Source organism: Dromiciops gliroides, chromosome 2 (assembly GCF_019393635.1).
Source record: "Dromiciops gliroides isolate mDroGli1 chromosome 2, mDroGli1.pri, whole genome shotgun sequence".
Classification (NCBI taxonomy): Eukaryota; Metazoa; Chordata; class Mammalia; order Microbiotheria; family Microbiotheriidae; genus Dromiciops; species Dromiciops gliroides.
The window spans coordinates 275,262,160-275,550,517 of record NC_057862.1 but is presented as its reverse complement, the minus strand read 5'-3'; the positions used below and the strand labels follow the sequence as shown (position 1 = coordinate 275,550,517).

General features: G+C 37.3%; 2 protein-coding genes and 1 pseudogene across 5 annotated transcripts; 2 read left to right on the top strand and 1 right to left on the bottom strand.

The window, feature by feature from the left end:
- Positions 1-75,315: 75,315 nt before the first annotated feature.
- BRF1 (BRF1 RNA polymerase III transcription initiation factor subunit) lies at positions 75,316-252,971 on the bottom strand. 3 transcript variants are annotated; one of them, XM_043981929.1, is made up of 18 exons: positions 252,605-252,971; positions 221,805-221,885; positions 216,478-216,651; positions 198,746-198,777; positions 178,813-178,885; positions 162,974-163,123; positions 157,475-157,568; positions 154,198-154,324; positions 144,711-144,750; positions 144,527-144,619; positions 141,576-141,854; positions 98,931-98,992; positions 97,142-97,223; positions 96,996-97,051; positions 92,535-92,794; positions 81,454-81,505; positions 79,539-79,707; positions 75,316-77,421 (listed from the first exon to the last, which is right to left on the bottom strand). In XM_043981929.1, exons 1-18 carry the CDS (start codon positions 252,786-252,788, stop codon positions 77,384-77,386), a joined length of 2,046 nt encoding a protein of 681 aa, XP_043837864.1. In that variant the 5' UTR covers positions 252,789-252,971; the 3' UTR covers positions 75,316-77,383. The 3 variants fall into 3 exon arrangements, with proteins under 3 accessions (XP_043837864.1, XP_043837865.1, XP_043837866.1); XM_043981930.1 differs by lacking the exon at positions 162,974-163,123; XM_043981931.1 differs by lacking the exons at positions 178,813-178,885; positions 221,805-221,885; positions 252,605-252,971 and having other exon boundaries at positions 216,478-216,575.
- Positions 170,843-176,329, top strand: BTBD6 (BTB domain containing 6). Of its 2 annotated transcripts, none has more exons than XM_043981933.1 (6): positions 170,843-170,999; positions 171,684-172,206; positions 172,342-172,642; positions 172,981-173,071; positions 173,301-173,419; positions 173,779-176,329. In XM_043981933.1, exons 3-6 carry the CDS (start codon positions 172,428-172,430, stop codon positions 174,809-174,811), a joined length of 1,458 nt encoding a protein of 485 aa, XP_043837868.1. In that variant the 5' UTR covers positions 170,843-170,999; positions 171,684-172,206; positions 172,342-172,427; the 3' UTR covers positions 174,812-176,329. The 2 variants fall into 2 exon arrangements, with proteins under 2 accessions (XP_043837868.1, XP_043837869.1); XM_043981934.1 differs by having other exon boundaries at positions 170,868-170,999; positions 171,672-172,206.
- Positions 252,972-282,471: 29,500 nt separating the features above from the next.
- Positions 282,472-286,827, top strand: LOC122738718 (annotated as a pseudogene).
- Positions 286,828-288,358: the final 1,531 nt, after the last annotated feature.

Here is a 288,358-nt window from a genome sequence, read left to right as displayed (position 1 = left end):
GGGCTTATTATTCTTGTTTTATGGAGGAGGAGGAAGCTTGGCTCAAAGAGAGGAAGCAAGGATTTGAATTCACAATCCTTGCTCCAAATTTAGTGCTCCCTCCACTATAGTGTTATGCAGAATGGTATGTGTGTGGGGGGGGGATTGTTTTTGAGGGTAGGAGCTGTGAGGAACTAATTCAGAGAACTGGAGAGGCTAGGTGTATGACCTGGGGCTGAACGCTCAGCATTTGTCCCTTTATCTGTCCCAGATCATGAGTCTTTCTCCCTCTCCCTCAGTCCTACTCCACCACCAATAAGTACTCCTTGACATTTCTTAGAGACCAAACCCCAAAGCTGGTTATTTCCTTCTTAGCTTTGTGAGCTGAGCCAGGCTATAGGATGAGCTCATTATTAATAATGACCCCTAAGCCTTGAATTGTGGATAGCATAGTGTAGACTACCCACTGGAAGGTGTGTGAAAGGGAAGGAAAGAACAATGGCTCCTTGGCTCTCTTCTTTTTTGTTTCTTTAGGTTATGCTGGGTCTGGGAGATGAGGAGAGAAAAAATTTCCAGGCCACCTGGGGTCTTCTTTAATTCCTAAAGATTTCCCTTCCAAGTAAATAATTTATATAAATGAGAAGAACCAACAGAGAGGAGGTGGATTTAGAGGTTGATTGAGAACTCAAGTGAAAATAGAGTGGGAGAACATTTATATAAAAAACAGAGAACAGAGGCAAAATTTTTTTAAAAAATTTAAAATAAAGGGACCCAAATGATCTAGAGTATATAAAGTTTGTGGAGTTGAATAGGAGATAATGCTGGAAAATTAATTCTATTACCTCCTCCACAATTCAGCCCTATAAGGCCCCCTTCCCGATTCCCTCGTCTGCCATTCCTTCATCTTTGCCTCCCCATCAATCCATTTCCCTCTCCTCCCTCAGAATTAGACTCAATTTTAGCCTCAGAGGAGGCCACGGTGTGGTGCAAAGAGTGTTGGTTTTGGAGGCAGAGAACCCAGGTTCAAATCCTGCCTCTGATAAGTTCCACCTTTATGGCCTAGAACAAGTCCAAACCTCCTAGGACACCAATTTCATCTGTAAAATGAAGGAGTTGGACTAGACAGCCCCTGAGAGTACTCCTCTATGTAGATTTTGATCCTCTGGGCTGAGCTTGACTATCATCTCTGCTACTCTCTGTGTGACCTTGAGCAAATCCCTTAACCTCTCTGAACCTTAAGTTTCCTCATCTGAAAAACAAGTGGGGTAAGACTACATGACCATTAAGGTTTCTTACATCTCTAAATCTTTGATTCTAAGTTCTCCATGATTAACACCTTAACATATCAATTAACACATTTCCTGAGTAACGAAAATGATTGCCCAGCTCCACTGAGGGGAAGACTAGAGATCCAGGATTGTTAAAGTCTGCTGTGAGCACTTCCACCTCAGAAATCAGAAAAAGCTAATCAGGGCTTGATTTGTTGTTTTTCAAATTATCTAGGCTTAAGAAAGTCATGGAGAAGATATTAATAATACCCATTAAATTTAATAGTGTGTCACGTGTACCTTTTTTTGAAAGGGGAAGGCACTTGTAAAATATTTGCACCCTGATATATGGTCCAGACTGTAAAAAAATTAATTATTAAGCTAACTAATCTAGTCTGAAAAAGTATATAATTGGACTTATGAAAAATTATAATATATATATGGAAAATTATAAGTTTAGAAAAATTATAATTGGGCTGTAAGTCCCATCTGGGTTGCCATTCAAATATAAAAATATTTTGGCTAACTTACCTAATTTGGGGGCTAATTTGGCTGGAGGACTAATCTGGGAACTTTTGACTGACTGGCTATCTGACTGCTATTAATTTAATATGGGCCATTTATAAAGTTCCACCACACTGCTCCCAAATTGATAAGCAAAAGATTAAGAAACCTCTTGACTAAATAACCAAAGCAGAGTTTATTTATGAGATACAATTTTAGATTAAGAATACAGGGAAATAAAATATACAACCTGACTGAGTTCCAGCCTTTCTACCTGAAAGTGCTGGCACTTTTTTTAATACAATAAGGGCTGTTGCCACCTCTTGCCTTAAGGTATGTTCCACTTTCACTGCTCATCTACTTTCTTCTAACTTTCCTCTTAATCTTCTGGCTTCCTTCCAGCGTCTCTAGTCTCCGTTCCCTACTTGTAGCCCCTTTCTGTCCTTTCCTCTCCAATCTTGTCAGTTCTCCTCTCTGTCTTGTCCTCCAGCCTTTCTGCTCTCTTAATGTCATCAGCCCCCTCTTAATCCTGTCTGCCAGCCCCTCTATCTTCCTGTTCTAACTCCCAGGGGGGAGTTATATATATGTTTCTTCTCTCCACTCAAATCTCGGGGCTTTTTGCACCCCCACAGACCAAGCTAATCTGCCAGCCAGGACTGCGACTGGGAGTGGGGAGATGCTCAAGCATCCCGTGCCTCAGCACAGGCTACACCACAGCCCAGCCAGGACAAGTCTGGAATCTCTCAGATAGATCCGCTCAGGGCAGAGGGAGCTGGGGGCTCTATCCCCACAGCTTTCTGACCTGGCATCTCATATAGCCCATGGGGCTTTTTGGCTCAGCTGAAGTGGAGGGGGAGGGGCACCAGCACCTCCCACACAGAAGAGACCTTGAGAGCCTAAGGCTTTCTAATCTCAGCCCAAAGGTAGGGTCCCCAATCAAAATAAATTTCCACAAGACCCAACCACAGGAGACTTAATTGTCTATCAAGGGGACTGAAACAGGTAGACAATATGAAGCCGACTATAATATAACCCCTTGCTATTTCAGGTTCAGGTCTTAGATTTATAGCTAGAAGGGGCCTTAAAATATGTGGGACTTAGTAGCTGACATGAAGATCTGCTAAGTCTCAAGTGAGATTATATTTCAGTGCCTCCAGGGTTATCTGGATTCTGCCAGGACTCCTGGGTTTAAGGAATGCCATTGTAGACTCACCTCACTTCAGCCACAGACCTTCCCACAGACCTGCCTATGTCCTCTCAGCCTCTACCAATTCCCATGCCTCTCAATCTACCTCCTCACCTCACGGTGCTTCTATTTTCCATCCAGACATACAACCTCCTTGAAAATAGAGTATAGGGAATCCCCCCAATAATATACTTTGGGCCCTGAGCATCATGAGGCATTAAGACGTAGAGACTATTCTCTTTGGCCAGGTCCTCTACAGTAACAAGAACATGACAGGTTTTTGGTTTTTAAGTATTATTGTTGTTGTTTGTCCTTCATTCTTTAAGAGGACCATGACATGGGGAGGTGATGTTATGGGGAGGGCTGTGCAAGGTCACCAACCTAACTCTCTCCTCTAGAGCCATATGCGTCCAGTAGCAAAATATATGGGAAGACGACTGGAGATGGTCCCAGATGCTTGAGGCAGTTGGGTTGTGACATGCCCAGGGACACAAAGCTAGTAAGTGTCAAGTGTCTGAGGCTGGATTTGAACACTGGTCCTCCTGACTCCAGGACCACGCTCTTTCCACTGCACCACCTAGCTGCCCCTTTAAATACTATAGATACACCAAGGAGAGAGAAAAGTTGAAGAAAGCACTGGATTGTAAAGAAAAACAACTTTGAAAGGATACTTAAGGATACTAACCAATGCAATGACCAACCACAGTTCCAAAGTTCTGATGATGAAATCACCTTTTGACAAGATAGACTCAAGCTACTAAATGAGATATACATTTCTTGACTCAGCCAACATGGGAATTTGTTTTACTTGACTTTGTATATTTGTTACAAGGACTTTGTTTTTCTTAGGTTTTATCACCTTGCCCCAAGTCTCTCCTCACTCTAGTGTAACATCTTATTCAGCTGTCAAATTCATTTTCCTAAATTATAGATTTGGCCTTGTCACACCCCCTATTCAATAAACTCCAGCAGCTCCCTATTACCTTCAGGATCAAATATAAAATTCTTTGTTTGGCTTTTAAAGTCCTTCATAAGTTTGCCACCTCCCCCCTCCCCTTTCCTCCTCTCCAGTTTTCTTACACCTTATTCCCCTGTGTGTACTCTGTGATCAAATGACAAAGGCTTCCCTGTTGTTCCTTGCACAAGACACTCCATCTCCCAGCCCTATGCTTTTTCACTCATCCCCCTATGCCTGTTATTCTCTCCCTCATCCTCTCTGCCTCCTAGCTTCATTCAGGTCCCAGCTAAAATCTTACTTTCTGCAAGAAGATTTTTCCAGTATCCCTTAATGCCAGTGCCTTCCCTCTAAGATTAGTTCTAAGTTATCCTATATTTATCTTGTTTGTACATAGTTGTTTACATGTAGTCCGCCCCATTGGACTATGAGCTCCTTTAGAGCAGAAACTTTTACCTTTCTTTGTATTCCCAGCACTTAGCACAGTGCCTGAGACATATTGGAACTTAATAAGTTCTTCTGGACTTGATTCCAATGTGGGAGGGAGAGACAGAGAGAGAAAGAGAGATGGGGGGGCGGGCGGCAAAAGAAGTAAAGCAAAGAAAAGGTCATTGAGACTTTTTTAATGCACAGAAGAGAACAGAAAGCATCACAGAAAAGCAGGAAATTATTAATTATATAATTAAAAAGGAAAAAAGCTGTACATAATAGAAATCCATAATTTCATTTAAAATCCTCATTTTCTGTTCTATCAGGCATTTGGAAATGCCTACTTTATTTAGTGTGTGTTAAGCTCAGAATAAAAATTTTTTTAATTTAAAAATTATTTTTTTGAAGAGCACTAGTTTTGAAGCCAGGAGACCATAGCTTTATTTTGCTAACTACCTATGTGACCTTAAGAAAATCTCATTCCATCCCTGAGCCTCAGTACTCTTGTTTGTAAAATGAGGGTCTTAGAGAAGGATGACTTCCATGGTTCCTTCCAGCTCCATCACATGTGGCTTCTCCCTAGGTGCATCCTAGGAGCCTTCATGAAGGAAGTGGCACCTGAATCAGGTCTTAAAGGTTGGATTTTGAACATCAATTTTTTTTTTTGTTTTTTGTTTTTTGTTTTGCGGGGGGCAATGGGGGTTGAGTGACTTGCCCAGGGTCACACAGCTAGTAAGTGTCAAGTGTCTGAGGCCGGATTTGAACTCAGGTCCTCCTGAATCCAGGGCCGGTGCTCTATCCACTGCTCCACCTAGCTGCCCCTGAACATCAATTTGTAAGAGCAATCTCTAAGTCCTAACCTCCCTATACCCCCAAAGACAATAATTATACACCTCTTCCTTCTGTATGCCTCTAAAAAGCCTAGACCAGGAATGGGCACAGTATGCTGTTGACAGAAAAGCTGAGACCTTAGAGAAAATAAATGTTCCAACCTAGAAAGGTCCCCTCTGTATCCCAACCCCCAAAAGACTTTGTTCTGAGCCAGTTTGGCAAACAGGAACTGGCCAAGATTTTGAACAGCTTCCAACTTGTTTCCCTTTATCAAACTTCACAAGGCTTCCTTTTCCAGGCAGGGCTGTCCAGAGCTCCCCTAAAGAATACAACCCTCAGCGAGCTCCCAGGAACCTAAGACAATGACAATGACTCATCCCCAAGGGCTGGGGCATCTGGGAACTTTATTAGGCTGGAGAGTGCCAAGGTTGTCTTGGCTCCAGCTTTGGGGTTCAAGACTCCATACTCTTCGCTCTGGCCCCAGCAGCCAGAACCTTTCCCCAGGGATCAACTTGGTTTCCCTTTGCAGCCATTCACTCATTTCATTATAACATAGATGTCCTGCCATCCCCATAAAGTCCCAAATTGAATTCTTGACCTTCTGCTTGACTTCTTTTTTGTCAGTACCACAACCATCCTTGAAGTTTTGCATGATTTAAAACTGAATTGTTTTTCCTTCCCCTCCCCCACATTCAATCAGTGTCCAATCTTTGTAAACCTTAAAAAATATAAATGTGAGCTTTAATACTTCAGGGACCTGGAATCTTGTCATTATGGGTATTCATTCCCTCCACTGATGAAACTTAGACCCTTATATGTTTCAATATGAAGTATATGATAATTGCACTTATCAACTCCTCACCACTCTAGTGAGAGTAGGGGAAAATAGAATAAGATATGATCCATCCTCACATTCATCCAGAGACTCAAATTTGTCACTGAACCAGCTAAAGTATCCAATCCAATCCAATCCAAACCAATAAACATTTATTAAGTCCCTACTTTGAACTAGGCATTGTGGGGATACAATGAACAAAAAGACAGTCCCCACCTTCAAGGAGCACCTTAATCTAATGGAGGGGGAGAACACACAAAAAAAGGCAGAAAAGTGGGTGGAGTAGGGAAGCAGGGCAGGGGAGGGGGGAACACTAGGAAGTACCTGGCACAGGGGCATCTTGTTTGATGGAGTTGAAACCAGGCTGAACAGCAGATGCAGAGTGGAGTGAGCTACTTTCTTTCAGGTTAATTCATATTCACCACGATTATGAATTTCACCTCCCCTATGTCATTAGAAAGCAAGATACCTCCCAATAATTCCTCACCTTGCTCCACTAAGGTCTTTCTATAAAGGAATTATGTTAATATTTTCCAGGGGAAAGAGCCCTGACAATTAAGCCATTTCCCTGGGATGAGCCTTAGCTAAGTGTGGTTACTGTAACTAGACTTATAGTGATTGAGAACAAATAAATAAATATTTTTTTAAAAAAAGACTTGTCGTGATTATACCCTAGCTGACTGAAGCTGAGATGGTTTAGTTGGCCCAAAGAGAAAAGTGCAGAAAGTAAGAGAGAGAAATGTCTCACAGAGACTATATGTTCCTGGAAGCTTCCAGAGGATCATTCAACACAGAACAGTAATATGCCAGTGGGTAAGAACCTAGGAACCCAGCAGGGTGAAGTGCCCAGCACAGACACAGCATCCATTGAGAAGTAGAATCAATGAGAACAAGACAATGATGTCACCATAAAATATTAGATGTCCTGCAGTACTAAAGATGTGAGTTTACTCTCTCTATATATTTCTGGACCTATGAACTGTGGGAAAGTGTTCCCGAGGTATATGGGGAGGGGGGAGATTGTATTACAGATGTTCTTACTATACTTTCCTATATTTTAAAGTTTTGCTGATGCATTTTGTCTTGTGCTATTGCATTTACAGATAATTCCCACTTCTTGAGAGGGCTCTTATAACAACAAAACAACAACAAAAACAATAACAGTTAAGGAAAACCATCATATAATGACCTATCTGAAAGTCATGAAACATTTGACATATGTAGCATTCCCACCTCTCTATTAAAAAAAAATTAACAGAAATTTGCGTTCTTTCCCTCCTTACCCCCACCTCATTAAAAAGAAAGAAAAACAAATTTTTATAACAAATATGCATAGTTAAGCAAAACAAATGCCCTAATGGCTATATTAAAAAATATCTGCGGGGGCAGCTAGATGATGCAGTGGATAAAGCACTGGCCCTGGATTCAGGAGGACCTGAGTTCAAATCCAGCCTCAGACACTTGACACTTACTAGCTGTGTGACCCTGGGCAAGTCACTTAACCCTCATTGCTCCACCAAAAAAAAAAAAACTGCATCTCATTCTGCACCCTCTTTGTAAAAACACTCTGTAATGAATAGCATGTTTTGTCCTTTGGAATAACGAATATTCTGTTCATTTAATCTTCATCAGTTTAAAAAAGTCTTCAATTTTTTTCATTTTATAATATTGATATAGTATAAATTGTTCTGATGGTTCCTTTTTCTTCAGTTTGCATCAATTCACATGTTTTTTTCATGTCTTTTTAAAAATCATCTATATCCTCAACTGTTAACAGCACAATAATATTCTATCACATTCACACACCACATCTTATTCAACCATTCCTTAATTGATGGAAATCTCCTTAGTTTCCAGTTTTCACCCCCATGAAAAGAACCACTACAAATATTGTACATAAATAATTTTTCTTATTTCTTTGAGCTCTTTTGAGTATAGGCCTATTAGTGGTATAGCTGGGTCAAAGGGCACACACTGCTTTTGGTCTAGAATTCCAAATTTCTCTCCAGAATGTTTGTACCCATATACCACTCCACCTGTTTTCACATAGCACCTCCAACATTTATCATTTTCCTTTTTTATCTCTGCTACTCTGATGGACATGAAGTAAAATCTAAGAATTGCTTTAATTTATATTTCTCTAATTAGTAGTGATGTGGAACTTTTTTATATGACTCTATATATAGTCTGGGCTTCTTTAATTTAGTTACTATTGTTTTTATTATGTTGGCTCATCCTACCTAATAATTAACAATTAATGAGTAATTAATATTTCCCTTTTAAATCTGTCTTTATTTCTGTAAATATTTATTTGTAATTGTATTTATATAGATTTTGTGTGAATATTGGAAGATAGACTAAGTATTTTATACATATTGTAGTAATTTTTTTCAAATAATTTATATAGCATTGGGATTAATTGTTCTTTAAAAGTTTCGTAGAATTCACTTATGAATCCATCTGGTCCTTGGGATTTTTTCTTAGGAAGTTCATAGATGGATTGTTTAATTTCTTTTTCTAAAATTGGATTATTTAAATATTTTACTTCTTCTGTTAATCTGGGTAATTTATATTTTTGTAGATATTCATCCATTTCATTTAGATTATCAAATTTATTGGCACATAATTGGGCAACATAAAAAAACCTAGAAAATGAATAAATTAAAAATCCCCAACTAAACACAAATTGGAAATCCAAAAAAATCAAAGGAGAGATAATAAAATTGAAAGCAAGAAAACCATTGAATTAACAAAAAAAACCCTAGAAGCTGGTTTTATGGGAAAAAAATAATAAAATAGATAAATCATTGGTTAATTTGATCCAAAAAAGGAAAGAAGAAAACCAAATTACTAGTATCAAAAATGAAAGAGTGAACTCACTACCAATGAAGAGGAAATTAAGACAATTCCATTGTAGTACTTTTAAAGGAAATTTATTTTTCTATTTCTTGCTGCTGGGTTATATTGGTTTCATATAGAAATACTGATAATTTGAGTGAATGTATTATATATCCTATAATTATTTCAGTTTGTTTTCATTTGACTCTTTAAGATTCTTTAAGTATACCATCATAGACTTAACTATTCTCAGTAATACAATGATCCAAGACAACCCCAAAGGACTAATGATAAAGCATACACCTCCAAAGATAGAACTGATATTGACTGAACACAGACTGAAGCATGCTATTTTCCACTTTCTTTCATTTTTTCTTTTATTCAAGTTTTCTTATTCAAAATGACTGATATGCATTTTATATATATATATATATATATATATATATATATATATATATATATATATATATATAATTACACATGTATAACCTATATATGATTGCTTAGCACCTGGGGGGGGGGAGGAGAAGGGGAGAGTGAGAGGAGGAATAGAATTTGGAACTCAAAACTTTAAATAAAAATGTTCATTATTTTTTAAAAGCATAACATCATAGCATTTGCAAAATGTGAGATTTTCTCTTTTTTTCTTATTATTACAGCCAGCATTTCTAGTACCATGTCAAATAGAAATGGTAACAATGCACATTCTAATTTTATCCCTGCATTTATTAGAAAAGATCCTAGTTTATCTTCATTATAAATAATGGTAGCAGGGGCAGCTAGGTGGCACAGTGGATAGAGCACCAGCCCTGGAGTCAGGAGGACCTGAGTTCAAACCCGGCCTCAGACACTTACTAGCCGTATGACCCTGCGCAAGTCACTTAACTCCAATTGCCTCATCCAAAAAAATAAATAAATAAATAAATAATGGTAGCCCTTGGATTTAAATATGTGCTATTTATTATTTTAAGGAAAAGTTTATTGATTTCTGTGTTTTTAACAGAAATTGGCTTTGTATTTTATCAAAAGACTTTCCTAAATGTATAATAATATGATTTTTTTGATTTTGGTTAATTTATAGTTTTCCTAATACTAAACCAACCCTGTGTTACTAAATCCAAATTTTAGCCGCTTTGCTAATATTTCATTTAAGTTGCATCTATGTTCATTGAGGATATTGGTCTATAGTTTTCTTTTTCTGTTTTGATTCTCCCTGGTTCATGTATGGAAAATATATCTGTGTCATAGAAGGGATTTGGTAGAATCCCTTCTTTTGCTAATTTTTTCAGACTAATACCAGAATTAGCTTTTAATTTAAATGCTTATTAGTCCAAAAAAGTATAGTAGAATTCACTTATGAATCTATCTGGTTCAGATGTTATTTTTTAAAATTATTTATGCCTTGCTCAAATTTTTTCCTCTGAAATTGGGTTATTTATATTTTCTATTTCTTATTATGCTAATTTGGATATTTAATATTTTTGTAAATATTCATTTATTTCATTTGTTGTTGATTTTTGCATATAATTAGACAAAATAATTTCTAATATTATCTTTTCTTTCCTCTTCACTTGTTATAAATTCTTCTTTCTCATTTTTGATACTGATAATTTGACTTTCCCCCCTCTTCTTTTTAATCAAACTAACACATTTTTTTCTCCAAAAACCAGCTCCTAATTTATTTATTAATTAAATGGACTCTTAAACTTCAATTTTTATTATCTTCTTTAAATTTCAGGTTTTCCATTTTGCTGTTTAATTGGATTTTTAAATTTGTTGTTTCTCTACTATTTTAGTTGTATTCCCAGTTAATTCATATTCTCTCTCTCTCTCTCTCTCTCTCTCTCTCTCTCTCTCTCTCGCTCCCTCTCTCTCTCTCTCTCCCCCTCTCTCCCCTCCCCCCATAATAAAAGTGTTCAAAGATAGAAAATTTCTTCTTAGGATTGCTTTGATTGCATCTCTAAAATTTTGGAATGTTGTCTTATTAATCTCCCTATTGAAATTATCTAACATTCTTATGATTTATTCTTCGTATAGCTCTTAAGGATTGTTATTTATTTTCCATTTGATTTTTAACACTTTTTCCCAGTTGCCCTCTTTTAGTGTAATTTTTATTACATTGTGATCAGTAAAGGAGATATACAATATTTCTGCTTTTCTGCATTTGTTTGTGAAAATAATAATAGTTAACATTTATATAGTGCTTACTATGTTCCAGTCACTGTGCTAAGAACTTTATAATTATTATCTGATTTAATCCTCGCAACAACCCTGGAAGGTAGGTGATATTATTATCCCCACAAATAGAGGTCAAGTGACACAGCTAGTAAGTATCTGAGGGCAGATTTGAACTCAGGTCTTCCTGATTCGAGGCTCAGTATTCTATCCTAACCTAAGGGTTAGAGTTAAGGTTAAGTTTATGACCTCTGGCAACTATTGAATGGGAACATAAAGGAATGTGTGTGTACATATATATACATATATGTATGTATGTATTATATACATATATACATATATATAATATATGCATTGATATTTTTGCTATGCTTGCCATCTTTACAAAAACTGATTGTGTCTTAGAAAAGAGATCAGCAAACCATGGCCCACAAGTCAAATTCAGACTACCATCTGTTTTTGGTAGAACCTACAAGGTAAGAATATTTATTTTAACCATTCCTAACTCAAGGGCCATATAAAAACAAAGACAGAGACAGAGAAATGATAAATTGATGTACTCCTTTCTACTCCCACTTAAGAATTACCAGAGCTCTATCATATCTATTTTTTCTAAAATTCTAACCTGTTCCTTAATTTTTTATTGTTTATTTTTAAAATTCTATTTACCTAGAGCTGATGGGGTAAATGGAGGTTCCCCCACTTTTATAAGTGTATTGTCTGTCTTCTTGTTTCAGCTATGCCATTGGATACACATAGGTAAAGTCTCAAAATTATTTCAATGTCTATGTTCTTTCAACAAACTGGAGTTTCTCTCTTTAAATTAAATCCATTTTTATTTTGTGCCTTGTCTGAAATCATAAATGCTATCTCTCTGCTTTGTTGTTCTTGCTGTTGTTCAGATGAGGTATAGAAGATTTTGTTTTACCTACTTATTTTGATTCTGGGTGAGTCTTTCTGTTTCAAGTGTGCTAGTTGTAAACAAAATATTGTTGGATTATGCTTTCCAATTTATTCTGCTAACATCTTCCATTTTATGACTGAATTCATCCCATTCACATTTACAATTATTAATTATTTATTCCCCTCCATTCTATTTTCTCATACTTTCCTGTCATCTTGTTTATTTCAAGTCATTACTCTTTCTTATTTTCCTCTCATCCTTTTCTTTACTACTCCACAAAACTACCCTCCCTCTTAGATTTCCCTTTTCCCTCTTTCTGTTCATTTCAGTATTCCCATTGAGTTGAATGCATTTCTACACCAAACTCTTTGTACATGTGTGTGTTCTGCCCTCTTTTGGCCATTTTAAATGAAAGTGAAATTCAAGTGATATCTGCTCCTCCCTTCTTCCATGTTTGCATATAGTTCACAATCCAGTTTTTTATTTTAACAAGTTGTGGATCTTTTCTCCCATTTCCCTTAATGTATCCTCCCCTCTTTTCTTATAAAATCTTAAAAAATGATAAAATTGTTTATAGATCTTTTGTTTCAATTTACTACTTTCATGATGCTGTGTGACAATAGGATTCTAAAATAATTGTGTTAACATCCCCTCATCTTCATTTGAATCTAAACATTCTTATAAAATCCCTGCTGATTTTTCATTATATTTACCTTTTTATTTTTTCCTCAACTCCAGTAATTTATATTTCAAACTTCCTTTTCACCTCCAGTTTTTTTCATCAAGAATATTTGAAAATTGTCTTTTTCACTGAAAAATCCATTTTTTTTCCTTGCAGAATTTTATGCTGAGTTTTTCTGGGTGAATTATTCCTGATTGTAGATCTTTGTTTTTTGCCTTTTATCTCATTCCATCTTCTCTTCACCTTTAAAGTAATTGCTGTTAAATTTGTGCTTCCTCAACATTTGAATTCTTTCTATCTAAATATTTGTAGTATTTTTTTCTTTTTGTCTGGTGGTTATGGATTTTGGCAAGGACATCATTTAAGAGTATCCTTCAGAAGATAATTGGTGGATTCTTTTTATTTTCACATTGCCCTCTTGTTCTAACATATGTGGACAATTTTCTTTAATGGTTTCTTGAAATAAGATTTCTAGGATCTTTCTTTGGTCATGGTAATACTATGATTCTTAAATTAAAACAATTTTCCTCGATCTGTTTTTCAAGGCAATTGTTTCATCTGAGATATCTAATATTTTCTTTCTTTTCCTCATTCTTTTGACTTTAAGAATTCTTGTTGTCTCCTAGAATCATTAATTTTATTTGGTGCTTTCTGATTTTTAGGGAGCTTATTACTAGGGTAAGGTTTTGTTTCTCTTCTGTTAAGCTAGTGATCCCTTTTCCCCCATTCTCTCCTCTATAACTCTTATTTCTTTTATAATATTTTTAAAAACAAACTTTTGCATAATTTCTTTGAATGATTACATTTGTTCTTGTAAATAAACTATTTTTATTATTGAATTATTCTCCTCCTAGTTTGTGCCTAAATAAAAATAAAAAATTGAAAAATTGAAAAAAAATTCAAAATGAAAGTTCCTTTTTTTGTTGTTTGTTTATTCCTTTTTTGTTGCTGAAACCTCAGGAATTGAGTTCTAAATCTCACCTATTCTGGGAATCAAAAGAGGTTGAGGGGCAGCATAGTAGATAAAGCACTGGCCCTGGATTCAGGAGTACCTGAGTTCAAATCCGGCCTCATACACTTGACATACACTTAACTAGCTGTGTGACCCTGGGCAAAACACTTAACCCTCATTGCCCTGAAAAAAAAAAAAAGAGATTGAGTACCTTTCCTTTACCATAATGATCTTTCTTTAGGTCTTTTCCTTCACTACTGACACCAAAATTCTCCTCTCCTTGGACCAGTCTTGGTTGAAGGTCTTTCCTTTGGATGAAGAAAGGAGGGAAAGGTCTTTTCTTCAATATTCAATTAAATGCAAAGACCCTGAGAAACCTGCTTGGGCCTCTTTCCTTAGCCACTGAAATCTGTCAGTTTCACTTTAGTCCCTCAAGGGATTTCTTCCTGCTGAGGTCATAGATGATATTTTTAAAATCAACTATCAGTCTGAGGTGAGACTTCCTTTTCTTCATACAGAGGTGTTGCCTTTTCCCTAGTGCAGAAGTTTTGGGTTTTTTTTCCTAATCTTAGTGCTAAAGTCTGTCAGTTTCACTAGAGTCCACCAGAATCCAATTATTGGCTCAGCCTTTAGTTTTTCACTGTCATTTTCTATTTACACCTACAGGTGTGAAGCCTTTCACCTTCATCTCTAAGGGAACCTGGATCTTATTGTCTGCTTATTTAAGGGATTAGTTCCTTAGTAATTCAGTAGTTTAATGGTGGAATAGAGATAAATCGTATTGTTTCCTATTACTCTCCAATCTTGGTCCAGAATCCCCCCCCTTACTATAATTTTCCATTAAATGACTTTACTTTAGGGCAGCTAGGTGGCGCAGTGGATAAAGCACTTGCCCTGGATTCAGGAGGACCTGAATGTTCAAGTCTGGCCTCAGACACTTGACACTTACTAGCTGTGTGACCCTAGGCAAGTGACTTAACCCTCATTGCCCTACAAAAAAAAAAAAAAAGACGACTTTGAACTAATTGCATCCTCTTGGTCACAAGGAAAAACATTGTTTGGACTCAACTATCATTTTGAGTCACTATAGACTCACAGATTACCTTTAATCTGGGTAACTATTCTGGGGACATGGCATGTTAGAGGAGTGTTTATTCTAATGTAGTTTTAAAAAATCAAAATCCAGAAAATACAGTCCTCTATATTTATCTTTGGGATTTAAAAAGGACTGTCACTGGATATAATGGAAAAAAGCCCAGTTCATTTACTTTGCATAAATGCTTTAGTAGCAGATAACATGAAATCTGATGCATAGAAACAACATCTGAAAATGTACATGCATAATGCATTGGCAAGACAAGGGAATTTTTCCAGAACTAATTAGAAGCTAAGCAAAAATAAACTTTTTCAAAGCCTGTGTCTATGAAATGTCAATAGAGTTACTAGCATCATGTTAAGTTGCTCATAGCCATGCATCAAAATAACTCAGAAGTTTCATTTCACATCAAAAAAATTAGCTAGGATGACAAAAAATGGGAATCATTGATGTTGGAGAAGTTGTGAAGTCAGGAATGCTAATGTACCATCCATGGTATTGTGATTTGCTTAACTATTCTGGAAAACAATTTGAAATTATGCAGTGTGAAATGAACAGAAACTGAATGATTAATACAATGAAATAATTGTACAAATAAACAACTTTGAAAGCCATAAAAACTTCAGTCAACACAATGATCAATCACAATTCCTGAGGATAGACAATGAAGTATGTTACTTATCTCCTGATAGAGATTTAGTGATAGTCTTATTGTGATAATTTTGTTTTCATTAGAATAGAGAAAAGTAAATTACATAAATATGTATGCTGGGAAATTTATGGGAGTGATGATAAGAGAAAGAAAAATGTGCCCTTCTATAAGTATCTGATAATAGCTGATATTTCTATAGGACTTAAAATATGCATTGTGTTTTACATACATTATCCCAGTAAGATGCCAGAATAACAAGATAAGGTCAAAATGAAGTACAGAATTTAGACATATCATAATCAAACCAGGGAGCATGGAAAAATGATCTAACAAATCTATGGATAAGGAAAGAGTTTGTGGTTAAACAAGAGACAGAAAAGATCACATTATGTAAAGTGCATAATTCTGATTACATTAAATTTACAAAGCTTTTGCACAAACAAAAGCAATGCAGCCAAAATTATAAGGAAAGCAGAAATTGGGGTCAGGGGGGAAATTACAGCAAGCTTCTCTAATAAAGGTCTTATTTATCAAATATATAGAAAATGGAATGAAAATTTATAAAAATAAGAACTATTCCCTAATTGATAAATGGTCAAAGGATATGAACAGGTAGTTTTCAGAAGAAGAAATCAAAACTATCAATAATCATATGGAATCATGCTCTAAATCACTAATAATTAGAGAAATGCAAATTAAAACAATTCTGCCATACCACCACACACCCATCAGGTTGGCTAACATGACAGAAAATAAAAATGACAAATGCTGGAAGGGATGTGGAAAAATAGGTATATTAATGCACTGTGGGTACACTTATTAGAGTTGTGAACTAATCTAACCATTCTGGAGAACAATTTGGAACTATATCCAAAGGGCTATAAAGCCCCTATATCATATCATGGGGCATGTCTTTTGACCCAGGCATACCTCTAGTAGATCTATCTACCAAAGAGATCAAAAATAAAGGAAAAGGACCCATATGTGCAAAAAATATTTACGGCAGATTTTTTGTGGTGACAGCAAATTAGAAATTGAGGGAATGTCCATCAAATGGGGAATGGCTAAACAAGTTGCAGTATATGATTGTGATAGAATATTTTTCTGCTAAGAAGAAATGACAAAAGAGATTGATATGGGGTTGGGACATATCAAGGAATTTGGGACTATTGAAATTTATATGAACTCTGAGCAATATCAGTTTAATAACAGTGTCATGTATAACTCTTTTTTAGTCATAAAAGTATTTTATTATTTTCTAGTTACATGTAGAGATAGTTTTTGACATTTTTATAAGATTTCTAGTTCCAAATTTTTCTCCTTTCCCCCTCCCCAAAACAGCAAGTAATCCAATATAGGTTATATCTGTACAATCACATTAAACATATTTCTGCATTAGTCATTCTGTGAAAGAAGAATCAGAACAAAAGGAAAAAACCTCAAAAAAGAAGAACAAAAAGAAATAGAAATTGTTTGGTTCAATCTGCATCTAGATTCCACAGTTCTTGTTTCTGGATTTGGAGAGCATTTTCCATCATGAGTCCTTTGGGACTCTCTTGGACCATTGTATTGCTGAGAAAAGTCAAGTCTATCACAGTTGATCAAAACACAATGTCGTTGATACTGTGTACAATGTTCTCCTGGTTCTGCTCATCTCAGCATCAGTTCATGTAGGGGCTATTAAAATTTAAACTGGCCTACTAGCTAAAGGATGAGCATACCTTGAGAAGTAAGAGAGATATAAGCCCATTAGACTTGGCTGCTGCTTGATTGGTGCCAGGGGACAGAGATAATTCCAGAAGTCAGGACCACCACTTCATTCAAGCTTTCCCCCACCCCCAAAGGGGGTGTCAGGTGGTGAGCACCCCATCTGCAGTTTTGCCTTTCTTCTGTTTGAGGAGACAGGTATTTCAGAGAATCATGTCTCTGAACCATCTCGCCTTGAGTTGTTTTCTCTAGTGCCTGAATAAAAGACTATTTTATTCTTATCGGATTTGTGTGTGAGAGGGTATAATTTTTATTTATTTATTTATTTATTTATTTGGTGAGGCAATTGGGGTTAAGTGACTTGCCAAGGGTCACACAGCTAGTTAGTGTCAAGTGTCTGAGGCCAGATTTTGAACTCAGGTCCTCCTGAATCCAGGGCTGGTACTCTATTCACTGTGCCACCTAGCTGCCCCGAGGGTATAATTCTTTAAAGGGGAATACCTAAGGACTCCCACCACCGATTTCCCTGTGACAGAGATGGTTTCAGAAAATCCTGGAAATATGCAAGGTTAAATGAACAGAACCCAGAGAATATTGTATGCAGTAACAGCAATATTGTACTGATAATCAACTGTGAAAGACTCAGCTACTTTCATCAATATAATGATCCATAATAATTCCAAAGGAGTCATGATAAAAAATGCTATTCATCTCCAGAGAAAGAACTGATAAACTCTGAGTGCAGATTGAAGCCTATTTTTCCCTTTATTTTTCTTGCTTTTTTTTTCTTTTTTGCAACATAGCTAATTCAGAAATAGGGTTTGATTGGCTTTACATGTAAAATGTAATATTGCTTACCTTCTTGATGGGGGAGACTAGAGTGAAAGAGAGAATCTAGAACTGAAAAACTTTTGTTTGTTTGTTTGTTTTTTCCTTTTCCAGGGCAATGGGGGTTAAGTGACTTGCCCAAGGTCACACAGCTAGTAAGTGTCAATTGTCTAAGGCCGGATTTGAACTCAGGAACTCCTGACTCCAGGGCCGGTGCTTTATCCACTGCACCACCTAGCCGCCCCAGAACTGAAAAACTTTTAAATAAATGTTTAAAACAAAGATTAAAAAGCAAACCAACCATACCAACTTCATTCTTTTTGTGATGAATTTGTCTACAAGTGGGAGGGACTTGGGGTTGTAGGGAAAGTTTATGTTTTCCAGAATGGGGGATAATTTTTAAAATTCTATTTATTTTTTTTTGATGAGGCAATTGGGGTTAAGTGACTTGCCCAGGGTCACACAGCTAGTATATGTCAAGTGTCTGAGGCTGGATTTGAACTCAGGTCCTCCTGACTCCAGGAGCACTGCACCATCCACTGCACCACCTAGCTGCCCCAGGGGATAATTTTTAAACACAGACACACATGCAAGATTTTTTTTTTCCTTTCAAAAACATTTTTGGTAAATTTTTGGGTTTGGGGGGGAACAAGTTAACAGTAGAAGAAGCTTTGGTGCCCATAGGAGTCCCTTGGGTTATTCTTCAGACTGGTAAGAAAGAGTCACTGAGACTGTGTACACAGGTGATCCTATCTCCACAGATGCTCCTGTCTTCACAGGAGCAGGCCCCAATAGTTACTGGGTAGGTGTGACTATGAGGGAAGGGAAAGGGAGCCCCTCCCTGCCTTGCAGACAGCAAGAAGTATTTTCCACCCTCACAACATTCTGAAAAGCTGAGCAGAGGAAAATGGAAAGCATTTATGTTTCTGCCTGCAGAGATCTAGAAGTTCCATATTTATGTAATCAGTGAGGGTTAAACTGACCAGGAAAAAAACCTAGTTAATCCATATTTTCTTTCTTTGCTTTTATTAAGGAAGGTGGTGTTGGGGGCGGGGGGGTCAATGTAATAGACTCACAGTCTATAATTATTTCTGTCGGTTTTATTTGGTTTTTCAAATTGCATCATTTTTCAACATGATTTTTTTTTTTAAAAAAGAAAAGGCCTACCAAAAAAAATTTTTAAGGCTTTAAGAAGGGGTTAGCACATCTTTAAGGGCAACCAGATGGCTCAGTGAGGCAGCTAGATGGCACCATGGATGAATGCAAGGGCTGCAATCAGGAAGATTAATCTTCCAAATTTCAAATCTGCCTCAGACAGTAGCTGTGTGATCCTGAGCAAGTCACTTAGCTTCTTTTTGCCTCAGTTTCTTCATATGTAAAAAGAGATGATAATAGCACCTACCTGAGGATCAGATAAAGTCATTTGTAAAGCACTTAGCATAGTAATAAGCACTATATAAATGTCAGCTCTTATGAATGTAGGCAACAGGTGATTATTCTGGGAAGGGGCCCCTACTTTATCCGATTGCCAAAGGAATCTATAATGTACAAACTGTTAAGAATCCCTGATTGAGTCCAGTGGCCTCATTTTACATCTGAGGAAATTGGCCGATCTGCATATTTGTAGGGAACTTGACCTCAGTTCACTATAGGCATCATTATTTCTCCATAGACTAGGTCCTTTATGCCTAGAGGGAGTCAGAGGATGTGAGGCAGGGAAGGGTGAGAAAGTGAAAACAATTGTTGTTGTTAGTCCTAGTTCCTCCCCCACCCTCACCTCTAACCACATCTCCAGGACAGTCTTCCTGTCCCCTTCAAGGGAAACAAACACAAATGTTGCTCCTAAAGTAGCAGAGACTTCAGGTGAACTTTGAAGGAAGCTTTTTATTCCATCATCTCTCTTCAAACTAAATTGCTGTCTCTAAAGACCCTTTGTAAGACTGGGATCATTGTCCATCATAGAGAAAATGTGCTTTTCCTAGGTCCAGTTTCTGGAAGGAGACATCAAAATGTGCTACATTCTAGCCATTCCAGCTCCCGGCTATCATCCTGCCCTTTCTGCCCATCTGCCATCTCCCTGTCTCTTGCTCAGGTCCCAGGCCTAGGCCCCATAAACTGCTGGGATTGATGGGATAAGCTCCTACAAATTGTCCCAACTGAGCTTGATAAGGGATGGATAATTTTCCCAGGGCAGCAGCCAAACCAGAGAAACAAATCCCTTAACAATTGAAAGCTTTCTCCAAATGAGAGGAAATTCTTCGTCTTTGGTGGCAGCTGGTGAGGTCAAGGCCCTGCTCCTAGATGAAAGAGCATTTCCTTTACATTGTACTCTGCTCCAGTCCTAGTGTGGGGAGAGAGGGGTGGGAGCAGCCACACAACCTTGCCTTCCCCCATAGAGCCGACTAGTCCCTCCACCCACACAGGACCCCATTGTTCTCAAAGCCCTGGGGTTTCTGGCATCCTTAGTTCTAGGGACCTGGGAGCCTAGCTTTGTCCCTTTGACCCAACACAGAGGGGCAAAACCTTCCTGGAGCACCAGGCGCTTCCTTCCACCTACATATTCACAAACAATTTTCCCAATCACTCCTTTTTTTCTTATAAGATCCCATGAGTCTCTATGACTGACACCTTTTTAAAAGTATTGATTGGATTTCTCATGGTAAGTGCAACACTGCCCGGTTTATCTATGTCCCCTATTGAAATTCTTTCTGATCTCTTCTGTGTTTTTTTTTTTGTTTCACTATCACTACCTCCCCCACTCTCCCTCCTGACTGTCACCCCCTCCATCCGTGCACACACAATAATAGAAACTCTCTCTAGTAACAAAGAATATAGTCAAGCAAAGCAGATCATTGGCCATGGCTAAACATATGTCTCTGTTCCTCTAGCCCATCACTTTCATCCTCTCTGCTAAGATTAGGATAGTATCTAGTGCTTTCAAGTCATGATTGGTTATTGCACTGATCATAGTTATTAAGTGTTTTAGAGTTCTTTTCCTTTATTGTCTTGTAGTCACTGTATAAATTGTTTCTCTGATGTTATTCATCTCACAGCATCTGTCTCCCAGGTGCCTCTGAATCTGACCCTTTCATAATTTCACATAGTACAATAACACTACATTATATTAATGGGAATGCATTCTCTTTCCAGTTCTTGGCAACAAGAAAAAAAATTCTACTATAAATATTTCTGTGTATATGTGCGACATCTCTTTCTTATCTCTTTGGGGTATAAGCTTAGTAGCAATATTACTGAGTTAAAGTGTATGCAGAGTTTAGTGACTTTGCATATAGTTCCAAATTACTTTCCAAAATAGTTGAATAATTTTAACAAATAATGCATCAGTGTACTTGTCCCCTCACAGCTCTTTCAACAATTACCATTTTCCTTTTTTTTGTCCTCTTTTCATTTGAATGAATTTCATTTCTAAGTTATTTTCATTTGTATGTCTCTTATTAGTGATTTGGAGAATTTTCTCATATGTTTGGTGATAACTTACATTTCTTCTTTTGGAAATGACTTTTTATTTATACCAGCTCTTTTTGTGGAGGCAAAGAATTGGAAATTGAGGGGATACCCATCAACTAGGGAATGGCTAAATAAGTTGTAGTATATAAATATGATGGAATACTATTGTGCTATAAGAAATGATCAGGCAGATTTCAGAAAAACCTGGAAAGACTTACACAAATTGATGCTGAGTGAAGTGAGCAGAACCAGGTAAACATTGTACACAGTAACAGCAACATTGTGTGATGATCAACTGACAGACAGCTCTTCTCAGCAATACAATAATCCAAAGCAATTCCAAAAGATTTATGATAGAAAATGCTCTCTACATCCAGAAAAAGAACTATGGAGTCTGAATGCAGACCAAAATATATTATTTTTCCTTTATTTGTTGTTGTTATTTTTTCTTTCTTGTGATTTTTCCTTTTGTCCTGAGTCTTCTTTTACGACATGACTAATATGGAAATATGTATAACATGATTGTATATATCATATATAGCATATATGCTTGCTGTCTGGGACTAGGGGAGGGGAGGGAGAAAGGGAGAAAAATTTGGAATTCAAAAATCTCACAAAAATGAATGTTGAAAACAATCTTTACATGTAGTTGGAAAATAAAATACTACCAAGAAAAAGGGAAATTACTTTTTAATATGCTTTAGCCTGTGTTAGTGAAGGCTGCACTCCACATGTAACATAGGGATGTCATTATATGAAGTAGAAGATTTTATTGGAAAGCAGATTGAGGAGAAAATATTTAAAGAATTATTGGACTGCATGAACACTGAACAGAAAAAGAACCTAGATATCATATTTCAAGAAATCTTAAAAGAAAGCTTCTCTTACAACCAGAATGCAAAGTGGAAAACAAGAATTCACGGGTCATCACCTGAAAGAAACCCCAAATGAAAAATCCAGGACTTCTAGCTCAAAGAAAAACAACTTCAAGCAAACACTGAGAGGATGCAGTCAGAATCACACAAAATTTAGCAATCTCTTAGAAAGTAGAGAACTTAGTCCAGAAGACAAAGGATGTGCACTTACAACCACGAATAACTTACTCAACAAAACTGGATAGATAGATAGATAGATAGATAGATAGATAGATAGATAGATAGATAGATAGATAGATAGATAGATAGATGGATGGATGTAAATGTAGATATAGATATATGCTACAGGGTAAAAAGAAATAGTGAGTGAATGAATGAATGAATGAACAAATAAATAAATATGTGAATAAATACATAGATAGATGAATGAATGAATGAATAAGTAAATGAATAAATAAATAAATAAATGAGAAAAGACCTTTTGTGAAATAGATAGCTTCCAAACCTTTCTGATGAAAAGATCAGAGTTGTAACTTTGAAGTATATACTCAGGAGTAAAGAGAAACACAAACAGGTAAATATGAATGAATTAATGAATAAAGGACTAAACAAGGATTAACTGCTCACCTTCAAATATGAGGAGATATTCCTAGCTTACATCCCCATATGTTCCTAGCAACATCAGGGTTCATTGATGGAATTCAAAGGAATATTTGTCTAAACAATGCCTGGGAGTAAGAAAACAATGGAAAAGAGAAGGAAAGAGAAATACAATGGTGTGGTGTGGCGTGGTGTGGTGTGTGTGTGTGTGTGTGTGTGTGTGTGTGTGTGTGTGTGTGTATGTGTAACTTGGGAACTCTGATCATTGCAACAGCTAACCACAGTTCCTAAGGGCTCATGATAAAGCATGTTGTCTTTTTCCTGACTGAGAGGTGATATACTCACAGGGCAGATTGACTCATAATATTTTTAGACAAGGCCAATTCAAAATTTTATTTTGCTTGACTATACATGGTGCTGGGGCAGCTGAGGGTTGCAGTGGATAGAGTACTGAACCTGTAGTCAGGAAGACTCCTCTTCTTGATTTCAAATCTGGACTCAGACATTTACTATCTGTGTGACCCTGGCAAATCACTTCACCTTGTTTGCCTCAGTTTCCTCATCTGTAAAATGAACTGGAGAAGGAAATGACAAACTGCTTCAGTGTCTTTGGTAAGGAAATCCCAAATTGGGTCACAAAGAGTCATTCATGACTGAAATGACTGAACAACAAAGATACATGCTGGTAAGAGAGGGGTGGGTTCTTAAATTGTGTTTTGTTTTGTTTGTTTTGCTTTCTCAAGGTTGCGGAGGAGGGGAGTGGGAGGAACAGACAGTTAATCTTTAAAAAATAAAATAAAACTTTAAAAATAAAAAAAAATGTAGCGCAGCTGCTAGATAAGTCCTTGTCTCAGCTACGACTAGGCTAGATACTATAGGTTGTTCCTTGTGAAACTGATTCTGAATTGTCTGACTATATTCTCATCCTTGAATGGCTCACTTTCCCAGCCTTTCAAAGCTCAGAGGTAATAGCTATCTCCTGTTTCCTTCACACAGAATCAGGAAGAAATGGATACAACAGAGATAGAAGCAGCAATAGTCTATACACTTGCCACTTCATGTCTGCTTTCTATTGAGAGAATGCCCAAGATTGAACACACACACGCACATGCACACACATGGATACACACACATGCATGCACACATGCACACTTAGTAGTTTATTTTTCTTCAGTGGGAGCACATTTGGAAGGCGGAAAATGCAAACGTACTGCCTTTTGTACTTACTCCCTTTTTAGGTCCCTCTGACACTGTTAGCAGTGCAGAACCAGTTTTAGAATGTCAGTACATGCTCCAGATTTCACCAAGACACTTAAATTATGTAGCTCCCCAGCCTCCTCCATGTAGGAGATCGCAACATCCTCCCATTACACAAAGTAATTTAGCCACTAGGAAGATGGGGAAACACCTCATGGAGAAGATGCCACTTGGGCTGAGCTTTGGAGGAAATGAGACTTTCCACAAGGTGAAGGAGAGCTCTTATGCTGTGAAACTGAAGTTTGTCACCCCGGCTGCCTGTGTTACTGATACCAAGAATCAAGAAGTCAAGTGTTTGAGGCCAAGATCATGGTGGAGCTGGAGAGGCTTAAGTTCACTGCACCACATTTTCACAACACCAGCTGGAACCATTGTGAGTGGAGCAGGCCTGGTGTATTCTGAGTTAACTTTGCTCTCGGGTGGACTGATCGGGGACCTAGCACTGTTTCCTCTGAGAAAGGAGGATAGAAAACCAGTTTCAAGACTCTGTCAGGGAACTCTGGAAGCCCAGAGAATTTCCTTGATCAATTACTTTTCACTTTGTAATTTTTATTTTTATTTTCCCATGAATTGCCATTTAGCCACCTTGGGAACTGCTTTTGCCTGGGGGTATATGAATGTTTTTATTAAGTGGATAGTTCATTTGAACTCTCAGGCTTTGAGTGTTCCATGCATCAGATGTGGAACTGAAAATAGGATTGGGAGGATGATGTAAAACGGTTAAGAGCTTTAGCTCTTAAACAGAGGAATTTGTTTTTGACCCGAGAGGTCATATCTAGGGATATGACATGCTCAAAATTGTGTTTGAGAAAATCCCTTTGGGAAGTGTAATGAGGATGGGCTGGAGCTAGAAAACTATTATAATAATCCAGGTGAGAGCTGATGTGGGCCTGAATGATGGTGATGGTGCTGCTATTCATGTGAAAAGAAGACTGTAGGGGCAGCTAGGTGGTGCAGTGGATAGAGCACCAGCCTTGGAGTCAGGAGGACCTGAGTTCAAATCCGGTCTCAGACACTTACTAGCTGTGTGATCCTAGGCAAGTCACTTAACCCCAATTGCTTCACCAAAAAAAAAATAAATAAAGGACTGTATAGGAGAAAAATGCAGAGGTAGAAGCAGCAAGACTTGCAACTGATTGAGTAAATGGGGTGAGAAAGACTGAGGAGTCAAGAATGAGTGACTGCGGGGCAGCTAGGTGGCACAGTGGATAAAGCACTGGCCCTGGATTCAGGAGTACCTGAGTTCAAATCCGGCCTCAGACACTTGCCACTTACTAGCTGTGTGACTCTGGGCAAGTCACTTAACCTCCATTGCCCTGCAAAAAAAAAAAAAAGTGACTGGAAAGATGGTAATATCCTAAAAAACAAAAACAAAAAACCCAAACAGACCATTTGGGGGAAAATTATGGTTTTGATGGGAAAGATAATGAACTCTGGGGTATGTTGCATTTGAAATGTCTATGGGAAAACTAGGTGAAAATGTCTAATAGGCAGTTGGTGATATGGGACTAGAGTTCATGAGGGTTGGATAAAGTGATTTGAATGTAATCTGAATAGAAATAATAATTAGACCCATAGAAATAAATGAGGCCAACAAGAGAGAATAAAGAGAGAGAAAAGCACCCAGGACAGAGTTTTGGGGTATACCCACAGTTAAAAGGTAAGGATATTATTATTATTATTATTATTATTATTTTAGTGAGGCAATTGAGGTTAAGTGACTTGCCCAGGGTCACACAGCTAGTAAATGTTAAGTGTCTGAGGCCGGATTTGAAGTCAGGTACTCCTGACTCCAGGGCCGGTGCTCTATCCACTGCACCACCTAGCTGTCCAGGATATTATTATTAACTAATATTTATATAATGCTTACTATGTGACAGGCACTGTGCTAAGAACTTTACTTTATCTCATTTGAACCTCACAACCCTTCAAGGTAGGTGCTATTATTATCCCAATTTTACAAAGATGTTTAAGTGACTCAGAGTCACACAGTCAGTAAGTACCTGAGGACAAATTTGAACTCAGGTCATCTTCACTCCAATCCCAAGCTTCTATTCACTGTGCCATCTAGCTACCTGGAAACAGAAAAGGACCCAGCAAAGGAGATAAAGAAGGATCAATCAGACAATTAGGCGAACCAAGAGAGAGCAGGGTCACTAAAACCCAGAGAATTCAGAAGGATAGGGCAATCAGCAATGTCAAATGACTTCTCTAAGGTCATACAGTTGGTGTGAAGCAGACATAGTATTTTAAAATAGTTTTTCTTTTTTTTTCCTTTTTTTTTTGAAAAATTGTTTTTCTTAAAGTGACTCACCATGGAGACCAGGCTATATAGGGAGACACAAAAACCCAAACACTGGATGTGTCTATGATTCACCATATTCCCAAGGGAAACCTGAGAGAGGTTAAGCAACTTGGCCAAAGTCATACAAGTAGTAGGTAGCAGATCTGGACCTTGAACTTACTGAGTATTTGACTCCAAATCCAGCACACTTGATACTGCCCTTCATCTTCTTTCTTACTATACCATTCCCTCAAAATGTCTTTTCTTGATCTAATTGTGTCCTCTTACTGATTGTTAAAAGTGAATACATTGGTGAGGGGCAGCTAGGTGGCGCAGTGGATAAAGCACCAGCCCTGGATTCAGGAGGACCTGAGTTCAAATCCAGCCTCAGACACTTAACACTTACTAGCTGTGTGATCCTGGGCAAGTCACTTAACCCCCATAGCCCCACAAAAAACTCCAAAAAAAAAAAGTGAATACATTGATGGGAGTTTGTGAGTAACGGTTTTCAAGGCTATGGAGTCACAGAGTACCTTAAAACAAAGGTAGACTTTTCTAAGCTATAAATAAAAGAATACTCCCAAGCCAAGGCTAACCCTAACCCCTGCCCTCTGCCACAGGTTCTGGCACATTCTGTCACTCTGACTCCAGAAGACAATCTGCTCAGCTTTTTCAGAATCAAGCCACCAGAGGACAGGATAGGGATTCTTCAAGTCCCTAGAGACCAGGCTTGGGAAGCAAAGACAGAGAGAGGTTGGAGCAGACCAGAATTCAGGGTCTCCCTAGCCTTTTCTATCCTAAGATGTCTCTTTTGATAAGCCCAGAGATACTGGTCCATACTGATCCATTCCCCATTCCTTATCCAACCCCTCTCCCTTTCTCTGCCTCTGCCCCCTTGTCTGTCCCAGCCTCCACACCTGACCCCCTCAAAACTTCAGTTGTTCTACTGACCCTGTGCATTGAGTTCTTCCTCAAGTAGCTGAAGTAATAAATGGCTCCTGTAAAAAAATATATATTTTTAACTAACTGGTGGGCCTAATCTGTGAACTCCTGGCTGGCTATCTGACTGCTTTTAGCTGGTAAAAGCTATAGCTGGCTATTAACTGCCTAAGCCAGTCTGCAAGGGCCATTTAAAATTCCCCCACTGCTTCTCCCTTAATTGATAAGCAAATGCCTCTTTTTAAAAAAATAAACAAAGCAGGGTTTATTTATATGAAACAAATTTAGAATTAAATACAAAAAGAAATACAACCTGACTGCGTTTTAAACTTTCACTCTTGCTGGGCATGTCTCTCTTGCCTGAGGGTATGCTGGCTGCCACTATGGCCTGCAACCACACCTTGCTCAGACTGGTTTGCCTCCCTCTCTCTATCTCACTGCTTGCACTTTCTCCTTCCACTGTGTCTTTCATTACCTTTCCTCTTCTCCTTTCACTATCCTTTCACTGTCAGCCCCACCTGCAACTTTCTTAGCATCCCCCTGTGTCTCCTTTCTCTGTAGTGTCTCCCTCTTCTAACTGAAAAAAGCCCCCTTCCTTTCACTACCTCCACTCCTGAATATAAACCCTTCTTTCTCACTGGACCCTCAGGCCATATCATGCCCACGAAAATGCCAAGCTAATTCGCTGGCCACTCCCAGGGCAGGTGTCCAAGGCCAGCGGGGGCACCAAGCCTTTGTGCCGTACGCACCTGGAGCCAGGGCTGGGCGGCAGAAGCTGGCGTTTGCATGAGGCTCATGTGTGTATCCCTACAGAGCAGGACTTGGGCTCCCGAGGCCTCCATGTGGGGTGGTTTTGGGTAGAGCAGTTAGGCTGGGGGAGGGGCGGCCTGTTCAGGGCCCCAAGGCTAATTCTAGAGCTTACATTCTTTTCAAAGCATTACTGTGGAATAAAAAAACAAAGTCCCTTCCAGCTCTAATATGGATTCTTAACCTTTTTGGGGTCATGGACCCTTTGACAGTCTGGTAAAGTCTATAGATGCCTCAGAATAATGTTTTTAAAAGTATAAAATAAGATACACAGGATCACAAAAGTTAGTGAAAATAAAGGTGTAATTATTCCCCATTCAAGTTCACAGTCCTTCTCTTCTTCCCCTCAAAATTGGACAGTTCTTGGCCTTGGCCTATGAACCTTTGCTTTAGGGAAATAGCAAAATTTTTCACTGGCCAAAAATATAGTACTGATGCAAAGGGATTTTGTTTGTTGCATCTGAGAGATATACATAATGAAGCAAGAACACAGGCCCAGAGAGTAGAGGACAATGAATCTGACTCCTTCACTTTGCTTCTCTTCTATGTAAAATATATTTGCTTGCCATGCCATAGAAAATCTTGAGATTTAGATGGATCTTGTAACCTAGCCCTTGTGGAGTCTTGTGGATTTCATTTGAGAGAGAACCCATAAAATGGTTTTTGTTGATACTGTGACAAGGGGATCTATCCTCTAAGGAAAATGAAGGGAACAGAACTTATTGGGAACCTACTATGTGCCAGAAACTGTGTGATTCATATTACAAAATTTTATCTCATTTTATTCTCACAACCCTGAGAGGTAGGTACTACAGTAGCTTTTTAATGGTCAGGTTCTTTTTTTGTTGTTGTTTGCTCATTTTTTTCAACCTATTTCTTCACTTTGGACTTTCTGTTACAGTTGAGCTCTGTTTACTTTTGGGGGTGGGTGAACTGAAGGCTACTATCCTGAGCTTCAGGGTTTTTCACCCCACTTTTTCCACAGCTAGTTATTTCAGTGCTTCCAAAGTGGTGTGATCCAAGGAGAGGTGTGGTCACTGCTCTCTTAGTTCCTCCAAACTCTAATTGGGACTCAGATCTGGGTAATGGAAAATGGAGTTGAAAAATGGTGCCTGGTTCTTTGCCCATTGCTAGGACAGGGGTCACTTGGAATCTCTTTCTGACCAGGTTTTCAATCCCTTTACCATCTCTGGGCAGTCAGAGTTCCCAGAAGTACTATTAATATTTGCTGCTGCCCCTGCCACCACCCACTGACTCCAAGGCCCACAGATAGTGTCACTAGTCGTGTTGCCCCACCCCGAGTATCACAGAACTCTCCTTCTATCCTCCTAAGTGGTCCTGGGCTCTGATCTTTTGCTGATTATGGAAAATGTTGGGAGAATTTGGCTAGAATCTTCCTTTTACTCTGCCATCTTGGTTCTGCCCCTCAACACACTTTATCTAATTGTATTAAAAAATCCTCATGTCAAGGATTATGTCAATTACTCTATATCTTCCATACTTCACTCCTAGATAGAAGTCCCTTGGGGATAAGAAGAAAAAGTATAATTCCCCATCCTGAAGTTGCTTAAGTACAGTATATCCTGTCATCTAGTGGTTCACTGGTTAGAGCAGTGGACTGAAGTCAAGAAGATTTGAGTTCAAATATGGCCTCAGAGAGATAGTAGTTGTTCCAACCTGGGTAAGTCACACCCACTGTTTCAATTTTCATAATTCTAACATGGGGATAATAATAACATTCATCTCACAGGGTTGTTTTGAGGATGGAGTGGGATATTTGTAAACAGCACTTAGCACAGTATCTGGCATATAGTTGGCATTTTATAAATGCTTATCCCCTTACCCTGACCCTTACTCCTCCCCCCATATACAAACAATCCAAGCCTTTTCTCCAGGTTAAACATCCTAAGTTCTTTCAATTGATCCTCATATGTCACGGCCTTGAGGTTCCTCACCATTCTGGTCATCCTTTTCTGGATACTCTCTAGCTTGTTTCAAACAATATCCTTTGGAAAACGTGATGCCCAGAACCAGTAATTCACAGTAGTCCAGAGTAGAGGGTAAGGGGACTTATCTCATATGTTCTGCACATTATGCCTATCTCAGCGCAGCCTTAGATTGGATTTGATTTTTTGACTGCCATACCATGCTCATATTGAGCTTGCAATCCACTAAAACAAACAAACAAAAAACCCAAATCTTTGATACACAAAACCTTGTGTTTGATACACAAAGCCTCATCCTGTGAATCTGATTTTTAAATGTAAGTTTATTTTGTAAAAATAGTCACCAGGATTTGTGAATTTGTGTTTTGGGCATCTAAGGCCATGGGTTTTTATCTCAGGAATTATTGGCTATATTTACTACTTATCATTATTAATACATAGTAATTGCCATTCACTATGCTATCTATAGATGTATCTATATTTTACCTATAGCTTGGTAGTGAGAAAAACAAATATTGATTCTGAATTTTATATGTGATTCCACTTTATAATTGTTTCTATTCTGTAACCTTATTCCCAAGCCTTTTTTCGTCTCTGAGTAAAGAAACTTGTGAGTTCAAAAGTTCAGTCTTCCTTTCTCAGAGTTAGATGCTATAGTTTCCCTATCAGTCACATTCGATTAAAATAAAACTCTGATCTAGGTTTAGAAGTTCAATACCCTCATAAAACACTCTAATTCTAAGGGAATTGTTAGCTCAGCACCACCTGAAAATCACTTTATACCAAGGAAACTTGTTATCCTCCATAACTGCGTATCCTGAGAAACTCCATGACATTGTGTGTTATCCTGGAGAGCATAAAAACTGACCTGGTCCCATCTTCCTTTGTGGTTGTTGTTCTCTTGTTCAGTCATGTTTGACTCTTCATGACCCCATGAACCAGACTACCCGAGACCCTTCTATCCTCTACTCTCTCTCAAAGTCTGTTCAAATTCATGTTCATTGTTTCCATGATACTATCTATTTTATCCTCTGCCATCCCCTTTTCCTTTTCCCTTTAATCTTTCCAAATGGGGTCTTTTCCAACGAGTCCTATCTTATTATGTGGCCAAAGTATTTAAACTTCGGCTTCAGTATTTCACCTTCCAGTGAATAGACTGAATTTATTTACTTAAGTATTGACTTATTGGATCTCTTTGCTATCCAAGGGACTCTCAAAAGTCTTCTCCAGCACCACTATTCAAAAGCATCAATTCTGCAGCACTCAGCTTTCCTTATAATCCAACTCTCACAGACATACATCACTACTGGAAAAACCACGCCTTTGACCTTTGCCCTCAAGGTGATGGCTTTGTTTTTTCAGTATGCTGTCCAGATTTACCACAGCTTTCCTTCCAAGGATTCTTTTAATTTCACGGTTGCAGTTCCTGTCTTCAGTGATCTTTGGGCCCAAGAAATAAAATCTGACACTACTTCCTCTATTTTCCAGGAAATGATGGGAACAGTTTTCAAGATCTTAGGGTTTTTTTTTTTATGTTAAGCTTCAAACCAGCTTTTATACTTTTCTCTTTCACTCTCCTCAAGAAGCTTCTTAATTCCTCTTCACTTTCTATCATCACAGTAATATCACCTGCTTATCTGAGATTGTTCACGTTTCTCCCAGAAACCTTAATTCTGGCTTTTGATTCATGCAGCCTGGCATTTTGCATGATGTATTCTGTATATAGGTTAAATGAATAAGGTGACAATATACAGTCTCGTCATTGTCCTTTTCCAATCTTTGGTTTTTGTTTTGGTTTTTGGGGTTTTTTTGCAGGACAATGAGGGTTAAGTGACTTGCCCAGGGTTACACAGATAGTGAGTGTCAAGTGTCTGAGGTCAAATTTGAACTCAGCTCCTCCTGAATCCAGGGCCGGTGCTTTATCCACTGCACCACCTAGCTGGCCCATCCTTTTCCAATCTTAAACCAATTAGTTGTTCCATGTTCGGTTTTAACTCCTGCTTCTAAGACTGCATAGAGGTTCCTAAGGAGAAAAGTAAGATGATTGGGTACTTCTTTTTCTTTGAGGATTTGCCACAATTTGCTATGATGCACACAGTGTAAAGCTTCAGTATAGTCAATGAAGCAGAAATAGATGTTGGGGTTTTTTTTCTTGGAGCTCCCTTGCTTTCTCCATAACCCACCAAATATTGGCAATTTGGTCTCTAGTTTCTCTGTCTCTTCAAAAATGAGCCTACTCTTTTGGCAATTCTTGGTTCACATGTAGCTGAATCCTAACTTGAAAAATCTTAAACATAACTTTGCTGGAGTGTAAAATGAATACGGTTGTTCAGTAATATGAACATTCCTTGGCATTGCACTTCTTTAGGATTGGGATGTAAACTGATCTTTTTCCAATCCAGGGGCCACTGTTGAGTGTTCCAAAATTGCTGGCACATCAAATGCAGCACTTTAAAGAGCTTCATCTTTTAGGATATTGAATATATCAACTGAAATTCCATCACCTCTACTAGCCTTATTGTTATCGATGCTTCCTAAGGTCCACTTGACTTTATTCTCTAGGATATCTGCTCTAGATCAGTAACCATACCATCATGGTTATTGGCGATGTTAAAATCTCTTTCATAGAGTTCCTTTATGTATTCTTGCCACCTCTTTTTAACATTTTCTGCTTCTGCTTCTGTTAAATCCCTACATTTTTATCTTTCATCATGCCCATTTTTGAATGAAATTTTCCCTTAGTATCTCTAATTTTCTTGAAGAGATCGCTTATCTTTCCCATTTCATCGTTTTCTTCTATTTCTTTGCATTGCTCATTTAAGAAAACCTTATGTCTCCTTGTTATTCTCTTGAATTCTGCTTTCAGTTGTGTAAATCTTTCCTTTTCTCCTTTCCCTTTTGCTTTCCTTCTTTCCTCAGCTATTTGTAAAGCCTCTTCAGATAGCCATTTTACTTTCTTACTCTTCTTTTCCTTTATAATGTTTTTTTTAAATTTCTGCCTCTTGTACAAAATTGTGAAAATTGTTCACAGTTCTTTGGCACTGTATCAGGTGTAATCCCTTAAATCTATTTTTCATCTCCACTTAATATACACAAGAGATGCTATTTATGCCTTATTTCTATGGTCTGATAGTTTTACCTACTTTCTTCAATTTAAGTCTGAATTTTGCAAGAAGTTCATACCTGAACCACCTGAGTCAGCTCCAGGTCTTGTTTTAACTGACTATATAGAGCTTCTCTACATTTAGCTACAAAGTATATAATCACATTTCAATATTGACCATCTGGTGATGTCCATGTGCAGAGTTACCTTTTGGGTTATTGAAAAGGAGTGTTTTCTATGACTAGCAATTTATCTTGACAAAACTCTTAGTCTCTGTCTTGCTTCATTTTGTACTCCAGAACAAAATTTGCTTATTATTCCAATTATCTTTCGACTTCCTACTTTAGCATTCCAGTCCCCTGTGATGAATGTAACATCTTTTTGGGGGGTGTTGTTTCTAGAAGATATTGTAAGTCTTCATAAGACTGATCAGCTTTGGTCTCTTCAGCATCAGTGGTTAGAACATTTTTATTACTGTGATGTTCAATCGTTTCCTTTAATTTGAACAGATATCATTCAGTCATTTTTGAGATTATACCCCAGAATTGATTTTCTCAACTTTTTACTGACTGAGAGCTATTCCATTTCTTCTGAGGTATTCTTGCCCACAGTGGTATATTTAGTGATAATAAAATTAAACTTACTCAATCCTGTCTATTTAAATTCACTAACACCAAAGATGTAATTTAATCTTTCCATCTCCTATTTGACCACATCAATCTTACCTGGATTAGATCTTACATTTCAGGTTCCTATGCAATATTGAACTTTACAGCATCAGATTTTTCCTTTTGTCACCAGATGCATCTGCAGTTGGGCTTCCTTTTGGCTTTGGCTTAGCCACTTCACTAATAAAGGAGCTACTACAGTTGTTTTCCCCGGTAGCATGTTGGACACCTTCTGATTTAAGGGGATCATTTTCCAATGGCATCTGTTTTATCATTTTAGTACTGTCCATGGAGTTTCCTTGGCAAAGATACTACAATGTTTTGCCATTTCCTTTTCCTTTTGTCAGACCTCTCCACTATGACTTGTCCATCTTGGATAATCCTACATGGCATAGTTCATAATTTCATTGAGCTGTGCAAACCCTTTCATGATAACAAGGAAGTAATTGTTGCTTATCCTTGCTCAATTAAAGGTGGTCTTTCTCATTCCCAGAAGCCAGTGAGTCTGATCAATTGTAAATGGCCCCAGGACACAGATGAGTACCATAAATTGATAAAGCATTCTGTTAAGACAAAGGGGGATGGTCTTGGTGCCGGCCTTGGTATAACCAATTATAATTCCTCACCTCCATGATGCTGCCAATCTTACAATCAATTATATTACTTCCTCACCTACTCTATTTTGTTCTTTGTACTATTCTTATAAAAAGGAGTGGCATTTCCAATTCTAGGTCTTTGGTTAAATTGAGGCAAGCTATTGACTTGCTTTATTACCAGGTTCACACCCTGCTCACTATTATATTGCTCAGAAAAAACATGCCTCAATCTACCTTTGTGAGCATTTCACTTACAAAGGTAGACATAGAAGTTTTTCCCCCTTTACAAATCCTTTTCTATGATCCATGAACTAAATAAAATTTAAATTCCACTTCCAAACCCAGGAACAAACAAGGAAATGCAAAATATTTGAGGAGTAAAATTTCATTGTAGCCACTAGGTGTCATTTTTTTACTATGAATACAGAAATATAAAAATGTGTATATATGTAGATCTGTACATGTATATAGACATGTAGATACAATAAATAAAAGAAATTCATGTATACATATACATATCTAGTAGGTTTATGTCTTTTATGTTTAGAATTTCTTGTGTGTATGGGAATAAATTACATCTTAGATGAAGACAAAACTCTCTCACCCTTTCTTACTCACTTCCAGTTGGTACATGGTAGGTGCTATTTTTCTAAGCCCCATCTGCCCCCTTCCCAAAATCAACTCAGAGTCTTTCCAATGTGCTCAGGTCACAATAACCCTAAAAGACAGGCATTGTCATCTAAGGAGGTAAATGGCCGAGAATTCCCTTTTGAAGTTCTTCTTTGGGGAGCTTAAAATGTTATGAGCAGGGGCAGCTAAGTGGCGCAGTGGATAGAGTACTGGCTCTGGAGTCAAGAGGACCTGAGTTCAAATCCAGCCTCAGACACTTGACGCTTACTAGCTGTGTGACCCTGGGCAAGTCACTTAACCCCGATTGTCTCACACACACACAAAAAAAGTGTTATGAGTAAATCTAGCTGGAAAGGCCAGTAAATTATACCCCTGGTTAGAGAGATATTCTCTAACAATGAGTACCAGTCCTGCTCTAGAAACAACTTCTGAGTCAATTTCTTGATCCAACAGAATTATCTCATGGCACACCCCAAATATACAGTTTATTCCATAACACAAAAAACCAATTACAAACCAACTTGTTATTGTTAATAAACAAGAAAGTTAAGGGGTCAGGAGAGTGACATAGAGATAGCTCAATTCCATTCCTGACAATTCATCTACCCTGACTAGAGTTTCAGTCACACAAATAGCAATCTTCTTCAGTGCTATTTCTCCTTCCTTTTGTGGTCTGGGAAGGGAATCTGTTGTTTTTGGTGCTATGAACCACTTTGAGAGACTATTCTCAATCTGAACAGCCAACTTTTCTTCATCCCCTTTTCCCATATATTACAAGAACTCTTTCTGTCAAGAACTAAAATTACACTTCCCAAAAGCATATGCATTTAATCCATGGAGACTGATCCTTCCCAATACAGGATTACCAAGTGCTACTATAGGATCACCAAATCACAGAATTTCAGAGTTGGAAGGACCTTACTTGTCATCTATTCTAATCCATGCACAAAATAAATCTTTACAATAGCATAACTGACAAGTGATCATTTAGCCTCAGTGAATATCCTTTTCCCTTTGGTCTATTCTGATTTTTAAGAAGTTCCTTTCTCATAGACCAACATCTTACACCTTATACTAAAATAAGGTCAAAATGGATACATGATTTAGACATAAGAGGTGATACCATAGGTAAATTAGGAGAGAAAGGAATAGTGTACCTATCAGATCTTTGGAAAGGAAAACAGTTTTTGACCAAACAAGAGATAGAGTATATTATAAAATGCAAAATGGATGATTTTGATTATATTAAATTAAAAAATTTTTGTACAAACAGAAGCAATGCATCCAAAATTGGAAGGGAGGCAGAAAGCTGGGAAACAATTTTTGAGGCCAGTGCTTCTGATAAAGGCCTCATCTCTAAAATATATAGGGAATTAAATCAAATTTATAAGAATCCAAGCCATTCCCCAATTGAGAAATGGTCAAAGGATATGAACAGGCAGTTTTCTGATGAAGAAACCAAAGCTATCTATTCCCATATGAAAAAATGCTCTAAATCTCTAATGATTAGAGAGATGCAAATTAAAACAACTCTGAGGTACCACCTGACACCTATCAGATTGGCTAAAATGACAAAAAAGGAAGATAATAAATGTTGGAGAGGCTGTGGGAAAATTGGAACACTAATGCATTGTTCGTGGAGCTGTGAACTGATCCAACCATTCTGGAGAGCAATTTGGAATTATGCCCAAAGGGCGATAAAGCTGTGCATACCCTTTGACCCAGCAATCCCACTTTTAGGTCTTTTGCCCAAAGAAATCATGGAAGGGGGAAAGGGACCCACATGTACAAAAATATTTATAGCTGCTCTTTACGTGGTAGCAAGGAATTGGAAGTTGAGGGGGTGCCCATCAATTGGGGAATGGCTGGACAAGTTGTGGTATATGAATACAATGGAATACTATTGTGCTGTAAGAAATGATGAGCAGGAAGAGTTCAGAGAAACCTGGAGGGTCTTACGTGAGCTGATGATGAGTGAGATGAGCAGAACCAGAAGAACATTGTACACAGTAGCATCAACATTGAGTGTTGACCTACTGTGATGGACTATATTCTTCTCACCAATGCAATGGTACAGAAGAGTTCCAGGGAACTCATGATAGAAGAGGATCTCCAAATCCAAGAAAAAAAAAGAAAGAAAGAACTGTGGAGTATAGATGCTGATTGAACCATATTATTTCTTTTGTTTTGGGTGCTATTGGTTTTTTTTTTTCTTTCTATTTTGAGGTTTTGCATCACTGCTCTGATTCTTTCTCTTGTAACAGGATTAATGCAGAAATAGGATTAATGTTATTATGTGTATATATATGTGTGTGTGTGTATATATATATATATATATATGTATGTATATGTATAGAGATATATAGATATAACCTATATCAGATTACCTGCTGTCTGGGGGAGGGGGGAGGGAGGGGTGGGAGGGAGAAAAATCTGAAATTGTAAAGCATGTATAAACAAAAGTTGAGAACTATCTTTACATGTAATGGAAAAAATAAAATACCTCATACATTTAAAAAAAAAAAAGAAGTTCCTTTCTTCAGTGAATTCTTGTACCTCTTTTACCATTAGGTCAATTCTGTCTTTTAAAGTATTATTTATTCATTACATTTTTTGTGTCTCTTTTCTCTTTTAATAATTTTCTCACATCACTCTCATTTCTTTTCCCAATTCCTCTATCAATCTTATCCCTTTCTTTATGCTTCCAGGAATTCTTGTTGAGCTTATGTCCAATTAGCATTTTTCTCTGGGTCTTTGGTTATTGCTGATTTTGCATTATGGTCTTCTTCTGAATTTGTGTCTTTTTCTTCTCTGCCACCACAGTAGCTTTTTATGGTCAAGTTCTTTTTGGTTTTTGTTTGCTAAATTTCTCAGTAATTTATTTTTTGTGGGGCAATAAGGGTTAAGTGACTTGCCCTGGGTCACACAGCTAATAAATGTCAAGTGTCTGAGGCTGGTTTTGAACTCAGGTCCTCCTGAATCCAGGGCCAGTGTTTTATCCACTGTGCCACCTAGCTTCCTCCTCTCAGTCATTTAAAAAAAAAACAACTTTTAACTTTATATCAAAATTGGGTGGGAAGATATTGTTCAAGATTTAATCTTTTTTGTGCTGCTATTTTCAGAACTAGTTCTGGGTACTTACAAGTTTTCAGTCCTTCCAACATGGTGTGACCTTGGGAGAGGTATAGTCACTGCTCTCCTGGTCTTAATCCAAGAAGGTTCCCTGCAGTCATAAGCACTAGAATTCCTCTTTGCGTTATAGTTGTGACCAGGGCCCCTGCTCCTTTGTGACCAACTACAGGTGATCCTCTCTTCCCTGGAATTGTGTATGGGCAATAAAGTTGCCAATCAGTGCCAGCTGCACCTAATGCCAGCAACAGGTCTCCTGTAATCTCTGACTAGTTGTCCAACTAACCCCTTTTATGGTTTAAAAGCTCCTGTAGATGCTGCTATGACATCTGTTGCTGTTGTGAATGGACAGGCCTTTACGTCAGTGTCACAGGCCTCACATATGGACCTCCTAAGTTTTCTTAGTTGCAAATGTCTCACCCTCATCTTTTGTTGGCTCTGCCACTCCAGAATTTGATTTGAGGTGAATTGATTTAAGTTGTTATTTTAAAGTTGTTCAGAGGTGAATGTTAAAAAAAACAGTCCAGCTGAGTCATTACCTATACTCTGCCATCTTGGCCCCATCCATTTCATCTAGACTCCACTTCAAGCCCTCCAAGGAAGGGAAACTTGCCACCTTTCTAAGTAGCCCATTTCACTTTTTACCAGTTCCAGATGTTAGGAATTTTTTCCTAACATCAAGACCAAATTGATCTCTTTGAAAAAATAATATTTGGGTTCTTTCTTATTGGTCATTACACTTAGGTATTCTAATGATTTTTAAATTATCTCTGTTTGATCTATTATCCAGATTGGTTGTTTTTGTTATGAGATACCTTACATTTCCCCCTATATTTTCAATTTTTTTACTTTCTTTCAATATTTTTTTTGCTCTGTCATGTAGTCATTATGTTCTATTTGACCCTTCTAGTTTTCAGGAAGTTTATAGTTTGGTCAAGGTTTCGCATATCTTGTTTGTTTGTTTGTTTGTTTGTTTTTTCGGTAAGGCAATTGGGGTTAAGTGACTTGCCCAGGGTCACACAGCTAGTAAGTGTTAAGTGTCTGAGGCCGGATTTGAACTCAGGTACTCCTGAATCCAGGGCCGGTGCTTTATCCACTGCGCCACCTAGCTGCCCCCATATCTTGTGCTAAACTGTTCATTTCCTTTCTGAAAGAGTAAAATGTGTATCCTTGTGGGTATATCTGCTTAAATGGAAGAAAGAAGGGGTTGAAGTTAATGGGACCATCAGGAATGTAAAAATTCTAAGGTCTAGATCTCTTACTGCTAAACTTTGTTGGTAATATATAGAAACACTGATTATTTGGTTTATTTTATATCCTGCAACTTTTCTAAAGTTGTTAATTATTTCAACTAGTTGTTTAGTTTATTCTCTAGGATTCTCCAAGTACATCAACATATCACCTTCAAAGAATGATAATTTTGTTTTATCATTCCTTTAATTTCTCCCCCCCCTTATTTATAGATCTAGCACTTCTAGCACAATATGGAATAATAATAGTGATAATGGGCATCCTGGCTTCACTCAAATCTTTTTTTTTAATTAACTTATTTATTTTAGTTTTCAACATTTGTTTAGATAAGATTTCCAATTTCAAATTTTTCTCCTTTCCTCCCCTCCCTCCCTTCGACAGCAGGTAATCTGATATAGGTTTTATATATATATATATATATATATATACATAACATTAAACATATTTCTGCATTAGTCATGTTATATGAGAAGAATCAGAGCAAAAAGGAAAAACCTCAAAAAAGAAAACCAACCATTGTTTTGGGATAGGAATTCAGTATTTGACAAAAACTACTGGGAAAACTGGAAGATAGTATGGCAGAAACTAGGCATAGACCAGCATCTTACACCTTATACTAAAATAAGGTCAAAATGGATACACGATTTAGACATAAGAGGTGAAATTAGGCCTTTATCAGAAGTATTGGCCATAAAAATTGTTTCCCAGCTTTCTGCCTCCCTTCTAATTTTGGATTCATTGCTTCTGTTTGTACAAAAACTTTTTAATTTAATGTAATCAAAATCATCCATTTTGCATTTCATAATATTCTCTATCTCTTGTTTGGTCATAAACTCTTCTCCTTTTCAAAGATCTGAAAGGCAAACTATTCCTTCTTCTCCTAATTTACCTATGGTATCACCTCTTGTGTCTAAATCATGTATCCATTTTGACCTTATTTTAATATAAGTGTAAGATGTTGGTCTATGCCTAATTTTTGCCATACTATCTTCCAGTTTTCCCAGCAGTTTTTGTCAAATACTGAATTCCTATCCCAGAATCTGGGATCTTTGGGTTCATCAAACAGTACATTACTAATGTCATTTACTACTTTGTCTCCTGTGCCTAGCCTATTCCACTGATCCTCCACTCTATTTCTTAGCCAGTACCAGATAGTTTTGATGACTGCCACTTTATAGTAGAGCTTCAGATTTGGTACAGCTAACCCAGCTTCCTGTGCATTTTTTCATTATTTCCCTTGATATTCTTGACTTTTTGCTTTTGCAGATGAATTTTGGTATTATTTTTCTAGCTCTGTAAAATAATTTTCAGATAGTCTGATTGCTATGGCACTGAATAAGTAAATTAATTTAGGTAGGATCGTCATTTTTATTATATTAGCTTGGCCTATCCATGAGCAATTGATATCTTTCCAATTATTTAGATCCGATTTGATTTGTGTGAAAAGTGTTTTGGAATTGTGTTCATAGAGTTCCTGGGTTTGTCTTGGCAAGTAGACTCCCAAGCATTTTATATTATCTACTGTTACTTTATTTTTATTTATTTATTTATTTATTGCAGGGCAATGGGGGTTAAGTGACTTGTCCAGGGTCACACAGCTAGTAAGTGTCAAGTGTCTGAGGCCGGATTTGAACTCAGGTACTCCTGAATCTAGTGCCAGTACTTTATCCACTGCGCCACCTAGCTGCCCCACTACCGTCACTTTAAATGGAATTTCTCTTTCTATCTCTTGGTGCTTGACTTTGTTGGTCATGTATAGAAATGCTGATGATTTATGCGAATTTATTTTATATCCTGCTACTTTGCTAAAGTTTTTAATTGTTTCAAGTAATTTTTTAATTGATTCTCTAGGATTTTCTAAGTATACTATCATATCATCTGCAAAGAGCTTCACTCCAATCTTATTGGGAAGACTTCTAGCTTATTCCTATTCCAGATGAAACTTTCTGTTGGTTTTAGTTGAATAGTACTTATCAAGGAATGCTCCTTTCAATCCTATGTCTTCTACAATTTTTAAGAAGAATGAGTGTTGTATTTTGTCAAAATCTTTTTATTTTTCTAAAATAGGATTAGATATTCTATTTCCTCTTTTGTTAATCAGGGCAGTTTAAATTTTTGTAAACATTCATCCATTTGACTTAGATTGTCATATTTATTGGCATACAATAGGGCAAATTAGTTCCTAATTATTGTTTTAATTTCCTCCTCATTGGTGGTGAATTCACCCTTTTCCTTTTTGATACTGGTAATTTGGTTTTCTTCTTTCTTTTTTTAAATCAAATTAACCAATGGTTTAACTATTTTATTGCTTTTTTCATAAAAGCAGCTCTTAGTTTTGTTTATTAGTTTAATTATTTTCTTACTTTCAGTTTTATTATCTCCTTTGATTTTCAGGATGTCCAATTTGATGTTTAATTGGGAATTTTTAATTCATTCTTTTTTTCTAGATTTTTTAGTTGCATGTTGTGATGAGTAAAACTAAATGTGTGGTCACCTTATTCCTGTCCCCAGTGTAGGGAAAACTATCTAGGGTTTACTTATAAATTAGAAGCTTTAGCACCAGTTTGGGGGCATTAAGGATTTATTAAAGAGTAAAGAAAGAACACATGGAGTTCAGAAAGTTAAGAACCTATCTACCCTAGAGGAGAGATAAGTTCAGCCTGGCCTGGTTCTTCTCCCAAGTCCTCTACCATAAGCCTCTTCCAGCACCAAACTGCCAGTCCAAAATTCCTCTGCTTCCGGAGGAGAGGCCATCCTTCCACCCTGCTTCAAGTGAATTGGCTAGAATCACCCAAATCCATTGGTTCACTGGACTTGAGGATAGTCTTATGTTGATATCATGGTCCACAGCTTCTGAGAACACTCCCTCTTGGGAGCCAGACAGTTGTGGTTTTAATCAAGTCAACTTTAAGTGAGTTAAACAGCAGAGTTAGTCAGTCTCACTCAGTCCAATCAATCCAAATCAATGCCCAGTTCATTGAACTGTTCTTTCTGTATTTTAGTGAAGTAAACATTTAGAGATATGAATTTTCCCCTAAATCCTTCTTTGGCTGCAACCTGTAAATTTGGTATGTTGTCCTATTGTTGCCATTAAAGAATGAAATTACTGATTGTTTCTATGATTCGTTCTTTGACCTATTAATTCTTTAGGATTAGGTTACCTAGTTTCTAGTTAATTTTTACTCTACCTGTCCATGGTCATTCTTATTGCATAATGGTCTAAAATGGATGGATTTAATATTTCTACCTTTTGCATTTGATTATGAGATCTTATGCCCTAATACAAGTCACTTTGTGTGTAGGTGTCATGTACTGCTGAAAAAAGGTATATTCATTTCTATCCCATTCAATTTTCTCTGGAGGTTTATCATATATAACTTTTCTAAAATTCTATTCACCTCCTTAACTTCTTTCTTGTTTATTTTATGGTTAGATTTATCTAATTCTGAGATAGGAAAGTTGAGGTCCCCCACTAGTATAGTTTCACTATTTCTTCCCGTAACTCATTTAACTTCTCCTTTAGAAATTTGGATGCTATACATTTGATACATGTATGTTTAAGCATTGATTTCATTGTCTATGGCACCTTTTAGCAATATATCATTTCCTCCCTTGGCTCTTTTAATTAGATCTATTTTTGCTTTTGCTTTGTTTGAGATCATGGTTGCTATCCCTGCTTTTTTTTACTTCAGCTGAAGCATAATAGATTTTGCTCCAGACTTTTACATTTACTCTATGTATGTCTCTCTGTTTCAAATGTCTTGCTTGTAAACAGCATATTGTAGGATTCTCAATTTTAATCCACTGTGCTATACACTTCCATTTTATGGGAGAGTTCATTCCATAGGGAAGAGGGATTAGTAACTGCATATTTTCTTCCATCCCATCTTTTCCTCTTTATATTTTTCTCTCGTTCCTTTCACCCTGTCCCTCCTCCCCAGTGTTTTGCTTTTGACCACTGCCTCCCTCAATCTGCCTTCCCTTCTATTAGCTCTCACTTTTCTTGTCTCCCTCCCCTCCTACTTCCTGATAGGCAAAGATAGATTTCTATACCCACCTGTGTGTGTGTTTTTCCCTCTTTGGCTTGTTGAGCCAGGACAGCAGGGCCTTTGTTGCTGCTCTGTGCTGGAACTAGGAGCCTCCCACTGGCTTGCCCAGAAACTGCCTCTACTTGGGTGTGCTCCCCTTTTACCCAAGTAAGAGAGACCTTTCCTGCAATCCTTATAAGTTATCTTGAGCTTGAACATTATTTTATACTATCCTTTTGTGGGTTCTGTTGCTCCAGAATTTGTTTTGAGGCGTGACTTAAAGTTGTTCTGAGGGAAATTAGAGAGAGCTCAGGCAACTTCCTGCCTTTTCTCTGCCATCCTGGCTCTTCAAAAGCTTCTTCTGCCTCTATTGAGATAATCCTATTATTTCTGCTGGTTTTGTTATTGATATGGCCAATTATGCTGATGCTTTTCCTAATATCCAACCGGCCCTGCATTCCTGGTATAAATCCCACCTGCTCATCTTTGTGATATCATGTTTTATTTAAATTTTTGCATCAATATTCATTAGGGAAATTGGTCTATAATTTTCTTTCTCTGTTTTAGCTTTTACTGCTTTAGGTATCAGTACCATACTTGAGTCATAAAAACAATTTGGTAGGACCCTTTCTTTGCCTATTTTCCCAAATAGTTTATATAGTATTGGAATTTATTGATTTTAAATATTTAGTAGAATTCACTTGTGAATCCATTTCATCCTGGGAATTTTTTTTTATGGACTCATTGATGGCTTGTTTAATTTCTCTGTCTAAAATAGGGCTATTTGAGTATTTTGTTTCCTTTTTTGCTAATCTTAACAATTTATATTTTTGTAAATATTTATCCATTTCACTTAAATTGTCAGATTTCTTGGCATATAATTGGGCAAAATAACTCTTTAAAATTGTTTTCATTTCCTCTTCATTGGTGGTGAATTCACTTTTTTTCATTTTTGATACTGGTAATTTTTCTTGAATTTCCTAATGAAAATTTGGTCTGGTGTATTTCTAGCTCTTTATGGAGGAGGTTTGGTAGGGTACCTAGGCTGTATTTCTTCCTGCTAGCATTTTAGCATTGAGAAGTTTTAGGAAAAGATTAAATTGTTCTTGTTCTATTATATGGAATGGGATGATAATCCAAAACTTTGTCAAATTCAAAATTTTATTATATCATATTTGTTACCTTCTCCTTGTTTAACATTCATATAAATGCTACCACATATTGTGTTATAGACATGTATGAGAACATATTGAAGGGAGGTGGGCAGGAGGAGGAGCTATACAGTTTGGACATTTGTCTCTATAAACTAAAAATATTTTAATTTAGAATAATGATGATTATTCTAGACAGACTTGTACCTAAAATATAGAATATCATGTTACTATTTTTCTTTCATACTCAACCAATTATAAGTATGATTACAATTTACAAAGTGATATGAGGACTAGCTAAAGAAACTGGACATATTAATCCTGGGGGGAAAAATGACTTTGGAAGTCACAATAGGAGAGATTGGGTTTTTGTTTGTTTGTTTGTTTGTTTGGCTCAGGAGGGCAGAACCAAAGTCATTGGTGAAAATTGTAAAGAGGACAATTCAGGCTCTGAGGTCAGAAAAACTTACTAACAATTGGAGCTGTCTGAGTGGGGAATGGGCTGCTTGGAGAGATAATGGGTTTCCCATCCTTGGAGATCTTCAAGTAGAGGTGATCACTTATCAGGTATGTTATAGTGGGGATTCCTTTGAAGCATGAATTGGCCTAGATGGTTGCTGTCATTCTTTCCAACTCTCCAAATTCTAAAGGGGGAGGGGGAGGAAAGTGCCACCTGGGGAGGAGAGAGAGGGGAGGGGGAGAAGAAGGGACAGAATTTGGGACTCAAAACTTTAAATAAAAATGTTTATTTAAGTGAAAAAAAGAGGAAGATCTTTTATTTAGCTCATGGAGGTCAAGCAGCTACAGGAAGCCACCTGTTCCAGGCTGCCTTCAGAAAACTGCCCAGTTTTTGTAGTTCCAGAGTTGAAGGAGTGGGAAAATTTAGCCTTTCATTGGTTTCTCTAAGGATGGAGCCCAAACAAGGATTTCCCCTGTATGGTGCCCCGGCCGGAGGCGGGGGGGGGGGTGGGGGTGGGGGTGGGGGTTCTTACCAAGGGAAGAACAAAGGAAGTTACTCCTAAGCCAACCTAACCTGGCCCCTATTGTGTAGAGCTGGGACCCTCAGAGAAGTTCCCTCCTCTTTATTTCCCTGCATTTGTCCTCAATGGAACTAGCACTATTGACAATAATCCTTTCCCCTATTTGTAAGGTAATTTAAATTTTCAAAGTGTTTCCCAGTCAAAAAACACCTTCACAAGATCATAAGATTTGGAGCTGAAGATATTTAGAATTCAACTCAAACCCATTTTGCAGATAAGAAAACTGAATCTTAAAAAGGGGAACTTGCCCAAGAACATACTGTAGCAAGTACATAGGTGCCAAAATAGTCTTATGCTTGCACCTTTAAACATTGAACTTCCCTCCTCTAAATCCTTCAAAGACTTCCCCTGGACTGTAAGATTTCATGTTCTCAGCTTAACTGTTCAGATTCTCCACATTTTGGTTCCAATTTCTATCAAGCCATATTTCACATTATTCCCTTTCCCTGTCCTTCAGGTTCCAGCCAAACTGGACCCACTTGTTCTTTAGTTTCATCCTTCCTTTTCCCGGCTGTCACCCTGGATGGCTGACCCTGGTCAGTGTAGCATACTTGCTTCTTATTTTACTCATAGAAATATTTCTCTTCCTTCAAATAGTAACTTAAGTACCAGCTACTCCAGCCAGCTATCCATGATCCTCACTTCCAACTGTGGATGAAAATAAACTCATTCAATTTTTTACTATATTACTTTCTTTTTCCCTTTCCCTCTTTATATCCTAGTTCCCAGTTTATGTATTTTCCTCCACTCTCCCCACCCCCATCTTCTATGTGGTCTTTAGGAAGGACTATATTATTTTTTAGATGATTAAGTTCCCAGCTATCAGAACAGGATTCTAGGCAGTTGAAAATGTTACCTAAATTGTATTTTATTGAACCTGTCCTGTGTGAGGGAAGGGGTAGGGCTTATTCACAACTCACAAGAAATCAAGGCAAAAGCTATCTCACCCAGCCACCTTCAGTCTTGCTAGATGAGACTCCTGGGGTGACTTAAAAGAATTGATAGCTGGGGTAGTCGCCAAAAGAAGAGGCCATGGCAGGCTAGGTCCAATGAGAGAAGGCTTCTTGGAAAAGGTAGGACTTGAGTTGGGCATTGAGAAGCAAAAGATAGCTGGATTTAGTCAAAATTGAACACAGTCCAGCTGGTGGTGGATCCAAATCAACAATAGGTGAGATAGTCCCTGGAACTATAAACTTTAAAGCCTCCTTACCTTCCCTATGGAGAAAAGCCTCACCGTAGCTGCAATTTAGCATAGGATCAGCAGATGGCAACAACAGTCTGCAACAGTAGATGACATATTCTAAGATCTGATGGTATCAGCAGACTAGTAGAAAACATGGAAGCACTGTGGGAATAACAGAGGCAAAGGAGAGGGAAGTAGGAGATGGCTCCAGCCAGGATGCAGCCAGATGACTGTGACTTGTCCTGGCTCTAGGCTGTTCTCTGGCTACACATGTTCTCTATGTACACATGTCACACTGAACAGGGATATTCGCTACATAGTAAAGCATTTAGCACAAGTTCCTGGCACACAGTAAGTGCTATATAAATGTGAGTAGTTATCATTATTATTATTATTATCATCCTCTCCAAATGGGTTTCCCACAAACCATGAAATGTGACTTCTGCAAGTATATGCTGATCATCTGTGTTATCTGTGTCTTTCCCCTCCCTCAGTGGTGTGGGAATCTAGGGGAAGGGGTATAACTGTGGGTGTGCAAAGATGATTTTTTTTTCATTTATTTTTCCATGATATAAGTGTCTTTCAGTTAGGTTCTGGTAAAATAGATATTGCTGAGGTTGGTGAGCTATGATTTCAAATAGATGCATGCCTTGAAACTGATTAAAGCAAGCTGGTTTATATGTCCCTTTCCCAGGTGAAGAAACTAAGGTTTCTTAAGAAACTTGTCCAAAGTCACTCTGGGAATTCATTTCCATCTCAGACATGTGAGGAATGAAGGATGTTGTGCTTCTTCCCAGCATCTAATTTCTGAATCCTTCCTATGTTTCTGAGCTACCTTCCTGCTAAAGGCCAGACCTGCCACCACAGTCCAGTCTCTTCCGCAGGTTTTATTGCTTCTTATCCTTTGCTGTTAAGGCTAGTCTAGATCTTGCTTATCCTTTCTTTGCATGTGAACCACAGCCCTGCTGTATCCAGGGAGTCTGGATATACCCCCTTGACCTTAGCTGGAGCTACAGTGATTGTCCTCTGGAAGAAGGCTTCCCATGGAGCCCCTGAATGAATGTTCAGTTTAACAGTACTATAGAATTTAGAGCTGGAAAGGACCTTGGACATGATTGAATACAGCCCTACTCCTTTTACAAACCGGGGAACTGAAGCTCAGCCAGGAAAAATGCCTTCCCAAAATTATAAAAGCTGCTAAGTAACAGACCCAGAATTCAAACTCAGGCCTTCTCAAACTACATCTATCCAGTGTTCTTCCCATTCTCACACTGATGGTCTCAAGAAGAGGCCATGGCAGGCTAGGCCCAATGAGAGAAGGCTTCCTGGAAAAGGTAGGACTTGAGTTGGGCATTGAGGAGCAAAAGATAGCTGGATTTAGTTAGAATTGAACACCTGAATTTGAATCCCAGTTCTGCTGTGTGACTACAGAGTGATAAATCACTCAACTCTGAGCTTCTTTCTGGGTTATCTTTATAAATAACCTTCCTTATTTATAAGAAACGTGCCCAAGGTCACAAAGCCAGTGTTTGAAACTAGATTTTAATTCATATCTTCCTAATTGCAGGTCCAGTGTTCTATCCACTGTCACCTCACTGTCAAAACCAAACAAAAACCTGTCAGATTGACTAAAGCTATCTTACAGTATCTTTCAGCACTCAGAATCCCAGCTGAGAAATCAGTGTGTTTTGAAACCAAGGTGAACTGTGACTATCAGATTTTTAACTAATTAATATCTGCCATAGCCCTTAGGAATGTGCCTTTGAGGGCTCCCTCAGGAAGGGTCAGAGAATCATGTTTAAAGAAGCCATATAGTTCAACCTTCTTATTTTACAAATGAGGAAACTAAGACACAGAGAAGTTAAATTACTTGCCCAAGGTCAAACAAATAGGGCAAGGGTCGGAGACTAGATTTCAGCTCAAGCCCTTTGATTCAAGAATCAGGGCTGTTTCCACTGTACCAACTTGTTGCCATACTTAGCATGGGCTAAGCAGGTGCATGTCCCTGTGGCCTCCTCTTCTCAATGTATAGGAAGAGGTGGTTTCCTTCTAAATGGTCATACAGACCTATGTAGGACCAATGTTAGAGCCTTCCAAGTTTGTCTTGGCCTGATCAGCCAAAGTCAGACACGCTGTACATAGACTCATGATGTCATTTTGGTCCTTTTCGAGCATGAAAGACAAACAACAACAAGGAGGAGGTGGTATCATAAGGGAGTGTATTGTTGCTGTGTCATCTGAAGTCATATATTTGTTCCCACCCATCACTACCACCACTATGAGACCCTAGGCACCCTTCTCCTCTGGCTTTTTGGGGAGGACCATCTACAGGGAAAAAGAATTGGAACTCTTCAGAGTAGGGGGGTGGATTGGGGAGGATGGATCCAGAGTCTTTAATGTTCCTGTTGCTATCCAGATAGGCTGGCTGATCCTGACCCCACCATCACCACTTTGCCCAACTGAAGCCTTCCTTTTATCACAGGGAGAGGTCCTTGCCCAAGTGGTATATGGCCCATCCTTCTCAACTTCTCCAGAGATTGATAGAAAAGCAGTGATGTCTGAACAAGGCCACCACTGTGGTAGGATGTTATAAGAGTGATTTCTTCTAGGATCCCTAGTTTTGCCTAAGACTGACAAATAAGTTGGACTAGCTTTTCCTAAGACCCCACACAGAATGGTAGGCTAGTTTTTCTTTAAAGGTTATTGAAATCATTCTCAAGACTTAATTAGCTCAAGGAACTAAGGCTTGAAACATTTTTTTTTTTTTTAGTGAGCCAATTGGGGTTAAGTGACTTGCCCAGGGTCACATAGCTATTAAGTGTCTGAGGCCAGATTTGAACTCAGGTCCTCCTGAATCCAGGGCTGGTGCTCTATCCACTGTGCCACCTAGCTGCCCCTTGAAGCACTGAACTGAAGTTCAGTGGCAAGATAAAAGTCAGTCTGACTGGGAACAGCCTGGGATACAGTAGACAACCTTGGCATCTTTGATATCTGACCAAGCTCTAAGCATTCCACAGTGCCTGCTTCAGTCACTTTCATGGTTATTGGAACAAATTCTTCTCATCTGCCCATTACACCAGGTGAAGTCTTCACATGCTTGGGGTTTACATCCATATGAGATGTCAAGAAACAATGAAAAAATCAAGAGAATGAAAAAATAGAGGAAAATGTGGACTATCTTATTGGAAAAACAACATACCTGGAAAATTGATCTAGGAGAGATCATTTAGGAATTATTGGATTACCTGAAAATCATGATTTTTTTAAAAAGAGCCTGTACATCATATTTTAAGAAATTATGCAGGAAAACTACCCTGATATCCTAGAACCAGAGGGTAAAATAGAAAATGAAAGAATCCACTAATCACTTCCTGAAAGAGATCCCAAAATGAAAACTCCCAGGAATATAATAGCCAAATTCCAGAGTTCCCAGGTCAAGGAGAAAATAGTGCAAGCAGCCAGAAAGAAACAATTCAAATATTATGGAGCCACAATTAGGATAACACAAGATTTAAGTTTCTTTAAAGGATCAGAGGGCTTGGAATATATCCTGGAAGGCAAAGGAGCTAGGATTATGACCAAGAATCAACTACCCAGCAAAACTAAATGTAATACTTCAGAAGAAAAACTGGATGTTCAATGAAATAAGGGACTTTTAAGCATTCCTGATGAACAGACCAGAGCTGAATAGACAATTTGACTTTCAAATACAAGACTCAAGGGAAGCATAAAAAGGTAAACAGGAAAGAGAAATCATAAGGAATTCAGAAAAGTTAAATTGTTTGCAATCCTACATGGGAAAATGATACTTGTAACTCCTAAAAACCATTATTAGGTCAGTTAGAAGGAGTATACATATATAGAGGGTATGAGTATAGGTTGATTATGATGGGATGGTATCCAAAAAATAAAATCAAGGCATGACAGAGGGTTGCACTGTGTGAAGAGGGAAGGGAGAAGTAGAATAGGAAAAATTATTTCACATGAAGAGGTGCAAAAGAGGTATTACAGTGGAGGGAAAGATGGGGTGGGGGGGACTGGTGGTTAACATTTAAACATTACTTTCATTGGAATTGGCTCAAAGAGGGAATACAATGCTGAATTGGGTACAGAAATCTTGCCTGTCCCATAGAAAAATAGAAGGTGATAAGAATAAGGGCTTAAAGAAGGGAGGGCAGGTTGGGCAGGCAGTGGTCAGAAGCAAAACACTTGTGAGGAGGAACAGGGTGAAAAGAGAAAAAAAAGATAAACAGGGGGAAAATAGGGTGGAAGGAAATATACAGTTAGTAATCATAACTGGGAAGGTGAATGGGATAAACTCTTCCGTAAAAAGGAAGTAGATAGCAGAGTGGACTAATAACCAGAATCTTACAATGTATTATTTACAAGAAACACATTTGAAGCAGAGAGAAACACACATAGTAAAAGTAAGGGGCTGGAACAGAATTTATTATACTTCAGCTGAAGTAAAAAAAAAAAAAAAAAGCAGGGGTAGCAATCATGATCTCAGATAAAGCAAAGGCCAAAATAGAGCTAATTAAAAGAGATAAGAAAGGAAATTACATCTTGCTAAAAGGTACCATAGATGATGAAGTAATATTAATGCTAAACATATATGCACCAAATGGTATAACATCCAAATGTTTAAAGTTAAATGAGTTAGAGAATAAAATAGAAAAACTATGTAAGTGGGAGATATCAACTCTCCCCTCTCAGAAATAAATAAATTTACCACAAAATAAACAAGAAAGACATTAAATAGACTAATAGAATTTTAGAAAAGTTAGATATGAGAGACCTCTAAAGAAAATTGAGTGGGACTAGAAAGGAGTATACCTTTTTCTCAGTGGCACATGGCTTCTACAACAAAATCTGACCATATATTAGGGTAAAAAACCTCACAACCAAGTACAGAAAGGTAAAAATATTTAATGTATTCTTTTCAGATCATAATGCAATAAAAATTACATTCAATAAAATTACAAGTCAAAAAATTACATTCAATAAATGTCCATGGAAAGATAGATTGAAAATTAATTTGAAACTAAATAGTCCAGTCCTAAAGAATAAGTGGGTCAAAGAACAAATCATAGAAACAATCAATAATTTCATTAAAAAGAATGACAACAATGAGACAAAATACCAAAATTTGTAGGATGCATCCAAAGCATTACTTAGGAGAAAATTTATATCTCTAAATGCTTTCATCAATAAAATAGAGAAAGAACAGATCAATGAATTGGGCACCACCAACAACAATAACAAAATTGGAAAAAGAACAAATCAAATATCTCCAATTAAACACCAAATTAGAAATGCTAAAAATCAAAAGAGAGATTAATAAAATTGAAAGTAAGAAAACTATTGAACTAATAGATAAAACTAAGAGCTGGTTTATGAAAAAAAAACCCCTAGATAAACCATTAGTTAATTTGTTGTTTTTTTAAAGAAAAAACAAATTACCAGCATCAAAAATGAAAAGGGTGAATTCACCAACAGTAAGAGAAGAGAAAAGAAGAGAAGAGAAGAGAAGAGAAGAGAAGAGAAGAGAAGAGAAGAGAAGAGAAGAGAAGAGAAAATTAAGTCAATTATTAGGAGCTAATTTGACCAATTGTATACCAATACATATGACAATCTAAGTGAAATGGATGAATGTTTACAAAAATATAAGTTGCCATCCCCAGGACCAGATGGATTGACAATTTGATTTTACCAAACACTTAAGAACAATTAATTCTAATACTATATAAACTATTTGGAAAAATAGACAAAGAAGCAGTCTTACCAAATTCCTTTTATGATACACATATGGTTTTTTTGTTTTGTTTTGTTTTGGTTTTTTTGTGGGGCAATGGGGGTTAAGTGACTTGCCCAGGGTCACATAGCTAGTAAGTGTTAAGTGTCTGAGGCTGGATTTGAACTCAGGTACTCCTGAATCCAGGGCTGGTGCTTTATCCACTGCGCCACCTAGCTGCCCCCTACAAATATGTTTTCGATACCAAAGAAGAGTGAAACAGAGACAGAATACTATAGACAAATTTCCTTAATGAATATTGAAGCAAAAAATTTAAATAAAAACTAGCAAGGAGATTACAGTAATATATCACAAGGATAATACACTATGACCATGTGGGATTTATACCAGGAAGGCAGGGCTGGTTCAATATTAGGAAAACTATCAGCATAAATAGCCATATGAATAACAAAACTAATAAAAATCATGTGATTATCTCAATAGATTCAGAAAAAGCTTTTGACAAGATACTGTTGAAAGGAAAATTCTTCATTTGGGTTTTCTTCCTGATTAATGAGGCAAAACTCAGGACAAACAGAATTAAAAGGAGTTTACTGTAAGTACATCAAGGTAGCAACATGTTGATAGACTGTTCACTAAAGATCAGCAATGACTTCAAGGTAAGGCCAGCTTTTCTAGGTAACTTTAAGACAATTGATAGGTTCACCTTAGCAGAAGAAGTTGGTTCCTAGTATCTCAGTTTCTCCCCAAGGTAGCAAGAACATGACAATTTGCTGGTAAATCTCTACTTGTGACAAAGGGGGTAACTTGGCTATGTGACCAGTATCAGGTACTTGGGTGACACCTCCCCCAACATTGATTGACAAGCAGGACTAAGAACAATGTGATATTGAGTTAACATAACTTTCAATAATACAACACCCATTCCTATTAAACACTAGAGAGCATAGGAATAAATGGAGTTTTCCTTAAAATGATAAGCAGTATCTATCTAAAACCATCAGCAAGTATTATCTGAAATGGAGATGAGCTAAAATCCTTTTAAATAAGATTGGGGGGGCAGCTAGGTGGCACAGTGGATAGAGCACCGGCCCTGGATTCAGGAGGACCTGAGTTCAAATCCGGCCTCAGACACTTAACACTTACTAGCTGTGTGACCCTGGGCAAGTCACTTAACCCCAATTGCCTCACCAAAAATAAATACATACATACATACATACATAAGATTAGGGGCAAAACAAGGATGCCTATTATCACCACTATTATTCAGTATTATACTAGAAATGTTATCTATAGCAATAAGATAAGAAAACAAAATGGAAGGAATTAGAATAGGTAAAGAAGCAAAACTATAATTCTTTGCAGATGATATGATGGTATACTTAGAGAACATTAGAGAATCAACTAAGAAACTAATTGAAATAAGTAATAATTTGTTTCTATGATCCTATACCTAGCCTTGTCTATGAGAACAAACCCTAAAATCTGAAATAGTTTTAGAAAGAAATTTATTAGGCTGTTTGGTAGAAAAGGTAAGCTAGAAGGAGCTCCCTCCCTAGTCTCTATGAGGTTTATATTATATAGGGTTTCAGCAAAGAGTACCCATAGGAAATACATGTCGTAATTGTAGAGAGGGGAAGCTTCCTGGAAAAGTACATTGAGATATATATCAGTAAGCATAAACATTCAAATTATGGTCCATTGAGAGGTAAGCATAAATGTTCAAATTTGGGGAACCCAAAACAAAAGCATTGGGTAGACAGACCCCATGACCTGAGTGATATCCAAGTGTTCCCTGCAGCCATCCGGCTTCCCAGGGAGGTCTCTGAGGTCATCCAACTTCTATACAATTCAAGCTAGGTTGATAAAACAATAAGTAATGTTTTTCAAACAATATAATAAAATATCTCCCTATAAATCCTTCAATTCTCTTCACACATTGTGAGGGATCCTAAAATTCCCCACTTCTAAAAGACCTCAAGTACACCTCAAACAAGGTACTAATTTTGGAGTAATTGTTTAGTTACGGTGTCTGATGAGGGCTTCAAATCCATAGTCTCTGGCTCCCACCCCATGGGCAAAGAGAGGACTGTGGTCCCAGAGTTCTTCCCCTGTCCTTCCCTGTCCTCCCCTTTCAGTAACATTCTTCATGGAACGGCCATTCCTCTTATCAAAAACATTCCTAAGACCTAATTCCCTGTCTCCTCCCAGGGACTGGTGAAGCTGATCTTTCTGTAGGCCTTCCCTCACCAGTCCTAAGAAGTGAGGGTCAGGAAAACTGGGTTCAAGCTTGGGGGCCTGCCACCTAGAAAGTTGAGGGGTGGACATTGCAGGAGGCAGATTTCATCTCAACTCGAAGTAAAAACTTTCTAACAATCAGCAGTGGAAAGGACTGCCTTGGGTTAGTGACAATATCACTGAAGGCTGGATGTCCACTTGTCAGGTATACTGTAGAGATTACTATTTAATAATAATGAGCTAGATGCTTTCCAAGTTCCCAATGAATTTTGTTTTTCCCAAACTTCAAAGTTCTTATGGATAGGACCCAGCTCAGTTCCTCTTCTGTCTCCCTGAGGTCAGGGTCATTTTCTTCCACCTGAGTGCTGGGATAGAGAAAAGGGGAGCTCAGAAATAATTCAGACCTCCTACAACAAAAGAAAGGATTTTTGCAAGAATTATTTAAATAATGTCATTTGCACAGTCCTGATCAATAACACTTCTTTGCAAGTCTGGATGTTAGGTAGCCTAACTCTCTGCCATAACTGGATATTAAGCTCATAAATCTCTCTACAGAAACCTGGAGGAGTAGAATTTCTCCAGTCAGCAGCTAAGTAGAAAGCCAGTGTCTGGAATCTCTAATGTGCTTATCCTGTCTGGGAATGACATCATCATTAACCCTGAAACTGCTACAGCTGGTCTGAAGCTTTACCAGGATATCAACAGCCATAATAAACCAACAGAGGCCAAGACTATTGGTGACCTGAAAAATGCATCAGGAGAGGTTTAACTAATGACCTCAGCCATCCTTCCCTGTGTGAAAAATGGGAGAGAGAACTAGCCAATAAATTCTGGTGAGGGAGATCAATGGAGTTTAGAAATGGCATTTGTTCTGTTTTATTGGGTTTGCATCATCTATCAGGTCAAATTCTAGGTCTAAGAGGAAGGCTAGTTTTATTTCTTGGCTTTCATAGGAATCAAAGATGTTTGTCTTTTGTTTTTTTTTTTACCTTTAAAATTTTTTTCCCCCAATTACATGTAAAAATAATTTTTAAGGTTCATTTAAAAACATTTTGAGTTCCAAAATCTTCCTCCTTTCTTGCCCTCCACCCCTCATTGAGAAGGTAGACAATTTGATGCAGCTTATACATGTATAATCATGAAAAACACAATTCCATGTTACTCTTGTTGTGAAAGAAAACACTAACAAAAAAATCCAAGAAAAATAAAGAAAGTAAAGAAAAGGTATGCTTCAATTTGAATTCAGACTCCATCAGTTCTTTCTCTGGAGGTGGATAGCATTTTTTGCCATAAGTCCTTTGGAATTGTCTTGGATGATTATATTGCTGAGAATAGCTAAGTCATTCACAGTTGAGTACTATACAGTATTACTGTTACTGGATATACAATGTTCAATCATCCCAACATATTCAACTCACACCTTTGACTGTATCTACTCCTTCTAACTGCCCTAATAATGAGAAAGATTTTAAGAGTTATAAGGATCATTTTTTCCATTTGGAAATGTCAACAGTTTAATCTTATTGAATCCTTTACGATTTCTCTTTCCTGTTTACCTTTTTATGCTTTTTTTGTCTTGTATTTGAAAATCAAATTTTCTATTCAGCACTGATTTTTTCATCAGGAACATTTGAAGGTCCTCTATTTCACTGAATATCCATTTTTTCCTCTGAAGGATAATACGCAGTTTTTCTGACCAGGTGATTCTTGATTATGATCCTAGCTCTTTTGCCTTCCTGAATATCATATTCCAAGCTCTCTGATCCTTTACTATAGAAACTGCTAAATCTTGTGTTATCCTAATTGTGGCTCCATATTTGAATTATTTCTTGCTGGCTGCCTGCATTATTTTCTCCTTGACTTGGGAGTTCTGGAATTTGGCTATCATATTTCTGGGAGTTTTCATTTTGGGATCTCTTTCAGGAAGTGATCAGTGGATTCTTTCCATTTATATTTTACCCTCTGGTTCTAGAATATCAGGGTACTCTTCCTTGATAATTTCTTGAAAGATGATATCTAGGCTTTTTTTTTTGGTGGCTTTTAATTTCTTAATTTCTTAAATTATCTATCCTGGATCTATTTTCCAGGTCTGTTTTTTGTTGTTTGGTTGGTTTTTTTACAATGAGAAATTTCACATTTTCTTCTATTTTTTTTCTACCTCTCTCTTTCCTTACCTTTTAGGTTATTTCTCTTTCTCATCCATTAATTTTATTTTTTAGATAATCATCCCCACTTATTCAACTCACACCTTTGCTCTCTATGTATACTCCTTTGATTTTGATTATATCTTGATATTTCATAAAGTCATTAGCTTCAATTAGCCCAATTCTAATTTTTAAGGAATTATTTTCTTCAGTGAGAGTTTGTACCTCCTTTTCCATTTTGCCAATTAGGCTTTTTAAAGAGTTCTTTTCTTCATTGTATTTTTGTGCCTCATTTATCACTTGGTCTATTCTGGTTTTTTAAGGTGTTATTTTCTTCACCATCTTTTGTTGCTCTTTTACTAAGCTGTTGACTTGTTTTTCATGATTTTCTTGCATCACTCTCATTTCTCTTCCCAATTCTTCCTCTACCTCACTTACTTGGTTTTTCAAATCTTTTTTGAGCTCTTCCATGGCCTGAGACCAATTCATATTTTTCTTTGATGCTTTCAATATAACAGTTTTGACTTTCTTGTCTTCTTCTGAATTTGTGTTTTGATCTTCCCTATCACCATAGTAATTATGGTAAATATAGTAAATAGTAATTCTACTGTTTGCTCATTTTCCCAGCCAGTTTCTTGACTTTTAACTCTTTGTTAAAGCAGGGCTTTGCTTCCAGAGTGGAGAGGGCACTGTCTGAAGCTTCAGGTTTTTTTGTGCGGCTGTTTTCAGAAATAATTCTGAACCTGTAAGTTTTTGGTTCTTCCAAGGTAGTATGATCTATGAAGAGATGTTTACTATGCTGCTAGCCTGTGCTTTGGTCTGTGAGTGACCACAAGCACTGTTTTCCACCTTGGAACTGTGACCAGGGTCCAAATAGCTCTGTAGCTACAAGCTATGGTATGCCACTACTCCTCCTCACCCTGGGTCTGAGTTCCAGGACTTTGACCCAGATCCAAGTTTGGGCAATGCAAGAGTCCCACCTCTGGTGCTAGCAAAGGGACCCTTGTATTCTCCCTCTGACCAGCTGTTTGACCCCTTTACCATATATGTACTGAGAGGTCCAGAAACCTCCATGGCCGCCACTGATTCAGTCACCCCCCCTGCCCCAAGGCCCACTGCTGGTTTGCCGGGGTATAGCCTGTGCTAGACTGCACTCCATTTTCACCCCTGTGCAACAGATCTTTCCTGCCTGACCCTCTAAATTTTCTTGGGCTAGAAAATTGTTTCAACCCATCCTTATGTGGGCTCTGCTGCTCCAGAATTTGTTTTGAGACATTATTTAAAGTTATTTGGAAGTGTTTTAGGGAGAGCTCAGGCAAATCCCTGCCTATTCTCTGCCATCTTGGCTAACACACTCTTGGCTATTGCTCTTTCAGCTATATATGGGAAGAACTCTCCATAGAATAAGGCAGGAGGCCCCCACTCAACCTGTAAATTTAACCTGCCAAATGTTTAAAGATACTGACAGAGTAAAAATATTTCAAAATCTAGTATTCCCTGGTTCTTACTAATAGCATAAAGAAAATGAAAATAAATTGTCTTTCCAAACTTAGCTTTTGATTTTTAAGAATCATGCCCTAAAGGCAAAGAGATAGTTAGTTTATGGATTTAGTGGCAGCATAGGTGAAGAGAGGAAGATTGATGGAGATAAAGACTGAGGACTTGTAGGTGGGAATCATAACCACTGGCTCAGAGATCCTACTGGAGAATGTGTTGCTTTCAATTGCTAGATTTTAAAATATTAGGGCTTGGAGAGAACCAGATTAGAAAATTAAATGTTCTCTCTTTTAGTGTTTGGAGCAATGGATGAAATGTTCTGATGTCTCCTACCATATAAAGATGTTTGTGGAGCATGTTAATGCTCATCAGAAATATCATAAACATTCTATTGACCTGAATAATCAGCTTGATGATCTTTCAAAAATGGTTAAAGTTTGGAAGTAGGTCAATTGCTAATCTGGATCCAGGCGCCATGATGCTATGTTGTGGTGTGCACAAGATAATATCACACCTTTAACTAAGGATGAAACCAACTACTTCTGTTTAAAAATGCTTCTTATGCAAGTCAGTATCTACCTTTCAAAGACCAATGTAAAGTTGCTATCTAGCTATACTGTCTAAAATATCTAATGAGTGGTCGCTAATAAATTAGAACCTTTAGCAAGAATATTTAAGTGTTTAAGTATTTATTAAAGAGCATTAGGATCTAATGATCAGAGAGAAAGGTAAAAATCTAACTATTTCTAAGAGACCCCATCATCTGGCCTGCCGTGGCGAGGTCAGGAACAAAAAGGACCCAATGCTTCCTTCTTCCTCCCAGAAGCCTCCTGTGAAACTGGGAACATCCCATCCACATGCACACATAGCTCCAAGCTAATTGGCTAATAGCTTTGATAGACAGTACCCACGAACAAACATCACTTCTTGACTCCAAGGAACTGACCACATGGCTTGCCCTCAGACACCTTCTCCTCATGGCGGAGCTTTCCTACAGTAACTCTCCAGCAGGTGGCATCACTCCAATTGTTACACCAATATGGCATGATATCTTGGTTTCTTTTACTTGTCTTATTGCTATCACTAGCATTTCTGGCACTATATAAAATAATAGTAATGACAAGGAACATCCTTGCTTATTGCTAATCTTATCCTTTACTTATCTCCAACAGGCAATTTAATTACATGAGTATTCCCCCTCCCTGTATTCTCTGCCCACTGAGTAAGAAGCTTGCCCTTATTGCAGTTGATAATTGTTCATGATTTCATACCCTGAAGTCAAAGAGATAGCTAGTTTATGCCATCTCAGAAGACTGCAATGCCACATCTCTCCCCCAACCCCAATCCCCCATCATTACCTTTGGTTAGGGTACCTATTTTATAGAGATATAGATTCAAATTTGGGCCCTCTAACTACATATTTTATAGATTTTCCACCTCTCATGTAATTTTCAAGTAAGTAAATGTTGGAATGGAGTTAGGAAACAGAAGGGCTATCATCATACCCTTGATTATTGGGGTTGGGCTTTCCACCTCCCAGAAACTATATCTATGATGAATCAGAGCTATCCTACAAAGGAGGGGGTTCTTCACGCTATTGTTTACATTGCTGTTATACCCTAATTTTCTTCTCTAGCTCTGAGATAGTAATTGAATCTGTAATACTATTGCCTCAAGAAATGCCTTGCCAATGTCCTATTACTCTTCCATCAACCATTCCAATGATTTTCTAGACCCAAACACTTTTCTGGCAACCACTCCCATGTATTTTGTGTATTTTGTCTTTCCTATTAGACTATAATCTTGTGGACAAGGACTGTCTCAGTTTTGTATTTGTATCTCTAATAATTAGCATAATGCCTGACACATTAAATACTTAATAAATTCTTTTCATTAATTAGTTGAGTTTTGTCAGAATCAGTAGGTTTTTTTTTCTTGAAATTTCTCTTCCCCCAACCCATCTTCCTATCTACACATTCTAATAGGCAAGACAAGACACAAAGGTAGCTACTTCCACTGAAGGAGGCTGCTTGGGACCCATCAAGAGAGACTAAAGGGGAGCAGCTAGGTGGTGCAGTGGATAGAACACTGGCCCTGAATTCAGGAGGACCTGAGTTCAAATCTGGCCTCAGACACTTAACACTTACTAGCTGTGTGACCCTGGGCAAGTCACTTAACCCAGATTGCCTCACCAAAAAACAAACAAAAAAAAGAAAGACTAAAGGGCCCCCATGCCCTTTAACTCTTCCTTCTGATGGGCAAGAGCTCTGGAAGCATCAGTGTTCAGGAGAAAATCTTAGCCAAATCATGGTGTGGCAGGATGCTAGGGACTGGTGTAGTCTGCTAGACACAAATTCTTCTGTGTTTATCTATTTGAACATCTGGAGAGTGTTGAGGCAGTGACTTAAGGCTTAGACCTCATTTCTAAAGGTGAAATGAGGCAGAAGCATAAAGAAAAGTGATTATATAAGAAGATAAAGAAAGTAAGGATGGTATGGGGAGAAGTCAAAGAAGCAAGGCTTCTTTGCCAAAAATGAGAAAAAAGGAAAAGACAATGGTATGTCCACTGTCAGAGTGAGCTCAAGTGAGGAATTCCCTGGCATAAAACAGAAGCTCAAAGCAACAGGAAAGATTTTATCTATATGTATTTTTAAATTTCCCTAAAGCAGAGAAGAACAAATGAATCCAGACTCCTTTTGGCCCCAAAGGAACCCAGAAATTTGATGTGTTGAGGAGCTGATATTGTAGGAGGTGATGCCTCAGGCATCCCTTCCCCCCCCCCCCATCACTGGCAGACTTGAAGGAAAAACCAAATAGGGATGGATGGTGGTGGTGGTAGGGGTGGTGACAGGTGACTGACACTAATTGTGGGCCTATTTAATTCCTTGTAAAATGAAGGAGTTGGATAAATATGGTTTTTAAAGTTCCTTTCAGCTAGGAAAGCTTGGGAAGTTTTGAGATCTGATATCCATTTAATACCATCTCAGCTCAGCTTCAGTTTCAGTTAAGAGTTGAAAGAACCTTCTACCTTGGGTAAATTCTTTCTCTTGAGGTCTCAGATTCTTTCTCTGTAAAACTAAGGAGTTGGACTAGATAATCCCCTACTATCCCTTTCAGGTCTAACATTCTGTCAATGATACTCTGATGATTTTTTGGAGGTGGGGGAGTTGGCTTCAAGCCCTCTTTCAGTTTTTTCCTCCAGAGCTGTTTTCTTTTCTTTTCTTTTTTTTATTTTTGCAGGGCAATGAGGGTTAAGTGACTTGCCCAAGGTCACATAGCTAGTTAAGTGTCAAGTGTCTGAGGCTGGATTTGAACTCGGGTACTCCTGAATCCAAGGCCAGTGCTTTATCCACTGCACCACCTAGCTGCCCCCCAAGAACTGCTTTCTATAAGGGTTATTATTTCACCCACACTTCCAGTAATCCAGGATTCTTGGATGCCAAGAATGAATTTAAAAAATGACTTTGTTAAGAAAAATTAGGTAAAATAGGAAGTTATCAAATAGCGAACTTTCTCTTATTTGGGGGCAACCTCCCAAGGAGTAATTTACTGGGATTTCTGTCTCCTCTCTTTTGTAATAGCACTCGAGTCCATCCTAAATACTACCTGCTCAAGAGTGGTTTGAATTGTTCACTTGGCACAAAAATTGTCAGTTACAATTCTATGTGCAGATGTTTTATGGCTGTATATGCTGATTTAGGATCCTCGGTTATTCTGTATCTGGACTAGCATTTCTGGCATGAGGGATGCTAAGTCCTTTTCAGGGCTACTCATCCATCCTTGGTGTCTACCCATCACCCAACTCTCACCTGTGGTTCTGAGAAGCTGTAGTATCTGTGGTAGCCACAGCATGGCAAAATCATTTTGGCAGAAGGGCTAAAGCAGATTGAGGGTAATCAACAGGCTTTAAATCCATCACTGAGTTAGGGAAATGTGTACCCTAAGCACATGAAGACTTCCCCTGGTGAAAAAGGCAGATGAGAACAATTTGTCCTAATGGCTGTGGAGGCAGATAAAACAGGTTTTGTGACATATTATGGGCTTGGTCACATATCAAAGATACCAAGGTCGGGGCAGCTATGTGGCGCAGTGGATAGAGCACCAGCCCTGGATTCAGGAGGACCTGAGTTCAAATCTGGCCTCAGACACTTAACACTTACTAGCTGTGTGACCCTGGCAAGTCACTTAACCCCAATTGCCTCACTTAAAAAAAAAAAAAAGATACCAAGGTCATCCATTGCATCCTGGGCCATACCAAGTCATCTTGGCTTTTGTTTTGTCACTGGATTTTGATGACTCTGGAAGAGAGAATGAGGTTGATGACTTTGTGCAGCTTTGCCTCACTTAAATCCCATTCACATGCAAGACAAGGCAGTGCCCCTTGATGTAACTGGTCCTCTTTGAAAACAAAGGATGAGGCAGATCCAAGGTGGCAGAGAAAAGGCAGGGAGTTGTCTGAGCTCTTTCCCAAACACCTCCAAACAACTTTAAATAATACCTCAAAATAAATTCTGAAGCAGCAGAACCCACAAAAAGATGAGTTGAAACAATTCTCTAGCCCAAGACAACTTAGAAGGTCAGGCAAGAAAGGTCTGTTGCACATGGAATGAGAAGAGAGTGCAGTCCATCACAGGCTTCACCCTGGCAAACCAAAAGTAGGCCTTGGGGTGGGGTGGGGGAGGGGGTATGATTGAATCAGTGGCAGCAGTGGAAATTTCTGGACCTCTCAGTACATATGTGGTAACGGGGTCAAACAGCTGCTTAGAGGGAGAACATAAAGGCCTCTTTCCTAGCACCAGGGATGGGAATTTGTTGCATTACCCATACTTATATCTGGTTCAAAGTCCTGGGTCTCAGTTCCAGGGTGAGGAGGATCTTGCAGCCACAGGGGAGCTGGGACCCTGGTGACAGTTCCAAGGTGGAAAAAAAGGGCTTGTGGCCACTCACAGATCAGAGCATAGGCCAGCAGCATAGTAAGCATACCTCTCCCTAGATCATACCACTTTGGAAGAACCAAATACTTAGAGGTTCCCAGAATTATCTCTGAAAACAGCTACACACACACACACACACACACACACACACACACACACACACACACACAAACAAAAAAAAACCCCTGAAGCTTTAGACAGTGACCTCTTCACTCTGGAAGGAGAGTCCCACTTTAACATTTTAAAAGTCAAGCAAAAAAAAAAAAGTCAAGCAATAGGCTGGGAAAATGAGCAAACAGCAGAAAAAGATCCTGACCATAGAAGGTTACTGTGGTGACAGGGAAAACAAGAAAGTCAAAAGTGTTACATCAAAAGCCTCAAAGAAAAATATGAATTGGTCTCAGACCCTGAAAGAGCTCAAAAAGATTTGAAAAACCAAGTAAGAGAGGTAGAGGAAGAATTGAGAAGAGAAATGAGAGTGATGCAAGAAAATCATAAAAAAAGAGTCAATAGCTTGGTAAAGGAGGTGCGCGTGCGCGCGCACATACACACACACACACACACACACACACACACACAAACTGAAGAAAATAATACCTTAGAAAACAGTATAGACCAAATGGTAAATGAGGCACAAAAATCCAATGAAGAGAAGAATGCCTTGAAAAACAGAATTGAACAAATGGAAAAAAGAGGTACTAAAATTCACTGAAGAAAGGAACTCTTTAAAAAGCTTAATTGGCCAAATGCAAAATGAGGTACAGTAGCCCAGCTAGAGAGAGAAATTTTGGGGTGTTCCAGGAAAGTCCAGTGAGACACTCCTAGTAGCCCAAACCCAGCTGCAGAAAAAAGGCTCCAGGCAAAATCCAGCTCTCATGATCCCTGAAGCCTGTGGTAAGAGCCCAGAATGGGAATATCCCCTGAGTCCAGTAGCAGAGTGGAAAAATCCCAGGCAGAACCTGTTTTGATTTAAATACATAAAGAAAATACGACCTTACAAATATATGGAACTGGAAAAGAAGTGTTGTAATATCCTTCTCAGACAATTGTGGATATTCTTCTTTGATACTACACTAAAATAAATAATTCTTTTTTTTTTTTTTTTGGTGAGGCAAATTGGGGTTAAGTGACTTGCCCAGGGTCACACAGCTAGTAAGTGTCAAGGGTCTGAGGCCGGATTTGAACTCAGGTCCTCCTGAATCGGTGCTCTATCCACTGCGCCACCTAGCTGCCCCTAAATGATACTTTCTTAAAGGTTGAATCTGAAACCATGGGGAAGCTAGGTTGGTGCAGTGGATAGAGCACTGGCCCTAGAGTCAGGAGGACCTCAGTTCAAATCCGACCTCAGACACTTGACACTTACTAGCTGTGTGACCCTGGGCAAGTCACTTAACCCTAATTGTCTCACACACACACACAAAAAGAATCTGAAACCATATCAACGAATGAATGAGAGTGAAAAAAGCCCATTATTATTATGAGAATAGTTTTGACCCCAGGGATCCCAGTTCTCAGACCACCCTTTCAGAACTGCTAAGAGAGGTCTATGGGTGGTTTTGTTCTGTTTTAAATGGTCTTAACAGAAGACAAAAATAGGATTGTGCTGAGGAGAAAAGGAGTAAGAAGTGGAAGGAAATTACTATTGTATAATAGAAGTTATTCTTTACTGGACAAGATTCAGGCCAATTCCCTGGTAGTATAAATTGATACTAAAACAAATTGACACACTCATAAGTCATCCAGGTCATATAATAAGAATTTATTAAGTGCCTAGTGTGTTCTAGGCACTATGGTAAGCACTGGGTTTACAAAGAAAAACAGTTTCTTTTCTCAAAAAACTCACAGTTAAATAGACATAGGGGAAGGGAATAAGAATTTATATAGCACCTAATGTATGTCAGGCACTGTGCCTCATTTGGTCCTCAACAAATCTGTGAGGTAGGTGTAAATCCCCATTTTTACAGCTGTGGTAACAGATATACAGAGGTTAAGTGACTTGATCTGGGTCATTCAGCTAGTGAGTGTTTGAGGCTGAATTTGAATTCAGGTCTTTCTGACTCCAGACGCAGTGCTCTATCCACTGTGCCACCCAACTCGGGGAGACAAACCACAAAAAAACTATGTACAAAGAAGCTATATGTAGGATAAATTGGGGATAACTTAAAGAGAAGGCACTAATATTAAGGACAAGAAAAAGTTTCTTGTACAAAGTAAGATTTTAGCTGGGACCTGAAGAAAGCCAAAGGAGTCAAGAAGTTGAGATATGGAAAGAGAATTCCAGGCAAGAATGACAGTGGGTGAAGAGTTAGTTCAGTGTCAGTGCATCTCAAAGTATGTGGGAACAAGTCAGGTATAAAATCCAAAGGCTGAGGCTTGGTGGGACAAGATCTTTGAAAGAGAAAGGGGACAAAGAGATTCTAGAGGTCAGTATAGAGTCGAACTGATTTACCAACATACCATGTTTAGGAAGGGAAGAGGGTTGTTAATAAGAATGTAGGGACCACCTGGATTTGATGGAGCTGCCTTATTATCCAAAAGAATTTTTATGAAACCCTGGATTAATAGGAGCAAAATGCCCTTTGATTAAACTTCAAACTGAACCCAGATAGTCCCTATTTACTAACTTCTTTCCCCAAGAGAGTAAAGGAATCAAAATACTCCTTTGAAGTCCCCATTCACTATCTCCTTTCCCCAAGAGAGTAAATAGATCTTATTGTTCTCCTTATCAACTATCTAGGCAGTTTTGTCTTTGATAAAACCCTTCCTGTTTCCACATAATCTAGTCATAGCATCTGCTTTAAGTTGAACTGTTAAAACTGATTTGTATTGTTTAACTAATTTATATTTGCTTTAGGTTGATTTGTAGCATGCTAATGAAACTGAAGTTACCCTGTAACCAGTGAGCAAAGAAACCTTATATACCCTTAGAAAGAGGGAGTCTGAGAGTTCCTTCTTAGGAAGGGGTCTCGGCATGAATCATGCTAGCTTGTTCTTGGGACAAATAAACTGGTACTGCTTTTTTCCTGTCTCTGATCTGGTTTTTCTTATAGGAGACATTATGAAAATGATTTCTCTGATCTGTTATTTTTTTTCTATAGGAGACAGGCAATAAAAAACAATATTTGACAGGGTATTTAGGGATCATAGCCTAGGAAAGAATGGAGGGGTGGAGGAATTAACAAAAGATTTACTTATCCATAGTAAAAGAAGGATCTTCAACAAGGACAGGCATTGAAAGAAAGCATCTTGAGTTGGTTCAGTTAAGTGAAATTCCCATCAAAGCCACCAGACAAAAATCTGAAAACCCCATCTTGTTCTCTTTTTGCTGGATGGTCTATATATTCTCTTGGGGAGAGGGGTGGGAGGTGGTTGAGGAGGGCATGGTGGAAAATGGATGCCTCACAGTAAGCAATTACCATTTGTAGAGGAATCATAAAAAAAGCACCACCAGAAGCATGAAGGCCAATCCTTCACCTTCCTCTGCACTGTTCATCCCCTAGCTCATTTTGTTGAAATCTTGCATACTATATAGATAACTCTGTCATATCCAAAATGAAATATAAAATTTTCCATTAGTCATTCTTCCTCTGCCCTTCCCTGCCCCCCTCCCCTCCGGCAATATACACCCTGCCTTTCTTCTTTTCCAGTTCTCTTGCACCTCCTGTGATCCAATGACACTGACCTCATGATTGATCCTAGTGTTATGGAGTTAGGATTAAAGTTTAAACTGGCCAGCTGAACTGAAAGACAAGACACATCTTGAGAAGCAAGAGAGATAAAGCCCATTAGGTGAAGCTACTGCCAGAGTGGCATCTTGGGGACAGATAACTCCAGAAGTCAGGACCACCTCCCTTCATTCCCCCTCCCCCAAAGGGAACTTTCCACAGTCAGATGGTCACCCCATCTGTCCCTCCACCATATGTCCTCTACAAAAGCTTTTGTCTTTCTCCTGTTTGAGGACAGAGGATCTCAGAGATCCAGGTCTCTGAACCATCTCCCCATGAGAGAAGACCAAGTGATGGAGGAGGCTAAAAGGGGTTAACAGATAACATAAGACTTGATCAGTAGTACCTAAAAAGGTTAACAGAGAAACTAAGGTTTGTGTTCTTATCAATAGAACTGTAACTAGGGTTCAGTCCCTACCAACCAATACTATCAACAGAAGTTTAGACAGTAACCAGGGACTATTAACCATTAATAACCATTAATATTCCTAGATGACAGGATGCCTAGAAACCAGATCTTAAAGTAAAGAGATACCATAAACAGACAGACCTTCTGGCTCTGACAAATCTAAGCATGTCTTTATGAACATGTGCAGAAAAGGCCAAATGAGTCCTTAGGTTCACCTTATGAGATTTAGACCCCCAAAACACACCCCTAATGAAAAAGGTACCTGCCTCGGAGGTTGTCTTAGGAACCCAAGAATTCCAAATTAGGATAAGACCTCCCCATGTACTTCCTTAAGGAGGAGATTAAGATAATGAGGAGATAACCTACTTTTTCTCACTGTAAATATAACCATTTTCCATCTCCCAAACTGAGACACTTTTCTCCTTGGTGTCTCCCTGTGGTCATCACAGTCTGATAATAAAACTTGGGAAACTCAATTACTGAGTTTTGTAATTCTTTGGGATGCCTCACAATCAATTTGATCAATTAAATCCATCCCCACATCACAAGGACTTCTCTCTTGGTTTCCTTTCTCTAGCTCCTAAATAAGAGATAATTTTATTCTAATTGGATTTGCGTGTGAGAGGGTATAATTCTTTAAAGAGGAATACCTAAGGACCCCCACCAACCCATTCCCCCCATGACACTAGAATAAGACACTCCATCTCCCAACTCTGGATATTTCCATTGGTTATCTCCTTCCTCTTCTCTGCTTCTTGGATTCATTGGTTTACTTCAAGTCTCAGGTAAAGTCCTACCTTCAACAGGAAGCCTTTCCCAATCCCTCAATTGAATATCTCCAATCTATCATATACAGATACACGTGTTGTTTGTGCATAGCTTTCATGTTGTCTCTTCCATGAGACTGTTAACTCTTTGAGAGGAGGGACTATCTTTTACTTTTTCTTGTATCCAGAGCTTAGCATAGTTCCTAGAACATAATAGGTGCATAATATTTATTGACTAATTCAAAGTTAAAAGACTAAGAGCCATTTCTTCAATAGATAAATGTTCAAAGGATATGAACAGGCAGCACAAGCTCTTCTGACCAAGAGATATCCAGAAGGATGGGAGGCTATTGTGCTAGAGAGGAGATTTCATGGCAACTGGGGGCAAATATAGTGGGTAGGGCAGTGGGTAGTAAGGAACTGCACTAACAGGGACACAGAAAATTCTCTCATATGGAGCAGGCTCTATCCTCTCTATCTCCTCCAGGAATGGAGGCACTAAAACTGAGGCACAACTAAAAAGACGAGGGAGGGGACACAATTTACAGGGCAATAATATATAAACCATTTAAGCTTTAATGCTATGAAGAATACAGAGACTAAAGAAGGAATAAATAGGTATATGGAATGTGAGTCAAAGAAAAAACATCCAGAACAGACTGAAAAAATAACCTTTAATACAGAAAATGATGGGTAAAAGTCCCTTTTTGCAAAAACCACAGAAAATGAAAAATTAAAACAAAAGAAGTTGAAGTGAACAAGGGGAGGATTTTGCTTGACTACTTAACAGAGGAAAAAAGAGAAAAAAATTAGATAACTAAACAAAAGGAAGAGTACAGTAGACCAATATCATTAATGAATATGGATTTTAAAATTTGATATAAAATCCTATCAAATAAACTATAGCAATTCTTCCTTGAAGTCATTCTTGCTTCATATTGCTGAATCCTTATGGTACCTGAAAAGACAGGACTTTCTTTCCCTCCACAGACACTTAGTGCAACCAACCTAGGAAGTTTGCTACAATGGTTCAGTATAAGGTGAACTGTGGGTCTGCTCCCTAGATCCACATATCACCACCACTTCCTCCAGAAGGGAAAGGTGAGACTTAATGGCTTTGCTCCACACCCACTTTAAATAATAGCTAACTGAATATAGAATTACAAGAACCTTAGGGAATGTAATTTTATAAAGCTACAGGGAATCTCAAAGGTGAACAAGTCCATTCTTTTTTTTTTAACTTATCACTTTTAAATTTTTAAAAAATTAACAAATCTATTTTATTGCCCTCCCATTCCCTATACCATTGAAAAAAGAAATTTAAAAAATTCCATGTAACAAATATGTATATAGTCAAGCAAAAGAAATTCTTTCACTGACTAGGTTCAAAAAATGTCTCTTTCTGTAGCCTGAATCCATCATCCTTCTGTCAGGTGGATAGAATGCTTTTTACAAGATGAGGAAACTGAGGCCCAGGTGACATGTTCAAGGAAGAAGAAACTAATTTTCTACATAACCTGCTTATCATAGCCCGAGTTAGTTAAGAGATTGGAGGCAGGTAGGTGGATCTAGAGTGCTGGGCTTAAAGTAAGGAAGCCCTGAGTTCAAATCTAGCCTCAGATACTTACTAGCTGTGTGTGACAAACAGCAGGCTGTTTGCTTCAGTTTTCTTAGCTGTGAAATGGGGACAATAGCAACTACCCAACAGGATTGTTGTGAGGATCAAATGAGGTACAGTGTCTGGCACATAACAGGTGCTATATAAATATTTATTCCCATTCTCTTCCCTGGTCATTTTCTATGGTAGATGTTAAGGGCTAAAAATCTAGCTAGTCTGTCTAAAATATCTAATGAGTGGTCGCCGATAAATTATAAGCTTTAGCAAGAGTTAGACTTTTAAGCATTTATTAAGTAGAATAAGAATTTGGTAAAGAGAGAAGAAAAGGCCTATATTCATCTATCTATTAAAGGGAGAGCACATTTCTAGCTCCGCTCTCCACCAGAGTTCCCAGGAAAAGAGTGAGTCAGAGCTCCCGGCTCTTCCTTCTTCCTCCCACTAGCAAATGTCACTTCCTGACGCCAAAGAAAAGATGCATGTTCTTGCCCTCAAAGACCTTCTTTTCATGGCAGAACTTTCCTACAGTAAGTCTCCAGAAGGTGGTGTCATTCCAATCGTTACAGTTATCGCTTAGTAAAGAAAGTGTTAGAGTGGGGAGGAATTGGTCTAACATCATATTCAGAGCTGGGTTGACATGGTGAATTTTGTGTCAAGAATAGCAATAATTGGTCATGTCCTAGGAATAAATGTGGAGCTGACAATCACTGAACCCTTCTGCATAAAGAGAGCTAGATGGTTGCACACAGCAACCTAACTAATCTAGCCAGAGCATTTACAGAAAGAGGTTATAGAAGTGAATGGATTATAGTGTAAAGGAAATCCTTATTCGGGAATGGAGAGCAGGGGTCTGGCTTGGGGTCCTGAAAAATTTAAGATGATTCTTCTAAATAAGCAACATAGTCCATTATCACCTCTCCCTACTGGTCAACTGAGGCTGGTTTAAATATGTCTTCTTTGAGTCTTAAGGTAGTGGCTTCATTTAAAGTCTAGGATTCTAAGACAAAAATTAAAACAGAAAGGAGAATGATTATCTTGCCACTTGGGAACTCAACCAGGAAATCGGATATCCATATAACTGGGTAGAATCTAGGATGTGGAAATTGAGTTTGAGGGTAAGCTGCCCAGAATTGGCAAGACACTATGCACAATCAAGTTTGTCTGAAATAGGCTGGTTGAGGGCATTTATTTTAAAACACTTCTAGATGGATGATTCATTAGTGGAGAGAACTGGGAGAGGAGAGGGAGGGACAGAGTAGCACTGTACAGTGGAAAGAGCACTGACTGGAGTCAAATCAATAAACATTTATTAAGTGCCTAGCTACTAAGTGCTAGGCGCTGTGCTAAGCACTGCAGATACAAAGAAAGGCAAAAACCCTTGAACAAAACAAAACAAAAACAAACCCCAGTCCCTGCTCTCAAAGAGCTCACAATCTAATAAGGGACACAGACATGCAAAACAAAAACTATGTACAAACAAGATATATACAGGAAAAATTGGAAATAATTTCTTGATTAAAGGGTTTGGGAAAGGCTTTTTATAGAAGGTAGGACTTTAGCTGAAAATTAAAGGAAGTCAGGGAAGGCTGGAGGTGGAGATGAACAGGGAGAAAATCTTGTGAGATGGAGTGTCATATGCAAGGGATAGCAAGTAAGGCAGTCACTAGATCTTAACATATATGGGAATGAACAGGGTATAAGAAGACTGGAAAGGTAGGGGGACCAGGTTATCAAAGACTTTGAATGCCGAAAAAGGATCTATTTGAACATAGAGGTAATAGGGAGCCACTAGAGTCTATTGAACCAGAGGGGTAACATGGTCAGACTTGTACTTTAGGAAGAACAATTTGCCAGCTGAGTGGAGGTTGGAAAGTAGAGGCAAAAATCTGTTTCAAATCCCACTTCTCACACTTGTGTGACCCCAGGCAAGTCACTTAACCTTTCTGTGCCTCAGTTTCCTTATCTGCAAAATGAGGAGGTTGGACTAGATGGCTTTTTAGATCCATTCCAGCTCTATATTTATTATATATAGATAATCCAAAGGGGACAGGCCATGATGCACTAAACATCAATATGTGGTGTGGACACCAAGGCTACCTAAGCTGTTTTCTTAAATTATTCTCCTTAAACATCTGAAGCTAAATGCTAAGTGGAAAAAAAAAATGTAAAAAGCTAAGGATGTGAGTTACTTCTATGACACTGCCTTTCCCTGAACCTACCTGATCACCTTTCCTTTGCTAGTTTTTCATTCTTCCACACCAACTTCTCCACTTGTTAGGCAGACATTCTTAACCTGGGGTCTGAACTTTTTAAAAAAACATTGAGAACTGTATTTCTTTTTTATATCTAATTTTATAACAAAATATTTTATCTGAAATGCAACTTATAAAACTTAAGATTTGCTTTGATGCAATTTCATAGGGCTTCATTATGCTACAACATACTATCAAGAAATTCCAAAGAAATCATTAAACATGCAGAAGCATTCAACATCAGATGATCTATCTGAAGTGGTCCCTCAAAAGTTTCTACTTACATTAAAAAAAATATTGGTTCTCTCTGCAAAGAATCACATCACTGATGCCCAAGTCTGTGGTTGTTTTTATGTTGAAACCAATGAGTGGTCGAATTCACACTCTTAGCAAAAGAATGACTTCCACTATACATGTGTGCACACACATCTTTACAGCAAGTTTACTTTTCCTTATTTTTTTTTCTTTTCTTTTCTTCCTCATCTCTGTTCTTGTCCAGATTATTCTTGGAAGAATGTTTATGGTCAACTGCTTAGATCATAGTTCACTCACAGTTTCTTAAAAACATCTCCAAGAGATGGACTTGAATGTTCATTTTTGATCTTTGGGTGATGGTCAGTACAAAAGAATATAGATACTAAAAATAACCTTAGATGCATTGGAATTCTTTTTCCTTTCCTTTCTTACTTTTGGAAAGAAGAAAATCTTTCATATCAAACTTTGCCATCATTTTTGCAATCTTCACACTTCTTTTTTTTTTTTTTTTTGCAGACATGGTCTTCCATCATCTCTCAGAATGTTAAGAGAACTCAGCAAAATTGACAGGAGAGTCTGGGTGCTTATTGTTCTGCTCAGAAGTCTCTAATCCAGTCTCTCTTTGATGCAGAAATTTTGAGCAGTTCTACTCATCTCTTCAAACCTGTACCCTTTCCTTTTCATTATGCCATGACTTTACAAGAAAATCCATTCTGGAAAGTTAAATCCTCTTGGTCCAAGTCCAAGAGATGACAAGTACATTGTATGGGTATTTAATTATGTGATAGGATCTTCTGGTCATAGCCTATAGAGAATGCTGGTTGGCTACTGACCTAATTGGCATAACTGGTTATCAAGCATACAACCAGACAAGAGTTTGGCTTCTTTCTCTGTGTTATGACAAAGTAACATTAGTTGGATATATTAGTTCTAATTACATTGATGTCATTTGCAAGATAATTGATATTTTTTAGCGAAGTGTGGTAGAGTTAGGTTGGGAAGAATGTTTTTATGGAAGGAAAAAATATTGAGTGCCATGTTTAGGGGGTAAAAAACTGTTTATGTAGAAATGGGGAGAATTTCTGCCACTGCTGTGTGGTAAAGCTTTGTGTGTTGGCCTGGAAGGTTTCCCAAGTAAAATAGTCCATCCTGAACCACAGTTTGATCATATCAAAAAGGAAAAGTTGAGGGCAGTGTTTTATGGCACCAAACTTCCCTGCCTCTTGGCTGTGTTCCTGTGATCAGGAATGTTTCTGAGGTTCCAGTATGTTCTACTAAACTGGCATTTTCTCCTCCTTGGAAACTACTTACTACAGATGACTAATGTGTTATTTCTCCAATGAATCTACAAGAAAGCCACCCAAAGGTTTTTACTGTGCAGATAATCTTTGGCCTGCACTGCAGGGAAGACTGGCATGGGAAGTTTTCCTCATCCATAACAAAGCTTCTTTAACTATTGGTTGTGACCACAGATTGGGGGGAGGTCATGAAAAAGTGGGCAGCAAATATTTGATTTGTATACCTATTTTATATACCCAGCACTGAAGTTTAAGCCCTGATCTATGGAATAAAGGAATCTGATTTTTGTTGTTGGTTTTTTTTTTGTTTTGTTTTTTGGCCAGGCAATGAGGGTTAAGTGACTTGCCAGGGTCACACAGCTAATAAGTGTCAAGTGTCTGAGGCCGGCTTTGAACTCAGGTCTTCCTGAATCCAGGGCCAGTGCTTTATCCACTGTGCCCTCTAGGAATCTGATTTTTAAGATCTCTTTTGGCTATAAATTTGTGGTCGTTAGTAATATATAGTGACGACAATCAAAAAAGCCCTGGTAACTCTTGCCCTTACCCTCTATTACCTCTTCCTTTCCTTCCCCCCCCCCCCCCTGCTTTCCTGTCCTTTTACTCTTCCATCTTCTCCCTTTCTCATCTCTCCTGTAATGTTTTTTGTCCTCCCTGTCCCCTCCCCTCTCCTGCCTTTTCTCTTGGTTTCTCACTTTTCCACTGGGTTCTTGCTTGTCCTTTACATTTTCCTTATCTTGTGGAGAAACCTCTTTATATCCTTTCTATTTTCTTTCTTCTGGTCTCTTACCCTCATTTGGCTTCTTCCATCTACTCTTTTTTTTCTTGCTTTGACTTGATCCCTTTTTCTCCTTCTCTAATGAATCAATGTAAAGTGCAAAGTTGGCTTTGTACTCCAGAGTAGAGAACAATTTAGTTCCCCCCCCCCCACAGACTCTATGCACCAGACTATAAAGTTTGGGAGATAACATAGACAGACCATGCTCTGAAGGAGCTTATAAGAGAAAGGGGAAATATGGCATATACATAAATATTTAATGCATAGGAAAGTATGAGATTTGAAATGCAAAGGAAAGGCACAGGCAAAATTCTATCAGATATTTAAGGGAAAGATCATTTTCACCTTGGGGTGGGGTGGTCAAGAAGGCTTCCCGGAGGCATCTGAGTTGAACCTGACAAGAAAGGACTTCCATAGGCAGAGATGGGAGTGAGAGGAAGCAGTTCATAAGTAAAAACATAGAAATGGGAGGGCAAAACTCAAGCTGGAGGTGGAAAGTAGTCTGGTTGATGCTTTATTTGGCATACAGTCTTAACTGGAACAATCCTCCCCCTTCTTCCATAGGTGATTTCACTCAGGGGCCTTCATTCGGTGGAGGGGGCCCAGCCAGGCAACCTCCACTGGGTCAAGTTCTTCTCTTCCAAACCAAGCCTCTCACAGGTACTTCCATTAGCATCTAAGTACCTAGAGAAGAGGGGCTGTTGTTCTTTTTACTTGTACATCAATAAATGCTGATTTCCTTTCTTTAAATCCCTAGCCCTAAGCAAAGGGTCCAGCTTAATGTTTGTTTGGATTGACTTTAAGTAGCAGTAATAAAAACCATATCTTTGTTCCCCCAATCTGACATACTTGCCTCAAGGCTAAGATGACAATGACTAGTGAACACTTCCTTGAACTATCATAAGAATTTCCTGATTGGTCTCTCCACTCAGTTTTTCCTCTCTCCAATCTTCCACACAGCTGCCAAATTGTTCTTCCTAAGGCACAGGGCTGCCCATGTCACTGCCTGCTCCAGAAGTACCAGGGGCTCCCTCATACTTCTAGGATAAAATACAAACTCCTCTAGAGAACTAGTTTACTTTTCCAGGCCCGCCCAGAACACCCTACTTGCTATTCTCCACCTCTGCACAATCTGGGTCTCGTATCTGGAAATGCACTCCCTGGTCACTTCTGCTTTTAGAACCCCTGGTTTTGTTCAAGGTTCGGTTTAGTCCGAGTGCCATTTGCTAGAGTTAAAACTATCTTAATTCCCCTAGCTGGTGGTATCCTCTCTGGCAAAACATTTTATTTTTACTTAACTGTGCATGTGTTGTTCTCTACTCCACCCCTTTTCCCCCTCTCAGAATGTTTCTTAAGGGTGAGGACATTGTATCCCCAGAGCATAGGACAGTGCCTGGCACAGAGGTCTTTAATGTTTATTGAATGAATGAGTGAATGAAATTGTAGTCATGGCAAAGTACAAAGGTGATTACCTTCCTTGCTTCTTGTATCCACTCTTCATTCAAGATAAGCGACTCATGAGATCATGGTTCTAAGGCCTCCTTTTTGATCCTTATCATTTCAGTGAGGCTCTCAATTGAAAAAGCTCACCATTTACTGCCACGCTTCAGTTGCCTCCTCATACCCTGTGGTCCTCTCACCTCTTTTCCTGCGGTACTCTGCTCCCATTGGTAAGTTCCTCCAGGAACCTCCATTTTGACAATGGGCTCAGGCTTGCCATCCTTCACTCCTCTTCCAGTTCTGCTTCTGATGCTCTAGACTTTACCATCAAGTCTCCTTGTGGGGTACCATTCCACCTCTCTACCCTATAGCCTCCCCCAAGTTTTTAGTTCTTTTATGGGTTGTCTTCCCCCATCAAAATGTAAGTTCTTTGAGGGTAGGGACTATTTTTTTTTTTTGCTTGTATTTGTATTTTCAGTGCTTAGCATGGCACCTGGCACATTGTAAGTGCTTAATAAATATTTTATTTATGTATCTTTAAGCAATAGATCATGTGAGAAGTGACAAAGGCCTGAATAAGGATAGAGGCTATGAGAAAGAAGGTAGAGATGGCTTCAACATATGTTGTAAAGATGGAACTGATAAGATGTGGTGATTGATTGAGGTAGAAGAAACAAGGATGACTTCAAGCTTTTGAACTTAGGTATCTGGTAGTAGGGAGTTTCTGATGTATCAGTGGAAATGTCCCTTAAGAGCAGAAGAAGAAACATGGTCTAAGGATCAGAACACGAGGGTATGAATATCATCTCTACTACACACCTATTTGTATGACCATAGACAAATCCCTTTCCCTTCTTTGGGTCTCAGTTTCTTCATATTCAAAATAAGGGGGTTGGCCTGGATGATTTTCTAAGGTTCTTTTCAGGACTAAATCCCAAAATCCTATGTTAGGAATATCCTCAGAAAAGAAGCTTTCTTTGTTGTCTGGGTGTCATTGTTTCTCTGAGCGAATTTTCTATTTGGATAGAGAGGAGTGTTGATGGACACAGTTTTATTTTCAGCTACAAGAGATTGTATTCTTGTTAAGTCCAAACATCTGGATAAATGTTTTACATTTTGGACATTCTGGGTATAATCTCTTTTAGTGGATTTGACAGTGGCAGCAGCAGCACCTGGGATACCAAAAGTGGAGCCAGGAAGAAGGCAAGACCCAAGCTTTTACCCCCCATTGCGACAGACTATTTTTTGCTTGCTGAGTAGAAATATTCCTTACATTTCTCAAAACATGATCCAAAAATTAAAGTATGACAAGGCCCAAACTTTTTCTCTGAATGATGGGTCAATATAAACTGATTAAACACAAAATGCAACTAAAATTATTTTTTAAAAAGTCTAGACTGCTCATGAACATGGGGGTAATCCAGAAACTCCTTTCACCATTTGCACGATTGGAAGATATGTCCAATATCAAGATGTGGTTACAAGTCCTTTAGAAGCTTTAGTCTAGTAGCCATCATCATCATCCAAGTCACAGCCATAATCTGAAATGAATAGAGAAAACACATATTAACAGCAAATACACATTTGTGTTACAAAAGAAGGAAAACAAAAATGCATCACTATTCATTTACAATTATACTGCCTTCTTCTTCATGTTCCTACATGTTCTTCATGTCTCATCTTACAGTCCTATGTCCCTAGACCACTTGTACCCACCCTACTCTGAATTAATGGTATTAGCTCTGCGACTTCTTGTTGCATCCTGTTTTGTGACATCTATATTATTATTATTTTTTAATCAATCAACAAGTATTTATTAAATGATTACTATATGCCAAATACTTGGATACAAAGAAAGGAAAAAAAAATAGTCCCTACCCTCAAGGAGTATACTTTCTAATGGGGGAGACAATACATAAATAACTGAGCAATACAAGATAAACATAGAATATAATGACAGTAACTGAAAGTTAGTAGTAGCTGTAGTAGCTGAGGAGACTGGCAAGGGCTTCTTATTTTATGCCAGGATTGTTAGTGTGCTCATTTCATCTCTGTAGGACCAGAGAGCCACCACTGTGCCTTAATACATAATACTCATTGATGACTGTGAATATGTATGAATCATGAAATATACAGGCTAAGTTCTGATTGAGAAATAATATAATATATAATGGAATGAGCTCTGAACTTGGGAGTTGTAAGATTTTGGTTCAAGTCCCTTGTCACATACTTGAAAATTCCTAGAATGTGAGAAACAGAAAGGGTGCTAGATATAATTTAATTGGTTAGCCTCATTTTATCAAAAGAAAACTGAAACCCTGAGAATGTAAGTGTCTTGTCCTGATAAAGCCAGTATTCAAACATAGGCATTCAAATCGAAGCCTTCTGACACTATAAAACGGGGATGATGTTTTCACTAACTACAATGAAGAATCACCTTTGTCTGGAAAATGCCTTGTAAAAAATCCTTAATGTGAGTTATTTTTAGTCGTTATTTTCCTATTTCCATACAAAGTAAAATATATATTACTAAGAACTGTCAATGAATCATGTGAAGCATACTGCCAAATAGCTGTGAGCTGATCAAGTCGTCACAAAAATTAGACTGGGTGAAGGGAGCTTATGATAATAATAACAACAAAAACAATGATGCTGATTACTCCTCTTCCTCCTATCAGTGAGGCATCATAGTATAGGACTTATGAGTCAGGAAACCTAGGCTCCGACTCCAGTTTTATTACTATGTGATAACAAACATGGGCCTTGGTTTCCTCATGGAAGGATGGGTCTTAGAGTACATGAAATGATAATAGATGATTGAGAGGGGACAGAAAAGAACCTTTATTTTGCTTCTGTTTTTTCTTTTTTTTTTTTCATGTCCACTAATGTCTTATTCTTGAGATTGTAATTTTATAGATTAGGAAAGAGGCCCTGAAAAGGGAAGTGAATTGCACAGTACAGACAAGGCTTATATAGAAAAGCAAAAGACCTGGCAGGGCCTACCAAATTAGAAAGACTTTAAAAAGATAAAGAAATAGGGATAATAATACTTGCATTACATACTTCACAGGAGAGTGTTGTGAGAAAAATGTTTTCTAAAGCTCAGCACTACGAAAATGGAGTTTTAATCTACTTATCTCTATAAGCTCAAAAATTAGTTACATGGCAATAGCCTTTTCCATGTCATGTGACTTATACTCCCTTCAAAACCCTTTCGCATTTAAAATCTCTTTAGATTTGAAACTGAGAAATATTTCCTGGAAAATATAGCTTAGGCTGTCTTCTTCTTTTCCTCCTCCTCTTCTTTTTCTTTTCTTTTTTTTTTTTGAAAACCGATCAATGACTTGAAATATTCTCATCATTCAAGTTTTGTGACAAGACAGGTCTTAGTGATAATGGTTTACATTCCTATAATGCTAATGGTCTTGAAGCATAAATACTATGATACTAATTTTAGAAAGGAGATTCAAACTCATGTCTTTTGACTCTAAGTCCAGGACTTTTTAAACTATAATGAGCTGTGCTAAATCAGATAATATGCCACTTATGATAAGTAGTCCAACTAACTGATTTAAGTCCCAGAAATTGCATTTACCAGCATTCTTAATTTCACTTCCTCAGGACATGTGAAGACCTCACTATGAACAGCTTTACTTACCATTTCCTCCCATTAATTGAAGAGCACTCATGCAATGATCCTCCTCTTCTTCTATCTCTTCGTCTTCAACATCATCTTCATGATTATATAGTACTGGCCCACTTTCAACCACAATATTTGGAGGTTTTACCAGGTCTGTAGCCTGTGTCTGTGAATTAAGAAGGGATACCTAGCAAGAAAAGAGATAAAAGTGGACAGGTTCTTTTGCATTAATCCCACCTAAGCCAAAGGAGGACTTATACCTACTTCATAGGCTCTTGTGAGTTCCAGTATTTGAGAGGAATTTCACATAAATTAGGGACAAGAGGAAAGTCAAGCGCTTGGAGTGAATAGAATGCCAATATAAAAGGTGGCAGAACTCAGCTCATTTTGCTTCTTTCTCTTTGTCATCTCCAAAAATATTCTTCTCTCCTTTGTTTAATGAACATAGTTTTGGACTCTATTTTTATCGAAACAAAATCTCTGGTAGGTCATTTAAAGTCTGAAGAACTTCAAGCAGATGCTTGGAAAAGGGAGTTTTAGCAGACTGCAAGGACAAGATAAGCCAAAAGTGTAATAGGGAAGTTAATATCTTAGGCTGCACTAAAGAGAGCTGCATTTAGGCATCAAAATGGTAACAAGGATTTATGCATCTTTTCTCTACGAAGCAGGCCAGTATTCCCTCTTTCCATCAGGAACCCTCAACGCCAAACCTGCCCATTCTGGCAAACAGAAAGCCAAACTAAAATGTCTTACTGCTGCTAGGAGTGCTAGCCTTCCCATTTTCAAGCTTTGTTTTGACTTCTGAGCTATTGCAAAGTGCTGGAAGGCAAATCTATCATTTGCAGATGACAACATATTTACCTATTTATCTTTGCCTATCTAAAAATCCTAGGATTTATACTTAGGAAGGGACCTTGTAGATCATCTAGACCAAACCCCAGAGTTTCAGTGACTTCTCTACGGTCATGTAATATCCAGATCTGTTGCAAAGGTATCAGTTCATGCCCTTACTCATACAGCTTTACATTCAAGTATGACTGGCTAAGGAAGAAAGACATAGGAACCATTTTTTTCATTGTTCCTCAGGGATGCTATCCAAATACCCTGAGAAAAAGTCAGGCCTTTAAAACCTGTTTAAAACAAAGACCATCAAAATTCTGTTGAAAACAATCTTCTGAACAAAAGTCAAAACAACATGGCCAGTGTCTTGGTCTTTGATAGCATGGTTCACACCATTTTATCCCAAACCAGTAAAGATTACAGCAATAGCTCAACCAGAGTTTCAACATTAGACAGCTCAGATGGAAACTAGTATTCAAAGCCTGGAGTGTACTTAAAAGACCCAATTCAGGAAAATCTAGAAAGTTGTATATGTTCCCCATTCTGTTCCTCTCATGAACCCAGCTCTCTAAATTTGTGTTGGGGAGGAGTCATAGAACTGAGAAAGAGAGCAACATTGTAGAGCAGAACTTGCTCTTTGGTCAAAACTTGTTAAGATGTGTAGAGTTTATTAACGTGTAGGTTTATACCTTGTTTAGGAGAGGGAAGTAATCAGATTTCCTCCTTTGACAATTATTCAGTCTAAATAAACAAAGATATATCTTTGTCAATGAAGGACTTAGTAGTTTAGATAGTTTATATTACCAAGACTCTGGATACCAGATATTGGAGTTAATCAAACCCATATTCTGGATAAAGGTTTTTCCAGATTCTTTGATCTAGGCATTTTTACTTCTTTCTTCAGGGCAACTTCTTTCCTCCTGGGGAAAAGGGCCAAAATAAGTGCCCACTAAATTGAATACTTGTCTCTGGGCACTCTACCATGCCAGTCTCTCACAGACTAGTGCCGGTTACTGCTCTGAGAAGAAGGAATATTTCAGTAATGGCCAATCAGGAAAGAGTTAAATAGTCAAAGGAAAACCTTTTAACTAACCTCTCTTGTTGAAGCCTTTTTAGCTGGTTGTGTAGAAACTAATGGTCTCAATCTGTAAAAAAAAAAAAAGAAAGATACTCATAAATATAATAAATCATAAATAAATATCACATAAGAACAACCTTGTAGGCATAGACTCATTTTATATTTGGATCATCATGGACCTGAATTAGTATACTGAAGGCACTAAATAATACTTTTGATTTTAGATGCCCTTTTAACATTACAAAAGGGGAAGCTAGGTGGTGCAGTAGATAGAGCACCAGCCCTAGATTCAGGTGGACCTGAGTTCAAATCCGGCCTCAGACCCTTGACACTTACTAGTTGTGTGACTCTGGGCAAGTCACTTAAACCCAATGACCTCACCAAAAAAAAAAAAAAAAAAGGCCTATATTTTGTAGGATTTTTTAAAAAAGCAAAAACGAATGCTGTCAAAGGCTTTTTCTGTCATCTATTGCCACAATTATGTAGTTTTGGATGTGGTTTTTAATGATTAGCTAAATGAATTGTTTTCCTAATATTGAACCACCCCTTCAATACTAGTATATATATTATATGTGTGTGTGCATGCGCGTGTGTATATGTATGCATGTATCCATTGTGATTTGGTTTTCTTCTCTCCAAAGTTTTCTTTTTTTTTAAGCTATCAGCAGAATTTATTTTATTTTTTTATATTTAGAATTTTATTTTCTCAAATTTCATGTAAAATATAAGTTTTGACATTAATTTTTTAAAAACTTTGTGTTCCAAATTCTCTTCCTCCCTCCCTGCCCTCCACTCCCAATAACTCAAGCAATTCAATATAAGTTATACATGGGAAGTCATGCAAAACACTTCCACATTAGCCAGGTTGTGAAAGAAAACAGACAAAAACAAAACCTTAGAAAAAGGAACTAACAAAAAAATTATGCTTCAATCTATATTCAGATACCATCAGTTCTCTCTCTGTAGATGAATTGCATTTTTCATAAGACCTTCAGAGCTGTCTTGGAACATTGCACTGCTGAAAATAACCAAGTCATTCACAGCAGATCATCTCACAATATTGCTGTTACTATGTATACAGTACATTTCACTTTGCATCTGCTCATGAAGGTCTCCAAGTCTTTCTGATAGCATCCTGCTCATCATTTTTTTTTATAGTAAACTACATTTATATAGTACTTTAAAGAGATATTTCCTTACAATAAACCCATGAGGTTGATTATTGTAACAACAGTAATAGATAACATTTATATAGTACCTTATAACTGACAAAGTATTTTCTTCACAATAGCTCAGCAAAGTAAGTACCATACATTTTGTTGTCACTATCATCAGTCAATCATTATCATCCATCAATCCTCAATCTTCCTGATCATCAACTGATCCTCATCTTCATCATTCAATCCTTCTCTATCTTTGTTGCTTTTCCTGTTGATTTGTGCCTTACCACAGCCCAGGAGGGCATGGTCAACACAGGTCCCAGCAATCTTCTGCACGGGGGGTTTGAGGGAGGGAGGGGAACAGTCAGGCCTGTCATGGGAGAGTTCAGGCCCTAGTAAAAGTTGGACCTACTGCAGCACTTTCTCCCTGAACAGGGCAGAAGAGCTCATGCCCTAGTAGGAACAATTGTATTTGCTTGGCACAAGGGGTAGCAGTTGACCCTGGCAAAGCAGGTTGGCTTGGGGCAGCACATTGGCTCCATCAACAGTGGTCGTCCAGCTGCAGGGCAGGACTAGCCATGTGCCATGAGAAAAGACAGGCTCACTGTAGCCCACTGCCTACTGCAATATAAAATGGACTGGCCTCTTCACAGCTACCAGTGCAACACCCTTGATCATTGTATAACTCCTCTTAAGAAGTGGCATTGTTAGGGAGCATTGCTTTACCAAGTCAATATGTCATTATTAAGCACCAACTATGTGACAGGTACTTTGCTAAGCACTAGGGATAAAATGAAAACCAAAAGACCCTCCCTATTCTCAAGGAGCTTACAGTTTAATGGACTTTTTATAACAAAAAGGGTTAGGTGAAAGTATCTAGTAGGCCCTCACAAGTGAAGGGGGATAGTCCCTCAGAGGTTTTTCATAAGGCAAAGATTTTGTATTTTACCTTTCCCTTTGTCCCTAGGGCTCCAAGGGAGAGGGACATCCTAATTGGTGAGCCAAGGAACATTAAGGGGCTGGCAGTGAAAGGCAATTCTCTCTAACCTAAGAGTAGGATCAGTGATGATGCAGGAAGTATCTTTGCTATAGCCCTGAAATTCATGGTGCTGCTCTTGCTTTAGGTTATCAGGTCAATTGTATTTATTAAGTGCTAACTATGGGCCCAGAGATTGTGTTAAATGATGAGAATACAAATACAAACAAAAAGAACCAGTTTCTGCCCTCAAAGAGTTTATATTCTAATGGAGAAAGAAAACACAAAAAGGGAGCTGAAAAGCTGGAGGCAGTTGTGTGAGGGGTAGGGAGGTTAGATACCCTTGAAGGGTAAAGCAGAGCTGGGAGAGGAATGAATAATAGCAGGTCCTTCATCAAAATGGAGGTTCCAGGAGGAACTTACCAGTGGGAATGGGGGGATTCTGGGACAGAGGGCTATTCCAGGTCAGAGGTCCACAGAGGAAAAGGGAACTTCCAGGGTAAGAAATCAATTCATTTCAGGCTCAATTTTGTAAATTAAGAGCTTCAATATAAACCTCAAAGATATAGCATTACCTAACACATGGATCTGATCAGGAAGGTCCTGGGGCCCTCCTGAATTAAATTACTTCTTCAAAGAACTGTTACATTTTTTTGTTTTGTCTTTATGTTTCTGTTTCTGTCTTTCTTCCTTTAGTCCTGCCTATACCAGGCTTCTTGAATAACTAAGGTCAGGGTGGATGAGTAACAAACAGTACTGAAGTCATTTAAGTCCTCTAGAACAGCTGCATATTGAGTTCAAATAGAAATGGATGCCTGCAGGCCACATACTGACAGTTACATTTTGACCTGGTTCAGGCCATACTCAGTAGTTTTGCAGGCCACTTTCTGTTGATTAATCATTAGGCATATCCTAAAGCTTTGTCATTGGCCCTCTTCTCTCCACTCTCTTAACTCATCAACTCCCTTAGGTTTAAAGATCAATTCTATGTAGATGATTTCCCAGATCTATATATTCAGCTCTCCTCATATAGAGTAACTGCTTCCAGGACATTTCAAACTGGATTCCCATGGACATCACAAACTCAATAAGTCTAAAATAGTTCGTTGTTTTCCCCATGAAAACAACTTTTCTATTCCTATTCCATCCTTTCCTGTCACGTAGGATTGCAACTGAGTCATACCAGACTACTCTTCTCCATATATCCAGTAAGGTGCCAAGTCTCGTTCATTCTACTTTCACAACATTTCTTTTTTTTTCTTTCTTTCTTTCTTTTTTTTTAGTGAGGCAATTGGGGTTAAGTGACTTGCCCAGGGTCACACAGCTAGTAAGTGTGTGTTAAGTGTCTGAGGCTGGATTTGAACTCAGGTACTCCTGACTCCAGGGCCTGTGCTCGATCCACTGTGCCTCCTAGCTGCCCCTTCACAACATTTCTTGAATCTATTCCCTCTCTCTATTCATCAACTTCTTACTTAGACTGTTACAATAGCCTTCTAACTATTGGTTTCCCTGACTTATTTTTCCCTTTTCCATCTTCCAGCTGTTCAATGATATTCATTCAAAACAAGCCTGACATTCTTCTGTTCAATAAACTTCAGTGGTTCAATCTTGTCAAAAGGGTCAAACATAAATTCTTTGGTTAGTTTTAAAGACCTTTATAACCTGGCACAAATCTACCTTTCCATACATCACTCCTATTTCTTATCTCTGTGCCTTAGTACAGGCTGTCCCTGCAGGACTGGAATGTACTCCTTCCTCACCTCTGTCTTTGAGAATTCCTTCTTTCCTCTAAAGCTCAGCTCAAGCTCCACCTTCTTCACAAAGCCTTTCCTAATCCTGCTAGCCACTAGGGCCTCCAACCCCTCCCAAGAACTTTTTATTCATTTTGTATATACTCACTTATGTACACATTATCTCATCCTATAGAATAGAATGAGGGCAAAGACTGATGCAATTTGGTTTGTGTATGCCTCAGCTAAAGTTTTTAATATAGAGAGCTACAAACATTGAAGAAAGTCCATTTATTTAGGTCTTTTATTTTAGTCATAAAAATTTAACAGGTGTCCTTTACCACATATTTGATATTTTTTATCATTATGATAGATTTTCTTTCTTTGGATCTTTATTACGAGTATATAAAAAGACAAATAACATTTTTGGATTGATTTTTACATACTATAACTTTGCTAAAGTTTTTTACAGGTAATTAATTTTTTTTGCTTGAAAAATTAAAAAAATTTCTACTGTTACATTACCTGCAAATAGTATTTTGATCTTTTCATTTCTAATGTTAATCTTTCCAATAAATTATTTACAGTCTTATTGCAATTGCCAACACTTCTAATACTATGTCAAACTAGGGCCTCCCATAACTACTTTATGTTCAATATTATGTTCAACTATATGCCAAAGTAAAAAAAGAACTAATGAATGTGATTTCTAAATCACTGAGAGTTCTCAAAAAACAGTGGCGAATAGTGTATCATGGAATTATGAAAGGAAAAAATTCTCATTTTTTAGAAGTGAGAAGATTAAATTGATTCTGTATAATTTTATTATTGATCCTATTTACAATTTATTGATTTTGTCCTGTAATTGTTTAAGCCGTGGTTGGTTGTCTCTAAACAGTTCAGAGATTCAGCTCATCTACAATGGGTTAATCTGCCCTCAGACACTTGACACTTACTAGCTGTGTGACTTTGGGCAAGTCACTTAACCCTCACTGCCCCGTTCCCTCCCCCCCCCCAAAAAAAAAGTTGTACTGCTAATCACTATTCCATTCTTGCCTCAAGGAATTAGCTGTGGTAGATCCCTGTGAACACAAGGGAGTTTGGCCTAATATCTTTACACCACTAAGCTAAACTGGTTTGCTGTCCAAAAACTCTAGGTCACTATCTTGTAACTGGACTTAAACAATAAGCACGTCTTACTTTCATAAGAGACAGGCCTCTGGTCATTGCTAGCCCTTCATTACCAAACTTCCAAACAAGCATATTGTTCCTTGGATCTCAGCTCTGTAACCAATAGTGTTGCTCTCAACCCCATGTTACCTACTCTGTTCTGTTCTTTTTTTCTGTATTTCCAAAAGTCTAAAAATAAGAAGCTGTCTTTTTTTCTTTGGCCAAAGGGAGAGTCGATGACCCTTTTATTGACAAGTAGCATGACCATATTAATAAAATGTTATCTTGTTCAGAGAAACATGCCTCATTTTACCTTTTTGTTAAATTTATCTTGAGACAGAAGAAAGCCTAACAAGTCAACAAGTTTAACTTTGACTAAAGACAAAATTCTAGAATGTATTATTAATCAGGTGATTAGTGAGCTTCTGTAAAAGGAAACATTGATGACAAAGAGCCATCATAACTTCATAAAGAAAATGTAGGTCATAGCAGACTAACTTCATTTCCGTTTTTCCCCCCACTGGAAGATCATGGAAATGCCACAGATATTATTTACCTAATTTTTCAACTAAACATTTGACAAAATTTTACCATGATATCTTTGTGGATGAAATGTATAGATATAGACTAGAAGTTAGTACAGTTAGATCAGGAACTGAATAAATTATAATAATATTTAACATTCATATAGTGCTCTAAGGTTTAAGCTGGAAGGAATGATTAATACACTGGATGATAGAGTCAACTCTTACTTGTTCTCTCTAGCAAAGAGAATAATCTTTTGAAAGGAAATGGTAAAGCAAAAATGGCCAATGGAAAGGTGATACTTAAGAGAAGTAGGGAGGTACGAAGAAGGAATATAACAATACTTAATGAGTTCCAGTCCCAGAGGCTTATATGAATTATATAAAAGTTTACTGAAAGTAGTTAATGTGACTACTGTGTCAACAATCAGTGGTCTCTGAAAGAATGTGTTAAACATAAGCAGAGCTATAGCAGGGTTTCTTATCTTTTTGTGTGTGTGTCACAGACTCCTCTGGCAATGCAGAGAAACCTAGGGACACCCTTGTAAGAATGTTTTAAAATTCACAAAATAGAATACATATGGTTATGAGGGAAACCAATTATTCTGAAATATAATTATCAAAATAATAAGAAAAAACCCAAGTTCATAAACACCAAATTAGGAACCTTTACCATGGGATTGGAGAAGGTCCAAATGTCCCAGTTTTCAAAAAAGTGAGCAGAAATAACTTTACAGATCATAAAACAGTGAACTTAATAGATTGCTGGCAAAATTCTAAGTATTATTAAAAGCAAGGTAGGGGATTATCTTTAAAAGGAAGTAGTGATAAAGAAACAGGATGCCTTTGTGATGAATAGATCAAGATGACAAACTAACCTCAATTCCTTTTTGTTGTGATTATTAAATTACAGATTTTACAAGAAAACATTGTAAAAGCCTTTATGACATACTTATGGACATACGGACTAGGTAAAAGCAGTTAAGAAGGTTCAAAATTGCTTGAATATCCAGACTCAGAGTCTGGCTTGACTATTAATTTTATGTCAACTTGGAAGGAGAACTCAAGTCAATGTCCAAGGATTTATGATTGGGACTGAGCTATTTAACAATTATATCACTCATCTGGATAAAGGAAACACATATGGCATACCCATCAAATCTGTAGTCTTCACAAAGCTGAGAGAGAGCCGATAAAATTGAGGACAAATCAAGATAAGTTTAAGTTCAACTGAATAAGATTAAATGGAATGGATATAAATGTAAACAAAGACCTACATTTGGGTTAAAAAGAATATCAGCTTCACAAGTGTGAAATGGAAACATGGCTAGATGTTTCGAACTATCTGATGGGAATTTAACAGGAGGTTAAACAATAGGAATTTAAAAAATATTAATTGCTTGAAATATCTCTATAAGACCAGTAATAATCTTGTTATACTCTGCATTGGTCATAACCCATCAGAATTCTGGGTGTCACATTGTAAGTAGAATACTGATAAAGCTAGAAAGTAGCCAGAATAGTGAAAGGATCATGCCACATGGGAATTAGTTGAGTGAAATTAGGATGTTTAAATTGGGTAACAGAAGGCTTAGAAGAACCATATAAGTTTCAAAGTATTTGAATGGCAATCATAGGAAAAAGACTTGTTCTGTTTGGTTCCAGATGGTAGAAAGAGAAACAATAGATAGGAGAGGCCAAAGCTAAAAATACAAAATTGAATAGGGATACATGTAAAGTTATATGCTTGTGTTAAAAAATCAGCTTCACAAATAAAATGTAGGGGAGGTATAGTAATATGAAATATACATGAAGTTTCTGGTAGACTGCAAACTCAATATGAATCAGCAATGTGATATGGCAGACAAAAAATTAACAGGAGCTTTGGCTGCATTAAGACAGAGCTAGGGATTTAATTATTCTATCAGAAGACCACAGAGTACTGTGTTTTTTTTCTGGTTATCATATTTTATAAAGAACAGTGTAAAAGTGAAATTCATCCAGAGGAAGTCAACCAGAAGAAAAAAAGGCTCTGAGATTATTCAATTCAACAAACATTTATTAGCACTTACTACTTGGAAGACAATAGGAGTTAGGGATAAAAAAACAAAAGTGAGAGAATCCCTGTTCTTCAAATTTACATTTAATTGGATCTTACCTTTGATTTGAGTGTTCACTTAAAGAACTGGAGTTGTTTATGAATGAAAAAAATTGAATTATTTATAGAAAAAAAGACTTGGGATAGCATATGATATGTCATACCAATGATGAACCATAGCACTCACCTCCTGACAAAGAGGTGACAGACTCAGGGTTCAGAAGGAGTCATATTTCTTTGGACAAGGCTAATGTAGGACTTGATCATGCATACTAGTTATAAGGGTTTTGTCTATTTTTTTAATGGTGGGAAGGAGAGAAAATTGACTTTTGTTCATTGAAAAAATAATTTAAAAAATAAAATTGAAGACTTGTTATGAAGGGTTGTGCTGTTTACAGTGAAAGGGGGACATGTGAGATAAATTGGGAAGTTTAACTTAGCAAAACTTAGCAAATGATTAGACTTGGGTAATGAGGAAGATTGAAGAGAATGACTCCTAGATTGCAAACTCAAAAAGGGCAGTGTAATAATGTTGAACTTATTAACTATCAGTATCAATATTTTTTTCAATTTCTTTTTTCTAAAATTGGCTTATTTTAATTATTTAATTTCTTCTGTTAATCTGTGTAATTTATATTTGCATTTAGATTGTCAAATTTATTGGCATATAATTGGGCAAAATAGTTTCTAACACTAGTCTTAATTTCCTCTTCATTGGTGATGAGTTCACCCCTTTCATTTTTGATACTGGTAATTTGGTTTTCTTCTTTTCTTTTTTTGATCAATTAATCAATGGTTTATCTATTTTATTGGTTTTTTAAAAATATAAAACCAGCTTCTAGTTTTATTAATTCAATGGTTTTCTTACCTTTTATTTTATTAATCTCTCCTTTGATTTTCAAGATTTCCAATTTGGCGCTTAATTGCGGATTTTTAATTTGTTAATTTTCTAGTTTTTTTCAGTTGTATGATCTGTTTTTTTCTCTATTTTATTGATGTAAGTAGTTAGCGATATAAATTTTCCCCTAAGTAGCACTTTGGCTGCATACCATAAATTTTGATACACTATCTCATCATTGTAATTTTCTTTAATGAAACCATCGATTGTTTCTATGATTTGTTATTTGACCCATTTGTTTTTTAGGATCAGATTATTTCATTTCCAATGGATTTTTAATCTTTTAATTGTCCATTATTGAATGTAATTTTTATTGCATTATGATCTGAAAAGGATGTCTTTACTACTTCTGCTTTTCTGCATCTGGTTGTGAGGTTTTTATGCCCAAATACATGGTCAATTTTTGTGTAGGTTCCATGCACTATCAATATTTTGAAGGAAGATAAATTAGGACAAAGCAGGGACAATGGTGTAACTTTTTTTGGTTCTGTGAAATCCTAACAACAACAACAAAACTGTGTTGTGAACCTCCAGGGTAATTTAATATGCTATTCTTTTAGATTTATTAAGTACTTACAATGATAATTTTTTGCACATCAAAGCTCCAAATTAAAATTTATATTATATAATATAAAAATTATTCTACCTTTATAATTATGAGAACTCTAAATATACAATTATAAAATAATTATGAATATTTTATAGAGTATTCTATAAGAATTTAAAAAATAATCCAGCAAAACCTTATAAGCTTACCATTATATATAATGTCATATTAAATCTTCATACAAATATTGTAAAAGAAACTATGTTTCTAACATAATTGGGCTTAAGGCGCCAATAAAGAATGCTTAGCACACACCCCTTGGCCTCTCAACTCAAACCCACAAAAGGGGTTTGTAAACCATTAAATGGAAACCAATGATGTAAACGAAGGTTGTGGCAAGGAGAGACTAGGTTTGGGGGTGGTGGTGAGAGAGAGAGAAATGAAAGGATAGGAGGTAATGGTCAGATAGAGAAATATTTATTTATGTTCTGACTGAGGGGATTATAAAAAAAATTACAACTAATCAATTTGATCCATACAGGTAGGAAGATCTTGCCTTACTAGTCTTTTAAAAATTTACCAGAAATCTTGGATAGGTTATATCTGACCAGATTTGTCACATGAACTCTATGTTGGATCTCCAGACTTTTGTGAAAGACTGTATTAGGTACTAAAAATATGACAAAAAATTATATACTTCTTGCCCTCAATGAGCTAATCTAATAGGAAGGATATGACATGTATGTGAAAAAGCACAACATAATGAATATAATAAAGGCTGTCATCAAAGAGTTGTATGAAAGAAAGATGATTGGCTGGTTGTATAGCCAGAATGTTCCACTGGTACCCTCTTGATGCTGGAAGAAAGTAAGCAAGACTTCTAATCCAAAGACCCACTGTGACAAAATTTTGAGAGGACATGGATAAGAGTCATACTGGATAGGCAGGCATGGATTGGTAGTGATCTGTATCACTGGAAGAAACTTGTGACTCAAAGAGATCATAGATCCATTTAAATATTTGAGTGATAATGGCAAAGGAGAGAGCCTATAAAGTACTATGATAAAATTTGAGGATTGAGTTATCACTTTCACCTAGGAGGCTCAGAGAGGAAAGAAGTGGCCTCTGTGTCCAGAGGTGATGAAAGCTCATAAGCTCCCATATTTAACAGTGAATTATAACCTCCAAGGGCGCAGTGGTTAAAGCACCGGCCCTGGATTCAGGAGTACCTGAGTTCAAATCCGGCCTCAGACACTTGACACTTACTAGGTGTGTGACCGTGGGCAAGTCACTTAACCCCCATTGCCTAAAAAAAAAAAAAAAAGAAATATAACCTCCAGGATGTAAGAGAGTATTAGGAAGTTTTCCTAAAGTTAGCTTCTGAATATTTGTGATTTAGGTTTTAAAATAGTATATGACATGTGTAGAGAAGAGATTGTGACTTAGTTTGTGATTTGTTCTATAAGTTAGGGAGAGGGAGAGAAGTAAGAAGGAGAAAAGGCAGATATCAGCCCTTAGCTCACACATAGAGTTAGAGATGAAGCATAGAATTATGTGATTTTAGGGAACTCAGAAACTAACTAGTCCAACAACCCCTTTCATTCTACATATATAATAAGTCACTTGCCCAAAGACATAAAACAAATTAAACTGTGAAACCAGGAACTGGACTAAGGTCTCCTGGCTCCAATATTATTCCTTAAGCCATTGACGGGTAGATTTAATTTAAATCAAACTTCACATTATCAAAAATAAATTTCTTTTTGTGTACATATTTCATTGAAAATATCTAAATAATTAAACTGAGGCAAATTTGATGTCAGGAATGAAGCAGCTAGTCAGTTACAAAAGGCCAAGCATCTGTGAGCACTAAGAATGTACATATACTGCTCAAATAAGACTTTTATGCACTATACAGGTTAGTTTGGGCACACTCTCTCAAACTCATGATACCAACCAGTCAATAAAAATAAAAAGCAAATTCATACAATACCTTTTTCCCATGCTGCTGCTCAGAGGGTCTGCTAGACTTCTATTTGCAGGACATTTCCTGCGTGCCAACTTCTTGGTACTGCTGCTATCATTAGGCTGCTCATTTTCCCTCTTAGGGGTCATACTTCCTTTGCTGTTCAAGTCCCTTAGTACATTGTAATTAATTTTACTTGAGATTTTCTTTTGTTCCAACATCTTTTCAATGGCTTCTCCTGCAGTGCTGGCCTGAATTGGCTCCCGTTTTTTAGAAGACTTCTTTGGCTTAAATGAAACATAAAAACAGTGATTTGGACAAGATATAAATAACTGTAAATATAATATCAATCAAGAGTTGAGTTGACGACTTATAATTAGGCACCTTTTCAGCAGATCCCTAATGAATCAAGGTCATCCTACGCAGCAAGGGGCTTCCAACTGTAGGTCACAGGGCCAGAGATATAGATTCAGATTAATGAAAAATCTTAGATAACCTAATCATTGAAAATCCTCTTAGTACTTCTAATAATTATCCAGGGCAAATGCATATTAAACAATTATTCCACCTAAACTGCCTCCAGCTAAAAAGAAAGAGGCAGATAAAAAATGAGAAACTGAAAAGTTATTATGGAATCTAAATCCTAAAATTCATTTTTTCAAATGTAAATGGATGTAAATGTATTTGTAATTGGTTTTGTTGGCATTTAAAGTTAACTTCATTAAAAAAAAAACAAATTTTAAAATAGAGAACTAAACTGCCCTAGGATAAATTATTTTTAAATCAATTACCAAAACCACTAGTGTTGTTGGAACCAAAAAGTTGTTCCACTTATAACTGCTTCATTTTTGTTGAAAAGTAAGATTCAACCCTACCTAATCTACTGTACTAATGTATCTATCACAAGATAGATGTTATTGTTGTTCAATCGTTCAGTCATATTCAACTCTTTGTGACCCCATGGACCATCACGCACCAGGCCCTCCATTATCTCTCAGAGTGTCCAAGTTCATGTTCATTGTTTCCATGATGCTATCTAGCCATCTCGTCTTTTGCCATCCCCCTTTCCTTTTGCCTTCAATCTTCCCCAACATCAGGGTCCTTTCCAATGAGTCCTGTCTATTCATTATATGGTCAAAGTATTTAAGGTTCAATTTCAGTATTTGACTTTCCAGGGAATAGCTGAATTAATTTCTTTAAGTATTGACTGATCCTTGCTGTTCAAGGGACTCTCAAAAGTCTTTTCAAGTCCCACAATTTGAAAGAATCTATTCTGTGGCATTCAGCATTCCTTATAGTCCAACTCTCATAGCCATACATTGTTACTATCTCTAGATAGATAGGAATAAAAAAAATTCAGTATGGGAAGGAAAGGCTGCATGCCAAAATCAGTAGGCTTAGTGGAGGCCAGCATGGCTCCAGGTAATGGCACAGGCACCAATCCCAGCAACTCTCCCATGCATTCATTATATTAGTGGTGAAGTGCTTTTAGCAAATATCATTAGCCTACTACTATAGGAATGATTACATTTCTGGCTATGCTCAGTAGAAAAAGATTCCATTTTTTAAGGAATATATATTAGGTATCTATTGTCCTGATCAACAATTCTCCCAATGAAACTTCTTTGGCAATTTCACCTACACATGACATATCCATCCATAGCCTATTCATATATATGCAATTAGTCTTCCCGCTATTAGATATCATTTAGGAAGTTTTACAAAACATGTCCTTCAATAATAGATGGCATGCTAAGGACAATATAGTAGTTGGCTTCTCAATGACCCAGAAAAAGTAGCTATAAAGAAAATTTGCTCCAGTGACTTAAAGCTGCTAAGTAAACCCAGCAGCTATATCCAGGAAGCAGAACTTCAAACATTCTAATAAGATATGCCCCTTCACATCAGGGGAGATATGTAAGCCAGCCTAATGTAACAGTGCACATAGGCCAAGAATAAAATGCTTCATGTTTAATGAAATGCAATTTTCAAGATGAGTAGGAAAAGTAAGGAAATGAACCTAAAAAAAGAAAATCACAAACTAAGGTAATGGTAAAGAAAGTCTTAGAAAGGTTCGATCAGTCTACTATGTGCTTCTACACTTTCTTCTTAACCTGCTAGACCATTTGGGTATAGAGATCTACACAACCCTGAAAAAAGACTGGTCTTGGGCAGGGCAAATAGAGATCCTAGTAAATAGAGGAAGCCACAGGATTTGAAAGGGTTCTGAAAAGCTAAGAAGCACAAGCCCTTGTAACAGAGCCTTTAAAACACCTTGAGCTTGGAGCTACAAAGGAGTTCAACAGTACCAGAACATGATGGATCAGCTGGGTCTACAAAATGGAAAGCCACCTGCTACTATTATATCTCTCTCAGCTATCATGACAGCATTGAATCCTCTTCTATTTATTCCTCTCCCCTTCATGCTTATTTCCCTATTTTCTCCCTACTTCTAATTTCCTCTTTTTTCTTACTCTTCTCACTTAAGCTTATATAAATTATCAGAGAACAGTTTTAAATCTCTTAAAGATTTAGTAAAATTTAGCTCACCATATTAAATTTAAATTATGTTTAATTAAATTTCAGTTTAAATTCAAGTTTAATTCACCCTAATTCAAATTTCAATTTAGTTTAGATTCATTTAAATGTCAGTTAAATTTAGTATTTAAAATCCACATGCTATGCCCTAGAATTTGAAAAAAAGTCTTTTTTCTCTCTTATTATAGTATATACTGTATGCTAAAATCACCAAGGACAATCCAGGAAATTTTAGCCCCAGTCAAATGCTTTTCATTTTTATATTCAAATGTAGAGAATTGGGGGCAGCTAGGCACCAGCTCTGGATTTAGAAGAATCTGAGTTCAAATCCGGACTCAGACACTTGACACTAGCTGTGTGACCCTGGGCAAGTCACTTAACCCTCAATGCCCCGCAAAAACAAACAAACAAACAAAAAATGTAGAGAATTAACAATGACATCAGTGGCCAGAGTTTAAACTTTGGAAAGGGGGAACACAATTCAAAGCCAATGGATAGCCTATGAGTAATAACCAACACCTCAAACCTTTCTCAAGATGAATAGGAAAAGTAAGGAAATGAACCTAAAAAAAAAGAAAAATCACAAAGTAAGGTACTGGTAAAGCCAACGGTAAAGCCTACTCAAGAAACTGCAAAAAAGGAAGCCTTTGGTCACACACTGTTGACATAAATCTATACTTCTCTAGCCAAAAAACTCTGTCAAATGTCAGGACACTTGAAGCAGCAGTCTGTTGTGTATTTAACTTATGGGACAGCAAGGTGGCTCTATCCCCAAGTAGACAGAGAGCTGGACCTGGAATAAGGAAGACCTGAGTTCAACTAGCTATGTGACCCTGGGGACACTTAACCCTATTTGATTCATTTTCCTCTTCTGTAAAATGAGTTAGAGAAGGAAATGGCAAACTACTCCAGTATCTTTGCCAAGAAAACTCAAATGGGATCAGGGAGAGTCAGATACTACTGAACCAATTAAACAGCAACAGATTTAACTTTTAATTGTTAAGTGTCTGGAGGAGAAACAAACCCTCTAACCAGTATGGCACCATAAATTCATACACATCAGTGCTGTCTATTGTAGCATTTCTGTACTGCCTTTTCTCTTGCTTAATTATCCAAACTATAAATGGTTTAAAATACAATGGACTGGTCACTGTAATTGGTTTAAGCAAAAAGTTGAAGAGTTGAGCAAAGCCCCCTGGCAAAAAAGAAATAAGTTTAGTTTATGACAGGTAGAACATTATTGTTTCCCTAATGTTACTAAAGAAGGAAAATATCAGCTTTTCTCATTTCAAACCCTCTTAGAAATATAAAATCATAAAATGTCAGAGCAGGCAGAGAATTTAGAGGCCATCTGGTTCAATCTTTTTACTCTAAGATGGGGATCCTGAGCTTCAGAGGGAAAAAGGGATTTGCCCAAAGTCATGCAGTTAAAGATCTTGGGTTCAGCATAGGTCTCTGGACTCCCAATTCAGGACTTTTTCTACCACATCATAGTACTCCTTTTATGGAGCTTTTTCTTCAGAATCCAAACAAACAAACAAACAAATGAATGAATGGGCAAATAAACAAACAAACAAGCAAATGAATGAATGAATGAATGAATGAATGCGTGTTTGGATTTTATTCTTACATGTTGAAAAATTCATTTGAAATGTGCAAGCCAGCACACATAAATGCAGTTCACTGCCTAAGAGATATTTTCTTAGGGGAAATCTGGAATATAAAGCACATAACACAGCCACCAAAATGTGCATTGTTATTTACACTTTCTAATGTTAGTGAAATACTGCTCTGAGTCTGGAAACAAGGATCCTTTGGCCAAATAACAAAAGACCCTTAAAAGTTTAAGACCAATGGCAATGAAATTCAATAAAGAAATATTTTTCCAGTGAACTTGTAGATTTACTGGAAAACAGATGATCTTTTCAAACAAATTAGAACATTTTCTACCTTGTGTTCCTTATAAATGCCAAGTTCCTTCTCTTTTGCTATCCTTGCTTCTTTTTCTAAAAGATAAAAACAAAAAACAATCAGCATGAATTAGATAATATTTCATAGCATAGTTGGCGAGGCACTGACTGGGAATAACCGCTTACCCTTTTGTTCTTTTACATAGTCAGCATGTTCTTTCATCCACAGTTCAGCTTTGATTTGTGCTTCATTTTCATTGAGAATGTACTGAGGACAAAATAAAGTGAATTTCTTTTCAGCTATTGTTTTAAAAAGCAAATAGAATTTTAACATATCTCAAAACTATAAACAAAATGCAAATGTAAATATATAAAGTTATTAAAGGAATGAAATGGGACTTCAACACAAAAGAAAAGTATATTTGGAAATATCTGGAAATGCGAACCCAACTTTCATCTTCAAAACCAAAATTGATAATTTGACACTTTCACATGTATTCCCTCCCCTAATAAATACACATCCCATTACTGCAAATCAAGAACAACTTATCTAGGTACAAATCTGGGGCTAATGGGACATAATAAAAGCTATAACTAATATAATTCAAAGAAAATAGAGAATTTTAATAGACTAATGACCTCATGCTTATGAGAATGAAAAAAAAACATTAGATTTTTTTCATGAAACATATGAAGATCAATTTGGGAATAAAACCATGTGTTATAAGTACTTTGTTTCATTTTTTCTTTTTTTCTCAATATTTTATAAAAGAATTTCTATTGAAAACAAAATTAGAGGAAAACCAAAATATAGAGGAAAATTTCACCATGAATTGCTTAATTAACAATACAAGGAACAATTCAAGTAGCTCCTCATATTATCTTACGTTATTAAATTTAGTTATACTTTCAAACATTACTTGTACAATCAACTTGGAAATATCTTTTTAAAAAAAAATCAGATTTCTTTGAAGTCAAATTTCTAATGGGTTCTGACCCATTTGATACTAAAAAATTGTATTTTCTACTAGTGAACTGCATTTCTCAATATAACCTTTTTTCTTTTTTTTGCAGGCAATGGGGGTTAAGTGACTTGCCCAGAGTCACACAGCTAGTAAGTGTCAAGTGTCTGAGGCCGGATTTGAACTCAGGTACTCCTGAATCCAGGGCCGGTGCTTTAACCACTGCACCATCTAGCTGCCTTCAATATAACCTTAAAAAATTTTTATTCTTGCAATTTTATAATCTCTTACCCACGGTTCCTCACTAGTGAACTTAACTGTTCTGAGTCTACCCTCCTAGGTAGTATGATAGGTACTTAGGACAGGGCATTGAAACTTTTTGGTCTCCAAGTCAGTGTTATATAACATCGATTGGTATATCTGAGGCTCACAGAGTTAATGAGCAAGCATGTTTGGAAGAACACAGAGGGCACTAGAGTAGTGTTCCTGATGATATGAAAGTAGATGACGTAACAAAAGACCAAAACGATAGTAATCAGAGAAACTACAACAGCACCCTGGTGTTAACAAGATTCCTAACTTCTCAATGATGAAAAAGTACAACAAAACAAATTGAACAGATACTATTATGATATTTGGTTCATGTCAACAAAAATGGATTGAACATATATAATGGGCAACATATATGCAAAGGTCTATGTTATGAAAATATTTCAAGAATTCTAAACCAAATTAAGTATTTCAGGAGCAAAAAAAGTATAAAAATTGCAACATATTGAACCCCAACTATGACTAGAATGACATTACCCTACTGGTCTGTAGCCTTATTTAAAATTAAAAACCAAGTAAACCTATTGGGCAGATTTGCAAAAAGCATCATTTAGATATAGCACTGGCCTGAATGTAAAAGTAAAAATACCTGCGAAGTATGTCACACATAATGTACAGAAATGAATTAAAAAGCATTTTCTTCTTCAAGGGTAAAATATAAGAATAAAATAAAAATAGCTTACCCTATCGATTTCACTGTCATCAATTCCATTAAGATCTAATTCACCATCTCCTGAATTTTCATCTAAATAAAGGCAACAGCAACCAATCTCAATTAGGGCTCATGGATGTTTAAAAACAATGTCTCAAGTACTTTAACTTTGAGATTACCTGGAGAATTGTAGGAATGCTAAGTAATTAAGTAATTATCTTTTAAAATACAGTGTCTCCTCCTTCAAAAATATCAACCCATAGTATTTTCTTATACCTTAAATTGTATATTTTTATCTTCCAAGTTTATTCTAAATACAGTCACCCAAATAAGATCTTAGAAGTACATGCTCAAGGAAGAGGAAGATAATTGAAGTAGAATCCATTGTAAATATCTGCATTTAGTGTAGCAGCATATATTCACTGGTAACTGATTTGGCTCACTGTGCCACAGATTTGATTTTCACTTTAAAATAAGAGGAATAATATTTTGTGGAGTAATGTCCTATGAAGTCTCCAAGACTACTGCTAAAAAAAAATCTTACCGTAAAATGAACTTTCTTTAGGGTTTTATCAAATCCAAGGATTTTCACTTTACTTTAATCTAATCTGACAATTATTATATACTTATTATATACAGAGCAGTGTACTAGGCTAAGCCCCAAACTTTAAAGAAGTCTCAATTGTTGCCGTTATTGAGCTCATAATTTATTAGGAGGCTGTGATATGTAACATATATCAATAAGTACATTAGAGAAGTACAAAACCAATTGCTTTGTTAGGCTGAAGAGAGGAAAGGTCATTATCTCTTTGAGAAGGATAAGAGAAGGCAGGTAGCATTTGAATTGGGCATTAAAAGATGGGTTGTTATTGTTAGCACTGGCCCTGAACTCAGGAGGACCTAGGTTCAAATATTACCTCAGACACTAACTGTATGACCCTGGACAAGTCATTTAACACCAGCTGCCTTAAACATCTGGGGCCATCTTGAGTCGTCTTGATCTATATCTTGTCATTAGACCCAGAAAGCTCAAGAGGAGAGAGTGAGGTTGGTGACCTTGCACAGCCCTCTCTCACTTAAATTCAATTCATTGCAAGTCATCACCCTGATGTCATGGTCCTTTTTGAGAATGAAGGACAAAACAACAACAACAGATGGGTAAAAATCCAATAGCCACATTTTCAGCATAGCCTGTCACAGATTAAGGTCTTAAAAAAGGCTTGAATATATAGCCACGTGGATATCTCCACACCTCACACTTAACATGTGCAAAAGTGAACTAAATCTTTCTCCCTAAATCTGTCCCTCCTTCAATCTTTCCTATTTCTGTTGATCACGGTAGTTCCTCCCAATCACACAAGTTCAAAATTTCCAGGCCATCACTGACTCTTCCATCCTCCTGATTCCCATGTGCAATTAGTTCATAAATTCTGTCAAATAAATCTTCACAAAATCTTTCACATTCAACCTCCTCTATCCACTTACATTACCACCACCTTTGTTTTAGCTATCGCCTCTTCCTATTAATACTAACAATCTCCTTGTCTTAGGTTTCTCATCTTTACTACCTATCCTTCAAACAACTTTCAGAATAATCTTATTGTAGAGATAAAAAAAAAATCAGATTCTTATAGTTATAAGAGATCTCAGAGTCATTCTGTCCAAAAATTCCCTCTATATCAACATGGTCATCTGTGATCAAGACTATTGTCTTGAAGATCTCAAGTGAGAGGGAACCCATTTCAATTATGGAGAGATCTCTTAGGAAATTTTCCTCACATCAACTATAAATCTGTCTCTCTGCAACTTTCACTCCTTGCTACAAAGGTAAAACAACACATTTAACTCCTTTTACCCAGGAAATATATGAATACAGCTTTCAAATATTTGAAGACAGCTTCTGTGTCCCAATACTTGAGATTCTGCCTAACTTCTATAGGGCAGAGTACAGTACACTCTGCCTGAAGAACTCTAATGAGGGTGAATCCACAATTTTCTAAGATATAGCATTCCATTCTACTTTTGGACAACTAATTATTAGGAAGTTACTTTTGACACCAAGCTTGAAGTTACCTTTGTGTAATGCCATCCACTGCTCCTGGGGTACCTTCTAAAACCAAACAGAACCAGGCTAATCCCTCTTCTGTGTAAAATTTATTTTTCTTTTTTTTTTCTATGTGAAATTTTTCTTTTTTTTTCTATGTAAAATTTTTTGACATAATTGAATGTAATTTTGAATCTTCTCTTCTTCAGACTAAATATACTCAGATTCTTCAAATATTCCTTGTATAATACAAAGGTTCAAGGTCCTTCACCATCCCTGTTGAGCTCCTCTGGATGCTTTCCAATTTATTAATATCATTTAGAACTGTTGAATCCAGAACTAAACACAATCTTCCTTTTGACCAAGGCAGAATACAAAGAGATTAACTATTTTTACTCCTAGAAATTATTCCTTTCTTAATGTATCTTAAAATCAAATAAGCTTTTCCAGTTCCCACATGAAAATGCCAACACATCTCAGGAAGATCTGAGTCCAAAACTGGCCTCAAACACTCACTACCTGTGTAACCCTGGGTAAGTCATTTAACTTATGTTTGCCTTAATACACAGGGGAGGAAAATGGCAAACCATTTCATTATCTTAGTCAAGAAAATCTATATGGGTTCACGAAGAGTTGGACACAACTGAACAACAACATGAATATGCTGACTGTGATCAAGTTTATAGTCTATTAAAACAAGTCTTTTTCAGACAAACTGCTCAGTAACCATGCTTCCTTCCCAATCCTGTATTTATACAGTTGATTTTTTGAATCCAGCTGTAACACTTTACATTTCCCATATGGAATTTCATCTGAGGCTATTCAGTGCAGTATTCTAGGAGGCTGCCAAAATCTTTTTGAATCCTGTCACCACCATATTAGCTATTTCTCCCATCCTTGTGTTATTTGAAAATTTGATGAACCTAATATCCAAGTTGTTAATAAAAATGTTAAATAGCATTGATCTCAGGCACACACTTCCCAGTTGACAGTGTCCTTCAGACCAATGGGCCTGCTTCCAATCTGGTCCCAGGAATCATCCTTATAAAGAAGGGGCCCCACTTTCCTAGATATCACCAACAAATGAACACATGTCAAATGAGGAGTGGTGGGAGTGACAGGCACAGAAGACCAATTTTTTAGAATAATCTTTATCCTCAATATTCCAAAATTATTTTCATAAAGGTACTCATCTTCCTAATGGTTTTTGTCTTGGGAAATTGTCTCCAATATGAACTTAGAAGGCTCTCCTGGAGGTCAGGTATAAAATATCCATCTGAACATTTGGGACAGAGAAGTCTCTAGATTTATGCATCTCACATTTTCTTTGTGTCACTGTGATTCTGCTTTGCTCATAGAGTGCAGTGCCTTCTTTGATGTTGGTATGCTATGCTAAGTGGTCCTGTGCCAATGTCTCCTATGTCTCACAAATGAAAGTAAAGTTCTTCAGAGATATCTTGAGAATGTCCTTGTAATACTTCTGACCTGTCAGAGAGCTTGCCATGTGCAAGCTGGAGAGTTTGTGCATTTCTAAGAAGGCAGCATTTAAGTCCATCAAAAGTAAAGTGCAAGTGAAGCTTAGAGAGAGACACAGGATCCTTGGCTCAGTACGAAGGCAGATGAGATTCAGTTTTATGCTGATAGTAATAATCCAAAGTGCTTTTATAAAACCTTGAAGATGTTTATGGGTCTAAGACCTGTGATATAAATCAATTACTCAGTGCTGATGAAGCCACACTGCTCAGTGATAGACACGATCCTGGAGAGATGGACTGAACACTTCCATAGAGTTCTCAACATATTATCATTAACAAATGCTAAAACTATTGACTATATACCTCAGGTTGAAGTCAATCCCTCTCTAGCCAAACTTCCAACTGAAGAAGAGGTTTTGAATGCCATAAGGCTCCACTCTGTGGCAAAGTGCCTGATGTGATTCCATCCCAGCAGAGATCTACAAGGCAGGGGGCTCCACTGCTCATGCAAAAGCTGACTGAAATCTTCCAGGTTATATGGCAAGAGAAGGTTATCCCCCAGAAAAATCAAGGATGCCTCCACTGTCCATCTCTAAAAAGGAAAAGAAAACAAGTTGTCCTGTGACAATCACAGGGTGGGGTTTTTCCATTAGTCACTGCTGGCAAGAAGATTGTTGCCAGTCATCCTTAATAGGCTGATCCTTCACCTGGAATATGATCATCTACCTGAGAGCCAGTGGCTTTAGAAATGGCCAAGGAATGATCCACATGATGTTTGCTGCCTGACAACTTTAGGAGAAATGTCAGGAGCAGAACACAATGTTCCTTGACCTGACCAAAGCCTTTGATACTGTCAGTCATGAGGGCTTGTGGAAGATTATGGCAAAATGATGTTTCTTGGAGAATTTCATTAGTATTGTAGGTCAGCTTCATGGTGGCATACTTGCACAGGTTCTGGATAAAGGATGATGCTCTCACACTTTCCAGTCTATATGTTATACATTGTTCTGGTATGCCCTTTAGTGACAGAGGAGGTTCCAGCAGGCCCCTTAGTGACATAGCTATTGAGGCAGAAGTCACATGGAATTCAAGTTACATAAGGAAAGACTGTCTTTTGTGAACTTTAGGTCTGGTTTGTTTTGGGGTTTGAATTTTCATTTTTTGAGGGGATGGAAAATATACATATTTATATTTTTCTGCTTTCTTTAGTTGAGACTGGGGCAGGAGGTAAAATCAATTAGATAAGCAATCATGGAACAATATCAAATTGCAAAAAAAAAAAGTCATTCAATTCAAAAGTTTCCTAATTGAAAGGGAATTCCATCCTATACCATGTGATACCTCTTCACATTAACTTAAGTGGCTTCTGATTACTACTAGGATGGAATAGAAATATTTCTGTATAGTCTTTAAAAAATTATTTTTCCCCAGTTGTATTTTTTTCCATGTAAAGACAATTTTAAACATTAATTTAAATTTTTTTTGAGTTTCAAATTTTCTCTCCCTCACCTCTCTCCTCCCTGAGATGATAAGCAACAATTTGATATAGGTTATACATGTTCAATCATATAAAATGTATTGCCATATTAATTATGTTGTGAAAGAATACACAGACCCCAAAGGGATAAAAAAAACACCCCAGAAAGTGAAAAATAGTATGCTTCAATATGAAATCAAACTTGATCAGTTCTTTCTCTGGAAGTGGATAGTATTTTTCAAAATGAGTTCTTTGGAATTGTCTTGGATCAATGACTTGCTAAAAATATCATAGTTGATCATTGTATTGCTGTTACCTTGTATAATGTTTTCCTGGTTCTGCTCATTTCATGTTGCATCAGTTCATATAAGTCTGTTTTTCTGAAAAGTGCTCATAATTTCTTATAGCATAGTAATAATCCATTACAATCATATAACATAACTTGCCCAGCCATTCTCCAATTGATGGGCATTGTCTCAATTTCCATTTTTTTTTTTTTGCTAATACAAAAAGTCTGCTATAAATATAGTTATAGTTAGATCTTTCTTCTTTTTTTCCTTTCTTCTTTCCTTTCTTCCTTCCTTTCTTTCTCTTTCTTTCTTTCTTTCTTTCTTTCTTTCTTTCTTTCTTTCTTTCTTTCTTTCTTTCTTTCTTTCTTTCTTTCTTTCTTTCTTTCTTTCTTTCTTTCTTTCTTTCTTTCTTTCTTTCTTTCTTTCTTTCTTTCAAATAGGTTTTTCTCTTGCTGCCCTGGAATCCTTTTTTTCCTTCTATGTGAGGATACAGAATCTATGTGAGATACAGAACTAAAAGTAGTACTGCTATATCAAAGGATATCCACAGTTTTATAGTCCTTTGGGCATAATTCCAAATTGCTCTCCAGAATGGTTGGATCAATTTCACAACTCCACCAAAAATGCATTAGTGTCCCAATTTTCCCAAATCCCCTCAAACATTTGATAGGTGTGAGGTAATACCTCAGAGTTGTTTTAATTTGCATTTCTCTAATCAATAATGAGTTAGAGAATTTTTTTCATATTACTATAAATATCTTTAATTTCTTCATCTGAAAATTGCCTGTTTATACCCTTTGACCATTTATCTACTGGGGAATGACTTGCATTCTTATACATTTGATTAAGTTCTCTAATATATATAGAAGATCAAGCCTTTATCAGAGAAGCTTAAAAGATTCCTTCCTCTCCAGTTTTCTGCTTTCCTTTTAACCTTGGCTACGTTGGTTTTCTTTCTGCAACCCCTTTTAAATTTAATGTAATCAAAACTATCCATTTTACATACTATGTTCTCTACCTCCTCTTGTTTGGTTAAAAATTCTTCCCATATTCATACATCTGACAAGTAATCTATTCCATGCTGTCCTAATTTGTTTATGGTATCATCCTTTATGTCCAAATCATGTACCCATTTTTTTTTTTGTTTTGTTTTTTGTGGGGCAATAGGGGTTAAGTGACTTGCCCAGGGTCACACAGCTAGTCAGTGTCAAGTGTCTGAGGCCAGATTTGAACTCAGGTCCTCCTGAATCCAGGGCCAGTGCTTTATTCACCGCACCACCTAGCTACCCACTCATGTATCCATTTTAATCTTATCTTGGTATGTGGTGTGAAATGTTGGTCTATACTTAGCTTCTGCCAAACTGCATTATAGTTTTCCCAGCAGTTTTTGTCAAATAGTGAGTTCTTATTCCCAAAGGTGGTATTTTTGAGTTTATCAAACACTAGATAACTATAGTCATTAACTATTAAATCTTGTGTACTTAATCTATCCATTGGTCCACCATTCTATTTCTTAACCAGTACTAGATAGTTTTGATGATTACTGCTTTTTAATTCAGTTTGACATCTGTTACAGGTAAGCCACCTTCCTTCACATTTGTTTTCATTAATTCCCTTGATATTCTTGACCTTTTGTTCTTCCACATGAGTTTTGTTATGGTTTTATTCTAGCTGTATAAAATATTTTTTGGTAGTTTGATTAGTAATGCACAGCATAAATAAATGTATATAGAATTGTAATTTTTATTATATTGTCTTGGCTTACCCATAAGCAATTAATATTTTACCAACTGGTAAGATCTAACTTTGTGTGAAAAGTGTTTTGTAATTGTGTTCACTTGGTTCCTGGGTTTATCTTGGCAGGTAGACTACAAAACATTTTATATTGTCTATAGTTATTTTAAAAGGAATTTCTCTTTCTATCTCTTCATGCTAGATTTTGTTGATAGCATATGGAAATGCTGATGATTTATGTGGGTTTACTTTATATCCTGCAACTTTAATAAAGTTGTTAATTAGTTTTTTAGCTGATTCTCTATACCATCATATCATCTGCAAAGAGTGATAGTTTTTTTTCTTCATTACCTGTTCTAATTCCTTCAATTTCTTTTTCTTCTCTTACTACTATAGCTAAAATTTCTAGTACAATATTGAATAATGGGGATAATGAACATCCTTGCTTTAAACCTGATCTTACTTGGAAAGGATTCTAGCTTATCCCCATTACAGATTAATTCTTGCTGATGGTTTTAGGTAGATACTACTTATCATTTTAAGGAAAACTCCACTTATTCCCATGCTCTCTTTTTAAATAGTACTGTATTTTTTCAAAAGCTTTTTCTTCATCTATTGAGATAATCATGTGATTTTTGTTGTTTTGTTTTGTTTTTTGGTGAGGAAATTGGGGTTGTGACTTGCCCAGGGTCACACAGCTAGTAATTGTTAAGTGTCTGAGGCCGCATTTGAACTCAGATCCTCCTCAATCTAGGGCCAGTGCTCTATCCACTGCACCACCTAGCTGCCCCAATTTTTGTTGTTTTTATTATCAATATGGTCAATTATACGAATTTTCCTAATACTGAAACATCCCTATATCCCTGGTATAAACCCCACATGTTAATAGTGTATGATCCTTGTGATAAATTGCTATCCCCTTGCTTGTATTTTATTTTTAAAATTTTGCATTAATACATAATAAGGAACCTGGTCAATAGTTTTCTTTCCTGGCTCTTCCTGGTTTAGGAATCAGCACCATATTTGTCTCATAAAAAGAATTTGGTAGGACTCCTTCACCCATTTCCCAAAAAAGTTTATTTAGTATTGTAATTAATTGTTCTTTAAATGTTTAGTAGAATTTACTTGTGAATCCATCTTGGCCCTGGAGATTTTTTCTTAGGTAGTTCATGGAGAACTTGTTGAATTTCATTGTCTAAGATGGGGTTATTTAAGTATTCCAATCCCCCTTCTGTTAATTTGGGCAATTTATTTTTGTAAATATTCATCCATTTCATTTAGACTGTCAGATTTATTGGCATATAATTAAGCAAAATGGCTCCTATTTTTTGCTTTAATTTCCTCTTCATTGGTGGTGAATTTACCCTTTTGGGTTTTGAAACTTGCAATTTTGTTCTTTTCTTTCTTTTTTAAAAAAAAATCAAATTAACCAATAGTTTATTTTATTTTTTTTCCTTCTTCATAAAAACAGCTCCTAGTTTTATTTATTAGTTGAATGGTTTTCTTACTTTCAATTTTATTAATCTCTCCTTTGATATTCAGGATTTTCATTTTGATGTTTAATTGGAGATTTTTAATTTGTTCTTTTTCTAGTTGTTTTTACTTGCATGCCCAAATCATTGATCTGCTCTTTCTCTATGTTAGTGATATAAGCATTTAGATATAAAATTTCCCCTAAGTACCGTTTTGACTGCATCCCATGAATTCTGGTATGTTGTCTTATTGTTGCCATTCTCTTTAATAAAAGGATTGGTTGTTTCTATGATTTTTCTTGACCCACTCATCCCCCCCCCCCCAGGGCAATGAGTTAAGTGACTTGCTCAGGGTCATACATCTAGTAAGTGTCAAGTGTCTGAGGCTGGATTTGAACTCAGGTCTTCCTGAATCCAGGGCTGGTGCTCCATCCAATGCACCACCTAGCTGCCCCCTGACCCACTCATTCTTCAGAATTATGTAGTTTCCAGTTAATTTGTACTCTATCTTTACCTAGCTCTTCATTAAATAGTTTTTATTGCATCGTGATCTGAAAAGAATGCATTTACTATTTCTGCATTTGATTGTGAGGTTTTACGCCCTAAAATATGATCAATTTTTGGTGGATGCCATGTACTGCTGAGAAAAGGTATATTCCTCCTCATTGCCCCGCAAAAAAAAAAAAATAAGAAAGAAAATGTATATTCCTTTCTATCCCTATTCAATTTTCTCCAGAGATCTAATATATTTAACTTTCAAAAAATTCTACTGACCTCTTTAACTTACTTCTTGTTTATTTTGTGGCTATATTGTTGAGTTGAGGGAGAAAAGTTGAATTCTCCCTCTAGTACAGTGTTGCTGTCTATTTCTTCTTGTAACCCATTTAACTTAGAAATTTGGATACTATGCCATTGGGTGCACATATGTTTAGCAATGAATTATTGCTTACACTCACTGTCTTCATTGTCTATGGTACCTTTTAGAAAGATATAATTTCCTTCCTTGTCTCTTTTAATTAGATTTATTCTTACTTTTTCTTTGTCTGATATCAGGATTGATACCTCTGTTTTTTGTTGTGTTTTTTTTTTTAGCTTCAGCTGAAGCACATTATATATTCTGCTTCATTCTTTTACCTTTACCCTGTGTGTGATTCTGTTTCAAATGTGCTTCTTGTGAACAACATATGTAGGATTCTGGTTTTTAATCCACTCTGCTATCCATTTCCATTTTGGATTATTCCATTTGGATATTCCATTATGTATTATTCCAAGCCCTCAGATCCTTTAAATGTAGAAGCTGCTAATCCTTTGTAATCCTGACTCCACAAAATTAAAATTTTTCTTTTCTGGTTGCTTGCAGTATTTTCTCTTTAACCTGAGAATTTTGCAATTTGGCTATAATATTCCTGAAACTTTTCATTTTGGGATTTCTTTCAGGAGGTGATCAGTGGAATCTTTCAATTACTATTTTACTCTTTGGTCCTAAGGTATCAAGGAAATTTTCTTTGGTGGTTTCTTAAAAGATACTATACAGGCTCTTTTTTTGGTTCTGGCTTTCAGGTAGTCAACAATTCTTAAATTGTCTCTCCTCAATCTATTTTCTAGGTCAGTTGTTTTTCCAAGGAGATATTTCACATTTTCTTCTATTTTTTCCATTCTTTTGATTTTGTTTTATTGTTTTTTGATGTCTCAAGGAATCATAAGCTTCAACTTGCCCAATTCTACTTTTTAAGAAATTATTTTCTTCAGTTAGCTTTTATACATCCTTTGCCACCTGGCCAATTCTACTTTTTAAAGCATTTTCTTCAGTAAATTTTTGCACAGTTTTTTTCATTTTTTGTGCTTCCTTTACCAAGCTGTTAGCTCTTTTTTCATGATTCTTTTGTATAACTCTAATTTCTTTTCCCAATTTTTTTCTACTTCTCTCGCTTGATTTTTAAAATCAAGTTCTTTTTTGGGCCTGAGACAAATTTCTCATTAAGGCTTTGCATGTAAGTGTTTAGACATAATTGTCCTCTTCTGAGTTTGTGTTTTGATCTTTCCTGTTACCATAAAAACTTTCTATAATCAGGTTTTATTTTGCTCATTTTCCAGCCTATTTTGTTACTTTTAAAGTTGAGTTCTGCTCCAGGGATACAGGGAGCACTGCCCCAAGCTTCTTTCACCAGGCACCTGGCCACTGGTCTGCTATGCTAAGGTCTCTGGATATAGGCGTTGGCCTTCTGCACCAGGACTGTGAAGCCTCAATTGCAGACCTGTCCTGAAGCTATGGGCCTCTGGCTGGCTTGTCTTGACACTGTCTGCTAGACTAGGTTGTGTTCTCCTTTTACCTGAGACAGAACTTTCCTAAAGTCCTTCTAAGTTATATTGGGCTAGAAAATTATTTCACTCTGTCCTTTTGTGTGTTTTCCTGCTCTAGAATGTGTTGAGATGTGATTTAAAGCCATTTAGAAGGGAATTTGGGAAATCTCAGACAAATTTTCCTCCCTTTTTTCTGTCATCTTGGTTCTGCCCCCCCACCCCCACCCCGCCCACCATCCCTTTTAGCTTTTAAAGCCAATTGGCTCCTCTCTTTCTAGGTTCAATGGCTATTACTCCTGCAACTGAACTCTACAATCTAGGCAAACCTTTTCTCTATTCCTCATATAGGCATTTCTCATATCCATGCATTTTCACTGGTTATTTCTATATGCCTGAAATCCATTCCCTCCTTACTTCTACTTTAAAGAGTCCTCCTCTTCCTTCCTTTAAGCTAAAGCTCAAGCATCTTTTTCTGCTTAATGCCTTTCATGATTCCTTCCCAACTAAGCAGTCAGTCAATAAGAATTTATTGTCTCCATTACAATGTAAGATCCTGGGGAGTTCCAGAGTCACAGCCAAAATGCTAGACTACAGAAAGTACTACAGCTGAGCTCTCCCAACATTTCCCCTTAAACAACTTTAAATAAATGCCTCAAATTGAATTCTGGAGCTGCCAAGTCAATAAAAGGGTAGGGTAAGACATTTTTTGAACCAGGACTAGTTAGGAGATCAGAAGGAAAGATCTATGGCACTGGGGTTGGGACTAGTCTAGAGTGTGCAAGGTGGCAAAATCAGCTGTGGGAGATCTTGGCAGCAGCAATGATTTGGGGGAGTTCTTAGTTCAGAGACAGTAAGGGGACTGGACAACTGATCAGAGAGATTGGAGGGGTCTCCAGTACTAACATCAGGATACTATTTGTCAACTTCATTGACATACCAACCTCTGGGTTACAGTTCTAGGGCAGATAGGAGGGTTTTTGGTAACAAGGGAAGAGGGGCCCTGAGGAGCAGTAGTACTTGTAGTCACAAGGAAACCAGGGTCCTATGAAAAAATGTTTGTGGCCACAAGGTATCAAGGCTCTTTCCTGGAAAAGAACCAGTCAACAGACCACACCTCTCTGTAGATCACATCACCTTGGAAGCACCAAAAACTTCCAAACCCTGAGTAGTAGGTATAAAAACAGCAGCCCCCCAAAAGCCTGATTCTTGGGATCGTGCTGCTTAATACCCCAAGTTAGTAGAACCTTACTTTAACATAAATTTCAAAGTAATAAATAAGCTAAAAGAATGAACAAATAACAAGAACAACAACAACAAAAGAAACTGACCATAAAAAGCATGATGACAGGGAAGATCAAGACAAACTCAGAAGAAAATGTCAAACAGCTACATGCACAGGCTCAAAGGAAAAATTGCAAATTGGACATAAGCCCAACAAGAATTCCTGGGAGACCCAAAAAATAATTTAAAAAATCAAATAAAAGTGGGAGATGAAAAATTGGGAAAAGAAATGAAAGCAATGCAAGAAAAATATAAAAAGACAATGGCTTGGCAAAAGAGGCCCACCCGAAAATACTGAAGAAAAGAACACTTTAAAAAACAGAATTGGTCAAAGGGTAAAAGACATAAAAAAAAAAATTATAAAACTTCACCACTGAAAATAACCCCTGAAAAAGCAGAACTGGCCAAATGGGAAAAGAGGTACAAAAGTTCATTGAAGAAAACAATTCCCTGGGACAGCAAGATGGTTCAGTGGATAAAGCACTGGTGCTGGATTCAGAAGGACCTGAGTTCAACCAGCCTCAGACACTTGACACTAGCTGTGTGACCCTGGGCGAGTCACTTAACCCTCACTGCCCTGCAAAAACAAACAAACAGCCCTCCCCAAAACTAACCAATACATCATTCCTTTGTTAGAAAAGAAAAAGAAAGCAATTCCCTAAAAATTAGAATTGTGTAAGTACAAAAGAAGCTAATGATGTTATGCGACATCAAGGAACAATCAAACAGTCAAAAAGGATGAAAAGGAAGAAAATGTGAAATCTCTCTTCAGAAAAACAACTGACAAGAAAACACATTGAGGAAAGATAATTTAAGAATTAATGAACTACCTGAAAGACATGATCAAAAAAAGAGTCTAGACATCATAATCCAAGAAACTATCAAGGAAAACTACCCAGAGATCTTAGAACCAGAGGGCAAAATAGAAATTGAAAGAATCTGCCAATCACTTCCTAAAAGAGATACCAAAATGAAAACTCTAGGAATATCATAGCCAAATTTCAGAGCTTCTAGGCCAAAGAGAAAATACTTCCAGCAGTGAGAAAGAAATCATTCAAATACTATGAAGCCACACTCAGGATCATACAAAATTTAGCAGCTACCATGAAGAGAGGGTTTAGAATATGATATTCCAGAAGGCAAAAGACCTTTGATTATAACCAAGAATAACCTATCCAGCAAAACTGAGTATAATCCTAAAGGGGGAAAAAGATATTTACTGATATAAAAGGCTTGCAAACATTCCAGGAAAAAAGAGATGAATAGAAAATTAAATGTTCAAATATGACACTCAAAAGAAGCAAGCATATAAAGAAAGGTAAACATGAAACAGAAATCATAAAGTATTCAATAAGATTAAACTCTTTACATTTCTAAAAGAAATGGCAGAAGGAATCTAGACAGAAGGCACAGTTATGAGTTAATTATGTTGAGATCATCTCAGAAAAACGGAAGAGTGAAACGGAAGAGTGGGAAAGAGGGGTGCATAGGTAGAAGAGTGAAGGGAGAGAAGGGAAAATTATCTCACATAAAATAAGTGCACAAAAAAGGAATTTTTACAGTGGAGGGGAAAACTGAGGGTGGGGAAAGCAGGTGTGAGAAATAATTATAACCAATATATTGGGGGGGGGGAGACCCAGTGATTCTCCCCTTCTTTCTTAATCCTTTCTTCACTCCTACTCCAAGATCCAGTTCTCCTTGAAAGTGGGACTCATCTGAGTCAAGGAATCTTGGGTGGAGACAGATCCATTTATCTAGATGGCTGAAGGACTTTACTGTTGAGATTTAGCCTGTACCAAAACACACCTAGGTGGAAACCATTGTGCCCTCATCAGCTTGGTGGGGTAGGGAGGGTCAGGGAGGTGTCTGCATTTTTTTTTCTCTGATGTCTTTTTTTTTATTAAACCAAAATTCCAGTGACCTAAGACAGGGCTTCTTAAATGTTTTCCACTTGACCCCTTTTTGTCTAAGAAATTTTTACACAACCCTGGGTATATATGTATATAAAATAAGTATATACAACCTTTTACTATTGCCAAATTTTTCATGACCCCCACATTTAGCTTTCAGACCCACAATTTAAGACGCATTGACCTGTCATGTGTCCCCAGACTTCTTAATATAACATCTCCAATCATGTCAAACAATTAGATTTGATTGCTATTTCATAGAGTTAGAAGGGTATATAAACTGTGACTCCTACTACCATTAGGGGGTCTTTGGTCTGAGAGAGACATTCATAGACCATACTTGTATTAGTAACCTGCCAGCCTATTAATAAAATGATTAAATTACCCAGAAACTATGTCTCTCATATTTTTAATCGTCACACTGGCAACAATTAAACCTCATTCTCATCAGATCTACACTCAGTTGTGTATAGAAATCTGCCTTATTCAATTGTAAAGTAGGAGGGAAAAAAGATGAGAAAGGGGGAGGAAGTGATAAGAGGAAGGGGGGAATTAAGAGAGTCAGTGGTCAGAAGCAAAACAGATTTCTGAGGACAGATTGGGGCGGGGAGAGAGAAAGAGAGGGAAGAAGAAGGAGAGAGAGGATAAACAAGAAAATAGCATGAAGGGAAATACACAGTTAGCAATCATAACTGTGAATATGAATGGAACAAACTCATTTATAAAACAGAAGCGGGGCAGAGTGGATAGAGTACCAATCCTGGATTCAGAAGAACCTGAGATCAAATCTGGCCTCAGACACTTAATACTTACTAGCTGTGGTGACTCTGGGCAAGTCACACTAATTGCCTCACCAAACCAAACCAAACCAAAAAATAACCAGAAGCAGATAAGGGATTAGAAAGCAGAATCCAATAATATGGTATTGACAAGAAACACAATAAAGCACAATTTATTATGCTTTAGCTGAAGTAAAAAAGGCAGAGATGGCAATCATGATTTCAGATAAAGCAAAAGCAAAAATAGGCCCAATTAAGAGAGAAAATAAGGGAAATTACACTTTGCTAAAAAGCACCACAGAAAGGGGGCTGCTAGGTGGCGTAGTGGATAAAGCAGCGGCCTTGGATTCAGGAGGACCTGAGTTCAAAGGTGGCCTCAGACACTTGACACTTACTAGCTGTGTGACCCTGGACAAGTGACTTAACCCTCATTGCCCTGCAAAAAAAAAAAAAAGAAAAGAAAAGAAAAGAAAGCACCGCAGACAATGAAATATTACCAATACTAAACATATATGTACCAAATAACAAAGCATTCAAATTCTTTAAGGAAATGTTAAATGAATTACAGGAGAAAATAGACAGTAAGACTATAGTAATTGGGAAGTTTAACCTTCCCCTTTCAGAGCAAGATAAATCTAATGATAAAATAATTAAGAAAAAGATAAAGAGATAAATAGTATTTTAGAAAAGTTAGATATGTTAGATCTTTGGGAAAAAAAAGTGAATGAGAATAGGAGTATATTGTTTCCTCAGTTATATATCATACCTTCACAAAAATTGACTGTGTATTAGGCACAAAAATCTCACAAATGTAGAAAAAGTAAAATTTCAATTAAAAAAGAAAACCAAATATCTAGTATCAAAAATGAAATGGGTGAATGCACCACCAATTAAATTATGAAATTAAAGCAATTAGGAGCTATTTTGCCCAATTATACACCAATAAATTTGACAATCCAAGTGAAACAGGTGAATATTTACAAAATATAAACTTCCCAGAATGACAAAAGAAACAGGACACTTAAATAATTCTATCTTAGAAAAATAAACTGAACAAGCCCTAAATGAGCTCCCTAAGAAAAAATCCCCAGGACCAGATGTATTTACAAGTGAATTCTACCAAACATTTAAGAGACAATTAATTCCAACACTATAAACTACTGGGGAAAAAATAGGTAAAGAAGTTTTTAAAAATTCCTCCTATATCACAAATATGATTTTGATATCTAAAGCAGAGGAACAAAAACAGAGAAAGAAAACTATAAACCAATTTCCCTAGTAAATATCAACACAAAAAATTCAAATAAAATACTTGTAAGGACACTACAGCAATATATCACAAAGATCATAAACTATAACCAGGTGTGATTTATACCAGGAACATAGGGCCAGTTCAATATTAGGAAAACTGTAAGTAAAGATGATCATATTGATAACAAAACAAAAATTACATGAGTGTTTCAACAGATGCAGAAAAGGCTTTTGACAAAATACAACACCCATTTAATGAGATACTAAAAACACTAGAAAACAAAGGAATAAAAGGATCCTTTTTCAAAATGATATGTACTAAAGGCAGCTAGGTGACACAGTTGATAATGCACAAGCTTGGAGTCAGGAAGACTCATCTTTCTGAATTCAAATCCAGCTTCAGACACTTACTAACTATGCAAATCACTTAATCTTGTTTGCCTCAGTTCCTCATCTGTAAAATGAGTTGGAGAAGGAAATGGCAAACCATTCCAGTAACTGCCTAGAAAACCCCAAATGGAGTCATGAAGTCAGATATTACTAAAACAACTGAGTAACAACCATCTATCTAAAACCAAGAGTAAACCTTAGCTATAATAGAAATAAACTAGAAGACTTCTCAGCAAGATCACGGATAAAGCAAGGACGTCCATTATCATCAGTATTATTCAATATTGTCTTAGAAATGTTAACCATAGCAATAATACAAGAAAAAGAAATAAAAATAATAAAAACAGGCAATGAGGAAACAAAACTACCATGCATTACAGATGATATGGTATACTTAGAGAAGTCTAGAGAATCAAATAAAAAACTAATTGAAGCAACTAGTTTGCAGGATATAAAATAAACTCATATAAATCATCAGCATTTCTATATACAAATCCCAGTAGGAAGAGATAGAAAAAGAAATTCCATTTAAAATAACTACAGACAATATAAGATATTTGGGAATCTACTTACCAAGACAAACCCAGGGAATATATAAAACCAATTGCAAAATACTTTTCATACAAGACTTCTACACAACTGGAAAGATATTAATTATTCATAGGTAGGCCAAGCCAATGTAGTTAAACTGAACGTCTATCTAAATTAATTTACTTATTCACTGCAATACCAACCAAACTATGAAGAAATTGCTTTTATAAAGTTAGAAAAAATAATAACAAAATTCATCTGGAAGAACAAAAGGTAAAGAATATCAATGAAAAAAAGTGAAATACCAGATTTCAAATTATATTACGGAGTGATAATCATGAAAACAATTTGGCAATGGCTAAGAAATGGGGTGATAGATCAATGGAACAGAGTAGGCACACAATATACAGCAGTAAATGACTAGAGCATAAACCCCCAAATCCTAGCTTTGGGGGTAAGAGCTCACTATTTGACAAAAATGTCTGCGAAAACTGGAAAGCAGTTGACTAACACCTCACACTGTATACCAAGATAAGGTCAAAATGGGGGCATAATTTAGATATAAAATGGATAATTTTGATTACATGAAATTAAAAAGTCTTTACACAAACAAAATAAACGAAGCTAAGATTAGAAGGAAAGCAGGAAACTGAGGGAAAATTTTTATAGGAAGTTTCTCCTTTTTCATGTATAAAGAACTGCACCAAATTCATTAAGAGTCATTCCCGAATTGACAATGGTCAAAGGATATAAATCAACGCCATCAATAATCAGAGGAAAAAATGCTCTGAATCACTAAATAAATTGGAAATTGAATGCTTGAACAAGTTGTGGTGTAAGATTGTGATGGGATGTTACTGGGCTGAATGAAATGACAAGGATGGTGTCAGGAAAAAACAACAACAAACAAACCTGAGAAGACTTATACGAATTGATGCAAAGTGAAGTGAGCAGAACCATGATTTTAAAGTTTCATATAATTGTAAATTTATATGTTCCAAAGTCTTTGTCATTAACCTAACTAAACTGCCATGCCAGTCTATCTGCCATTGAAATAATGTTGGGAAATTGTTCAAAATAAGGCAACAGCAGGGCAACTAGGTGGCACAGTGGATAAAGCACCGACCATGGATTCAGGAAGGCCTAAGTTCAAATCGGCCTCAGACACTTGACACTTACTAGCTGTGTGACCCTGAGCAAGTCACTTAACCCTCATTGTCCCACGTGCCCCCCCCCCCCCAAATAAGGCAACAGCAGGCCACCTTTTATATGATTTTCAACTGTCATAAATATCAATATTCTGTGTTAAAGATTCTCACTCTCAAGGCCTAGAGTCTTTACTTAAGGCACAAATTCAATTGAAAAGAAATCTCACCAGGCACTCTTTTTTGTTTATTTGTTTTTGTGGGGCAATGGGGGTTAAGTGACTTGCCCGAGGTCACTCAGCTAGTGAGTGCCAAGTGTCTGAGGCCGGATTTGAACTCAGGTCCTCCTGAATCCAGGGCCAGGCGCTCTTATCCACCAATACTGTTATTAAAAATCAAAGCCTTCAACACTGATCCTATAGATTCCACCTTAAAAAACAAATAAAAAACTCCCACCAAAACAAAACAAAAAACTGCTGTCCCTCTAAAAGTTGGTACTGAAATAATATTCCTGACCACTCTTTCCAGTGATGGTTAAATTTTCACTCATACGCTCCCCCAGATCCCCTCTTGTATACTCATTTAATCCATATCTATCATAATCAAGATTCTGGTAGCTGTCATCTGCAGACATTCCCAGGCTACTCTCCTTCCTTCCTCAATGAATTCAGCAATTGGCTCAGTTTTTCTTTCCACTCCAATTCTTGTCCTTATACTAGAGGTCTTCAACATAAACAGTGATACAACCTCAAACGTAAGAGAAGGATTTTCCATTTATTCTTATTGAATCAGTCCAGTATTCTAGTCTGTCAAAAATTTGAATCCTGTTGTCCAATTTTACTAGCTCTCACTCATAGCTGCACATTTGATTGGTATGTCATCTATTACTTCATTTAAGTCATTAATAAAAATATTAAGCAGCCCAAGGTCAAACAGATTCCTGAAGCCATTAATACTAAAGATTTCCTTCTAAAATGACATTTAACTATTAATGATTAATCTTTGGGTAACTACACTACTTGTAAATCTACCTAATTCTACTAATGGTATATGTCTCTACTTTGTCCAAACAGATAACAAAGACTTATCAAATGCTTTCCTGAAATCTAAGAAAACTACAAAGCATTTTTCTGTTCTATCAGTCCAATAACCCTGACAAAAAAGGAAACTCAAAAAAAAAATCTTTACATGTAATTGGAAATTTTTTAAAAAATTAAATTAAAATTAAAAAAATAACTATCCTCTTTCTCCCAATATAGCCAGAAAAACACTTTTGTTTGTCCTTGGCACACCTTACTACTCTTAGCTGGTTCTGAACTTGAGAACACTTGATTCTAGACTTACAGGATCAGTGCCAAGCTTTTGATTTAATTCTCCGTTACTCTAATTTGCTTCCTTATATTCCGAATTGTTTTATCTATTTATTTATTTTTAGCTTTTGTATTGCCTGGATTTCCCCCTGTATCTATTTTACTTCTCTTTCCCCTCCCAGAGTCCTTCCTTGTAATAAAATTATTTAAAAAGAAAAGGGAAAAAAAATCAGCAAAACTAATCAAGATATTGAAAAAAATTGATATGTACAAATCTTTTTCTTTAGATAGTTTTTCCTTTTCTTTCTCAAAGTAATTATTTCTGCTTGGGTCTTCAATATTTCATTTTGATAGCTTCCCAGACCTACTGAGATTTCCCCTGTTATTTTAGGCCATGAGATAAAGAGAGAGAAAGAGAAAGAGAAGAAGGAAGGATGGAAGGAAGGTTCATTAACAGTAAACTATAGCCAGTTGTCCCAGTTCAGAAAACTAACTATATTACATGGAATAATTCAAGTGGTTTGAATAAAAACCAATAAGCAATTTTTAAGCTAAATATAAGTGGCCAAAATGGCATTAATTATTTAATTGACTAGGTGAGGCCAGAAGGCTAAAGGTATGTGTCAGCAAATTCAGGAGTCAGTTTTAAAGTGTAACTCTGGAAGAGATTCTTGATCTGATACTAGACAACTCAAGTAAATTAAGTAATGGAAAGATGACAAGTACTTTTTGATGCTTAGAAGGTAGCCTGACAACACTGAATTAAATTATCATTTGTCTCATTTAAAATTTTCTCACACCATAGCATGCTCTTCTCTTCCCCTCCATGTCAGTAGTCTAAGAAGAAGTCTATGAAGGGAGAGTTTTTAGTTAGGGGTAGATGAGGTGGAAAGATCAGGAAGACATTCACTGAGTTAAAAGCAGATGAGTTAAGCCTTGAAGAAAAGGGAGAACTTGAACAGGCAGGGATAAAGACAGGAGGCATTCCAAATATAGGGGACAGCTTGTGTGAAGACATGAAGGCAGAAGGCAGAAGGCAGTAAATGAAGATTGGGAAACAGCCAATAGACCAGTTTAGGGGGAATGAAGATTACATGAAAGAAAGTACTATTTCTGCTCAAGGATATGAAAGCAAAATGTTACTAGTTATAACCAGAAATCTGGCCTTTATAGTCACATCTGGAGATTTGAGTTGAAGAGGCAGGCAAGATTTCTGGAAGCACTACAGATCCATTCAGCCGTGGCAAAGAGAATTTCTGCCACTTTATTTTGAAAGAGCTATTACATTTCTACTCAGGAAAAATAATCACTCACTGAAGAAGACTCGCTGAAAGAAAAGAAGATCATGTCTATTTAAACAGAAGGTAGAACAGCTCCCGAGTTTTCAACTTACTCATTTCTCTTGACTTATTCTTCCACCACACCCAAACTACACAGATGGTCATACCCTATCTTGCCATCACCCACAAGTTTTCCACATACATGTTCATGAACATTGAAATAACTTTATCTGACCATAATCTGTTGTCCTTCCACATCTCCCTCTGCCTTCGAATTCTAAAACATTCTTCATTCTCACCATAACCTCCAATCCCTCCGTCCACCCCTCAATTCTTTCCCAAGCCACTGGCTACACTCTCTTCCCTTCACCATCTCGACGCCTTGATAAACCAGATCAAGTCTTTGCTGTCCATTTTTCTCAAGTCCCTTGCTCTTTTATCCTATGGAATAGTTTGCCCTGCCAAACTCTAGACTTGTATTGTTTCTCTGCCTTCAATTTTACTCTCCTGATGCTGAATGAAAAAAGAGAAAATTATAAAATCTTGCTGACTGGGTTCGCTAGAATTTTGTTACATAATGTCAAATGGACCTACACAGTGACAAAATAATCCTTTTACAACCCCCCCCAAAAGATACACCATCCCACTAACCACAGTGGCTTTTCCAAACCTTTTTAGCCCTCTCCAAACCTTCCATAGCTCCTCTTCCCCTCACCCTCTCATATGAGAATCAAAGAAAAGAAAAGAAAATATGAAGCCATCTGCCAAGAGTTTCCATTTTCCTCCTCATTCTCATCTCATATTACTTGGATATCTTCTGCTACCATCCTCTCCTTCATCCTGTTTCACATGAAGAGGTGGCTGTTCTTGATAAGGCAAATGCTTCTACATGTATTCAAGTGATCCCATTCTATCCAGTCTTTGGAAGCAGATTGCTCCATCATCCCTACTCTCTTTAAATCACCCTCTGTCTAATGGTGCCTATCCATAATGCCTACAAACATGCCCATGTCTATTATTCTCTATTTCTCCTCTCTTTTGTGACTAAATCCTTGAAAAGGCTGTATACGAGTGGTATCTGGTCTTATTGTCCTCTCACTCTCTTAACTCTGTGCAGTCTAGCTTCTGACCTCATCAGTCAACTAAAATTGTCCTCACCAAAGTTGTTCATGATCTCTTAATTGCCAAATGTAATGATCTTTTCTCAATCTTCATCTTTGTTAACCTCTCTGTAGCCTTTGACACTGCTGATCACCTTCTTACTGACACTCTTTTCTCTCTAGGTCTTCATGACACTGTTTTTTCCTGGTTTTCTCATCCTGCTTCTCTGTTCCTTTTCTTTCTCCTTTGCTGGATATAGAGGGGGTCCCCAAGGTTCCATTCTGGGCATCCTTCTTTTCTCTTTCTATACTGTTTCATCAGCTTTCATGGCTTCTATTATCATCTTTATACAGATGGTTCTCAGATCTACTTGTCCAATTATAATTTCTCTCCTGACCTTTAGTCTTACATGTCAAATTTCCTATTAAATATCTTGAACTGTATATCCTGTAGACATCTTAAACTCAACATGTCCAAAATTGAACTTATTATGTTCCTCTCCTCTTACCCCCTCAAATAAGACCTCTTCTTAATTTTCCTGTTATGATAAAGGGTTCCACAATCTCCTAGTCAGTACCAAGTGGAATTTTTATAAAAAACTGACTGGCAATTGAACCATGATCTGCTACAATAGATTTGAGTAAAATGGTAATAATAAGTAAGTCAATAAGCATGTGTTATATGCCTGCCACTGGTAAAAAAAAAAAAAGGGGGGGGGTGGTCAAAATGCTTGGAACAGCTAAAGGGGGAATAAGTTTAAATCTGGTAGCAGCTAGCTGCTTTTAGTAAGAATTCTCCATTTAAGCCCACCTAGGGGAAAACCTTCCAGAGGTTTTTTATTTTGCTAAGCAGTTGGAGGGTACTAAATGCTAGCAGTGGGAAGACATTCAAACCTATATAGGTGGGCTGCTCCCCCTGCTGCTAACTTCTGGCATCTCTATTTGGTTAAAAAAAAGCTGTTATCACTACAGATTGTACTGCCTACAATTTTCTTTCTACTTTTCACTGCTGTTCACTGATTTTCCCCCTCTTCCTCATTTGGAGAATAACTGCCCTGTTACACATTGCCCAGATCTCAGATACACAGCAGAAGCAGCTAAGATAATTAACATAGACAGGTAAAGGATTTGGGGATCTGTGGTCTAGAATTCTTGTGCCCCCATTTCCATTATTTTCATTCCTTTAACAAGCCTTTCAAAAAAACATTCTAGAAGCAGGATCAGAAACACTATACACTAGCTGAATTTATACATATCCCAAGTTCAGGAAAGAAATGTCAACATAAGGGGAGAATTTTATCTCTGATTTAAAGAGAAAAACCAATTACATGTAAGAAAAGTAGCACATCAGTACATGAAGCAGTCAGGCAGATGTGACAGCATGAATCTGCTGAGGAAAGGTGTCCCTTAAGAATAAATATTTCTATAATCAGAGAACATCAGAACGGCAAGGGACTGTGGAGGTCACCTAGTCAGACAATCAATAAGCATTTATTAAGGGCTTAGTATATGTAAAACACTGTGCTCATCAAACTTTGGCTAAAAGACGTAACTCCCAAGATCAAAGCTAGTAAATATTAGACTTGGGATTTAAAACCAAGGCTCCTAAATACAAATCCAACACTCTTTCCACTACATCAGGTCACCAACTTATTTATAACCTATAACATTGGTGTAAACCTCACCACATACTGACTTACAAAATCAAAAATATATGATATAAATAACCGTAAATTAAAATATATTTTATTTTGTTAAACATTTCCCAATTACATTTTAATTTGGTTCCTGAAGTTAGACACCTTTGATCTACAACACTGAATTGAAAAATGCATTTCTCAGTTCCTTCCAAATGATTCCTGGATGTCGTCATTAAGACAATTATAATACTGTTTTGGAAGGCTAGACAAACCTTTAAGACCAAATCGATACTTTCACCAATGATTCTATCCAGCTGTGTGATGTCAGAGAAGAAGTAATATTTCCAAGTACTATCCTCCAATTTACTTTCTCCCTCTTCAAAAGAGATAAATAGAGTAAGCAAAGTATGAATAGTACTTAATAGTACAACGAGTAAGTTCTGCCCTGGTACATTTAGTGTGGATTGAAGACAGAAATCACTTAGGGAAAACTCATTTACCATTTTTATACATACTCTATGCATGTTTTGTTTCATTTGATAGACAGGATTGTTCGCAAGCAAATGAAATGTTAGTGTGTAACTTAGTAATTTCAGAAATCATAAGACTGCTAGAGCGGACTTCAGAAACAAAGCTACACTGTCTTATCAGTTCAATCTTGTTTCAGAAACTATGCTCATTCTCTCTGTCATATCTTCAAACTCTTACTTTCCAATGTTATATTCCTCTTTGTCTATAAATATGTTCAGGTCTGCCCAATCCTTGAAAAAACAAAACAAAACAAAAACCCTCATAAATAGATTCTATCACTGACTAAAGCTAACATGAGCACCCTCTCTCCTGTCCCTCCCCCCCCTCCGCAATCAGGTTCTGTCTCCATGTGTTTCTTCACAGGGTCATAGAATTTCAGAGTTAGAAGGAAGCTCAGTGGTCAATTCAGTCCAATCCAAACCAGAAAAAAAAAATGCATTCCTACATACCTGACAAATGGTCATCCTTTGCTTTAAAATCTCCAATAAAAGGGAACCCCATCACCTCCCTGCTGGCAATCCATGCCTGAACTCTGTGTTGCCCTCAGCTTTCCTTACAATCCAACTCTCACAACCATACACTGCTACTGGAAAAACCATAGCCTTGACTACATGGACCTTTGTCTATACCTCTGCTTTTTAGTATGCTGTCCAGATTTGCCATATCTCTCCTCCCAAGGAGCAAGCGTCTTTTAATTTCATAGCTGTAGTCACCGTTTGCAGTGATCTTAGAACCCAAGAATATATAATCTGACACTGCTTCCATTTCATCTCCCTCTATTTACCAAGAAGTAATGGGACCAGTTTAAAAATCATGATCACTGAACATATATATTATAATCAATTTTGAAACCATTATGGCTCATCACAAATGTTCTGTAGAAAGAAACCTTATTTTGCCTCTCATTGCAGTATTGAAGTTGTTTTTCTGATTTAAACTTATGCATTACTTATATTTGTGATAAAATAATGGAATTTGGCAGATGCCCAGGGGTCCCACCTGATTGATTTAGTATTGTTTGAGAAACTGAATAAGTACCTACTTGGGATGATTAGATATAGGCCATACCTGGCCTGCCCTGAGTGACGTATACTGCTTATGTCAACAGGGGGACCAATCTCAGCCATCCAGCTTGAAGGACCTCCCTTTTGGGGAAGGGAGAGAAAAAGTAGAAAAGAGAACGCTGAGGCTGGGAGCTCTTTTTGCCTGTTGGTGAGCTTCTGAGAGTGGACTGGACTGCCACAGAAACTACGGACCCCAGGTGGTGAGTTAATAGAAATGAGGTCAGCTCTTCGAATTAGCTGAGCTGGAAGCAAGTTTGGGGATTGAGTCAGTCTTTGCTAAAGCCAGGAAGCTTATCCATTTTTCTATTCCTCTATTCTCTTGTCACTGGCTTTATTAACTTCACCTTTGTTGTATATTTTATTCCCATTAATAAAACCTGATTTGTTTGTGGAAAAGAGGTTATTAATCTCCTTTCTTATTAGCCTGGGAGAAATAACTAAAAAAGGCAGTTTGGAAGAGAGGAAACTTTGGACCTAGAAGTCCCTGATTATTTTCTGAACCCCAATATTATGGTGAGCCACCCACTCAACCCATATTAAATTTGTCCCCTACATATTAATATTCTTCTGTCTTACAGTTTTCCAAATGAACTAGTTGGTAACACTAGTCAATCATTAGAGCTTCAGTGAGAATACAGTCAGTAGCAGAAGGGAAGAAAGTCACATCTGAAAAGATTTTTTCCTTACGAAAGTATATATATATATATATATATAAATATATATAAAACATATATAATCAGGGTTAAAAATGAAGCAATGTGGGCAACTGAACTTTTAAGTGTATTTATCATTGAATGAAGTGCTTGTCATTAGTAAATAGTAAATCTTTTATAACTAAGCTTTTTTTTGGGGGGGGGAGGGCAAGGAGGGTTAAGTGACTTGCCCAGGGTCCCACAGCTAGTAAGTGTCAAATGTCTGAGGCCAGATTTGAACTCAGGTCCTCCTGAATCCAGGGCCAGTGCTTTATCCATTGCACCACCTAGCTGCCCCAAGTTTTTCTTTTTTGCTGGTTAGATGACTAAAAATAAAATAAAATACAAATGCTATCTCTCAGCAAAAGAGCTTAAAAAATTCTTTTATCGTTTTCCATTATCCATACATATATGTTGGTGCATTTATGGACATTTTTTACTTTAGTCTTGTTTTAAATCAAAATACAGAAACAAACTCAATGTGAAACCAGATTTAAGATGGTGTTTATCTGGTGGAAAACCTTGGTAAAAATTAAATTGCTTTCAAGCTGTAACTTATTTTCATTAAAAATGTTATTTATATTCAACAAAATTTATAAAATAAGGGAATTTATTATTAAGCCTTATATAATGGCAAGCACATGAGACACTGATGGATTATTTCTTTTAATTCTTGTAAAAAAGATCCTACATAAACATTAATAATTATTTTAGAATTAATTTTATTTCATTTTTGTGATTATGTATAGTATAAAATTTATAATTTTAAAGTATAATTATATAATATAAATTTTAATTTGGAATTTTGTTGGGGAAAATTATCATTATAGTAATTACAAGCATTTAATGAATAAATCTAAAAGACTATTATGAATGGTATTTTAACTAAGACCACTACAGCAACTTTGAAGGATTGGTAGGAACCTTGAAAAGCAGTCTAATTGGTGTATGGAGATAATAGTGATTTGTTGACCATGACCAACTAGCATGATAAAACATCTCCTAAGTATCTAAAAAACAGATGAGGTAGCAAGGGGTTGCTGCTTGACTTTATTTAAAATTGTCATGATGGAAGAAGACAGCAACTAGCATTAGTACTTCATATTCTCATACCACAAGAAGGCAAAACACATTGGAACAAATAAAAAAACCAGACCCTACCTGTTGGAAATGTTTTAGGGTAATGACCACTAAATTAGGCAAGCCATAAACTTAATGAGCTGAAGACAGGAATATTTTCATTGTGTTCCAATTATACCAATTATATAACTTTTTAAAAAAAGATTGTAAAATGCTTCATTAATTCCTAAGTATCAAATTAAAATTTCCTTTTTTCGCGTGATAGCAATTATAGCTTTTTGTTAATGGTACAAGTCACATAACAATGTATTACTGACCAGTTCAGGGCAACACAAATTAAAAGGAAAAAACAAAATAACTTTCATTCAACCATAAGACTAGGAAAAAATATGTTAACTTGAAGAATTGCTAAAATCTAAAAAGAGAAAAATGTTAAAGACCTTGAGGTCACTGAAAATCTTTAATGAAAACTCCAGAAATTACACCTAAAAACAAAAAGATTTTATAAAAACAATGCTGATGTCTCAAGGGATTATGAAGAAGACATAGGCATATATGTAAAATGGAATTTTGAAATCTGTCTTTGAGTGTGACAGTGAATACAACTAGCATTCTAATTATGACAAAACAGAGTAGTTTGTAAAAGTTGCTATCTTCTGTAAACATCATGAATGAATGGCATTCACCCATGGTATTTGAAAAAACATATAAAAATATTTCAGGACTTCTACAAAATACATGGGAGAAAAGAAAAAGCAAATAACTCTAAGCCCAAATGTCCACCAGCACCACAGCAGAACTGACTTGAGAGAATTACTAAAGAAGAAAGGCACTGGAAGAATTGATATTTAGCTAGAATACATAGTAGAAAACTATATTGCACAAATAAAGTCAACAAAAAATAAGCATGAGGAACTGAATCTGGGGAAGAAAAGGGAAATTTAAGATTCCTAAATTAAAAATTGTTATTATTTTTAAAACTACACAAGCTTATAAGGAAATAGATTGTGGAAAACTTCAGGGGAAAAAAGAAATATATGTGGAAAATATATGCTTGCAAGAAATCCAACACAATGAAAACACAAGTTTCATTAAACAAATAACAGAAAGCTTGTACATCATTAAGGTAATAAATGTCAAGGCAATGATGTCAAGGGAGGTTACTAAAACTCTAGCTTCTCTGCAAAACTGTAAGTGGTGGAGTCATAGAAGATGCATAATCATTGATTAAAATGCTTCACAGTGGCATGTGAACAGTTTTTTTTAAATTTAAGTTTATTTTTTTCAACATACAAGCATTTTATTTCCCCCTCTCCTATCTGTCCCTCACTCCAAGAAAAAAAAAATCAAGCAAAACAAATTTTAAAATGTCTCATATCCAAATAGTATCCATATCATGTAGTATGATATTTTACATAGTCCACCAGGACTATCTTCTCCCATCGCAAGATACATGGAATGCTTCTTTATAAGTATTTTAGAATCAAAGATCATTATTGCTCATTATCGTATAGATTCTTTTTACAATGTTATTGTTATAGTATAAATTGTTTTCTTATTTCTGATCACTTCACTTTGCATTAATTTATACAAGTCTTCCATCCCTTTCATAATTTCTTATGGAATAATCATATTTTATTACATTCATATAGGCTAATTTTATTTACATTCATATAGCCATTTCTCAACTTATGGGCCCCCTTTTGGTTCCCAGTTCTTTGCCAACATAAAAAGAGATATCACCCATAAATAACTTAACAAACAAATGAGCAAATAAATAAATAGAGATATGTATATATAAACATATAGGACCTTTTTTCTTCCCTTGATTTCTTTTTTTGTTTGCTTGTTTGTTTTTGTGGGGCAATGAAGGTTAAGTGACTTGCCCAGGGTCACACAGCTAGTAAGCGTCAAGTGTCTGAGGCCAGATTTCAACTCAGGTCCTCCTGAATTCGGGGCTGATACTTTATCCACTGCGCCACCTAGCTTCCCCCTCTTCCCTTGATTTCTTTGGAGTACAGGCCAAGTAGCTGTATAGCTGGGCCAAAAAACAGAGCAAAAAAAGTGAAAAATTAGAAGAATATATAAAATCTCTACTATCTACCCCTTCCCCCCAACAAAGGACCTGGAAAACAGGTCAAGATTAGATAATTGAAACATCACTAGACTCCTTGAAATCCATATCCCCTAAAAAAAAAGATGCATTTTAAGAAATCATAAAATTGCCTAGGCATATTAGAAAGGTCCACATGAAAATCAAAATTAGGCGCTGATCACTATCTAAAAAAGAAATCTCATACTAAAACCAGGTTGTATTGCAGGCAAACTCCAGTTTCCAGCTTAAAGAAAAAAAAATACTTCAAACAAGCAGAAACAAATAATTAAAGTACTAAGGAGCTAAAATCAGAATCACACAAAACAATACTATATTTAGAATATGGAAGAGAAAATCTTGTAATCTGATGCTCAAAATGAAAAAGGTCTAAAACTAAGAATAACTTTCCATGAAAAACTATGGTAATACTAGAGGGGAAATATTAATAATAGAATATATTTAATATATTTAATAAATAGAATATAATAGCTAGTAAAGTGCTTTACATGTGCTATTTCAGTTGATCGTGATTTTCAAAGACTGTCAAGTATTACCTCCTCACCTTCTTCCCTGGCTCCAGGACATTGCATAATGAGTCAGGGATGGGTCTGCTCACCTGGCTTGGATGAAACAACTCAATTCCTTCCAGTGAGATATGACCATCAGGATTTGCCACCTTGCCTGTCACAGCCTCACCTGTGATCCAGGTCTTACCACTGGCCCTACTGACACGGGTGGGTGGGTCTGGTTCTTAGGTATTCCTCAGTAAAGAATTATACTCTTGGGGCAGCTAGGTGGCGCAGTGGACAGAGCACCAGCCCTGGATTCAGGAGGACCTGAGTTGACATCTGGCCTCAGACACTTGATGCTTACTAGCTGTGTGACCCTGGGCAAGTCACTTAACCCCAAATGCCTCACCAAAAAAAAAAAAAAAAAAGAATTATACTCATGCACACAGTCCAATAAGAATTAAAGTAATCTTCATTTGGCGCTAGGGAAGGTGACTGAGAGGAAAGTCAGAGACAGCCTCTCCAGGAGGAAAAAGAGTTCAAAAGCATTTCCTCAAAAGCCAGAGGGAAGGCAAAGCTTTTATAGAGGATAGATGTGGAGATATGGGGTGTGGGGGGAAGGAAGTGTGTGGAGGAATGCTTGTCATATTCCTGAGTACTGGGGTAGAGAGGGATTTTTGATATGATAATCCTGACCTCTGGATTATCTGTCTCCTGGCTCATCTGGTTAACATTTGGCTTCTGGCTATAAACTTTTATTGCCCCATGATTCCTTAATATGTCTGCCCAGTTACCTGGCAGTTAATCATTTTTTTTTTTTTTTTTGCGGGGCAATGGGGTTAAGTGACTTGCCCAGGGTCACACAGCTAGTAAGTGTCAAGTGTCTGAGGCTGGATTTGAACTCAGGTACTCCTGAATCCAGGGCCAGCACTTTAACCACTGCGCCATCTAGCTGCCCCCAATCATTTTTCAAAGGAAGAGCTTCCCATGCTCTGCTACATCTTTGATTTTGTTTCACATAGGAAAAACCCCTTTTTATTGATTTTAGGCCCATGTCACTACCTCAAACCCCTGCAGATCCCTGGCACTGTCATCTATCTCAGGGTTTAAACTTTTTCCACTTTTTGCCCAAGAAATTTTTATGCAACCTGGGGTATATAAGATAGGCATATATAACCTTTTACTGTTGCCAAATTTTCCCACAATTCCCAGCACAGTTTAAGAAGCATTGAACCTAATGAAGTAACCTAAGCATCCCTGGGTTTTGCCCTCTGCCTTAATTCTGAGTCTTAGGAATTCTGGGCTCTATATCTATCTTCCCTATAGGCTAAAATTTCTTTTATATGTTTTCTGCCTGACTAAAGGGGGAGCTCCTTGAGAGCAGAGAGGCCAGAAAAGCTTTTTTTTTTTTTAAATTATCACTAGCACTTACCACAAGCAAGCACTTGGTAAATGCTATTTCCTTCATTCATTTATTCAAAAAGCTGGAATCTTTTAAAAGCAAACAGAGAACAGAAGAAAAATCTATACAGGCAAATACATCTGAGCAATTGGGGTGAATGATGATAAAATACTAAAAGAGGGAGAAGAGATAAGTGTCTCTTCAAAACCTCAGTCTTCAAGGGTCACAGATGGAATTAAAACAGCTGGGACCTATCTTTAGCAATTGTGTTATGTCAATTTGGTTTTGATAGAGAAAAGACAAAGATAAAAAGGAAGAAATAAGAACTAGGGAAAAAACTAGAAGAAGGGAGAGGATCTTACTACTTTTTATAATGAGGGTGCATGACAAAACAAGCATATACAGACATGAAGAAGGTGGTAGGGAAAGTGACTGTCCCATGAAATCGGTTTATCTGAACTTTACATGAACTTCTTATTTGAATCTGGCAAAAGGATGTTAAAAATAATGTGTTGTAGAAGTACATTAAATTCTATAGGAAAAAGAGCAGGGACAGGGATTTTTAAGAGGGAGGAAAGTCATAAACAAAACAAACTTCAACTTCAAAGGGCAGAGCATAAAGAAGAACTAACCATCAGGATCCGGGCTAGGTCAAGACAGGAAGTGTAAAAGAGTAAAATCAGACCATTTCATTTATAGATTACTAATGTTGGTCACATTCTTTTCCCACCTATTTTTTGTAAGCAAAAGAAAAAAATCTCACAGGAAGTGTTGGAGAAAAAAACCAAAACACTTAACAATCAAATCCCTGATATGAATAGCTAAGCTAACAAATAAAACAAAGAAAGAAAGCAAAATTCAAGAAAGTTGTTTACAAAGAAACTCACTTGAAACAAATATTAGAGAACAGAGTAAAAGTGGGAGCCTGGAACAGAATTTACTTAAGCAATTGCTTAAGGGATGGTAATCTTCATCCTCAGAAAATATAACATTAAAAATAGGCAAGAAAAAAGATTACATTAAAAATAATTAAAAAGAGAGGAGTGAGAAAATTGTAATGGGGCACCATATATCATAAAATACTAACAGTACTCAATATAGATGAACCAAATGCCATAACATCCAAGTACTTAAAAAGAAAAGTTAATCAAATGACAATGAGAAATAGATAGCAAAATCATAATAGTTAGGATCTGCAAAGCACCAGCCTTCAGGTCTAGACAAATCTGACAACAGCAACAACAAAACTAAGAAAGAAGTTAAGGAGCCAAATAGAATTTTATAAAAGTTGGATATGATAGCTCTCTGGTGGTCACTGAATGGAAATTTGAAAGAATATATATATTTTTCAGCAATTATATGCCAACTGTCTTAGGAACAAAAATGTCCCAAATGCAAATTCACTATCTAAAGAGAATGAAGCAATGAGGCAAATAATTTTTAATAATGATAATAATAAAACCTAGTATTTATATAGTACTTTAAAGTTTGCAAAGTGCTTTATAAATATCTTCTCATTTTATCCTTACAATAACCCTGAAAGGTAAGAGTTATCATCTATCATCCCTATTTTAATTGAAGCATACCAAGGTTGAGTGTCTTACCCAGGGGCATACAACTAGTAGGGTCTGGGGTCAGATTTAAACTCAGTTTCCTGACTCCAGATCCAGTACTTTATCCACTGAAAACCCCCAAATTTTACTAAGTATAAGCAAATACTCAACAAAGATATACCAATCAAGAATATATACACGTGCCCACCCAGAGAGATACACATACTTCAAGTAGGAATAAACAATTTTTGAAATCCAAAGAGCTGGTCTTGCCTTCTTGATGATGATTTAGATAAGTAAAGTAAATGTTCTTTCATCACTACGTATAAAAATCTCCCCAAAGTAGCTCTTAGTGCATTTTGCTAATCCTGATTCAGTCCCCTAAAAGAATTAAATGATCAATGTCATGAAGCCTAATCAGCCCTTAGGGTCCAAGGCACTGGCATAAGATATAGTCTAAGACAGTAAACAATGAGTTAGTTAGAACATAAAATTTTCATATATAAGTGTGGGGGGAGGAAAAGAAATATCAAACACATCCTTTACTGACCACAATGTAATAAAAAATTGTAATCAAATTAAGGGCACTTGAAAAATGGATTCAAATTTAAATAATGCAATTATAAAGAATATTTAGATAAATGAATAACAGAAACAACAATTTCATCCTCCCCAAAAGGGCAACAATGAAACAATACACTAAAACGCTGGGATGCAACTCTAAGTATTTTTAACAAACTAAAAAAGAATAGATCAATGAATTGGGCATTAAAGTTTTTTTTTTAAAGTAACAAATGAAAAGCTGCAACTAAACATAAAAATTGTTAAAATCAAAGAAGATATTAATTGGTAAGCAAAATTAATAAAACAAACCATCAACTAATTTGATATTTTATGAAGGAAAGCCAAAATGCCAGAATCAAAATTTCATAAAAAAATCAATTACTACAAATTGTTTTATCCAACTATATGCTATCAAAACTAATAATTTCAATTAGAATATTTATAAAAATGTAAAATACTCAGATTAATAAAACAAATTTAAAAAGTTAACTCAATCCCAGAAAAAGAAAACTGAAATGACAATAAAGGAATTATCAAAAGAAAAAAAATAGAGGTCCAGATAGATTTTTATCAAAATTTCAGGGAATAGGGGCAGCTAGGTGGCGCAGTGGATAGAGCACCGGCCCTGGAGTCAGGAGGACCTGAGTTCAAACCAGGCCTCAGACACTTAACACTTACTAGCTGTGTGACCCTGGGCAAGTCACTTAACCCCAATTGCCTCACTAAAAAAAAAAAAAAATTCAGGGAATATTTCTCCTCCCAATAAACTGTGAGCTTCCATAGGACTGTTCTTGCTTTTCTTCTTGTATCCTTGGTAGTTAGCACAGTGTCTGGCACAAAGTAGGCACCTAGTAAAGCGGTTTTCCTAAGGCAAAGATCTGATCATGTCACCTTCCCCTAATCAATAAACTCTAATGGCTTCTTATTACCTTCAAGATCAGATTTTTAAAATGCTCTGAAAGCCCTTTGTAACCTATGCCCTTCCCCTACCTTTCCAGTCTTTTTATACCTTATTTCTCTCTTGCTACTACTCTCCCCGCCCCACACTTTTTGATCCAGCGACACTGGCTGGTCTTCAAACAGTATACCCCCATCTCAGCTCCAGGCATTTTCTCTGGTTGTGCTCCATCCCTGTCAACTGGCTTCCCTGGCTCCCACTAATTCCTAATAAAATCCTATTTTCTACAGGAAGCCTTTCCTTTCCCAACTCCACTTAATTATTATTTTTTCTTTTTGGTGAGGCAATTGGGGTTAAGTGACTTGCCCAGGGTCACACAGCTAGTAAGTGTTAAGTGTCTGAGGCTGGATTTGAACTCAGGTCCTCCTGAATCCAGGGCCGGTGCTCTATCCACTGTGCCACCTAGCTGCCCCAACTCCACTTAATTCTACTGCATTCCCTCTGTTTAGTTATTTCCTAGTATCTTCCATTATATTGTGAGCTCCTTGAGGACAGGGACTATCTTTTGTCCCTTTTTTTTTATCCCAAGCACTTAGCACAGTGACTGGCACATAGTAGGCACTTACAATATTTATTTATTGAATGCTGACTTTTTGACAAAGAGCAATTAACTTCAATATTAAATAAATTGTTTACTAAAACAGGGAAAGGAATCCTATCAAACTCCTCCTATGAGACAAATGTGGTCCTGATACTTAATCCAGGGAAAGATAAAACAGAAAAGGAAAACTAAAAGATCACTATCTCTGAGTATTGATACAAAAACATTGCATAAAATATTAGCAAGGAGGCTACAGCAACATTCTTAAAAGATTATACAATATATCCTGGGTTTATTTATATCAGAAATGCAGGGTTGGTTCAAAATTTTAAAAAATATTCATAAAATAAACATATTAATAACAAGGTTTAAGGACTAGATCTGTGATTCTATTATTATAGAGAGCTCCCAATGATGGACCTCTTCTATTAATGCAGGTTGGTGCTGTCTCTACAACTTATCTTATGAGAGTATTCTAAACTACTGAAAGGTTAGGTAAATCATTCAGGGCCAGTATGTATCAGACCACATTTGAACCCAAGTCTTTCTGGCTGTGAGGGTAAAATCCACTATACCACAATGTCTCTTTTAATAATAATAAAAACAATTTTTATATTTTTAAATTTAGCACCTACCTCCCAGGGTTGTGAGGATCAAATGAGATAATTGTAAAGAGTTGTCCAACACATAGTTGGTGTTACATAAATATTAGGTACTATTAGTAGTATTATTAGAAATTATTAAATCACACAATTATGTTACTAGATGCAGAAGAATCTTCTGATAAAATATAATGGTTATTTATGTTACAGCATTAAAAATCATAGAAATGGACCATTCCTTAATAAAGCAAACTGTCTCTATCTAGAACCAAGAGACAGAATTACCATTAACAGAGAAATGCTAGAGGCTTTTCTAATGAGATCAGAGTAAAATAAGAATGTCCACTGCCAGTATGATTAATTTCTTTAACCATTCCTTAACAATGAACACCAACTTTGTTTCTAATTCTTTTCTATTACAAAAAGTGCTGCTAAAAATTTTTTTTGCATATGGTACCTTTGTTTCCATCTTTGGTGACCTCAGTACCTGAAAGGGGCATCTGGCTTAGGATTCTATAGTCTTAACACTAAACAAGGATATTCCAACCATTCTGTTTTTATTTATTCTGATCTTTCTGAAAAAGGTATATATTTCCAGAGATAAATCCCACTGAGTCCCATTACACCAAGTTTTAATGAAACCTGTATAAATTCATATTTGTCTCCTTCTGTAAAGGTCTTTAGTTCAAATTATTTATTACCTATACCATGTGCATTTAAGACTCTAAGTAAATAAAGTTTTTTGCCCCATATTAACTGAATTTCATTCCTTTTCATCAAAGACAGAGACAAGACAGTGAAATGAAAGGTAAAAGAGGAATAGCTGTCAAAAGGAATACCATATTAGAACACAAATTCATTTGTAAAATCTTACAAAGAAGAAAGATGATCAACTGTGATCTCATAAAGCAGAGAGAAACAAGGCAGGGTAAAACCCGCCCAAAGGAAGCTTGGAAATCAGCAAAGTTATCCCAAGGATATTAAGATAAAAAAGGAAAGATGGTTATAAAGAGGAGAAAAAAAGAAGAAATTTGCAAAAAAAATTATTGCAACAACCTTTTTCTCTATCAAGGACTAGAACAACTTTATTTAGACTGTAATAACACATACTCCGAGGTGATTACAGTGGAAGTAGAAATGGCTAGTAAAAAGGACCAAGATGGGAAAAGCAGATGGATTGGACAGAGAAAAACTGTACTAGATGTAACAGAATTGTGATGATATTGAAGGTAGTAAAGTTTTCACAAAGAGTATTCAACAATGGTTTTACTATCTCACAAATGATTAAAAGACATAGAGCACTTAAGATTATATTGTGCTTACTCTCCGTTAATTATGAAAAGGGATTTATTTAGTAAAAAAATAAATGACACTATGGAATGGCATTTAGGATTTCTTTGAAAGATTTAACCACAGAAATAACTACATTGAATAGCTTTCACATAATACATAAAACAAAATCATACATGCTTGCCAAAAGTATTTACCATTTTTATGGAGGGGATACTTCCAAGTTGAGGAAGAATTCCCTGTGACTGGTGAGATGCTTCAGATATTCTCATTGGTGAATGACATAGCAATGAATGCATCAAATCCCAGGGTGGTGCAGTTTCCTAGAGCCCAGTAATCATTCAAAGAAGTTGATTATGTAAAAGTAATAACCATTCATACAAGGAAAACCAATACCAGCCAAAATAAAAATAAAAGACAAAGATTGAGGGGAAAATCTTCACATTATGCAACTAAAAGTCTGATATCCAAAATTTACAGGAAGCTGACACCAATCTTTATAATTAAGAGCTATTCTTCAACAGATGATTCAAATTATAGAGAGGTAGTTTTTAAAAGAAAAAAAGATTTACTATTACCAACTAGCTATAAAGTTCCCTCTCCTTGAAGGTCTTTAAAAAGAGGCTTATCAAATGTGTTATAGTGCATCTTTTGTGAATGGGTTGAATTAGATGGCTACTGAGGACAATTCAAATTCTCAAATTCTGTGATTTTGCAAAATTGAAGTGCTAGAAATAACAATAGGGAACAAGGAGGATACCAATAATGCCTGTAGGACTGTGAGTAGTGGTGAGAGAAGCTAAGGTCAGATTCCTCAGAAAAAAACTAGATGGCAATGAAAAAGAAGAGGGACATATAAAGACATGCCTCAGTTCACTGCCCTTCCCAGATACTGCTTTTTATTTTTTAATACAAATTGAAGGTTTGGGAGGCAGAATCAAGATGGCAAAGGAAAGGCAGACACACACCTGACCACTCCCAAATTCTCCTGCAAACAACTTCAAAATAATTCCTCAAAACAAATTCTGGAATTGCAAAACCAACAAAAGGGCCAGGTGAAACAATATCCAAGTCCTTTTTGTTTGTTTGTTTGTCTCTGAGGATCATGACATCAGGGTGATGTCATGACTTTCACTGAACTGTATTTAAGTGAGGGAGGGTCCAGTGGCAAGATATATATCAGGATGACTGGAGATGGCCCAGGATGTTTTAAGGCAATTGGGGTTAACTGACTTGCCCAGGGGCACATAGTTAGTAAGTATCTAAGGTGAGATTTGAACTCAGATCCTCCCAACTTCAGGGCCAGTGCTCTATCCACTGTACCACCTAACTGTCCATTCAAGCCCAAGACAACTTAGAAGGTAGGCAGGAAAAGTCATTCACACTAGGATAAGAGGAGAGTACATTCCAGTGCATGCCATCCCTGGCAAGCCAGGAGTGAAACACCCCCTCCCCCCCAAGCCTGAGCAAAAGCCAGCAGGGAAATCCTGACTCTAGCGCAAGGCCCAGAACTCCTAATGAAAGCCACTAGCAGGCCTTAGGGGTAACAAAATCTGTGGCAGCTATTTTTGGAGATCTCAGCTCACATATATTAAGGGTCTGAACAATTAGTCAGAAGGAGAATACAGGGGACCCTTGGCTGGCACTGAGTGTAGGACTCTGCTGCATTACCCATATGGGGATTCCAGTCCCAGTCCCAGTCCCAGGGCAATGAAAAGCATTAGCATACCAGAGCTTGCAGATACATAAGAGCAGGAATCCTGGTTACAATTCCAGGGCAAAAAACTGCTTATTGTCACTCACAGACCAGAGCACAAGCCAGAAAACAGTTAACACACTTCTCCTTAGATCACAGTACCTCAGAAGAACTGAAAACTTATAGACCCCAAATACTAGCTCTGAAAATAACAGAACAAAAAACCTGAAGTTTTGGACACTACTCCTTCAACTGTGGAATTAGAATTCATATTTAACAAAGTTGGAGGTCAAGAAAGAGGCTGAAAAAATGAGCAAAATAAAAAACAAAAAACTCTGACTATAGAGAGTTACTATAATGACAAGCAAGATGTTCAAAACACAAACTCAGAAGAAGATAACAATATCAAAACAACTTTATGTAAAGCCTAAAAGAAAAATGTGAATTGGTCTTAGACCCAAAAATATTTACTGGAAGAGTTAAAAAAGGATTTTAAAAATCAAATTAGAGACATAGGGGAAAAAACTGGGAAAAGAAATGAGAGTGAAGCAAGAAAATCATGAAAAAAAGAGTAAAGAGCTAGGTAAAAGAAGCACACACACACACACAAAAAATGGGGAAAGATGTGAAAAACTCCTTAAAAAGTAGAATTGGCCAAATGGAAAAAGAGCTACAAAAGTTCAATGAACAAAACTTAAAAATTAAAATTGGGCAAATGAAAGCTAATGACTCCATTAGGAATCAAGAAACAACAAAGCAAAATCAAAATAACAAAAAAATATAAGAACTCTGAGGTACCACCTCATACTTCTCAGATTGGCTAATATGACAGAAAAGGAAAATGATAAATATTGGAGAGAATGTGGGAAAACTGGGACACTAATGCACTGTTGGTGGAGTTGTGAATTGGTCTAACCATTTTGGAGAGAAATTTGGAACTATGTCCAAAGGGCTATAAAACTGTGTGTACCCTTTGATCTAGCAATACCACTGCTAGATCCATAAGCCAAAAAGATCATAAAAAGGGAAAAAGAGGCTATTTGTACAAAAATATTTATATCAGATTTATTTTTTTGGTGGTGGTGGTTCAGAATTGGAAATTGAGGGGATGCCTATCAATTGCAGAATGACTGAACAAGTTGTGGTATATGATTGGAATGGAATATTATTGTGCTATAAGAATGACTTTCGTAAACTGATACAGAGTGAAGTGAGCAAAACCAAGACAACATTGTTCACAGTAACAGCAGTATTAAATGATCAACAACTGTGAATGACTTAGCTATTCTCAGCAATACAATGATCCAAGATGATTCCAAAGGACTATATAAAATGCTATCCACCTGCAGAGAAAGAACTGATGCCATCTGAATATATATTGAAACTTTCTTTCTTTCTTTCTTCCTTCCTTCCTCCCTCCTTCTCTCTCTTCCTTCCTTCGTTCCTCCCTCCCTCCCTCTCTCCCTTCCTCCCTTCTTTCCCTCTTTTCTTTCCTTTCTCTTTTTTCTTCCACAAAATGACTTATATGGAAATATTTTACATGATTGCATATGTATAACCTGTGTCTGATTGCTTACCATCTCAGGGAGGTGGAAGGGAAGGAAGGGATAGATAGAATTTGAAATTCAAAACTTTTTTTAAAATGTTAAAAAAAATTTTACATGTAATTAGGGAAAACATTTTTTTTTAAAGTATTGAGGGATGTAAGGATTGAAGATTTTAGTGAGGATAAAAACAGGTTTAGGAGAGACGCATTTGTTGCCTCTACTTCTCACCCTTTCACTTACTTCTTAGCCCTCTGTAATCTAGCTTCTAACCTCCTCACCCAAATACCCAAACTGCTTTCTCCAGTTACCAGAGATCTCTTAATTGCTAACTCTGATGGTCTCTTCTCATTCTGAATCCTTCTTGACCTGTCTGCTGCATGTGACACTCATGACCACGTCCTTCTCTTGGATTCTCTCTTCTAAGTTTTCATGACACTGTTCTTTCCTGGTTTTTCTCTTACCTGACTTCTCTTTTTTACTTTCCTTTGTAGGCTCATCATCTGGAGCACAGATAAGTAAGTAGAGAGATGTGGAATGATAAGGGGTTATGGTCAGATAAAAGTATGTCAGAATTTCTAATTAGAAAAATGGAACATTTATAGCTAAGCACTAGATCTAATGTGTGACCATTTCTATTTGTGGAAGAATAGCTCATGGAATTTAAGGAGGCTAAGAAATAGGAAGGTTAGGGAGTATGAATATAAGTAGATACTAAAGCCCCCTGGTATAAGGGAAAGAGTTGAAGAGGAGAACAAGACACTGAAGTAGATACTGAACTTCTTGAAAAAGGAGGAAGGATGACAGGGGGGCTGGAATACTACAGCTACCATAATTAAGACTGGGTAGAAAATGTTGACTGAGTGGACTTCAAAAAAGGAAAGATTACTGAGGGAGGTAAAGAGTCTGGAAGTAACAACAAGGAGAATGGAACATTCTGACTCCTCCTCTAGGACCAGTATGTGAAAGAAGGTACACCCAACTGCTGGAGTGGAAATGCAAGGATACAGCATTGTCAGGCACGAGGGAGGTCTCAGTGAGGGAAAGAGTGTGACAAAAAGAGGACCAGGATGAAAGGAGGAAGGGGTAGGAATAATCTTCTCCTAAATAGCCTGTCTCATAATTGTTAACATATAAACAAGGTCCTAGCAAGTGGATGCATGGGGAAGAAGAAATGGAAGGTAAGGGTATGAACTTATCTAGCATTTGAAAAGGTGTCATGGAGAAGGAACATTTTTTTTTTCTGCCTAGATGCAAAAACAATGAGTAGAAATCTCAAGAGAAACATTAAAACTCACAAGAATGAAAACTTCTTAAAAGTGAGAACTGTCCCAAAAGGAAATCACTATTGATAAGATGTGATTGATGTGGTATAGAAACGATGCACAGCTTCCAATACATTAATTTAAAATATTATTTTTCACAATTATAAACTATTAACCACCATATGAACAATCCAAATTACTATAAACAAAAGAAATGGAAATAAAAACAACTCCTCATACCCAACAATTTGGCAAAGATGAAAAAAAATATAAATAGTTAATGTTAGAGAGTTTATGGAAAGACAGGCACACTAATGCATTGTTGGTGGAGCTATCTGGAATTAAAAAGAGAACATGAGTAAAATGTCCATACTCTTTGACTCAATGATTTCAACTGTTAAGCATGTATACCAAGGAGGACAACGTCAAGATTCTCACATACACCAGAGTATAACAGCATTTTTTGTAATAGTAAACCATTGGAAACAAAGTAGATGCTCTTCTATAAAGGGATGACTAAACAAAATGTAGTACATAAATGTAAAAGCATATTACTGTGCTTTAATAAATGACAATTGTGATGAACAAACAGAACTACAGAACGATTTATATGATCTGAAACAGAGCAAAGTAACCTAAGCCAAGGAAACAACATACACACCACAACAATGTAAATGGAAACAAGAAATCAGTCAAAAGCTGATGTTTCAAAATTCCATAGAATAAACATGTTTCCAAAGAATTGACAAGACACTCTAACCCTATTTCTTTGCAGAGGTAGGAGGTCTACATGTATGGTACATCACACATATTTTTAGACCTTTTCAATGTATGGATCAGTTTTGCTGATTTTTAAAAAATATTTATTATATGGAATATCTCTCTAGGAGGGGGAAAGAAAAAGGTACTAGGGAAAAGATTTTGGTGATGTAAAAAAACAATCAGCTATTAATAATTTTTTTTAGTGATATGGACCAGTAATAATAAAAACAAGGACTAAAATAAGGTAAATAAATAGAAAGAACAGCAACAAAAAAACTTAATGCCATTAAATCATGATGACCAAGCCTTGTTCCCAAAGTAGATCCTCCACTAGCTTCTTTCAGAGGTAGAGGATCATAGGTATACTAAATAATATCAGACATTTTTGGGGGGGGACGTCTTGGTTAGTTTGCCAGAATTTTTTTTCCTCATTTTTCATTCTTTGTCATAAAGGATGGCTCTGTTGGAGGATGTTGGGAAGAAATACAGTAGGAAATGTAGGTGGCACACAAAAAAAGGATAAGAACATTTATGTTTAACATAATAATGTTGTTTTGTGAGAATACCCAAGAGAGGATAAACTCTCTCCAGATAAATCAAAAGAAAAATCATGAGTACTGAAAAAAAAAAGTACCACAGGAGTAAAGCTCTTGTCCACCTATAAATACATGCTTCTATGGCTCTAAGTCCCAAAGATACAGTCTTAGACATTTTATCCAGAATAAGTGTTCTTTCCATATATTAAAGATTTTATTTTACACAAGAAATGTCTATTCATCCTATAAAAGTTTAACCCTAAAGCAGCCCTAACTTTTTATAAATGGTGGGCAATGTGCTAAAAGAAACACAATTATAAACAGAAATAGTTTAAGCTGATACTGAGCAGTATAGTTGTAATTTTTCTATAGTCGTTCACAAATTTATCCTTTTATCTGACAAATTTTCTTTCTGCTAAAAAAAATTTGTGATTATGCTGACTATGGACATCTCTTTTCAACTTAGTCAATTTTCATTGACATTACAGAAAAAAATGAGAGCTGGTCATACTTGGAAGGTCGTATCTTGTTTTTAAAGGTGCCAATGTCAGAAAAGACCATAGTTTTATCAGTGGTACTTACTGGGCTCCTGGCTTTGTGGTGAGATGCATTCTCTGATGGATTCAGTGATTCCCAAACTGGCTGCTGTAGGCAGAGGACCAAGTAAAGTCTCTAAAGCTGGTGGTTTAATTGGGTCAATGGTTCCATTTCCACAACTTAGATCATCATCACTGCTCAATCTGTTTCTATCAAGAAGTTCCTTATAAAAGTCTTTATTTAAATGATTTGCAGCTGCTTCTAGTTCTTCATCTTCTGCCTCCTCTTCTCCAAATATGCTGGAAGTATTATCATCTATGGAATCTATTAAAATAATTTTTAAAAATCACTCTCATCTGTTACTGAAATGAAATTTATGAAAATGAAAATTATAGGAACAGAAAGGGTCAATTTATTTTTTAAAAAAAGGAAAGAAAGAAAACCCTTCACTAAGCAGTGGGAAGCTGATTTCAACTTCTAAAACAATTGTGAAAAGATGAACTGTTAAAAGACATGCTTTAAAAATGATACCTTTGGGAGCAGCTAGGTGGCACAGTGGATAAAGCACCAGCCCTAGATTCAAGAGGACCTGAGTTCAAATCCAGCCTCAGACAATTGACACTTACTAGCTGCATGACCCTGGGCAAGTCATTTAACCCTCATTGCCCCATCGCACACACACCCCCCCCCCACCCAATGATATTTTTTTCTTTGAGACTTATAAGTTTTGTAAAATAATTTACTCTTTTTAAATGTTTTATTTAAAAGCACCCAAAATTCACCATGGGAATTATAAAGTGAATATTGTACTAAGACTGTCATTCCGACAAATGTTCATATTAGTAAGAACACTGAATTTCCCACAAAGCAATAAAATTAAGAAATCACATTAAGTGATTTCTTATTTGATTGGTATGGGAAAATTTCGAGCATTTCTGACCATTTCAATCTAGAAAAATACAGAATTTGAAGGTAGAAGGTTTGGATTTCAATTTCGACTTGCCTATTTACTTCCCATGTGGCATTGAACAAGTTAGCCTTTCTAGGCCTCAGTTTCCTATTCCATAGAATGAAAGGACTGGATTAGATAATATTTAAGATCTCTTCTACCTTTAACTCAAAAAGCTTATGAAGTGTGATTATAAATGTCAAGAATCAACTATGATGCCTTGCCACCATGGCATTTCCAACTTAATGAATTCAAGGCTTCACCTTGGAATCCATGTATTCAGGTCATCTTCCCAACACATAATGAGACTTTCAGAACTATTAATTCTTAGGAATCTATATGAAGGATAAATTTTACTGGTATACAAATTCATAACAGGAAATAAAAAGAGTTAAGGATGTTTTAAGTGTATGTATTGACCTTCTGAGGTGATATGGTGAGCAATTCCTATGGCATCACACAAACCACTGCTAGGTGGCTCTGTGACAGAATCCATAGATGAATGATCCTTGAGATGAACCCAGGATAGCACTTCTTATGCTCTTTTTTAAATTGTAAATAAGGCAAGAGAAGACCAAGATATAATACTGAATTTAAAATTAAGTGCAACTAGTTTAAAATTATTCCTTATGTGAAGTTATTTTCTGCATATGTAAAATGAGCCATTATTCTATCAACACATGTGTATGTGTCTGTGACTACCATAGTAAACATCTATTAAGAACCACAAAGAAATATTTCCTGTCTTGGATTAAAAAGCCAATATCAAAAGAGGAAATGTAGGGTAGTGGAGAGAGAACTGATTGGCCTAGGAGTCAAGAAAACCTCGGTTCAAACCTCAACTCAGATTTGACACAGACTAGCTATATTTCCCTAGACAAGTCCCTTATAACCTCTCTAGCCCTCAGTTCTTCATCTATAAAATCAGAGGGTTAAACTAGACAGTCTCTAAGGCCTCATTTCAGTTCTAAAGCTATGATCATATGATCTTATGGTATGAGCAATAATGCCCAATGTCACCAAAGAAAACTATGTTTAACTATCAAATCTTTTCCTTCCCTTACTACAGAGTGTTTCTTCTTGGGATATTTACTAGAACTACTTCCTATAGGAGTAATAAAAAAGGTTTTCAATGTTCATACCTGTTTTTCCACCTCAATCAGCATAGTAACTGTCTATCAACAGAATTAACCCATTTGTGGTTACTTTAGGATATATTCATATGTTCCATTAAGTTGTGTGTGGGGGCAGCTGGGTGGCACAGTGGATAGAGCACTGGCCCTGGAGTCAGGAGGATCTGAGTTAACTTACTAGCTGTGTGACCCTGGGCAAGTCACTTAACCCCAAATGCCTCACCAAAAAAAAAAAAAAGAAAGTTGTGTATACACACACACACACACACACAATTTAATAAACTCTTTCCAACCAAAGAATAGCTCCAACATATACATATTATTTGGTCTAGAGTTGTCTTTTAAAGATATTTATGATATTACTACATCTGGATGTAAAGGAAAGATACATTCATAGAATTGGATGGAACTTTAGTGATCTTTTACTCCAACCTTTCATCCACTATAATAAATCCCCTTCTCTGAAAGGTGGGCATTCAGGATTTCTTCATTTTGTGATTTTTCTGACTCTATTGCCTAGGCTCCACTAGCATTATCAGCAGTTCAGTGGATAGTTCCATACATGTGGGTGTATGCATATATGTATGTATGTATATGTTATGTACATGTATGTGTGTGTATACATTCGATATACTGATTGTAATTGTAAGCTATCCTGCACCTGAAGAACTAAGCCCATGTTAAAGAAGAAGTCCTTCTAAATTCATTAATTGTTATTTATTATCATGGAAACTATTCTTCAGATGCAAAACAGTATAGATGCTACAATGTAATGGCAAATACCCTTTCCTCTGATCACTTGACCAAGTTCATTTTCTTTGTATAATACAAAGAACGTCAAAATTGTTTTCAATTCCATAATTCTTAATTTTAGTGCAAATCATAATTTATTTAAGAAGATCGGGTTAACTTACCATCTTTAGTGAAATGTGCAAGTGCTCCTTTCACCTTCGGCCTACTATTTTCTAATTCAATCTCTATCTCATCCTGGTAGCTTGATATTTCACCTTTTGTAATAAATTAAAAAAAATAATTACTAAGTAGCATTCAATTCCTAAGGAAAAATAAATAATCTGAGCTGTAAGACAAGACTTCTACCTTCCACATCCTCAAGTTCTTTTGATAAGGCCTGTTCCAGCTGAAACAGAAGAAGAAAAAGATGCATATCAGTAAAGAAAATATTACATTCTGTAATTCTTATACTATTTATTATAAAGATGCTTGTTTTTCCACAGTAAATTTCTTTTGCTTCTGATCTTTTTTGAGGGGGGGGGACTGGAGAGGGCATTTCTTTTTTCTGTTTTTTGGGGGTTTTTTTGGTGAAGCAATTGGGGTTAAGTGACTTGCCCAGGGTCACACAGCTAGTAAGTGTTAAGTGTCTGAGGCTGGATTTGAACTCAGGTCCTCCTGAATCCAGGGCCGGTACTCTATCCACTGTGCCACCTAGCTGCCTCCTAAATAGCATTTCTTAAGAAACTGAGCTAATGGGACGCTAAAGATTATCTACTCTAGCCTCCTCATTTGACAGATGAGAAAATCAAGCAAGGATGACATTTTTAAGTTCATACAGTAAGTTAGAGGCAGAACTGAGATCACAAGTCAATCATCAAGATTAATAGTACAATGCTCTTTCTAAGTTCTGAACTTAACAAAATGAGCATTGAAATAAAGGTAGCAGAACAGAAAAGGAAAATTGTACATAAAACTAATTTTTGTGACATACAACTTGATTTTCATTTTAAGTAAAAATAAATTCAATACATAACTTTCAAAGTTATTCAATTTGTTCCAGTGCTCTTCTCACTATACCATGCTACCATGACAGTTTAATAGTGGAGCTAGTCTCATAATCTTTATTTCTCATAAACTCTACTTGAATTTTTTTCAAAAGATAGCATCTATAGCACATCTGCACGATTTTAGCACTGGTTTTTATAAGACTGATCTTCAAATAAATAATTTCAAAAATTTTTTTGCAAACTCAAAGAAGTTCTTAACCCCATTCTTTTTTTTTTTTTTTTAGTGAGGCAATTGGGGTTAAGTGACTTGCCCAGGTTCACACAGCTAGTAAGTGTTAAGTGTCTGAGGCCAGCTTTGAATTCAGGTACTCCTGACTCCAGGGCTGGTGCTCTATCCACTGTGCCATCTAGCTGCCCCCAAAACCCATTCTTAACTTACATTCACTTCACCCAAAAAAAAAAAAAGAAAAAAGGAAAAAAACACTGAATGAAAAGTATAAGTATTTTGTACATACATAATAGAAGAGACTAATGTTTTTAAGCATTTCTTTTCCTTTTTATTTTTCTTTTTAATTTTTCTTAATTACATGTAAAGATATTTTTTGAATTCCAAATTATTCTCCCATCCTTCCTTCTCTTTCCCCTCCCTAGGCCAGCAAGCAATTTTATATAGGTTATACATTACTATAATGTTAAACATATTTCTACACGTGGGGACCAATTTTTAATTGGGGAGTGTTAACTAAGTGGCTTGCCACAATATTGAGGCAAGGAAGGAAACTGGTAGCCTCCCTCAAAACAGAGCAGGATTTATTTTAACAAGAACTTAAAAAAAAACCAAAAACAAAACAGGATCAGTAGGATCAAGGGAAAGGAAATAAAATAGGGAAAGGGAAATTATACAACCTGAAAAAACACCACCGCCCAGGAATCAGCTAAGAACACACAGCAGCACTCCTGTCGCCTTCCAGCTTCCAGCTAGAATGCTGGAAAAAAGCTTCCTTCCTCCCAGCACACCCCACACAAGGACTGGCCACTCTGACAGTCACATGACTGCCCTCACTAGGCTTTCAATCATTATAATTTTGCCAGACCCATGTAGGTGTCAGCAAGTGGTGATGATGTGAGGTGCCAGCACCATGGCAACAGCTACAACCAGTGGGTGGAGCACCGTGCAGTTTGCAGAGCCCCAGGCCAGTGCACGCCGATGGTTTTTTTTTTTTTTTAATTCTAGCCAAAAGATGGGGTCACAAAAACCCCAAATAACAATTATTTCTTGAGTGAGCTCCCGAACTCATGACACAATCGCTCCAAAAAAACATCCAAATAAGGTCATAGGAAAATGCCCAGAGCAGCAAAACTCACAGAAGAATGTGCTGAAATCATCTTCTAACCAAGAACGGCTTGGAAGGTCAGAAGGAGGGAGCTGCTGTGCTGATACAGGAGTCGGGCCCAACCCCACAGTCGCCCTGACACAGATCCAGTCTCAGGAAGTCCTCACCAGAGAAGGAGACCCCCAGAGCCTCTGAATCAGCTGAAGCACCAGTGTCATCTGGAACTAAGCTCACAGTCTGGTGAGTGGGCTGAGCCCTGGGCAGAGGAGAGACTACAGGGGTCTATGCTGGTGCTAAGGCAGAACTTGGATTTTACACCCCTGCTGAGAACCAGGTGGTAGGCTCAAGTAGCAGTGGCCCAGGTTGGGGAGGGGCACAGGCTCGTCAGAGCTAACAACCACAACACACAAAGCTGGTTGATTGGCAAATTGGTCTGGGGTCATCTAGGACCAGGAAACGGGCCAGGCCAGGGAAGAACCTGATTCTCCTTAAATCATACCATTTGGGACACTGCAGCCTGGAAACAGTGCCCCACTTTAAGGAGTTAAACGTCTAGTAAAAGAAAGGCAAGATGAGCAGACAGAGAAAGGTGAGGACCATAGAAAGTTTCTTCAGTAACAAGGAAGACCAAGGGGGCAGCCTCCGAGGAAGATGTCAACATCAGGGCCTCTATATCTAAAGCTTCCAAGAAAAAGACAAATTGGTCTCAGGCCATAGAGGTGCTCAAAAAGGACTTTGAAGATAAAATTAGAGAGGTAGAGAAAAAAATGGAAAGAGAAATGAGGGTGATGCAGGAAAGACATGAGAAAAAAGTCAACAACTTGAAAAGTCAAATGGAAAAGGAGGTACAAAAGCTCTCTGATGAAAATAATTGCCTAAGAATGAGGATTGAACAAATGGAAGCCAGTGACTTTATGAGAAACCAAGACACAATAAAGCAAATCCAAATGAATAAAAAAATAGAGGGCAATGTGAAATATCTTCTGGCAAAAACTGCCGACCTGGAAAATAGGTCCAGGAGAGATAATTTGAAAATTATTGGTCTCCCTGAAAACCATGATCAAGGAAAGAGCTTAGACATCATCTTCCAAGATATTCTCAGGGAAAACTTCCCTGACATTCTAGAAGAAGAAGCTAAAATAGAAATTGAAAGAATCCACCAATAACCTCCAGAAAGAGATCCCCAAAAGAAAACTCCTAGGAATATTATAGCCAAATTCCAGAGCTCTCAGGTCAAGGAGAAAATATTGCAAGCTGCCAAAAAGAAAGAATTCAAGTACTGTGGAGCTCCAGTCAGGATAGTACAAGATCTAGCAGCTTCTACATTAAAGGACCGGAGGGCATGGAATATGATATTCCAAAGGGAAAAGGAAATGGGATTACAACCAAGAATCACCTACCCAGCAAAACTTACCATTATCTTTCAGTGGAAAAAATGGGACTTAAATGAAAAAGAAGACTTTCAGATATTTGTGATGAAAAGACCTGAACTGAATGGCAAATTTCAAATACAAGACCCTAGAGAACCATAAAAAAAAAAAATTGGAGCTGGGGGAAATACCTGGGGTTGTACAGGGGACAACTGTCTTGTGTCTGAGGCCAGGTTTTGGCTGGGATCCCCCAGGGTCCAGGGGTGATGATTTGTCCACTGTGTCACTTAGCTAGATGATAACATCTTTAGGGTTAAATTGAGGGGTGAAGGGAATTCATTGGGGGAGGGGGAAGGGCAGAAGTGAAATCCTACATGAAAGTAACAGGAAAAGGCTTATGGAGTGGGGGAAGAGATGGGAGAGGAGCAGTGCAATAAATGAATTTTATACTCATCAGAAAAGGCTCAAAGATCTTAAACTCATCAGAGCTGCCTCAAGGAGGGAATAATAGACACACCCAACTGGGTGGAGTAATCTATTTAATCTGGGCAGTAAATGAGCCTAACACTCATCAAAATTGGCTCAAAGACCTCAATCTCATTAGAATTGGTTCAAGGAGGGAATAATGTACACACTCAATTGGGTGGAGTAATCTCTCTAACCCTGCAGGAAAATAGGAGGGGAAGGGGATAAAGAGAGAGGGGCAAAAGAAGGAAGAGGAGAGTGGGGGAGGGGACAGACAGAAGCAAATCCCTTTTGAAGAGTGATAGGATGAAAGAAGATGGATAATAGAATAAATATCATGGGGAAGGGAATAGGATGGAAGGGAAACAGTTAACAATAGTAATCATGAAAAAGAGAAAAGGGGGGAAAATTGTACAAAAATGATTTATAGCAACTCTTGGTGGAGGCTAAGAATTGAGAATCAAGGGAATGTCATCAATTGAGGAATGATGGAAAAAGCTGTGTTATAGTGGAACGGTCTTGTGGTACAGGAAAGGACAAACAGGATGATCCCTGAAAAACCTGGAAAGACTAATGAACATCGATGTATAGTGAAGTGAGCAGAGCTGAGAGGACATTGTGCATAGTGACAGCAATATTGTTCAGTGAGTAATTGTGAATGACTTAACTACGCTCAGCAGTGTAATGATCCAAGACAATCCCAAGGAACTAATGAGGAAGCTTACTATGCACCCCTATAGAAAGAACTGATAAAAAGAACACTTGTGGATTGTATATATATAACCTGATTGCGATCTTGTGGAGGGGGGAGGAAAGGGAGGGAGGGAGGGAGAAAAATTTAGAACTCTAAATCTTATGAAAATGAATGTTGAAAACTACCCTTACATGTGAATGGAAAATAAAATAAATGTTTGTTGAAAGAAAAAAAACATAAAAAACAATGAATTCTTTACATACATTAATCAGAACAAAAGGAAAAAAACACAAGAAAGAATAAACGAGAATAACAAAAAAGCAACAACAAAAGTGAAAATAGTGTGCTTCTCTCTGTATTCAAACTCCATAGTTCTTTTTCTAAATGTGGAGAGCACCTTCCACCATAAGTCTTTTGGCATTATCTTGGATCATTGTAATGCTGAGTTAATCATCACAAAATGCTGTTGATACTGTGTACAATGTTCTCTTGCTTCTACTCTTTTCACTCAGCATTAATTCATGTAAATCTTTCCAGGTTTTTCTGAAATCAATCAGCTTATTATTTCTTACAGCACAATAGTACCCCATTACATTCATATACCACAACTTGTTTAGCCATTCTCCAATTGATGGGCATCCCCATAACTTCCAATTCTTTGCTACCACAAAAAGAGCAGCTATTAATATTTTTGTACGTGTGGGTTCTTTTCCCTTTTTTATGATCTCTTTGTGATATAGACCTAATAGTGGTATTGCTGGGTCAAAGTGTATGCAGTTTTAAAACCTTTTGGGCATGGTTCCAAATTGCTCTCCAGAATGGTTGGATCAGTTCACATAAGCATTTCTTTTCTTAACCTTTTAGGTATAAACTTTGGAACTTTAACTGCTAACTTATGCTTAACTGCTATTTGCCAGCCAAAATTACTCTCTTAAAAGTTCAAGAGGGAGTACTATCTGTTTTTATGGGACAAAACACACCTCCTTCCTCTAACACATGAAAGAAGATTACAATAATTTTAACATTCCCGAATTCTTAGTGAATCTTTAATTGTTCAAATAATCTTTTTGTCAAATAAAATTCTGTGCTTTAAGCATCAAGATGACAGAAGTGAGAGTAGGGGGCAACTGTTAAGGAGCTACCTAGCACTCATCAGCTTATCTTAAATCTAAACATTCATAAAACAATTCACTTCACAGTTTATTTATGTCAAAGGTAATTGTGAAGAGACAAAAACTGCTAGGAAGACTATAAAGCAATTTGACAGAAACTAAGTACATACCAACATCTTATCATAAAGGTCAAAATGGATACATGATTTAAACATAAAGGGTGATACAATAAACAAATTAGAGAAGCATGGAATAAATCAAATCTATGAATAAGGGAAGAATTTATAACTAAACAAGAGGTAAAGAGCATGACAGGATGTAAAATGGATAATTTTGATTATTTGTAGAAACAAAATGGATAATTTTGATTATTTGTAGAAACAAAACCAATGCAGCCAAGGTTAGATGACAAGCAGAAAACTAAGGGGGTGGGGGTGGGGTGGGGGAAATCTTACATGTTTCTCCAATAATGAACTCATCTCTCAAAAATATAGAGAACTGAGTCAAGTTTATAAGAATATAAGTTATTCCCCCATTCATAAATGGTAAGAGGATATGAACAGGCAGTTTTTAGAAGAAGAAATCAAAGGCAGCCAAATTCCAGAATTATGATGTAAAGGAGAAAATACTGTAAGCAGCCAGAAAGAAACAATTAAAATATTAAGGAGCAACAATCAGGATTACACAGGCCCTGGCAGCTTCAACATTAAAGGATCAGAGGACTTGGAGTATGATAGTCAAGAGGGCAAAGGAATTTGGGATTAAAGCCAAGAATGTACTACCCAGCAAAATTAATTATAATCTTTCAGAGGAAAAGATGGGCATTCAATGAAATAGGAGACTTTAAAAGTTTCCTAATGAAAAGCCCAGAACTAAACAGAAAATTCAATCTACAAATACAAGACTCTAGAGAAGCATAAAAAAGTAAAACTGGGAGAAAAACATGTTATTCAATAAGGTTTAAATGTTTACATCCCTATACAGAAGAAGATACTTGTAACCCTTGAGAATTGTATCTTTATTGGGACAGATAGAAGGAGTATGCATAGACAGAGAATGTGGGTATAAGTTGATTCTGATGTGATAATATTAAAAAAAAAACTTAAAGGGACGACAAAAAGGATTATACTGGTAGAAGAGGAAAGGAAAGGCAGAATGGGGTTAATCACATCACATGAAGAGGCACAAAAGACCTATTACAATAGAGGGAAAGAAGGAAGGGGTGAACATTGTTTCAAACTTACTCTCATCTGATTTGGCTCAGAGGGAATAACATACACACTCAGTTGTTTTTTCTTACCCTATAGGTAAGAGGGGAAAGGGAGAAAAAAGGGGAAGGTGCTGATAGAATGAAAGGTAAAACTAGGAGGCAAAAGAGGGGAAAAAGGTGGGGTTGATAGAAGGGAGGGCAAAACTATGATACAAAAGGAGAAAGGGCAAAAGGGAGGTAGGGTTGATAGAAGGAGGGTAGATTGAGGGAGGTGGTGGTAAGAAGCAAAATACTGGTAAGAAGGGACAGGGCAAAAGGAGAGAGATAACTATAAACAGGGGTAAAAATAGGATGGAGAGAAATGCAGTTAGTAATCATAACTGTGAATGTGAATGGGATAAACTCTCCCATAAAACGGAAGCATATAGAAGAATGGATAAAAAAACAGAATCCTACAATATGTTATTTACAAGAAACACATTTGAAGCAGAGAGATACACAGAGTAAAAGTAAAAGGCAAGAGCAGAATATATTATGCTTCAGTTGAAGTAAAAAAAAAATAAAAAAGCAGGGGTAGTAATCATGATCTTAGACAAAGCAAAGGCAAAAATAGACCTAATTAAAAGAGATAAGGAAGGAAAACTACATCTTGCTAAAAGGTACCATAGACAATGAAGGAATATCAATTAATATGTTTAACATGATTATAATGTATAACCTATATCAGATTGCTAGCTGGTTTTGGGAACAGGGAGGGAAAAGAGGATGGGAGAAAAATTTGGAACCCAAAATCTTACAAAAGTGAATGTTGAAAACTATCTTTACATGTAATTTTGGAAAAAAAAAAATAAGGTCTGGTAAAATAAAAAAAGAAAAAGAAAAAAAATCAGCTATCTATAGTCATATAAAAAATTCTCTAACTTACTATTAATTAGATATGCAAATTAAAACAACTGAGATACTACCTCAAACCTATCAAATTGGTTATTATGACAGAAAAGGAAAATGCCAAATGTTGGAGGGAATGTGGGGAAATTGGGACATTGTTGCACCATTGGTGGAGTTGTGAACTGATCCAACCATTCTGGAGACAATTTGGAAATATGCCCAAAGGGCTTTAGAACCATGTATACTCTTTGATCCAGAATGGCAAAGAATTGGAAAATGAGGAGATGCTCATTGATTGGGAAATAGCCAACCAAGTTGTGGTATATGATTATAACGGAAAGCTATTGTGCCATAAAAAATGATGAGATGGATGGTTTCAGAAAAACCTGAGAAGACTTATATGAACTGATGAATAATGTAGTGAACAGAACCAGGAGAACATTCTACACAGTAACAGTAATATTGTAATGATGATTAACTATGAAGAAAGTGAAAAAATTGCGTTTGAGTCTGCAATCTTACACTTCATCAGTTTTCCCTCTGGTGTTAGATAGCATTTTTCATCATGAATCCTTTGGTATTGTCTTAGATCATTGTATTGATCAAAATTTCACAGCTAATCAATCATCATTACAATATTACTGTTACTGTGTACAAAGTTCTGGTTCTGCTCACTTCATTATGCATTAGTTCATATAAGTCTTCTCTGGTTTTTCTGAAACCCCAGAGGTAGGCAAAAAATACAGTTGAGGAGAATGGAGATGAGAGTCAGTAAAAAGTTGTGAGTCTCCTTTATCTGACCTGCTCAATGAAATGCAATTATTCTTAAAGTTATTTTATTCTTCAGTGGTATGATTCTATAAAATAATTTCCACTTTAAACTACTTAAAATATATGAAAATATGATAATAACAAAACAAAAACTAGCATTTATAGATAGATAGTAATAATAACAAGTAACATTTACATAGCTATTCCAATTATTTAATTTTGTCTTCAAAACAATTGTAAGAGGCAAGTGCTATTATTATACCCATTTTACAGATGAGGAAACTGAGGTAGATAAATTAAAAGACTTCCCCAAGGTCACACAGCTAGTGTTTTAAGGCCACATTTGAACTTAAGTCTTCTTCACTCCAGGTCCACCACTCTATCAACTATGCCACATATCCCGTGGCACTGTTAAGCATACTCAGTATTTGTACTCTTAAAAGAGATTTTTATCAATAGCGATAATATCTTTTTTTTTTCATGAAATGCAACAACAGAAGGTCAAAGCCAGGACAATTTGCAAGATAATAATGATGATGAAGAGTATGAAAGTGGCTCACATTTATATACGACTTTAGGAATTACAAAGCTTTACAACTGTGAATTTCCTTACAAAAAATTGTGTATTATTATTCATACTTTACAAATTCAAATCATGTAGCTAGCATGTGTCAAAGCCATTTTCCTCAAAATTAAAAGATAATGGAAAAGATCATTTTGATCATTATATTAATAGTGGTTTGCCAGAAAAAGAATATGAAAATGTTGAAAATATGAATGGAGTCTTTGGAATTTACCACCAACATATGTTGGCAAGATTATTTTCTTCAAAACTATATTAAAATTGTTTGAATATTACCCTTAGAACTTTATTAGTTCCAATAGATTAAAAACCCTCTAAAAAGATTAAAATATTACATGGGTATTATTATTGTTATTTCTTTGCATATTTTTTCTATTCAATCTAAATAAATAACAGGGAGGATATGACTTTTATTTTACCTGCTTTATCTTTAACTTTCTTTGCCCAGCTGTGAAAGAAGGTGGGTCACATTCGCCTTCCAAATCAATCTTCATAAATTCATCTATGGTCAGCTGACTGGTAGGTGTATCCTCAAATTCTGTTAGCCTAAAAGCATGCAAAGTAAAACTGAAACCTACTTCCCCTTGGAAAATAACATATTAAAGTTACTGCTAAATTTCATGCATGATGGACATAAATATACTGCACAATATTACCTATATAACTTATATGAAAAGTGACATTAAGTGATCATGAAACCCCTAACTCAAAAAAAAAAAAAAGATTGTTTGTTTAAGAAGAATGAGAGGACACAGATGGACATCAAAATGCTTTATTAGTCTCCTCAAAAGATAAAAAGAACCCAGAAGCTCTATTTCTTCTTTGGCCAGACGACTGATGGATATCCTATGGTCAATGTATGGAAAGGCTTAAACAAGAATTATAGGGGTGAAAGGGTGAAATGCCCGGTCTAATAAAAATAATGAATTCATCAAGATATCCTTATCAAAAAGCTAAAATTGGGGCAGCTAGGTGGCGCAGTGGATAGAGCACCAGCCCTGGAGTCAGGAGGACCTGAGTTCAAATCCGGCCTCAGACACTTAATACTTACTAGCTGTGTGACCCTGGGCAAATCACTTAACCCCAATTGCCTCACCAAAACAAAACAAAACTAAAATTTATAAGTGGCTCAGTAAAATAAATAGCATTTCCTCATACAAATCTGTGTCCATTAAACATAACCATCACCATTTTCCTTTGACATATCCTCCCAACCTGCTTTTATACAAAAATCACAACTAAGAAAATAATAGGTGACATTTCAATATCAAAGAGAAAATATCTATACATATTTAGCCTTCCTTCATAAAAATGCCCCAGACAGAGGACAGAAACTCCAAGTGAAGCCCTAGGCGAGAAACCATTCAAGGCTGACAATTCCTCTGCCAAAACCAATATCCCTCCCCTACTCATAGTCCATATATGTGTGACTATTAAGAAGCAGTAACTCTGTTAAAATAAGGCCACATTTAGCCAATTTATTTACATTTATAGTATTTATTAAAGATGCTTATTGAGGGGCAGCTAGGTGGCACAGTGGATAAAGCACTGGCCCTGGAGTCAGGAGGACCTGAATTCAAATCCGGCCTCAGACACTTAACACTTACTAGCTTTGTGACCCTGGGCAAGTCACTTAACCCCAACTGCCTCACCAAAAAGAAAAAAAAAACTTATTGAAAGACATTGGATCTTAATAAACACAAGAAATCCAAATAATTTTCATTTTTCTTTTTTGATTGCCATGATGTAGTTTCAACTGAAAATATCAATCATTTAAAAAATTCATAATAATTATATAATTATAAGTTTGCAAGTGATTCAACTGTCATATTTATCTTGTCAAAGAAAATAACATTTTCATTTTAAATTAAGTAGGAATGACTCCTATAACAATTTCAATTCAAAATATGACAAAAATTCTTGCCCACAAGTTTCTCCAGTGAGATAACTGCACTCAATTTTTACCATGTCCTCTATTTTCAAAAGATACATTATTTTCCTCAATTTAGCCCAAGCTATTTCATAGCAAATTGGACTCATTAATTATTATGTCCTATTTGTCTACAAAGTGTCAAGCTAAACAAAAAAGAGAGATGACCCCAGCTAAAGAGCTTCCCTTTTCATTAAAGGTCAATGGCTAAATACTCCTTTTATGTTTGTTTCCCGGCTGTTGGAAATTAAATAAGACTTTGCAGAGCTTTATCTCACTCAAGCCTTGTGTGGGAAATACTTTACTATGATCATAAGCTTTTAAAAAAAAATAAGGAAGTCAACTTGGGAGTTACAGGGAAAGGACATTAACAACTAGAAAAATTAACAACTGGCATTCGATAAGATGTCTTTGAGCTCAAAAATGTTCCAGTTTTACAAAAGATGAGTTTACTATAATGGTACACAAGATAATTGGTGCGCACAGAATTTACTGAAGACTAATCCCCAAGGGATTTATTGCCTCCAGTCTTACTTTGCTCAACATTCTGATTAATCACCTAAATGACAGGTTGGACGGATGGTTCTCAAATTAGCCAGTGGCAATGAGCTAGAAGAATCCAAAACAACAATACCCCCCACATGAAAACTTGGAAGATAGTGCAAATGGGCTGAGTCTAATAATATAAAGTTTAACAGGGATATAATATGGGTCTGGGTAATTCTCCCTGAAAAGGTAAACTAAAGGACGCATCTAGGAAGTAAGGGAGATAAGCCCATTAGGTGTCACTGCTGCCTGGAGCCAGGGAACAGAAATAACTCCAGAAGTCAGGACCACCACCTCTCATTCAAGCCTTTTGCCACCCTCAAAGGGAACTTTCCACTGTCAGGCGGCCACCCCATCTACGGTCTATAAAATCTTTTGCTTTTCTTCTGAGAAAGGTGTCTCAGAGAATCTTGTCTCTAAGCCATTTTCTCCCCTAGAGACTTACCTCTAGGTCACTTTCTCCAGAGCCCAAATAAAAGACCATTTAATTCTAACTGGATTGTATGGGTGTAATTCTTTAAAGAATAATACCTAAGGACCTCTACCACCTATTTATGTAAAATCCTACAATTAGCTTTTCTAAAAAATTAACTGCAAAAGTATATGTTATATAGTATAGCTATAGCAGGTCTCATGAAAGAAAACTAGAGGTTTGAGTAAACATCTCAGTATGAATATCTGTCAGATACATTTTTAATAAAAAAAGGTACAGTAACCAGAATAAGAAAGGTGATACTCCCACTGTATTGTTCCCCAGTCAGAGCACATATGGAGAAAGCTGTTGTGTCCTATTCTGAGTGCCACTTTTTAATACAAGTTAAATCAGGTCTGGTGAAGAGAGAACAGGAAATGATACCCCATAAAGATCAATTGAAGGCCCTAAAGAAATTTAGCCTAGAGAGATCTTTTCTCTATTACCTCTTATCTCTTCATGATAGTTTAGACTCATTTCAAATTCTCTCAATGTGTTATTATAGTTCTCTAGTTTTTAAATATATGTGTGTCTTATATTCCCCCAACTTAACTGTAAAAAACCAACAAGCATTTACTAGGAAAACAACTGTACTTTTTCCATCCTGTATCTTCCAAAGTATGAAGAACTTATGATAAATGGCATAAGGAATAAACATTCTGAAGAAAAAATCTTTTCTGTCAAACTTCTCATGCATAAACACTCTGAAATACATTAAATTATGTATGCAACTATAAAACAGACCTACCTCTTCCTTAATGTAGATTCACAAACTTTAACCACTCGGATAACCTCTTTAACAGTTCGACGGAAATCATGCATTCTTGCTGCAACTAGAAGTGCTACAAAATGAACAAAAAAAACTTTGTAAAACTATGTAGTAATTAAAAATTAAAAAACATTTAGGATATGAATCATGCACAGGCAATTCACAGATATCCAATTAGGCTGAGTAGTAGACAGAATACTGAGCAGGAATAAGTGGTGAAACAGGAATAAGTGGAAACAGGAAGAATAGTTTGAATTGGTATACTAGCTGTGTGATTTTGAGCAACTTATGTAAGATTTAGTTTCTTCATCTACTAATATGAGAATAATAGCACTTAATTCATGGAGTTCTGAGGATCAAATGAGCCAGTATCTGTAAAGCACTTTGCAAACTATAAAGTGCTACATAAATGTTAGCTATTATTACTATAAACCCCTGAAAGAAGTATGTGTGTATATATATACACACACACACACACACACACACACACACACACACAGAGCCTGGTACAAACACAGGATGGCCAAAATCAACCCTTTCCTTGAGATTTTGCTTCCAAATACAAAATATAAAATTATAGGTTTTAGGGTTGAAAGAAACCAGATACTATATTGTTCAACCACTACATTTTTAGAGAAAAAGAAATTTTTAAAAATCAGAAAAAGATCCTTGGCCAAGGTCTTAGAGCCAGAAAAGTAGGAGAGATGGGATTCAAACCCGGGTTCTCTAATTCTAATTCTACTATTATTCTATTAGTAAACTCCTCAGTCAGCAATTTACTTCTTCAGTAAAAACTAAACCAGGATTTTCTATTCTTCTGGGGTCTTCAACATTCAACATCTCTTTGAGTCCCCAAAAGTATTTTGATAAATTTCCCTCTTTGGATCTCACACTGAAATTTGTTCATACCTCTTTTAACCTAACATGCATTATCATAATTACAATTTTCCTTGTATGAGGGGCAAAATTATAACTTTTACAAACCTATTTAGTTTAGACCAAAGTCTCCCCTAATACAGAGTAAGCATAAATATGTCAAATATAATTTGTATTACAAACATATTTTGTAAAATTTGAGTTAAAAAGAATTTTATCTTGATAATTCATGGCACCTAGAACAAAAACTGGAGATACCCTAGAATCCTATAAAACCATGGTCTAGAATCAGTGTCCTACATAATTGAATACTATGGTGATCTAGAAAAGAGCAGTCAAACATGGGCCCATGAGACCCACAATACTCTGAGTTGTTGCCCAAACAGATTAAAACTTAATGGAGAAATATTTAACAAAATAAATAAAAAACAAAACAGGACATAAATAATGTTGATATAATCAATCCTTAACATTTCAGCACTTACATGACTTTATTAGTAACTTCATTTTCACTTTCACATTGGCAACCATGCACGTTCACAGATATGTGTAGAAGAAAAAAAAATTAGAGGTGCAATGTGCACAAGTCTGTAGAGTGGCTGGTATTCTACTAGGTGCTTCAGTGGTATTGTTCACCCTACCATTCACTGTGTGTAATTTAAGATTCTAAATGTGGATTCTAATGTGTTCCCCCAGTTTGGGGGAAACTGACTAAAAATCACTGATAAAACGAGTTTAGGTTTTTAAGGGTTTGTTGGAAAATAGAAAGAAAAAGATTGAGAACAGAATTCTAACAGCCTGGCATTCCTATCTTTCCTCAAATTTCCTGTGAAGTCCTCTGCCGCCACCACCATCAAGTTCGGAAGCCAAAAAGGCCAGCACTCTCTGTGCAGGCTCCCTTTCCTCCTTCCTGTCTCCTCCCAGACCATAGGAGGCTCCTCCAGTTGATTGGCTGGTAGACTTGATAGACAGCACCCATGAGCAAACGTCATTTCCTGACGCCAAGGAAAAGCCACAATGCCTCTGAGGCATTTTCCTCATGGTGGAGCTCTCCACAGCAAGTCTCCAGTAGGTGGCGTCATTCCAATCATTACAACTGGACCCACATATACAAAAATATTTTTAGCACCCCCCCCTTTGAGGTGGCAAAGGATTGGAAACTGAGGGGATGCCCAACAATTGGGGAATGGCTGAACAAGTTGTGGTATATGAAATGCTAATTAATGGAATGCTATTGTGCTATAAGAAATGACGAGCAGGAAGATTTCAGAAAAACCTAGAAAGACTTAAGTGGAGATGCTGAGTGAAGTGAACAGAACCAAGAGAACATTGTACACAGTAACAGCAACATTGTGTGATGATAAACTGTGATAGACTTAGCTCCTCTCAGCAATACAAAAATCCAAGATTATTCCAAAGGAGTCATGATAGAAAATGCTCTCGACATCCAGAAAAAAGAACAGTAGAATCTGAATGCAGATTGAACCATACTATTTCTACTCTTTTTTGTCTTTTGAGATTTTCCCCTTTTGTTAGATTGCTTTCTGTCCTGTGGAGGGGGGAAGGAAGGGAAGGAGGGAGAAAAATTTGGAACTCAAAATCTTATAAAAACAAATGTTGAAAACTATCTTTACATATAACTGGAAAAAATAAAATACTATTAAGATTTTTTTGGGGGGGGGCAGGGCAATGAGGGTTAAGTGACTTGCCCAGGGTCACACAGCCAGTGTCAAGTGTCTGAGGCCTAATTTGAACTCAGGTCCTTCTGAATCCAAGGCTGGTGTTTTATCCACTGCGCCACCTAGCTGCCCCCAAGATTTTTAAAAAAGAAAAAAAAGAATTTTATTCACTGAACAGTATTTATGGTACTCTAGATTTCATGTGTTATGAAAAGTGAATAGTGTCAGAAATCAATTTTTTTAAAAAATTAAGATGTTAGTTCAAAAAGGTTACAGAATTCTAGCTTCTAGAACTCTAGTCACAGGAATTAGTAGCAAGAAAAAGTTATCAATTTTATTTTGTGTATTGTATTTTATGGGTTACTTCATGGTTACTGTGTTAGGAAAAGTACACATTATCAGATTTAATGTTTTGTTATGAAGAAATGTATGCAGAAAAGTGTATTTTCAGCAATTTCTAGAGAAAGATTACAGTTTTTGGTGGTCACAGGAACCTAACCCCTTATTTCCCATCAGTTGTATCAATATTCATGTTTTTTACTTTCACACCATTTTCTAAGAATGTTAGGATTGACTGTGGTTTTTCTAAGTCAATTTGAAGTCCACAAGAATCCTTATGTACAATTTGGTGACAACCATTTATATTTGAATTTCACACCAATGGTAACAAGATTAAATGCTGCTTCTGAACATACCCAAAGAAAGCAGGGAGAACCCAACCCGATACAGAACATCTAAAGCTACACAGTTATGCTGGTTATAGTTCCAATTCCAAGAGGTATATAGTCTGAAGTTATATATAATTATATTCTTCAGAAATACTCTTAAATATTTTAGGATAAGAAATAAACATAGCATATGTTTTTTTACTCCTAGTTACCTATATGAATAATTAGTCTGTGATCTTTAAACTTTTTCAATACTTCAAAAAATCCATGATTAAAATTAGAGTACTCCTTGCTGTAATATACATTCCAACCCTCTGCACCTTAAGACTATTTCCTGAGTTACTGTTGGCCAAAAATAAAATTTTCTTTTATTGGCCAACAATCAAGTGATAAAATTGTCTATACTTGGTTAGGCTGGTTCTTAGATACCACAGGCACCCAGAATTTGAACAGTTTGGAAAAAACTTGACAGAAATATTATTGAATCACATTCTTATGACTCTTAAGAATATAGGGAAATTCCGAAAGTATTGTATGAGTTCACAGAAAGCAAAATAAGCAGAAAGAAGAGAATAATTTATATGATGTATCAATAATGTAAAGGAAAATAACTTTGTAAGACCTGAAAACCCTGATCAATGCACAAACTAATCAATTCTTCAGTGAAATGACAATAACGTATGCCTCCCATCTCTTAGCAGAAAGGCGATAGACTACAGATATAGAACGATACATTCATTTTCAGATTTGGCCAATGTATCGATTTGTTTTATTTAACTATATTTATTTATAATGAGGGAGGGTTTTTATGGGACGAGAGAGAGTAGATTAGTGAGAAGTAACAGATACAAAAGGAAAATGGTATCAATGAAACTTTAAAAACACATATAAGAAAACCGAAATAAGTTCAGAAGAGGCCACAATCAAGGAAATTTTATTACTACCATGTTAAATTTAATACACTTTAAAAAAACTGACTGGCAATAAAAGATGTTCATGGTTTCATATATGATTCTTCATACATTGAAATATTTGTGTTTCTTGATAATTATTAAATTCAGAATTTAAAAAAATATTTTAAAAGGAAAAGAAAACCTATAATTCTCCCACACCGGACTTTGAAAAGAAAGACAGTGTTATCTCCTTGACATGAAGAGATTATCAACTATCAGAGGAAGACTTAAGTAGAGAACATTCTTCAAAAGTAGTACAAAATTGTGCATACACATGCATATACTCACATTTCATCTAAAGAATGAAGAATAAAAAATGTTAGCCAGAGGAATGTGAATAACTTTTCTTTTTTCTCTTTTCTTTTTTTTTGGCAGGGCAATGAGGTTTAAGTGACTTGCCCAGGGTCACACAGCTAGTAATTGTCAAGTGTCTGAGGCTGGATTTGAACTCAGGTTCTCGTGAATCCAGGGCCAGTGCTTTATCTATTGTGCCACCTAGCTGCCCATAATAACTTTTCTAACTGGAATTCAATGATACAAAAAAACTATGATAGCTTCCCTAGGATTTAAGGCACAGGAAAACTGCTGCTCCCTTTTTTATACTAACTATATTAGAAGTGTGAGAAATTCAGTTGTGTGATTTCTGTAATTTTTGTCTTTCAGTCATGTCTGACTCTGTGATCCTATGGCATTATCATGCCCATATTGCCCACAGGGTTTTTTTTGGCATTCTGTTATTACAACTAGGTAAACAGAGAAATGTTGGGGTTTTTTTAAGCACACACATACGATAAGACCACCAGAATGCAGCAGGATGGTGTCGAGACCCTCCTGAAAAAAAAAAAGGAAAAACACCCCATGTCTACCTCCCTCATACTTCACTTCAAGGTTCCTTCCCTATCTCCCTCTGCTTGAGGCTCAATATCTAGTTTCCTAAATGTCTTATGTGCCTTAGAGAGATGAAGGGAAAGAGAAGAGACAACAGAGAACAGGGATGGTGTCTCTAAGGATAAGCAAAGAGACACATTTTAAATTTTTGAAAATTGGGAGGAGGGGAGTGAGTTTTAGAGAACTAAATTCATCTTGTCACAATGGATAACTTTGTTAACATACATTTCCTATACATTTTTGAAGTTGTCATGTCTTTTTCTGTAAGTGAGGCTACATAGCCATCCTTCCCAGAAAGAGGATGCTATAGGAGCCCCTTGTAGGTTCTGCTTTCTCCTCTGAATTTTCCAGATGGTTAGGTACTAGGCACTGGGCCTGAGCTAACATTTACAATTCATCCCTTGGACCAGATACCTGCTCCACAGAGGCCTGAGGGCCGGCGCCCTGTGTGCATCCAGTCTCTCTTCATCCTCTGAAGTAGTCTCAAGGCTGTCATGGACACCTCATGGTTCTTTTCTCCAAACTCCAGCATGTGTGCAAAGCGAGGAATGTACAGACATGGATCTATTAAAAAAAAACCAAAAAAACAAACACACACACTCACACATAGGCTCAATACTAGCATAGAGAATAGGCTTTTGTATCACTGGCCTCATGTTTTGTTATTTACCCCAAAACACATGTAAGTAAGACTAAGGTATGCTTTGAGGCCAGACTGGTTAAATAACCAAATCCAAAGAATGATTAACAGATCAATGCTAACCTAGAATGAGGCTTTCAAAGGAGTATCTCAGGGACTTGCTTTTGACAGTAGGCTATTTAATCAATAATTTGGATTAAAGTATGTCAAATTTGCAAAAGTATAAAACCAAAGAGGGACATCTGTACGTTGTATGACAGTTATGATCCAAAATGACCTTAGCAGGCTGGATCTTTGAGCAAAAGATAGCAAGGTGAAATTTAATTAGGAATCGATGCAAAGTTCTATATTTGGGTTCAAAATACCAGATATACAACTATAAGATGGAGCAGGCATGACTAGTTTCTATGGAAAAGATTTAGGGATTTTGGTAGATTATACACTTAAAGAATAATGTAACGTGGCAGCAAAAATAGCTAAGGTAACCTTAGGGTGCATTAAATACTCTACAGAGCAAAGTCATCAACAGATCCACTACACTTTGCCTTTGTCAGACCACATGTAGAGCATTCGTTATGTTCACTTCTGAGCACCCATTTAATATTGCACATTGACAAACTAAAGCATGTCCACAGGAGGGCAACTGACATAGTATCAACTGTTGGCCATGCCATAGGAAGATTGGTGGAAGGTTGTTCATTTTGGACAAGAGTGAAGGAGAATGTGATGATGATGCTCTTGATGTATCTGAAGAACGACTGTATAGAAAAAGGATAAGGCTTATTCTGCTTCATGCTGGAAGGCATAACGAGGACTACTCAGTAATATAAACATTAGGGAGTCAGATTTCAACTAAATATGAAAAAAAATCTTCCTAGTGATTAGAACTCTCCAATATGGATTAAGGCTGGCTCAGAAGATATTAAATTCTCATAACTGGAGGTCTTTAAGTACAGGCAAAATTTGAAACAACAAAAACTTTTCTTAATGTCTTCTTTGGTGGATTTGGACAAGAGATTTCTAAGGACCTTTTAACCTCTGTAGTTTTATGGTCCCGAGATCAGTATATAATATGCTGCTATTTTTATCTAAATCATTATTATACAGGTATCTCCTTCACAAGTCATTATATTTCTAATTGCTAGTGGAAATTTAAGAGAGTATAATTATCTATATGAAATAATTTGCTAAAAATTCTAAAGTCAATATAATACAAATAGATAATTAACAATGATTCTTATTGGAGAATACACATAGATCAATTCAGAGGAAAAAATAATCAAATAGTTATCTATGAAAATTAAAATATAAATGTCTCTGAAGACAAACTTCCTATGTAGCACAAAATGTCACCATGTATTAATAGTATAATTGTTTGGGGGGTTTTTTGGGGGTTTTGTTTGTTTGTTTTGTTTTTAGTGAGGCAATTGGGGTTAAGTAACTTGCCCAGGGTCACACAGCTAGTAAGTATAATTGAATAAAATATCCTATGGGTTAGAGAATGACTATTTTTTCTTTAACTTAAAATTTTTTTTAAAAAATTTTCTCTCATTTATAAACTTAACCAATATATAGTATACAAAAGAACAGAATTTAAAACCATCATGAATCTATATTATGTATAGCCTAAGTTTTTGCTTAAGTATAGACTAAATTTAACACATAATTATCAATAGTTTATATTATAACATAGCAATTTATATAGTATTTTAAGGTTTGTAAAACATTTTACATATATAATTTCATTTGATCCTGACAACAACCCTATGAGACAAGTGCTATTAAACATAAGAAAACCTGAAAGATGTTAAGTGACTTACTTGAAGTCAAACAACCAATGTTTATTCAAACTAGGTCTATGCTTATCTCGACACTACCCTATTTGTCTGTGTTCCCTTCTCAACTTCCTTGTGTTTTCTTATAAATTTTTTTCATTAATACTTTTTCTTTTTTTCTGGCAAGACTTTCAATATGTATCCATTCTCCCCCAATACCTATTGCCCCTAAGAATAAAAGATATCCCTTATGACAAATATCTTCAAGCAACACAAATTTAAACATTGGCCATGTATAAAATTGTGTCCCATTCTGAACCTACAGTCCATCACCTGGTTATTATTCTAGTTCTACTGACCACTCTCTGTCAATTCATAAAACTTTTTTCATTTTTTTCTGAAACTTTCTGGTTGGTCATTTCTTATGTGCAATAACATACTATTACAGTCAAATACCATAATTTATAACCCCAATTAATTAGTACTCATTTTGTTTCCAGTTCTTTGCTATGACTACAAGTACTATAGTACATGTTTTAGTAAATATGAATCCTTTCCTTCCATCTGTGGGGTAACTTTCTTTTTTTTGTTTTTTTTTTTAGTGAGGCAATTGGGGTTAAGTGACTTGCCCAGGGTCACTTTTAAATGTCTGAGGCCGGATTTGAACTCAGGTACTCCTGACTCCAGGGTCGGTGCTCTATCCACTGCGCCATCTAGCTGCCCCTGTGGGGTAACTTTCTAATAGCTCTATCACTGGGTTAAAGAAGAATATGAAGTTTGATAACTTTTGAGGTGTAATTCCAAATTGTTTTCTAGAATTGTTAATGTGCCTATCCTTCTCCAACAGTTATTGTTTTTCTTTTTGTTATCTTTGCTAATTTGATGGGTATGAGGTAGAACCACAGAGCTGTTTTAATTTGTATTTGGAGCATTTTTTAAATCTGGTTGCTGAAAACTGCAGGATCATAAGATTACATATTCAGAAGTGGAAGGGGCCTCAGATGTAACCTAATCCAATATTTTCATTTTTACAAATTAGGAAACTGAGGGCCAAGGTAATTAAGTGACTTACAGTCATCCAAGTATTATCAGAAGTGATATATGAACCCAATTGTTCAGACTCAAGAGTACTTTTTCCCCACTGTCACCACTTGGATTTCTTCTTTTGAAAATCTCCTATTAGTATCCTTAGACCATTTATCTATCATTGATCTATCTTGTAGTTTACATATAAATCAATTCCCTAAATATCTTGTATATCAGACTTCTATCAGAGAAATGTGCTGTAAAGGCACATTTCACCCTTAGACCCATTTTATACCCTTAAAACTTTCATTAACGAAGTATTCTTTGTCCTCAGGTTCTGCAAGAATGTCCTGCCTTCACTTTCCTGATACACAAGGAATTGGTTCAGCTGCCTTTTAGAGCTTACTAACAAATAAAATAACCCAAAACATAAGCAGAATTAGCAGAACAGTACAAAGAGACCATTCCCCAGTTTAATTCTAACCTGCTATTGATACTGATAACTATGGAAGTCTGTAGCTTAGGAAAGATCAGAAGAAATCATCCTCTTGTGGGTATTGATACTTCTAAGGGAAGAAAGTAATTATGAGGTCATTTGATCCACCACCACAAACACCATTCTTTCTTTTCCCTTCTCTCTCATCTCTTTGCTTAGTCTTCTTGTTCCTCTTTGATTTCCCTTCTCTTCTATTTATTAGGGCATCCATAGATACTAGCCAGTGCTAATTATGGCTCCTAGGCTAGATTAAACTTTCCTTGTAAAATCAGGGGGCTTGTGCTTAAAGGAAATAAGAGGAGCACAGATCTAGAGCTATTAGAGTCTGATAAGTCATCTAGTCCAATCCCCTTCTTTTCCAGATGAAGAAACTGAGCCATAAAGAAGTTAAATGATTTCTCAAGGATACACAGGCAATAGTGGCAGCCAGAATTTGAACTAACGTTCTCTAATTCCAAATCCAAAATTCTTTATATAACATCACATAGCCTAAAGATAAGGAAACAGATACAGAGGTGAAGTGACTCTTCCAAAGTCATAAAACTGATGTTTTGTTTTGTTTTGTTTTTTGGTGAGGCAGTTGGGGTTAAGTGACTTGCCTAGGGTCACACAGCTAGTAAGTGTTAAGTGTCTGAGGCCGGATTTGAACTCAGGTCCTCCTAACTCCAGGGCTGGTGCTCTATCCACTGCGCCACCTAGCTGCCCCAAACTGATATATTTTTTAAAATAATTACTATGGTTATAGATACCAGTGTTGGCTAAGCATATTTAAATTTATTAATATGATATACCAGTAAAAGATTGACCATGAGTCTCCCTAACTTCTCATGGTCTCAAGCCATGTGGTAGAGAAAGCAGAGAGAGAACTTCAACATGGCAGTTAATGCAAGCAGGAGAAAAGCCCCAAAAGACCCATGCTGTCTTCCAGAGAGGTGGCATGTAGTATCAAAGAGACCGAAGTGAGTTCAGAAGATCTGCAAACCAGAGAGCCAAGAGAGTTCCTGCCCTCTTCCCAGGATTTTTATCCTCTTTCTACATTAATCAAAGCTAATTGTTAGCATCATTCAATTCCATCAGTTGACAATGATTTGAAGGTGGTATAAATTAAAATGAACTCTACTGACATGGCGGTTGGGACTATTAAAGTTTAAACTGGCCAACTAGCTATCAAGATGGACACACCTAAGAAATATAGGCAAATTAAATTCTATAGCAAGAAAGTCAGTTGGGCATGGTTAAGCTAGGAGACAGAGATAACTCCAGAGGTCAGGAACATCACTGCAAAAGAAAATTCTCCCTGACTCTCAGGAATCTTTCCCCCACCCCAACCCCAAACGGAACTTTCCATAGTAATGTGGTCACGCCAACTGTCCCCCCACCATCCGTCATCTATAAAAGCTTTTGCCTTAAAAAAAAAAATTGCAGGGCAATGAGGGATAAGTGACTTGCCCAGGGTCACACAGCTAGTAAGTGTCAAGTGTCTAAAGATGTATTTGAACTGAGGTCCTCCTGAATCCAGGGCCAGTGCTTTGTTCACTTCACCACCTAGCTGCCCCACAAGATGTCTCTAAGACATCACCTCCCCACAGGGAGGTCAAGACTTCCCTCTTGGTCCCTTTCTCTAAGCACCAAATAAAAGAGTATTTTATACTAATTGAATTGTGAGCAAGAGGTGTAATTCTTTAAAGATGTCTCTAAGATATTTCTATTTCTCTAAGGGAAATTCTCTAACAAACTGAGTAATCCTATGGAGAGTTTAATGGAAGGACATAAGAATAGCATAGGATGAACAGGCACAAATGGTTTACAATCCAATTTAACTACTAAGTATTGTCTAGTTACTGTGGCTTTCTGCCATCAGATGTGTTTAAGGTACCACAGTGAAAGCTAAAAGAAAGGCTGGAATATACAAATTCAACACCTGTGAACACCTTGAAGCAACAACAAAAGATATCAATGGCAACAGTACTTGGTTACAAAGCTTTTAAAAGATTCCAAGACATTATGAGGGTGAAGCAACTCAACTACTGAAGCAACAATACCTTTGGGTATTGTTAAGTCTGAATTCACTTCCATAACTAAGGTCTGTACATGTTTGCTCCGTACATGTTTGATATCTGCAACCCAAAGTTGGGGATACAAAGAAAGGCAAAAGACAGACCCTACTCTCCAGATGCTTCACAGTTTAATAGAGAGATAATATGCAACTGAACTGAAAATTAATTTATGAAATTATAAAATTACAAAAAGGAGGCAAACATACATGTTCCTTGGGTACTTGCTGGAAAAGCCCACAACTGGCAGCAGGAAATAGGGCAGCTATTTCTTTAATAAGGCACAGAGACAATCAGTGGGAAGGGGATACAGAGGCAGAGAGCAGTGTGGGGACAGGGAATGGGATGGTTTAGAGAGACAGCTGGGAAAGATGAGGAGGGGGAGAGGCAGAGTTATACTCACATAACCATGGATTAGAGTTGAGAATACTAGTTAGCATGGATGGAGATGGTAGAATGCTGGGGGGCATGGGTGTGTGTGTAGGAGTTTTATAAGTTGTTTTTGTGTTTGGGAATATACCAAACTCAATCTGTGCCACCTCACATGAGTTCATTAACATATCAAAATGATCTCAAAGTTATCAGTAAAACACCAGTTATGAGCACCTTTTTGAAGGTCTGCTTGGCTGGTGAAAGCCTGGATTTTGTCTTAAATTTTTATATCAAAGGACTAGACAAGCAGCACCTAGATGGTTTTTCCTGATTCAGCACTTAATACCAGGCTATTAATTTTAGTTAATATATGGTAAAATTTGTAGATTATGCTCCTTTTATCTTTGGGGTGGTTTGTAGGTGACTTCCAAGTTCCCTTTTGCAATCTTATTTCCTAGTAAAACTTACTTATTGAGTAGAAGGGGTCAGGTGACCAAAATAAGACACAATTTTAACACAGCAAACAAGTATGTACAAACTAGATGTATGGAGAATAAATTGGAGAAAATAAAGGGAAAGCACTAGCATTAAGGAGGAATCAGGAAAGGCTTCTTGTAGATGGGATTTTAGCTGAGACTTGAAGTAATCAGTCAGAGATGAGGAGGTAATATATTCCAGGCATGGGAAACATGTCTGAAAAAGGATCTGCATTCAAGTTTTTTCCACTCCAAGGACCAGCATTCTATTAGCTGTGGCCACATAGCTGCCTCACTACATTATAACGTTTCTAGAATTCCTCCTATGCCAACAGGTTTCACACTCAAAATAAGGAGTTGGACAGTTAGGAAATGAGGCGTTCCTTTTCAATAATTTTTTTTAAAAAACCTTTTCGTTGTTTAACTGCAAGAAGATCCCACTACAAATATAAAGTAGGCAGTAAATCAAGTCAATTTTATTGCCACGGCAAGTTTTCTACAGTATACACGCATAGTTTCTCAATACATGTTTTTCAAGAACTCAATTTTATCTGTTCACAACCTAACAGAACATTGCAGTTAAATCTTTCCTCCCCACTAATGACCCCAAAGAGCAATCTCAAAGAAGCAAAACTATCAAATATCTTTCTCCGTGGTCATGGTGCTTCAATTCAAAGCTGAATGAAAAGAAAACATAATCAGATGTAAAAGATGAAGCTAGAAAAAGGACAAACGGTTGGGAGGAGTCTTGTCCAACACATACCAACAGGATTCCTTTCAGAACCATAGAGACAAATTCAAATGCTGAACCAAAGTGGCTCCCTGAGAGACAAAGGTTTTTACTGCAACCCACTCCAGCCTGATCCTTCACTTAAATTTCGCTCTAAACAGGGACAACAGCTCCGTAGAAACACTAGCACTGCCAGGCCTTGTAAATACACAAAATGTTGATATGATAATATTGGAGGGTTTGGACTGTGTTCTTTTGGCCACAGGAAATACACACTTTCCGTGAAACAATCAAGAATAGAGAAAAGAGAAGCATGATATACATCAGCAAGGAGTACAACAGGTCTTTCCGGTGGGTCAGTCTTCGTTCATGCTCAGATTAACTCCTTAGAAGTTAGAAGAGGGGAGGGGATGAGGGGAGGGGATGGGGGGAGGGCGAGTTCAGCTTTCCTCCTCTGCCAGAGACTGGGCCCAGAAAACCACATTCGCCATCAAAGTTCCTTCTCTCCGCCCCCTCCCCCTCCCCCCCAAGCCTCAGTCTGCGACAGCTTTTCGGGGTGCTTGATCCCAGCTGGCGACTTAGGAGGCAGAGCAAGGCCGAGGAGGCTCCTCAGACCAGCTTGGGGGGGGGTGGTGGGGGGGTGGAGGGAGGGTGCGATGGGGCCAGGAGAGGAAGGAGCGCCCTCGCTCGGCCCCAGCAGGCAGGCGGGCGCAGGCCAGCAGAGCTGGCCAAGCTGAGCCGGGCGGGGATGCACGGCAACCCCAAGCCCCTCCCCTCTCAGCTCGGTAATCATGGCTTCTGACTCCACCAAGGAGCTTTCTGTGCAAACTTTCCCAGACTGCAGAGCGAGGAGAGAAGGCTGAGAGCCCAGGTATGGCCCCCAGTCTTCTTGAGGCAGGGAAGGGGCAGCGGGCGGGAGATTTTAGTCTGCAGCCCCAGAGGCACGGAGTAATAAAGAGCGGGGGGAGGGGAGGAAGGGAGCTCGGACTCCGGCGCCGCCGCCGCCGTCACCTTCCCGCGCCGCGGAGGCGCCGAGCTCCCCGGCACTGCGGGTGACAACGACGCAGCCATTGCTTCCTTTGCCCCTAAGCTGCGTCGGCTTTCACGGCCCAGGCGACCTGGGGAGGGCTCCAGGAGGGGTCGAAAGAGAACCGCCCACCGGCCCTTCAGCCTCCAGGGCCTCTGGCTTCTCCCAACAGCCTCCTTTCCGAGGAATGGGGGGCCCACGCTCGCATCCCACCTCCGTGGGGAACCCTCTGGGGAGCAGTAGGGAGTGGGGAGTGGGCGACGAGCGAGGAGAATGACATATTGTCTGGGTTGGGCAAGGGAGAAGGAAAATGGGGGGAGCCTGGGCCCACCAGCTTTCCATTGGAGCCGCTGGTGCTGACGTGCACCGAGGCTGGAGATTATTAGGGCGGCTCAAGAGGAGGAGAAAGGAAGGAGGAAGGAGGGAGGGAAGAGAGCTGGGAGGAAGGGAGGGAAGGGCGGGGGAGGGGGAAGGTGCCAGAAATGGACTTCGTCACACCTATTGAATGACAAATAGCTCTACCTCCAGCTCCCCAGCTCCCTCTACGAAGTTGCCCGGGCACCTAAGTGCGGAAGTAACCCTAATGACCGAAGGCAAAAGCCGCGCTCCGTGGCCCTCCTAGCTCACGTTCTGGAGAGCCCGCGCCAGGACCAGCCCCGCCCTGCGCCGGCTACCAACTCTGCCCACGGAATCTACAGCTATGCCGGAGGGCGCGCGCCAAGAGCCGATGCGCAGCAGTTTTCTCAGCCCAGGAATTTCGAGCCTGGAAACTAAGCGGGGATTAATCTGGGTTTGACCCTTTTTGACTTGAGGCTAATTTGCAGCTCTCCCCCAGGGGTCTGGGGGGTACAAAATAACCCACCAAAAACAGATCCCTGGAACTGAGCCCAGTGCTTGGCTGAGGGGCAGGCAAGGTGCCTGCCTTCTCAGCTACAAAGGGCTCTGGATTTGTACAGCTGCTGCTACTGGACTATTTGCAATCATCCCTGGAGGGCTCCACTTATCTGGCCACCCCGCCCCAGGCCCGAAGCTTGGCCCCACACAAAACGAGGTGAGCACTGGTCATCAGCTCTTCTGCCCCTTGGGTTATTTTGTTCTATTCAGGCCCTCCCACTATCTCATTCGTGCCTCTTTGCCCAGGTTACTTCAGAATCAGGTAGTATTTGACTTTCTTTCTTCCTTCCAGTAACCTTGAAGGAGTCCAAAAAGAATGTGATAGCTCATGGCAAGGTGCCAGAATGCTATGAGGTAGGGCCCTTGTCCCTGCAGAAGATGGCTGCAGAACTTTACTCTACCAGTGCTAATACCAACATCACAAACAGTAATTCCACTACCACTGCCACCACAGTCACTGCAGCCAATACCAAAAACAGCACCCTTCATCTTCATCAAACTTCCCAATCTCCACCACCAGCACAAGTGCAAAACCTTAACAACAACTTCGAGAGTACCAACTGGCAGTCTTTCTACCCCACTCTTCGAGAGAGGTAAGAAGCCAGACCAGATGTATTTAGACTCTGGCAGACCTTACTCCTCACTGGGAAAATATTTTAATAGAGAGAACTGTCTAAAACTGGGGGGAAGCTGTGGCATTGAACAGTGGTTTGATGTCTGTAGCAGCTTCACCACCATCTGTAGTGTTGCATTTGCAAAAGAAGATGGGATAGAGGTGTTCTGGCTTTACCCTTTAACTAGTTTGAAGGTCTAGTATCTGCTTTTGTCTAAGTTTTTGTATCTTCCAGTGAGAAGGGGTGAGAAAATTAGACTGTATGCTAAATGTTTGTTAAGATGCAGACCTAAGCATTTTTCTTTCTGCGATTTCCAGGAATGCAATGATGTTCAATAATGAACTCATGGCTGATGTACACTTTATCATTGGCCCTCTGGAGGCATCAAAGCGAGTTCCTGCTCATAAGGTTTGTAGAACTGTTTTTCCCCCATGTGAACCACTAGAGAAGACCTGGAACCTTTTAGAATGTAATTTTATATAATGTGAAATTGCTTCCACGAATCTTAATTACACTGAGCCACCAAAGCCAAATTTACTTAGATGGAGGTATTCACAGTTCTCTATAGTCTTTATTGACTGGTGAATTTAATTAGATTGAACACAGCTGTTTACCAGCAAGATGTTTTTCTTCACAGTATGTGCTGGCAGTTGGCAGCTCTGTCTTCTATGCCATGTTTTACGGTGATCTTGCAGAAGTGAAATCTGAAATCCATATACCTGATGTGGAGCCTGCAGCTTTTCTTATCCTGTTAAAGTAAGTCTTGCCTTGAAATTACAAAGTGGTTACAGGGACTTAGGCTGCATCATCATCAATTAAAGTATACTGAGTGCTCATCAGAGGAAAGGCAGTACAATAAAGACTTATGAAATCGATACCATTTATAAAACTGTCAGGCATATCCACTATGGATAACAATTGAGCTGGTAAATTGCTCATCTCCCAAATTCTAAAAGATTATCTTTTTCTGATGAGTGTATACTTTGCTATTTGAAATAGCATATAAAATAGTATAGTATTTTTAAAATATAGCCTATTTAAGTGGGATAGCATTTAAAATGGTATTTAAAACCTCCCCTGCCAGTGCCTTCTTAAATCTGTTTTACTCTGACTAGGTACATGTATAGTGATGAAATTGACCTGGAAGCTGACACAGTGCTTGCAACTCTCTACGCTGCCAAGAAGTACATTGTTCCAGCTTTAGCAAAAGCTTGTGTCCATTTTCTAGAGACTAGTTTAGAAGCAAAAAATGCTTGTGTTTTGCTTTCCCAGAGCAGACTTTTTGAGGAACCAGAACTGACCCAGCGTTGCTGGGAAGTGATTGATGCTCAAGCAGAGATGGCATTAAAGTCAGAGGGCTTTTGTGAAATAGATCAACAAACATTAGAAATTATCCTGAACAGGGAATCACTAAACACCAAGGAGGTGGTTATCTTTGAAGCTGTGCTGAACTGGGCAGAAGCTGAATGCAAAAGAGAAGGTTTGCCAATTACACCAAGAAATAAAAGGAAAGTATTGGGAAGAGTTTTATTTTTAGTACGAATTCCGACTATGACACTGGAAGAGTTTGCCAATGGTGCTGCTCAGTCAGATATTCTAACCCTGGAAGAGACACGAAGCATATTCCTCTGGTACACAGCTACCAAGAAACCACAGTTGGAGTTTCCACTGACAAAAAGGAAAGGCCTTGCTCCTCAGAGATGCCACCGATTTCAGTCATCTGCATATCGGAGCAACCAGTGGAGGTACCGTGGACGATGTGACAGCATCCAGTTTGCAGTAGATAAGAGGATATTTATTGCAGGACTTGGATTATATGGATCAAGCTGTGGGAAAGCTGAGTACAGTGTGAAAATTGAACTTAAACGGTTAAATGTTGTTCTTGCTCATAATCTAACCAAGTTCCTCTCAGATGGATCTAGTAATACATTTTCAGTCTGGTTTGAACATCCAGTTCAAATTGAACAAGACACATTTTACAATGTTAGTGCCATCTTGGATGGTAATGAACTTAGTTATTTTGGACAGGAAGGAATGACTGAAGTTCAGTGTGGAAAAGTGACATTTCAATTCCAGTGCTCCTCAGACAGTACCAATGGCACTGGGGTGCAAGGAGGACAGATTCCAGAGCTTATTTTCTATGCGTGAGACAGTTTATGAGGATTGTGTTCCAATACTGCTATGCACATGAAAGGGATTTATTCAAAACTAGAAAATTCTACAGCTGTTTCATGTTCAGCTATTACATTACTCTTAAAATAGCAGCCTCTCAGACCAAGTGAAAGAATGCTCTTGGATTTAATCCTATTTTATTTATTCTATATGTAGACTAACTTGCAGATTATTGCTGACCTTGAAAAAATGTTCTAAAATAGAGCTGTTTATGAACCTGTGAAATATAAAACATTTTTCTTTATCCTAAAACTTTGTACATGCATTCATTTTTTTAAAATTCCTTTTTGGTTCATGTCTTCCTAATTCCATAGCATACAAATCAACAAATTCAAATAAACCACTGGACTAAATGGCTCCTAGGGTCCCTTCTAGCTCTATCAATTACCTATGCAGATGTTATATCTCACACACACACACACACACACACACACAGATACAAAATCCTGCCCAATCATCAGACTTTCATTTCTAATCTGAAAGATTCTGCTTTGATTTTCCAAGTTGGGTTGCTTTGAGTTAAAAGAATGTAGAAGAAAATGACAAACTTTTATTACAATGATAATCCCAGGTTCATTTGCTGATATCACTGAGCTTTCTTCTAAAGAAGAACAAGGCTATGGAAACTGGTAGAACTAATATATTAGAATTCAGTGGTATCCATTTGAACAGTGACATAGGAAGTATTAGTGTGAGCCAACCCAAGTAATCATCCAGTCAGTATCTGACAATAAATTACATTAAGAAATGGTTGTGGGAAAGTATGCTTGTGGTATCTCAACCTCAAAAGGCAAAGGATGTCCCCCAAACAGTCTTGTTTCTCTTACTGAGCTAATAGGGATCTATGGTCATTGATCTAAAAACACCTTATTTTGAATGACATAATTTAGAACATAAACTAAAAGTCTCAATGAGAACTTGGTTTTATATAGTTTAGTACTTTAGAGCTATCGGGAAAGTAATATTTTAAAAAATATAATTTAATAACACTAAATTCTTATATTTGTTTTGAAAATCCATTGTTTAAAATTATAAGGAACAAATTTGGCCCAAAGAAAAGATATAAACTCCTTTGCGAAGATGAGACCCACGTGTGGAGCATTCCACATATTGTCAGATTTTTTTCAATGTATTGTTCAGTTTTGTTGACTTTTTTCCTCTCCTTTTTCTTTTCTCTTTACAAAAAAAAATCGTTGTTTACATGGAATGGCAGATTTTCTGAGAGGGGGAGGATACAGGCTACATAAAAACAAGATTTCAATTAAAATGTATTTTTTTAAAAAGTAAATTTATTGTATATAATAAAATTCAGTGGCTTTGGGATATCAAACCTGATGGTAGAACTAGAAATAGGGAATGGATCTCATTAGTATAGGATTAGCACCTTCTCTGCAACATAATTTTAGAGACTCAAGCAGAGTCAAACACACATGGACTCCATGGAGTCCAACCAAAATCAGATTAAAATATATTTGGGGACGGCAGCTAGGTGGCGCAGTGGATAAAGCACTGGTCCTGGATTCAGACACTTGACACCTACTAACTGTGTGACCCTGGGCAAATCACTTAACCCTCATTACGCCGCAAAAAAAAAAATATATATATATATATATATATATATATGGGAAATATTTAACAAAATAAAATTTTAAATACAATAAAACAGATAGTGTTAATACATGTAAGCTTTAGTGGCCTCCATTTCTATTTGAATCTGAAATGACTGGCTTTGAGTACTAGGAGGTTACACAAATTGCCCAGGTTCACACAACTGGTATGAGTCTGAGGCAAGACTTGAACTCAGTTCTTGGCTTCTAGGCCAGCTCTCTATCCACTTCAGCATGTTGCTTCAACAATGGTACATTGCCAAATTTCAAATACCATTAGCATAACTGATAAAACCATCCTCATGAACCAAAAGAATTGGGAAAAATCCTGAGCATCTTTTAAAGATGTCAAGAATTTATGAAGGGCCTACTATGTGCTTGGCAATGTGCTTAGCACATTGTTTACAAACAAATGAAATGGGTATAAAATAAACAGAAATTTATAACTAAAAGAAAAAGTAATTTTACCATTTTTAATGTGGAAAATCTATTTCTCTATATAGAGTATGTCCAGTCTTCTATGCCTGCTTAAAAAGGTAGATCCTCAAAACAATGCTGCTAAAAATTGTTTCTAGTATCCTTTTTTACCACTAATCATGCTGTTCCTGTCACTTAGAAAATTTGAAATTAAGTAATTATAATGAAGATAAAAGTAGATAGTGGTATGAGTCCAATAGTTTAAATGCTTTGTTAAGTGACAGTGAGAATTTGCTAAGCACATATTCATATTAAATTAAAATATGGTTTCCAAAAGTGCCTGTCTCAATCCATTACCTTTCATGCTATTTTGTATTGTCAAGAGGTTCATTTATTTTGGAAAGACTGTCATGGTCCATTGGTGCACAGTGCCTGACTTAGAAATCTTTAACAGGAAGAGACTGTAGAGGTCATTGAGTCCATATACATCATAAATGCTTTTATCAGTATCCTTGGTCCTTCCTGGGCTCTGAGATGACAGATGGCTTAGAGAGCTCACACAATTTGACCACTAATGTCTCAGTTCCTTGAATGTACCCATGCCACAGCCACTTCCAATAAAACTAACAGCTTTTCTGCCCTCAGCTGTCTTCTGCTTACTATTCTTTCCCACCCCCTCCCCTCCCTTCCCCTCCCCCCCAGTCATGTCTCAGTCTTACTACTCTTATTATTATTATTATTTTTTTTTTTTTGCGGAGCAGTGAGGGTCAAGTGACTTGCCCAGGGTCACACAGCTAATAAGTGTCAAGTGTCCAAGGTCGGATGTGAACTCAGGTCCTCCTGAATCCAGGGCCAGTGCTTATTTACTGCACCACCTAGCTGCCCTAATCCTACTACTCTTTACACATACCATTTCAGAAAAGGTTGCAAATTACTATCAGAAGTTATTGAGCAGGTAGAAAGCACTATGGTACAGGGAAAATACTAGATTTTGAATTTGAGAACTTGGGTTCAAATGCCAGCTCTGTCTATGTAACTTTATAAGTGACTTCATCCCTCTGGGTCAAAATGTTAGATGATTTCCAAGATGCCTTGTAGTTTAAAATCTATGTAGATCAGGAAATTTCATCTTTCTACATAGGTCAGGACTGAAAATCATAATGTAAGTAAATTTATTTGCTTGTTTTGCACTATTAGACAACTAATCATAAACAGTCTTCTAAAGAGAGTTCTTATGCCTGTGACATAAGACTCCTTATCTAGGTAAAATGATAGCTCTGAATACAACATTAAATTGGTGTTAATAAACTCTGAGTGCCTGATCTATGGTTTACCCAATAGAGGCCTAAGCATTGCATGTAATTTATGAACAATTATTTCAGAGATAATGTTAGCAGAAAAATTAAAGAGCATAGACAGTTAAAGCTACTTCCAGTTTCTCTTCCAAAGGCTAAGTGATATAATAGACTTTCTTTGACATAAAAAGATTCTAGAAGAAGCACACACAAAAATATGAGGTTCCAAGAGAATGAATGATTAAAATGCTAGTAGCAATATGCATCTGAAAAAATGAGTTGGGTTTTGCTAGGAAAGGACTCCACTTCTATTCAATAGAGTAAACACAGAAAATTTTATGCAGCACAAGATATGTATCTTCCCCACATATTGCCTATTGCCTTCAAAGAGAATGACCATCTCCCAAAACCCACATCTAAGCTAATAGCCTGAAACAATACTCAAATTTCTGTACCCAAAGTAGGTCTTAATTATGATAAGCTTTTTTAATGGTTTTGCAAAATTTCCTTACCTGGGAAATCTCTGGATTTTCAAGTGCTCTTTTCCTACCCCTTCTATTTCTTTAAAGACCATGGCACTTTATTCTCTGGCTTCAAAAAACCCAATACTCTTTCAGAAAATAAGCACTGTCCGAATACTCAGACAACAAAAACATACCTATTGCTGGAGCATTGATGCAGAGTTCTCTGGCCAAAAGAAGAAATGTTTTCCCCAGCACATAAACATTCACCTATTAAAACAAACCCAAAACTTGGAGTTTATATTTTTAATGTTAATATTTTAAAAGATATTCCACTATAAAACAAACAGAAGTTGTATGACTATAACTCTGTGATAGCAACAATAAAATGTTTTATTTGAAATAGTGTATATACAGCTTGTAAAATACTTTGATATAACCTCTCTTGATTTTCACCAGTTCCAGCCAATTTTTCCAACCTTATCTCACTCTCATCCCCATATGCATTCATATTCCAACTATACTGGACTACTAGCTATCCTTTACCAACATGCACTTCTCTTGCTTCCATATGCCCATGCAGACACTTGAAATGGATTCCCTCAGCATCTCTACACTTACTGAAATTTTTCTTTCTTCAAGGTACATGATAGTTTCCACCTCCAGAAAGTTATTCCTAATCCCCTGAGCTTAAAGTGTTCTTTCCTTCCTTACATGTTATTATAGTATTTGCCAGGCTCTTTTCTTTGCTTTTGTCTACTTTATCTTGTATGATATTTATTTTTGTACATGTTAGATCTCTATTACACTATATGAATGAAAACCTTATCTCGTATTTTACAGACAAAAGTTAAGTCATTTGCTGAGGACTTCCTTCTCCCTTGCTTCTCACATCACCAAGATTTCTTCTACCACTATTTTCTTCATGCCTGCCTCAGATGAAGAGGTGGCCCTTCTTACCAAGGCAAACCCCTCTATGTGCACAAGTGTCCCATTCTATACCATGGATTGCTTCTCTATCACCCTGACTCCCTCTGTTATATTCAGTCTCTTTTTACTGGTTCCTTCCCTACTACCTACAAACATGTCCATATCTCCCCCATCGAAAAACTCTCACTTGATCCATGCATCCAAATTATCATCCCATATCTCACCTGTGTTTTTTGGGCTAAAGTCCTTGAGAAGGCTAACTATAAGTGCCTTCATTTCCTTGGCTCTCACTCTCTTCTTAACTCTATACAGTTAGATTTCAAAACTCATCATTCAACTAAAACTACTATCTCCAAAGTTACTAATCTCTTAATTGCCAAATCTAATGTCATTTTCTCCATCTCACTGATCAAGTTTCAGAGAAACCTGGGGAGACTTTTATGAACCTATGCAGAGTGAAGTGAAGAGAATCAGGAAATGAGGAAACTAATAACAAGGAAATCATTCATGTACATATATGTGGATAAAAAAGAGTGATATATACATTGATATATGTCTATATGTATTTGTGTTCACACACACACACACACACACACACACACACATTTTATATGGCCAATGCAGGAAATTTCTCTTTTTTCTCTCATTCTCAATTGTGGGGCAGGGGAATGGAAAGGAGGGTAAATTTTTCCTGATAGGAAAAAGTAAAATTAAGAAGAATTTTTAAGTGATCTTTTAATTTCCAAATCTAATAGCTTTTTCTTAATCCTCATCCTGCTCGACCTTTTTGCAGCCTTTGACCCTGGCGATCATCCTCTTCAATTTGATTCTCTCTTTTTAGATTTTTGGGACACTGCCTTCTCCTGATTCTCCTCCAATCTATTCTCTCTCCTACCATTTCTTCTGATTTTCCATTGCTGGATCTTTATTCAGGTGATACCCACTATGGTATTCCATAGGTCTCTGTCCTGGACCTTCTCTTCTCCTGTACTACTTCACTTGATATCTTTAGCTCCTATAGATGCAATTATCAGCTCTATGCTGATGATTCTCAAAACTACTTACACACATTGAACCTCTCTGCTGACCTCTGGTCTCTCTTTTCCAACTGCCTTTCAGTTATCTCTACCTGGAGGTCCAGTAGTCACCTTCTTTTCCCCAAAACCTTTTCTTCCAGACCTTCTTGTTAATGTTGATGGTACCACCATTGTCCCAGTCATCTAGGCTTACAACCTGGTTGTCATCTTCAAATCCTTTCTCTCACCCCCTCTTATCCAATCCATTGTCAACAGCTGTCTATTTATCTTTTGTAACATTGTTTGCATGTGTTCCCTTTTTTCTCTTCTAACACTGTAACCACTCTGGTCCAGGCCCTGGACTATTGCAATAGCCTGCTGGTTGGTCTCCCTGGCTTTATTTCTTCCCTATTACAATCCATTCTTTATTCAGCTATCACAAGTATCTGGCAATGAACTCTCTACGGAATAAACTCCAGTTTCTCCATATTACCTCTAGGATCAAATATAAAATCTTCTATTTGGTATTCAAGGCCCTTCACATCCACCACTATCCTCTTTGATATTCCTCAAACAACGCATTCCATCTCTTAATTCTGGACATTTTCACTGGCTTTTACCCAATCATAGAATTCTCTCCATCCTCATCTCTGCCTGGTTTTCTTCAGGTTCCAACTAAATTTCCACCTTCTATAGGAAGCATTCCCCAATCACTCTTAATTCCAGTGCTTTCCCTCTGTTATTTCCAATTTAATATGTATATAGCTTGTTTATACATAGTTGTTTGCATGTTGTTTCCCCCATTAGACTGTGAGCTCCCTAAAAGCAAAGACTGTCTTTCTTTGTTTCCCCAGTGCTTAGCACAGAATAGGAACTTAATGTTTACTGATTCTAAGTTCTTTAAGGAAAAGAGTATATTGTTTTTCAACTTTGCATCTCCGTTTTTAGGTACCATGTTTTTATTTCCATTTGAATTGCTGGCTTGAAAAAATATATCTCCTTTTTACAGATGAGGAAAACAAAGCTCAGAAAAATCATGTAAATTGACCAGGGTTATTTGGCTACTAACTATTAGGGTTGGAACTAAGGGTTTTAGTGGACTCCAAGGACAAAGCTCTTCCTATCACACCATAGTCTCTTCAGTAATAAAGCTTGCTTGAAAGGGAAATTATACCTGAAGAATATAAGGAAAAAGAAAAGTACATGTTACATTATGACATTATAAATAAGTATTAATGTACATGTCACCAGCTATTTACAGAAATCTGTCCACTTATATAAATGAGAAATAACTAAAAAAAAAAATCTGTTCTTTTGTTTCTTTTCCCAATGCTACTGGTTCTTCACCACATACTATATTACTTTTCACCTGGATTATTTGCAGTAGCTTTCTTCAAACTAGTATTCTTACTTCTCCATCCTTATCTTTCCTAGACACAAACCATGAGGTCTATCTTCATAAAGCCCAGAGTGGATCATATTTCATACATGTCCTCTCGCCTACACCCACTCAAACAGTTTCAATATATCACAAAATCAAAGAATTTCTATATTTGAGCTCATCTGATTTTTATCTACACCTGAACAGGAATCCCCTTTACATTCTGAAAAGATGGTTAATCTTAAATCCAATGTTCTACAGCACCACTGTAATGAGCTCCAGATTACCCATTTACAAAAAAAGGGCTCCCATTCTTACCTACTGGTTACCCAAGCCCTTAATACTAAAAATGCCTTCATCTTAAACTAAATCTTCTTTTCTCATGCCTTCTATCCTTTTGCACACATATTAACTTATCCCCTCTAGAAGACAATACATCCTTAGTCACCATCATCCAGTAATAAGTATACTTAATCCCATGCTACTAATACTGTAGATCAGGAGGAAGAAAAGACATACTTCTTATTCCTCATTGGCCTCTTCCAGACCCATCTCCTGTCACTATCACTCAGGAATCCCTCTCCTTTAAGGTTCACTCAATATGCCTATATCATCTTTTCCTGATGTAATCAATCAAACAAGTATCTATCAAGCATTTACTGTGCCAGGCATTGTGCTATGCAATGGGAATACAAAAGTCATTCTTCCTTTTTCAAGAAGTTCAGTATCTGTTTCAACCATCTTAACCCTCAAAAGTCCTCAGCACTTTAAAAAAGATTTTTTTGGAATGGAGGAGGAATTAGAAGGTTATCTAACAATTACTTCTAAAGTCTTGCCTTTTGCCAAGTCTTTTATTAACCACCACCACTACAATATAGTGATGAATACAGAGAAGTATGGAATGACAAACTGATGCAAAGTGAAATAAGCAGAACTATGAAGGCAAGACACACAAACAACATGTAAATGGAAAAATACAAAAACAAAACAACTGAAAGTGAATGCTTCAGTATTTTTTTTTAGTTTTGTGAAAATTTCTTTCATATGCTATTATGAGGAATATCTCTCTGAGAATGTAATGTAAAAACCAAAGATATCAACAAAATTTTATTTTTAAAAACACCTATATATATATATATATATATATATATATCTTAAAATATATCTAGTTTAGAAAAAAGGCATTCAAAACCAGTATGTATTCCTTGAAAATGAATAATTTTACTTACTTAGCTTTCAATTCCAGATCATTAAGGGATGGATACAGCATCACCCAGATCCTGTATCCAATGGTCTTAGAAGGAAAACTGCTTCAGAACTTGGCCTGAATCATACTACTGTTTCTATGAGTCTGAGTAACCTTTCTCTAGATCACTTTGGTTCTGTTGGATTTGCCACCATGCGTCACTGCAGTGGTTTTTATTTTGTATTTATTGGTTTATCTCTTGCCTAAATAGAATTCAGTTTCATCCCAGACATAGACTCCAATTTTCCCAAGAGATGTATGAGCCCTATGGCTTTATAGGCCTTGCTTGAATCCAGTAAAAATGGCCTTAGACCACAGCCTTGCGGACAATTTGCTGTTCTAGAAGTCCTCTCTCCATCAGGCATCCAAGGCTCCTAGATGGTAGAAAGAGCAACTCCTCAGCTCTACATTTAAAATCCTTTTGAGTCTGACTCCATCTTACTTTTCTCCTTCATATCCCACATTCCAGACAAAATGTCCTAGTTGCTATTTCTCTAAGTTAGCATTTCATCTCCTATCTCTAGACTATTATAAAGGCTATCCTCCATGCTTTCACTCCTCACTTCTATCTCTTAGAATCCTTAGCTTTTTTCATCATTTACTGCCTCCTCAGATTAAGGCTGTCTTTATTCCCTCTTCTAGTGCCCTCCCTCTGCAAATCAACTTCTATTTATATATTTTAATATCCCATTATCCTGAATTCTAAGAGTGTCACCCATGAGTGCTATTTCTCTCTCACACGCTGCTGAATGAAACTGGAGAAAATGAAACCATGCTCACTGGGTTCACAACAAATTTATTACATAATCTCAACTATATCCTAACTGCAGCAACAGGATCCTTTTATACCTGTCTAATAAATTCACTATCCTGCTCATAATTGTCTTAAAAAAATTTGTCTTTTCTTTTTTATATCTTCAAAATTTTCCCTCCCCAAAGTATCCTCTCCCTGTCCCAGGGAGCCACCCCATCCAAGTCTTAAAACCCTGTCCCTCTTCAAATATCCCATTGCTCTCCTGCTGGGTGGCTATCCCCTCCACCCCCATGCCTGGAATTCTCTCCCACCTCATCTTCTTCTCCTAGCTTCTCTGACTTTCTTTTAGTGCCAACCAAAATCCTACCTACCACAAGAAGACTTTCCTATGCTCCTTTAATGATAGTATCATCTCTCAAAGTTATTTCCAATTTTCTCCTGACTTTATCTTGTTTGTACATAGTTGTTGGCATCTTACCTTCCCCATTAGACTTTAAGTTTCTTAAAAGTAGGGGTTTTAGTGGTGTTGTTTAGGTTTTTACCCCTGTTTTGTATACCCCCTGCTTAGCATGGTACCTGGCACATGGTAGGAATATTAAACAAATGCTTGTTGGGGCAGCTTAGGTGGCGCAGTGGATAGAGCACTGGTCCTGGATTCAGGAGGACCTGAGTTCAAATCGGGCCTCAGACACTTAACACTTACTAGCTGTGTGACCCTGGGCAAGTCACTTAACCTCAATTGCCTCACCAAAACAAAACAAAACAAATCGCTTGTTGACTTGACTTTGTTACCTAATTCCTTTGCTTTCTGAATCATTGAATAATTTTTAGGGGCAATGTGGTACATGCATACCTTGTTGGATTTGGAATTGTGAAGATAAAGACTAAACCCTGACTCTCTAGTTCAGTCTCCTCATCTATTTAATGGGAATAATATAGTCATACCTAACTCACAGGGTTATTTTGAGAATCAAAATTGGTAATATATGAAATCACCTTGCAAGCCTGAAAGCTACTGTTCATCACTGCCACTTCCAGTGTTTCACTCAGTAACATTTACTCCTTTAAGCTATCCAAATTTAAAAACAATCCAGAGGCTGGTGGCTACTATCTACCAACCAACATTCCCCCTTCTTTCTCAATGAGTTCAATACCAAGTTTACAGTCTATCTCTTTATCTACTTTAACCCTATTCCTTTACCTCACCTCAGCTATGTAAAAAGAGCTATGTACATCCTTGATCTTGCTATCAGCCACAAATATTATGCTTCCTTGTTAATGACCTCCAAAATTCCTTTATTTGGTAATAAATTTTTATAACTCCATCTTTACACTTTACAACCCTGAGCCCTGCTTTGTGTTCACTTTCACCTCTCATCCCTCCATCCCTCACCCTAAATTCTCCTCCCTTCTCAATCTTGACCCCTAAGCAAATCAATTCATCCTCTCTGGGCAGCTAGGTGGCACAGTGGATAGAGTGCCAGGCCTACAATCAGGAAGACTCATTTTCCTGAATTAAAATTTGGCCTCAGACACTCAGTAGCTTACTAGCTCAGACACTTACTACCCTGGACAAGTGACTTAAGTCTGTTTGCCTTAGTTTCCGCAACTGTAAAATGAGATGGAGAAGGAAACAGCAAACTACTCCAATATCTTTGCCAAGAAAACCTCAAATGGGATCATGAAGAGTCACACAACTGAAAACAACTGAACAACAAAGTTATCCTCTCTACTCTGTTCTTCAATCCCTTATAACCATGTCAGGTAGACCATCATACTCTGATAGACCTCAAACCCAGATTACAGATACCATCTACCTCCCTCATTCCTATTCAAGTCCTGCTGAACTGAGCTAAAGGAAGTATAGAACTGTGAGAACTAGATTCTCTACAAACTTATGGTACCTTTGCCTCATTTTTTACCTAGCTTTAATCACCAAATGGCGTTGCCTCGGGCAGACTGAGACCTGGGAAAGACCTTGGCTTAAAAAGGTCACAGTTTCCCTCTGCATCCAGGGCCATCTCCAGTCCTAATGGACTATATCTTCTCAGACACCAATGGTTGGGGAAGAAAAAGTGAGGCTGGTGACTTTGTAACAGCCCTGCCTTAATTAAATCCAATTCACTCCAAGTCACGATATTACTTCCCCAATATTATGGTCCTCTTTGAGAATGAAGGACAAACAACAACATGGTACTGAATCTCAACTGGGCCATCACAAAATCAAGGCATCTTACTCTTCTGTAAGCAACACAGTCTCCCACATACTACAGCCAGTTTTCCAAATTTCTTTAAATATATTAAAAATCTCCATTTTTAGATTCTCTAACATCAAGACATAATATTTCTCTAGTCTAAAAACTCCTTTTCCACACTTCCCTGTCTGAAGGTGAAATGAGGACAAAAAAAGATATTTCTTAGAGAAATGCCTTAAGGGTAGTAAAAATATCTAAAATTCAGAGGAAAGTATAACCTCCAGATTTAGCCCTCAATACACTAAAGGGCTCCCTCCTCTTAGTCCATACCCTGAAGCAACTGGTCCTAAGGCTTATCCTTCCTCATAGAAAAAGGATTAAGATACTAATCAGAAAGAGCTCCATTTAGTCCTGGAGGGAAATGGCCCAGGAATGAATAAGATGATTCCTTTGTTACTTAACTTTTCTGGAACTTTAACCTCAAACTGAATTTTTACATATTATGGGGTTTTTTGTTTGTTGGTTTGGTTTTTGGTTTTTTGTCAAGATTTGGTCAAAAGAGAAGGCATGGGGAAACGATGTTAATTTAATTTGGGGAGAGACATTTCTCTCCAAACTAGAAATGGCTTGGATATCAATATTAAAGAAAATTCTTTGTGACACTTATGCATAAAACCTTGAAGATGTATCAATATTATTTCTTCTAAAAACTCATGCTAGTTGAGGACCTTGCATCATACTTAATGCCGCCCTCCACCTCTGCCCCCCAAAATTGACTAATTATAGCTCCTTTCTCATCTCACATTGTATCATGACCTCTATACAAGGACTCTTAATCCCCCCCAAATTATCCAGAAGATAGTCCCCATTATCATCCCTTTCCCCAGCTCTAATTTTCATTCTCTAATTATCTACTCCCTCCTTCCCAGCTGTCTACAAACACATTTAAATCTCCCTCACCTTAAAAAACAACAACAACAACAACAACAAAACTTTAACTTGATCTGACCTTAACAGCCAATTATAACCCTATATGATTCCCCTTTTCAACTAAACTCCTTCAAAAAAGCCCATCAATTCTTGGTGCCTCCACTTGCCTACAAATTGTTAATAAACATATTGAAATCTGGCTTCTGACTTCAGCATTCAACTGAAACTGCTCTGGAGTTACCAATGATATCATTTTTAAAATTATATATTTTTTTACAACTGGCAAAAATCCATGTCTCTCACTCTCATCCCAAATGCAGCTCCCCGCAATGAAAATGAAAGAAAAAGAAACTGTTTAAGAAATATATAGTTTATTTGTTTGTTTTTAAATCTAGCAAAAATATATGGCTGGCCACATCCAAAAATATATCTCATTCTGCACTGAGTCCTTTATCTATCAGGAGAGGTATAGCCTGTTTCATCATTAACCCTCTAGAACTATCATTGGTAATTGCAGTGAACAAAGTACCTAATTCATTCTTTTTTGCCCCCCAGACCTTGATTTTTTTTCCCCAACTACAAGTAAAAATAATTTTCAGTATTCACTTTTATAAGATTTTGAGTTCCAAATTTTTCTCTCACCTTCCCTTCCCTTCTGTCCCGAAGCCAGCAAGCAATCTGATATAGGTACACTTACAATCACGTTAAACATATTTCCATATTAGTCATGTTGTGAGAGAAGAATCAGAACAATAGGGAAAAAACATGCAAGAAAGAAGAAATAACAACAACAAAAAAGCAACAACAAAAGTGAAAATAATGCCTCAATCTGCATTCAGACTCTATAGTTCTTTTCCTGGATTTTCCATCATGAGCCTTTTGGCATTGGAAGAGCTAAGTTTATCACAGTTGACTGTCATGCAATGTTGTTTATACTGTGTACAATGTCCTCTTGGTTTTTACTCATTTCACTTATTATCAATTCGTGTAAGTCTTTTCAGGTTTTTCTGAAATACACCTGCTTATCATTTCTTACAGCACAATAGTATTCCATTACATTCATATACCACAACTTGTTTAGCCATTCCACAATTGATGGACATCCCCTCTATTTCCAATTCTTTGCCACCACAAAGAGCAGCGATAAATATTTTTGAACATGTGGGTCCTTTACCCCTTTTTTACGATCTCTTTGGATGTAGACCTTAGTGGTATTACTGGGTGAAAGGGTATGCAGTTTTATAGCCTTTGGGTCATGGTTCCAAATTTCTTTCCAGTATGGTTGGATCAGTTCACGACTCCACCAACAATGCAGTTTTTCCCACATTTCCTCCAACACTTATCATTTTCCTTTTTTGTCTTATTAGCCAATCTGATAGTACTGAGGTGGTACCTCAGAGTACTTTTAATTTGCATTTTTCTAATCAGTAGTGATTGAGAACATTTTTTCCTATGACTATAGCTTTGATTTCTTCTGAAAATTGTGTTCATATTTTTTGACCATTTCTCAATTGGGTAATAATTTGTATTCTTATATATATTTAATTCAGTTTTCTATGTATTTTAGAAATGAGGCCTTTATCAGAAACAATGGCTGTAAAAATAGTTTCCCAGCTTTCTGCTTTCCTTCAAATATTGTTAGCATTGATTTTGTTTGTGCAAAACCCTTTTTAATGTAATCAAAATGATCCATTTTGCATTTCATAATGTTCTCTATATCATCTTTGGTCATAAATTCTTCCCCTCTCCATAGATCTGACAAGCAAATTACTCTTTCCTTTTCTAATTTACCTATGGTACCACCCTTTATGCCTAGATTATGTACCCATTTTGACTTTACTTTGGTGTCTGGTGTAAGATGTTTGTCACTCCTTAAGTTTTCCTTTAATATGACCATATCAGAATCACCCTCTGCCTATGTATACTATTCCTATCTGTCCCAATAAAGATAGTTTTCAAGGATTACAAGTATCTTCTTCCCGTGCAGGGATGTAAACATTTAACCCCACCCCCCCACCCCATTTTACCTTTTTATGCTTCTCTTGAATCTTCTATTTGTAGACTGAATTTTCTGTTCAGTTCTGGGCTTTTCATTACGAAAGTTTCAAAGTCTCCTATTTTGTTGAATGCCCATCTTTTCCCTTAAAAAATTATGCTTAATTTTTCTGGGTAGCACACTCCTGGTTACAATCCAAGTTCCTTTGTGTGAGAAAATTATTACTAATAGGGTGTTTTGGGGACTCAGAGACCCCCCCACCCACACACAGGAACTCTGGCTGGTTTTGCAGGGCCAGTCCAGAGTCAGGAGAATTTCAAAGGTAATGTGGATCAACCTTCCTAACTAACTAAAGGAAGTTAACTAACTTAAGACCACCTTCAAGTCAGGTCAATCAATGGACTTGAATGTTACCAGCCAATTAGCTTGGATCAAGGTAGAGTGACCCACTTCTACCTGAGACAGGTTAAAAACCCTGGAGAGGGGTCTCTTGCTCTCTTGGCATGCTCTTCCCTCTCCCACTCTGCTTGCTCTCTCTTTCCCCCCTCTATCCTAGGTATGTAGGGCTTCTGATCTTTCTGGGCCATGTGCTCTCTATCTTAACTAATATTTAATATGCTTTAATAAATGCTTAATGCCCCTAAACTGGTGCAGTGGTCTCTAATTTCTAAGTAACAAATATATTAGAACCTCAGCTAATTTTCCCTAAAACTTAGGACAGTATATAGAGCAACCTCATAAATTTTTAATCGCCACATTTGCCCTCTGGAATATCATATTCCAAGCCTTTTAATGTTGAAGCTTCCCGGTCCTGTGTAATCCTGATTGTTGCTCTTTGATATTTAAATTGTTTCTTTCTGGCTGCTTGCTATATTTTCTCTTTTACATGATAATTCTTAAATTTGGCTACAAAATTCCTCAGAGTTTTCCTTTTGGGGTCTCTTTCAGGAAGTGATCAGTGTATTCTTTCAATGACTTTTCTGCTGGTTCTAAGACATTGGGGCAATTCTCCTTGATAATGTCATGAAATGCTGTCTAAGTTCTTTTTTTGATCGTGGTCCTGAGGTAGTCCAATTATTCTTAGATTGTTCCTCCTGGATCTATTTTACAGGTGTGTTGTTTTTCTGAAGAGCTATTTTACATTTTCTTCTACTTTTATATTTTGATCCTGCTTTACTTCTTTCAGTCTCATTGAGTCATAGCTTCCATCTGCACAATTATGATTCTTAAGGAATTATTTTCCCCAGTCAGCTTTTGCACCTCCTTTTGCACTTATCCAATTGTATTTTTAAGGCACTATTTTTTTTCCAAGCTACTGACTTTCTTTTGCATAACTCATTTCTTTTCCCCATTTTTCTTCTACCTCTCTTATTTGGTTTATAAAATCCTTTTTGAGCTCTTCCAAGAGGGCTTTTTGGTCTTGAGACCAATTCTTCTTCCCTTTAAGGCTTCACATGTAGGCATTTTGACATTGTCCTCTGAGTTTTGTTTTGTTTTGGTGAGGCAACTGGGGTTAAGTGACTTGCCCAGGGTCACACAGCTAGTAAGTGTTAAGTGTCTGAGGCTGGATTTGAACTCAGGTACTCCTGACTCCAGGGCTGGTGCTCTATCCACTGTGCCACCTAGCTGCCCCTGAGTTTGTTTTGATTCTCACTGTAGCCATAGCAATTTTCTATGATGAGGGATTTTTTTCTGTTTCTTATTCATATTTTAGCCTCTTTTGTGCCTTTTAAAGCTAAGTTCTGCACCTAGGGTACAGTTTGCACTGTACCAAGCTTCTTTTGCTGGGGGTCTAGGGCCCAGTCACTAGCTTTCTGCTCTGAGGCCTTATCCTCTTGCAGCTTGCTCACTGCACTGGAGTGGATCAGCCTATTGGGCCTTGTTGGGAGCAAATACCCCAGCTAGCAGATTGCCTTCTATGTTGGGGCTGGGGGTCTTACAACTGGCCTGCTGTGTTACTGGCTTGCTGAGCTAGGACTGCAGGTCCTCATCTGTGCTGTGGCTAAGAGCCTTTTGCTGGCTTGCCCAGACACCCTCTACACTGAACTGTGTTCCCCTTTATTCGAAGTGACACAGACCTTTCCTGAAGATCTTTTAGGTTATCTTAAGCCAGATTGTTTCACTCTGTCTTTTTGTAGGTTTTGAAACTCCAGAATCTGTTGAGAGGCTTAATTTAACATCGTTTCTGAGGGAAATTTGGAAGAGCTCAGGAAACTTCCTGGCTTCACCAGAGTACCTAATTCTTTCAGAGCTGTTTGTCTTTAACATGTTGTTCTCGTTGTATAAATTGTTCTGCTTCTTTTTCCTTCATTCTGCATCAGTTCTTATAGGTCTTCCTCTCTGAAACTATCCCCTTCATCATTTAATAGTATTCCCTTACAATTATATACTATAACTTGTTCAGGCATTCTCCAATTTACAAGCACCCCCTGCAGATTCTCATTCTTTGCCACTTTAAAAAGAATTATAAATATTTTTATACATCCTTAGTTAAGAGTTTGTTTTACTTAGGATTAACTCCTCCCTTCATATACACTTCCCTCTAACTTCCCCATCTCCCTTTCCCCTTCTATTTTCTTGTTAAGTGAAATGTATTAATATTTATGTGTATATTATTCTTCCCTCCTTTGACCAGTTCAAATGAGAGTGAGGTTCAAGTGTCAGATGATCCTTCCCCACCCTTCCTTATCTACTGTACATGTATACTACACTTATGTAACACACACACACACACACACACACACACAAAGTGAAAATGGGTACTTTGATTTGCTTGAGCCCCCTCTGCCCCCATTATTCAGGTAACCAGAACAACTGTCTTCACCAACAATCCTTTGTCTGACCAAGAATAAATCCAGTTGGATGTACAAGGAATCAGTAACTGTGACACCAATCAAAGACTTATCTGACTACAGAATACATGACTCTGTATATGGACCTTATCTTCAGCTTTTTCCCAACTTTGGAATAAGCCTTTTTCTTTTTGAAGAGAACTTATCAAAACCTTGAACTAAACTTCCTATCAACAAGAATACCCTCTGATTTGTGTATCAATGGCCACATCCTCCACCCTTGGAATTACACACACACACACACACACACACACACATACACACACACACTCACCCTTTGGGAGTGGGACTTTCTAAGCCCACCTCTCCTCCAAATTCCTTACCTGTCTTTGTTTAAACCATATATAAATCCTTTTAATCTATTGTACAGTGTCCTATTTGGCAATAGGTTGAATGGTACCTATGATCATGTGTGATTTTCTTACCTGCTTAATAAAACCTTTCTTTTAATTGCTACAGGCATTGTCTTTCTTTGCTTTCCTTTCCTTTCAGGAAGAAAGAATTTAAATCTCAAGAACTGGCCTTTTTTTTCTCTGGTGTTTCCCTTTGGGGAAAGATCTAAATTCCATGAAGAGGGTATTTGCCTCTGTTTACAATATGTCTGTGTGTGTATACACACAAGTATACTATAAATTGATGTCTACTATACATCCTGATTATGTGAGAAAATTTTCCCTAACTTTCCGCTCCTGTCTGCTTTTTCTACAAATCTGATGTGTATTCTTCCATCCTTTCTAGTCTTCTCTTAAGATGAACAACACATAACAGAACACAAGTAGACATTCTCAAATTAGACTCTAATTATGACCCTAGATACTGACAGGGTTTAGAGGGGATATATGTATTATCTTCCCATATTAGAATATAAGCAGTTTATCTTTTAGTTTTTTATCATTAAACAGGTGTTTGTTTATTTTTTTATATTTCTCTTGATGCCTTTTTGTGTTTCTCTTAAAATTGCAAAGTTTCTATACAGCTCTGGTCTTTTCATCATTTTCTCCCCTGAAGCATTATACTCAGCTTTTCTGGGTAAGTTTTTCTTGGCTGTAAGTCTATGAACACTGCTTTTTGCAATATTGTATTCCATGACTTCTATCCCTTTCAGGGTGGTCAGGATGAATTATGTGTCATCCTGACTGTGGCTTCTCTGTATTTTAATTCTGTATTTTTTCTTTGAACCAGAGGCACTGGATTTTGGCTATAATGTTCCTAGAAGTTTTCATTTGGGAGTTTCTTTCAGGAAGTGCCCAGTCATCTGGTTCTGGAGCTCTGGACAGTTTTCTTTTAAGATTTCCTGAAATATGATGGCTAGGCTCTTCTTGTGGTCATGGCATTTGGGCAGTTTAGTGATTTTTAAATTTTTTCTCTTTGTTTTCCAAGGTCATTTGTTTTTGCTAGGAAACAGCTTATATTTTCTTCTATTTTTAAAAATTTCTTTTGACTTTGTCTTAATATTTTCTGTTGTCTAATGGAGTCATTGGTTTCTATCTAGTCCACATAAATTTTCAGAGACTTTGTTGTTTGGGCAAAGTTTGTACCTCTTATGCCAAATTGTTAATTCCCTTTCCAATTCTTTCTTCTATAGCTCTCATTTCTTTTCTAATTTTTTCTGAAGAGCTTTCATTTTACCGATAATAAGTGTTAAACTCTTTTATAAAGTTTTGCTATATCTCTTCTTAGAATTCTAGTTAAACTTATATCCAAGCTGTGCTTTGCTTGTAGATGTTTTGGAATCATTCTATTCTTCTAGATTTGTCCCTTCAATGTCCCTATAACCATAATAACTTTTTATGGTGGGATTCTTTTATTTGTTCATTCTTTGAGCCTACTTCCTGACTTTGGACTTGATGTCAGACCTGGGCTAGTGTTTTCTAGAGGGAATGTCTGGATTGGTGCTGTTGCTGCTTTCTTGGGGTACTGAATATTGTTTTATTCCAGGACCTCAGAGACAACTGACTGAGGACCTACAAGTTTTCAGTGCCCCCAAAGTGGTCTAATCCAGAACAAAATCTGATTGTTGTCACTTTAGTCTAACCTTTTCAAGTTCCTAATGTAGATGTGGGTCTGAGAAACATTAGAATGCTGTGGGACTCAGCCCTTACCATTCAGCTGGAATTTTCTGCTAGGGAATCAGCAAACAGAACCAGAGTAATAGAACTGCAGGATTCTGTTTGTTCTGCGATTCCTTCCCTGCAGGAAGTAATTCCTCTACAGGCTTCAGATTGGCATAGAAGTTGAAACTGGAAACCTGGCTCTGTTCCCAGGAGGTCTAAGTCTGCTGCTTTTGCTCAACTTATTCTTTCTCAGAAAGGCCCCACCCAGAGCTTTTCACTACTCCCTACTACATACTATACCAGGATTCCCATCCTCTCCTCAATCCACCTATATCTGTGACCAAGAACTAGGTAGTCAGAGAAAAAGCTGCCAATTGGTATCTATTCTGTCACAGTGAGCCAATATGGATCGGAGAGTGCCCAGTATGGGTCTGAGACATACTTTTGCCCCAGTTCACTCTGATTACCTATATGTTTCCCACACAATGTGGTCCTGTCTTCAGACCTTTGTGCGTGTCTCCCAATATTAGCCCATCCTAGAAAAATGATTCACTGTGATTTTTTCCTGGATTTCTCCATCAGGATTCAATCTGTTATGTTTTTTTGGTTTGTTTGTACAAGTGCTATTGGTGAGGAAAGGATGCCTTGATGTATTGCTTCCTGCTATACCACCATCTTGGCTCCACCCCTATCCATGATCACTTAATTAACAAATCTATTGGTCTTTCCTCAATTCTGATCCTTCTTGACCTCTCTGCAGAATGATACTGTTGATCACTTTGTCCTCTTGGACATATCTGTTCGCTAGGTTTTCTTAATAGTGCTTTCTTTTGGTTCTCCTTCTACTTGTCTGACAATTCCTTTTTATTTCCTTTGCTGGTAATTCATACATGTCATACCCACCTATTGTGGTTGTCCCCCAAGGCCCTCTTCTATTTTCACTCTATTCTGTCTCACATTATTATACTGATTCAGATGATTCCCAAATTTATATCCAGCCCCAGTCTCATTCCTCCATGATGAAGTTTCTCTTAGATATTTCAAACTGGATGTCCCATAGGCCTCTCAAACACATTTCCAAAAGAAGACTCATTATCTTTCCTCACAACCCCTACTGTCATGGCACCAACATCCTACCAGTCACCCAGGTTAATAAGCTCAAGGTTACCTCTCCAGTCAAATAATCACTACCCCAATTCAGGTCTTCATCACCTCTTGCCTGGAGCAGCTTTCTAAATGATCTTCCAATCTCAGGTCTATCCCCATTCTATTCCATTCTCTATTGCTGTTTTGCTAAAGAATAAAGCTGATCATGTCGGGGCAGCTAGATGGCACAGTGGATAGAGCACCGGCCCTGGAGTCAGGAGTACCTGAGTTCAAATCCGGCCTCAGACACTTAACACTTACTAGCTGTGTGACCCTGGGCAAGTCACTTAACCCCAATTGCCTCACTTAAAAAAAAAAAAAAAAGCTGATCATGTCACCACCCAATCAAAAATGTCTACTGGCTTCCTTTTACATCTAGGATAAAATATAAAGTTCTTTGTTGACATTTAAAGCTTTTGACAATTTAGCTTCTTCCTACTTTTTTAGACTTTTTATATTTTACTCTCCTCTGCATACTATATTATCTAGCCAAACTTGTTACTCCCCAAGTACAACATTCTATTTCTACTTCCCACACCTTTGCACTGTCTGTGCCTTGTTCCTTGAGTATTCTACTTCTTAGAATATCTGACTTGCTTTAAAATACAGCTCAAGAAACAATTTCTACAGTAAGCTTTTTCTAATATCATAGATGCTAGTGCCTTTCCTTCCAAGGTTACCTATGTTCCATCCCTTCCCCCCTCCTCTATCATATACACAGACATATAGGATATATATATATATATATATATATATATATATATATATAATATGTAAGTATGTATGTACTAATTATTTACATTTTGCTTATCCACTAAAATGTAAGTTCATAAAGGGACTACTTTTGCCTTTCTTTGCATCCCTAGACTTAGCACAGTTCTTGGTCCAAATAAGCACTTAATAAATGTCTTTTGATTGATTAATTCTACAAATATTATAATCTCAGTAATAAAGGTACACAAATATATTTTTTGGAGAAAAACTAACAGCAAAGTTGCCTAAGCAACCAGCAAGATACCCTGCACTATTGTTTACCCTTTATAGAAAAAAATTCATGTGAAGCTAGTAAGTACAGCTATATTTACTATTTTTGCCATTCCAAAACTGAATACAACTCAGATTTTAAGGTCCAAATGATTTAGATTTTAGAATTACTTAATTCAAATTTGTTGGAAAATTACTTGAGTTGAAATGAAGTTGCTTTGATCATGACCTGCTATAATTCAGCAGAGAATCTTGGAGCAACCTGTATGTGAAGCCAAGATTCATTAGATTATCACAGCACTAGGACCTTATTTTTAGCTTGACCTAACTCTATTTGATCAGTAGCTTTCTGAGAGATTCCATTCACACAACAAATGGAAGGACCAAAATAACTTGCACCATCTGATTGATATAATATAAAACAATTATTGTTACTAGGTGTAAGTATGTTAATATTCCCTAAACTGTGTGCTTATATTTACACAACTGTTCCTCATTTTATAAAAAGGATCAATAGAAGAGGGAAGGGAAGTAGAGAAAGGAAAAAGCATTTATATAATGCCTACTATATATCAGATGCTGTGCTAAGCACATTCCAAATGTTAGCCATTTTTCCCATAGTACTGTGAAAGAACTCCAAAGAATAATAAAAGATAGCATTTATAAAGCACTTTAAAGTTTGCCAAGGACTTCATAAATATTACCTCATTTAATCCCAGCAACCTTGTGAGGTACAAGCTATTATTATTCGCATTTTACAGATGAGGAAACTGAGGGTGACTGTCCCAGAGTCTCTCACCCAGCTAGTAAGTGGTTGGGGCATCAGGATTTGCTTTCAGGTTTTCCTGATTCCAAGTTCAGCCTTTTATCCAATTATAACATCTAGTTGCCTGTAGGTAAATGTACATGTATATATTGATCCATATTTGAATGTTTTTTTTTTTTGGAAAAGGACATCCTCAATTTAAAGCCCCAATTTAGAACAAAAGCTTATTGAGGTTTCTTGCTCTTTTTGTTTCTATAGGATTAAGGGTCTGACACTTTGTTGAATGCAGTTACATTATGGCAAATCATGATGAACTACCTGTTTCTTCAAAATTCCATATTTTTGTAAGGACATCACCATCTTCTCAGTCATCCAAGTTCATAATATCCAAGTATTCCTTGACTCCTCCTTATCTCTTACTCCCTATATTTAACTCGTTGCCAAGTCTCATCAATTCTAACTCCACAACCTCTCTCCCTTCCCACCTTTTCTCTCCAAAATAACTAATTTCCTACTTGAGGTCCTCATCACCATTTGCCTAAAGTATTAAAACATCTTTTTAAATTGGCAGCCTCCCTTGATGCCATTCAATCTGCTCTCCATTCTAGCCTCTACAAAGCTGGGAATATAATCTTCCAACGAATAGACCTGATCATAATAGTCCCCTACCCCAAAATCTTTGGTTACTTTATAGTGCTTTTAGAATAAACTAACTTCTCATCCTAGCTTTCAGAATCATCCTTAATCTCAACCATTCCACACTTATTCAATAAACTTATAGTAAGTATTTACTATGAATCAAACACTAAACACTGGGGATACAAAGAAAGTTTAAAAACAAACAGTTCCACCAATCAAGCAGCATACATTCTAGTAGGAGACACAATTTGTAAACAACTAGGGAAGCTACAACTACAGTAGATGGAAGGTAATCTGCAAGAGAAAGTATCCTAAAACTCAAATTTAGGATATTCCTCCATGAGGGGTTTGGGATGGGGGGTGGGGGGGAATACCAACCAGGTAAACTAAGAGGCAACAAAGAGGGGGTAAAGCATTCCAAGGAATGAGGCCATAGAGTACAAAGGCATGGATGGGGTGTTTGAGGGACTTTAAGTAGGCTAGTGTAGATGAGCTATAGAATATGTGGATCTTCAAGAACTTTTAACTGTAGACAAAAAACATGGTGTTCCTCAAACTCAACATGCCATCTCCATGTTTTTGCACAATTTCCCATCCCTAGAACCCCTTACCTTCTCTTACAAACAACAGCTTCTTTCAAAAGCTCAGCTCAGGTGTCATTTCTTATACAAAACCTCTCATGATTCCCCCTAGATCTTAGTACTCTCACCTTCCTGAAATTATTATCAATTTACATATTATCTGTAACTAGCCCCCCAAGTAAAGCATAAGATCCTAAAGTTTGTTTAATTTTTGTGCTTGTATCCCCAGCTCTTTACAGAGTGCTTTAGGTATAACAGATGCTTAATGATTGTAAAGCTGAATTGAAGGATAAAAGGTCTTCATTTGCTTAGAGACTGAAATTTTAATGGTCTTCTAATAATCCAAATTGATCTTTTTCCACCAGTAGAAAAAGGGTGGGGCAACTAGGTGGCACAGTAGATAAAGCACTGGCCCTGGATTCAGGAGGCCCTGAGTTCAAATCTGGCCTCAGACACTTGACATTTACAAGCTGTTGGCACCCTAGGCAAGTCACTTAACCCTCATTGCCCCACCAAAAAAAAAGTAAAAGAAAAAAAAAAAGAAAGAAAGAAAAGAAAAGGGAGACAGGCCCTCTACTAAATGGCATGCCATGAATTAGTAGTGTTTGTCTGCATTTACAATCTAGTAAGAGGGAAAGAGATTTAGAAAAAAGACCTTACCTGTAGAAGGTCACTGAGGTCAAGTAACATATCTGTACGAAAAGTCAAGGAAATATACTTTTCAGTTGAAGAATTAAGAAAGCAGGATATACAATGTCCAAAATAAAGTAATACAATTGGTTCCACAACACTGATGATAGAACTTACTTTATTACCCTCTTCTTAATAAATGAGGCATACTATAGATGGCAGACGGTCTGATACAGTTAATATGTTTGTATAACTACTTGTTGTTTAAAGGTAGGGGCGGGGGACAGGAGGGCTAAAATTGAGAAGTCAAAATTATTTAAAAACTAAAGCTTTCATTTTTTTTTTAAACTGGATTGGTCAGAGGTACCATTACATAAAAGCTTTTCAAGTGAATTTACTGAACAACATGAATTTACTGAACAACATGAGGGTTATTTCAAAGTAGCAAAACCTAGAAAATTTTAAGTGAAGATGCTCAAGCTCTCTCTGGAATTGAGAAAATTAATAAGCAGAATGCAAAAGGCTATATTTAAATGTAAAAGCACAGTGCACAGATTTATTATTTATTTTATAAAATAGTACCAGTCAAGACACTTTCAAGACATATTAAATACACACAAATGCACAGTGAATAAAAATAACAGCTGTCATTTTTATAATGCTCAGTAAGCCTTCCACAAACATTATTTTATTTGATCCTCACAACTCTGTAAGATCAATACTACAGGTCTTCTTAGCCCAATTTTACAGATAAGGAAGCTGAGGTTGAAAAGGGCCAGGTGGCTGGCCCCAAATCACACAAACAGAGGAGCCAGAATTCAAATCAAGGTCTTCTAACTCCAAATCCAGTGCTCTTTCTAGAAATACCTGTGACCATAGGAGTATATTGACAATATTTACATTTGAATTCATGTTAACATGTTCACAACATACCAAGTTCAATTAGTCATAGTAAAATATGAAAAATAAACTTGCTAGGGAGAGGGAAAAGAGAAAAGGCATTTATATAGTGCCTACTACATGCAAGTACTGTGCAAATTGCTTTACAAAGATTCACTTTTTGATTTGATCCTCAAAACTGTTATTACCCCCATTTTACAGTTGAGGAAACTGAGGCAAAGATGGATTAAGTGACTTACCTAGGGTCACATAGCTATTAAGTGTTTGAAGTATATTCACCATGTCACCTAGCTGCCTAGACTAAATTAAAAAGACCAATGGGAAAAGATACTTGCCAAATCAAGCCATAAAACATCAAACATAAAACAGCTAAAGTAGAATTTAAACAAATAGACTCCTGATGAAGATAAATTTAAAAAAACAAGGAGAACTATCTCTTTAAATGAGAAACATAAGGACTCAATAGGTTTTTCACACAATTGGAAATTATTTCTAATGCTACCATATGTGAAAATCTAGATGGCAAAGTATTTAAGTTCTACTTAAAAAAATATGAGTAACTGTGAGAGCCTTAATCAAATTGTACTCCAATACTGAAATTAAGTATCAATTCTGAAACAAACAACATAAATTCTGTTGTGTACCAGTAAGAATAGTAAGAAAAAGTGCTAAAAGTTGCATGATATCACAAAAGATAAATTCAATTTAATTCAACAAACCAAGAAGTATGTTACCCAGTGGAGATAGAAAAAGAGGCAACAGACAGTCCCTGACCCTTAAGAAGCTTACAATGTAATGGGGAAGACAACATGCAAAGAAGTATGTGCAAAGCAAGCTATATACAGGATAAACAGGAAATGATAAAAAGAGGGAAAGCACTGGAATTAAGAGGTGTTAGGGAAGGTTTCCTGTAGCAGATGGGAAAAAAAAAACTATACTAGTGGGGGACCTCAACCTCCCCCTCAGAACTAGATAAATCTAACCACAAAATTAATAAAAAATAAGGTGAATGGAATTTTAGAAAAGTTATATATGATAGACCTCTGGAGAAAACTGAATGGGCATAGAAGGGAATATACCTTTTTCTCAGCAGAACATAGCCATACACAAAAATTGACCACATATGAGGGCATAAAAACCTCACAGTCAGATGCAGAAAGACAGAAATAGTAAACGCATCCTTCTCAGATCATGATGCAATAAAAATTATGTGTAATAAAGGGCCATGGAAAGACAAACCAAAAATGAATTGGAAACTAAATAATCTCATCCTAAAGAATGAGTGTATCAAACAACAAATCAGAAACAATCAGTAAATTCATCTAAGAGAATGACAACAATGAGACAACATACCAAAACTTATGGAATGTAGCCAATGCAGTTCTTAAGGGGAAATTTTATACCTCTAAATGCCTACATGAATAAAATAGAGAGAGGATATCAATGAATTGGGCATGCAACTAAAAAAGCTAGAAAAATAACAAATTAAAAATTTCCAACTAAACACCAAACTGGAAATTCTGAAAATTAAAGGTGAGATTAATAAAATTAAAAGTAAGAAAACTAGAATTAACAAAATTAAGAGCTGGTTCTATGAAAAAAAAAACCCCAATAAAATAGATAAACCTTTGGTTAATGTGACTTAAAAAAGAAAGAAATCCAAATTGCCAACATTAAAAATGAAAAGGGTAAACTCACCACCAATGAAGAGGAAATTAAAGCAATAATCAGGACCTATTTTGCCCAATTGTATGCCAATAAATTTAACAATCTAAATGAAATGGATGCATATTTACAAAAATACAAACTGCCCAGATTAACAGAATAATAAATAAAATCCTTAAATAATCCCATTTCAGAAAAAGAAATTGAACAAGCCATCAATGAACTCCCTAAGAAAAAATCTCCAGGACCAGATTGGTTTACAAGTGAATTCTACCAAACTTTTAAAGAACAATTAATTCCAATACTACACAAACTATTTGGAAAAGTAGGTGAAGAAGGCATTCTACTAAATTTCTTTTATGACACAAAAATGGTCTTGATACCTAAACCAGGAAGAGCTAAAACAGAGAAAGAAAATTATAGACCAATTTCCCTAATGAATATTAATGCAAAAATCTTAAATAAAATATTAGCAATTCATCACCAGGATAATATACTCTGACCAAGTGGGATTTATACCAGGAATGTAGGGCTGGTTCAACATTAGGAAAACTATCAACATAATCAACCACATCAATAACAAAATTAACCAAAATCATATGATTATCTCAATAGATGCAGAGAAAGCTTTTGACAAAATACAGCTCTCATTCCTATTAAAAACACTAGAGAGCATAGGAATAAATGGAGCTTTCTTAAAACAATAAGCAGTATCTACCTAAAACCATCAGGAAACATTATATGTAATGGGGATAAGTTGGAGGCATTCCCAGTTAGATCAGGGGTGAAACAGGGATGTCCATTATCAATTCTATTATTTAATATTGTACTAGAAATGTTAGCTTTAGCAATACGAGGGAAAAAAAGAATTAAAGGAATTAGAATAGGCAAGGAGGAAACAAAACCATCACTTTTTGCAGATGATATGATGGTATACTTAGAGAATCCTAGAGAATCAACTAAAAAACTACTTGAAACAATTAACAACTTTAGCCAAGTTCCAGGATATAAAATAAATCCACATAAATCATCAGCATTTCTATACATGACCAACAAAGCTCAGCATTGAGAGATAAAAAGAGAAATTCCATTTACAGCAAGTGTAGACAATATAAAATACTTGGGAGTCTACCAGTCAAGACAAACCCAGGAACTCTATGAACACAATTACAAAACACTTTCCACACAAATAAAATCAGATCTAAATAATTGGAAAGATATCAATTACTCATGGATAGGCCGAGCTAATATAATAAAAATGACAATTCTACCTAAATTAATTTACTTATTCAGTGCCATACCAATCAGACTACCTAAAAATTATTTTATAGAGCTAGAAAAAAATAACAAAATTCATCTGGAAGAACAAAAGGTCAAGAATATCAAGGGAACTAATAAAAAAAATGCACAGGAAGGTAGGCTAGCTGTACCAAATCTGAAGCTATACTACAAAGCCACAGTCATCAAAACTATTTGGTATTGGCCAAGAAATAGAGTGGTGTATCAGTGGAATAGGTTAGGCCAATAATAAATTATTTTGAAAATTCATTGTAACGTAGTTTGAGAAATAGCACTACTAGGCACCCTTCATTTCTGTCTTTTTATTATTTCCCTTATGATTCTTGACTCTTTTTCCCTCCAAATGAATTATTTTTTTCTAGCTGTTTTGGTAGTTTGGAATGGTACTACATAAGTAAGTTAATTTAGGTAGTATTGCCATTTTTATCATCCTATCCACAAGCAAATATTTTTTAAATTATTTAGGTCATTTCATTTCTGTAAACAGTGGTTTATGTATGTATTACATATTATCTATTTATGTAGTTCTACAGATCTTGGTAAGTAAACTCTCATGTATTTTATATATTCTATATTTTACATGGAAATTGTCCCTTTATGTATTCCTGATCAATTTCATTGACATCATTCATGTTTGTAACAGGGGTTTAAGATTGTGTTTCTTTCATTCTCAAGTGAAAGAGCTGACTGGGAAGTTCAAGTTATGACCATTCTCTCAATTCCTCCCATGGTTGTATATAATTCTACTGGAGTACCTGCCAATTACATGTTAAATTCAACTCAACTTTTCTTTCATTTTAAACTAATATAACTTTACCCGCCTTTCTCCTCCTTTCTTATGGCATTTTCAAAATATAACAAAATTATCCATTATGACTTCTGTCTCAAGTGACTACCTCCATGATATCCGTGATACCTTATGACATCAGGATTCTGAAAGAAAGCTTTAAACTCTCGCTCCCCTATTAGAATGTAAACAGTTCATCCTTATAAATTATCTTACTGTATGACTTCACTTGGTATTCCCTTTTATTTTTCCCAACTATCATATTTGTAATTAAAAGTTTTTCCTCTACAATTTTTTTCCATGAGAAACATTGGAAAGTCCTCTATTTCAATGAAGATCCATTTCCATGCTTGTAGAATTATACTCATTTTTGTCGAGCAAATTATTCTTGGTTTTAGATATTTATCTTTTGCTTTTTTTAATCCCTTATTCCTTGTTCTTCCCACTTTTTTTACCCTCAAGTCTTTCAATGCCCAGGCCTGTTACTTGTACTTTTGCTTTTGTCCCACAGAATATTTCTTACCCTTATCTTACCCAGATCATTTTCATCCCCTAGGGGATCTATATAATGTTTACTACTTGTCCAATGGGCATACTGTAATATTTTTATCTACCTAAACCAAAAGCCAGTATTATGTACAATAGAGAAAGACTAGAAGCTTTCACAATAAATATAGAAGTAAAGCAAGGTAAAAAAGACAAAAAAGGAACATGATAAATGCTGGAGATTTTTGAAGAGAGGGAGAAAAATTTGGAACTCAAAAATCTTACAAAAATGAATACTGAAAACTATCTTTACATGTAATTGGGAAAAAATAAAATACTATTAATTAAAAAAATAATGCCAAATAAATGACTGCTAAATGATTAAAAATTAATATCACTTTTAGGTAGTAATAAAAAGTACAAGGTAATAATAAAAAAGGAATTTCCACTCAAAATAGCTAGAAAATGAAGAAATATTTGATTCAGTTTACCACTATTCACACAATACCTATATAGATTTAACTACAAAATTCTCCGTAAAGAAATGAAGAAAAATGTCAGTAAGAAGAAGAATAGTCATAGTGCTCATGGTTAGGGCTATCCTAATAAAGGGTGTCTCAAAAAAAGGGTGTTTCTTAGTGCCATTTTAAACTTCAATAGCATGTAGTAGCACTAAAATTTAGGAAATACCTTGTATGATAAAAATGATACTATAATTTTTTTCTTTTTAAAAACATTTTATTTAGAATTTTATTTTTCCCAAATTACATGTAGAAACAAATTTTAACATTGATTTTTAAAACGTTTGTTCCAAATTCTCTTCCTCCCTCCCTCCCCATCCCCCCTTAAGAACTCAAGCAATTCAATATAAGTTATACATGTGTAGTCATGCAAAACATTTCCACATTAGCCAGGTTGTGAAAGAAAACAGACAAAAAAAAAACTTTAGAAAAAGGAACTAACAAAAAATTATTCTTCGATTCATATTTAGATACCATTCTTTCTCTGTAGATGGTTACATTTTCCATAAGTCCTTCAAAGTTGTCTTGGGTCATTGTATTGCTAAAATAACTAAGTCATTCATAGCAGATCATCTTACAATATTGCTGTTATTTTGTATACAGTACATTTAATTATGTATCAGCTCCTCTAAGTCTTTCCAGGTTTTTCTGATAGCATCCTGCTCATCATTTTTTTTTTATAGTAAACTACATTTATATAGTACTTTATTTTTTTATTTTTTGCAAGGCAATGAGGGTTAAGTGCCTTGCCCAGGGTCACACAGCTAGAAAGTGTCAAGTGTCAAGCCATATTTGAACTCGGGTCCTCCTAAATCCAGGGCCAGTGCTTTATCCACTGTGCAACCTACCTGCCCCCTATGTACTTTAAAAAGAGATTTCCTTATAATAAACCCATGATGTTGATTATTGCAACAACAATAATAGATAACATTTATATAGTACCTTATACCTGACAGAATTTTCTTCACAATAGCCCGGCAAAGTGCCATACATTTTATCATCATCATAATCATCCTCATCTTATATTGCTCTTGCCTCTTTTCAAATTTTTTTCAGTTACTATTGCTAACTGTGTTTCCCTCCATCCTATTTCCTCCCCATATATACTCTTATTTTCTATCTTCTTTCACCCTATCCCTCCACAAAAGTGTTTTGCTTCTGACTGCCCTTTCCCCCCATCTGCCCTCCCTTCTTTCACCCCTCCCCTCCTACTTTCCTGCAGGGTAAGTTATTACCTCTTTGAGCCAATTCTGATGACAGTAAGGCTCACTCACTCACTCACTCACTCCCCCACAACTCCCCCATCTTCCCCTCTACTCCATAAGCTTTTTCTTGCTTCTTTTATGTGAGATACTTTACCCCATTCAACCTCTTCCTTGCCCTTTCTCCCAGTGCATTCCTCTCACCCCTTAATTTTATTTTTTAAAGATATCATCCCTTAATATTCAACTCACATCTGTGCCCTCTAAATATATTCCACCCAGCTGCCCTAATAAGAAAGTTCTTATGAGTGACAGTATCATCTTCCCATGTAGGAATGTAAACGGCTTAACCTTTTAACATCCCTCATGATTTCTTTTTCCTATTTACCTTTTTATGCTTCTCTAGGGGCTTATATTTGAAAATCAAATTTTCTATTCAGCTCAGGTCTTTTCATCAAGGATGCCTGAAAGTCCCCCATTTCATTGAATTCCCATTTTTTCCCCTGAAAGATTATACAGTTTTGCTGGGTAGGTGATTCTTGGTTGTAATCCCAGTTCCTTTGCTCTCCAGAATATCATGTTCCAAGCCCTCTGATCTTTTAATATAGATGCTGCTAGATCTTGGGTTATCATGACTATGGCTCCACCATATTTGAATTGTTTCTTTCTGGCTGCTTGAAATATTTTCTCCTTGACCTGGAGTTCTGGAATTTGGTTATAATATTCATTTATAGACAAAATTTTCATTTTGGGATCTCTTTGAGGAGGTGATTGGTGGATTCCTTCAATTTCTATTTTACTTTCTGATTCTAGAATATCAGGGCAATTTTCCCTGACAGTCACTTGGAAGATGATGTCTAAGAGTTTTTTCATCATGGCTTTCAGGTAGTTCAATAATTATCAGATTATCTCTCCTGGATCTATTTCCCAGGCCAGCTGTTTTTCCAAGGTGATATTTAACATTGCCCTCTATTTTTTCATTCTTTTGGTTTTGCTTTTATTGTGTCCTAATTTTTAAGCAATTTTCTTCAGAGAGCTTTTGTATCTCTTTTCCCATTTGGCCAATTTGGGTTTTCAAGCTGCTGACTCTTTTTTCATGCCCCTCCTGCATCACTCTTATTTCTCTCTCTATTTTCCCCTCTACGTTTCTAACCTTATTTTCAAAGTTCTTTTTGAGCGCTTCTGTGGTCTGAGACCAATTCATATTTTTCTTGGAAGCTTTGGATGTAGGAGCTTTGACTTTGTTATCTTCTTCTGAGGGTGTATTTTGATCTTCCTTGTCACCGAAGAAACTTTCTAGGGTCAGCATTTTTTTCTGTTTGCTCATTTTGCTAGCCTATTTCTTAACTTTTTGACTCCTTCTTAAAGTGGGGTACTGCTTCAAGGGCACATTGTCCCAAGCTTCAGAGGATCCTAGGTGGTATGATAAGGAGAGGCATGTTCACCACTCCCCTAGTCTACATTCTGGTCTGCAAGCAACCTCAGGCCTGCTTGCCACCTGACCTGGAAGAAAGTCCTGTTCTGCTGTGGCTGCAAGCTCAACGTGCTTGCGCCCCTCCCCAATATGGGCCACCACTCAAGACTATGACCTGGATCCTAGCTTGGGCAAAACAACAGAGACCCTTGTAATCTCTCCCTGGCCAACCACTCGACCCCCCTCACCACCCATGGCCTGAATTCCAGAAGCAGCCAGCATCACCGCAGCCCGTATGGGTTTGAGTTCCACTCTCACCCCAGTACAACAGATCTTTCCAGCCAACCTTCTAAGATGTCTTTGGCTAGAAAATGATCTCACCTTGTCCTTTTGTGGGTTCTGCTGCCCCAGGAATTGTCTTATGGCATTATTTCTACTATAAAAATTAAATATTTAATGCTATAACTATGAAAAATATACTTCACAGAACTAAATAAAAAGATAAAAGCATTCTTTTAGAGGAACAAAAGATCTAGAACATCAAGGTAAATAAACAAAAAGGGTATAATTAAGGAAAAACAGAACTTCCAGACCAGAAATTACATTTTTAAAGTATCAGTCAAAACCATTTAATACTGGTTAAAAAAAAAAAAAAAAGAAAAGTAGATCAAAGGCTGTTTCCACATCTATTGAGATAGCCCCATGACTTTAGATGATTGGGTTTCTTTTTTTTTTTTGCGGGGCAATTAGGGTCAAGTGACTCACCCAAGGTCACACAGCTAGTGGCAAGTGTCTGAGGCCGGATTTAAACTCAGGTCCTCCTGAATCCAGGGCCAGAGCTTTATCTACTGCACCACCTAGCTGCCCGATGATTTGGTTTCTCATATGATTATGTTAACTAATTTTCTAATGTTAAACCATCCTTGTACTCCTTGGAATAAAGCTAGCTGGATCAAATAGTGAATGATTTTATTAGTATATTTTTATAAATGTCTTTCCAGGATTTTATTTTTAAATTTTGTATCAATATTCATTAATGATATTAGATCTTTCCTTGTTTTATCCTTCCTTGGCCTAGGAATTGGTTGAGTTCAGATTAGACAAGGAAGAATCAAAAATAATTTAACTCAATAACCAAGTGTGTAATAAAACTCAAAATATAACCTACTTAGGAAAGAACAAGAATTACTGGAAGACTTGTAAAGCAGACTAGGAGAAATGAAGTTATGATCAACATCTTGGACCACATTCTATAATAAATTTGAAATGAAAACATTACCTGAATATTTAAGAATTTATTGTTAAAAAAAATAGAAGCAGTAGATCAGTTACGGATAAGTTTTGTTTCTTTTTTTTTTTTGGTAACTCTCTTTACTAATTCAGGTCAACATTTTCTTAGTAATTTATAGTCTTAGTTGCCTGGGACACTGAGAAATTAAATAACTTGCATAGGGCCACATAGCCGTATAAGAAGTAGGACTTGCACCAAGATTTGCCAGACTTCAAGGCCAATTCTCTATCCACAATATTATGCTGCCTGCCTATCCCTTATAATAAAGAATAAAGAAAAAAGAAGGGGGCAGCTAGCTGGTAGAGTGGATAAAGCACTGGCTCTGGATTCAGAAGGATCTGAGTTCAAATCCGGCCTCAAACATTTGACAGTTACTAGCTGTGTGACCCTGGGTAAGCCACTTAACCCTCATTGCCCTGCAAAAAAAAAAGAAAGAAAAAAGAAAAATTCCAAAAAACTAAACATGTCAAAAAACAAAAAAAAACAAAAAACAACTAATGTTATACAGTCTTTCACACCTATAGTTCCTGACTACCATAAACAAGTTGGGGAAAAGTGTCTTCTCATCTCTTCTTTGGAACCAAGCTTGGTCATAATAAATTCATAGTTATATCTCCCATTTTAGCTCTTCCTCACCCTCTCCCAGGCAGCTATCCCTTTTAAGTTCTTATACCAATGAAATCACAAGTTCTAACTATGCCCCTCAGGTATGGTTCTCTGGGAAGGAGTAGGAGGAAAGATACAATAGGAAATGGAGGTGATAAAAAAAGATATCAATGAAAATTTATTTAAAAAAACAACCACAAAGGTTCCTGCCACCTTAAAAAGTTTGAGAACTAATCTAATGCACCATATGCTGTCTTCCTGGAAGGAAATAAATTGGTCTTTTAAAAGTATATTTTAGCAAAAGTCAATAGTGTCCTAATGTGAGAAGTAGCAAAGAAATATCTCTAAATCCATGAAATATGCTTAAAGGTCTTTTCCCAAATATAACTGTAATTTGAACAAAAATCTTTCTATTTTCATTTGGTCTTAGATAAGTTAGTAAGTTTTGCCTAAAGCAATTTTCACTTTAATATTTATAGAGGATGAACACAACATTAGGCTTAATAATTAAGCCTAGACTTGTGATACTCAAACATACTTTAGAAATCACAAATGCATTTTAAAGTTATGAATGGCTGTAATCAAGCAAAAAGTTTCTCTTAAGCTTTTACCTCTAGGTAAATTGTAGCATAACTTGTGAATAAAACTTCTCCACTACAGATACGGGGCAATATATATATTCTTTAATCACAACAGATATAAAAACATTCTATTTCAAGGTACAATGACGCTAATAGATTCAGAAAGACTAAGCCAGCCAATAACAAGCTCTGAAAAGTTCCACCAAATTGTAAATGTTTTGAGTACAGGTCTGGCAACAAGGTGTATGACTACCATAAAAGGAGAGCTCAACACAGGGTAGTTTATAAACAATTTTTTCAGGAACAAAAATTCAGGAAGACAGGAAGCACAAAGAAGCTGCTATCTATATTAGCAGCAGAGATCCATAAGATAAAATGAAACAAACTTAATGAAACAAAACATTTTTAAAATTTAGTGCAATTTTCTTCTCACAGCTAATGCCACATAAATATCTCACTAAAAAAAATCTCTGGCATATAATCTACCCAAGGAAGAAATATTTGTAGAATAAAAATGGTGCACATTAAAGTGAAGAACCCCAGGCTAAGAGTCATAAAAACTCAGTTTACAGATCATGGGATGTGGAAGTGGAAGGTATTTTAAGATTCTAGCCTAACCCCCTCTTCATTTTTACAGTTAAGGAAAATGAAGTCCAGAAAGTTTAAGTGATCTGACTAAAGTTACTCAGGTAATTTTTTTAAAGTGCTGGGATTTGAGCCCAGGGCCATTTGACTATATAATCTGATGTTTTTCCCTCCTTTAGGTCCAATTTGGCAGAAAGGTATGACTTTTGCCCTCAGATTTCTAAATAAGTAAAAAGAAAAGGGATAGTTTCTAATATCCCTTCCAGATAACCCTATGATTAGGTTCTAAAATTCCTCCTAGATCTCTAAGGAGACCAGAGATATTTCTGAATAGATCCAAAACAGGTATGGTAAAAAAAAAAAAAAAAATGCCTTTTGAAGCTCAAAAGCTGTAATAGCACCACCTTCTGGTTGCTTTGTTGAATTTTATTTATTTTTCTCTTAAATCCCTTTCCAGTTTGTCAAGAGCTTTCTCTCCACCACCATTGCCTCCCATGTGAAAAGCCATAGAAATCAGTTTGGTCACAGAACTTTTACTTTTTAAAAATACACTACACAGGGGGCAGCTAGGTAGTGCAATGGATAAAGCACTGGCCTTGGATTCAGGAGGACCTGAGTTTAAATCCGGCCTCAGACACTTGACACTTAACTAGCTGTGTGACCCTGGGCAAGTCACTTAACCCTCATTGCCCTGCAAAAACCAAAACCAAAAAAAAAAAAAAAATACACTACACACAGGGGCGGCTAGGTGGCACAGTGGATAAAGCACTGGCCCTGGATTCAGGAGTACCTGAGTTCAAATCCGGCCTCAGACACTTGACACTTACTAGCTGTGTGACCCTGGGCAAGTCACTTAACCCCCATTGCCCCACAAAAAAAAAATACACTACACAGAAGTAATTTCTATTATAATATTATCTTGGTGACAATAGTTGACTTAAAAGTTTTGATCCAATATGTTTACCCTATCTCTTAGATGTTCATCTCTTTTCTAGGAAGGAAAACTTATTTGTCTAAAAGAAGATGTAATTCACAATATACCTGGCTTCTTGCTCATTTTTGCCCAATACACAATGACCTGTAATGACCTGCAACCTTTCCAAGACAAAATATTTCAGTATTTTTCCAAGTAAGGAAGTTATAACTTCTAGGACATTTTATAGATTCTACAGCTGGGCTTTTCTTTTTTTTTTAACTAGGTTGCATACTAATCATTTATTAGTTTAGGGGGACTTTACTAGTCTTCCAGAAAATGATGACTATTTGGTAGAAATCATTAAGTACCAGAAATACCTCATTAAAAAAATTTAGCCATGCAACAAATGAACAAAACGGTCAGTGTGCTTGTAAACTGCTTGAAGTCAAATTTGCTAATCTTACCATTGCGCCAGATCAGGTCATACTCCTTGAAACTTTTCTTTCCAACCTATATGTTGTCCTACTAAGGAAGGTTTTGAGCCAAACAATGTTTGTAATTCCTTATTCATAGAGTTGTAACAAGAGAATCTCTACAAGTAGACAAAGTGATTGTTGAACAGAGCTGCTAAAGAGCAGGGTCAGCTCCCTCTTCCTGACCACCACAGAAAGGTTATAACAGTTCCTTTTAAGTGTAATGATTTTCCTTCAGACATCTACAGTTGGAAGATCTACAAATATTGTCAAAAATAGAATTCATCCTTCTCTGAAATAGGCTTTGAAGGAATTTGTTTCATTTCTGTGTAACAGATATCTCAGCTTCTATTTCAATATGACTTTTGAAGTTATGCTGAAACAATCTAGAATTTTATTTTTGGTAATTATAAGTTTTTATATATTAAAAAAAATAGTAGTACAAAAGGTAGTATAACAGAATGTATAGAAAGTCAGCTACACAACCAGGAAGACCTGGGTTTAAGTCCTGCCTCTAACATATACTGGCTGTGTGACCTAGGGCAAGTCCTTAGACTCTGCAAATTTCTGTGCCCTTCTTCTGGGTTCTGAGCTAAACCACTGCTGCATGCTTCCTCTTTTGGTATACAACCCTGGATCTTTAACTGTTCCTTCAATTCACCTAGGATCTATAATCCTGTACCACGTAGTGGGTCCCAAAGCTGCCAAATGGCAACTGTTGTCATAGTGCCCAAGTATGAGACTGGGATCTCCTCTCGCCCTGGTGCACAACTTTTCTCTTTGTAGGAGTGCTCTGAGGTGCCATGCTCCTAGCTAGACCCTCCCTTCATGATCCTTCTCTACAAACCTCTTTGTCTTCCTATGCCTGCTTGGGCTATAAAAAAACGTGTTTTGTGTTTTGAATTTCTTTATCAGGATTTGGTCTGGTGCATTTTCTAGATCTGTCTGGAGGCATTGTAGGGGGGAAAAGGGGAAAGAAGATCATGGTATTTCTTCCTACAGCTAAATCACCTTGACTCTTCTCCAATGGTACCACCATCTTGTCTCTCCCCCACTGGTAACTTTGGAGAGAGCATTTTCAACTGAGTAATGAAGCTCAAAGCCAGAATGTGGAAAGATCAAGAGAAAAGGAAATAGAGGCATCTATTGTAAACAACATAATCAAGGAGATTAGTCAAAAAGAAAGGAGAAATATGGGACAATAGCTACCAGAGATGGATGGATCAAGTAAGAGTTTTTGAAGGATGAGTGTGAGATTAAAAATTGGATATTAGATCATAAATCTCCCCTACTTAACCTTTCCCTTAATTTATCTCCCAGACTAGTAAATGGAAGAAGCTTTTGGTTTTCTAGATAGATCTTTTATTGTTATGGTAGTCACAAGGTGATGTTGATTAGAAGGATAGGAAAGTAGAAACACAATACAAATCGTCTTAAGTCTAAGCTTAGTCTATATTCCTTATAAAAACTCACCCAAACCGAAAAAGCCACCTTTGGAGAGAGAGACCGTCTGTGCCGCACAGTCAGGAGCCCCGCCGAGCCGGAAAAAAAAGCCCCACTTCCGTTCTCTCCACCCCAGAAGTCGAGTGCATAGCAGGCAGTCTGACGTGCGCAGCAGGCAGACTGTTGGTCTCCTCCCCAAAAGGGTGGTCCTTCAAAAACTGGCGTCTTTCAGTTATCCTAACCGACTGTTAAAAACCTTTCATATTTTTTTTCCACATTTCCCCCCTTTGCTTCCTCAAGAAACGGAATGTTTCCTTGATGGAACAGTAAAAAGAATATAATAACTATTGCTAACTAATAATATGTGAACAACAATATAGAAAAGGAAGAGAGGAAAGTTTTGTCCAGAGGGCCGATTTTTTTTTGTCCTCATGAACCGACGCTTTGACATTAGTCTTGCAAAGGGAGAGCCTCTGCAGAGAGTACATGTTACAGATAGTATATATTATAACAGAAAGGAGATAGTAAAAGCTAATAAAGCAAAACAGTTCATATAAAGTCTCTGAGTTCTCTTGTCTTCTTGAAGTGGTTATCCTAACCGACTGTTAAAAACCTTTCATATTTTTTTTCCACATGAGGAAGACAGGCATTTTTATAGGCAATAGAAGACACAAGCTAGTAGACAAGGAGGGATTGAAGATAACTGAAAGGGTGATAATGATGACAGCTCAATCTGCTAAGGAAAATGAGATGGGATAAGTTGTACATGAAAAGGAGTTGGTCTTGACAAAGAAGACAACCTCTTCCTGTAAGACAGGGGAAAGAAGAGATGGCGGCAGAGGTATCTCAATGATCTCATCAAACGGCATCGATTTTTTCTATACAATATGAGGGAAGGTTTTAAGTTGAGAGGGTGGGAAAGGGGGAAACCATAGGAGATTTGAGGAGGGATAAAAAGGTATGTTAGAGTTACTATGGTAAGATAATTTGTGTGTGTGTGAAAGAGAGATATCCTCTAAAAGAATTGCCGTGCAACAATGAGGGCCCAGTTAAGGTTAGATAATGTAAGTTTGTAATGGACCCAGTAAACAAGGTTGTATGATTTTCTCCACCTTTGTTCAGCAACATATTGGTAACATTGAAGGCAGTAGAAGGTTGGAATGATCTGAAGCCAAGACTAATCAGGGCAAGCATGATGTCACAATAAAAGGAAAGAAGTTCAAGAGCATAATGTAAACCTGAAATGGTTCACCAAGGGGTCAAGAGAAGGAATGGAAGAGAGTATGGCCTGAGAAAGAACTGAGAAGTCAGAGATCAGAGGTTGGAGTGTGGACAAAAGAACAAGGCTGAAGGCTGTAAAGCAGAAAAGCAGAGAGACAGTTGGAATGACAACAGATGTTGATCAGATTAGGACATTTTAGTTTGTGAACATAGAAGTGGTGTATTTGGGGGGGGGGGGTGGCAAGATCAAGGGTATTACCATCTTTGTGTAAGGCTAAGGAGGGGCAAAGGGTCATCTGAAATGAAGAAATTGAAGAACTAAGAAGTAGTGTTTGAGGAAACATCAATACGTACACTGAAGTTCCCTACTATGAGGGCAGAAGATGAAAAGGGGAGAAGGACTGTGCACCAGACACTGAACTTATTGAGGAAAAAAGGGGCACATCTTGGAGGTCAGTAGACAAGTTACCAAAATTCTGATTGGTTGGTAAATGGATTGAGTGAACCTCAAAGGAGGAAAGATCACTGAATGATGGTGGTAGAAGGAGAACATGAAAGTGGTACTGGGGTACAAGTAAAAAGTTCACCAGGGCTTGAGAGAGAGGCCAGGGACATCGTGTCATCAGGAAAGACCTGGGCCTCAGTGACAGCCAGAAGACAGAAAGAGTGGAAAAGGAAAAGATATGAGATAAAATCAAGTTTGTTGTCAATGTATTCCAGAGAGCACAGTAAAAGTGACAGCCACTTTTAGAGTGGGACACTGGTGGGGGAATTATCGAAGGGAATGAGTGCAAGGAAACAAGTAACAGAAGATGGAGAATGGAAAGATGTTATTGGAAACTGACTATTCTGCAATGTGATTTTTCTCTACTCACCATAACCTTAAGTAGGATGATAGTTAGAAGAGACCTGAGAAATCATCAGGGATAGGAGTTATTAAAATGTTTCATGTCATGGACCTCCTTTTGCAGCCTGGGGAGACCTATGGACCCCTTTTCAAAATGTTTTTAAATGCATAAGATATATTATAAAGGAAACCAATTCTACCCAATTGTACTTAGCACAGTCCTTAGCATTGTGGTAAAAATTATTTATGGTATAGATTAATGTCACAAGTTTTTAGCTGAATCATGCGCATGCTACTGAGCAGCTTTTGAAGGACCTCTCCTTTTGGGGGAGGAAAAACTGAACACCACCAAAAGGGAGGCAGCTTCTGCTAGGCAGGCATGTTCAAAAGTTCACTCTCTTTAGGCCTGGCGAGCAGTCTGGTGGCGACTGCTGTCCTGACGAGTAACTGTAGACTGACCAGGGTTGGTGAGTTTAATTATGGAAAACCCTAAATTTCTTTGAACTAGTTTAATTGGGAACACTCTGGGATTGGATAGGCTAAGCTTAGAGTTAAGACTATCTATCTGTATTTCTACTTCCTTATTTCCTTAATTGGTTTCGCCTTTGTGGCGATTTTTTTAAAATTAATTCCCAAGTAATAAAATCTGACTCTTTATGAACTAAAGCTCAGAGGCTCCTTTTCTTATTGGCCTGGGAGGAATATATAAAAAGGAAAATTCAAAGGGGAGATTAAACCTAAAAGAGTCCCTCATATTTCCAGGACCCCAATATTAAGGTGAGTCACCCAAATAACACTCTGTATATCAAATTTTGGACCTCACAGCATATAGTATAAATAATTATTGACTGACTGAAGTACAGTTATCAAAATATTTTACAAAATAAGTTCACAAGCTCAAGGCTGAGAATCTCCCTGGACCTTCTCATTGTACAAATGAGAAAACAGAGATCTAGAGAACTTAAATGAATTATCCAAAGTCACTCTGCTAGTGAGTGTCAGAACCGGGATTTTAACCCAGATCCTCTGCTTCCAAATCCACTACTTTTCGCATTATACCAATGATCCATAAAACATCTGCCGCTGGAAGAGGACTAGGGAAAACAATGTGTATACATTCTAAGTTTTAGAAATTACCACACTTGTAGAAATTTACAGAAATTTAGAATTAGCAGTTCTCCTTTAAGAACTCAGTCAAGTAGATGCTCATCTTCATAATTATACATATTTCATTGAAATACTATATCAAATTCAGAATCAGAGAATCTCAAAATTCTAGAACCGGAAGGAATCTCAGAAGTTTTCATAATCAATCCATAAGTGAACAGGAATTCCCTATAAAAGATAATAACAAGTAGTCATACAGTCTCTGCTAGAAGACCTCCAGGAAAAATATGAGACCTGAGATTCAATTTTCACTTAAGGATAAACAAAAAGTAATTTTAATTGGTGTATTCAGTGTTTGGGGAAAACTTATTGAAAAATCAAAAGGAAGACAAATAGTATTTTGTAATTGAAAGGATACGAGGTGTTCCTTCGGTGCGGCAAACCAAGTAAAGACATGCAGCAATGACATGTGCCATTTTTCTCCCACGTGTAAGATGCTTGCTTACTGCCATCTTGAAGAAGTTAAATGCTGTATCAAGGCAATGTTGATTTAGTTGTAATTGATTTCCCAAGTGATGAATCTGACGCTTGCCTAGAAAATAAGTTTTTTAAAAATTACAAAACATAATTTTGCATCTAACTCTATCACAATTTTATTGAAAAAGTATAAGATTTTATACCAATTTAATTTTCAGAAAAGATGTGACCAACACAACAATTAAGGTCTATGAATAAAATACATCTTCCAAACATAGACATTTACAAATTTATATGTCAGATCACATTTTAACATAATTAATGACTGCTAGTGGTATTTGAAATGTTCTACACTCAGAGTTCTCTACTTCTGTAACGAAAGGAGGAAGCATCTACTTTATTTCTGTTGTTGTTCAGTCATTCAGTTGTGTCTGACTTTTCATGGCCCCATGGCATGCCAGGTCCTTCTATCCTCCACTATCTCTCAAAGTATTCAAGTTCATGTTTGTTGTTTTCATGATACTATCTATCCATCTCACCCTCTGCCGTCTCCTTCTCCTTTTGTGTTCAATCTTTCCCAACACCAGGGTCTTTTCTATTGAGTCTCATCTCATTATGTGGCCAAAATTTTTCAATATTTGACTTTCTAATGAATAGTCTGAATTAATTTCTTTAAGAATTGACTGGTTTGATGTCTTAACTATCCAAAGGACTTTCAAAAGTTTTTAGTACCACAATTTGAAAGCGTTAATTATGCAGCACTCAGCTTTCCTTACAGTCAACTCTCACAGCCATACATCACTTCTGGAAAAACCATAGCTTTGACTATATTGACAAGGTGTTAGCAAGGTATGTTTTTTATTATGCTGGCGAGATTTGCCATACATTTCCTTCCAAAGAATACACAGCTTCATTTCATGACGACAGTCACTATCTGCAATGAACTTTAAGCCCAAGAATATAAAATCTGACACTACTTCTATTTCTTCTCCTTCTATTTGCAAGCAAATGGTGGAATCAGTTGTCAAGATCTTAGCTTTTTTGATGTTATAATCCTCCCCTCTTTCACCCTCATCAAGAGGGTCTTCTTTTTCTGCCATCAAAGTAGTATTGTCTGCGTATCTAAGATTTTAAATTATTTCTCCTGGCAACCTTAATTCTGGCTTTTGATTCATCCAACTTGGCATTTTGCATGATGTACTATGCATATAGTTAAATAAATAAGGTGACAATATACAGTCTTGTCGTACCTAATATGTTCAATTTTAACTGCTGCTTCATGGCCTGCATACAGGCTCCTTAGGAGACAGGAGTAAGATGATTTGATACTTCCATCTCTTTGAGAACCTGGCACATGTTGTTGTGATCCACAAAAAGTGAGGCTATGGATATTTTAATGTGTATAGGAACTTACTTTCTATCTTTGATCTCCTCAGCATATATACCTTGGAATATTCTTTTTGACACCTTTTTTTAATAATCACTTTACAGAATAGCCAGACCAAATAACAGCTATTTCCAGTGTCCTTTAATGGACCTATCTTTCCATAACCCTTCCAACATTATTCTTTGTCTTCAATGTAAATTCCAACCTTCCACCCCACAGTACTTTCCCAGGCTGGTCACACTCTCCACAAATCTGTGAAGAATCTATACTGTCCTTTACTCTCAGCTCCCTTTCACCTTTGTCCTATCTCAACTAATACCTTGCCCTGGATTATTCTATCCATCTTTTTCTCTTCCAATGAAGGAAGAAGTCACTACAAAAAAAAAAAAAAGGATCCACTACAAATTAATATTACTTCATGTCAACTGAAAGGCAATCTTTCCACTTCTCCTTAATTGACTTTCTACCCCATTCACCACAAAAGCAGTTTCAAACCTTTCCTTCTTTCTATTCTCAAACTGTGATACTATTTTTTGAAGAGTTCCTCTTCTCCCTTCTCAACTCACATGACTATAACATCATCCCCACTACCTCTTCTTTCATTCTAGTCTCTGAAAAAAGGTGGTCCTTCACCTTGCCAAGGTCCACCTCTTCATGGGCCTTTGATTCTTTCATCTCTTGTTTTGTCTAGCAGATTTACCAAACTATTACCTCCAATTTATAATCTTCAATCTCTCCCTACGTATAAACATGCCCACATCATTCCCATCCTCAAGAAATTCTCACTAGTTCCCACTATCGCCTCTAATTATTGGCCTTCTCTCCTCTTCTCACCTATCTCCTTGAGATAGTCTTCTACATTAGATGATTGATCTTTCTCTCCTTGTAACCTTATAAAACCTTTGCAATCTGGCTTCCAAATTCATCGTTCAATTGAAACTGCTTTATTCAAAGTTACCAGTAATTTCCTAATTATGAAATCCAATGGCTATTCCTCAGTCCTCATCCCTTTGGACCCTCCTGCAGCATCTGATACAGTGGTCTACCTCCTCCTGGAAATTCTCTTTTCTCTCTCTCTTTTTTTTTTTTGATACCTCAGTTTTCTGGTTCTCCTCTGAACTATTTAACCATTCCTCCCTCCATCTTCTTTGCTGGATCTTCATCTACTTCATTCCCACGGTTCTGTCCTATTTTTTTTCCTTTAAACTCTCTTACTTAGTGATCTCATCAATTCTCCTATGTTCAATTATCATCTCTATGCAAAGGATTTCCAGGTCTACATATCTGATCCTAGTCTCTTTCCTGAGTTCCAGTGTTGCATCACCAGTTGCCTGACATCTGAAGAGGTGTCCTATAGGCACCTTAAGCTCACTAAATCCAAAACAAAACTTGCTCTTCCTTCCTCAACCTTTCCCTTTTCCACACCTACCATATTACTGTCAAGAACACTAATATCCTTTTTGTCTACCAGGTACTCAACCCTTGTGTCATCCTGTATGCCTCAGTCAGTTACAAAAACTCTCATGTATTCAGCAGCTGTTCTACTCACACAGACAACACCAACTTAGTTCAGGTCTTTATTATTTCTCAGAGAGCTTCCTAATTGGTCTCCTTGCCTCAAAACTCTTCCAATGAAACATCCACAAAGCCACCAAAGTGATTTTACTAAAGCACAGGTCTGACTATGTCATGCCCCTACTCAATAAACTAGAGTGCCTTCCTATTACCTCTAAAATCAAATATAAAAGATTTTATTTAGTACTCAAAGCTCTTCATAACCTGGTCCATCCTCCCTTCTAGGTTGTTTTTTTTTTTTAACATATTGTCCCTCCCACTACATGCATTCCATGGTTCAACCATCCTGGCCTACTTGCTATCACCCACATACTCTGCTTCATCTCCTATCCCTGTGCATTTCCACTGGTTTTCCCTAATGCCTTCTTCACTTCTACCTCTAAAAATCCCTGGCTTCAAGATTTATCTAAAATACTACCTTCTGAAAGGAGGTTTTTCCTAGGTACCCCAGCTTTAAGTGCCTTCCCTCTAAGGTTATTTTTCCATGTATGTATAGATATACACATATAAACAGACCTATATATGCACACACATGTATGTGTGTGCATGTGTGTATATATATATATATACATATATATATATATGTATGTGTATGTATGTGTATATGTAGAGAAAGAAATAGAGATAGAGATGATAGAGATAGAGATAGAGATGTTATCTCTCCTGGTAGAATACAGGCTATTCGAGTGGGGCTGTTTTTACATTTTCTTTGTATCCCCAGTACTTAGCACATTTCTCTTATTAATTTAGAGTATTCTTTCCAATGGTTCTTTAAAGTTTGTTCTTTTGAGAATTGAAATAAATAAATAGATAAATACATAATTTCTTTTTTTAAAGAGTGGGAGAATTGTTTATTCACATACGCTCAATGCTTATTCAATGATGAAAACGCTTTTGGTATTACATACATATATTGTTAATTCTTTATACAGCTTAGCTAACAGACCTTTGTCCCTTGGGGACAAAGATTTTTGTCCCAATCAATTTTTCCTCCTTATCCTAGTTGCACTGATTTTAGACATGCAAAATCTTTTCAGTTTCATGTAATGGAAATTATCTATTTTATCTTTTGTGATCACTTCTTTGTATGCTTTAACTAACAATCTCCCTAGCCATAGAAAGGTAGTTGATCTGTTTTGTCATCTAGATTATTATGGTGTGACCTTTAATATTTAGGTCAAATTTCCGTTTTGTATTTACTGTGCTATGTGAAAAGCATTTATTGAGCACTTACTACTTAGCAAGCACTGTGCTAAGCATTGAGGATACAAATAAAAATGCCAGCAAAACCAGTCCCTAATCTTAAGGAGCTTACATTTGAGTAGGGAGAAGCATATGCAGTATAAAAAAAAAGCATAAGTCTAAAACTAATTTCTGTCAAACCACTTAGCAGCTTATCCAGTAGAATTTGTCAAAAATGGGGTTCCTGGGGCAGCTAGATGGCGCAGTGGATAGAGCACTGGCCCTGGAGTCAGGAGTACCTGAGTTCAGATCCGGCCTCAGACACTTAATACTTACTAGCTGTGTGACCCTGGGCAAGTCACTTAACCCCAACTGCCTCACTAAAAACAAACAAACAAAAAAAACAAACAAAAAAAAAATGGGGTTCCTTCCCAAAAATATTTCGTTCTTAAGCTATCAAACACCAGGTCACTGAATTCAATTGTTCTCAATTTTTCCATTTTTAATCTGTTCTAACTGATCTTTTTAATTGTTTTAGACCATAAATGCTTTAAAATAAATAAGGTCTGGAAATGTTATACCCCATTCACTTCTACTTTATTTTATTTATTAACTCCCTAAAGGCTCTAGATCTTGTTATTCTTCCAAATTAATTTTATTATTTTGTCTTAGCTCTATGAAGTATTCCTTTGGCAGCACAATTAGATGGATTCAGGACTGGTTGAATGACCAATGCAAAAGAATAATCATTAATGGTTTCATGTCAAGTCTGAAAGAGGTATCTATCTGCCCCTCATAGGGGCTCTTCTGAAAAAATTATGATCAGTTGTATTATCTAATATTTAAGCAAATAGAAATTTAAAAGGTTCAAACAGCTTGGGCATATTTTTTCAGAAATATAACATATGTGCAACAATGGACAACTCCTAATTATCCACAGTGAAAATTACTTTTAGAAGAAGTAATTCATAGCAACCAACGTACTGGGTCAATTTTCCACATTTTGCTACTATCAAAACCAATACTCCCTTCCCCTGGTACATATACATAATTATGAGCTCACTCCACTAAAGTATCTTAACATTAATACAAATCTTGCAACCAAATTCAACAGGAACAAGTACCATTCTGAAGAGTCTGAGCTCTGGATTCTTTTCCCAAGTTCACATGGAAGCCTCCTCCTACTGATGGAATTTTGCCTGCACCTATAAACATAGAAATTAGAAGAAATTACTCAAGACGTAAAATACTCTGTAATTCCAGTGCTATGATTTTTCCATCACCCATGGCCCAATATTCTCTTAAATCATAAATAAAAGGTTGTTCAGTTATTTTTATTTCTGTCCAACTCTTTGTGACTCCATTTGGGGTTTTCTTGGCAAAGATATTGGAGTGGTTTGCCATTTCCTTTTCTAGCTCATTTTACAGATGAGGAATTGAGGCAAACACGGTTAAGTGACTTGCCCTAGGTCATACAACTAGTAAGTGTCTGCAGCCAGATTTGAACTCAGGAATCTAAGTCTTCCTGATGCCAGGCCCAACACTATACCATTTAAATACCTATAAAGGTAAAATAAAAGGTAATTTGTAAAGTCATCTACCAAAAAATTCAGATTTATCCAGGTCATAAAATCCAGTTAACTGGAAGATGAGTTTCCTCATCCTCAAAAAGAGCCTACTTGGGGGCAGCTAGGTGGTGCAGCCAATAGAGTGCTGGCCCTGGATTCAGGAGGACCTGAGTTCAAGTCCAGCCTCAGACACCTGTCACTTACTAGCTGTGTGACCCTGGGCAAGTCACTTAACCCCAATTGCCTCACCAAAAAAAAAATAAAATAATTTTTTTTTTAAAAAGAGCCTACTTGGGCAGAGAAAGGGGAGAAGGACCCACATGTACAAAGATATTTATAGCTGTTCTTTATGTTGTGGCAAGGAATTGGAAGTTGAGGGGATGCCCATCAATTGGGGAATGGCTGCACAAGTTGTAGTATATGAATGTAATGGAATACTATTGTGCTGTAAGAAACGATGAACAGGAGGAGTTCAGAGAAACCTGGAGGGTCTTGCATGGACTAATGATGAATGAGATGAGCAGAACTAAAAGAACACTGTACACAGTATCATCAACATTGTATGTTGACCTACTGTGATGGACTATATTCTTCTCACCAATGTAATGGTACAGAAGGGTTCCAGGGAAGTCATGATAGAGGAGGATCTCCAAATCCAGGAAAAAAAAAAAAAAAGAACTGTGGCGTATAGATGCTGAATGAACCATACTATTTCTTTTGTTTTTGGTGCTGTTGTTTTTCTATTTTGAGGTTTTTCCTCATTGTTTTGATTTTTCTCTTATGACTAATGCAGAAATATGTTTAATGTTATTATACTTACATATATATATACCTATATCAGATTACCTGCTGTCTAGGGGAGGGGGGAGGGAGGGAGAAAAGTCTGAAATTGGAAAGCTTGTATAAACAAAAGTTGAAAACTATCTTTACATGTAATAGGAAAAAAAATAAAATACTTTATTTTTTTTTAAAAAAAGAGCCTACTTGGGAAAAGCTGCTAGGAAATTACTTTCAATATGGTCATTCAGAGTTAGAGGTATAGGCTTAATTTGAACCTAGACCTTCTAATTCCTAGTCCAATGTTCTTTCTATATCATATTGCCATCTGGTTTATAATACCTCCACCCACACACTTAAAATACTGAGTCACCAAGGAATAAGAACATTTCACCATGGGGAAGAAAAAAATGTGTTTCTAAAAGATTGATTTAAACAAATCTAACTCCATCCCCCACCCTCCAATCCTCAAATACTTTGATGACATTTGTAGTTGCACGCAAAATAAAATGCACACTCTTCATCCTATAACTGAAGGTCTACAATAGAATCCCTATCTTTTTAGTTTTATTTCCCACCATTAATACTCCTCAATAAAATCCCTCTGATCTAACCAAACTGGTCTACTTCATAGTTCCCAAAATTGTTAATGCATTCACAGGATAACAGGATTTGAGTTAGAAAACAGAACCTTATATCATCTACATTAGGTATCAAAGGCACCTAGGCCAGGTGTTTAGGCAACCCAACTGAAAAACTCAATGCTCAAGAATTAAATAAAAATGTAACAGGGAAATGTTTAACAAAATAAAAACATACATGACAAAACATAGATAATGTTAATTTGTGGTTTTCTAAGTCACTAAGTAAACCACAGAGATCTGTTTCTATTTGACATTGACACCACTGATCTAGGACATAACCCAAAATTTACAAATAAGAAAACTAATATGTATTAGATGTTAAATTATTTATCCATGTCACATAGATGGTAAAGAAAAGGTACAGTAGTCAAACCTAGCATGCTGTTTTCCATTGTGTCCAACTCTTCATGACCCCTTTTAGGGTTTTCTTGGCAAAGATACTAGAGTGGTTTGCCATTTCCTTCTCCAGCTCATTTTACAAGAAACTGAAGCAAACAGGATTAAGTGGCTTACCCAGAGTCACATAGCCAGTAAGTGTCTGGGGCCATATTTGAATTCAGGAAGATAAAGTCTTCTTGACTTCAGGTGCCACACTTTATCCATTGTGCCACCTAGCTGTCCCCAAAACATGCAAGTAACAAAAGTTCATGGGTTCATAGCTTTAATTGTTATTCAGTCATTTCAGTCATGTCTGACTCTTCAGGAGTCCTTGGGGTTTTCATGGCAAAGGTACTACAGTGGTTTGAAATTTCCTTCTACCTAGGCTGACCACAAATCCAACATTCCTATTCCACTACACAATATCATTCCCTCTACCTAAAATCCCTTCCCACTTACCTTCTACCTGCAAGGATAGATGAAAATAGAATACATCCCTTGTCTCCTGAAAGAATCCCCATATAGAAAACTCCCAGAAATTTCAGAGACAAAATACAAAAATTCAAAGTGATATGGGAAAATACAGGGGATGAAACTGAGGCTCGAGCTGAGACCCCCAAAATGAAAGTAGGACATACTGTTTGTTCCCCTGAAGTCTGTGGTTTAGTACCAACTTTCTGACATATGCCTCTATTTACTGAAATATGCCTTCCTGTCTGCCAAGTAGCTCACCACAATGTACCTGTGAAAACCTGCATGCATTTTCGCACTTAAGAGATATAAAAACTGCAGCTTGGACACTTTGGGGCTGCCCAGAGTATCAGAGGCGACTCTACTTTGGGCCGGCGCGTCAATAAACTGCTCTTCCTTATTCCTGAGTGCCGTTTGGAATTTCACACAACAAAAGAAGAAATAACTGTAAACAGCCAGAAAGAAAGAATGCAATCACTAAGGAACCTACAACATCAGGATGGCATAAGATCTGTCAGCAACTGCTCTAAAGGAGACAATATCTTGTAATATGATATTCTAAAAGGCAAAAGATAAAGGCTAAAATCAGTAATAACTGACCCAGCAAGATGAGGTACAATCTAATGGAAAATCTAATGTAAAAAATAGATGACATTTAGACATTGCTGATAAAATATAAGAGCTGAAAAGAAACTTTCACAGGGTTATCACAGATTTAGAGATGGAAAAGACCCTCAAAGACCATATAATACAACCCCTTCTTTTCAGAGATGAGGAACTGACACCAAGAGAGTTCAACAGGTAGAAGTAAAAGAGTGAGAGAATATAAAGCTGGATCCATGGGTCCTCTTAACTTCCAATCCAGAATACTTTCCACTAAAAGGCAAATACAGGAGTCAAAAACAAAAACAAAAACAAAAACCTAGAAAGGTAAACATGGGGTGTAAAGGTAAACCAAACAACACAGTGGATAAAGCACTGGCCGTGGATTCAGGAGAACCTGAGTTCAAATCCGACCCCAGACACTTGACACTTACTAGCTGTGTGACCCTGGGCAAGTCACTTAACCCTCATTGCCCCACAAAAAAAAAAGAAAAAAGAAAAAAAAAAAGAAAGGTAAACACATTTGAGCAACTGGAAAGGACAAAATAATAAAGTGTTTATAGTCTGATATGAGGAGAGGATTTAAGTGTCCTAACAGAATCTAATTTTCTTCAAGGGTCATAGAAAAGGTTATACAGGACAAATATAGAGATGACGCCAACATTAGGCACATTAGAGAGCAAAGAGAGAAAGAACATATAGGTACAAAAATATTTCTAACAGCACTTTTGTTGAGATGAGCAGTGTCATGAAAACCTAAAGAAGAGAGTATAAGATGGTGATCGACAAAGGTTGCAAAAAGGTCAAGAAGAATGAGTATTAAGAAAAGACCATTAGATCTGGCACTTAACAGATCACTTGTAACTTTGAAGAGAGCAGTTTCAGCTGAATGATAAGATCAGACACCAGACTGCAGAGAGCTAAAAAAGAGAAAAGGATGTAGAGGCACTGGCCTCTTGAGGCACTTAGCCACAAAAGGGAAGAGAGCTAGAGAATGGGAGCAAGTAGGGAAAAGGATATCAAGTGACAGAGCTTTTTAAAGAGAGGGGGAGAGATGGATGTGTTTCTATCAGTAAAAGATAGAGCAGAGAAAGAAATTAAAATTTAGTATGAATGAGGAAGATGGGAAAATCTACTGCAGAAAACAGGAGGGAATGAGATTGCTTGTACATGTTAGAGGGGGTTGCTTTGGCAAGAAGAGCTATCTCTTCATATGAAACCCAAGTGAAGGAAGAGACAGTGGCAGAAAGCATCTGAGTGATATGAGAAGGGGAACAGTGTTAAAGAGAGTACTTTCAGAAAACACCTAAATTTTTTCAGTGAAATATGAGGTAAGAAGGTGTTGGGAAGAGGAGCTATGGGAAGTTTGGAAAAGGATGAAAAGTCTGAAAAAGTCAAGGGGATACTGATATCACTTTAGGGAGTTGTAAAGTTATTACCTTGTTTCAAGAAGACTCTAGACAAGATTATTTAGCATAAACTTGTACTGGATCCAGTCAGCATGGTTTTGTGATTTTCTCCATCTTTTCACATAGTAGTCTATGAGCAAAGGGACTGGTTAAGTAATGTAATACTAGTATTTGGAAAAGAAAGATGTTCTGCCAGATAAAGGAGCAAGGGTCTCCAGAGAAGAAGGCAATCTGCTGTTAACTGGTTGACTAAATGAGTCAAGAAAGGGAAGAGAGTTATAGTGGTGATGGCCTTGGGAAGAAATGAGGGTGCTGGAAGTGAAGGGCATGCTGAGGATGAAGAACAGGGTTTGGAGTTGCAAGGTAGAGAGAGAGCTGGAATGACGTGACAGATTATGATCAAATAAGAGAATTTCAGAGGTCATGGATGTGGAACACATGGATATAGGAATAATCAGTCAAATCCTTATTCTTTGTATATCTGACTTGAAAATCACCAACATTTACACCAAGTACCTAATACACCACATGCATGTGTACATGCACACACAAACACACATGCACCTGCACACATGTAGACATGCACACATAGAGCACTGAACTAAACCTAGTAAACAGAATAGAAAAAAAAAAAAGAGGTGGTGCTTTCCCCCAAGGAGTTAGATACACATACATGAATGTAAACAATCAGAATCAATTCCAAAGCAAGTATGAGATAGATCAATACAGTGCTGAGGAGATCCTAAAAATGATCACAGGACACAGTGAGTATAGCTCTTGATTTGGACTTTTAAAAAAGTACAGAAAAGAATTTAGCTTGCCTAACTATATCTGTATTTGCCTAACTCCCTTCTCTCCAACACATTCCAATCTAGAACTTCCTCAAACATGCTCATTTCTCTCAGTTAATTGACTCTAAAAAGCCTGTCTGTTCCATAAGGCCAAAAGCACTTATCTCTTCCAGGAATGAGTAGCTTACCCTCAATTGAAAGAAAAGTATACAAAACATTTCCAATTCTAGATTCTTTATTTATATAGGTTTCTAGAATCTAAATAGATAAAGCAGCAAATAACTTGATACTTATATAGGCTTTTAAAGATTTACAATCACTTGGCAGGAAGCTAGGTGGCACAGTGGATAGAGTGGAGGCCTTAAGTCAGGAAGACTCATCTCCTTGAGTTTAAATCTGGCCCCAGACACTTATTAGCTATGTGACCCCAGGCAAGTGAAGCCTTTTTGCCTCAGTTTCTTCATCTGTAAAATGAGGAAAATGGCAAACCACTCCACTATTTCTGAAAAAAATAAATCCCAAATGGGCTCGTGAAGAGTCAGATACAACTGAAAATGAAACAACAATCCTTTGGCAAACATTATTGTTTCAATCTTATGAAGTATCAATATCCCTATTTTATAGATGAGGAAACTAAGGTTCAGAGAGATTCGGTGACTTGCCCATGGTCACACAGCTGCTGTCAGAATTGTAGATAAATACTTCTGAGTCCAAATCCAGCACTCTATCAACAATGATATTGTCTCTCAACAACATCACCATCTCTATCCCACATGAGACACATGAAACTAGCCCAGCCCTGAACTTCAAGATTAATCATTCTGTACCAGAACACATTCTGTACTAGAACACAGAATACATGAAGGGAAGTAATGTGAAATAAGTCTGAAAAGATAAGTTGGAATCAGATTGTAAAGAGCTTTAAATGCAAGAGCTAATTGTTAAATTTTCAATGTAGACATTGATACCTCAGAAATTGGCAAACCCACAAATCAAGGTTTGACTTGTTTTATTTATTGACTAGACTGAAGAAAGTGATGAAAAAATGTTAACAAATGCATATTCAATTTAAAAGTTTGTCTACCCACACGTTCTTTCAAAGAGCCAGTTGTTTCCTATTTACCAGCACATTACTAAATATAATTCATAACAAAAGTTCTTTGGTGGGATTGGGGAGCCTCAAATTTTAAGAGCGTAGAGATCCTGAGCTCAAAAAGTTTGAGAACTACTGCACTAAACCATGGTATCTCCTAAATTTACTATCCATAGAACACATGTGCATTCCTTCATCCCTGCTTTTGCTTGAGTTGCTCATAGTGCATTCCCCAATATAATTCTGTCTCCCCTTTTTTCCAGACCAAGCTCAAGTCCTATTTCCTCTAATCTACCCTTACTAATTTTTAATGCCACCAATTCTTTTGCCACATGACACATTCTATACTTACCTAATTTTACCCTCTTCAAAGCCTTTATTTATTCAATCCAGCATTTACCATTATACAAATAAACCATCTAGTAGCAAAAAAAAAGAGGAGGGTTTGAGCCCCTCCCCTTAAATTATAGCTCTCAAATCAAGGGTTGCTTTCAAATACAAAGAAACTTATCACAAGAACAAGCAAGCATCAATCAAGATCAAGCCTTCTTGGCCAACTTTTTCTAGGTATGTTCAAAACAAGAAATAATTCCACTGATTAGACTGGTAGAGATGCCTATCAGGTAAATTCATATTAGGTGACTTCCAAATTGAACTACACATCTAACTCTCTCCTTAATATTCAGTTTTTAATGTTTATACCTTGTCTACCCAAGCAGAGTATCAGTCCTTTGAGGTCAGAGAGTCCGCATTATACTTCTTCCTAGCCTCATGGCATCATCTAGCACAGGGTTATCAATGTACAAAAAAGACCTTCAATAAATATTTGCTAAATGACCTAACAATAATGAGACAACATTTATATGTATAGTGCTTTAACTTTTATGATTTGGGAGGGGGGGTTATTTATTAATTTATTTTTAGCATTCTTTTTTTTTTTAAATTGAGCTCTAAATTTTCTCCCTCCCTCCCACTCCTACCCCATCCATTGAGAAGCCAAGCAATCTAATATCAATTATACATGTAAAGTCATATCAAATATATTTCATTATTAGCCATGCTGTCCTACTCAAGTCTTTTTTTGCTTTTGACCACTGCCTTCCTTAATCTGTCCTCCCCTTTATCACTCCCTCCCCTTTTTCTTATTTACTTCCTCTCCTATTTCCCTGCTGGGCAAGATAGATTTCTATACCCAACTGAGTATGTATATACATTCTTCTCTTTTTGAACCAATTCAGATGAAAGTGAAAATTAAACATGGCAGACTGGACAGTTTGGGATCCCACACTATGTAGAGACCTGCCTGCCCTAAGTTATACATAGCATCTTCACAAATAGAAATGTAAATTGTTTAACCTTATTGAGCCTTCTGTGATTTCCCTTTCATGTTTACCTTTTTATGCTTCTCTTTCTTGAGTCCTATATTTGAAAGTCAAATTTTCTATTTCTTTCTGGTCTTCTCATCAGGAATGTCCAAGTCAGGAATTTCTAAATGTCCTCTATTTCACTGGAAATTCCTTTTTTCCACTGAATAACTATACTCAGTTTTACTGGATACATTTGGTTGATCCCAGCTCCTCTGCCCTCTGGAATATCACATTCTAAGCCCTGCTCTCCTTTAACATGGAAGCTGCTAAATTTTGTGAGATCCTAACTGTGGCTGAATGGTTTTTTTCTAGATATTTGAAGTATTTTCTCTTCGATTTGGGAACACTGGAATTTGGCTATTGTATTCCAAGAGTTTCCATTTGGGGAGCCCTTTTAGGAAGTAATCAATATATTCTTTCCATTTCTATCTGACCCTCTAGGATTTCCTTTATAATCTCTTGAAATATGATGTCTACAATCTTTTGTTGTTCATGGTTTTCAGATAGTCCAATACTTCTTAAATTATGTCTCCTCAATCTATTTTCTAGGTCAGTTGCTTTTCTGATGAAATATTTCACATATTTTCTTCATTTTTGATGTTGTTTTATTATTTCTTGATGTCTCATGGAGTCATCAGCTTCCATTTCCTCAATTCTAATTTGTAAAGAATTATTTTCTTTAGTAAGATTTTGTATCTTTTTTCCATTTAGCCAATTCTACTTTTTAAGGACTGATTTTCATAAGTAAAGTTTTATACCTCTTTTTCCATTTAGTAAATTCTGTTTTTTAAAATGCTATTTTTGGGGCAGCTAGGTGGCACAGTGGATAGAGCACTGGCCCTGGATTCAGGAGGACCTGAGTTCAAATCCAGCCTCAGACACTTGATATTTACTAGCTGTGTGACCCTGGGCAAGTCACTTAACCCTCATTGCCCCACAAAAAAAATTAATAATTAATTAATTAATTAAAATGCTATTTTCAGTATTTTGCCCCCCCTTTTTTACCAAACTTAACTGTTGTTTCATAATCTTCTTGCATCATTCTCATTTCCCAATTTTCCTTTGATTTTAAAAATCATTTTTCAACTTGTAAGAATTCTTGTTGAACTTGTGTCCAATTCACATTTTTCTTTAAGACTTTGCTTATAGCTGTTTTGACACTCTTGCCTTCTGAGTTTGTGACATGACCTTCTCTGCTACCATAGTAACTTTTTATGGTCAGGTTCTTTTGTTGTTGCTGTTTGCTCATTTTTTTCCTGCCTATTTCTTGACCTTGCATTTTTTTTTTTTTTTAGGCAATGGGGGTTAAGTGACTTGCCCAGAGTCACACAGCTACTAAGTGTCAAGTGTCTGAGGCCGGATTTGAACTCAGGTACTCCTGAATCCAGGGCCGGTGCTTTAACCACTGCGCCATCTAGCTGCCCCCCTTGACCTTGCATTTTATGGTAAAGTTGGGTTCTTTTCACCTGGGGATGGGGGTGTTATCCTAAGCGTCAGGCTTTTTCGAGATACTGTTTTCAGAGCTACTTCACGGGGGTTGGAAGTTTTTAGTTTTTCCAATACAGTGTGATCAAGGAAGAGATATGGTCATGATGTGGCATTCCTTGGAATGAAAGTGATACTGCTCCTTAGGGCCCCAGCTCCCTTGGCATCTAAGTAATACTACTCCTCAGTGTCCTCGCTCCTTTGCAATGTCAAGCACTACTGTTCTTCAGGGCCCTAATACTTCTTGTCCAAAAATGCTCCTTTCTGACCTTGAAAAGTGACCCAGTAATGGGTAATAAAATTGCAAAAAAGCTCTCTTCCCTACACCCAGTGCTAGCACAGGGATCCCTTGTAATCTCTTTATGACCAGTTGTCCAATCCCCTTACCATCCCTGGGCTGAGCATTCCCAAAGCTGCAGCTTATAGCTGCCTCTATCACCCACAGCTAGTGTTACCATTATATGGGCTCCAGGCCAGTCCCTACCCCAGTGTCATGGATTTTTTTGTCCTATCTCCTAAGTTGTCTTGGGCTGGAAAAATATCTCACCCCAACCTTTTGTTGGTTCTCCTACTCCAGAATTTGATTTGAGGCATTATTTTAAAGTTATTTGGAGGGGAATGTCCATCTCAACTCTACTTGTCACACTAATCCACTATTACTGGAGCTGTGAAAAGATACAACCACTCAGGAGAGTAATTTGAAACTATGCCCAAAAGGCTATGGAACTATGCATACCCTTTGATCCAGCAATACGACTGCTAGGTTTATATCCCAAAGACATCCCCAAAAAGAGAAAAAGACCTATTTGTACAAAAATATGTATAGGAGTTCTTTTTGTAGTGGCTAAGAATTGGAAATCAAAGGAATGCCCATCAATTGGAGAATGACTAAACAAGCTGTGGTATATTATTGTGCTATAAGAAATGACAAGCAGGACGATTTCAGAAAGGCCTTGGAAAGATTTACATGAATTGAAGCATATTGAAGTGAGCAGAACCAAGAGAATGTTGTGCACAGTGACAGCAATATTGTTTGATGAAGAACTGTGAATGATTTAACTATTCTCAGCAAGACAATGATCCAAGACTATCCCAAAGCACTAATGATGAAGCATACTATCCACCTCCAAAGAAAGAACTGATATTGAACACAGACTGCAATATGCCATTTTTCACTTTCTTTCATTTTTCTTGATTTATTCAAGTTATCTTGTACAAAATGGTTATTATGGTAATGTTTTACATAATTGTACATGTATAACCTATATCTGATTGCTTACCACCTCAGGGACAGGTGAGGGGATGGAGGGATAAAATTTGGAATTCAAAACTGTAAATAAAAATGTTTATTATTAAAAAACAAACAAACAAACACTAACTACCACAGACTGCTTTAACTTTTATTTATTTATTTATTTTTTGCAGGACAGTTAGGGTTAAGTGACTTGCCCAAGGTCACACAGCTAATAAGTGTCAAGTGTCTGAGACCAGATTTGAACTTAGGTCCTCCTAAATCCAGGGCTGGCACTTTAATCACTGCACCACCTAGCTGCACCTGCTTTAACTTTTACAAAGCAAAAAAAAGTCCTGCAGAATTAATTGGCTTTAGATCTTCTCACTGCAGCTTCAGGAGGAGCTTGTGTTCTCATTAACCAATCCTGTTGTTCCTAACAAGTCAGGGGATATTGTTACAAAAGTCTATCAGTTTCAGAGAATTATGAATGGCACTCAACAAAATGTGAAAGAAACCCATGGGATACCTGAAAATGATGGCAGGACCCCTCTTCATGGTTTACCTGGTTAGAGAAATCTGGTCTGTTGGCAGTTTTAAATAAACAGGGACTATTATTCTTTTTAAATTGTACTTTAGCTATTGTACTGGGATATTCTCTGATCTCTCACCAAAGGAGAAACTTTTAGCAGTACAAACTACAGATAAAGAGTACATTGAAGATGTTATAGACTCAGATTATAAACAAGGAATTTATGGAAATTAAATTGATTCCCAAGGTAATGTGAATTGAATCATTAATATAATGATGGAAATTATGCACTAATGAATAATGTTGCTAATCATTCACAACTGTCATTTAATTTGTGTGATTTATAATTATATATTTATAGAATTATATTTGAAATTATTGCATATTACACATATCTTGAATCAAAAAGCTTATTCATGTTCTTTGTTATCATTGTTATCCTCAATAGTTGAATCCATATGAGATTTTGATTACTGGCACTTAATATTTAAGATACTATGGGGGAGGGGGCAGCTAGGTGGCACAGTAGATAAAGCACTGCCCCTGGATTCAGGAGGACCCGAGTTCAAATCCAGCCTCAGACACTTGATACTTACTAGCTGTGTGACCTTGGGCAAGTCACTTAACCTTCATGCCCCCCCCTTCCCCCCCAATAAACAACCCTATGGGGTTGTACATACATGACTTGCAGGTGGAATTGTCATGGGAAAGGCTGGGAGAATGACTTTTGGCAAGGACTGAGGTAGGATTATCCTGACTTAATTTCCCCAATATGACACAGAGTGGAAACGTCCCACCTGACAGAGTTTGGGCCTGACTTAATGTACTTGGCAATCTGCATAACTTTTTTTTCAATATCTTTTTTTTCCTCTGTCCTGAGTCTTTTTGTTTTGTTTTGTTTTGTTTTGCTGCATTCATTCGTTCACTTATTTATTTATTTAGTTGTTTATTCATTCATCCATCCATCCACCCATTCATTCATTCCTTTTATTCCCATTTATTTAGAATTTTATTTTTTCCTCAAAATACACGTACAAATAATTTTTAACATCAATTTGTAAAACTCTGTATTCCAAAGTCCTTCTCCCCCCAAGAACTCAAATAATTCAATATGTTAAACATGTGTAGTCATGCAAAACATTTCCACATTACTCGGGTTGTGAAAGAAAACAGACAGAAAACACTTTAGAAAAAGGAAATAAAAAAATTATGCTTCAATTTGTATTCTGACACCATCAGCTCTTTTTCTGGAGATGGATTACACTTTTCATAAGTCCTTCAGTTGTCTTGGATCACTGTATTGCTGAAAATAATTAAGTCATTCACAGCTGATCATCTTATGATGTTGCTGTTATTTTATATACAGTACATTTCACTTTGCATCACCTCATGTAAGTCTTTCCAGGCTTTTCTGACAGCATCCTGCTCATCATTTCTTATAGCACAATAGTGTTCCATCATAATCTCATCCCACAATTTGTTCAGGCCATTCCCCAACTGATGGGCACCTCCTCAATTTCGAATTCAACTTTTTGTTTTACTAATCTCTTTTTGGATACCAATCTAGTAGTGGTATTACTAGGTCAAAGAGTAGGAAGGGTTTTACAGCCCTTTGGCCATAGTTCCAAATTGCTCTACAGAATGTTTGAACCAATTCACCACTTCATCAAGAGTGTATTAGTGGGTAGGTGGAGCCAAGATGGCAGAGGAGAGGCTGTGACTCCCACAAGCTCCAGATAAACCCAGCCACTCACGCCCAAATAATGCAGTAAAAACAAAACAAAACAAAACCCAGAACAGCCTAAAGCACATAAGAATAGAGTGAGACTATTTCTCTGCAAAAGAGGGCAATTCCGATCACCTACTGATCAGGCTGAACAGCTCAGCACGCAGTTCAGACTCATCTAGGGACAGTGCTTCCAGTGCCGGTTAGAGTCTTCAGCACCAGCAACTTCTGAGGCTCCAATCATGGACTGGTAAGGGGGTTTGGCAGTAGGCTGGGGTGAAGTGGAGGCAGTTATCTACTGGAGTTAGGGCAAAGCGCCCTGGGTCTGAACCAGTGGGCTGAATCGAGGGGTGGTGGCCCAGTGGGGGAGGAGTAAAAGCATGCCAAGCTTCCGACCATAGAGAATCAGAGTTCAATCAGACTTCTGTCTCCGGGTCAAAGAGAAAGCGGCTGTGATTACTCACAAGCCAGGCAGGCTGAGAAGAAGCCCAATAACCCCCTGGGCCACGCTGTAGCACGAACAGTGTGTCCTGGAAGTAGCACTACACTTTAAGAAGGAGTAAAAAGCCAAGAAATAGTAAGCCAGGATGAGTATGCAGAGAAAGCTGAAGACTATTGAAAACTTCTTTGGGGGAAAGGTAGACCACAATACAACCTCAGAAGAAGAAGATAATAACAGGGTCAAAGCTCCAACATCCAAAGCTCCCAAGAAAAATATGAACTGGTCTCAGGACATGGAAGCTCTCAAAAGAGGCTTTGAAGAGAAAGTAGGAGAGACAGAATGAAGATGTAGAGAAAGAGAGGAAGGAATGGAAAGAGAAATGAGAGCAATGCAGGAGAATCATGAGAAAAAACGTCAACAGTTTGAAAAGCCAAATGGAAAAGGAGATTTAAAAACTGTCTAAAGAAAATAATTGCCTAAGAATTAGGATTGAACGAATGGAAGCTAGTGACCTTATGAGAAACCAAGACACAGTAAAGCAAATCCAATTGAATGAAAAAATAAAGGGCAATGTGAAATATCTCCTTCGAAAAACAACTGACCTGGAAAATAAATCCAGGAGAGATAATTTGAAAATCATTGGATTACCTGAAAACCATGACCAAAACAAGAGCTTAGACACCATCCTCGAAGTGATTGTGAGGGAAAATTGCCCTGATATTCTAGAAGCAGAAGCTAAAATAGAAATTGAAAGAATCCACTGATCACCTCCTGAAAGAGATCCCAAAAGGAAAACCTCCAAGAATATTATAGCCAAATTTCAGAACTCACAGGTCAAGGAGAAAATATTGCAAGCAGCTAGAAAAAATTAATTCAAATACTGTGGAGCTCCAATAAGGATAAAGCAAGATCTAGCAGCTTCTACATTAAAGGACTGGAGGGCATGGAATATGATATTCCAGAGGTCAAAGGAACTGGGACTACAGCCAAAAATCACATACCCAGCAAAACTAATCATCATCGTTCAGAGGAAACAATGGAATTTCAATGAGAAAGAGGACTTTCAGGCATTTGTTATGAAAAGACCTGAACTGAATGGAAAATTTGACTTTCAAATACAAGACCCTAGAGAAGCATAAAAAGGTAAACAGGAAAAAGACTTCATGAGGGATATTAAAAGATCAAACTGTTTACATTCCTACATGGGAAGATAATACTTCAAAATCAAAAGAACTATCTCAGTAAGGAATTCACAGAGAACGTAGGTCTGAACTGAATAAAGGGATGATATCTGTAAAGCATTTATGTTTTGTTCTTTGTCGGGCAGACACGGTGGGGTGTCTTATGTCTGGGGCTGGATTTGGGTTTGGGGCCTCCTGGGTCCAGGGCTGGTGCATTGTCTACTGTGCCACCTAACTAACCCATGATGACATCTTTAAAATAGTGTTGAGGTGTAGGAGGAATAAACTGGGGGAGGGAGAAGGGGAGAGATGGTCTGGGGAGAGGTAGTTCACATGAAGGAGGGAAAGGCAGATTGGAGGAGAGAGCAATAAAAAACGAAACACTTTTGAGGAAGGTAAAGATGTTCTGCATAACTGCACCAGTATGACATATTGAATTGCTTGATTTCATAGGGAGGGTTGAGGAGGGAGGAAGAAAATTTAGAACACAGAATTAGCCCAAAGACCTTAAACTCGTCAGAGTGGGCTCATGGAGGGAATAGCTTTCATACCCAATTGGGAGGAGCAATCTCTTTAACCCTACAGGAAGGTATGAGGGGAAGAGGATAAGAAAGAAAGGGTGAAAAAAAAGGAGTGCAGAGTAGGGGAGGGGACAGTCAGAAGTAAAACACTTTTGAGGAGGAACAGGTTAAAAGAAGATAGAAAATAGAGTAAATACCATGGGAAGGGAATAGGATGGAGGGAAATAGTGTGGGGACCAATTTTTAATTGGGGAGTGTTAGCTAAGTGGCTCTCCACAATATTGGGACAAGGAAGGAGACCGGCAGCCTCCCTCAAAACAGAGCAGGATTTATTTTAACAAGAACGAACTTAAAAAAAAACACACACAAACAGGATCAGTAGGATCAGGAGAAAGGAAATAAAATGGGGAAAGGGAAATTACACAACCTGAAAAACACCACTGCCCAGGAATCAGCTGAGAATACACAGCAGCGCTCCTGTTGCCATCCAGCTTCCAGCTAGAATGCCGGAAAAAAAAAACACCCTTCTTCCCAGCACACCCCACACAGCCCCCAGCCAATTGGCTGGCCGCTCTGACAGTCACATGACTGCCCTCACTAGACTTCCAATCATTATAATTTTGCCAGGCCCATGTAGGCATTGGTGAGTGGTGATGACGTGAGGTGCCAGCACCATGGTGAGGGCTACAACCAGTGGGTGGAGCACTGTGCCGTTTGCAGAGCCCCAGAGGCCAGTGCATGCACCGTGGTTTTTGTTTTTGTTTTTTTAATTCTAGCCAAAAGATGGGGTCATAAAGACCTCAAATAACAATTAATTCTTTACAATAGTTATGATAATTGATTATAATGGCAAAACGTATGGTACCTATTTTGCTGGGCTAATATGAAGAAAATTCTTTGTCAAGTTGAAGGTACTTTATTCAGGTTATGATGAACAGAATACTTTCAGAAAAACCTGGAAAGACCTGCATGAACTGAAACAGAGTGAAATATACTGTATACAAAATAACAGAAATAGTGTAAGATGATCTGCTGGGAAGCATGTGGTTACTTTCAGCAAGGTAATGATCCAATATAACCCTGAAGGATTTATGAAAATGGCAACCCATCTACAGAGAAAGAACTGATAGTATCTGAAAACAGATGGAAACATTTTTTTTTCCTCTTTGACAATTCCTCAGCCTGAAATTTTGGGGGTTTTTTGACTGTTTTCTCTCACAACCTAGCTAATGTGGGAATGTTTTCCATGACTACTCATGTATAACTTATTTTGAAATGCTTGAGCTCTAGTGGGTGGGGGTGGAAATGGAGGAGGAAGAGAAGTTGGAACACAAATTTTTTAAAAATTGATGTTAAAGTTTGTTTTTACATATATTTTAGAAAATAAAATCAATTCAATAAAAAAACAAGAGTGTATTAGTGTCTCATTTTCCCCATATCCCCTACTACATTTGTTATTTTCCTCTGCTGTCCTATTATCTAATCCAATAATTGCTTTGACCTGAATCTCTCCAATCAATAGTGAGTTATAGCATTTTTATTTAATATAGTTATAGGTAGCTTTCATTATGTCATCTGAAAACTTCATATCTTTTGATCATCTATGAATTCAGGAATGGTTCTTATTTTAATAAATTTGATTCAGTTCTCTATGTGCTTAAGAAATGAGGGCCCGTCAGACAAACTTGCTTCAATTTTTTTTTTCACAGTTACTATTGCTAACTGTATTTCCCTCCATCCTATTCCCTTCCCATGACATTTACTCTATTTTCTATCTTTTTTCACCCCTTCACTCCTCAAAGGCATTTCACTTCTGACTGCCCCCTCCCCCAATCTACCCTTCCTCCTTTAAGCCCCTCCCCATCCCCTTCCCCTCCTACTGTCCTTCAGGGTAAGATATATTACTATACCAAGTTGAGTGTATATGGTATTCCCTCTTTGAGCCAATTCTGATGAGAGTAAGGTTCACTCACTCCCCAGCATATCCCCCATCTTCCACTCCACTGTATAAGCTTTTTTTTGTTTTTTATGTGAGATACCTTACCTCTCCCTTTCCTTTTCTCCCAGTGCATTCCTCTCTCACCCTTTATAATTTTATTTTTTAAAGATATCATCCCTTCTTATTCTCATGACTCTCCTGCATCGCTCTCATTTCTCTTTCCATTCTTTCCTCCACCTCTCTAAATCTTCCTTCTATCTCTCCTACTTTATCTTCAAAGTCCCTTTTGAGTGCATCCATGGCCTAAGACCAATTCATATTTTTCTTGGAAGCTTTGAATGTAGGGGCCCTGAGGTTGCTATCCTCTTCTGAGGGTGCACCTCAATCTTCCTTGTCACTAAAGAAACTTTCTATAATTCTCAACTTTCTTTGCTTGCTCATCTTGCCCGTTTTTACTTGACTTTTAACTCCCTGTTACAGTGGGGCCTTATTTCCGAGCTACATTGTTCCAAGTTTCAGAGGGTCCCAGGTGTTTCGGTTTGAGGGAGGGAAGGTTTTTCTCTTGCCTGGCCTGTTCCCTGGTCTATAGATAACCTCAAGCCAACTTGCTAATTAACCAGCCAGCAAAACTTTGTGTGCTGTGGTTCTTAGATCTGAGGAGCCTGTGCCACCTCCCCCACCTGGGCCTCTCGCCACTCAAGATTTCTTCCTGGTTCCCTGCTGGGGTGAGATAGCTGAATTCCTCCTTAGGTCCCGCACACACACCTGTATTTTCCACCCCCCAGCCAGCAGTTCAGCCCTATCACCTGATCTTAAGCTTAGTTCCAGAAGATGCTGGTGCTGCAGCTGACTCAGAGGCTCAGAGGTAAGTTTCTCTCATGCAGCCTGCCTGGGGACTGTGTCAACACAATCACGGGGCTGAACTCTTCTTACAGCCCAGCACGGCCCCCTCTAAAGTGTCTTTGGCTGAAAAATAATCTCAGTCCATCTTTTTGTGGGGTTTTCTGCTCCAGGAGTTGTTTTATAGCTGTAATGGGGTTAATTCCATTCCTTCATATTCAACTCACATCTGTGCCCTCTGTCTAAATATACTCCACCCAGCTGCCCTAATAATGAGAAAGTTCTTATGAGTTACAAGTATCATCTTCCCATGTAGGAATGTAAACAGTTTAACCTTTTAATATCCCTTATGATTTCTTTTCCTGTTTACCTTTTCATGCTTCTCTAGGGGCTTGTATTTGAAAGTCAAATTTTCTATTCAATTCAGGTTTTTTCATAAAGAATGCTTGAAAGTCCTCTTTTTCATTGACTTCCCATTTTTTCTCCTGAAGGATTATACACAGTTTTGCTGGGTGGGTGATTCTTGGTTGTGATCCCAGTTCTCTTGCCCTCCAAAATATCATATTCCAAGCCTTCTGATCCTTTAACGTAGAAGTTGCTAGATTTTGTGTTATCCTGACTGTGTCTCACAATACTTGAACTGTTTCTTTCTGGCCGCTTGCAATATTTGCTCCTTGACCTGGGAGCTCTGGAATTTGGCTATAATCTTGGAAATTTTCATTTGGGGGTCTCTTTCAGGAAATGACTGGTTGATTCATTTTCTATTTTACCTTCTGTTTCTAGAATATCAGGGCAATTTTCCCTGACATTTTCTTGGAAAATGATGTCTAGACTCTTTTTTTTTTTTTTTAAATCATGGCTTTCAGGTGTGTCCAATAATTTTCAGATTATCTCTCCTGGATCTATTTTCCAGGTCAGCTGTTTTTCCAATGAGATATTTCACATCACCTTCTATTTTTTCATTCTTTCGGTTTTGCTTTATTTTTTCTTGGGTAGTCATAAAGTCATTAGCATCCATTTGCTCAATTCTAATTTTGAAGCAATTATTTTCTTCAGAGAGCTTTTGTACCTCCTTTTTCATTTGGCCAATTCAGCTTTTCAAACTGTTGACTTTTTTTTCATGATTTTCTTGTATCACTCTCATTTCTCTTTCCATTTTTTCCTCTACTTCTCTTACTTTATCTTTGAAGTCCTTTTTGAGTGCTTCTATGGCCTGAGACCAATTCATATTTTTCTTGGAAGCTTTGGATATAGGAACTTTGACTTTGTTATCTTCCTCTGAGTGTATATTTTGGTCTTCCCTGTCACCACAGAAACTTTCTAGGGTCATCATTTTTTCTGTTTGCTCATTTTCCCAGACTGTTTCTTGACTTTTAACTCTGTTAAAGTGAAGCGCTGCTTCCAGGGTGAAGGGTGCATTTTTCCAAGCTTTAGGAGGTTTGTACAGCTGTTTTCAGAGATACTTCTAGGAATCTGCAAGTTTCTAGTTTTTCCAAGATGGTATTATTTAAGGAGAGGTATGTTAAACACTCTCCTCATCTGTGCTCTGGTCTGCAAGCAACCACTGGCCTGCTTCTCTGCCTTGGAACTCTGAACAGAATCCTGCTCCATTGTGGCTGCAAGTTCTGGTGTGCTTGTACTCCTTCCCCTTCCTGGGACCGCTACCCAAGACTGCGACTCACATGTGAGCACAGGCAAAACAACAGAGTCATGCCTCAGCGCCAGCAAAGAGACCCCTGTAATCTTCCCCTGGCCAACCGCTCAATGCCCTCACCATCCACAGGCTGAGTTCCAGAAGCAGTTACTGCTGCAGCTGATTCAGAAGTTCCCAAGGCCTGGAATTCTGGGGCTGGGTCTACGCTAGGGCTGGGTCTGTGCTGGGGCTGGGGCTGGGGCTGTACTGGGGTTATGTCTGTGCTGGCTTGGCCTGTGCTGTGTTGCTCGCCACTCTCACCCTGGTACAACAGACCTTTCCTGCGAACCTTCTAAATTGTCTTTGACTGGAAAATTATTTCACTCTATCCTTTTGTGGGTTCTTCTGCTCCAAGAATTGTCTTATGGCATTATTTGAAGGTATTTGGAGGGGTCTTGGGGAGAGCTTAGGCAAGTCGCTGCCTTTCCTTTGCCATCTTGGCTCTGCCCCTTATCTGCATAACTTTTGCCTGGAATTGCCATGAATTTAGGGAAAGAGTTCTCTTTCCTTACTGTATAATTATTTCCCTATTTTTTGTGGTAACATCCCATAATCATGTCAGATGTCATGTGATGGGCACAATATTTGATTTAGCCTTGACATCTGTTACTAGCTATGTTAGATCCTTTGATTTCTCATAATGGTAAGGGGATAATTAGGCAAATGATGCAGTGGTGAAACCAGAATAAGAATCTGTTTCTTAGTTAATATCACAATTGTCTCAGTTCTGTATTAAAGAAGGGTATATCAGCATTAACTTGTGGTCTCTTTTGCAAATGCCTTAAAGAAACATCCAGTTTTATTAGGGGCTATTCATTTTGACATGGCTAGAAGCTGAATATGTTTCTATAACTTACTTGATATGCGCAGTTGTAAAATTAATTACTTAATATATTTTTGTACATCATCCCTGAACCTTTTATTATAACTGAAATTAATCTGGCAACTTTTATATGATTTTATTTTTGTACTGGAAGACATCTGATAAAAAGGAGTCTAAAATTCCTTAGTGCAATCTCATCCTCCAGATGGGGGATTGAATAATGTCAAGTAAAAAAAAATTGGGTTCTGATTTTTTATTTGCTTATATCTGTGTTTCATGTGCAACAGCTAGATAACCTATAAATCTCTGGCTTAAAAGTTTCCAAATTTCATTAGACATAAGGTTTTGAGCTAACTTTCATTATCTGATCTGGTCTTTGGCAAAGTAATTTAAAGTTGCACTATGATCCATTTTGTAAGAGATTTTCAGCCTACCAGACCAGTACCCTACCCTGCTAAGGTGATGACCATACTGTTCAAATGTCAAACATACAGTTGCCCAAAACACTATTATACAGAAAACTCACATAAGGCAAGCATTCACATGGTGGTCAGAAGAAGTAATACAAGGACTCTCAAGGTCTCTCTAAAGAACTTTGAAGTTGATTGTACAACATAAAACATGGTGGGCAAAGGACCACCCAGCATGAGCACAAAGAAGGTTCTGTGCTCTATGAGCAAAGCAGAATTGAAATAATTCAAAAGAAACACAAGATGCACAAATCTAGAGAATCTACTCCAAATGTTCACATGGACTATTTGTGCTGGGCCTCTGATAGAACATTCCAAGATCATATTGGTCTGATCAGCCATAGTTGGACACTCTGTAACTTGACTCTAACATTGTGATGTCATTTTGATACTCTTCGAGAATTAAGAACAACCACCAACCAACCAATCTACCACCCAATCAAAATCCTGGCAGCTGTTGTCTACAGACTACCAGGTCCCTCTCCTCACTTCCTCAATGACTTCAGTATCTGGCTCACAATTTTTCTCTCCTCCAAACTTTTGCCCTCATACTAGAAGACTTTAACATACATATTACCTCAAATACATATTATCTCAAATATCCTGTCCACTCAGTTTTTCAACTTACTCATCTCCCATGAGCTACTTATCTACCACATACAAAAGATAATCACAGACTTGATTTTTTTTAAATCACCCACAAATGTACCACCTCCATCATCAAGAATTCTGAAACCCTCATAATCTATTGGCTTTTTACCTCTTCCTCTGCCTTCCCTTATGTAATCCTACTTTTCATCTTTACCATAATCTCTAATCCCTTGACTCCTCAATTCCTTCCCAGGCCATCTCCCCTGCACTAGCCACTCTCTCCTCTTCCCCCCATTTTGACTCCTTGATGAACCAATTCAACTCTATACTGTGCTTCTCTCTTGAATACCTAGCCCCCTCATTTTATCATGCATTACACCTAACCAAGCCTCAGCCTTAGATTACTCCCACCATGTGTGGCCTTTGTGCTTACACACATGCTAGTGAATGAAAGTGGAGAAAATCACACAACCCTTCTGACTGGGTCCACTATAAATTTGTTTCACAACTTCAACTAGCCTTCATTACTGCTAGGCAATCCTACTATACCTCCCATATCAACTCACTATCCCACTCTTCAAAGCAGCTCTTCCAAATCCTTTCATCTCTCCTCAAACCTCCCATGACTCTCCTTCCCTGAACTGTCTCAGCTGAGAACTTTACCTCATATTTTACAGAAAAAAATTGAGGCCATTTGCTATGAATTCCCTCTTTTCCCTTCTTCCTAATTTCCCATCACTCAGATACTTTCTGCCACTTTCTCCTCATTCACCCCTTTGACATGATGAAATATCCCCTACTTCTTATCAAGACTAACTCCTGTGCTTGTTCAAGTGATTACATTCCATCCTGTCTCCTCCAACTAATTGCCTCCTGTTATTCCCCACTCTACCACTTTTTTCAATCAATCTCTCTCTCTTTCTCATTTCCTACTGCCTACAAACATGCCCATATCTCGCCTATCTTGAAAAAAAAAACATTCAATTGATAACTATTGTTCTATTTCTCTTCTGCCCTTTGTAGCCAAACTCCTTGAAAAAGTGGTCTACAATAGATGCCACCACTTTCCTCTCACTCTCTTCTTAATACCTTACAATCTGGCTTCCAACTGCTCTTTCCATAGTCACAATAATTTATTTCTTAGTTGCCAAATCCAAAGGTCTTTTCTCAGTCTTCATTCTCATTGACTTTTCTTGCTGCCTTTGACTCTGTTGATCTCTCTCTCTCCTCCTTGATATTCTCTTCTCTCTAGGTTTTTGGTACACCACTATCTCCTGGTTATCCTAGTGCCACTCCTAAGAATAGTGCCTGGTACACAGTAGGCACTTAATAAATGGTTATTGGTAGATCAATTGATCCTGGAAGTGATAGGGAGCCAATGGAATTTATTTAGTCCTTACTCACCGATATGATGTGACATGCTGTTTAGGAAAATTACTTTGGTGACTGAATGATGAAGTGTAGTGGAAAGATACTCGTGGCAGGCAGACCAACCAGCAAGCTCAGGTGTGACATAAAGTGTTGGCTGCATCAGAAGACAGGAGGCTTATTTGAGATATTTTGCAAAGGAAAAATCAACAGGCATTGACAACAGAATTGCATAGGAGCAGTGGGAGTTAATGAGAAATAGAGGATGACACTAAGTTGGCAAGATAGAAGGACTGAAAATTGCTGGTGTCCTGAGGAAGAAGATAAATGAGTTCAGTTTGGGACGTGCTGAGTTTTAGATGTCTACAGGACATTTTTTGAGATATCTAACATGTAACTGGAGATGCTACTCTAGAGGTCAACAGAGAATTTGGGGTAGGATAGGTAGATTTGAGAATCATTGTGGAAGTTGATAAGATCACCAAGTGAAAAATATAGAGGGAAAACAGAAGAGGGACCAGGATAGAGTCACTAACAATAAGCAGCATAATCTAGATAAAGATCCAACAAAGGAGGGGGCAGCTAGGTGGCGCAGTGGATAGAGCACTGGCCCTGGAGTCAGGAGTACCTGAGTTCAAATCCGGCTTCAGACACTTAACACTTACTAGCTGTGTGACCTTGGGCAAGTCACTTAACCCCAAATGCCTCACTAAAAAAAAAATCCAACAAAAAGGAGACTGAGGAGCGTCAGACTGGTTGGAGAAAAAACAGCAAAAACCTAGAGAGAAGAGAATATCAAGGAAAAAAAAGTAATTGACAAGTGTCAATGGCTTTATGGAGATCAAGGAGAATGGGGACTGAGAAGTGGCTTGAAGGGCAGCTAGGTGGCGCAGTGGATAAAGCACCGGCCCTGGATTCAGGAGGACCTGAGTTCAAATCCTGCCTGAGACACTTGACACTAGCTGTGTGACCTTGGGCAAGTCATTTAACCCTCACTGGAGAGAGAGAGAGAGAGAGAGAGAAAGAGAGAAAGAGAGAGAGAGAGAGAGAGAGAGAGAGAGAGAGAGAGAGAGAGAATGAGAATTGGCTTGGCTCAGTCAAGCCATTGGGAGTAACTTGTTCAGTACAATAGGGAAAATTACTCTATTTTATCAGCACTTTAGAAATAGATTAAAAAGGAGAGAAAAAAGAAACAACTAGGAGACTACCCCAATATTACAGGTGACAAATAGAGATAGAATTTTGAATAAAAAGAATTAGAAAATGATACTTCTTGAGGGATATAAGTGACAAGGGCATAAGAACATCAAAAGTTGTTCCTACTTGGGCCAAAGCATATCTTGTTCTAGATGGCACTAAATATTTCTCTAATTTGGCTAAGATCACTAACTTATTTTCCTATATGTAATATTTTCCTTCCCCCTCATCTGTGTATCATGATCAGCCATCGCTTTTCTTCCTACACAGCCCTAGTCAAAAATTAATAAAAGACAATTTAGAGAGACTTAAAATATGCATCCTCACATATTTGGTCCCTGAGAGCAGAGTAATAAGAAACCCTAAAATCAAATATTTCACATTCAAAACTTCAGTTCTTCAATAATTCTTCTTCACCAGTCAACAGGCCTCCTTGAAAAAGAAAAACTACACAGAACATTCACCCCATTTTTCATTAAAATTCATCCCATTTTTCAGTGGCATTGCTCTCTTCCTCTTGTTACATTACTATTTTTTATTTCATTTTATTAAGGTCATAGGACTGACACCATACCTTAGTTTCAAGTATTCATTCAGCAACTAGTTACTGAGTACCTTGCATAATACTACAAACAAACAAACAAAACATCAAATAAGACAGTGACTGATCCTTGCCTTCAAGGAGTTCAATTACTTATGTGAATAATGTTTACATAATACTTAATGCTAGGTCATTCCCATAAGGGCTAACACAGAGGTACAAAATGCAACAAGAGTTGCAGAAGAGAAAGATATCTCATCCAGCTACAAAACATTTAAGTAGGTAAAATGAAAGGAGATACAAAGTTTAGATGAGACTTGTCTCTATGGAGACAAGGACTTAAAAAACATTTGTTGAGTTGAATTTTAGAAGACTAAATTGAAAGGGGGAGGGCATTTCATTCAGGTAATAAATAGCCTAAAGAAAGGCACAAGGGATATTATTTAGCATGATTTCAACTAACTCTGACCTGACTATATAAAAGGAGAAAAACACACACACCTATATCTTTATATGAAGATTGGCCATGATATAATAAATCCTAATATGATGTTTGAAAATAATGCCAGGGGCAGCTAGATGGCGCAATAGATAAAGCACTGGCCCTGGATTTAGGAGGACCTGAGTTCAAATCTGGCCTCAGACACTAGACACTTACTAGCTGTGTGACTCTGGGCAAGTCACTTAACCCTCATTGCCCCGCAAAAAAAAAAAAAATGCCAATAGAAACAAATTCCTAGAATCAACACACCTCTCAGTGATTTATGCTAGCCCAGCATTTCCTACAAATGCAGAAATTTTAAAACACCTTCAGAGACCTAGGAGTGAAAAAGCTATACGTTTCATACATGAGTTCTACCAATTGACTAATCCATAATTATCTATTTGCTGGAAGTCCAATACCGCTAACATTCTGTATATGCTGCATCTAAGTAGTCTAACCTGCTCTGTGTGAAGCTAACATAAGTGAAAAAGAGATAAGAACATTCTTCCATCTAACTAAAATACATTTATTCACAACAGTGATCAAAGCGCCTTACCATTAAAGAAAATCCTCAGAAAGAAAGGTTATCTTTTAATATTGTGAGCAATGAAAAAAAATAGCCAGACATAGAATTACAGAATTTGAGAAGGGACCAATATAGCCACAGAATCCAATCAATGAATGGAATCCCTACTATAACATCGTGAATAAGAGGTCACCCTTTGTGGCTTACTTAATGCTAAAGCACTACAAAGCAAAAGCCTGAGCTTGTCTAATTACATTAGCATTACAAAAATTAGTGGCAGTAGAGGGGTACTTAAATAATGCTGTGCTGTGGCACTTGAATTCTAAGAGTTGCTACACAGGAGAGAAATTCCCTTAGAGACAATCCCACAGGACTGATATTACAACACAAACAGAAAATTTCCATTATGTAAAATTTTAAAGGTTCTACATAAACAAGGTGCAAACTTAGGGGGCAGGGAAGAGGTACATCCAAAATCAATCAGGAATTGACACAAAGCTATAAAATTAGGAGCAATTCCCCAAGAAACAAGTGGTCAGAGGATATGAACAGTTTTCAAAAGTCAAAATGACCATCCTAACTATTATTTTTTAAATTACCAATAATAAGAATTAAGGAAATTAAAACAACTCTTTGACCTCATCATCTTGCATCCTGGGAATTAGCATAAGCACTGTTAAACTGAACTGAAAGATGAGAAAAGATGTGTAAATTTAAAGATGGAAGTTCTATTATACACATTAATCAATCCACTCTGAAAGGAGCTATAAATTCATCAAATTATTTTAGAAAACAATTATGAATTACATAAATAATAAAAGCTACTTTGTTGTTTATGTCCTCTAACCCAGAAATGCTACTACTGAGACTATACTCTATGGAGGTTATTTGACAGCAAGGCTTATAAGCAAAAAAATATTCACAGCAACATTATTACAACAAAATCTAGAAGCAAAATGAATGGCATACTGTGTTCGTATCTTGCCTCTGACCATTATTACTCCAATAACCTTGAGTAAAGAACTTAACCTTCCCAGGCCTCCTTTTCCTCATCTGTAAAATGAGAAGTTGGTCTAAACTAGGAATCCTTTTCCTCATCTATATCAGAGGTTTTTTTTAACAGTTTTTGTGCCATGGTAAAGACTGGTGAAACCTAAGGAACCGCTTCTCAGGATAATGTTTGTTTTTATTTTTGTTTCTTAATTCATAATTGAGCAAAGAAATAGAGTGGTGGATTAGTGGAATAGATTAGGTACACAATACACAGTAATATAAAGACCATAGTAATCTAGTGTTTGCTAAACCCAAAGATCCAAGTTCTTTGGTAATAACTCAACATTTGACAAAAACTGCTGGAAAAACTGCAAAGCAGGTTGGCAGAAACTTAGCATAGACCAACTTCTCACACTGTATACGAAGATAAGGTCAAAATGGATAAATGATTCAGACATAAAGGATGACAACATTAAGTAAATTAGGGGAGCATGGAAAAATGTATCTGTCAGATCTATGGATGGTAAGGGAAGAGTTTATGACCAAACAAGAAATAGAGGGGATTATGAAAAGTAAAATAATAATTTGGATTACATAAACATTAAACAGCTTTTGCACAAACAAAACTAATATAGTCAAAATTAGAAGGAAAACAAGAAACTGGGGGGAAAAATTACAGCAAATTTCTCTGATTTCTCAATATATTTCTCAACTATATAGGGAAGTGAGCCAAAGTTATAAAAATAAGAGTTATTCTTAAGAGTTATTCAAATGGTCAAAGGTTATAAAGAGGTAGTTTTCAGAAGAAATCAAAGCTATTAACTAATTTTTTTTCAGTTGTTTTCAGTCATTTCCAACTCTTTGTGAATCCCATTTGGGGTTTTCTTGGAGAAGATAGTAGAGTGTTTTGCCATTTCCTTCTCCAGTTCATTTTATAGATGGGGAAACTAAGGCAAATAGGGTTTATTCTTATTATTAAAAAGCCAGATATTGCTCAGGAAGATGAGGCCCCCTGCATCACCTAGGAACCCAAAGCTATCAAAAGTCACATGAAAAAATGCTCTAAATCACCACTGATGAGAGAAATGAAAATTAAAACAACTCAGATTCTGCCTCACACCTATCATATTGACTACCATGACAAATGAGGAAATTGGGACAGTACTGCATTGCTGGTGGAATTGTGAACTAATCCAACCATTCTACTCCAACCAGATAATTTGGAGAGCAATTTGGAACTATCCCAAAGGGCTATAAAACTTTTGCATAGCCTTTGACACAGTAAGACCAATACTAGGTCTGCATCCAAAAGAGATGAGAGGAAAAGGAAAAGGACAAATAGTTACAAAAATAGTTACAAATAGTTACCAAAAAACCCAGCTCTTTTTATGGTGGCAAAGAATTAGATGCCCATCAACTGGGAAACAACTAAATAAGTTGCGGTATATGATTGTGATAGAATATTGTGCTATAAGAAATGATGAACAAGATGGTTTCAGAAAAACCTGGGAAGACTTATATGATCTCATGCGAAGTGAAGTAAGAAGAACCAGGAGAATATTGTACACAGTAACAGTAATAATGAAAGGATGATCAACTGTAAAAGACAGGTGCTCTGATCAAAACAGTTATTTTTATTTTTTTATTTCCCCAATTACATGTAAAAACAATTGTTAACATTCTTTTTTAAAACTGAGTTCCAAAATCTCTTCCTCCCCCGCTTCTTCCTCTACCCCCTATTTAAGAAGACAAGCAATTTGATATGGGTTATACATGTGCATGTTAGCCATGTTGTGAAAGAAAACAGATTTTTAACCCCCCCCCAAAAAAAAAGTAAAGAAAAAGTATGCTTCGATATGCATTCAGATATCAGTTCTTTCTCTGGAGATAGATAGAATTTTTTATCCTAAGTCCAGAATTGTATGATCCAAGACAATTCCAAAAGACACATGATGAAAAATACTATCCACCACCAGAGACAGAATGGATGAACTCTAAATGCAGACTGAAGCATACTTTTTTCAACTTTATTTTTATTGTTTTATCTTTATTATTTTCTTTCACAATATGGGTAATATGGAAATGTTTTGCATGGCCTCATATATATAATAGAAATCAAAATGCTTGCCTTCTCAAAAAGGGAGGAGAAGGGGCAGCTAGGTGGCGTAGTGGATAGAGCACCAGCCCTGGATTCAGGAGGACCTGAGTTCAAATCCCACCTCAGACACTTAATACTTACTAGCTGTGTGACCCTGGGCAAGTCACTTAACCCTAATTGCCTCACCAAAAAAAAAAAAAAAAAAGAAGAAGAAGAAGAAGGGAGGAGAAGAGGGAGAAGAAAATTTGGAATTCAAAAAAAATATTTAATCATTAAAAAAACTTTACATATAATTGATTTGGAAATATTTAATGAAATAAAATAATATGTGTAAATTCATAACTGAAAGAAGTACTTGAAATTTAGTGAAACTAAAATATATAATTTTTTTCACATCCAAGTTCAATGACCCCCTAAAATCTATTTACAGGGGTCCAAGATTACCAGGTTAAAACCTTTCTACTGGGGCAGCTAGGTGGCGCAGTGGATAGAGGACTGGCCCTGGAGTAAGGAGTAACTGAGTTCAAATCCAGCCTCAGACACTTAACACTTACTAGCTGTGTGACCCTAGCCAAGTCACTTAACCCCAATTGCCTCACTAAAAAAAAAACAAAACAAACCACACACACACACCTTTCTACTACATAGCCTCTGAGTTCCTTTTCAGTTCTAGGTCTAAGATCCTAAAGGTAAAAAGACTGTAGGAAGAGTGAGAAAAGCAAATCCAAGAGAATAGTATGAATATCTATAACAATGTAAATAAAAACACTAAAAAAATAACAAAACAACACTAAGATAAGAAACAAAATCCAGGCCAAGTACACTAGTCAATGTCAGCATCCAGCGTGGCATAATCATGTAGTTTGAGGAATATAATTCCTGATGATTACTGCTTTGGATATTTCTTTTAAAGTATCTGCTTTATCAAAACAAAACAAAATCTATCAAAAAATAAAACTTGAATTTGTAGTATAACATTGATTTTTAAAATTTTTATCAAACTCAAGAATTTTACAAGTGATAAAAAGAAAAACTGGCTGCCACCTTTTATTTAAGATAGTATAATGTAGTAAAAATATTAGGAGCACGACTCATAAGACCTGGGTTCTGGTTGTGGTTCTGCTACTAGTTATTAAGTCATTCCTTTCTGAGCCCTGGTTTCCTTCTATGTAAAATAAAAGATTGGCCTCGATCATTTTTAATGCTGATTTGAAGACAAAAGGATAACATTTCCTTTCTTTTCTGAACAAATGTAAAGGGTAGCAAGGCCTAACATTTTGTTTTCACTCTCTTCCCTTCCATATATCTACTTTTATCTAGAATGTAAACCCCTGGAAAACAGAAACTGGACAGTATTTAGGTGCTGCTGTCCAGTCTACAAGGGAAGAAGGTTTTGCCCAACCACATAAAGACCAAGCAATGATGTAAAATCAGCATAGCAAAGTGAATACTGAGATGGACATTGGGTCGGGAAAACTCTAGGATCAAATCTTACACATTCGAACATGGACAAGTAGTCTCTTAAGCCTCATTTTTCTCATCTGCAAAATGGGAATGATAAAAATTCCAGTAGTTACCTACCTCACAAGATTATCTGAGAATCAGCGCGATAATGTACACAAAACACTTAGCAAGCTTTAAGGAGCAATAGACTCAATTATTATTATGTCTAGTTATCTTTTTCTGTGTACTGGGTTTCCCTCCGCTCTGGAATAGCCCCTCCTCCGGCTTCCCTACTGAACCACAGATGCTAGGCTTGGCATCCTCAGCTGGTATTCCCCCTTCTCTGACACCCCCTCCCCCCAGAAAGGGGCATGTCAGCTCCAGGGGAAGCCCTGGCCCACCTCAGCATCTTCCGACCTTTTCTCGGGTACGTTGCACGCTTCCTTTAAAAACAAAAAACAATTCCGAGCTCCACCTGTCAGCTCTGGCAAAGGCCGACCCCGCAGGGTTCGGGACCGGAGCAGCCGGGGCCCCAAGCGAGTGTGGTCGGCGGCTTCCCGTTGGGGCCTGGCGGGGCAGGCTCCCCAGACCTCAGTCAATTCTGAAAAGAATCTCATCACAGCCGCCTCCTCTCAGCGACTGCGGGCAGTCCGCATCCCGCCCCCACCCCCACCCCCTCCCCGAGAAGACGCCACTCACCGTCTAGGGAGACGAACTGCCCCACAGCGGAGGAGCCGCCACCACTGTTCTCCACAAACTGCACCTCGGACACGATGATGTTGTCCTCCAGCACCGAGCCGCAGCCCGTGCAGACCGCATCGCCGCGGCCCGGGTCTAGCTCGATGTCCGTGCCGCCACAGTTCCGGCACACGCGGCCCGTCATCTTGACACCTCCCAGGCCCTCAGCCGCTAAAGCCCAGGTGGGTTCCCTCCCCCCAGACCAGGTAACTAACTGCTCAGCGGCCCGGCCAAGGGCCCCGCGGCTGCAGGGCCAGAGCACTCCCCAGCCCCAGAAGCCAAGTCCCGTTTGGGCCTCTTTCTCCTCTCGCGATGTTGCCCGCGCCAAACGGTCCCGCCCCCTCTGCCTTCTCCCCGCCCCTCCCTTTCGCCTCTCCGGAGGCTGAGCCCAGCTTCGAGTCGCTGCGAACCGCCCTCGGAACCGTCACCAACCGCCAGCGCCGCTTTCTGCGTGGGGCCGTGCTCCGAGATGGGAGGGCCGGAAGTAAGAAGGGCCTCAACGGGCAGGCGGCGAAGTTCGAATCAGGTTCTTGGGACCTCCAAACCCAGGTCGGCCGCCTAGCGTCGGAAACAAGTAGGAGCCGGGTTGGCTCGGGTGCTGCCTCCAGAGATACCTAACGGGGAGGATACCGTAAAGGATCCGCTTCTCCATCCGCTCAGCCGAGTCTCCGCCTCCCTCCCCTTCTCCTTATCTCCGGCCCTGCCCAGATGGTCATCAAAGCGAGGAGCATCCCTGCTGGAGCTGGGGACACGGAATAGGGACGTCCACGCGGACTGAGATGCAAACACAGAGCCAGAGAAGAAAATCGTTTGAGAGCACTAACAACACGAATGGCAAGGGAAACAAAGTGGAGAAATTACTTTCATGGCAATGAGCACCGTACTTTATGGGATTGTTCATGGCACTTTATAAACAAGTGGTGGCTTTTGAATGTGATCAAATGCTATTGTGCTGTTTAAAAAAATGATTGAGATGGCTTCACGTGGGAAGACTTCTCTGAATTGGTGCAAAGTGAAGTGAGAACGAGGAAAGTAATTTACACAGTTAAAGCAAAATTTTTAACATTATCAACTATGGAGGGCTTAGGAACTTATCAAGCTACTACAATGCCAAAGGCTACGTGATGATAAATTGGGGGTAGGGTGGAGGCAGGAGACATTGTGTGGCTGGGAGAAGGAACAAACATCTCTAGTCTTTTCTCACCATACCCTTCTCCAAGGGAGACTTTAATTTCTTTTTTTTTTTTTTTTAGTGAGGCAATTGGGGTTAAGTGACTTGCCCAGGGTCACACAGCTAGTAAGTATTAAGTGTCTGAGGCCGGATTTGAACTCAGGTACTCCTGAATCCAGGGCCAGTGCTCTATCCCCTGCGCCATCTAGCTGCCCTGAGACTTTAATTTCTACTGGGTGGAGAAGCAGGAGGTTGGGGGCCACAGCAGGGCTGTGTTGGGCTCAGAGAGAGGAGGTCCCTGGCTAGAATTATGTCTGCCTGCTCACATATATTAGTCTAAGGGCTGTGATTTTCCTGTATAATCTAAATACTGATCACTGTATCCCGTAGTTTGACTCCTTCCCACCAAATCCCAATTTGACAATGAACACACATAACACTTAGCCAAGAAACCCATTTAGCAAAATAGGTGGCAAAATAGAAGCCAGAGAAAGTATACATAAGAGAAGATATACCTGACAATGCACTCAAAGGAGCTGTCCCATTGAGGGAGGGAGGGGGGAAGAGAGAGAGAGAGAGAGAGAGAGAGAGAGAGAGAGAGAGAGAGAGAGAGAGAGAGAGAGAGAGAGAGAGAGAGAGAGAGAGAAGCTTCTAGTTCCATAAAGAAAGCTGGGGACAAACATGATGGAGACTGCCAGCTCCTCTTGTGTCAGCTTCTTCCCAGAGTCTTCTCCTTAAGCAACCTAAAATAGGGTTGGCATCTTACATCTTTTCTCTAAATCTGGAAGTCATAAGTTCCTGAAATGACTCCCTAAGGTAAGCAACTCCAAGAAGACTCAAGAGCTGTCCTTCCTCCTCCTGCTTTAGCCTGATCTCTACCAATGCCAAAGGGTTTTGGTACTTAGATTACAATGAAAAATAATATTCATTTCCAGATAGAGTACTGTTGGAATCAGAGTACAGACTGAATACTATTTCTTAATTTTTTTCTTGGGTTTATTTGGGGGGGGGGGGAACTAATGTAAAAAATTGTTTTGCATAATTTAATACTTATAATGGGTTTTGAATTTCTTGCTTTCTCAAGTGGGAGAGGAGGTGGAGGGAGAGAGAATCTGGAGCTAAAAATAAAATGGAATAAAGTGCAAATGAGTTAAGCCATGAAGGAAAACAGGAATTCTCCTATTTTCCTCTTTACTTTTCCTTCACATCCATTCCCCAACCTCTCTGGTCTTCCATCCTTTCCCCTCATTTATTTCACTCTAAATTTAGAATTTCAGTTTCTTTGTCTTCATTGTTGTCCTCCACATGATCTTTGACTCCATTCTCGCAGCACTTCTTCATTTTCTCCTCCCATTCCCTTTTCTCCCTTCTATTCTCCCTCCCTTTATCTTCATTCTTTCTCTCTTATCCATTATTAGACTTCTCCCAGAATGCATTCTCATTTTTACTATGCTCATTCTCTACTAGCTATAAATACCACTCTGAAAGTGCTAATCATATCTCCTTTTATTTTTGAACTCATCATTTTCATTTCTTCAAGCCCCATCTTCATTCTCTTCTACCCCCAAATCCTAATTCTATTCTGCTCTTGCTTTGCAGACCCCCTACTATAGGTTCCTCTTCTGCTTTTCTTCATTCTCCCTTATTCCCTTTTTTCACCCACCATTGTTCTATACCCTGGGATTTATATTATTCTCCTTGGCATCCTTCATTCTCCTTCCTGTAGATCAGGAGTTTTTAACCTGGGGTCTGTGGACTGTGAACTTGGATGAGAAAAAAAAAGTCCATCTTTATATTCACTAAGGGTCAGCTAGGTGACACAGTGGATAGAGTGGTCGGCCTTAAGAAAGACCTGAATTCAAGTCTTGCCTCAGACACTGTTTGACTCAAGGCAAGTCACTTAACTCTCAGTTTCTTCATCTGTAAAAAGAGTGAGAAGGAAATGGCAAGCCACTTCAGTATCTTTCCCAAGGAAATTCCAAATGGGGTCACAAATAGAAAAGATTGAAAAACTACTAAAGAACTATGTATAGCAAGTAAAACAGTACTGAGGCACAGTTTTCTCCAAGGTAGAATTACAGGTTATTAACAGTGACACATTTAGGTGTTAATAAAATGGGCTAGAGGCACCGGCCCTGGAGTCAGGAAGACCTGAGTTCAGATCCGGCCTCAGACACTTGACACTTACTAGCTGTGTGACCCTGGGCAATTCACTTAACCCCAATTGCCTCACCAAAAAAATAAATAAAATAGGCTAGACTGATCTTAGTATGATCAATTTATTGGTTAGGCTTGCAGTAACCAATGAATTAGGACAATGACCAAAGACCTGAGTGATCCCAAAAGGGTCTTTTAAACCTAGGTGTGTCTTCCTTCTAATTGGCCTGACAGTCCATCATTGGACCTCCTCTGGCAAAGGTAAAATAATCCCAATGGTAGACATTTTAAAGAGGAAACAGTTTATGAGTTGCCTGAGCGTGGAGACTTTTTATAGGTCTGGAGCAGAGGCAGTACTTGGACACTGCTTCAAGCCGATTGGTAGGCTCATCTAAATCCATTGGTTCACTGGACTTGAAGGTAGGCTCTAAGTTGAGTTCAAAGTCCTCAGCTTCTGAGAACAATACCGATTTAAGGACCAGCCAGGTGTGGTTACAATCTAATTAACTTGAAGTAGGCTAATCATCAAAGTCAATCACTCTCACTTAATTCAATCAGTTTAGATTAATCTCCCCCTGAGCCTTTGAGTATCTGCCAATCCCATTATTTTCTCATTCCTCCCTTCTATCACCTCCCTCCCCCATTATTGCCTTCCCCTCCTACTTTCTTGCAGGATAAAGTAGATTACTGTACCCAAATGAGTTTGTGTTATTCCCTCTTTAAGCCAGTTCTGATGAGAGTAAGGCTCACTCATTCCCCTGCACCTTCCCCATCTTCCCCTCCATTTCATAAGATTTTTCTTGTTTCTTTTATGTGAGATACTTTAACCCATTTCACCTCTCCCTTTCGCTTTCTCACAATGCATTCCTCTCTCACCCCTTAATTTTATTTTTTAAAGATCATCCCTTCATATTCAACTCACACTCATGCCCTTTGTTTCCACCTAGCTGCCCTAATAATGAGAAAGTCCTTATGAGTTACAAGTATCATCTTCCCATGTAGAAATGTAAACAGTTTAACCTTTTAACATCCCTCATGATTTCTTTTTCCTACTTACCTTTTTATGCTTCTCTAGAGTCTTATATTTGAAAATCAAATTTTCTATTCAATTCAGGTCTTTTCATTAAGAATGCCTGAAAGTCCTCACTTTCATTGAATTCCCATTTTTCCCCTGAAAGATTATACACAGTTTTGTTGGGTGTGTGATTCTTGGTTGTAATCCCAGTTCCTTTGCCCTCCAGAATATCATATTCCAAGCCCTCTGATCCTTTAATGTAGAAACTGCTAAATCTTCTTTTTTCCTGACTGTGATTCCACAATACTTGAATTGTTTTCTTTCTGGCTGCTTGCAATATTTTCTCCTTGACCTGGGAGCCCTGGAATTTGGCTATAATATTCCTTGGAGTTTTCATTTTAGGATCTCTTTCAGGAAGTGTTTGGTAGATTCTTTCAATTTCTATTTACCTTCTCCTTCTAGAATATCAGGGCAATTTTCCCTGACAATGTCTTGGAAGATGATGGTTAGGCTCTTTTTTTGATCATGTATTTCAGGTAGTCAAATAATTTTCAAATTATCTCTCCTGGTTCTATATTCTAGGTCAGTTGTTTTTCCAATGAGATAGTTCACATTGCCCTCTATTTTTTCATTCTTTTGGTTTTGCTTTATTGTTTCTTGATTTCTCATAAAGTCATTAGCTTCCATTTACTCAATCCTAACTCTTGAAAAGTTATTTTCTTCAGAGAACTTTTTGGTTTTTTTTGTTTTGTTTTGTTTGGGGTTTTTTGTGAGGCAATTGAGGTTAAGTGACTTGCCCAGGGTCACACAGCTAGTAAGTGTCAAATGTCTGAGGCCAGATTTGAACTCAGGTACTCCTGACTCCAGGGCCAGTGCTTTATCCACTGCGCCACCTAGCTGCCCCTTCAGAGAACTTTTGTACCTCCTTTTCCATTTGGCCAATTTGGCTTTTTAAGGCATTTTTTTTTCCTCATTGGCTTTTTGTACCTCTTTTACCATTTGGCCTAGTCTGTTTTTTAAGATGTTGTTTACTTCATTATTTTTTTGTGTCTCTCTTACCAAGCTGTTGATTTTTTTTCATGATTAGCTTTCTTTATCAGACTGAAGTCCTACTACATTTAGCTTTGTTTTTAAATATATACATGTATATACATATATGTAATTGTATATACACAAACGTGTTTATAGACATATAAACACATGTAGGACTTGTTCTGTAGTTTTGTATCACTTCACATTGACATTTCCATATTGTTTTCATATTTTGTCATTTTATGGCACTATAAAAATTATATTCACAGGACTAAAGATAACAAAGTTAAGCCACCATTTTTGCAAGCTCTCCCAACATACTCCCTCCACTACAACCTAAAAAATGTGCCAAACAGTTCTGAGTAGGAAAGATAAGAGAAAAAAACCCACGAGTAATTTTTGCAGCCCAGGGCAGCTTACAAACACAGAAATTCTGTGGACACTGGGGTACGATTTAGCCAGGAGCACATAGTTTGGTACAAGCAGCACCAGTGGGTACTGTGGTAGCAGGAGAAGCAGTGTGGAGGAGCCCAGCACCCATTGATTGTAAGAGAACTGAACACCTGCTCAGAAAGAGATCCCAGGAGACCCTGGTACCAGCACTGTGAACAGGAACAGATACCAGCTGATAGCTCTGTCACACATTTTCTAGCTCTGTGTGATAATTCCAGGAAGGAAAGAAGCAATCTAGATTCAGAAGTTCTGTCCCCCATTACCCAGTTCCATTTCACAGTGGCAGGTTGGAGAAGAGTGGTCACAGTCATGACAGAGTAGGGCCTCTACCTGTGCAAGGACCACAGCACAGACCAGGAATGCATTAACCAGATATCTCTGTGGATGACACCATGTTAGAAACACACCCACCCACACCCACACAAAAACAGGCCCCCGCTGAATGGTGAACGCAGCAGATGGACATAAAAGACAGAAGCACAGGTCAGACATCCCCGATCCCTAGAAGTGAGCAAAGCCCAATTCTAACAAATTTCCAAGTCAAAAAATAGTTTGGAAAAATGAGCAAACAACAAAAACAACAGAACTACACCATTACAGGAAAACTCAAGACACAAACTCAGAATAAGACTTGAAAACATCTACAAGCAAAGTCTCAAAGGAAACTGTGAGGAGTGAACACAAACCAAACAAAAACTCCTACAAGACCGAAAGAAAGGATTTTTTTTTTTACTTTGGTGATTTTTTTCTAATATTTTTATTTATAGTTTTGAGTTCCAAATTTTATCCCTCCTCCCCTCCCCTCTCTGAGGTGGCAAGCAATAAGATATAGATTATACATGTGCAATTATGTGAAACATTACCATATTAATAATTTTGGATATGAAAGAAAGTGAAAAATAGCATGCTTCAATCTGTATTCAATCAATATCAATTCTTTCTTTGGAAGTGGATAGTATGTTTCATCATTAGTCCTTTGGGATTAGGATTAGGTCTTGCATCATTGTATTGCCGACAATAGTTAAGTCATTCACAGTTCTTCATCAAATAATATTGCTGTCACTGTGCACAATATTCTCTTCTTTCTGCTCACTTCACTGTACATCCAGTTCATACAAATCTTTCCAGGCCTTTCTGAAATCATTCTGCTTGTCATTTCCTTGTCTTTTTTTATCTTAAAAGTATTATTTTCCAGTTACATGTAAAGATCGTTTTCAGCATTTTTTTTTCATAAGATTTTTAGTTCCAAATTTTTCTCTGTCCTTCCCTCCCGCCTCCCCAGGACAAAAAGCAATCTTATATAGGTTACACACACACACACACACACACACACACACACACACAATCACATTAAACATATTTGGGGGGGGTGGAGCCAAGATGGTGTGACTCTCCCAGCTCCTGAAAACCTGTCCACATACCTCCAAAATTAATGCCATAAGACAACTCTTAGAGCAGCAGAACCCACATAAGAAAAGAGTGAGACTCTTTTCCAGCCAAAGATGGCTTAATTAGGTAACTGGGATCACCTTGTTCAGGCTGAGAGAGGAGCGTAGCACAGAGCAGGACCAGCCTCAAGCAGGACCAGCCTCAAGCAGGCAGCACATCCAGAGCCTTGGAATTTTCAGTTGCTTCTTCTGAAGCTTGGCTCACAGACCAGTAAGAGGGTCCAGTGGTTGGGGGGAATAGCTGCGGTCTCTGCATGGGTCACCCATGTTCTGAACCAGCAAGCAAACTCAAGGGACAGCCACCCAGTGGGGGAGGGGCACAGGCATGCCAAGCTTCTGACCACAGAGAATGGGATTTCAATCAGACTTCTGTTTCTGGGTCACAGAGAAAGCAGGCTATGGCTACTCACAGGCCAGGCAGGCTGAGGACAAGCCCAATGACCCCCTGGGCCAAACTGTAGCTCAGAACAGTGTGTCCTGGAAGCAACGCTACACTTTAAGAAGGAGTTAAACATATTTCTGCATAAGTCATATTGTGAAAGAAGAATCAGAACACAAGGGGAAAACCTCAAAAAAGAAAAAAAAAACAGCCAAAGTAGAAACAGTATGGTTCAATCTGCATTCAGAATCCACAATTCTTGGAGATGTGGAGAACATTTTCTGTCATGAATTCTTTGGAATTGTCTTGGATCATTGCACTGCTGAGAAGAGCCAAATCTATCACAGCGATCATCACACAATGTTGCTGTTACTGTGTACTGTGTTCTCCTGGTTCTGCTCACTTTACTCAGCATCAGTCCACTTAAGTCTTTCCAAGTTTTTCTGAAATCTCCCTGTTCATCATTTCTTACAGCACAATAGTATTCCATTACATTCATATCACAACTTGTTCAGCCATTCCCTAATTGATGGGCATTCCTTTGATTTCCCATTCTTAGCCACTCCAAAAAGAGCTGCTATAAATATTTGTGTACAAATTTGTCTTTTTCTCTTTTTTTGGGGGGGGGTGGGTATATCTTTGGAATATAAACATAGCAGTGGTTATTGCTGGATTAAAGAGTATGCACAGTTCTACAGCATAGTTCTAAATTGCTCTCCAGAATGGATTAGATCTACGAAAGGAATTTAAAAATTTTTGTGTGTGTGTGTGGGGCAATGGGGGTTAAATGACTTGCCCAGGATCACACAGCTAGTAAGTGTCTGAGGCCGGATTTGAACTCAGGTCTTCCTGAATCCAGGGCCGGTGCTTTATCCACTGCTCCACCTAGCTGCCCCTGAAAGGAGTTTTTTAAAGGAGCAAAAAAAAAGTTTTTAGAAACCAAATAAGAATGGAAGAGGGAAAACTGGGAAAAGAAATGAGAGCTATGCAAAAAAAGATTATGAAAAATATCATTAACAACTCATTAAAAGAGTCACAAAAATAGTAAAGAAAATAATTTCTTAAAAATCATAACTGGCCAAATGGCAAAAAAAAAAGATACAAAACCTCATGGAAGAAAATAATTCCTTAAAAATTAGAATTGGGTAAATGGAAGCTAATGACACCATGAAACATCAAGAAACAATAAAACAAAATCAAAAGAATAAAAAATAAAATATGAAATATCTCATTAGAAAAACTAACCTAAAAATAGACTGAGGGAAGATAATTTTGTTTTGCTTTGTTTTGGTTTTGGTTTTTTTGCCGGGCAATGGGGGTTAAGTGACTTGCCCAGGGTCATGCAGCTAGTGTCAAGTGTCTTGAGGCTGGATTTGAACCCAGGTAGTACTCCTGAATGCAGGGCCAGTGCTTTATCCACTGCGCCACCTAGCTGCCCCAGGAAAGATAATTTAAAGACTATTGGCATACCTGAAAGCCACGATTAAAAAAAGAGCCTAGACATCATATTCTAAGAAGTTATAAAGGAAAACTGCCCTGATATTCTAGAACCAGAGGAAAAAGAAGAAATTAAAAGACTCCACTGATCATCCCCTGAAAGAAATCCTAAGAATGACGGCTAAATTCTAGAGCTTTCAGGTCAAGGAGAAAATAATAAAAGTAACCAGAAAGAAACTTCAAATTCTGTAGAGAAATAATCAGGATCACACAAGATTTAGCAATTATCACTAAAAGGAATAGAGGGCTTGAAATATAATATTCCAAAAGGCAAAGAAAGGAGCTATTGTTATAACCAAAAATATCCTAACCTGAAAAACTGAGTATAATCCTTCTGGGGGAGAAATGGAGGGTATTTAATTAAATACAGAACTTCCAGGCATTCCTAATGAAAAGGGTAGCTGAAGAGAAAATATGATATTCAAACACAACACCTGAGAGAATCATAAAAAGGTAAACATGAATGACAAATCATAAGAAACTTAACAAGACTGAACTATTTACATTCCCGTATAGGAAGATGATACATGTAATCCCTAAGAATTTTTATCATCATTAGGGCAGTTAGGAGTCTATTTGAACAGAGATCATAAGTGTGAGCTTATTATGTTAAAATTATGTCAAAAGATGAATGGAAGAGTGAGAAAGAAGTATGCTTTGGGAAAAGAGAGAGGAAGAATAGGAAAAACAATCTTATAAATTCAAGAAAGCTTTCTTTTTCTTTTCTTTTTTTGGAACATGACTATTGCGGAAAAATGTTTTGCATGATTTTATGTGTATAATGGTTATTTTAATTCTTGCTTTCTCATTGAGTGGTATAGGAGTGGAGAGAGGGAGATAATTTGGAACATAAAATATAATTTTATAAATAAAATAAAAATATAATTAAAAATGTAATTATATTCATATTAACATTCTCTAATCATTATACATATAAGTAGTATCCAGGTTTTTTGTCATTAAAAATAAAGCAACTGTAAAATTTTTATAAATACAGTGCCTTTTCTTTTGTGGGGCAATGGGGGTTAAGTGACTTGCCCAGGGTCACACAGCTAGCAAGTGTTAAGTGTCTGAGGTCAGATTCGAACTCTGGTACTCCTGAATCCAGGGCTGGTGCTTTATCCACTGCGCCATCTAGCTTCCCCCTATACAGTGACTTTTTAAATAATCAAGAATAGCATAAAGTCCTAGCAACAGAATTTCTAGATAAAAAAGTAAAATCAATTTTGTGACTTTTACTGCATTTTGCTATTTGGTCTTCCAAATATTTGTAGCAATCTACAATACCACCAGTTGTAACAGAGAGTATTCTCCCATGCCTGTCAAAATTAAATTTTTATGGATTTATTTTTTTGCTTTTTTGAAATTCTAGAGCAGCATAACAAGATGGTAACAAAATAATTTTGATTTGAATTTTTTATTATCATAAAGTATAAGTATCTTTTCATATGGTTATTAACTTTGAATTTCTCATTCAAAAATTCTCTTAATATCCTTTTAGCATTGTTCTCAGAGGGTGTGAATTCTGACCTCGGCACATTCTGCTCATGGACCGCCCTCAAGTCCAATGAACCAATGGATTTGGGTGATACTAGCCAATTAGCTTAAAGCAGGGTGTAAGGACACAGAGGATACTTCCACTCATGGTTTGATTCTCGAATACCCTCATGGTAGAGGACTTGGAGGAAGAAGCAGGACAGGCTCTAGGCTAGATAGGCCTTTTCTTAACTTTCTGACCCAGGTCTTCTCTTTTTACTAATACTTAGTATGCTTTAATAAATGTGTAATGCCCCAAAACTGGTGCTAAAGCTTCTAATTTATAAGTAACAAATATATTAGAAACCCCAGATAATTTTCCCTAAACTTGGGATAGAAATAAGGTGACCACACATTTAATTTTGCATGTCACACATGTCTTACAATAGATACTAAAGTTCTTCAGAGAGACCTTGTGTGCTAGTATCACTTTTTCTGACCACTTTGTGAATGCTTGCTATGTTTGATTTCTCTGCATTCAGAATATGCAACCAGCCCAAAGGAGTTGCACTCTCTATAGTAGGGTTTGAATGCTTGGCAGTTCAGCTTGAGAAAAGACCTCAGTGTCTGGTACCATATCTTGTTAGGTAATCTTCATTTCAGAATCTTCCTAATACAATTCAAGTGGAAGCAGTTCAGTTTTCTGGTATGGTACTGATAGACTGTCCATATTTCACATGCATGCAATAGTAGGCACTTAATAAATGTCTATTGGATAGGATTTTATCAGTTTTCTACAATAATTTCTTCTGCTTGTGCAAGCCAGAAAAAAACTATTTGTCTGATACAACCTCAACCCCCTAGGATGCATCTATACTTGGGACAGTAAACCCAGAAATTGGGCATTTTCTTTCCCCCAGCCTCCTGCTTGTGTTACAATTAGGGTTAAGCTTCCTGGGTCCTTGCCTCTCATTTCTCAGTGGTCAATTCAGAAAATATTCTCATCTCATTGGTTCAGTTTACCCTACATCATCTTCCTAATGTCATTGGTTCTCTTCAAGAATGAAGGACAAACAACAACCATCTTATTGATGGGTCAGTTTTCTATTTGTGTCATGTTGTCTCTGTCTAAAATTCTACGTAAATTTGAGTCTTGAAGGACTCTGAGCCTTCATCTGGAGTTAATATTATTAACTGGTTGCCCATCCAAAGTCACCCACTATGGGCTGCCCTTGGACTAAAGGCAGTGGAGGCTGTACACCAAGGCCATTGGTATTTGTTCTCCTCCCCTTGTGAAAAGCAAAAATATTTTTGTTTCATTGAACAAACCCATACATGTTTTCTGAAGAAACAAAGGGGGGGTGGGGTAAAAATTATTTGTGATAAAATTATTATTGCTGTTTTTAGCTGACTCATTTGGGAGGGGCCACACTTGGCCCACCCTGAAGTTACGTATGCTACTGAGGTCAGAAGGAGAACTCTCCATAGGCAGTTTTCGAAGGACCTCCCCTTTTGGGGGAGGAAAGATTGAATGCTCCCTGAAGGGAAAAGGAGGCTCTTCCAGAACACTAGGTCTCTTCCGGAATGCACTCCCTCTCTGGCGGCTGCTCTCTTGGACTGCTCCCCTTCTGGTGGTAGCATGAGTTTTCTCTCTCTCTTGGGCGGCTGCTTTTCCCAGTGGCGTGAGCAACTGTAGACTTCCAGGTTTTGGTGAGTTAATTACAGAAAATGCTAAATTCCTTTGAACTAGCTTAATTGGAAATGGTCTGGGGATTGAATAGGTTAAGTTTAGAGTTAAGAGTATTTACCTGTATTTCTATTTTCCTATTTCCTTGTTTTTGATTTTTTTTTTATGAGGCAATTGGGGTTAAGTGACTTGCCCAGGGTCACACAGCTAGTAAGTATTAAGTGTCTGAGGCTGGATTTGAACCCAGGTAGTACTCCTGAATGCAGGGCCAGTGCTTTATCCACTGCACCACCTAGCTGCCCCAGGAAAGATAATTTAAAGACTATTGGCATACCTGAAAGCCACGATTAAAAAAAGAGCCTAGACATCATATTCTAAGAAGTTATAAAGGAAAACTGCCCTGATATTCTAGAACCAGAGGAAAAAGAAGAAATTAAAAGACTCCACTGATCATCCCCTGAAAGAAATCCTAAGAATGACGGCTAAATTCTAGAGCTTTCAGGTCAAGGAGAAAATAATAAAAGTAACCAGAAAGAAACTTCAAATTCTGTAGAGAAATAATCAGGATCACACAAGATTTAGCAATTATCACTAAAAGGAATAGAGGGCTTGAAATATAATATTCCAAAAGGCAAAGAAAGGAGCTATTGTTATAACCAAAAATATCCTAACCTGAAAAACTGAGTATAATCCTTCTGGGGGAGAAATGGAGGGTATTTAATTAAATACAGAACTTCCAGGCATTCCTAATGAAAAGGGTAGCTGAAGAGAAAATATGATATTCAAACACAACACCTGAGAGAATCATAAAAAGGTAAACATGAATGACAAATCATAAGAAACTTAACAAGACTGAACTATTTACATTCCCGTATAGGAAGATGATACATGTAATCCCTAAGAATTTTTATCATCATTAGGGCAGTTAGGAGTCTATTTGAACAGAGATCATAAGTGTGAGCTTATTATGTTAAAATTATGTCAAAAGATGAATGGAAGAGTGAGAAAGAAGTATGCTTTGGGAAAAGAGAGAGGAAGAATAGGAAAAACAATCTTATAAATTCAAGAAAGCTTTCTTTTTCTTTTCTTTTTTTGGAACATGACTATTGCGGAAAAATGTTTTGCATGATTTTATGTGTATAATGGTTATTTTAATTCTTGCTTTCTCATTGAGTGGTATAGGAGTGGAGAGAGGGAGATAATTTGGAACATAAAATATAATTTTATAAATAAAATAAAAATATAATTAAAAATGTAATTATATTCATATTAACATTCTCTAATCATTATACATATAAGTAGTATCCAGGTTTTTTGTCATTAAAAATAAAGCAACTGTAAAATTTTTATAAATACAGTGCCTTTTCTTTTGTGGGGCAATGGGGGTTAAGTGACTTGCCCAGGGTCACACAGCTAGCAAGTGTTAAGTGTCTGAGGTCAGATTCGAACTCTGGTACTCCTGAATCCAGGGCTGGTGCTTTATCCACTGCGCCATCTAGCTTCCCCCTATACAGTGACTTTTTAAATAATCAAGAATAGCATAAAGTCCTAGCAACAGAATTTCTAGATAAAAAAGTAAAATCAATTTTGTGACTTTTACTGCATTTTGCTATTTGGTCTTCCAAATATTTGTAGCAATCTACAATACCACCAGTTGTAACAGAGAGTATTCTCCCATGCCTGTCAAAATTAAATTTTTATGGATTTATTTTTTTGCTTTTTTGAAATTCTAGAGCAGCATAACAAGATGGTAACAAAATAATTTTGATTTGAATTTTTTATTATCATAAAGTATAAGTATCTTTTCATATGGTTATTAACTTTGAATTTCTCATTCAAAAATTCTCTTAATATCCTTTTAGCATTGTTCTCAGAGGGTGTGAATTCTGACCTCGGCACATTCTGCTCATGGACCGCCCTCAAGTCCAATGAACCAATGGATTTGGGTGATACTAGCCAATTAGCTTAAAGCAGGGTGTAAGGACACAGAGGATACTTCCACTCATGGTTTGATTCTCGAATACCCTCATGGTAGAGGACTTGGAGGAAGAAGCAGGACAGGCTCTAGGCTAGATAGGCCTTTTCTTAACTTTCTGACCCAGGTCTTCTCTTTTTACTAATACTTAGTATGCTTTAATAAATGTGTAATGCCCCAAAACTGGTGCTAAAGCTTCTAATTTATAAGTAACAAATATATTAGAAACCCCAGATAATTTTCCCTAAACTTGGGATAGAAATAAGGTGACCACACATTTAATTTTGCATGTCACACATGTCTTACAATAGATACTAAAGTTCTTCAGAGAGACCTTGTGTGCTAGTATCACTTTTTCTGACCACTTTGTGAATGCTTGCTATGTTTGATTTCTCTGCATTCAGAATATGCAACCAGCCCAAAGGAGTTGCACTCTCTATAGTAGGGTTTGAATGCTTGGCAGTTCAGCTTGAGAAAAGACCTCAGTGTCTGGTACCATATCTTGTTAGGTAATCTTCATTTCAGAATCTTCCTAATACAATTCAAGTGGAAGCAGTTCAGTTTTCTGGTATGGTACTGATAGACTGTCCATATTTCACATGCATGCAATAGTAGGCACTTAATAAATGTCTATTGGATAGGATTTTATCAGTTTTCTACAATAATTTCTTCTGCTTGTGCAAGCCAGAAAAAAACTATTTGTCTGATACAACCTCAACCCCCTAGGATGCATCTATACTTGGGACAGTAAACCCAGAAATTGGGCATTTTCTTTCCCCCAGCCTCCTGCTTGTGTTACAATTAGGGTTAAGCTTCCTGGGTCCTTGCCTCTCATTTCTCAGTGGTCAATTCAGAAAATATTCTCATCTCATTGGTTCAGTTTACCCTACATCATCTTCCTAATGTCATTGGTTCTCTTCAAGAATGAAGGACAAACAACAACCATCTTATTGATGGGTCAGTTTTCTATTTGTGTCATGTTGTCTCTGTCTAAAATTCTACGTAAATTTGAGTCTTGAAGGACTCTGAGCCTTCATCTGGAGTTAATATTATTAACTGGTTGCCCATCCAAAGTCACCCACTATGGGCTGCCCTTGGACTAAAGGCAGTGGAGGCTGTACACCAAGGCCATTGGTATTTGTTCTCCTCCCCTTGTGAAAAGCAAAAATATTTTTGTTTCATTGAACAAACCCATACATGTTTTCTGAAGAAACAAAGGGGGGGTGGGGTAAAAATTATTTGTGATAAAATTATTATTGCTGTTTTTAGCTGACTCATTTGGGAGGGGCCACACTTGGCCCACCCTGAAGTTACGTATGCTACTGAGGTCAGAAGGAGAACTCTCCATAGGCAGTTTTCGAAGGACCTCCCCTTTTGGGGGAGGAAAGATTGAATGCTCCCTGAAGGGAAAAGGAGGCTCTTCCAGAACACTAGGTCTCTTCCGGAATGCACTCCCTCTCTGGCGGCTGCTCTCTTGGACTGCTCCCCTTCTGGTGGTAGCATGAGTTTTCTCTCTCTCTTGGGCGGCTGCTTTTCCCAGTGGCGTGAGCAACTGTAGACTTCCAGGTTTTGGTGAGTTAATTACAGAAAATGCTAAATTCCTTTGAACTAGCTTAATTGGAAATGGTCTGGGGATTGAATAGGTTAAGTTTAGAGTTAAGAGTATTTACCTGTATTTCTATTTTCCTATTTCCTTGTTTTTGATTTTTTTTTTATGAGGCAATTGGGGTTAAGTGACTTGCCCAGGGTCACACAGCTAGTAAGTATTAAGTGTCTGAGGCTGGATTTGAACTCAGGTACTCCTGACTCCAGGGCTGGTGCTCTATCCACTGCACCACCTAGCTGCCCCGTCTTTGATTTTTATTAGTTTCACCATTGTTGTTTAATTAATTCCCAAGTAATAAAATCTGATCCTTCTGTGAATTAAAGCTGTAAGGCTCCTTTCTTATTGGCCTGGGAGAAATATCTAAGAAGGGCAGTTCAGAGGGGAGGGTGAACCTAAAAGGTCCCTCATTATTTCTGGGACCCCAATATTAAGGCAAGTCACCCAAATAACACTCTGTATATCAAATTTTGGCCCTCACAGTTTGTAACTGTTATCCCTTTTTGGTGCTGCTACTCTTCCCCTGATTCTCTCCCCCTTTGAAAAATAATTTATTGAATAAAAACAGTCCTTTTTGTTTAGTTGAAAAAAATGATATGCCTATATTTCCCAGTTCTTGTCAGTGAACTATTAATTTGAAAACAAAATTAATAAAGGGAGAAAAGAAGAGGGGCCAGGTTAGACCCTTCAGAGAACAGGACTGTTACACTGATTGGTAAGCATTTTTAAGCAAATATTTTAGACTTTGTGTATACCAGTATACACTTTCAACAAATACCTTCTTAATACATTTCTGGCCATGGAGATAAGAAGTGGTAGGTAAAAGTACATAGTAAGTATAGCTAACTGCTCTGTACAAAGCATCTCAGACATACCTTTCACATATTATTCCAGAGAGTTATTTGTGAGAAATGAATGTACAATTTCTCTCTCTCTCTCTCTCTCTCTCTCTCTCTCTCTCTCTCTCTCTCTCTCTCTCTCTGTGTCTCTGTCTCTCTCTCTCTCTCTCTCTCTATGTGTGTCTCTCTCTTTATGTCTCTGTCTCTCTGTTTCTCTCTCACCATGATGACAGGCAAGCTAGAGAATGTTGTTATGTGGCTCCCCAGAGTGGCCAGTCACTATATCACTTTTGAAAAGCCATTGTTTGGAAAAAAAAGAAAAGCCATTGTTTGCCTTTTATTGAGTCCTAGTTGTTCCTGAACAGATGACATGGGGTTACACTTTGTATAGATTTGCCTATTATGGATTTGGTGATACAAGATGGTCCATCTATCATGATGGGTAGAATACAGGGGGCTTCTAATGCTAAATTGAAATGATACATAGAAATTACATTTGCCTGGGTCCCTCTGCCATTGGTGCTCTTCATAGGCAGGCAATAACATGTCAGGGACTATGGCCCCTAAGACAGACCCTGGAACTCTGGCTTCCCAACTATCCCACCAATAAGGATTTGGCTTCTAAGGAATGATGTTTTGCATAGTTAATTAATGGTTCCATCTTCTACAAGAGAGGTATATGCAACTGTACTTCAGCAATCACTAATGTAGTAACAGGAGATTCTAGGATGCTTAACTCCAGGTTGTATGACTGGCATGTGAGAGAGACTTGAAAAATGAGACAGAGATGATCTTCATCTATACCGGCCTAAAAAGCATAGGTCTGGGCAAAGGATTTCCTCTTTGAGATAAGGATTAATAAAGATATGTTGGGGATGGAGCCAAGATGGGAGAGGCAAGGCTGTGACTCCCACAAGCTCCTGATAAACCCATCTACTCACTCCAAAATAATGCCATAACACAACCTCCAGAGCAGTCTAACTCACATAAGAACAGAATGAGACTATTTTCCAGCCAAAGATGGCAACTGGGATCACCTACTGATTGGGCTGAGAGAGGAGCTCAGTGTGTGATCTCGACCCAGCCAGGAACAGATCACATCTCTAGCACCTCAGAGACTTTGGCACCAGCAGCTTCTTCTGAGGCTTGACTTGCGGACCAGTGAGGGGGTTCAGTGGTTGGTCAGGGTGAAGTGGCTGTGATCTCTGCTGGAGTTGGGGAGAAGTGCCCTGGTTCTGAACCAGTGGGCTAAATTGAGTGGTGGCAGCCCAGTGGGGGAGAGGCACAGGCACTCCAAGCTTCTGACCATAGAGAATCAGATTTCAATCAGACATCTGCTTCCAGGTTGAGATGAGTAAGCAGAGAAAGCAGGAGACAATAGAAAGCTTCTTTGGGGGAAAGGTAGACCAGAATACACCCTCAGAAGAAGATAATAACAAAGTTAAAGCTCCAACATCCAAAGCTTCAAAGAAAAATATGAATTGGTTTCAAGCCATGGAAGTGCTCAAAAGGGAATTTGAAGAGAAAGTAGGAGGAATAGAAGGAAGATTTAGAGAGATGGAAGAAAGAATAGAAAGAGAAATGAGAGCAATGCAGGAGAGTCATGAGGAAAAAGTCAACAGCTTGAAAAGCCAAATGGAAAAGGAGATACAAAAGCTCTCTGAAGAAAATGATTGCCTTAGGATTGCTTTATGATTGAAGAAATGGAAGCTAGTGACTGTATGAGAAACCAAGACACAGTAAAGCAAATCCAATTCAATAAAAAAAATAGAGGGGAATAAATATTAAATATCTCCTTGGAAAAACAGCTGACCTAGAAAATAGATGCAAGGGAGATTATTTGAAAATCATCCAACTACCTGAAAACCATGACATCATCTTCCAAGAAATTATCAGGGAAAATTGCCCTGATATTCTAGAAGCAGAAGGTAAAATAGAAATTGAAAGAATCCACCAATCACCGCCTGAAAGAGATCCCAAAAGGAAAACTCCTAGATCAAGGAGAAATATTGCAAGCAGCCAGAAAGAAACAATTCAAGTACTCTGGAGCTACAGTCAGGATAACACCAGATCTAGCAGCTTCTACATTAGAGGACTGGAAGGCATGCAATATGTTATTCTGGAGGGCAAAGGAACTGGGACTGCAGCCAAAAAACCAGCAAAACTGTGTATAATCTTTCAGGGGGAAAAATGGGACTTCAATGAAAAAGAGGACTTTCAGGCATTTGTGATGAAAAGACCTGAACTGAATAGAAAATTTGACTTTCAAATACAAGACCCTAGGGAAGCATAAAAAGGTAAACAGTAAAAAGAAATCATGAGGAATGTTGATTACTGTTTACATTCCTACATGGAAAGATAATACTTCTAACTTCTAAGAACTTTCTCAGTATTGGGGTAGCTGAAAGGAATATACTTAGATAGAGGGCACAGGTATAAATTGAATATGAAGGGATGATATATGTAAAGCATTTATCCTTGTTTTTTGTAGGACAGGCAGGGTAGGGTGGCTTATGTCTGGGGCCAGATATGGGCTCAGGGCCTCCTGGGTCCAGGGCTGGTGCTTTGTCTACTGTGTCACCCAGCTGACCCATGAGGACATCTTCAAAATAAAGTTAAGGGGTAAGAGGAATGCACTGGAAGAAAGGGAAAGGGAGAGGTGAACTGGGGGAAAGTATCTCACATAAAAGAAACAAGAAAAAGCGTATGGAGTGGAGGGGAAGATGGGGAAGAAGGAGGGGAGTGAGTGAACCTCACTTTCATCAGAATTGGCTCAAAGAAGGAATAACATATATACTCAAGTGGGTATAGTAATATATTGTGCCCTGAGGGAAAGTGGGAGGGAAAGAGATGGCAGGGGGAGGTGAAGGATGGAAGGGCAGATTGCTGGAGGAGGCAGCAAAAAGCAAAACACTTTTGAGGAGGGATGGGGGAGGAAAGATAGAAAATAGAGTAAATATCAAGGGGAGGGAATAATATGGAGGGCAATACAATTAGCAATAGTAGCTGTGAAAGAAATGATGAGCAGGACAATATCAGAAGGACATATAAAAATGGAACCATCAATAGAGAAACAACTGATGGTATCCGAATACAGATTGAAGCATAATTTTATTTGTTAGCTCCTCTTTCTAAAGGTAGTTTGTCTATTTTCTTTCACAACCTGACTAGTGAGAAGATGTTTTGCATAAGTGCACATTTATGACTTATATTGAATTGCTAGATTTCATAGGGAGGGTCAAGGAGTGAGGGAGGAAGAAAATTTAGAACACAAAGTTTAAAAAAAATCAATGTGTTGGGCAGCTAGGCAGCACAGTGGATAAAGCACTGGCCCTGGATTCAGGACGACCTGAGTTCAAATCTGACCTCAGACACTTGACATTTACTAGCTGTGTGACCCTGGGCAAGTCACTTAACCCCAATTGCCTCACCAAAAGCAAAAAACAAAAACTAATGTGGAAAATAATGATGAGCAGGAGGAGTTCAGAGAAACCTGGAAGGACTTACATGAACTGATGCTGACTGAGAGTAGCAGAACCAGGAGAACATTGTACACAGTAAGAGCAACATTGTGTAATGAACAATTGTGATAGACTTGGCTCTTTTTTTTAGCAATGCAATGGTCCAAAACAATTTCAAAGAACTTCATGATAGAAAATGTTCTCAACATCCAGAAAAAGAGAAATGTGGTTTATGAATGCAGATTGAACCATACTGTTTCTACTTTGGAGCTGTTTTCTTCCCTTCTTCCCTTGTGCTCTGATTCTTCTTTCACAATATGACTAATGCAGAAATATGTTTAATGTGATTGTACATATATAACCTATATTAGATTGCTTTCTGTCTTGGGAAGGAGGGAAGGAATGGAGGGTGGGAGAAAAAGTTGGAATTAAAAATCCTATGTATACAAATGTTGAAAACTATCCTTATATGTAACTGGAAAATAATAAAATACTAAATAAAAAACTTAAAAATAAAATAAAAAAGATATGTTGCTGATTCCTTTGGCTTCACACAGTTATTTGTGGGGTATGTCACCAACCATCAAGACATATGCTAATTACCAGGTTGGAGCTCTTTTAAAAATATTGGATTGGGGAGTGGGTCCAATGTTGATTTAGACATTTGGGTTTTGATGCCATGCTGTAGTTGACACAGGATCATATGGTCCCATTCACTAAGGACAAGGCAGATATTCCTAACCCAAGTGACCCTCAACCTGTTCCCAACTGTCAAAATGGCACTTTCCAATCTCATATCAAGAGGTTTGCCCCAATGTTGAATAGCTGCTTCGTTATGCATCTGACTGCCCATATCAGGTTGTCCAACCTCCCAGAAATCTGTTTGTGACAAATCATTGCTACCCTTAAGAAGGGAAGGGCTTTCTCATCAATGGTTTCATGGATTCAGTGTCCAGGAAGAGTTAACTGATGAAGATGGATGTTTTTGGACATAGTTCTGGCTATTTCTGATCTTTCCTTATTCTTTCTCCAGCACAGAGTTGCCTTAAGCCTCAAAGTTCTTTCCCTCTCATAGGACTCCATATACCCTAAAGATGTAAATCAGGTCCATAACCAGGACAACATTGTATACAATAACAGCAACATTATTCAATGATCAGGTATGATGGACTTAGCTCTTCTCAGCAATGCAATGATCAAAGACAATTCCAAAGACTCATGATGGAAAATGTTCTCCACATTCAGGAAAAGAACTATGGAGTCTGAATGAATATACTATTTTCACTTTTTTTTTCTTTCTTGTACTTTTCCCCTTTTGTTCTGATTCTTCTTTCACAACATGACTAATGTGGAAATATGTTTCACATGATTGCACTCTATAACCTATATCAGATTTCTTGTTGTCTTACGGAAGGGGGTAAAGGGAGGGAGGAAAAAATGTGGAACTCAAAATCTTACAAAAATGAATGATGAAAACTATATTTACATATAATTTTAAAAATACTGTTAAGAAGAAAAAAAGAAGTAGCTCAGGTCTCTCTCAATTGATAGATGTCCTTACCTTTGAGGTAGTCCAGGGAACTCCACTGATAGGGCTTTTGCCAAAAGCTTTCAAAAGGCACATGAGAGGGGCAGGTAGGTGGCACAGTGGATAAAGCACTGGCCCTGGATTCAGGAGGACCTGAGTTCAAATCTGGCCTCAGACACTTGATACTTACTAGCTGTGTGACCCTGGGCAAGTCACTTAACCCCCATTGTCCCACCAAAAAACAAACAAACAAAAAACCTCTTTTGGGGTAGCTAGGTGGTGCAGTCGATAGAGCACTGGCCCTGGAGTCAGGAGTACCTGAGTTCAAATCCGGCCTCAGACACTTAACACTTACTAGCTGTATGACCCTGGGAAAGTCACTTAACCCTAATTGCCTCACTAAAAAAAAAAAAAAAAGGCACATGAGAAAATAAAATGTAGTAGATACCAGATTACTGAGAAGACCTGGATGAACTGAAGCTGAGTGAAATGAGCAGAACCAAGAGAAAACTTTATACAATAACAATATTATCAAGAAAAACAACTCTGTAGTACTTTGCTTCTCTAAACTTTCCCCCACCCCTACCCCTAAGCTTTACATGGTCAGCAGGATAGAATGACTTGAATAGTCCCCAAACTGGAAAGGTTGGGTGAAACTTTTTATGTCCATAGTTGACCATGAAGCTGCACCAGGAAAGCAGAGGCCAATCAGGTTCCAGGGACAGCTTTGTCATCTTGTCAGAAAAAAAAAAAAAAGCAATGACTATGAAGAGGGAAGAAGGAAGCATTAGCCTGATCTATGTTGTGGAGATATATTGGTAGCTTTTAAGCTGAGTTTCAAGAGCAGCTTGAAGGGGTATTATGGGTTCTGAGAGGCAAAAATGAGGAGGGAGAGAATTTCAAGCACAGAGAAGAGCCAGTCCAAAAGGCACAAAGACAAAATATGGAACATTGTGTATATGGAGCAACAAGCGGGTCAATTTGGCTGGATTATGAATGCATACAGGAGATTAATGTGTAATAAACTTGGAGTTATAAATTGCAGACAAAAGAATTTAAATTTTATCCTAAAGACAATATTAAGAAAGATTATGGGGGGCAGCTAGATGGTGCAGTGGTTAAAGCACCGGCCCAGGATTCAGGAGTACCTGAGTTCAAATTCGGCCTCAGACACTTACTAGCTGTGTGACCATGGGCAAGTCACTTAACCCCCATTGCCTAAAAAAAAAAAAAAAAAGATTATGGGGCAGCTAGGTGGTGCAGTAGATAAAGCACAGGCCCTGGATTCAGAAGGACCTGAGTTCAAATTCGGCCTCAGACACTTGACACTTACTAGCTGTGTGACCCTGGGCAAGTCACTCATTGCCTTGCAAAAAAAAAAGAAGAAGAAGAAAGATTATGGGAAGATAGTAGTGTGACAAAACTATTAATAATAGGGGTTTGGGGATTCCCAGAGGCCCCCCACTGAGAGAGCCTGGCCTGACCTTTCTTAAGGTCAGTCCAGAATCTGGAAGTTATCTCACTCAAAAAAACCCACACCCACCTGAAAGCCTTGTTCCTGCCAGAGGATCTTTTCTCTGGGCTCTGACCTCAGGAGAATTGCACCAAACCACCCTCAAATCCAATGAACCAATAGATTTGAATGATGTTAGCCAATTAACTTTGAGGGATGTGTATGGGCAGGCTCTGCTCCTGCCTACAGCAAGCTTACACAGACACTCACTCTCTTTGGCCCAGGAACTTGGTGAGAGCAGATGCACCCCACTAGGGTTTCCCATTTTCTCTCTTCTCTCTCTTCTATTTGCTAGCTAGGCTTTCCTATCTTTCAGAGCCATGTGTGCTCTCTTTACTAATATTTAATATACTTTAATAAATGCTTAATGCCCCAAAACTGGTGCAGTAGCCTCTAATTTCTAAGTAAAAATATATATAAGAAGTCCCACTTGGGACAGAAATAGGGTGACCACATATAGTTTTACTCACCACAGTAGCATGCTAGGATGAAGAGCATCCCAGATTCCCCCAAACACTCCAGCTAGGCACATAAAAGCATCTATTTTAGGTCATAGAAAGAATCACATTTAGGGTCCCCCACCCAACCTATGATGCCAGGGCAATGCAGAAGGCAGAGTATAGGCAGCTACCTCTGGAGCCTTCAAGGGCAATTTCCCTGTCTGAGTTTTTCAGTGCTCAAGCCCATACAAGTATGATCGATCCTTCCTTGAGGCCCATAGGTGTAGGAGAATGTCTCTGGGAGGATCAAGAGTCCAAATCCCTACCAAACCCTTCTTCAAATATACAGCTTAACTTCTACAATAGCTATAACTTGTTCAAATTTGCCTTTGAAATATATTCCCACTTTTTTCCTTCTCATTAGTCAAATAGATTCCCTTTTCCTTTCCTCCCCTTTGACCAGTCCTGTTCCTTCTTTTAAGTAAAATTTTTTGTGCGTGCATCTTCAAAAAAAGTATTTTTTCACGGTTTTCATTATCCATCTTCTTATTCCATTTATTCTAGATCTCATTCTCTGATTCATGGCTCCTATAATTGTCTAGTTTTCTCTTTTTTCTGTATTTTTCATACAATCAAATCTTCTAAGGTGTCAACAGACCAGAACCGGCCTCTAACCAGAGCTGAACAATGCAAGCTAGAGATAGGACAGTCAGGAATCAAAGAGAAGTTTTATTTTCACTGTGAGGAAAAAGGCTTACAAGCAAGAAGGAGCTATAGACACATGTGCTGGGGTCCCACTCCTAGTGGGGAGACAGTGTGGGGAGATCTCAATACTTATACTAGTAGCTGTCCAGTGAGCTGTAGCCCTGACAATGAGGGGTAACAGAAGGAATGTGACAAGTTTGATTCATTTCAGGACTTTCTGAGTTTGTCCAGTGTTTGTCCAGTTCTGAGAACATCTGTTGAACTATGTGATTTTTGCCAGAGAGTGAGATCATCCAGAGGGTGATAGAACAGGATTGTTGTCTTGCCAAGCTCAGGGCACAGCTTACCCGCTGGGCCTTAGCTCTGGAAAACAGGGGGTCTCCTAATATTTTGTCTTTTCCTCCTTTTGGTCAAAAGGAGGGGGTCTGAAAGAGCCCATACCATTCTGGCCAATAACCACAAGAGGCTGGTTACATCAGGATATGGTGCTGCCCAGGAGGTCAATTCCTTGAAGGAGACCTATTGAGAAAGCGTGTCCCAGGTATCATTGCTAGACATTGTTTGCTTGCAAGCAGAAAAGGGGCGGGGCAAGAACATAGAGGGGGAAAATGCCACCACACACTTGAATCAGGAACTTGGTGACTGGGAACATAACAAAAGGGAAGAGAGGAAAAACTAGGATGGTATATTCAGTCCTTGTCCAGAATCTTGGGACAGCTGTCTTATCTGGGTGTCGGCTGCTTCTGGATCTGTACTAGATAAACCCTAAGGTCCCTGGAGGAATCTGCCATCCACTCAGGAGCAGGGGCTTTCTTCAGATGATCAAGGAGTACACACCCATAAGTTTGGCAGCTGTGGGAATAGTCAGAAGGACATGGTAGGAGCCCTTAGAAACCATGATTGATTGTATATAGAGATGGTCCAATTTCTTAGCTACACAGGGATAGGTTCAAACAATGCAATAAGGTTTTTCATAAATTCATAATCGTAATTACATTAATGTCAGATTGCAAATCAAGCTACTTAGAGGGCTCATGATGAACTAGTTTTGAAAAGGGAAATTTACATGTCACCAAGGAAAGCAAGAAAACTTACATAAATGTCACCAATATTAACTGATATCAAGTCTCCTTGTATTCTAGTGACCCATTCTCAATGTCTATTTAATAAGCACATTTTTGAGTCCCAAATGTCTCACATAGTTATCTGGTCCCTAGATATATTTTCAACAGGACTTTTTTTTTTAGGCCAATGAAGGTTAAGTGACTTGCCCAGGGTCACACAGCTAGTAAGTGTCAAATGGCTGAGGTTGGATTTGAACTCGGGTCCTCCTGAATCCAGAGCCAATGCTTAATCCACTGCACCACCTAGCTACTCCCCTAGATATATTTTCTTGGACAATAGGCTTTACTCTCAGGACAGCTCTGAAGGGGACTCTGCTTCTCTGGTTCCAAATCTAGAGATTCCTAGATAATTCTGCTAGTAACAAGACAATACAATTTGGTACAGTTACTTAAATTTAGTTTTCCAATCTTGAAACTTCAGAGAATTTTGGTTAATATATTCTATTTGCTGTTTCTATCCTTATCTAAATCCTAATATAAAAATCTTTGAGGCAGCTAGGTGGCACAGTGGTTAGAGCACATGCCCTGGAGTCAGGAAGACCTGAGTTCAAATTCGAACTCAGACACTTGACAGGTACTAGCTGTGTGACCCTGGACAAGTCACTTAACCCCTATTGCCTCACCCCCCCAACCCCCCCCCCCAAACAAACAAAAAATCTTTTAAAAATTTATGAGGGTCCAACTGTAAAATGAACTCTCCTGTCTTTTAACATGATCAGACAGATACTTTAAAAATGAGAAAATAATTTCTTTTTGCTTTACTATTAGCAATACAATTTATGTGTAAAATCCTTAATAAATGCTTAATTCAGTTTTGAGAACCTATTACCAAAATACTCAAAGCCTGAATTTCCATGATAGATAAATTTAGAAGCCAATCATACATATCTGTATATAGTTCCTAGAAAAAAACCCAACAATTTAATTCTGTTGCTTTTCTCAAAAGTTACTATTCTATTTATTTATAAAACTTTTACATTACATCTTTGTCTTATTACTTGGCCTAATCATTTCCCCTTTAGGAGGATATCATGCCTATATTATAATTTGACCACAAATACAGATTAAAAATTGCAAGATGTTCATACTTGCATTTTCCAATAATAATTCAGAGATGTTCCAGTATCAATTCTAGTATCTATTCCAGTATCTATTATTTAATACATTGATATAGTACTTCCAAAACTTCTTGATTATAGAAATTTGTTATGAAAGGAAAAAAGAAAGACATAGTTATACCAATGTCATATATCCTAACTGGGGAAAAACTCCCTTAGCTCTCTTTGATTCCAGGTATGAGTTATATGTGATAGCCAATCATGAAGTCACAGAGTGTTAAAGGTAAGGCTCAGGATTAACCAGGTTTTCACAAAGGAAATAGTACAGTGGGGAAATAGAATCATGAAGATCCTACCATGGACAAGGTCAAAGTCATTCCCAAAACTTTTCCCAGTCATAGACATCCACCTTTAACAGTTCCCAGACTTCAGTACATGCCACTTTTTTTTTTTTAACTATTGGGTTCATGACAATACAGACAACTTTCCTCATAACCAAAGCTCAAAGCAATAGTAAATTATGTTCCCAGGAATTTTTACCTTAAATAGCAAAATTTCACTAACCACAATTTAGAGCCTAAATATCTTTCCTGATGTTTCCCTAACAGTTAACTTTTCATTTATCCTTTACTTACAAACTAAAACCACACATATTCTGGGACTTTAGACATATAGTAAATGCCTTATAGAAACAACCATATACATTTTCATAATAGCTAAGATTTTCAAATGAAAATTCACTATTTTATATATTATTATCTGCTTTATAGCAAAATATGCCTCATTAAATATTTAACAGTTTTCAAATATCTGTTTTTTATCATATCGTTTTAAAAGTCCAATTCATACGTAATAGTGTCCAGACTAAAAAGTTGTTTGGTCTAACAATATTCCTGTTACAATGGTCTCTCAATTTTCCCAGTTAAGAGAATTTAGAAATATAATAACAATACAAGCAATATCATGTATTTAAAACATGAACCAAAACTTCAATGACATCAACTATATTTTCAAATTATCCCATATGAAAATCATTGATCTTATCACCTTTAGCATTTTAAAACCACTTTTAAAGTTATCAAGCATGGATCAATTACATTCAATTAAAGAAGTAATAATAATATAGTACTTATCATATGATGATCACTGTGTTAAGTACTTTACAATCATTACATCATGTTGATCTCACAACCACCCTTGGAGGTGGGTACCATTATTATTTTTCTCTTTACATATCAGGAAACTGAAGCAAACAGAGATAATATAACTTGCCTAAAATTACACAGCTAATACATTTCTGCAACTAGAATGTAATTCAAGTTTCCCCATATTTTTACAGCATTTCTTTTTCAACAGCTGTATTTTGGACATGAGATGGGAGGGATTAACAGAATAAGAAGGAGAGGGTCTCTGACAAGAAATCTTTGGTTTAAACAATCTTTTCTCTTTTCATGGCCAGAAATGTTATTAGCACCATCAGGTGGTTGCTGTAAAGTGCAAACCTTTCTTTAACTTTAGTTTTTTTCTTCACTCTGGATTACTTCCAAACTAGCTGCCTTCCTTCACTGTGCTAGAACAATGTGGGATCAACAGTGTCAAAGGCTGTAGAGAGGTCAAGAAGCATAAAGATTCAGAAAAGGTAATTTGATTTGGTAATTAAAAGATCATTACAGACTTTGAAGAGAGCAGAAATCAAACGACAAAGAGTTAAGACAATGAAAAGAAACAAAGTGGAGACACCTGTTATCAACAGAATTCTCAAGTGATTTGGTCAGAAAAAAAAAGAAATATGGGATGAAAGCTAATGGGGATAAATGGATTAAGTGAGGGTCTTTATGAGGATGGAAGAGACTTGGACAGGTTTGTAGACAATAGAGAAGAAGCCATTAGACAGACAATTAAAAATTAATTGATAGAAGGATTGATAAAAGGGACAATCTACTAGAGAAAGAAAAGGGAATAGGATCACTTATGTATATAGGGAGGTTTGTCTTTTCTGATTTTTCTATCTTAAAAATTGAATTTCATTTATTTTATAAATCAGATATAACTTGTCAATCAGGTTGGGTTTTGTTTGTTTGTTAGCCAGTATGCTTATTTAAAGGGCCAACAATAAAGTTAAATTAATTCCTTACATGATCTGTTCCCTTTATTTACACCATCTTTTATTTATTTATTTATTTATTTATTTATTTATTTATTTATTTATTTATTTATTTATTTATTTATTTATTTATTTATTTATTTATTTATTTATTTGTTTATTTATTTACACCATGGCACCATCACTGTAGAGGTTAAAGGGGCTTACAATGTCCTTAATGCCACTTTGTGTTTTTCCTTGTTTCGTGGGTTTCTATAATCAAAGAAGTAATAGTCATTCTGAAAAGAATTTTAATTTTTAATTTTTGTTTTCAGTTCCAAATTATTTTTCTCCTTCCACTCCTGCACACTTTGAGAAGGTAAGAACTATGATCTCCATTTATATATGAAGTCATGTAAAACATTTCCACATTAACCATGTTGTGAAAAACCAAGAAAAATAAAGAGGAAAAAACATGCTTCAATGTGCATTGAGGCCATCAGTTCTCTATCTGGAGGTACATAGCATTTTTCATCATAAATCCTTTGGAAATGTCATGGATCATCAAATTTATCAGAGTTGCTAAGTCACAGTTGATTATCATTATTATATTGATGTTACTATGTACATTGTTCTCATGGTTCTACTCACATCACTTTGTGCCAGTTCATATAAATCTTCCCAAGCTTTTCTGAAATTACCTTCTCTATCATTTTGTATAGCACAATAGTATTCCAACACAATTATATACCACTTATTCAGCCATTCTCCAATAGATGGACAAGCCTCAGTTTCTAATTCTTTGATTCCACAAGGTATCTACTACACATGTTTGTGTACATATGGGTCTTTTTCCTTTTCCTTTGATTATTTTTGAGTATAGAACTAGTAGTGGTATTTATAGTTCAAAGCTATAGTTCCAAATTGTTCTCCACCATGGTTGGACTAATCCATAGTTCCATCTCCACTATATTAGTTTACTAATTTTCCTGCACTTCCTGCCCTGGATTCAGGAGAACCTTAGTTCAAATCTGGTCTCAGACACTTGACACTTCTGTGTGAACCTGGGCAAGTCACTTGACCCTCATTGCTCTGCAAAAAAAAAAAAAAAAAAGGTTTCTTTCCCCTTGAGCTCTTATGACCCTGTAAGTGTAGCCTTTGATAGGCACCCAGGTACTGGTAGAATGAATCAAAAGAGGGAACTACTACCCATCCAGAGTTCCAAGTTCCCCAGAATAGCCATTCACTATGCTGCTTCTGAAGCACAGTTGCTTTCTTCTTATTTAGACCTGTGTTCTTATAAACGGATGACACAGGATAGTATATTCATCCTTTTTCCAGAGTTGCCTATTATGGGTTGGATGATACAAGATGGTACACCTAGTAAAATGGATAGAGGAAAAGACATCTACTCCTGCTTAACTGGGCTCCTTCTGCTAGTCAGAGCACCTGTTTAACCTGTGTTCTTCAACTTTTCCCCAACTGGAAAAATGGCACTCTCTCAGGGCAAGATAACTATCCCTGATAATCAATAGATGTAATCTAAGTCTACCTAGATCAGGTGTCTAATGTCCAAGAAGCAATGTTTATGACAAATCAGTGCTACTCTTTAAGGGATCTCTGGTCCGTGTTTTTTTGGATATAGTCAGGCATAACAATGGCTGTTTTTGTATGTAGTTCCAGATGACCCTCTCCAGTCATTTTTTTTCCCTCCCATCAAAGAGTTGCCTTCAAGGTCTTTGACCTCTCAAATTAGGGCATGCACCTTGGAGAAGCTCAGGTCCCTCTCAACTAGAAGGCTTTCCTTTCCTCTGGGATAATTAAGGCAATTTTTCCAGAAAGTACTTGGGAAATGAAGGGAGTAGTATTTTGGAGAGGTGACTTGCTTTCTAAAACATTGGAGAGATGAAACTTGCTCTATAAGTATAATAGGTATATATTTCCCTAAAAGAAAAAGGAATCTCTTGGCTGACTTGGTAGTAATTCTGAGTCTTTGTATGAGGGGAGGGAGGGAGGGAGAGAGAGAGAGAGAGAGAGAGAGAGAGAGAGAGAGAGAGAGAGAGAGAGAGAGAGAGAGAGAGAGAGAGAGAGAGAATATCTCATTTAGTAAGCAGTGGAGGCCTATGACTCTCAAGAAGGGAATGTGGGGAAATGGGAAGGTAATTAAAAGAATACAGAGTAAGTGGTGTATGCTTTGGTATCAATCTAAATCCTGGAATAGGCTGCATGGCAGAAATTTATAATCTCTTAGTCACTTACTACAGATTATCCTGATACGGGATGGAGAACTATTGATTATACCAGAAGTATCTATGCTGTGTCCCTGATTTTCCTGAAGTCGTTCTTGTTCATTGCCAGCACCTCCCACCAGAAGAAATCTGTGACTATGCTGGAGGTGTCATCATCTGTGCTATGGCTTTGATGTACTGGTACTTCCTTGGTTCATTGTCACCATCTTGCATTAGAACACCCACTGTGAACTGCAAAGATTGGCATCATCCACCACATGGACCAGAATGCTAACAGTTGTGACTTGGTTCTTCTAAAGGGGGTTGGGGGAAAGAAAAGACTAGGATCTTTGGGTTTTGTTCTCTTCTACATCTTTTATTTTTGCTTGTTTTATATTTATATTTTTTGTTTTTTCTCTTTTCCCTCACAGTACTATTTAAGCCAGGAGGGCTGGGTAGTAAAATCCCAATAAGCATTTAAATGGTAGAAGGTCCTTGTGAAGTTCCTTAGGATCTTCCAACCAAGGAGTGTTATGTGATGGGGTCAATATTTCCTTCATGAAGCTTCTTTCCTTCTATTCATAACATGAAGAGGCTTTACCTAAGACAAAACTCACTCCAGAACTATGTTCTCTTCATTCTAATCCTGAGAAGCTCTTTGAAATGTGTAGAAAGAATACCAGTTTAGGAAATCCTGGCCAGGGAGTAGATTTTAGACATGTTTCTCTATATGGTTAAACTTGATTGCCCTATGTGATAGGACTAATGTTTCTTGGACATAGCTTTCTGATCATCTAAGGGCATAAAATGTTCCAGCCATGTGGAGTCCAGGGCCTGCAGATTGGCAGGGTATCTGAAGACCAAAAGAGTAACCATAGGAAGCAGAAAATTGGGGAGAAATGTTTTATAGAGGGTTTATCAGATAAAGTTCTCATATCTAAAATATATAAAGAACTTTGTCAAATTTATAAGCATATGAGTCATTCCCCAACTGATAAATGGTCAAATGATATAAACAGATTGTTTTCTAATCAGGAAATCAAAACAATTTATGGTAATGTGAAAAAATGCTCTAAATCATTATTGATTAGAGAAATGCAAATAAAAACCTTGAGATATTTTACAACTACAAGATTGGCTAAAATGATAGAAGTGAAGAGTGACAAGTGTTGGAGAGGATGTGGAAAATTTTGGACACTAATTCATTGTTGGTAGAATTGCAAACTGATCCAACCATTTTGGAGAGCAGTCTGGAATTATGCCCAAACAATTATTAAACTACCTAAACCCTTTCACCCAGCAATGCTACTGCTTCCAGAGATAATTAGGGAAAGGGGAAAAGAGCTCTCTCTGATGGCAAAGAACTGGAAATTTCAGGGATGCCCATCAATTGGGGAATGGCTGAACAATTTGTGGTACAGGATTGTGATGGAATACTGCTGTGCTGTAGGAAATGATGAGCTCAAGGATTTTAGAAAAAATATGGAAGGACTTTCATGAAATAATGAAGAGTGAAATGAGCAAAACCAAAATAACATTGTTTATAATAACAGCAATATTGTTTTAACAGTGACCTTAAGCAAATAAATTTATAAATACCCAAATTAACTATAAAGAACATATGAAGAAAGATGTTATTTGCATCTAGAGAAGAACTGATAATTTTATGTAGCTATCTATCTAACTATAGATAGATATACACATGCCTCATTTTGATCTAATGGTAGCTGTCTCTAGAGCAGGGGAGGGAGGAAGGAAAAAAAAAAGAAATAAAGATGATAATTTTGTTGTATATTTGAAAGAAATAGCAAGTTGGGCATAGTAGATTTTCAGTTTTATGTGCAATCACCTTTTTATTTACTATATTATGGAAATGATTGTTTTATTCCATAAATGAAAAATAAAAATTTTAAAAAGAATAGCCATGGTTTTCCCCATTCTGCCCTAATGATTAGACAGATTTCCACATGGCAATGAGGGGGACTATATTTTAAAAAGCTAAGTGCCACTCCATACTTGTTGTATATCCTTGCTGTATTAGGGAAAAGTAAACTTCCTTTTGTTAACTATTTATATATGTGTCTTGTTTGGTCCCAACATTGAATTTTAACTGAGAAGGCTGGCCTTAGAGCTATGCCTCTGACACCCAGTGTTAAAACAAAGATCAGAACTGGTTTTAAAAAAACAACAAGGGGGTGCAGCTAGTTGGTGCAGTGGATAAAGCACCAGCCCTGGATTCAGGAGGACCTGAGTTCAAATCCTGCCTCAGCACTTGACACTTACTAGCTGTGTGACCCAGGGCAAGTCACTTGATAGTTATTTTTTTTTTAGTGAGGCAATTGGGGTTAAGTGACTTGCCCAGGGTCACACAGCTAGTAAGTGTTAAGTGTCTGAGGCCCAATTTGAACTCAGGTACTCCTGACTCCAGGGCCGGTGCTCTATCCACTGTGCCACCTAGCTGCCTCTTAGGACAAGTCACTTAACCCTTGTTGCCCCACCCCCCCTAAAGTAAGAAGAAATATCAATATGATTGATGAAATCTTAGGTTTTTATTGCCATCTTCTCAGGACACTGCCTCCTTTTTCCTCTTCCTTCTCCTCTTCTTCTGTCTTCTCCCACTGTTAAATGGAAACCAGATAACGAAGAAGACATTTAAGAGGAAATGAAAGGGAAAGCTAAGCTTGAAGAGGAGAAAAAAGATGAAGAAAAAGAAGACCCTAAAGGAATTCCTGAATTTTGAGTGACTTAAAAAAAATGTTGACCTATTCAGTGATATGGTTCAGGAATATAACGAAGCTATTGAAAGATATTAAAAAGAAGTTTTCCAATACTGGCCAACTTATAAACTCTATGTGAAAATTCCACTTTGAATCCAATGAATATTTCATGAATAAGATGTTGACAAAGGCATAGCATATGGAATCAGAACCAGATGATTCAGATAGCTTCTCCTTTGATGGACCAGAATTTATGAGTTGTATGAGGTACAACCTGACATGGGTACATTGGAGAAAAAAGAAAAAAAAATGTCTCTTTGAAAACTACAGTATTAAGAAGAAGCAGAAACAAGGGCTGTAATGAAAACAGTTTTCAAGTATTCTCTCATCAACTTTTTCTAATACTGAAATTCGTGAAAGTGGAGCCCTGGATCATGATGTAGAAGCTATCCTTGTCGCCAGATTTGAAACTGGTCACATTTAAGTGCATGTATCATCCCAAGATCAGTATTATACTTCTCAGGAAAAGTGATAATGATGATTATGATAAAGAAGTTGAAAAGGCTATGAGGAAGATGGGAAAGAAGTTGAGTAAAAGAATCCATAATATGATTGAAAGAAAGACCCAACAGAGAATAAGCATCAATGAAGAAGTTTGTATATGGCCTTAAGGATTACCTTCACTGGTAATAGCTTAAAAAATTTGGTTACTTCCAGCCTTGTGTGTTTTTTTTTTCCGAAGAATCAGGCGAACGATTTTTGTTTTAAAAAGAGAGAGAAAATAAAAAATGAACATTTAAGAACCAGTCCAAACTATAGATTTATTCTACTTACTATTTTAATAGTATAGTGTTTTTCCAGATATGTAGAATGCAGTGAATCTCCTAAAACATGTTCATTGTTACATAATTTGGTTCTTGTGAAGTCTTTTGTCAGGTAGTTATTAGATTGCAGCTGTGAAAATTATCCAAACTGTTAATTGAAACCAATATTTATTTTAAAAAAAGAAATCCTTCTGGAGAACCAAGCAAAATATTTTTTCAGCTCAGTAGTTGAATGGCTTTAAGTATACTTGCACCAGCTATGCCTTAATTACTTTGTTATAGAAGTGCAATGATGTACTAAAAGAAGACAATGCATTTTGAAATTTTATTTGAGAAGAGACTAGTATTCAGTGAAGAATTTCCAATAAGACCACATCTAATATTTCTGTCTCCTTCTTTACAGATTTTTGTATTGTAATATGACATAATGATCTCCAAAGAAACTTAGTCATGCCATTGCTTATTGTTTACCATTGGAGTGTGAATATATAGTATTTTCAGAAGTTGGCATCCTTTTGTTTTTTGTATCCATGTACATTCAAACTTAAAATATCTTTCTTTTTCTTAGTGGTAATGTGGTATATCTTCACTGAAAATTATCACTTATGCTACCTGATAAGCTCATTTCAAGTTCTTTTACTGAAGTTTTAAAATAGATTACAAAGTACAATTCTTGCAGGATAATGTCTTAATGTGACACATTTTGAAACCTATCTTAATAGATGTAATGAATAAACATTATTTGGAAGAAGGGACCAGTCTTTAAAAGTTCTGCATCTACTAATGTGCAAGTCTGAATGAATGATATTTTAAATTAAATAACCTTTTGAAGATCATTATTGTTCATGTTAAATCTATTATATGATTGGGATAGAACTAGATAGAGAACAAAATTTCTTGTTTTTATCCCAATTCTCATTGCTTAATATGTATATTTGTTATTATTTGTTCATATTAATATTTAAATGGGCATATTACATATTATATATCACACATATTTTATTATATATTATAAAACAGTTTATTATACTCAGAAGAGTGTTGAGGCACATTATGTTAAAGTATATACAAATTATTCATGGTCATTAGAAAGTTAGAAGTTTTAACTTTTATTATATATGTTATATTTGGCACCTTGTTTGAATAACAGTTATAATTTTCAGACTGGAAAGCCAATGGTTAATACCTCTTTCTCAAATTTGTACAGGAGAGATTTTCATTACAGATCTTTGTGTGGTTTCTACTGGAATTAGTACTATGGGTCATATGAAAGCATCCAGGAATTCTGGAATGGATTCCTTT

Excerpts from the sequence above, each read along its gene's own strand:
- BTBD6 (XM_043981933.1), top strand. The coding sequence starts at position 172,428 with ATGGCTGCAGAACTTTACTCTACCAGTGCTAATACCAACATCACAAAC. Across the intron at positions 172,643-172,980 it reads TACCCCACTCTTCGAGAGAG|GAATGCAATGATGTTCAATA; the intron begins GTAAGAAGCCAG and ends TGCGATTTCCAG. Across the intron at positions 173,072-173,300 it reads AGCGAGTTCCTGCTCATAAG|TATGTGCTGGCAGTTGGCAG; the intron begins GTTTGTAGAACT and ends TTTTCTTCACAG.
- BRF1 (XM_043981929.1), bottom strand. The coding sequence starts at position 252,788 with ATGACGGGCCGCGTGTGCCGGAACTGTGGCGGCACGGACATCGAGCTA. Across the intron at positions 178,886-198,745 it reads ACCTCAGTGACCTTCTACAG|GTGAATGTTTATGTGCTGGG; the intron begins GTAAGGTCTTTT and ends TTGTTTTAATAG. Across the intron at positions 144,620-144,710 it reads AGAACTTGAGGATGTGGAAG|GTGAAATATCAAGCTACCAG; the intron begins GTAGAAGTCTTG and ends TTATTACAAAAG.